We start from the raw sequence: 288,358 nt of genomic DNA, 5'->3' as shown, positions 1-288,358 counted from the left end.
ATGTGAGAGAAAAACAATTGAATGCGACGCAGACTTTGAATGCGGAGAACAGGTAGTTTTGGGCCACCGTACAAATTAATGCTGATAGCCTTATCAAACGTGTTGTCGGCCAGGCTGCCACCTCCCAGCTGCGTGCTGACAGTAAAAGAGGGAGCCAATGTCTACAATCGAAAAGTGCTTTGGATGCGACAATATCATTTAGCTCGGGGTTTCTGTAGGTCTTTGTAAAAAAAATTAGATCGGCTAAATATCGGATATATCACGGAGTTAAAGTTTGGCCTTGGAGGTCCGATCTAAACTCTAGCTACATGGGCTATTAAATTTAGAAAGTTTAGAACGATAATTAGATCGGCTAAATATCGGATATATCCTCAAGTTAAACAGGTCCGATCTAAACTCCAGCTACATGTGGGCTAATTTAGAAAGTTAAGAACGATAATTAAATCGGCTCAATATCGGATAGTTGGGCTAATTTCGTAAATTTAGATTTAGATTTAGACAAATCTAAATTAGCTTTCTAAACTTCCAGCTAAACTTTCTAAAAATGATAAAACACATGTACAATTCCGCACCTTAATGTGATTCTCAGAGATTCTGTGATATGTAGAGATGGCAATGTTTCCGCCTTTGCATGTTCTTTGCGGTTCTCAATAGCTGATAGTATACACTACCAGTAAGGAACAATCAGATTGAGGTACCGAAGACCGATAGCGTAAAAGATCTACCCATCGCTGCATCGGGTTTAATCAGATTTATTTGACTCGGCAGCAAACGAGAACAGCAAAGAACAAGCAAATGTTGAAACGTGGCCATCTGTACGCATCTTTATAGGTGTCCAACTATCCTAACTTCAATGTGGGTATCACCACAAGCGCCCGTTGGTGGGCTGGGTTGATTTGCTGCTCGATCTATCGATCCAGTACTCGATCTGCCTGCCACTTAGGTTGCAGTGGCGGGCAGATCGAGTACAGGATCAATAGCTCGAGCAGAAGAATCGATCGATCAAGCAGACTATCAAGTCCACAGGCCCCTGTGCTATCAGCCGAACTTCATGTTCAATAATTGGTCCATTGTAATACTTCAAATCAGCAACATGAGTTTTTTCTCAAGTCTCTATTTTCAATCCCACATATTTCCGAATTCCAGAAACTTTATACGCTCAATTTTTTTTGCAGCTCCTCAGCCTATAATACTGCTTGTTCCTATTTTGCCGTCTGGCTAATAGTCTCGGCGGTAACTATGAGAAAACCAGTACTTGGAATGCTGCAAAATCACTGAATTTGACTTTACTCAGATGAAACTCAGCAGATTTTCTTATAAATTTCCAACCTGCACGGCATACACAAGGGTTTTGGAATCCACTGTGCAGATTGCAGTGTGCACCCGGGTATTCGATTATAAAGCATACTCTAGGGACCATTCAGTTTTTACGGCCGGGGGGGGGGCGGCAAAATCAAGGGGGGTCATCGTAATTTTGGAATCCGCGAAGAGGGGGTCATGGCTTTTTCTCTAGTAGGAAAGGGGGGTTCACCACATTTTCAAAAACATAATACCTACAATAAAGTTCACTTCATGCCATGGCCATGATCGACCCTCTTTACCGGCCCACTACAATAAGGGAGCTTCAGTAATTACAGGGGGGGCCGGGGGAATTGGGGGAGGGTCACTTTTTGTAAACCTATCTGGGGGGGGGAGGGTCACTTTTGACAGAAGCTGATATTATGGCCAAAACTTTGATTGTCCGTGTGATATTTCCTGAATAGGAAATCACCAACAAAATACGCACACACTTATAGACTGCCATGTATAGACATTTTGGTGAAATTCCAAAATCAAATTTCTTACACAACCATAGACTTGTAACCACTCTAGTCTAATCAAGAACAATACATGTAATGTGAATAATCAAGCATACATAAATGCACAGATTTATCTAATTTTGTACTGAAAAAAAAGTATTCATAGTTTCATCATAGACCCAAATGCCTAGTGTATTGACATTTTGGTGAAATTCCAAAATCAAATTTCTTGCACAACCATGGACTTGTGACCACTCTAGTCTAATCAAGAACAATAATCTAAATAATCAAGCATACATAAATGAACAGATTAATCTAATTTTGTACTGAAAAAAATTATTCATAGTTTCACCATAGACCGCAATGCATAGTGAATTGACATTTCAGTGAAATTCCAAAATCAAATTTCTTACACAACCATAGACTTGTAACCACTCTAGCCTAATCAAGAAAATTAATATCAATAATCAAGAGTACACAAATGCAAAGATTTACCTATTTTTGTATTGGAAAAAACTATTCATAATTTCATCATAGACACCATGGATAGTGAACCAACTTTTTAGATGAAATTCAGAAATCAATTTCTTCTACACAAATGCACATTTTACTTCCCTATTCAAGCAAAGTACATTTAAATACATTATCAAACATATATAATATACAGCTAAAGCATTTTGTTTTGTTTTGTTTTGTGGGGGTATATTGTCAATCATTTGCCTGATAGACTCCATGTATTATGATTTGATATTTTTGGATGAAGCACTAAATCAGTTACATCTTGCCTTCTTATAGTTGCACAAAATATGGTGACCCTCCCTAAAATGTATGAAATACCATATCTCTTCCAAAATTCTTGCATGATAAATTGCGACTGTCCCTCCAAAAACACCAGCCCTCCCCTCTGTAATTTGTCCCTTACATTACAATTGAACCAATTGTTATGTACATTAGCTAATACTGTTTCAGTTATTCCCGGGGAGAATACCGCAGTGGTTGGGGGGGGGGTCAAGTTTTAGAATGTCCGACAAGGGGGAGGGTCACATTTTAGACAGGAGGATAGGGGGAGGGTCACACATAGACAGTGGAGGGGGGATCTTCCCCCTTCCACTGTCTATGGGTCACATTTTACGGTACAGGTGTTTGCAAAATTCCCCCGGCCCACCCCCCTGTAATTACTGATAGCTCCCTAAATTCACTTTATGTAAATACCCCATGACCATCTTAACGGGCGGACGCCTTCAGCGGCCCTGTCCAGTAAAGTTTACTTTATGCAATGACCATGATCAACCCTCTTTACCGGCGGGCCACCTTTGGTGACCCACTAGAATAAAGTTGACTTTACGTAATGACCAATGACCCTCTTAACCGGAGGGCTGCCTTTGGCGAACCACTCCAATAAAGTTTACTTTATACAATGTCCTTGGACATAAGTTGTCTATGCCGGAAATGAAGTTAAAAATTGCCTTACAGTCATCCTAATTAAAAGACGTTTGCATGGATGTGGCTAAGAAGTTTGTGCACTGGCATCTCTGCTGCACGAATAAAGTGCGCCGCGTATCGGAGTTCAAATCCAAACCGTGCGGGTAAATTTGACATGTGGGTTTTGGTTATTTTTCAGCGGGGGGGGGGGGGGTCATTAAATTTTTTCGTTTGACAAAGTGGGGGTCATCTTTTTATCACGAAAAATGCAGGGGGTCTATATTTTTTTGAACACCGGCGACAAGATTTCGCCCCCCCCCCCCCCGGCCGTAAAAACTTAACGGTCCCCTATGTGGTAGGTAATTTCTCTATGTGTAGTATCTTTATTTCTTCATTTTGCAATTTGAAAAAAAATCATGATTTCGTCATTTCGCATCGCCATATCGCAGAGTACAATTAGTCGAGTATTTGCATATGTTGCAGCCCCTGGTGGAATCGCATTTAAAGAAACCTGCTGTTTTTGTAGTGCTGGGTACTGTGTACCAGCAGATCACGAGGGTTTTTACTGCAGCGATGTGCTATGATCATGATGATCGGGAGCACAGGCGTAATGTTTACTGGGTAGTTTGTATAAGTGCAGTTTATGTTACGTTCCACAGTCCCTCGTGGGCTGTTCAGCTCTGGGACTATTCGCCCCATAGACGAGTGTACATAAGCGAGAAACAACCCACACTTGGGTTGTTTCTCGCTTATGTACACTCGTCTATGGGGCGAATAGTCCCAGAGCTGAATAGCCCACGAGGGACTGTGTTACGTTCCGACGTTCTCTTCCGTAGCCTAATTAGGTGATTAGGCTACGGAAGAGAACGTTGGAACGTAGCATACACTACACTTATACAAACTACCCAGTAAACATTACGCCTGTGATCGGGAGTTGTGGGATGGCATTCTGACAGCGGATCAAAAGATGGAGTATGTGGAAGTGGGACTCTGTTATTTGTTTTATTTTGGGATTGTGAGGGTCGAATGTGGTGACTAACGGTATATATTACATGTACTGTGTCCTGTCGTGACTAGTTTGTATTCAGGTAGTTGGTTCCTCGGAATATTTTGGGTCGATCTATTTGTTGCTTGATAAGATTTTCTGGGTAGTTTGGTTTGACTAGTGATTTTTCAAGTTCGTTCAAGCGGGCATCCAGCCACTCTGTTTTTGAGCAGATACGGCATATGCTATATATAGTAAACTAAAGTAAAGTAAAGTAAGCCTTTATTGAAATCGTATCCCAGTTGGGATCTTGATCATAAAGTACAATAAAGGTTTTGCAAAAACAACAATGAAAGAGTATATATAATATATATATAAATATAAATATCTGTACATGAGGTCAACGTATGAAAGGTTCATAAATAGTTTACTTTGTCTTTTTCATTTTGTCTTGTCTGAGTTTAAAACATGTATGTATGTATTTTCCCAATTCACATAGTGATGCTTTATCTGTCCTTGAAAAGATGCTTACAAGGTCTTGTGTGCCTCTGAATGCGTTTTTACAAATGTTTAGTTTACTGAAAAAATCATGTCTAATGTCTGTGTATCCTTTGCAATGAAAAAGAAAATGTATCTCATCTTCTACTTGTTTGTTTTGGCAAATTGGGCATGCTCTGTCTATGACATCGAGGTTTCTATATCTACCTGTTTCTATGTGTAGTATGTGTGCACTAATGCGTAACTTGCACAGGGCTGATCTGTGATCTGGGTTTTTTATAACATGAAGGTAGCTTTCGAGAGAGAAATCTTTTTTCAACTCTCTGTATGTGCGAAGTTTATTTTTATGGTGCCCTTGTCTGGTATCATCATGAATCAATTCAAATGCACATTTTTCAAATAGCTGTTTAACTTTTACATTGAAATTAGTATTAAACTGTTTGTCATTTTCTATCTTTACATTCATGGCATCTCCAATATTTACGAGCAGCAACGATTGTTTAATTCCTGACACCCAATTATCTGTATGTGCATTGTCCAGTTGACAACCCAGATCATAAGCCTCACGAGTCAGTGTTGTATCTGCTTTCTTACTTATTTTCAACCAATATTTGACCATTTGTGTTATGCTTGAAACAATTAGAGGATATCTACCCAGTTCCATTAAACATGCTATGTTGGATGCTTTATTATTCACTTTAAGTATGTGCTTGCAAAATTTAATGTGCAACTTTTCAATTGTGTTTGTTAAGTTTGTGAGTATGGTTTTTGCATTTGTGCATATGTCCGCAGTCCATACTTCTGTACAGTATAGCAGAATAGGTTTTATCATGGCATCAAACATTTGTAAATGGACCTTAATTGGAATATTTGACTCAATTTAAAACATGCCTTCATAGCTCTGTTTTTCAAATCAATTTGTGCTCTGTTTAGTTTTCCTGTAATATTTAACTTTATGCCAAGGTAAGTATATGTTGACACATTTTCCAACTCATTACCATGTATAGTAAATTTAAATTTGTTGAAAATTTTCCCCGATTTGTTGAAAACCATGATTTTTGATTTGAGAATGTTTATGCCTAAATGCCATTTTTCACAATAATGCCCTATTGAATTTATAGCATTCTGTAGCCCCGTAGGTGTCTCAGATAGTAGAAGTAAGTCATCGGCATAAAGTAGACATGATAAAGTACTCCGTAATAAAGTTGGTGGGTCATTGGTGACACAATTAAGCGAATCTTTTATGTCATTAATGTATAGGTTAAAAAGCAGGGGCTTAAGCCGTCACCTTGCCTTATTCCTCTCTCCATGGGAAACTGTTCAGTGAGTCCCTCTTTCACCCTAATGCAACCCTTCGAATTTAAATAAATTGACTTAATGATGTTGTAAAATTTCCCTGTGATACCATACTTTATTAATTTGTGTAGAAGCCCCACATGCCAAATTGAATCAAAGGCTTTCTGAAAGTCTATGAAACAGCCAAAAATATATTTCCCCTTACTCAGATACTTTGTAAGTAATTGTTTTAAAACAAATATATGATCACATGTACTAAACTCTGGCATAAAGCCAATTTGTTCTTTAATTATAAGGTTTTCATTTTCAATATGAGTAATTAGTCTTTATTTTAGAACTGAAGTAAAAAGTTTACTAATTGTACTTAGCAATGTTATCCCTCTGTAATTTCTCGGGTCATTTTTGTCTCCTTTTTTATATATCGGTACAATAATGGCTGTATTCCATGCATCAGGAAAGTGACCGCTAGCTAAGATTATGTTGAAAAGAGTTTTGATTTGTTTAATTAATACATGTCTACTTGCTTTATCATTTCATTTGTTATTTTATCCATACCTGGGGCTTTCCTGTTCTTTAAAGTACTGATGGCTTTTTGAATTTCTAATTCAGAGATGGGTTTGCCCAAAGCTGAGATCTGTTTCCCAGCCTCTGTTGATCTATCATGACATTCTCATCTATTAATGGCAAATCTACCTTTGTATTAAGTGCCTTAAAATGACTGTACCACCTTTCTTTTTCAATTGGTGTGTGTTCACTGCTATTATTTTGTGAATCTGATTTCAACTCATTAATCAGCTCCCAGTACTTATTTGGGTTTGATTTCCCCAAGCTGTCTAATTTGTTTAAAGTCTGACTTTTAAATTCTCTTCTCTTTGTTTTAACTAGACGTTTATATTGTTTCTTTAACTTGTAGCACGAGCTCCGTAATTCAGTATTATACGGGTCTCTGCTCAACTTAGTTATATTATATATATATATATATATATATATATATATATAGAATATATATATATATATATATATATATATATATATATATATATAATGTATATATATATATATATATATATATATATATATATATATATATATATATATATATATATATATATATATATATATATATATATATATATATATAAGGGTTGCTGGAGAATTGATTTTACAATTTCATTTCTACTGGACTAGACTGGAGTGAATCTACATGGGCTAAACATCGCTAGTTACACAGGTGGTAGAATTTTGGTAGAGATTGATAGTTGTTGCATAACAATATATTGCTGCTGCTATGAATATTCATATTTACGGAGAATACTGATTTACTTCGTAGATATACCGGGAGTTACTAGTTATTGCATAACAATGTCTTGCTTATGTGACGGCATGATGACACAAGCTCATTTCTTTTATTGAGTGTGGAACTTTCTGGATGGCGGATGAGTAAACTAGGAATTAATCGACAGGATGTTGCCAAACATTTTTGCATACTACCCTAACACTAACAGATTATCACCAGCACCATATTTCATAAAGTTTGATGCAGTATTTACAACACTGTGAGATCACCATCTGTATCAAGTTTCATCAAATTTGACACTGTATTTGTGGATATCACTCTGATTAGGAAAGTTCATTACATATGCAATTACAAATTAGTTAAAATGACACTGATAAATGTCTTTTTCACTGTTAAAGCAATGTGAGCTTAACATCTGTACTAAGTTTCACGAAATTTGATGCAGTATTTCTTGACATATCAGCCTAATTACGAAAATTCAATAATTGACATGATACTGCTAAATGACATGAAGATACTGCTACATGACATGAAACAAATTGACGAGCATATGTATGAAATAGGTCAGTGTCCTTGTACCAACTTTGAATGATACTGGTGGAAATATGTCTGAGTTATGGCTCTGTACATGAGAAAATCGTAACAAAATCGCCACCACGCAGCAATATTTGATCTTACTGTCTAAAAACTCAACATGCATATGTATGACATAAGTCAATGTCCATGTACCAACTTTGAATAAAATCAGTTGAGACTTACCAGAGTTATGGCTCTCGACATGAAAAAAAAACATAACAAAATTGCCACCATATGGCCATATTGGACCATATCGTGAAACAAATCGACGTACATATGTATAACATAAGTCAATGTCCTTGTACCAATTTTGAATAAAATCGCTTCATACATGTCTGAGTTATGGACATGAAAAAATCGTTACAAAATGGCCACACGGCGGCCATATTGGATCGTATCACAAAACAAATCAATGTGCATATGTATAACATAGGTCAATGTCCTTGTGCCCGAGTTTTAAATTTGGCTAAGGACATGAAAAAAATGTAACAAAATGGCTGCCATGCAGCCATATTTGATCATATCATGAAACAAATTGATGTGCATATGTATGGCATAGATTAATGTCCTCGTACCAACTTTGAATAAAATTGGTTGAGATATGCCTGAGTTGTGGCTCTGTACATGAAAAAATCGCAATGCAATGGCCGCATGGCGGCCATATTGGATCGTATCACAAAACAAATTGATGTGCATATGTATGACATTGGTCAATGTCCTTATAGCAACTTTAAATAAAATCAGTTGAAACATGTCTGAGTTATGGCTCTGTACATGAAAAAATTGTAACAAAATGGGCGCATGACAGCCATATTGGATCGTATCACAAAACAAATTGATGTGCATATGTATGGCATATGAAGTAATCCTTTTACCAAGTTTGAATGAAATCGCTCCAGGCATCTCTGAGATATCTGCGTGAACGGACGGACGGCCGGACGCACACACGCACGGACATGACCAAACCATAAGTCCCCCGGACGGTGTCCATGGGGACTAAGGGGTGGACCATTTGATATCCTGGGGGGAAGGTCTGGAAGATTTCCAAAAAAAAAAAATTCCAAGCATATACAAGGGAAAAAATATTTCTGCCTCAGATGACTTATGAAAAGAAAAAATGGCAAGCTAATGTGGAAGGAAAAAAAATCTATCACAGTATCAGCAAGAACCTTTTGGGATGTAACTCTTTCATTTCTGTGCACCCTTCTTGTCTTTCCAAAAGCCTCTTGAAATTAATTTTCTGTTACATTTAGATTTTTGAATTGTTCACTGATTTTAGATTAGTGAACACACTCTGTAGATACATGCAATCATCTCTTGTGCGTTGACCAATAAATAATATTGTTCTCTGGTATGATTGAGACATGGACAGATTGCACTGACAAGTCAAATGACAGAATTTCAGAAGATGTTGAAACAAAACTGTCATCGTCAAGTGTTCTAATCTTTGGCACATTTTGGCCAACCAATAAACCAATTTGCATTTTCAAAAAAGAAAATCGAAATGGAACTAATTTTCAATTTTCAAATGGTTTTATCATCTTGATTATTAACTTTTAGGCCTATTTCTAAATTTAAAATCTTTGGGCTGAGGTTGAAATGTAGGAAACAGGTATGTATACTGTATATGCATAGGTGTGTATACCTAGGATGGCACTTTGCGGCCATTCAAATTTCCCTCTGACAAACTCTATTCCAACAATGCACATTCCCCTTTTTTCAATTTCCAATATACCTAATGTCCAATTTTGCCATTTCACTTGGGGCGTGGCCCGGTATCTTTTCATTACTATGGCAGAAATAACTGTATCGAATTGGAATTGAGGTGTAACATTTATCTCAGTGTGACCAAATATACTGGGGAGGGCTTGGTTATGATAATTCGCACAAGATACTTTTAAAAATTAGCGGGAATGAGGGACTGGTCAGTTTCTTCGGCCTAGGAGGCCGGTGGATTCATGGGGTGACCCTGTTTTTTACTTTGGTGATGGGGTCACCTATTTTGAAATGCCAAATTGGGGGTCAGTGTGTTTTTAATTTCGACGCTGGCTCATACTTGCCTAAAATGCATCAAATGCATCGTGCTAGCCATGAATTTCATCATTCAATTTCATTTTTCGGCGCGCCCTTCGGGCACGTAACTTTAATGATAATAAGACATATTTTTCAGAGCCCCGTCCTAGTGCAAAACTTTAATATATCAGACATACATATATCTATATGTTTAAAATTTTTCGGCGCGCCCTTTGGGCGCATTTCTTTAAAATATCAAACAATATTTTTCAGCATGCCCTTCAGCTGCATGACTTTCATATATATATATATATATATATATATATATATATATATATATATATATATATATATATATATATATATATATATATATATCAGAGATATCTGGGTGTTTAATTTTTTCGGCGTGCCCTTCGGGTGCAGTAAGTCAATATATCAGAGATATATGTCAGAAATATCTTGATGTCTGTAAATTTGAAAGTCTGTTTTGCAAAGTGTACTAATCATTATGAAAACTGCAGTTCATATGAAAAGCATGACAAATTTCTGATACTTTTCTGTTTCGTCTATGAGAATTCAGTATTAGAAAGCAACATGCACTAATATTTCACAATCACTTGTTTCGTACAGAACAGTTCTGGACATCTGGTTGTGCATAAAAAGAGTGGTGTACATTAACAGCTCATTCAATATACTGTATTCAAATTTAGAATAGACACTTTAAAGTTCTATCTTACAACTGACACGACAACAATTTCATTAAAACATTGAATGACTGAATGTTTAAAATATACTCCAAAATATTATATATATAATATATATATATATATATATATATATATATATATATATATATATATATATATATTATATACATATATACTGAATTATTCAATTTATATTCCACTTTTTGTTTTACCTTCGTCGTGCGCAGGGGGGGTCACCCTGTTTTCGAAAGTTGGAATGGAGGGGGTCAGCCCCTTTTTGACGTCGGCAAAAAAAAAATCCACCACCCCCTCAGGGCAAAGAAACTCACCAGTCCCTTATGTACAAGTCCATTGATATATGATAAACAGATTGATTTGGCAATATCACTGCATTAAAAAAAAATTCTTTGAAGGAAGAATGCAAAAAAAAAATTGCTAGGATTCACAAGGAAAAAAAAATCCAGTGGAACATGTGAAAAAAACAATAATGCACCCCAAAAACCTTCAAGCCCCCCCCCCCAGGATATCGAATGGTCCACCCCTAATATAAACAAAGGGATGTGCCTTAAATTGAGCAGTTTACGAAACAGAGACCAATGATTGACTCTGTCAAACGCTTTGCTTGCATCCAAAAAGCACAGAAAAACAGGGCTATTATGACGTTTGTAGAAGTCAATTACTTCTTTTAAAAGAAAAATACACATATCAGTGGAGTGACCAGCTTTAAACCCAAATTGGTGGTCACTAGTAATGAAATACTTCTCACATCTACTGAGTATGAGTAGCTCGTACAACTTGGAAATGGCTGTAGCACAAGCAATAGGGCGATGAAAACGGAGTCAGCGTGGACTGTCTGTTGTATGGAAATCCGGTCACGACATGCGACATGCGACCTGCGACTTCAGAACTGCGACCTGCGTCCTGCGAGTTTGAAACATACGACTTCGGCATTTAGACCAAGGTGTATTAAACCTGCGACTTCACAACATCGACCTGCGTCCTGCGTGTTTGTCAAACTGCGACATCAGTCTTGATTTGTTCGCACCATTGCTCTGAACACGATCCTGAAACACACCAGGGACACCATTGCACTGTATTAAAACAGCCGGTTTACCACATTCTCGCGACCAGAGCATAATTTTCGCACCGCTGGCCTGCGCAAAAATCGGCCAGCGAAAGAATTCAACCAGCGATAGAAGTGCACGAAGGTGTGACGGTAGAGAATTCTACTAACGAAGAGCACAAATTTATTTTCCTTCTTACGAAAGGCAAACTGATCTGAAATAATGCAATAGCAATAGGTTTTAAACGTCTACATCAGAGTTAGTTTCTGGAACTTTTCTGCCCACATGATCTAAAATATTATATACACACACAAAATAACATTTACATATTATAGTATGTACATATTGGGCTTAAACACTGAAAATAGGATTGTAGGAGGGTTTAATGATGTCCTGTTTTACAGTTTTAACTCGCGTTATCTATAAAGAAAGTCGGTCACTGGCTATTCATGGTTAGCAATTATGTTTGGATTGCACTTCTGTCAATATCAGTATTATTTTAACTGCTTTACTTTGCATATGTTATTTGTGTTGACAAATGTAGTCCGAAGTAAACCAGTAAGGATATTTTTATTTTTCCAACTGTACAAAAGTTGGATCAATTCGATTTTTTTGACGAAAAAGTAAAAATGAAATTAGACGAAAAGATGGCAACATCCGATGATCAATCACTGGAGAGTTGGAACAAAACTGGAAATGTTAGAAAATGAACGACAATAACTGAAAATTCTAATGTTTGCAATGACACTGACTCAGTTATGATACAGGGGGGACAACGGATGAATTAAACAGACAGCTAGATGGTTATACCACAGTGAAATGAGGATAAATACCAGAGATATCTAAAAATCAAAAGGTTTGTCGATAACATAAGGAAAGAAGCGAGGTAAGGCAGACGAAGAATATCTAAAATAATTTGAAATTATAATATAAACATATAAATGCCTATCACGTAGCATATTATTTTCCATGCATTAACACGGACTGTCAACATTTCCGTCATAAAATTATCTCTCTAGATGAAAATAGTGAACTGGTGCGTTAAATTTATGGCCTTTTGCTATAGGTTACCCCCATTTCGCCAGGACAGTTTATGAATGTGTGTACATGAATTGAGTTTTCCCAGACTTGGTGAACGATTTACCAAAGCGAAAGCAATGGCTTATTAATTGATCGATATTGAACGTTAAATCTCCTTTCCACGTTTTACCCTTTGAGCGCTGTAATTTTCTCCAACCAAAATTTTAGTGCAAAATTTTACCAATTATATGAATTTTCTGTAATTTTTTGATAATTTTGGACCAAATCGACATCACATTTCATTGGCTACAGGTTTTTCCCAAATTTTTTGCAAAATTGAAGAAAAATTGACAGGGGTTTATTATATAAAGGGGACAAAAATAGACTTTGCCGCGAAAAGGATTAAAGTTCACGCAAGACGCCTCCAATCTAACACTGAGGAAAACACAATGAAACGTTACGTGTTGTTGTCGCATGTCGCAGTTGTGAAGTCGCAGGTCGCAGTTTGACAAACACGCAGGACGCAGGTCGCTGTTGTGAAGTCGCAGGTTACACCTAGGTCTAAATGCCGAAGTCGCAGGTCGCATGTTGACAAACACGCAGGACGCAGGTCGCTGTTGTGAAGTCGCAGGTCGCATGTCGCATGTCGTGACCGGATTTCCATACTGTTGTGCGGCGCAACAAAATAAACGCAGCCACAGACGTGTTTTTTTTTCAGACACACCCAAACTTATGGAAGACCGGTCACGACATGCGACATGCGAGTTTTTAAAACTGCGATCTGCGGTTAGGGTTAGGGTTAGGGGTTAGGGTTAGGGTAGGGGTTAGGGTTAAGGTTAGGGGTTAGGTTTTCTCTCGTAAAAAGCCTTACTTCGCTCTCAACCCTGGAGGTTAGGCCAAGGGAAAGAAAAATTGTAACGGCATAACTTAGGGTTAGTTAGCGTCTGCCGTTAGGGGTTAGGGTTAGGGTTAGGTCGCAGATCACAGTTAAAGACGCAGGTCGTATGTAGCAGGTCGTGACCGGACTTCCATACATGTCGGAGTCCTAACGTGGCCGTTATTTCTCCCAAGGTGTCTCCATTGTAGAAGTATGCAGAAATAAGCTCGTCTCTACCTGACATGTATGCAAACGCCATATTAGTTTTGCAACTCGCATGTCGCAGTTTAAGAACTCGCATGTCGCAGTTTAAGAACTCGCATGTCGCAGTTTAAGAACTCCCAGGTCGCAGTTTAAAAAAAAACTCGTATGTCGCATGTCGTGACCGGTCTTCCATACAAACTAAATGTCATCAAAGGCACACCGCCTATTCAATCAATTCCACAAATCAAACAAAAGATTCAATTTGTATTCCTTTTGTTACAAAAAGTTCCCCATGACGAGCTGAGAATAAAAAACAAAAATACGGTAAATTATGTGCAGAAAGAGCTTGAACAGTGCGGTATCACATTTCCTGTGTCTGCGTCTACACAAATTTCCTTGGTCAATCGAGGTGGTAGCTTAAGCGAAACTGGGACAGCATCAACCGAACAAACACCGCATCAAGCAGCTCAATATAGATTGCTGCCATCGAAATGCCAGTATTATACACCTTATCTATATTATTTGATGCCACTTTTATCACCGTAAGTATAGTATAAATGTCGAGATGTAATTCCAACAATAGCTAGCACATCATCGACTGTTTGACCATGGAGGTAGAAAGAAAGAAAAAAAACTTACTATCTCCATGGTTTGACCGACACCTCCAACCCCCCCCCCCCGCCCCTAGCGACTATCCGTACTACTAGGGTCCGTAGTGTATTTTTCCATAGACGCTATCCGTTTTTAGCGTCAGTTGTTCTTCCTAAAGACGGAAAACCCTTGCTTCAGTTTGTGAGTTGGATAAAATCATCGATAATATGAACTTTGACATTTCATGGTCAATCATTGATAAAGCTTTTAGCTACTCTAACATGAACAAGTGATGTAATCTTTCTATATCAGAAAAGCTGCACATTATCAATGCTGACAAATCTACAAACGCTCTGAGTTGGTTTAACAATGTCGCCACCAAAACAAATATTATTTATCGAATTTTAACACCACCTACAAATAGAATGGTTCGTTCCAATCATATATGTAAGAGTGTCGAGCTAGAAATCTTTTCACTATATCTGAGGATTGCAAGATGCATGAAACTTAAGTAATAGATTTCATGATTACTTTGTACTTGAAGTAATCTGTTTATTTAGTACGCTCTGCTTTTGCATTGAGCACTGTAATTTCCCACAAGGACATATGTATACTTCGATATATATATATATATATATATATATATATATATATATATATATATATATATATATATATATATATATATATATATATAATATATATGTTATATATCGAGATGCTTTTTATATATATCGAGATACTTTTTTATATTGCAGAAAACAAAATTATCTCGTTGTTTGTAAACAAAATTTCAAGAGATAAGTATGTTTTCTGAAATCTAAATATTTATGCCCGAGATCTTGAAATAGTTTTCCTATTTGTCCTATGAGCATGTCTTATACGGGACTTCATATCTATGTAGTAGTAGAAGTAAATACATTATTTTATTATTGTGACATGAGGAAGAAAGACCTTCCAACTGATACGAAATGTTTGCAATATATGCATACAGACCATAACAACGTTGGTGGCGCTGTAATATTGATGCCCTAATTTCCACTCAGTGAAAATATTTTGCTCCCTTCCCAGTACATGCAGTATCTGCAATATTTATCTCCGTCTTACAGATGAACAAATTAATTGTCAATTCCACAGGCCTGAAATTATTTTGCTGAGTACTGTAAAGATACATTTCTATGGTACTCTTTACAAGATGATATGACACACACACACACACACACACACACACAAACTGATCAACAAAATTAGGACCACTACAGATCTGAACATTTTTGTCCTGCAAAAAATAGAACAGAATCAGTTTTACAAAACCTGAAATTCAAGGTTAAGAAAGCTACGTAAAGAGAACACACTTCATTTTCTTTGAATGATATGCACATGATGACTTCATTCAAATGACATATCAATCTATCTTTTCATGTTTACGTGTCCAACAATGCTACGGTATTCGATATGGTATGGTATACGATTTCATAGAGAGAGGGAAGTAGCCAAAAACTTAGATATTATACATGTAGTAGCATTTGTTGATCAGTGACTTCCATAAGGTATGTTTATTATGAAGTATGAAGGCTATGAACACACAGGTCTATGCACATGTATGAATGTCATTGAATTTTACCGTTGACATTGACTTCCTATGTACTTTAACCAAAATAGAAATGCCAAAACTTTGCACGGCAAAGACTGAAAGTATAATGTTAATTTGAAACATTAGGTGATGATATCATGATCTTTGATATTTTTGAGGAATTATAATCAAACCAAAGTTACATGGTGACTACTGAAATATGTGTTTACCAATAAACCTAAATTACTAAAAATACCGCCAATGATACGGTGTTGCTCACATTTGATTGGAATATTAGTATGGGTACCAAAGATCAGAATGAATGTTGTTTCTATCTGTTCAATGCAGCAAAATTCTACGTTGATGTTATGATAATGATTTCTGCACAGTAAAACCGGAAAAACAAGAATGACAAAAGCAAATAAGATCTGCAAATTAGGCCCTGGAGGTCAACTTAAAAAACGTGCATATCAACTTATAGCAATAGGACAAGCAGATTCTACCTACATAATAGCAAATGTCAATAGAAAAAAGTCAGCCAGAAAAGGCTTGACAAAAAGAAAAGGTGTGAGAGTTGGGGAAAAAGTAATGTACAAAGGATCAGGTAAAAAAAATTAATGCTACCTCATCAATCTTCAACAACCCCCCCCCCCCCCCCATATCAAATTTTCCACCCCTTGGTATTGACCATACATATTTGCATAGAGCTATAATGGCCAAATGGCAGGCAATGTAAAGTAGGTGATTTATTTACAACCTTAGGGATTTTTTAAATGCTATCAGTGCTGTCATTCGAATGTAAAAATTGCCTTCCACTGTGGGAGGTGATTATGACACCTGGAATTATCCTGGATCCAAATTTCTCATCAGTTCTTGTGTGTCTTACACAGAAAAGTTGCAAAATTGGTCTGCAATGAAAAATTAAACCTCAGCTTTGTTTTCTGGATCAAATTTCACAACAAATTTATACCAAATAGGACAAAATTATGTTCACAGCCTTAACCACTGTCCCACAATGTATCCTGGGTTGGTGTAGGTCATTTAAGGTCACAGAATGAGGACATTACCTTAATTACACAAATTTTCGGTGAGCAGAAGATTTATCTGACTAATAACATCCTTTGGTACTTTTATTCAATAATACAGAGCTATCAGACAAGTAGTTTTTGAGAACAAATTTCTTGACCAAAAATGATAAAATTGTCCTAAAAATATGTTTTCTTGAACAAAAATGACAAAATTGTCATAAAAATACATATTTGCATATTTCAGGACAATTTCCACATATCCAACTATTGTCATCCCTGGGCATCTGTATGCCAAATATAAAAGCTGTCTGTCCAAGAGTTTTAAAGACAAAAGATTGTTTATGATTTTTTGACCAAAAATAACAAAAATACCGTCAAGGACACTATGTGCTCACATTCGGTTTGAATTGGTCCATTCAAGAAATATTTAAACCAGAAAAAACAAGAATGACAATAGCAAATAAGGTCTCCAACTTGGGTACTGGAGGTCATCTTTAGGAACATGCATATCAACTTCTATAGCAATGGGACAAGACAGATCCTAAATACATAAGCAAATGTCAACAACAAACATAGGGCCAAAGTCCCTGAAGCTACTATAGACATGGATACAAAATTAAGTATTTCCTGACTGTATGAAATTATCTCACTAAGGTCATCCTAAGGACATGTAAACCAAATATTAAAGCTGTCTGACCAGCGGTTTTGAAAAAACAAGTGACTCAACAGTTGACAGAGCTCTGCTGTGTTATGTAGAGAATAACCTTTTGTGACACATGTATTGATGAAAAAGGTGGATATCTTTGATAGCTCATTTCAGGATGGCCTGACCAAAACTGGAAAAAAATTCCGTAAAAATACAGATTTGCATATTTCATCAGACTATATTAGTCTATAATAGCAAATAAACGAGAGTTAATTACATTCTAATTAAAGTAAACAAGACTTGCTTAAATCAAGATTTACGTCATAAAAAACAGCATATCTGTCAGGTTATAAAGAATCTTGAGCTGGTTATCTTTTAATATCAGTATTTTCATCCTATTAACCAAGCACATTTTCACTTTCAAATTAACATTGTAAGTAAGTTCTGTTGAATAAGTTGAGACTGTACGTACTCAGAGAAAGCACACTGAAGAGACAAATGTTTGAAACTTAAGAAGTTCAAGGTCATCAAAAGCATTATAAGGAATCATGTTACACTTTCATTGCATTGTTTACACAGATTGCATAATTGCTATAAATAGAACATGAGGAATCTTACAGCCCAGCTTTACCATAAAAACCCTATCACTCTGACCACTCTTTTAATTGACCACTCTATTTTTTTCCTCAAAAAGTTATCTTATTTTATCCTTACCAAGTCAACCATAAATGGAAATTAGAACTTTCTCTATCTCTATTTATTTGACCACCCTATCATGACAAACTATTATGAGCAATTCCTTTTAGATAACATAAATGGTGGTTCAGAATATATCAAAGTTTGGATTCAGGAAAGTTGCCTTTACATGTTTTAATCCTCAATTCACTATGAACTGTCAAAAAAAGTTGAACTTTCTGTTAATTCCACACTAAAATTATTATGGCTTTGATGATTTCCTAATTAATAAAATTATTTAAAATCATATTAATTATTTTTTTCTGGGTGAATTGATAGGGTTTATACAGTACAAGAATTACATACAATGTAAGTCAAACTTTGACCAAAAATGACCAAAAAATTCCTTAAAAATACACATTTGCATATTTCATCACAATTTGAACAAATCTAAGTTGGGTGATCCCTAGGGACCTGTATACCAAATAACAAAGCTGTCTGACCAGCGGTTATGAAGAAGAAGATTTTTTACCAAAAACACCTTTTTTGGCATTAATTTGCCTATTTTCAACAATATCAAAAAATTAAAAAAAAATAGTTTCTCAAAATCATATTTTTCATCTACACAACAAATATCAAATCAGTAAGTACTGCGGTTCTCAGGATATTTGAGTGGACGGACGCCTCACAAACGGACATACATACATACATACATACATACATACATACATACATACATACATACAGACTGACGATGGACGCCGGACGGATACTCATCCCAATAGCTTCTATAGACTATAGTCTATAGTAGCTAAAAAATAGACAGAGAAGGCTTGATAAAAGGAAAAGGTGGGAGTGGGCAAAAGCATGTACAAGGGATCTGGTAAAAACTAATGCTACCTCATCAATCTTCTAGACCCTACCCCCTCCTGAATATCAAATGTTCCACCACTTGGTATTACATAAGGCCAGCAGTACAAGATGACAGGAAATGCATTTACAACCTTGGGGATTTTTTAATTAATGCATTCTAATGTAAACAGCACTTAAGTTAGTCACAGATAGTGAAATGCCTTCCACTGTGGGCGCCAATTAAAACATCTGGAATTATCCTGGATCCAAATTTTTCATCAGTTCTTGTATGTCTTACATAGAAAAGTTGCAAAAATTGGTCCGCAATGGAAAAATTCACCTCAGCTTTGTTTTCTGGATCAAATTTTCCTACAAATTGATACCAAATATGACAAAATTATGTTCACAGTCTTCGAAACTCTCTCACTACATATCCTGGGTTGGTGTAGGTCATTTAAGGTCACAAACTGAGAAAATTACCTAAATATACAAATTACGGGGGTTTCCCAACACTTTGAGCAGGAAATGTATCTAATAACATCCCTCGGGACTTTATACCAAATTACAAAGCTATCAAACAAGTAATTTTGAGAACAAGTTTTCTTGAGCAAAAATGACAATATTGTCTTGAAAATACAAATTTGTATATTTCAGGACAATTTCCACATATCTAAATATTCTCATCTCAGTATGTCTGTGTACCAAATACAAAAGCTGTCTGTCCAGGGGCTTTAAAAAGAAAATACTGTTTAAGATGTTTTGACCAAAAATGATAAAATTGCTCCAAAATAGTAATTTTTCCCAATTTTGTCATAATTTCAACAAATTAGAAGAGTAACACCCTTAGCCTTGCAAAAATCCAACCTAAATTTGAGAGCAATTGGGCTGGCGGTTTCAGAGAAGAATTTTTACTGAAAATGAGAAAAAATCACCAAAAAATTCAGCAAAAATACAAAATTAAGGATATCTTCACAATATTTGTAAAACTGTATAAGGTTTACCTAAGGTACTTGCACACAATTTTCAAAGCAATCAAAACAGCGTTTCTTGAGTTATTGATTCTTGACCATTTTCACATTTTGTAAGTTAATTTGCATAATTTTGGCAACGCAGACTTCATTTGAACAAACTCTAATCTATAGCCCAGGATGCATGCACACACCAAATACCAAGCTGAAATGTGCAGCGGTTTGCATGTTTTTGATGTTGACAGACATACTGTACGTACGTACATACATACATACATCCATACATACACACATACATAAAGACGACATCGACTTCAGCTTATACAATAACCTCACATTGGTATAACCAAATGTGAGCTAAAACTTGCCCCAAAACGGTAAGTTTGCCAATTTTGCCACAATTTCAACAAATTAGAAGGGTAATACCATTGCAAATATCAAACCCAAATTTGAGAGCAATTGGACTGGCGGTCTCAGAGAAGAATAATTTTTACTTAAAATGAGGAAAATAATAACAAAAAAATTCAGCAAAAATACAAAATTCAAGATATCTTCATGATATACATGAAATTATAATGTCCACCTATGGTACCTGCACACTAATTTTCAGAGCAATCAAAACAGCGGTTCTTGAGTTATTTATTTTTTACCATTTTCACATTCATTTGCGTAATTTAAGCGATGCAAACTTCATTTGAACAAAATCCCATCTATAGCCCAAGATGCATCCACACACCAAATACCAAGCTAAAACGTGCAGCGGTTCACGTTTTTGATGTTGACGGACATACTGTACGTACGTACATACCGGTACACACATACACACATACATACACACATAAATACAGACACCACCAACTTCAGCTTATACAATAACCTCACATTGGTATACCACATACCACATTGGTGTACCAAATTAATGCAAGGCCATTTTGAATTTTAAATATCGCTAAATCTGGGGTAATTTACTATTCTAATACCAAAATTTGCATGATGACCCCCAATTTTTATTCTTGATTTTGAAAGAGAATGGTTGAAATATTCCTTGAGGAAAGTTTAGGTAAAAGTGTAAGTCCACCAAGATTGTCACTATATTTTGAGCTCACAAAAGGTTTATAGTATCAGTCAAATCATCCACCATTTGTTGTGTCTAACACAGTCATCAGACTGAGCACAACTCACGCGATATACACCATACATAACTGTAAAACATATAATAAAAAGAATGACACTGGTATATGTTCTGAATATGAGAACAGTCATATCTTTTTTATTTCTTTGGGTGAAAGTGCAACATAGGACAACTCACTATGCTTCCAAATCTTGTGTTCTTCCGACATAAATACACACGGTAACAGAAACAAGCTTGGAATGCATAAGGACTTTATAACAAATAAAATACAGCATATCAGAACAGAGTGTGCAATCAGTCTGCAAATAACTTATGAATGCCAGAAAGCAAACCCAACATTGATAACTTTACAAGTTTGAAATTCCTTAGGCTATGGCTAATTTGCAGAAAATTAGTTTTAAAACTTACACTTTTTTTCACGGTGGAAGGTAGGATATGAAAACATTGTGGAAAATAAACATATGACTAAAACAATGGTTTTTAGATCCTGTATACTTCTTCAATATCACTTTAGAGGACATTTATATGATATAGAGATTTAATTCATTACCAGCATTGAGACAATGCATTGAAATCTTACACAAACTCATTGTTATATAGGTAATGTTAATTTATGACACTTTTTCTGTACATTAAATACTTTTTGGGGATAAACCAATTTGCTGCAAACACACTTGTATATCATTTAATGGAAACTGATAAAACCGAGCAGCCACCATGAATGGATAATTTTAGTTCTTACCTCTGCAAAGAGCCAACAAATTAACAGTTTATCAATAACAGGGTTTATCAACTGTCAGGTTGAGTCATGTGTGTGGTCTAAGGGAGTGTTGCAAAGATCATCAAGAAGAGTAACATCAATTACATGGTTCATTGTATAGAATGTGGTGTTCTGCTACACACACTATTAGATGAGTTCATAGGTTTCTTGATCTCAATGGCAAAATGTAGCAAAATGTGGATACCTTACAACTGAGAATGGACTAAAAATAACACAACCTACAATTGAATCCAACCAGAATCATACACAAAAGACAACTGGTATTTCTTAAATTTCTGAGTCTACTGGCCTTAGAATTCAGTTTCAGATGTTATTTAATTAAACATCTGCACAAAGAATGATGTTGCAAAATACTAAGTACTTGAAATCAATAATCATTTCAGAACTATTTGCATTACATGCACAGAGGGTACATCAATGAATTGTTTGCTGTAGGGAAACAATGAATTGTGACAAATATCCTCAGTTTTGCTGATATAAAACAAAATTGATTGAAGGAATCTTCCAATCAAAGAATTGATCCAGTGTATCTCTGAGCTGAGATCTAGTTGTATTCAATAGTAAGCCATAAGTTTGTTCATTATTTAGTTGAGGTTTGTTGAGTTCAGTGTAAGGCACCATTGTTATTACTTAGCTTGACATGTTGCAAAGTTGATAAAACTGAGGTACTGTAGAGAGATGGACGGTATGATCACTGTCCATTGTACATGGACTTAACCCCTTTTTTCTTCAATGAAAGTAAATTTTTTCTGACCTGTATCTCCATCAAAAATTTCAAACAGGCTGAATACACTCAGCAGTAAATTACTATGAAATGGCCCAAATATCTGATAAAAATGGTTCAATAAATTTTGAAATTTTTGATTTTTTTTTATCATTTGAAATTTACAATCAACAGTACCATAAATACATACACATTTTATTACCAAATTTTAATGATTATGACCTTCAAGGCACAACCTTACATACATTTGGTGTAAGTTATCAATTCTTAAATTTGGTATATTATGGAAAACTTTTAAAGAAAACATTCACACTTCAAACAATCATGTCTTGTCTTGTCAAGAGACAAAGATAGCTGCAGTTCACAAACTGGTGTGGACAACGCTTGACTGGACGGATTATCTCTGATAAGGGTCTCTATAAACAGGAAACCAGAAAACTTTAATATTGTCATCTAAATTTTTCATCTAGAAGGAATAAATGGAATAAGAATACAGGTCAGCTTCTTTGCTTTAACTCTTTCACACTATTTTCCCTGTATTAGGATACTACCCTACTGAAAAAACAATGCAGTTGGACCAAAGTCTGCAAGTGAAAATGTTATTTTGTTTGAAATATATGGACGGGCTTTGTATTTATGAGTGGTTTTCCAGATATTGTTATATGATTAACAAACTGGGCATATGCTCCCTTTTCACATTGTGTGCTTGTTTTGAACCTCTTTAGATCATCTGATATTCTCAAACTTAAGCTATATATTGCTGGTATGGATGAAAGTCCATACCAATAAATACCCATTTAAAATACAAACTAGTACTTATTATCAACACATTTCTATGAATGTGACATAATGAGTGTGTATAGGAGTGCTGTATGTATGATGCTGTAATCGTCTTTATGTGCTGAAACAAATGTACACAGACAGCATTTGAAGCCATTGGTGACAGTATCTGCTATTGGTTAATGTTACAAGCAAGGTAAGAACGCTGTGTGTCTCATGATACACCCATGCTATCTGCATCTTTTGATATTTGCTAAACTTGATCTCTGTTATTGCTTGTAACAAAGCTTAGTTTCAATGATAATATACCAATCAGAAACTACTAAGATAACTCTGTGTTCTATCTCCAGGTAATTGAACCAATACTAGAGATGATATTTTTCTAGCTTTCATTCACATACAGTATGTGAAATGCCTATAATCAAATGGATATCTAAAAATCAATGGACATTTCTACATACATATTCTATTGCTGTAGGATATGGAATGTTTGAAATTTACATAATGTGAGTATGAAATCATTTTGAACCATAGGATTAACACAGGCCTCTGTATAAATACCAGGGCTTATCATGTAAATCACTCAATTGTTAATGAGATATTGACTAGATTCTTCAAATAAAAACAACATCATTATGTATACCCAGTAAGTGGACAAGGCTCGACAGTAAAGTGTACACATAGTTACAAAAATGATCATTTGAACTTGCTCAGATGGGAAAAGAATGCCAGCCTGTGATAGATTTGATTCAGTCATTTGGAATTCCTGTAAAAATCCGGTGGGTAATCAGGCTTTATCAACCTGCAGAAAAACTAACAGAATGTACATCTGTTATGATGTGCAGCTATTTCAACAATAGCCATTATGCTAAAAAAAAGATAGAAATTACTTAAATTTCCTAGGGTGGTAAAAATTCTTTGTTTGTTAGGTATTAAGTTTTATCTCCAGACTAGATAAGTCTTCAATTAAATTTGTACAGGCTCATATGGGACAAAGATTACCACAATAAAAAGAATTATATCTTGAGATATCCTGCTGTTTAAGCACTTTAAGCATTTTGGAGCTTTAAACAATTACTTATTTAAGTTATTAAAGCTACTCTATCCTTTTCAGTAAACTCTGCTATGAAGTATTATGAAAATAAAACCACTGGTTTTATGTGTTTTATGGAAAACAAAACTGTGAGTGCTTTGAGTGTATCGGTGGTAGGAAATACTTTAAAACTGTCAGAGATGAGCCTCACATTTTAAAATCTCTGGGTAGGTAAGTTAAGTTAGAATACTGAATTTCAAAACTCAATACTGACATTTATGTGTTCCTGACTGAAAGATGTACACTTTATGCAATTTTAGGACGGATTGTTGATATTACAAACAGATTGGATAATAGCAGGATATTCAGATCAAACTGAGTTATGACATCTTTAAAAAACACTGAAAAGTTTGCACCACTTGGTTGAAAGTACCAGCTTCTCAAATGATATGAACATCATATTCCATGTTGAAATATTTGACATTTGTAAAATAGATATAAAAATACATCGATGAGATCCATCAATTATTCCTACTTCTAATAATTCAAATCAGTTTGCATATGTACAGCTACACTTGGCTGAATCAATTCAACTAAACATTGGATATCTCTCCACTATCTTAAATATTAATGTGACATACAGCTGAATTTCATTGAAGTTAAGAAACAAGTATGAACCCATTTAGCCTGCCAGAAAATATACCCATTGCACTTGAAAAATTTACAAACATATATCATACACAAAAAAGTTCAGATATCTATACACAAAAAAGGTTTCAATTTGCAATCTGTACAAAAGTGATACACATTGAATACAGGATCGTAAAACACCTATAGTGTGCAATATATACTGATATCTACAGTGTATAAATGGTCTAAAATTCAACACAAATCACAAGATTTCTGTAATAGGAAAAGGGCTTGTAAATAAAAGAGCAATGAAATAAAAAAAAGTTAGGCTAATATCAGAGGGTGCTCAATTGATATATTTGAATCCTAAGATAATTTTGGGAAATTAAAGGCAAACTGGTAACAAGCCAAAGTGAGAAACAGTGCTTACGTTAAGTTGAAAGATAACTAAAGGTTTTTAATATATTTGAATGGACAGAAAAGTCCATACATTGAATTGTAAATTGTGCTTTCCCATTTCTTCCCTGTACTCTCACAGACTCTATCTCTAATATTTCTGTATATATACAATATTGCCTTCAGAGTCCTATCACATTCTTGTCTTCAATGTAAATATATTTCATAAGTCCATGTAACACTGATATGCAGTATATTCAATACTTTGCAGATACCATGGATAGAAGATTTCTTGGACTAGATAATTGGAGGTAGGAACTGTCCCCCAGTGGCTTGTTCTACTTTTTCACTAGTTGTTTTTTCATTAGCTTGGTTGGCAGTTTTCAGTTCTTCTTCTCCATCATTTTGCATATCTTCTGCATCTGTTACTAGGATAGGTTTGACTTTATTAACTGGTTTATCTACAGGGTCTTTCATTTCACTAGTATCTGCAGCCCCTATTGGTTGTAACCTCTCTCTTGTCTTCCCACTTTTCTTTTCCCTTACTTTGCTGATATGTTCCTCCCCTTTTGATTTGTCTGCAAAATCAAATCAAATCATTGAATCAAATCGAAGTTCAAAAAATTACATTCTTATATCTAGAAAGTATACATCATATTGGTGGCATGGTTGTCTGTTAAGAAGTGCCTGGCATACATGCTGGAAGGGAAGTGTTGTAGAGTTTCATTGTCTATAGGGTAAATATTGGTAACATGTTGATGGTTGTATATTCAACGGAAACACTTTTTAGCTTTGCTAATATGACAGATTTGCAAAATGACAGCAGCAGCATCAAACAAACTAGGCAGACAAAAGATATCACAAGCTAAGCTGCACACTACGCAGACAGACAAACTATGCTACAAACTAGGTAGGAGACAATCTCACTCACAAACTATGCTACAAACTAGGCAGACAAGAGACAATCTGCCATGTCACATCAACCTACACTGTCAACTAGGCAGACAAGAGACAATCTATCTCACCTGTACTGTCTGTATCTTCTTGTTTTGTTTCCTTTGGTAAGGTAGTAACAGCTGGCATGTTAGACCTAAAGGATGATCTGTGTCTCGTTGAATGCCTAGATTCACGGTTTTTCAGTGGTTTACCTTCCAATATCCAATCATGCTGTAATGCTTCATCAGGTGTCATACGTTTTGATGGATCCCATCTGTAATCATTTATGAACAAATGTCTTACTACCAAAGCAGCGATTACTCATCACATGAAATGTTGACAACATAAAATTACAGCTTAGGGCAGAACACGCCTCAAGAACAGGTACTCAAACTCTCAAATCTTGAGGATATTCTTTTGGTCTATCACGTGTGGGGGCTCATATTCAAGCTTATGTTGTTTTCATGAGCTTAATTTTGTGAAAATTGGGAATTTATTTTCCCCAAAGAGATACCACAGGGATGACAGCAGCTTTGAATTTGTGATTTGTTTCTCTAGTGTCCAAATTAGCGTGGTGACCGGGGCATGAGCTACCTTAAGGTATACGTAGAATGAACCTTGGGGACAGGTATTTGGGACTATCAATTGTTTTCAAAACTATTCTGGGAGCTCGTTTTAGAGCTCTTGGTGTAAGGAAAATTTTCATTTAGTTTTTCAAATATCGAAAATTATATTTTCCCTCATAGAGTTACCACGGGGTGGCAGCCATTTTGAATTTCAAATACCAGTAAATATTGGGTAATTTGTTTCTCTAATACCCAACTTTGCAAAACGACCCCTGATTTTTGTTCCTGATTTAGCAAGGGGACATTTTGACGTTTCATTTAGGAAAGTTTGAACAAAATTTTAAGTCTTTCACTGTCCAGGCACATACTACGTTACAATGGAAATCTTTGCTAAAACCATATTGCTTTTGATGAGGTGGTTTGATCATTGTACTTGGCAAATGAATGGCAAGAGGTATACTGTGAATTATTCAAACAGTGAATAGGATTGATTTTAAACTTATAACATCATGCAAAAATCTCTTGCTGTCATCCTCATTGAGATAGAGATCCAAAATGAATGAGTTTTTCAATGCCCCAAGCAAATACTATATTAAGATAGTATGAGCTGGGGGCATTGAAAAACTCATAAGACTGCATCAGAGAGGGCTTGTGAAAACTTTTCATCTTACTGGTGTAAACTATTGCAGTAATATGCAAGTTTGTTCAATGAGCATACCAGCCATGTTTCACACTATAATTTGACTTGTTCTAGTAACATTCAGAAATACCCAAGATGGGTTATAATCTTCTTTATTCACTTTCATTTCCAGGTGAAATAAGTGGGATTATGGTTGAAAATATTTAGAACTACTCTTTTTTAAAAATTACAACTACTTCTTACAAACACAAAGATGCTTCATTGAAGTGAATTACTTGACAAGTTTGACTTGGCAGGATACTTTGTGGGTCTGATGAAGCGTCTCTAAGGCACCTCTGGTTATCCTTGGATAGGCCAAGTTGAAGTTGAACATTTGCCAAGACGTAATTGCTCAAATTACACAACTCACCAAATATTCACTAGGTGCCTGTCAGAGCCAGTAAACAAGTCAACCTCCCACTGAGCTAAACAATAGACAAAACTGATAAGTACTTACTCTAGACATCTTCTGACAAAGTCTACAAAATGTGGATCACTTGTCCTGATTGCTTGGCTGAGGTCCTTTGAATTGGGCCTTCTCTTCTTTCCTTTACTGTTAGTAATACACCTAGGATTGCCCCTGGAATCTAGTCATCAATCAGATCATATCATTGTCAATTTCAGCAATCTTTAATTCACATCAAAACACTTGATCCCAGTTTTGTTTCAATTTTAATCTCTGATGTTCTCTGATGTATGCCTTCCTCTTGTTTGTGACACATATGCCAAAGCACTATATTCAATTAAAGTGCAATACTCTTATGTGGTGTGGTCTCTTGCATGAGCAGACTGAGACGGCTGTATAACTGACACAAATTGTTTGTGAATCTGCTAAACACATACATTTGTGTTGAACTACTATATTGACAAATAATAATAATAATAATAATAATAATATTTTATTGCTTGGTTGTAAATATAGGATTTACATCAATATAAATAGGACTGACATACTGAAATCCGAAGAAAGTTAAAAACTGACATGCAAAACAAGGTTTGCCAGAGCACACACTTGACTGAGTGAGTGTGGCAATTATTAAAATTACGTCTCATAAGATAAATTTTGTCATAAAATAATCTGCATTGTCAAAGCATTTTTGTTGAAAATCTAGTTTGAATTTTAAGTTTGATTTTAAATCACAGCCATTCTCATACGTATTGCTACAACAGGTGTTTAGAGGTGATATCACTCTGCTTGTTAAGAGTATGTGCAATCATGCTTGACTTAACTCACCAAAGAAAAGCCGCCTTCTCTGGGCATCGTCTATGAGACTGGATGGTGGCATGCCAATTATCTGTTTAAGAAAAGAAATCACAAACTGTTTTCGCATATCCTTGCACGATAACAAATGTGTGTTGTGGTAATTTGAGGATTTTACTTTCCTTACAAACCTTCATCTCCATTTAGTTATATAAAGAAACAACCATTTGGCAAGGACTTTAGCAATCCTGCAGTCATTACATTTCCTCATGGGACCAATCAGGTTAGAAACTTTAATTACAAGAATTTGCATCATAATTGACCATTTAGCAATGGCTGTGGAAATTACAAGAACAACGTGAGGCAATTAAGGGTTGGTTGGTCAACTTTCAACACTGCTTCATCTGGAATAACATGATAAATTAGAAGATGCACTTTGGTACATAACGTTTACTTTTGAAAAGATGTGGCATATTGAGTAATGAATATCAAACAAACCCATGTACCTGACACATGTAATTTTACACTAAATAAAATCTTCAATCCTGATAAATACAAAAATCTATGACCATCTATGAATACAAAACTTTTAACATATCTATAGAAGTTTTAAATTGGCTGGTGGCAAAATTTATAGTAAGAGACACATGCAACAGACGAAGAACTGAAAACTCTTCAAAAATCCTACGCTGTCTTCAAAGTGTAAAAGCTAAAACGTTTGCAAAGTTGTCCATACAAATTACAAGAAAAGAAGACACAATGCATACAAATTACACAAATACCGGTATTGATATGATTTGAAATCATTCACCACAGCTACCATGTTACATTATTACGGCATTTTCTTAGTAAATATTTACAAAGAAATAGAAAAGATAAAAACATTAAATTGCGTATTACAGAAAGCATAACCATGAATTGGGATATGAAATGTACATACAACATATTTTTTACAAACTACCTCAAAAGAGGGATAAAACTGCAGCAAGTGTAAATGAATACAGTAAAAAATTGGCTGACTAGCGGGAAATACAATACTCGTTAAAATAAAGACTGCAAAGTTAAAACAAATACTGTATTTGTTTTAACTTTGCAGTCATTATTTTATTTCCCGCTAGTTGGCCAATTTTTAACATATTTTTTAACTGTGTAATTCAGGGCTTGAAAACTCCTATCACAAAACACCAATGGCAAGTGAATTTGATGTTCAAGCAAATGAGATCAATATTCTTTCCTGTCTGACAGAATGAACTACTCTCTGAACAATTTAGATTGAAGTTTGCAAAAGTATTTGATTAGGTTGGTATGCACCTGGATGTTACTGTAAGTCCTTAAAATTTTAAAGCTTTTGTAACAAGTCATTGACAATGACACAGTCCCCACTTGTTTATGGGTATTTTAATTACAAGTCCTCTGAGAGGAAAGAGTCCTCTTCATTAATTAGGTCTGTGATTAAAAATACTGCGATACAGATAGGGCTTAGTGGCCAAAAATGAGTTCCATGGTGGTGAAAACATGAAACCAATGTAAGCCGACATACTAATTACAAAAGGTCATTAAAATGAATCAATTAGTACTTAATTGACAGGATGCTGCCAAACATTTTTGCATCCTATCCTTACACTGACAGATTATCACAGGTACCATATTTCATAAAGTTTGATGTAGTACACTTTGGACATTCACCCTAAAAATAAAAATCCATTATGTAAATGCAAACTATCAATTAATTAATATATATACCGGGTAAATGATACCACTAAGTGTCATTGATTTGTATTTACAACACAATGAGATCAAAATCTGTACCAAGTTTCATCAATTTAACTCAGTATTTGTGGATATATCACTGTAATGAGAAAGTTCATTACATATGCAATTACAAATTAATTAACTTGACACTGATAAATGTCTTTTTCACTGTTAAAGCAATGTGAGCTTAACATCTGTACCAAGTTTCATGAACTTTGATGCAGTATTTCTTGACATATCAGACTAATTATGAAAATTCAATAATTGACATGATACTGCTTGATGTGCATATGTATGACATAGGTCAATGTCCTTTTGCCAACATTGAATGATACTGGTGGAGATACCAAGCTCTGTACATAAAAAAATCGTAACAAAATGGCCTCCAGGCAGCCATTATATTGCATTAGACTGTGAAACCAATAGACATGCATATTTATGACATGATAGGTCAATGTCCTTGTACCAACTTTGAAAAAAGTCAGTTGATACTTGAAATTATGGCTTAGGACATGACAAAATCATAACAAAATGGCCACAAGGCAGCCATATTGCATCGGATTGTGAAACCAATTCACATGAATATTTATGACATAGGTCAATGTCCTTGTACCAACTTTGAATAAAATTGGTTGATACATGCCTGAGTTATGGCTAAGGACATGAAAAAATTGTAACAAAATGGCCGCCATGCGGCCATATTGGATCATACCGTGAAACAGATGGACGTGCATATGTATGATATAGGTCTATGTCCTTGTACCAACTTTGAATAAAATTGGTCGAGATGTGCCTGAGTTATGGCTCCATACATGAAAAAATCATAAGAAAATGGCCGCACGGCGGCCATATTGGATCATATCACAAAACAAATCAATGTGGATATGCATGACAAAGGTCAATGTCCTTGTACCAACTTTGAATAAAATCGATTGAGATGTGCCTGAGTTATGGCTCCGTACATGAAAAAATACCACAATTATACGGTGTCGCTCACATTTTATCAGAATTGGTACATACCAGTATGGGTACCAAAGATCAACCAGAAAAATAAGAATGACAAAAGCAAGTAAGGTCTGCAACTTAGGTACTGGAGGTAAACTTTAGAAACATGCATACCAACTTCTATAGCAATGGGACAAGCAGATCCTACATACACAAGCAAATGTCAACAAAAAATTAGCTAGAGAAGCTTGACAAAAAGAAAAGGTTGGAGAGGGGGAAAAAAGAGTGGGAAAAATATAAAAGGGATCTTTTAAAAAGGAATGCTACCTCATCAATCTTCTATCCCCTACCCCCTCCTGAATATCAATGTTCCACCCCTTGGTTGACCATGTTTACATAAGACCAGCTGGCAGTATATTTACAACTTTGGGGATGTTTTAATTAATGCTATGAGTGCTTTCATTCAAATGTAAACAGCACTTAAATCAGTTACAGATAGTGAAATTCCTTCCACTGTAGGGGGGGGGGGATTATGACATCTGGAATTATCCTGGATCCAAATTTCTCATCAGTTCTTGTGTGTCTCACACGTAAAAGTTGCAAAAATTGGTTCGCAATGAAAAAATTTACCCCAGCTTTGTTTTCTGGATCAAGTTTTACTACAAATTGATATTAAACATGATAAAATTATGTTCACAGCCTTCGAAACTGTCTCACAACAAATCCTTGGTTGGTGTAGGTCATTTAAGGTCACAAAAGTTAATTACCTAAAATATAACTCTTTGGGGGTTTCCCAACACTTTGAGCAGAAAATTTATCTAATAACATCCCTCGGGACTTTTGTACCAAATTACAAAGCTATCAGACAAGTAATTTTGAGAACAAGTTTTCTTGACCAAATATGACAAAATTGTCTTAAAAATACAAATTTGTATATTTCAGGACAATTTCCACATATCTGACTATTGTCATCCCTAGACATCTGTACACCAAATATAAAAGCTGTCTGTCCAGGGGCTTTAAAATGAAAATACTTTTTACGATTTTTTGACCAAAAATGACAAAAATTGCCTCAAAACAGTAATATTTCCAATTTTGTCGTAATTTCAACAATTAGAAGGGTAACACCCTTGCAAACGTCCATTCCAAATTTGAGAGCAACTGGGCTGGCGGTTTCAGAGAAGAAGAAATTTTACTTAAGTTAAAATGAGAAAAATAACCAAAAAATTCAGCAAAAATATAAAATTCAAGATATCTTCACGATATTCATCAAACTGATTTTGATCAACCTTAGTAACCTGTATACCAAGTATCAGAGCTATCAGATTAATAGTTTTTGAATAAAAAAATGTTTGACCTAAAATTCGGAAAATTGCCCCAAAATTACAAATATGAAAATTTCAATTCAATTTGTATACACTTGACTGAGGTCATCCTGAGGAACATGTATACCAACTTTCAAAGCAATCAGATGAGTGGTTTCAGAGTTAAACATTTTTTGATTAAAAACTGAAAAAATTACCTGAAAAATAGAAACATGCAAATTTCATCCCAAATTTTGAACACCTACTTTAGAATACCTAAAGGAACCTGCACACCAAGTTTCAACCCTATCTGACCAACGGTTACAGAGTTTTAGCAATTTGCAGGGTTTTTCCTTTTTTCCCCCTCATTTGCATATTTTTGACACTGACAAGTTCATTTGAACAAATTAACATCTCCACCCCTAGGTGCACCTGTACACCAAATACTGAGACAGTAACTGTGATCTTACAAACAAACTGTTCTGAATTCCACTGTTTGAAATGAATTCTAATCCGGATTTGAATACAAAATTTCTACAATATAAATACTGATAACACTCTGATTAATTAATTAATTAATTCGAACACACTTTGCCCATATCGCTCAAACAGTTAAAAGGTTTCACGATAGCGGCTTTAACAACAGGAAAACATTTTTTTTTAACTTGTCTCCATTTTATGCCACTTTATCGTATAAAACCTAGATGCAATCTGTCATCGAATTAGTACTACAATCAACCAAACTGAAAAGATAGCTGAGCAATACAGGAAACATCATCTGGCAAAGAAAATCAAAAACTGAGAGAGCTACCATATAAGTAATCAAAGTTGGTGGCATGAATTAAATAAACCAATACTCTCCTCAGACCAAACCCATTTCAAAGGCCGTTTACAGCAAATATTGTTAACGAAACCATGAATGCTGGGAATGGCTAAACACAGAGAAACAAGATTTATTTCTCGAAGCAGCCCTTCACAACATGCTTTTCAAACACCGGAAAGCAGGCACCAATATCGACCCGAAATCTATTACAAAGTCCACGAAAAATTGGGGCTAACCTGCAGTAGCGCGGAAGGTTGAATTTGAGTGACACAAAACTAAAAGTTCGGAAAATCGATTTAAATGCTTAAAACAAACTAATCGTTGACAGATTAGTACATTTACTGTTAACATAAAATATGCCCTAAAACAAAAATCCTTATAAGCGTCCAGAAACTCCGGTCGATGCTGGGTCATGTTAATTATAATATGACACCACACACCGGATCGCTCACTATAGAGTCAGTCAATAGTGGCTAACTCTCTCAATAACAAATCTGGCTTCTCTTCCTCGAGGACGAAGATGACTTCATCACACAACCAAGCGGATGGGATACAAAAAATATTGAGGTACTCGCCGATATTTTGCAAAATTAAATGAGAAAAAAATGCAAGGAAAATGCCGACAGGATGACAGTTTTCAGACTCGGAGGCATATGATCATCTCTGCAGATTATGTAACAGGCCAAGATCACGTGAGGCCATGAGGGGATATCCACGCAACTCAGTACCAAACACTAGCGCTCACAGAGTGAGCAAACACAAAGTGAGTACCCCTAACGTCAGCTCAGTAGTCTGTAATAGATTGTAGTCAACTAAGAAACCTTGGAGAAAGGCTTAACACTGTGGCTATGCCGCTAAGTCCCTTTTGATTTTTGTCATAGCTCAAAATCGTTCTCCACACACCTCAACCTGAGCATGAACACCCCACCAGTTTATGATATGACCCATCACAATGGCATAACGTCAACGGATCTTGACAGACGGAAGTCTTGACAGACGGAAGTACTTGACAGCAGCATACTGGTTTTCAACTCTAATACCTTCTCTGTCTATAAATAGACACGAGAAGGTAACAAGAGAGCGACTGATGAAGGAACCCCATTTTTGGTTCCGAAACACCGTTAAGACGAATCACTCAATCAACAAACCGGTTTATCGGGGACCCAAATCACATGACTAGGGTCAAAGCACTATCGATTCACCGGTATCTTGCCATGTATTCCACACAAAATAAATGCAATGATCCTTTTATTCACCATATCGTAGTACTAAGCAATCTTGGTAGAGCCGATGTGTGGAGTTGCCCTCATTTTCCTTTATATCCTTTATATCTTTATATCTTTCCTTAATATCTTTATATTTATAGCACTGGCTGATATTGCGCAAATCTCGCTTAGTGTGAGATTTACTAGTATGAGCGACTTCCTGTTTACCCGTGTTTACATGTCTCGCTTGCATTGCGTTCCGGCGTCACACAGTTGCACAGTTTCAGTAGCATAAGCGCGTCGAAGTCGGACGTATTGGTATACTACATTTCGTTTTATTTTACACAACATCTAGAAGCAGCTGATCGATGAGATTACTGGGTATGCCGTATGGGCTACTATCGAGAGCCCGACACACGGACGTGGAAGTACAATTTTCCTCCCGTCCGACTGAAAAGTTACCCGTCTCGGACGGGAGGACGGGCGGTAGTTTCCAACGCTAGTATTTGAAACTAAGGGCAAGAGATGTTTGGACCCTGGGCAAATGAAATTGCAAATTCATTTCCTCCATGGCAAGTGAGTTTAAAAACAAATTTTCAAGACCTGTAATTACTTCTCAAGGATGCAACATTTACCACAGTAATTTGCAAAATGATTACTTTCTTCAAACCTTCAGATAACATTCTCAAGTCCTACAGTATGGTAATCTAGATTACTAATTTGCAATTACTAGGAGATTACATCTGCCAAGAAAAGAAAGAGTATTAGGTGATTGTAACACGTGTAAGAAGGCATTGCAATGACTTTAAAGTGAGTTACCTCCATGATACATGCCAACTGTTCAACTTCATTCTCACCAGGAAAGAGTGGATAGCCTGTGTATAGTTCAGCAAGTATACAACCAAAACTCCACATGTCAATTGGCATACCATACGGTAAGCCAAGTATGACTTCAGGTGAACGATAAAATCTGGACTGGATATATGTATATACTGAGAAAAGAAAGCAAATAATGCAGTGATCAGTATGTCATGAATTGCTTTGAAATAGTACAACACAGATCCTAAATTAAGACAATATTCAATATAGAAGTTGGTAAGTCCAAAATATCTACCCCTGGCCTTGCTGATGATTAGAATCTGAAAAGCGCCCTCTCCAGGCAAAGCGGCAATCTGCAATGTTTCTATGGTTTCCAAAGATTTAAAATCATGACCTTGAGACGATGCATTAATTGCCAGGCACCAGCAACAACAAATTCTCACCTCTCTGATGCTCATAGCAGCTTGAACCAAAGTCTATGACTTTGATTTGACTTTGTCCTTTCTGACGAAGTAATATATTCTCTGGTTTCATGTCACAATGAATTATTTTTTCTTTGTTGAGAAGCTGAAGGCACAGAAGAAGTGCATAAGCGAATCTTCGTATTAAGGCAACACTGAATCCCTGGAAATTATTCTTCTTAATAAGTTCATATAAATTCATTCTGAAAAGAGAAAATGTATGTATGATGCAGTTAGATTTGGAAACTTCTTGGCAGGAAGTTCAAATGAAAAAAGCGCTACGAATATGATGATGGTCATACGGACATTACACTAATTGCCAAGTAAGTATTGTAGGAGGATTTCTACTTCATTTTGTTCTTCTCTGTGGTAGATGGATCAGTATGTGCCCACTGACATTAAAAAAAATATTGTGAGACTAGAGTATTAGTGTTTTGGAAACACTTATTTACATCTGAGACTTCAGGGCAAAATGATATGCTTGAAAATGAATGGTACATTCCATTTGTTGAAAATGACTCCCTACTGTTTTTGAAAAGGGACTGTACTTTAAAAGAAAACATAACAAACTGAGACTGTGGCAAAAATAACACTCCAGCACTTGTTATCTTTACCAATTGGTAGTTATAGCTTACATTCATATATCATCTGGAAATGTAAAATTTCTTACAACACATTCCTAGATATCTTGAAGAGACCTGGTTTTTTAATACATTGTACTAAAACTGTTGCATACTTGCTTTCATCAACCATGGACTCAATTTGCTGCTTGCTAAATCTGAAAACAATTATCTTTTTTGAAATACACTATCTGACAGAAACAACTTTTAAATCTTCACAAGATCACACGCGGTTTCAAAACGGCATGGTCAATGGATAGTTGGGTTTGAACAGCTTTAGTTCATAGGCACGATACTTTTTTCCTTGCCATTGAAATGCCAGTTTCAATAAGAAGAAGATTGAACAAACCACTCACACAAATAGTGATACTCAATATTCCTTTACAAAGGTTTCTGAATCTCTTTGAAACTTAGCTGTATCCTTCAACAAATAATTCTACACTTTGACGCTATCATTATAGATTGTCAATTGTGTTCCATATTGTTCACCATTCAATCCAACAGTGTTTCATTTCTCTGTCAATGTAGCTATCACGCCCATATGAGATGGAACTACAATGCATATGGCTTTCATATGCTATACTCAATAAATACACCTGGACACACAACAAACATTGTCTCTAATACAAGTTTACCGTTCTCTCACGGCTATACTCTACAGAAACAGATCACAGTAACCTGTACAAGGCCAACAAAGCTGATACGTTATATGTGACAATTTCTTTCCCTTTCACCTTGTACTGCTGTTGTGTTATTGACTTAAAGCTACATTGAACAAACAGAAACCAATCAAGAAAACTTATCTTTTAAATACTTTGGTAATTTGCAGTGGAATACAAATTATGAAACAACTAAACGCATTCTATTTCAATTTGCACATTAAATTATTACTAGGTAGAGATTTTATGTTTTTCTTCAAATATTTTTTAACAGTGAGGTCAACCAATCATGACAACAAGAGCTGAGAATTAAAATTTTCAGTCAGTAAGCTAAACTATTTTGAACTAGACTCACCACTAATTATAACAAGAATTATTGACAATAGAATGTTTAATAACTTACCCCATGAGTTCAAAGGTAATACATAAGTGATTTCTGAAATAGAAGTACTCTAGCATGTGTATAACATTATGTGAGTTGTCTTTGTCTTTCCTTCTGAGGGCATCTAGAATTTTCACTTCCACTAAGGCTTGATGATGAAACCTTTGTAAAAAAGATGTGGATAACAAACAGGGTTTAGAGACTGCATGCAGAAATTATTGGCTGAGACACAAAATGGGATCAGTGAGAAGTTCAAGGCACAGCAAAGCTGAATTGTTACCTGTATGTATCAGTGTAATCTCTACCATTTTATACAATCAGTACACTGTCTGGCTGTCAATTATACTGTTTGCTTCTAAAATAAATTACTTCTAAAATTGTACTGACAGTAGAAATGGTCTGAAATACAGAAATTCTGCTTTGCCATCAAAGTATACATGTTACAAATATGCTACTCAAGTGTTGCATTGAATTACTAGTGAAACCATTGCTCTGATATTTGTACTGTTTTTCCAAATATTTATGTGAACAGATATGATAACCACAACTGGAATCATGTAATCCAAGCACAAATCATTGTGTGATGGATTCTAAATCAGATCTCTACGAAATCAATCCATTTCACATATCAAGGACAGGAGACACAAGAAAACACTCACAGAAATATCAGTGTATTAAGTCACAAAATATTCATGAGAAGTAGTGGTGATAGCAGGGAAGGGACATTCCAATCTTACCTTTTCTTGTTCCTAATCATTTTAACTGCAACCATTTGGCCTGTTTTATGATCTAATGCCTTGACAACTTGACCAAAGGACCCTTTACCAATGACTTCAAATATCTCATACCTATACACTAAATGATCATGTAGCACCTGAAATCACATAGAACAGAAAATTTACAATGCAGCTGCATGCCTAATAAATCATGTTTCTTACAGATTTTGGAACACTTCTTTAATCCTTGTAGATTGCAGGATACTATATTCTTAAAAGGGCAAAGCTGCATGTTACCTGTTCACTACGAAATAAGGCATATACTGGTAGGTACTTGTAGATGAATCCAACTAGCTACGATGTCTTCAATACTGTTTAACTGGAGCATTATTATTTAAAACGGCCTCTATATGCGTGAAAAAATGGAACTTTGGAAAGGATATGTGAAAAATTTATATTTCATATTTTCTTTTCTTGACTGAATATTGCCTGTGTGACCGTGGAAATTAGTGCAAGTGATATGCACTGGATGCAAATACTTAAGTACTTATGCATTAATGTCCTTCCACTTTGTAATGAATTCAAAATATTTACACACACACACACACACTCTCTCTCTCTCTCTCTCTCTCTCTCTCTCTCTCCTCTCTCTCTCTCTCTCTCTCTCTCTCTTTGTAAAAATGTCAATGCTGAAATGAATATTTCTTAAAATACTGAATAAGAGTAAATACTTAAATACTTATGCATTGAATATGTCCTTCCACTTTGTAATGAATTCAAAATATTTACACAAACACACACACACACACACACACACACACACACACTCTCTCTCTCTCTCTCTCTCTCTCTCTCTCTCTCTCGCTCTTGTAAAAATGTCAATGCTGAAATGCATATTTCTTGAACACTGAATAAGAATAAAATCAATTCCAAACATTAAGTAGAACTTTTCCCATTATTGAAAAGTTCCTTTGGTGTGAGCCTTCCAGAAGATGTAGGGACAACTTCTATTGACATCATACAACAGAGAATAATTTTCTATTTGCAATCATAATAAAGTAACTATAGCAATTTGTGGATTGTAGATATATCAATAGATTTCAATTGCATCACATCAAGGTACAGGGTTGTACATTCACACATGTAAACATACACTGTACATGTGCAAAGTTTACTGTCAGTCTGGAGCTAATTTATTTAGTTACACAATAAAAGCATTCCTGAGACTGAAAACATGCACCAAAATGACTTAATTCTCATTACACATATAAAAAGAATATCCTTGGTGGCAAGAAAGCTAGGATACCATGTCAATCACAAACTGTCATTGCTGCAAACACAACACCATTTATCATATAGCTGACCATGACATACCAATGTTAGGCATATGAAACAAGTTCAACAAGGGGGGAAAGAGTCTTCTGATTGGTGAACCATGGCTGATTGAGCAAGGCACTGTCTAGATATTATAGTACAGTTGCTACAGCTATGTACCACAGTGCTAAGGAATTTCTTAATTTCATTCTGTTGGCACTCTCATTAACTTCATCTAACACAAGCTCATCACTTAATTCCACCGTTGCTACCGTAAATTGTTGAAGTTTTTGATGACTACACTAGACAGACGGCTGATTAAAGCACTTTCTGTGCTGCTGCTCTGATCACACTGGCTTAATTTATATTCTATTACTGACAACATATTAATGACATAAAAATGGTCTTTTTTTAATGTAAATCACAGCCAGAAGTAAAAATACCGCAATTATACGGTGTCGCTCAAATTTGATCAGAATTGGTACATACCAGTACCAAAGATCAACAATAAATGTTGTTTCTATCTGTTCAGTGCAGGAAAATTCTACGTTGATGTTATGACAATGATTTCTGCACAGTACAACCAGAAAAACAACAAGAAGTATTTAAACCAGAAAAACAAGAATGACAGAAGTTTGACATACTGCTACAGAGAAATAGATGTTTTGATCAAAAAAGGGCAAAAATTGCCCTAAAAACACAAATATTGAAATTTCACCACATTTTTTGCAAACAGCTTCTCAGCTTGTCAAAAGATGATCTGCAACATTTCGCGAAATCTATCAGCAATATAAATCACTGGGCCATATGTATGTTGTAGTTACAGCACTCAATCTTATTTGCGCTAGTGATATGGATGTACATTGTATCCTCAGACAGCATCAAACTAAAAAAAATTATAAATCTGAAAATTTACTCAGTAAAAAAAATTAGCACAGCTTTTCTCATTTGGAAAATTTTTTTTTTAGAAATTTACAATTGTAAAAAAAATGTTCACAATTTCATTGTGACCATCCCCCTCCCAAGATCTAATGGTCTGTCCCTTAGTTTGAGCAGGTCTGTTAATATGTAACAGTTCATAAACTATGACAGGAAATGACTACAGGTCAGTGGAGTATCCTGTGGCATGCGACCACTTATGAACATTTGCAGAATTTCCCTTTTTCTTACCTCATTTGCACATTTTTGACACTGACGTGTTCATTTGAACAAATTCACATCTCAACCCCTGCATCTACCTGTACACCAAATACTGAGATGGTAGCTTAGGCGGTATGGGAGCTTTTGTGTGTGACGGACATACATCCGCACATACATACCCACAAATATACAGACATACAGACGCCACCGACTCACCATATAAGCTTTTTTTGGTATTTATATAAACACCAAATATGAGCTAAAAACAAGTCCATTTTGGGGTTGATAATGTTGAATTTTTCTGTTGCCTTCAAGAATTCTTCTCACTTTCAGATTTAATCAGGCATAATGAAAACATGGCATTGCGTAATATTGAATACATTGGTGGATGAAATATACACTAACGTTGACAGAGAGTTATTATTTTAATGTCTCTCATTAACATTGACAATTTGGCTATGCAACAACCTGAACCAAGGACTGTCTGTGTAACTATGGAAAGAGCAATGACTAAGCAAACTCTGAAGATTTGTGTCAGGTTAAAACAAACATTTACCGGTACATGGTAATGATGAGACCTTTGTTTTGACAAATGCACAATGATTTTTAGCAGTAATTTGCATTTCTCAAACTTACCTTAATATAGGACCCGTTTTCATCATCATAGCCATTATTCTGTGATGCCCCCTGTACACCTTCTACTTTCTTAGCTTCTAAACCCAAGAACCAATTTTCTGGAAAGTCTAGTATTTCACTTTGTTCAAACGCTGTTAGTTTACTTCGGTATAACTTTAATGACTCTGGAACAGAAAACAACAAAGCCATAAAGTGATATCACAATAGCGATAATCAGACAGCATTATGTGTGTATGTAATGCAGACACTTCTCAAACATGCTATCTGAAAGTACACACATTTAAGTCTTGCTCATCTTGAAATGATAGAACTACAAATGTATAATGATTTAAAACATCTTCAATTCATGACAATTCCTGAATCAAAGTCTCATACTTTAGAAAGAAACAAAGTCCCTAAGTGTCTCTTTGATGTTGAAGTGTTCACTGTCAAGTTTACTTTTGAGTTTTCTAAATCAACTGTATAAGAACAATAATTGAAGTGACAAGATGATGTACCAATAAAAGAAACTGTATTTAAGAGGTCCTTCATGGACAGTATAGGTAGTCTAGTTCATCATCTGTTGGGGGTTCTTTTTGCAAAAGTCACTTTAAATTTGTGCCATCATTAACGTAATGGAAAGCTTTATTGCTATTCATGGGAATCTATTTCAGAGCACTTATAAATAATCATAAGCAACAAATGGCACTTTTGTAACACTGGTCATTCATCATAGAAACGGAAAATCCATTACAACACTCAGTTGTCAAAATGCCTTTTATCTTAATCACCATGCCTAGTATTACAAAGCTGCAGTAATTCATTTCATAATAGAATGGGATGGGAAGTACTATGCATTATTAATGTCTGCCCATTCACTTTAGCTTTAGTTACTGCATTAAAAGTACACTACACCATGCACAGTCCATTGCATCCTGGTCACAGTATGTTTCAATCATTTCAATTTACAGTCACCTGAAAACTAATCATAACCAAGGGACCCTCTGTCCTTTGTCCCTTCAAATCTCAACCATTGTGCATGTAAGGTTTACTGTTGAAGATTTTAAAATTAAAAGCTGTTTATTCAACCAAACACACTTTGGACAATGACTCAGAGAAATCTGTGCCTGTTGAATCATGGGAAATTTTACCTCTGTGATAAATCGTCTGGCATGACGGTTCCTTTTATAATAGAAATAACCAATGTTTTTACAATTTCAAATTTGATAAAATTAGTAGTAACAAACGATTCAATAGATTTACAAAATTCACAATTTATTTTAATATCTGATTAATTATCTGTGATGCTAATTCTCATCCTTTATTTTACAAAACACAAGGAAATGGTTGACTTCATCTCACTACCGTATGTATATTATGAGCTATAGTATATGCGCACTCAATTCAATAATAAAACCTTGAAATATTTTAAGCATCAATATATATATATACATATGTAAATATATACATATATATATATATATATATATATATATATATATATATATATATATATATATATATACATGTATATATCATAATTTTTTTCTGTCCAATTTCACTGAAGGTATATTCTCTAACAAGTAATCCTATTAAATATTTGTGTGCAATCAATCTTCATTGTATCAATTTGATAGATTTTTATAGTAATTCTTGTGAAATCTCCAGAAAAAAATCCTAATGAACCTAAAAGCTTCCAGCTGCTCTTCATGAAAATTCAAAAAGTGTCTTGATTTAGCATTTTAATGAAATGAATACTATAGCCACGGTTACGCCTTTGATGGTATGCTCCCATCTCAACATCAATGTAAACATTCGTATTTCTCCATCCAGTTGATCAATATTCTAATCTATATTTTGAACTAGCCAGTTATGTAACAAATAAAACAACGCATATGACCTGTAACTTTTTTCTTACAACTTTGAAATAGAAAATCTTCAAAATACAGATAGCCATATTGAATTTTCTGATGACAAGATGCAGTTCCTGCCAAAAAATTCAAATGATTAAAAATTTACAATTATCTTTATAGCAATGACACAATATGTTAACTACAATAATGGTGCACTTTGCAATGATTATTGTTGGGTCTTGAAATCAGTTTATAATGATTTTCTATATCACTAGGCACAGTGACCTTCTTGTGAGTCTGAGATGAAATGTGTTTTTCTCTTTTTTTTTGTTCTCTGACGTAGATCAAATGGTACATGATCACAAAAGAAACAAGGCTATCATTTGTTGGTAGAGCTCAGAGTCTGCGAAGGGAAATTGACGAGTAGTCATGAACACCATGCATTAACACTGACTTGGATATGTCATAGAGAAAAGTAATTTTTTTCATTTTTTGACCTAAAAAGTGACAAAAGATTTCTCTTTTTCTTTGTGAATATTTTGAAAACATCACCGAAAGCCCTGCACAATGTAGGCTACATGATATTCAATATTTCAAAGACGCCATGTATTCACCCTGAAAGTACATACAATTTTTCTGCATGAAAATGTCAAAATAAAACATATTTCCCATTTAAATGAAGCAAGTTTTCCTTGACTTATGACAGCTATTGTATCGCACTCGCCCAGTATCAGTCATCATAGCTCAGCATAGTGGCAATGTGTGTAAAAGGAGTTCCCCAAGCAGCAGGATGGGAAAACGTGACTCTGGCATAATACTGCCCACCATGTAATTCAACAGAAATTGTCTTCTGTAAGCAGATATATGTAAGTCGTAGCACTGAATGCTATGAGAAAATCAAATTGTGAGACTTTTTGATGTAAAGGCATTCAAACAGAGTCTCTGTAAATTAGAGAACAATAGAGGCAATCATTGTCTTTTTTCCAAAATTATTGACAGGTTCTGACTTTTAAAATATTTAAATGCTTTGGCAATAATTTATATTATGGTAGTATGCGCCTTGAAAATGAAAGACTAAAACATTTGCACAGTTTCCTCAAGGAATCTTTCAACCATTCACTTTCAAAATCAAGAATAGAAATTGGGAGTCACTGTGCAAATTTTGTACTAGAGAAATAAATAACACAAGATTTACCAATATTCTGAAATTGCAGTGTTCTCCCGAGAAATTTCTGAAACAGGATCGGCTAATTTGCTTAACAATAATTATGTAAATTTTATGTTATTTGTGCAATACACACATCACTCCATAGCATCAGCAAAAATCCCACAATAAAAGGAAAGAGTAAAATCTTTAATGCATTTGTTTATTTAAACCTCACTTTAAGCACTTCATATATTACATCCATATATTCATCCAAAGTCTTCCAGTTCTCTCTAGAATAACATTCAAAATCAGATGTTTTATGTGATCCTCTGTTACTACATGTTTGTCTGTAGCCAGATTGCAAAAACCATGGACGTCTTTTTTAAACATCCATAGCAAAACAGTTACACGAACAAGTTCATACAGGACTGAATATTGCACTTACAATTTGGAGTCAGCAGAGCATGCCTGCAGAGAAATATGTTGACTTTAAAACTCAATTCATAATAAAGAGAAGCCCGAAAAAATTGACACCAGGTATTTCCAAGAATAAGATTTGCAACTGCATCGACTTCTACTTCGACAAACATACAAAACTTCGACAACTGCGCGTCGTCGGCCACCATGCATGTGTGCATGTTTGTGTGGAGCACACTTGATCAAACGCGACCTTTGAACCTATACGGTATACCCTAACCGTACATACATAGCTGTTGTATTCAGATGATCACATGAATGATTATTTTAGCTCATGCAGTTCCTTTTTATTTCATTTCATGGTGCCTTGAATATTGTAAAACGGGTCATGGGTTTTTAAACTTGATCAAGTGCAACTGTTTCTCAAAGTCAACTGAACAATTCCATGAAAGTTACAAATGCGTGACACGGGGTGACACACATGGCTTCAACGCCATGTTGACATACACAGATCTCGAAATGGCTACGCAACAATCCGAATACACGACAATACCTTTTTGCATCTGATGTTTGTCTTAACCAACCGTAGGATTTCAGCCACTTCTGATCGAAATCACTTTTCCTGACCTTTGGATCCTAACAAGTACGAGACATTGGCGGCAACAGAAGTTGCCTACAGTATAGATACTTTGACTGAGTCCCTGCTGGCAAAAATGCAACACCGAGCCTTTCATAGAGTATACTCTTTGTCCATTGTATAAAATGGCCGTTGTCTGTACGATCGGCAGCTTAACACATTTCATGCTTTTTGAAATTAAGTTTCATCTGTCTTAGCCGATGTTCATTTGCACTACGGTCGGCCCATTTATTCTCCTCGGCACAGACAAGTGCGACACTGGGTGCTTTGTACCCGATAACCCTGCCTCATCGTGTGTAGAACACCTAAAGCATCAACATGAAAGGAGAACAGTCTAATCATTTCACACATTTTGGCGATGGAATAAACCTTTTTTTTTATCTGGCACATTGTTATTGCCAAATTAGAACCGTTTCACACTTGATAAGCTCGCTGAAATAAAAGTGACAAATTCGCCGCCAAGAAACAATAGGTCTTCAGCCACATTTAAAGAGTATCAGCGGACACGAAACAGGATCGGCATGAAAAATAAAGGATCGGGCGAAAAAAATTAAGGATCAGGGCCGATCCTGTTAAACGTCCTGGGGAGAACACTAAATTGACTGTGATATATGAAACTTACCACTAGGCGTTAATGGTAGTTTATGTCCATTGGGATCTCTTCTTATTTTATCACTATTTTCTCTTTCTCTGTTGTGATAAAACAATCAAAAGAAACACATTACAGACTATTCTAGACATAGCTATTGATATCTTAATGGCTTTGCAAACATGATTTGGTTAGATTTTATTGACAATACTTTCAAATCAATAGGAAATTGATACGTCATTCTATGATAGATCACATTCACAATGCAAAATTATATTTTTAGTCCCCCCGGATGAAGTCCAGGGAGACTCATGGTTTGGGTTCCATCCATCCGTGTGTCCGTCCGTCTGTCCACGCAGATATCTCGGAAATGTCTGAGCCAATTCCTTTCAAACATGGTACAAGGATAGTACACTATTGCATACATATGCACGTGTATTGTTTTGGGCGTTGCACAAATAATTAGTGCTAATTTGCATAATTAGTGATTTTTGAAAGAGAGCTCTGTTTCTTAAGAGGCTGCACCAAGTTTGATGAAACTTTGTACACATATTAGTCACACATAGCTCTGATAGCACACAAAGACAATTGTCAGTATTGTGTGGATAAATTGCTAATTTGCATATTTTATGAATTTTCATAATTCCCCTAATATTTCAATAAATATTGACTCAAATTTGATGAAACTTCATACAGACGTATACATAACAGAGCTTTAATTAGAGTGTTATGTCAAAAAATACCAACTCAAATTTAAGGAAACATGGTACAGATATTGATATACCAGAGCTGTAACAGTATGCACAGACAGTTAGCAGGATCATGTCATTAAATTGCTAATTTGCATATTAAATGAATTTTCATAATTCTGATTCTGATTCTATGTCAAGAAATACCGACTCAAATGTCATGAAACTTGGTACAGATATTCATATACCAAAGCTGTAACTGTGTGCAAAATCATTTTGCAAGTTCATGTCATTAAACTGCTGATTTGCATATTTTATGAATTTCTGTAATTAAGGAAATATGTCTCAAAAGACTGCAGCAAATTTGATGAAACTTTGTAAAGATGTTGATCTCAAAGTTTTGTAATTGCAAACAAAGACATTCTGCAGTATCTTGTCAATTAATTGCTAATTTGCATATTTAATGAACTTTCTTAATTAGTGTGCTGTGTCCAGAAATATTTCACCAAATATGATGAAATTCGGTACAGATGTTGATCTCAGAGTGTTTAGTAGCATGCAAAGACATTAATCATATCATGTCAATTAATTAAGCAATAACCTCCCCCGCGGACTTTTTAGGGGTGATTTTATACTGGTCCGGGATAAAAAATCACTGGTCTGGGGCCTCAGACCAGCGTAAGTTTTCAGGCCCTGCCGTTACTGTGAAAAAATGTCAATTTATTTGTGTATGAACGAATACTATCTTCATTTTAAATAGCAGTAGGATATATCGCGTCTCGACTCCCACAATATCTAGCAAAGTGCACGGTGCGCTGTTGCCCTAATATTTCAAACCGTTTTCTAAGAGATCTTGGAGACACTCCAAAATTGTTGACAGTTTGATACAAAACACCCCAATGATGATGACGATTGCAATGATAGAGATGATAAAGATGATGAACAATGATGATAAAATTTTTTATTACTTTGCAGATTTTTCAAATTATCTATGATGATATTTCAAGAGCCCTGGCTGCCTATTTTAATCAGCAAAATAAAAATATAATAGTGTATTTAAATTGCTTACATGTATGTACTTTGTCTACTTGTATTTTGCTGTTGTCCCATAATATTGCCATATGTATTGTTGAGTTGTGGTAGTGATTCCACATTGCTGCTTGTTTTTTGTTGTATTTGTGGAAACGATGTACCAGTTGATGTCGGTGGTAACTTTGTCTGTAGAAGAGAATTACAGCATTAACATTAAAGTCAAGAAATTCATTTCCAAACACATATCAGGTGTGGGCAAATCTTTTTTGAGAATAATTATACTTTTTGGAGAATGATAATGCAGTGCAGTCGTCCTGCAATCTTGTCTGGTCCTTTTTTTATTCCTTTAATCGCAGTATGTCACTTGCAAATTGGACTTGAAGGCCAATAAGTACTGTACTGTCAGGTGCAAACATCAGTGGTCCTTACTTTTGCCTACTGGATTGGCTCACCTTTCCTGTATATAGTAATCTTTCAAATTTGAAAAGTTTCTAAAATCAGACCACGTAATTAAAAGTTTTATCACCATAGTTTGGTTTGACCCATTGCTTACACTGAGGTTGAGCCATTTTCTGGTGAATAGTAAGGTGAAAATGTTATATACACATACACATGTGTGTTAATTTATTTGTGCTCAGAAACAACCCTTTATTTCTACATGCAAATAAAGCAAATAGGGAACATGTACATTGTTTTTGCAGATTTGGATGCAGCACTACCTGCATCAGACTCTTATTTATTTTATATTTAAATTTTTTATTACACTGAATAAACACTTTTATTTTCGAAGCTTTACTTATAATGCAGTCAAATGCTGATCGAGACTCGCCACAGTGAAATTGCTCGATTGCAATGCTACATGAAGTTGAAGGTCAACTTAAATTAACATCTAAAAATGAAGACAGTGCATGTTGTTAAAGCTTTTCTCGTTTAATGGACTAAACGTCATCATGTACTTCAGGTCAAGCAAATTTTTTGTACCTTTTCAAAGCAGCTGCTTTACAGAAAATACAAAGCAAATGTACGCGATGATGTGGTACGTGCAGAAAGGACGCGGGGTATTCCAGAATGTGGTAGCGGGCTATATCAGTGCACGCAACAGGGCTATATCAGCGCACGCGACAGGGCTATATCACCTAAGCCATGTTCTTTCACTTGTTGTTCTATATCACGTGAGTGAGGCTCAGCCAATCACAGTACCTGGATATTTGAGGTATAATAATTCAATATATTGCATTCCTACTTTAACTCTGTCATCTTATTAAACTACGGATTTTCAGTTCACTGACAATTAATTTATTATCCAGCAATTCTTGACAACTTACAAGTGGATTCAAAATTTCCTTAAAAATTAATTTCAAACTATATTCTTGTTTTATCTGATTCTAATCTCTGTTTCATTTCACATATGAAACAAACACAGACATGTGCAATACATTCTGCCTAGGTAGTGGTGATTAAAATATGATTTATTTTAGCTGCAGTTCTGGATTTCCTTTATTAAATTTTCACATTTTGACTTAAACATTACATAAAAGTATGCAGCTGAAACACATTGCATCTATACAGTGAGTAAAGAGTTGATAAGTGCAGTAATTTTGAAGTACTTGCTGTGTAAAGATAAATAGACATTGATTCCATGCCAATAAGAGGTGCTGACTGATGCCAACAACTCCTAGATCTCTGTGTACACAAATTGTGCATTGGAGGTGATTCATAATTCACAGCATGTGAGTACCTCGTATATGTAAAATGTCTCATTGTGTGTTTCTTTGAAAAATGATAAAAGAAGTAGCATATGTTGGGGACATGTCAATATTACCGACTAATGAGCAATTATTGTCAGGTTGGAAAAATTATTATTATTGACTGGTCACTACTGCAGTTGACTAGACTAGGGTAGCGCCTACCTCTGATGGCAGTATATTTTCTCCATTCTTCTTTGTGGTGGAACCTTTACTCTTGCCTACATGTCCATTATGAGCTAATGTTTTGTTATATTTTTCATGAACTAGAGCATTTCTATGAAGTGCATCACGTGGACTCTGCAAAGACACAAACGGTGTTATACAGTCAATCTAATGTGAAGAATTATTCTACTGGACTACAGAAGAAGAATCAATTATTGTCTTCAAGAGATTATATGCATCAGTGTCCATGGAGAATAGGTTTGCACTGTGGTATCATCAACTCCTTAAAACAGAAACTTAGATTCCAGCAACCTTATCATATTATCAACTACCTGGGACATTGTACATCTGCATATCATCAGATCGTTGCCTGCCAAGATTACGTTTCCACAGAAGAATATTCTCTTACTAAATACCCGTCTTTCAATATTTCATTGGGAATTATTCCAATATTTATATCTAAAATGTTACTGTTATAGTCTACATGAATAGAAATATAAGATCATTAATGATAACACACATTAATTTTTATTGCAAAATCATGTAATTGATAATTTTAACGTTGACTGTTGAGGAAAACGAACATCATATCTCTAAGCTTACCATTTTACAAAATTTAAATGAAACATTTCATCAAGTGACAGCACAACTGCTTATTTGAGAGCATCAGAATAAAATGTCATTTGAATATCAATGATGCTCAGCGATGGCATCACTAAATCTTATGCAGGTAATAAGCTACTAAAGAGTATTCTTGAATTTGTTTGTATTTGGTATTTGGCAGAGTGATATCTAGAATAACAGCCACAAAACCTTAATAACTACAAGATATTTGGCTTTACAGTAAAATGATAATCATATGATCAATGTATTTACATAGATATTGCTCCAAAATTTTAATTAAGTCATACTTATGCATGTAATGGTTAAGAACTTGGTACAATGCTGGGTAAATTCACAAATGTAAGTGCTGTTTTTTTGCACTGTATGGTGAAGAACACAGATTGCACTTGTCAATATGCAGACACAATTAATTAACTTGACAGCACTTGAGTTGAGAATATCCGTATTAAATCATAGATCATTTAGTGTATTCATAATTTCATAGGATCTGTAGGATAGATTTTAAGCCTATTTCACTTACATATACCAAAAGTCTTCAAAATCACCAAGTCCACATCTGGCATATTTACTCTGAGCTGTTACCTCCCACATTGTAATTTGGCCATAGTCTGTTATATGCAGGTATCAATGGCCTTAATAAGGCCTAGCTTTGGTTATTTATTCTTAGTCTTAGTGTTCTACTATCAAACCATTCTGTTCAATACAAGGTGCCTAAATCTGATGTTCAAACAGATTTTCAGCATTAGCTTTAATTAAAATTCAAAATCTGTACATAATCACAAAAGAAACAATATCATGCCCACTTTCACATAACATCTAATTCTTTGCCTGTCTGATCTCATAGTGCAGTGTCAATTTTCAACCGATCTATCATGCTTAATTTCACACAAACCTCGAACAGTTAACTTTCCTTATCATCCCATTTGGTTTTGAGTTTGGTTAAATTGAAGAAAATCCCCCTGATTGATATGCCCTTTGGAAACTGATAGATACGAATACATTTACGAAGAAAGAAGGCTACCTTCAATTTGAATAGCGATGGAATCATTCCAAAATCTAGTTCATCTCCTAACTAACAAAACTCTCTAAATTGCTGTAAGGCATTCTAAAATGAGTATTCATGTCTCTGAGCATTACGTGAACACCATTGTGGTACAGTTGTATAAACTCTGAGATCCCACACCCAAACAAGGGTAAACAGAATTCTTCTTTGTGCCACTAAGAATTCTTGCTTTTTGTAGACTGTTTCATGCACAGCATGAAGGATGCTGCTACTTTCAGTTCCAATTACCACAATTGTTGAGGTTTCTAATTGCAAACCATCTGATTAGAAAATACAGAATAAAAAAAGGATAATTTCCCCTCAAATGATACTCATTAGATATTGCTAAAAATCATAACCAGTTTCTGAACAAGCATGAACTGCTAGTAATTTGAATCAGGTAGTCTTTGGCATCTAATGATATGCAAACTAAAACTCACACTTTAATTGAAATAAATTATTTACAGAACATGTTTGCAGTTATTAGGACACTGCTGCAACAACTACTACTGGTATTAGAAATTATGACAAATTTTGTCAGTGTTGCATGTGTGGCTGTTGTTTGAGTTTGAGTCTCAGCTGTTAGTAGGTCTTTTCTAGAGTTCACGATATAATCACGTGTGATTTCTTAAAATGTATGCTAAATTTAAAGACAAATTTATTTTTGGCATATTAATGAGAGAACAATGAGATAATTTGCAAATAGACTTATTGGACAGAATCATACACCAACATCAAAATCAGAGTCCTGAAAACATAGCTCTATGATCAAAGTTCATGTAGACAACACCTATGCTGGTTGGCCAGCAAGCTATGAGTGAACACTGCCTTATGATAACACACAGACTATTTCTGTGCCGTTTCTATGGAGGAGTTAATTTCATGCCAACAGCAAAAGAAGTCAAGCATCTTCAAAAAAAATTACTGAAAGTCTTTTATGGTGAAGTAGAAAATTGAAATTCTGAAAAATTGATGAGCCCATCCTAAAGGCCGACTTAGTAACCACGTAGTAAAATGAGACAGATGAGAAGAGAATGAAGTTACTGTAGGCCTCTATACAGATGAAAAATAAGATGCAAACATTAGCAAACAGACACAGAATAAAACAAAAAGCCTTCCTAGACTATATATTGCAATTTCATTCTAACGGTCAAATTTGCCTCATCTGGATTTACCAAGTAATGGACACTTTTAGAATGCTGTTTATCTGACCATAGAACACACACACATTGTTGCATAAATCAAACATTGTTTGATAGAGAGAACTTTAAGACAACTTTAGACCAAGTGGCACCAGCACTGTAAATACGCAGTTCTTCAAAGGTTTGCCTGTTTTTCATTGTTTAGAAACGTCTACGGTACACCAACACCAAAACAAGTAAAACAACTTGATTTGATCCACATGAAATGACATTGAGTCAAACAGTTCAAGTTGAAGTATGCTAATTATCAAACAAGAATGATAGTGTGTCTATGCTATAAGCTGTGGGTGCTGTTCAACAAACACGTACAGTGTAGGGAGTAATACACTTGATGTACATGAAACTTAGTAACTGCCAATGATAACCTACTTCTTGAACAACACCTTGTCTGAAGTAAGTAAATCGAATATGTTCATTAAATCTGACAAATATCATATCAATCAAAGGTAGTTGTCTAATTCACACGTTCTCAACTCATGATGTATAGAAACTGTACTACTGAAATCTTTACCTTGTTGACAAAAAACTTGGGTTTCACTCCCTCCTCAATTTATATGTGATTTTCTCACTATTCTGACAATTAATCTAGATCAAAGGATAGCTATCTCAACTGAATCCTTGAAGCCTAGTTAATATGTTAAGTAAACATACACAACACAAGTGAGTAAATGACAACAAACAGCCTACATGAAGTTCTTGACATGGCAACAAGTTGAAGAGTATTGATAAATGCATTGACTATAGAGCCAGTGAAGTCTTGACCAAAACCTTACGAGTGACACAGTTTCATTGGTTGCCTCTAAAATGGAAGCCCACACACACTTTATGACTGAAAGATGTTGACCAAAATCTTGTAGGATCTTTCCGGCTGAATGATTGATTGAAACCTTTTAAAAATTAGAGTAGCACAAATACTTTGCCCGTGTTAATAAGTTTAAGCATACCTGTCCTGGCAGTTTAACACTTTTTCTTCTGCTCATTTTGGTTCAATAAGTTAGCCCAGGAAAGAAACAGGGATCAATAATACTAAAACAATAGACTTCTGATAAGTAGTTGTATCAACAAAGTCACAGTCTTCACAGCAAAGTATCATGGTACTAGTGCACACTGCACACACTGCATGACCTGCCCATAGTTTTCTAAATAATGGCATGCAGCTGGGCAAATTAGAAAATTTCAATAATACTAAGGCCAGGAAAGTCAACAGGAAAAGCAATTTATGTATCATTTAATAGTGGATTGTTCAACTTATAAGCTTAGAATAGTAGTTGTCCAGCTTACTTGGGTACTTGGGCCTAGTCAAGGTATTATACATAGCATATTCTGCCATGACAACCCAAGTACACTGATCTACAAGAAATCAATAACAGACATAATAGGGAGAAAATTCCAACAAAGCTTGGTGTACAGGTTGTTGAAATAATTCAAGCTTGGCGATTTGAAAACTTTGCCAGAATCAGGTGTTCAGTAAAGGCATGGCATGTAACAGACTAATTAATATCTATGGGAGACAGAGACATTAAAACTCAGACAGAGCTAAATTGAGTGGGAGGGGCAAACCTAGTTTTTTCGTGTGGTCTAAGTTTGGTGTGTATTAGAGCGACTGACATCAGAGCATTAAATCATTTCAAGACAACTCACTCAATAAAATTACCTTGTAAAAGTAAGGTCAAATAGTTCGTGACTTTTGTTTTTATGTCAGATTTTGACACATATTTAACCTTCCCAATGTGGCATCAGGTGACCTAGGGAATGGCTTTGTGAGGTCCGTCCAGATTAAAATTAGAGATCCTGTATTCTACACAACCTCTGAACTACTTTGTCAAATGTGTTTAACTTGTCAGCTAAATGTTACAAATACTGTCTTTATATCTGTAACTGGATTCAACATATTGATGAAGTTATTGGATCAACACTGTCAGAACTTTGGGTTCTTACCGAAAGGTCCCAAAAGAAACAGTAGATGTTCGGGCAGCTGTCGTTGTTGACACAACCAACAGACCATCATCACTGAATCAACAAGTTACAGTTCGCAAAACACAGAGTGACACCAACTCTGTGTGTATGATCTCATTGAAGAATGAGGAGAATCTTAAATTTTGAAGGGAAGCAGTGTGGTACTGTCATACATGAGCTCATTAGGCTGCCATAGGTTTGACGTGATCTGAAGTACAAGTAATGAAGGTCTTACACTTTCTTCTCCCAGTTGAAGTTTCTGGACATACATGATCACTTTATGGGTTGGTTGATGCTGCAATGCACCGCCCAGAGGATTCCTTGCATATACCTCTTTTCCATGATGATTGAAACGATGCATAGGTCGTCCATATACGCGCAACTTTCGCCCCATAACACTTAATGTTCACTAATGTCAATTACCAGCCAAGCGGTGCTTTTATACAACACCAATGTCGGCAAACAAAAGGTACCACCGTTGACAATAGCTAAGGATGTATCCCACAGTTCTATGACGTGTATGCTAAAGACTGTCTTCAGTATTCAAAGGCAAATCAGCTATTGTTTACTACTGAAAATTTTTGTTCTATTGATCTCTTATGGCAACACATCCCATGGGTCATGCCGAGCTGCAATGGATGAACTTCAGGTGCATATAGATATGATGACCACAAAAGAATGATTTCCAGCCAACCCTGCACAAATCAAACACTAATTTTTATCAGATGATAAGAAATGCTGAAGATCTTGATAAGAACAAGCCTGGCCTTCCACCTCTGTTGGACAGCCCACTGTTAAAGCTAGAGGCATTACTGATTGCTACATTGTTGGGACATAACAACAGGTGCATTGAGGTACACAAACTTGGTGAAACCCTCAATGCAAGGATGGAAAACTTCATGTAAGCTATCAAACATATTACTCAACCGAAAGCAAAGGACTGGACATAAAATAACAAAAGAAAACTCAAACCACAGGTTATCTTTAATGTTTACAATGATTAAATCAACACTATTTACTCATGGTGCTATTATTATAATCACAGAAGTAATTCTACATATTGCAGTTATACAGCATCTCAAGATTAGTGTTACAACACTGATGGTCTAGATCTAAAGTGCCTTCACGCTATCAATAGCTGATCTACATTTTACACAATGCAGCTTCTTTCTAATTACTGTGCATAAATATTGCACAAAAGTAGGTGTGCTTCAGTTTGAAGTCAACTTTACTTTGCTGAATATTGATCACAGCACATGTGTGGTGTACATGTAACAGGGTAGATATCATTTACAATCATCATGGTCATGGGTCTGGATTGAGATATCTTACTTTGACTTTCATATAAGTACCAAGACGATGACGATACTTGGCCATAGTAAATGCTTGGAACCTGGTCTGTTATATGGATGTGAAAGCGTGTGGGGAAAATATAAACAAAGCCCAAGTAATATACCAACTTCTCCCCTTACAAGCTGTATCATGGACTTGGTGGAAATTAAATACTTTCTGTGTGATTTTATGTCAGCTGAAAACCATGTAAAAACTGGAATGCAATATACACCAAATATTTCCACTGGGCTATTATTACAGAAATGTACAGTACCATGCAATACAACAATTTTACAGATCTCTTGTTACATTCTGTGGTTGGGTACCAGTCATAAAAGAGGAAAATAATTTCAAACTAACTAGATAATCCTTCCCACACATGTTAACAATCTAAAAATTTTGATAAACCTAGAGGCATAATTGGATTTTCAATTGAGACCAAAAACAGGCGAAACTATAATTCAATTTCTTCAATTCCACTTTTCATACAATATCAGACTGGCATGACAACTGAAGTTATAAGTTAAATTAAACTCTTCAAAGTCAACAATCAACAGAAAAATGCAATAAAGTATTTGACGGAAACTAATTTAGTGATTGCAGTTGAAACTGAAATAATTTTCTCATTGTAGCAAACAGTGAGCTGCTGGCTTTATTGTTGAGGCAATTACTCTGGTCAATGTCATCCAAACAACACATACATTGATGGTGTTCAGCTAAGAAATATGCATTCTGCTAATGCTATAGCATTTCTCTGCTCACTTTGCTTACTCTAATCACTTCTAGAAACGACTGTAAAACCACTCAAATTGAATGTAAACCTTCAAAACACGTTTTTGTAAATATCTTCTTCAAGAGTTATTTTTCAACATGGCAAACACGGCTGCAAAATGGAACAGGCTATTAAGAAATATACTCTGGATATAAAATATGCAAATAATTTTAGCTTTCAACATTTTTCATACCATATAATTACACCTGGATAATAATGGTTAGAAAGTACTCATAATGTGATGAAGGACAGGAAATCTGTAATGGTGAAAGTTTGTACCAGTGAAAGTAATACATAGCATTTGTAACCTCCACAAATGTAATAATCTCCACAAATGTAATATCAACCACAATTGTAATAAAATCAACCACAAATGTAATAAAATAGTCAACCATAAATGTAACAACCCGCAACCACAAATGTAATAAACAAATTAACCATAAATGTAATAAAACTCAACCATAAATGTAATAAACTTGAACTTGCATATGTGATCATTTGTTTATCAATGCCCTGAGTAAATAATAACTTTAATAAGACTAGTGTAATGTTATTGCATACTTTCCTGAAACTAGGTTTCCTTTCTGAAACACAGAATAGAATACTTTGAGAACGCTATCAGAAAACGGCGAGGTACTGATCAAACCGTTAGATAATGGAAGTGGAACAGCAGTTCTAGACACTGATAATTACATAATAAGGAAGCGTCAAAATAACTCGTCAACCAGTGATACCACACAAAGTTTATGACAGATGTCTCAGAACAAATAACAGAGAAATATAAAACCTTATAACAGAAACTTACGACACAAAACATGTTGACGAGAACATATATTTCAATCCAGTAAAAAACAATACTAACACTACCTTGAACACAGTAGAACAAAATTAGACATCCTGGCATCCCTAGTGAAGGAACAAACTTCAAGTGGGACAACATAGGAATACAGACAATCTATCGATTATTCTACACAATTTATCCACTGAAGACGAATTTGAGGCAATTGATTTAGAAAGTACGGCAATTTTCGAAAAAACGGCGTTAAAGGATCGTAGTGTTATACAGTCTTCCCCACTCTGGAGTAGAGACTGCACTGACGTTCAGATTACAGCTGTGTCTCGCCATGACCAATCAGTTCTGTACACAAAACAGGGAAACGTAAAATACACTTTCAAATATGCAAAACACACTAAACGCAAACAATTAAGAAATGAATAATGTGTTGAGTTGCTTTCCTTATTACATAGATAAATATTTAAGGGCTAATTCCTCAATTGCAACGACAAAATAGATTTATTACATTTATGGTTGACAAGTATTACATTTATGGGTGATTTTTTTATTACATTTATGGTTACCATTTATTACATTTGTGGTTGGTGTTTTATTACATTTATGGTTCATTTTTTTTACATTTATGGGCGATATTACATTTGTGGGTGCATTTTATTACAATTGTGGTTGATATTACATTTGTGGAGATTATTACATTTGTGGAAGTAATACATAGCATTCAGCTAATCTATATACATCACACTTTGGCAATAGATAGTATTACAGTAGATGGTCCTAATAACTCTACTGTTACACTGTTATGTTCACTGTTTTGAAACGACAATTTCTGGAACAAAACCCTTTCTTTGGTAATAAATAGTAGTTTAAACACAGGTACATGTAGGATATAATGAGTGTAATAGGATTTGGTTGGATCAACAGAAAAAGACTACAACTCTAAGCCTGTTTCTCTTACACTATTGTTACTTGAATTCATACTGATAACAGCAGTGAAAATTGTAGCCATATGTTAATAGAATTGCTAATGTTTTTACACTGACCAGGTTTCTTCCTTACAGCATGATATTATTCATGTATGTATCTGCTTTGGGTATCAACCATTTTTGTCAGTGTGTCTTATAGTGGACAGTGATGGTGGTAGTTTTTCAGTTGAAACGTTATTGTCTACATTTAATGAACACTACAAGCTGTAACAATTGGAGTACGGTTGTAGCTTGCATTGAGAATGCAAACAAAACTTGGCTATTCCATCAGAGCAAACTCTACATGTACTCCATTTGTAAAATATTGCGGTTGTTGCATACAATGCTGGTAAAAAAGTCCCTTCAGAAATGAAAATATCTGAGCCTCTTATTGTTACAACCTAATGAAATCTAACATTTCTAGCAAAGAACTAGAAATTAGAGAGATTATATCAATGAATACCATCCACGCTTAAGATAGTACATGCACCTGGAAAGTGGAAGACTTACTCAAACTTTCCTCAATTAAACCTTCAAGCATCCTGCCACCAAATCAAGAATGAAAATCAGGGGTTGCTGTGCAAATTTTGGTACTTGAGAAACAAATAAACTGACATTTACCAACATTTCAAATTCAAAATGGCCACCATCCCTCTGTTAACTCTAGGGGAAAAATAAAATTTTCAATTTTTGAAAAACTAAGTCAGTGAATATTTTCTTACTCCAAGATGAGCCTCTACAAGTGGTGGATCAGAAAGAAATTGTAAATACTTGAGCTGCTTGAGTCTGAATATCTGTCCCTAAGGTGCATTGTACCTTAAAGGGAAACCGTTGTTGGAACTGCACCTGTGCAAGTATCTTGTTTACAAGTAATGTATGTCATACACAATATCTAGATGCACCTCATCATCATAGCTGCAACATTTAAATTATACGATGTAGATTATGACAGACATGTTGTAACTTTCATCAATCACCATCGTACCTTAGATAGTGTTGCCATTGGTCATATGGGTCCCATACAACGGTTTAGCGCAGTTCTGACAACTGTATCCCTTTAAAGCAAGTTACATGTTATATCTAGTGATATACATGTAGGGTCTAGCTAAAGTACTTTGAAATTATGGAGCTTATTGGAGCGTACTCAATCCATTAAAGTCATCCTTTATTTACTGACACATATTCTGAAGAGAAGATTTATTCCCAAATCCACTGAAACCAGTACTGTCCTGTCTACTGACATGCATTAACAGGAAAGTTGGCTATATTGCATTCACAAATCTTAATAATCCACCGCAGAAAGGAGTCACTTCCAAATATTTGAAATACCGGCATCTTATACAAGTCTGCTGAAAGTACCAAGCGGTCTCAAAATGACATTGCTTACAGTTATACTGATACCAAGGTATTGAACTTGTTATGGCTAGTGATGTACCAATCTAACTATCCTGCTTATAGTGCTTCGAGATTCGGATAGTAAAATACAGTGTTTTTGTTAAGGCCGGTACCCCGGTAAATGTTATCGGGGTTCCCCAATCATTTTACCAGGGCTCCCCTTGGTATATCAAAGCAATCAGGTTAGGGGACAGTAGAAATGTTACCAGGGTTCCAAAATCATTTACCAGTGTTCCCCAACCGTAGCAAAAACACTTATACATGAACGAGTAGATTCCTCATGTTTGACCTATCACCTCTCTGACTTCACCATTTAAGGTCTTCCATGCTCAGAAGTTGATTAACAGGTTTATAAACAACTTAAAAGACTTGAGAGCAATTATTCTATCTCATCAACTTCACCATTATCACTGCATGACAATCAGTTTGTATGGTACACTGTACTGGTACAGTGATGTTCTGTACAGTGTTGTTTGTTATCTATCAGTCCTGAATTTACAAACAATATTTCTTTCCTGAATATGTAATCAAAGTTGAGCATTTTTAGGTTGATCAGAAAGAGTCACTTTCATATATTCAGTGACTGTGGTAGCTTTCCAAAGCTTGAACACCAGGAATCCAATTATTTCCAAATGCAGTCATTTGGCAGTACCATTACACCTGGGTGAAAGGTGTTGAGTAATGCATGGGGTTAATCAACCAGCAAGATGGAATGGTATGTACCGGTACTGTACAGAGAAACAGACCATGCAAGGAATCTAGATGAGAAAACTACAAGACTGAAGGACAGACAAACATACATTCATCACAGATATATGCCTATACCCGGTAGTTCAACGTACTGACTTTATACAACAGGTGGAAGAACTTTACACTCCCTTTGTGTCAACTTTCTGACTATCAACATCAACACATTTACTACTACACCCATGATTTCACGCTTGACTTCTTCCAGGTTTGTTTCTCAGTGGTAACTTAGCAACCTGACCTATATAGACTCGGTCCTGTATTCAGTACTTTACAAGACAAAAACACTCACAAAAATGCAGGCATTCAGGGTAAACAATAGCAAGATAGAGTGAACATTTAGAAAGAGCACATCCTGGACACAGTATTTTATCATTTGCATTTGTGTAATTTATTATTCTTCAAATGATATATTAGTGAGCTACCAATGCAATGCACTGCACAGGATACTAAAGTACGAAATCAAAATCATTCACGATTATTAACCTGCAAATATTGCTTTCAAATACATTTTCAGGAACTTGATTGTGTCTAAATAATTGCTTTGTCCAATGACCTTTGAAATGACATTGTCTGATCATTATTAAGATATTTTGATCACATCCATAATTCTGATTCAAATGATAGGAGAAATTTTGTCTCAATAATCTACCATTACTGGTGTAAAAGTGGACTGTATTGATACATAACATACACACTTAAAAGATGGCTAGATAAACTTTATAATACACTGACTATATAAAACAGCCCATGGTGACTCAGCACAACAGATAAAATATCTGATGAACAATCATACCAGAAGAGAAGAAGAATGGATGCATCAATTTCTTGTAATTAATGATAACTATCATTGCTGGTTAGATTTCTGGTGACTAATGCCACTTATTGGAAACCTTTATGTTGTAACACATATTAATCATATGATTTCTGTAGAAAATTTTACAGACTTACTTATAAAACTTACATTTGGCAGGGTCAGCATACATATCACATACCATTTCTAAATTCCCAAAGCAAGTGTTAAAGTCTATGAAAACTATTACAATACTGTTTCCATAGTTGATCTATTAAAAATAAATAGGCTGGTAGCCTTTGGGAGCTAAAATACTAGAAAATATGCCACAGCGCAACACAATAACTTATCTATGAAAGTATAGAAACTAATTTTCTCCCTTAGGCACTTAGAGATGTTGTAACAGACTAAGTGAAGGCTACAGATGAGATAGTTTCCTGACTAGATGGAGTTTAGACAATAGACATTAATGTTGTGACCATAAGAGTATCACAAAGGATCAATATTGAAACCTTACAGAAAGCACTTCTATCTCATGCCGTCATGGCCACTTTATATCACCATCCTTATCATCTGCTTCAACAACTTTCGGGCAATTTTTTATATTTCTTGTTTGTTTGCCATGATGGAAGACTCTTTCATGAAACTTGAAGATTTAACGGGAATGGTCCATTCAAAACACAGCTGCAGAGCTTGAAGAGTTTTGCAGAACATCCCTTCTGAGGTAACACTAAGACTTGCAAAATATTGCAAATATATCTTACTGGAAGGGAAAATCCATTAACCTGAAAAAAGAGTTTCGACTGAAATAGTGCACCACTTTTAAAAAGATGTACTTGTTTTCCCATGTTTCAAATGTGAACAAGAATAAAATCAAAAGATGTTGCATTAAAGTTGTGATGATGTCCCAGCTGTCTGGACAACTACAATTCTTCAATAAACAAACTGCACAATTAAATCCTCTTTCTCCCAAGTTGTATTTATTTCTATGCTTTGCCTGTGGAGCCTGGTAGAAAGAGGATTAACATGGCTGTTGGGTAAATAGTTTTATCCAGCAGTGACCTCTACAGTAAACAGTGATGGCGGGATTTTGAGAATGGAAAGTGAGAACTACATGTCTCAAAGAAACAAAGACCTCCTTAATAGCCTAACAACCATTTTATTGTCACAGCCGTGATCAAGTTGGTTGAATTTTACAGGTTAGATGACAGTAATGTCTATAAAGGCAGCACTGCTTTCATTGGATACAAAGACAAGACTACCACTTTGTATTCCTCAAAGTCATAAACTTCACCCTTGAATATCAGCAAACATCATTTCATCTGGTGTGTCCTTTTTTCTTTCCTAGATCAATTCAATAATATTGCTCACTGGAGACTCATTTAAATTCAGTAAGAGTAATTTCACAAGTGACCTGACAACAAGATGGATCCAAAACAGAGACACAGAGAGGGGAGACCTGCAACTACCTGTTGATGCAGCTAACTCTGCAGAATCAATTAGTATCACTCAAATTATTGCAATAATTTCATTTTTGTGAACTCAAATGCCAGTTGAAATTCAACAAAAGTAATTCCATATACATGAAGAAGGGAATTGTTGTGATTTAAGTACACATGGCAATAAATCAACACATTAAAGTTTGTTGTTTATGACAGTATGTACACCACACAGTAGCTGAGGAAACTGTAGATAAACTTGATCTATAGTACTTACAAAACTAGAAACTTATTTTCCTCACATTATAGCCATGAACAATCATGGAGCTTGGTCCACACATAGATAAGGAGAATTAATAACACAGAATTAATAACATACACAGCTTTAATTACCTGTTAACCACAAATTCCAGGTAAACAGCTCTACCATCATCATTGATAACAACAGGTTTAGGCTAAACCATGCAGTTTATTAAAGTATTCGATTACTTAACAGAGCCACATCTTCATGGACATCTCAGCATTGAGGTATTAATACATTCAAGCAAATTAACCAAATTATGCGTTACTGATGAGTGCTCCTAGTCACTAGTGTTACCAGATTAATTCCATATTTACTTAACAGCAACTTGTTGCATGTCTGCCCCAAATAACATACTATTTACATCATGGAAATGATAGATTTAACTCCACTTTATCCTTTGGCTAGTAAATTCAAGCAAAACTGAATTTTCAGTCAATGAATTTATCTCATTCTCAGATATTTCCTTCTTATGGACAATGAAACTCATCCTTCTCTCCCTCAATCTGAAAGTAATTGTACTCTTCATCTTAATTTGCTACTTCCATTTCACTTCATTTGTCTATTTGTTGAGTCATATAGATTATGTTTACATGTTTTTTATTTACTTGTAGCAATATACCTTTAATCACTAAAAGAGTGATTTGAAATATCTTTAATTTGTTTGCTTGCTTGTTTTCTTTTTTGATCAAATTTAACCTCGGTGTTCATTTTATTTCATCAAGAAAGGATAATGAATGTAACTAAAGATTATTTAAACTTTGGCTGAACTTTTTGAGACACTTGCCTGGTTTGCCATCACTATAGTAATAATACATGACTTTGTATATCTATACTGAAATGATACAATCCTTTGTATATTTTTAGTATTAGATTAATCCAAGAACATTAATATACTGGATTTGGTATGAAATACAAAAATTGTTGATAAGATAAATAACCATCTAAATATAACATACATAATTAATAATTGTGAAACAGAAAGTGAACTATTCTAAAGCAATGTGTAGATGACTGAATTATGTGATCATTAACTAGGTTGAGGATGCAGATATTGGTTGTGTTGAGTATTCTGAAGAGAGTGACTTCCTCAGTAGTTTTCACTCTAAACAATTTTCCGAAAGACACTTTCACAAAGACACAACACTGAGAATGAGAGCTATGAATCATTTGTGTTTTTTTTTAAATTCTTGAATCACTGTCCCTGAAGAGCTACCTTGTTTACACATTCTGACCATCAAGAAGTTGCTTTGTTTATCCAACTTCCAGTCAAAACTTCAATTTCTTCAATGCATGTAAACTGATGACTATCAGTATCACTAAATCACACAAATGATGAATTCTAATGTAAAACACACACTGTAACATCATGATACATCTTTCAATTTCGTTCTGATAGAATTCCTCATTTATTTTGTATCCGATGTATTTCTACAAGTCTTATTTATACCGTAGGAACCCAAAGTAAATTAATCTAAATGAACCTCCTTATTGAAAAACTGTTGAGTTAAACACAGAACAGTAAGTGGCAACTTTTTGGATGTTAATACCACCTAACATAAATACCGTAGTTTACTTTCTGCAGCATTTTTACATATACCTATTCAGCTATGGTATGTGATGTTGTCAGGATTTACTTATCACAAAGAAATTACCAACATGCCCACAGCTAGTCCCAGCTACACATTAAACTCTTTTTTAAGCAAAACAATCACTACACTGCATTACCTACTACAAAAAATGACTGGCTCATCGTAGTACCCGTTTCTGAAGATTGTTTTCACATAACATGTACCGAGAGCAAACTCTGTGGTGTTCTCTGATGTGTGGCTGTGTCACCCAGGGGTTTACATCTAATTTATCACTCACAAAAACCAAATTAACAGATACAATACTTGCCCCAGAATAGTAAAAATAGCCAAATGCACAGGTACATCAGCTTCAAAAAATATAAAGTTTGTCAACTTTGACATCTGGCTTTTTACTTTTTAACTTGACATTTAGAACATAATTTCAGGGAGCTAAGTTTCCAAATCTGAAGGGTTTAGTGCTGTTTGTTTGAGAATAAGTGATATATGCCTTGAGAGACTTCTGCAAGATTGAGAAGATTGTTAGCATTCAATCCACTCACCTCTCCCCGAGGAGCTGGTATGTTCAAACAAAAGCTTTCCCAAGTATTGTTTACACCCCCTACATGAACTTCTTAGTAAGGCTAATCTTGACATACCTTTACATTTGAAGTTAGCTGACCTATAGTTATGGTGCATCTATTGTAAATTAAGCTGTGCTACATCATTGTTACGACACATGTGAATTATGAATGGGCTCAGCTACTCTAATTACAATTACTATTGATCACCTTGCCTATCCTTAAAACATGGCCTCTGCCATACTCATGTAAAATTCACACTTTTACCAATGAGCATGTATAGAGCTTTTAAAATTTATGATGTTTGGTAAAGAAAATTTGAAAAGTAACCAACTCATGAGTGACGTTGATTATGAAACACTACTAAATGATGCATGCCTGTTGGTCAGTTTAAAAACAAACCACTCATTTGTAACATATAAAACTCAAGACTTTTCACTCAACATAGCTATAGTTCCACAAAGTCCTGGCACAAAAACACTATGAGTTTGAAAGACTATAGTTAAAACTATTAGATTTTAATTATTACCACCTGTGAAAATTACAAAGATAAAGTGTATTTTTAGCAGATAGGGTATTTAAACGAAAAGTTTGCAATCTTATGATTATTTCATGAAGACATGCTTGATGATTGATAACCTTGGAAAACTAGACATGTTACTGGAAACCAGAATTCTTCTGTATAAACAACTACATGTCTCTTTACACGATATGCTTCAGCAGAAACCAAAGTGCAGCGTTGAAAGTGAATCAACTAACTCTGACAGATCAAAATATTATCCCAAAGTAACAAATAGAGTGCATCAATGGAGATGTGCATGCAAGTTTTATACTTGTTCTGAAAGATTTGTGTGAATATTAAGAATGAGGTAGGGAGAGTTGAATCACTTTAAATGAGATCGTCCTTTTTTCATGTTATTTCTGAATATGGATTGAAAAGATTTTTTACCTTTCCTTGATTATCATAGGATATCAAAAGTGGCTTCATTACACTCTGACTGTGAAAAACGCAACTAAATGAAATGGTTGCATGGCTTTAAATTCATGTTTCACCAACCAAATAGCACTGATAGTACATGAAACTAGTATCAAACTAAACACCAAATGAAACTTCAACTTTACAGCAAATACAAATGTTAACTTAACATGACAAATGAATAAAGGCTATTTTCAAGACTGAATGAAGAGTTTTAATTAGTAGTTGTTTGACTTACGACATTTTATGTTTATAGATAAGTCTACTGTCAGTTGGTCCAGCAATCAATCAACAAAATCTTTCTGTGGATTTGACGTGTATATCATCCATTCTCTCTACTTGTTTTGCGACATCACTATTCAGTGCTGGAATCGTCACATACCATGGATAGTATACAATTCTACTTGAGTTTTCCACCATAATCGATGGACTGAATGACAAAGCCATTTCACAACCTTAACACCTCCCAGACATGACAGTGGGTACATTGTCTGTCAACTTTGACAGTGTTTTCCTATTACATACTTCAAAAGTGAAAGAAAATGTTTTACATATAACAACCTGAACCTTGGAAAATGTCTACGTTATTGTTAGATTGCTAAGTAACAAAAGTTACACACTTGAAATGCTCAGAATGTGTTTTTACACAATTGCAGACAACACAACATGATTGAAATATTGAAGTAAATGTTTCAAGGATAAAATCACTGAGACAAGACTACAATGAGTAATATCATTGCATTTGTAGAGCATTTGCTGCAACATGTCAGTAAATTATTGTTCCACCATCATACGTACCAAAGTTGGTCATATTCAATTCATTAAGTAAAGCTATTAGGGTAGAACAGGTCATTTCTTCATTGACACTGTCAGTTTTACACAGTGTGTGTGGTCTGTCTGTTTACAATCTTCTGAAATACTAAAGTCAGCTGAACAATTAAACTTCATGAAGAATCATACGACTTGAGACATTACCTTAACATACAGCTGCTTTTTCCACTCCATTACAGGTTGGAAATCATTGAACAAGATAATCACATGATGTCAATCCCATACTGGCTAGTACAGAGTATGTCTACTCACTGACCAGTGTCTGCACAAAACACTGGCTGTCTAAGGCACACAGTGATGTAACATCTTGGCAATTCATTTACAAATGAACAAATCTAGAATTGTCCTGGAAGCGCTGTTCCTGAACCATCCAATGACAACTTCACAAGCCAATGTCAGAGCAGCTAGTGTTTACAAAGCTATCCGTTGGGCTTTAAAAAATGCCAAACATAATTAACTATTTAAAGATCACATTTAATATTCTAGTCAGACTGACTAACTGTCAAGCTGAATAATCTAAATACACTTGCATAATTCTTTCAATAAACAAATCAGTTGGTGCTAATTAGATCTAATCACTTTGATAACAATTAAGATAATTGTAACAGTTCCTGTGTGTATGACAGTAGCCTTTTTAGGCAAACTAAAACTTCCAACTGTCCATGTTTTTTCTATACTTAAATATTTATTACACTCCTTAGATACATGAGCTCACATTTAACAACTCTTTATTAAGTCCATCTTGGACATTTTCACTACCAAAACTTGTCATGGTTGAGGGCAAAAATTATAAAATTTTACATTAAAGTGTATAATATTAAGTATCATTATTCAAAAATGTTATTCCACTTTTAAAAGTTGTTATTTCAAAAATAAAAAACCTCATATGCCTGGCAATACACTGAGGTAGAGAAAGTAAAATGAGTTGAATCAAAGGGATTTAGCAAACACAACATAAATAAACACATGACTACTATTGGTAAACAAGTTATGACAAGGATAAAAATTGATTTTGACAAGACAAGGTCTGGCATTTTTGTATGTAACTCAATTAGGACAGTGGACAATATAGATACATGCTTCTAAAGTCAAGGGGATTAATTAAAATTACTTGATAACAAACATGAAACATAAATATGTTTATTTTCAAGTCAGTTTCAACCTATATCAATGAAAAACAAAATGATTTGCTGTTTCAAAACAGATATACTCAGACATATTCCGATTTCTCCTTGAGGTAAAACCTGTCTGTTTATCTCTGATCATAAAATCAAACATACCTGTTTCTCAGGTAGCCATATATCAAACTTTAGTGTATGCTTCTGGTCAAATGGCATGCACTGTACTGTGACGGGAGTCAATTCCAAACGTTTCCGTTCTCTGCCATGCCGAGGTCTGTCCATTGTTATGACTCAAACCAGGAACAATTTTGATCACTCCATGGTACACCTATTCCTTGTCAGTAGTCTCAATCTGATGCAAACAGCCATTTTAAGTACTCTCAGACAACATGATCCGTGACAAACTGAAGTGGGAATGAACAGCTTATGATTTTCAACTTCTTGCTCTCACATGTATATAATCCTATTCCTTAAGGGAAAGAACAGACAATCCTGCACTCCTGCATTCAGTTGGCACTGACTGCTTTAAATGCCCATTCAAAATCCCTGAGTCCATGTAATTTGCATGTTATTAGCAACTATTATTTCCGTACACAAAGTTGCCAGGGAGAACTTACGGCCCTATTGTCTTGCATTGTCTGGCCCAAACTATTAAAATTTCAAATAATAGAACACCGGCAAGCAATTCTCCTACTCTTTTGTTCTTTTTTTACAACTTTGGAGCAATCAGAGAGCGATAATTTTGACTAGCACACAAACTGTGGTCATCATCCAGAAATAGACGCAGAAAGATAGTGCATGGTGCATGTACTCCCCTCAACACTTTTTCTCCAACTTATTTTGTAAATTGAAGTGAAAAATCTCTGATATCCTAACACGTTCATCATTTCGCCACTTTACCACACATAGACTACATTGACACAGCTTTTCACCATGAGATATTTTGCAAAACACAGCATTTTGTATTAGTGTTCAAGAATGCTGTGGGCAGGTTTCATTTTATTAATTCAACAGGGTTGCATATAGCAACCAAAGCCTTTTAATATTAATGGTTACACTCTGCAATATTTATTTCATCTGCATATTCCTAAAGGAAGGTCTAGTAGCAATATTCAGCAAACAATCCTATCACTGGCAGTTTAATAACTAATTAAGACTTCATAAACATTACTAAACTTATAATCACTTAGAAACTTCATCTGTATTTGCAATACAGACAATTTGTCCATAGAATATGCAAAAGCTTATAACATTTGAATGAGAACATGACTTGTATTACAGTAAGTATGGTTGGATTTTCACTTTATTGAATAGTCAAATTAGTCATGTCAATGTATTCATACTATAGATGTTCTCTTCTTCTCTCTAGCACTTCATTTGCATATTTCATGTTAAAGTTTTACAAAAGTAATACAAGAGTATTCTGTACATAACCCAGGTGCTAATGCTAGGAACATTAGAAATATGTGTTTTTGCACATGGAAACTTGTACAGCTTGGGCAGCTCTATTTGTATAAAATTTGTATTTTGGAGTTCTAATTATATTCATGTAATTAAGATCCAATAAAATTCATCAATTGTGATGTTATTACTGTACATTTTAAACCCCCCTAGAAAAACATAGATATTTGAAATTTACTGAGGTTATTTTAGATTTGATTATATATTTGTTCAGATCTATACCGTATAGATATTTAAAAATGTTACTTTACAAACACATCTGTCAAACTTCATGTTTCAAGATATTGATGTATAATCTTGATCAGATACACTTTTATAGTTTTAGATTGTCATTCTCTTAATTTTAAGCTGCCGGCATTTTATAAACTTTCTAAATTTATTTGCATATCCATGTTATGTCAATGCTTTATGGCTTGTGAGTTGAGTCTCTACACCCTGAGTTGCATTGTGTATTAACTTTCAAATAAAATTCAAAAAAATCCATGTTTCCATGAAAATTGTGTGATTCCCTTAACAATTTGAATCTTTCCAATCTCTAGGATTGCATACTACGGTAGAGACATCATAACGTATGGATGTAGAAAACAAGGCTGAGAATGTTTGGGACATTGTCAAGTCTTTTCATAAAATGGAGTAAGTATTGCCTTGTATTAGTATTTGTAACAGTATAGTTTGAGATTTATGATGCCCTGACAGAGATTAAAAAATTTACACGGTTATTTGCAGATAGTAGAATCGATTGACACAACTAAATATACAAAACCTACATCCACTGATTCAAAACTGTACATTAATGATATTATCAAATTATTACAAATTAATAGTCGCGCCAGCGGCTTACTGACTACGCATGCGCGTGTTCATAATATACTATGCGAGTAACCGGAAGTGTACCCTTCCTTCGTGGGCGCCGCCATGTTTTTTTGAGTGCTCGTAAATAAACAAATTCGAAACGTGCTCTCTATTATTTTATAACATGCCATTAATAAAATATATCTTTTTTATTAGCGAGAAATTATTATTATCCACCCTGTCGCTGATACAAAATTGCTTATCACGCCTAAAAATTAACAGAAGAGAGAAAACTGTCGTGCATATGAATGAGAACATTCGCAAAGAATGCTGGGATTGAATCTTAGAAAGGCGCCTCCTGTGTCAATAACTATGTGCAAAATTTACCCGTTTTCAGCTTACAATATCGGAAGTTGGGCGGTACAGTTACTATTGCAAAGTTAATGATGGCACAAAACGTCCCTTGTTAAACACAATAGATAGTAATCATGGTAGAAATTGCAAAAAACTTTTTTACACATAACAGAAAATCTATACCTACAGGGTCTGACATCGTGTACGTGAACTGTCATCAGAGGGTAAACCGGTCATACTTGTACAAACGTATATATAAAGTAACAATTAATTATCTTTTATCCTTTATGATTACCAATCATGAATCGATACAAATAACATTTTTAATCTCAACGCCTGGCGCGACACCAAGGGCTGAGCCCTATATAATATTATAACAGAATTATTGAGACATTGTAGGAGATACCAGTACTGCAATAATCAATTAAAATTAGCAATCAAGCTTGCAACGAGTTCAGAGCTCATTATGTTGCTGATATCTGTCATCAGCAAAAATGTTTCCACATAACACTTTCATTATCACATTACCCATTGGTCAGAAATTTGTAAATCTGTTTTTGAAGAACTTATCAAAACAAAATGTAATCATGCAGGGTTTGTGCTAACCTTCGCCACAGTCGCAAATTGCTAATAAATGTCCGATGCGGCGAAAAAAAATTCCTACACCCTCGCCATGTGTGGCGAATGCTCATGACCAGGTGCAGTGTTTGGGATCATTGACCTGAGACATCGTCTTCGAAATTCACGTCAGTCCTGCAGTCCCACACCGACTGTTTTTCCCGAAGGACCAAGAGTTTTGACATGCGGGTGGTCCTTGTGACCGACCCAAAATATGTTCTGGATTATTTCTATAGCCTACCATTCTCACAAATAGTCGGTTTTACAAATAAATGTACGTTATTCTCCGCGATCCAAATTTTCCAGCATAAACGCTGCAAGCATCGTGCCAAAATATGACCAGATTAAGTCAGGGTGCAAGGGTAATTGAGTTCACACCAGCACAACGTATCCCAAACAGCATGCACCATCCTTGATAACGCTGGTTCCGTCACTTTTAACGCATCAAAAAAAATCCTTACATTGGTCAGATTATTGAAATATTCAGTCATTTTAGTATCCAGCCTTGGCCGACGATCGACGGCAGAGTTCCTGAGCATGCAACTGACAGACTGGACTTCGACCGGAGCTTAAATGAACATGCGCGAAAAAGTTTCAAGATCCCCAGTGTGTATACTCCAGTCCCTGTACGCTTCGGGTAGTTTTGAGACACCCAAACAATGCAAATACATTTTGAATGCACGGTGCGATGCGGCCAGCTACAATTACCAACTACAAATAGTTTATTGATTGTTCTCAGCTGGGAAAGAAACTAGGTTTAAGCTTATTTACGAAAAAGAGAAGTAGGAAAACCACTGAGAAGAAACCAAAGACAGACAAACCACAGTCTAGACCAACGTCCAACAAAGTATACAGCAAGATTTTGTCTGTGCACGGAGGTAAATGTGAGACTCCAGAAGATGAGACTGCTGATCATAGATTTTTCATATTGATGAGCTGCCCATTTAATTTTTCAGTGAGTTTGCGAATTTCAAATAAGTTGTCTATAAACTTAAGAATTTTTTTTAATACCATTAGTTTTCTTTGATGCTTTATGGACAATGTTTTGCATAGTCAGTCAGTCGCTGTAATTGTATCCAGATTAGTATATGATGGTCGTTTGCAGCAGTTTTTAATCATGTAAAAAATTAAAAAAGGAACAATCATGGCCAATAATTAGACTTTGACAATTTTTTCATGACATGTTGTGCAAGTTTTGTTCCAAGAACTCTCTTTGTTGTTTGTGTCATAATAAAAGTTAAAAATAAACAGAAGTTTGTTTGTCCCCGTCTATTTAACAAAGAGAAGGGTCAATTCATTCACCAACATTCATGAAATACAGATCTGAACGGAGTTGAGACCAATTTTTGTTTAATACATATTTTTATTAATTGAAGGACAGACAACTTTCACAAAGGACCTGGAGTTTTACACTGCTCCTGGTTCATATTATCCGTAACTACAAAACAGGCAGAAAATGTGCCCAGCAGTGAATCTGTTGAGGAATGAAAGTCTATGTACAACTGCCCTTGACCAACATGTGGGTAATAAAGTACAAACGTTACTGAAAATAGGTTTTGTGCAATTTGAATGTGAAATTGATTTGTTGGGTGTGGCTAATAAAAGTTGCTTGTGGCTAAAATAAAATTGATCATTTTAGCCACACTAACAGACTGGCTGCAATGAAAAAATTCCTAGTGCCAACACTGAAAAGGTAACAAGAATACAAACATTGCCCTGTAAATGTATATTCTTAAAGTGTGAGAAGCAAAAGATTACCATTTTTAGGACATAAATGTAACAACAGAATCTGCTGTGGGCTGTAGATCTGGCTATGTACAAAACTACCAAAAGAACATCTCATCATGTCGGCTAATTTGGTCTAAGAGAGTGACATTTGACAATGCAGAAAACAGTGTGGAGGCAATGTGAGTCATAAGCCTTCTTACATAAGCCAAAGTCAACAGTTTTTATCTCATCAGTCATTCCAAGACAAAATAATTCATTATTCAATGCTTTAAACACTTAACTGCATAAAATGTGCAATATGCATAATAATTTAGTGTTTATCGATCACAACAATATCAATCCAGCGACACGTTTGCATGACAATGTTCATTTAAATGACCAGGGTACAGCTTGGTTAGTGAGGAATATTAAGGATATGCTCGCTCCAAACCTTGGTGTGAACCAAAATCTTTTCGGGAAAAGACAGTATTTTCAACATCCTGTTAATCCGGTGGTACAGCGATACGTGGGACGCACGCAACACAAGGATTTCATATGTCTAGAATTCGCCCCATTTTGCCACAATATGTTAATACACCTCAAAGTCATAGGCAAATGATACCAAACAACAGATATGTGTAATTTTACATTTCAGAAAAACAGCAATATACAAAGCTCACTGTCAATATCCTATTGGAACGTACAGGGTTACCAAGAGAGAAAGTTTCAAGACAGTGACTTTATAAATAATGTTATTCAACATGACATTATTGGTATTGGAGAAACTTGGCTCACAGAGCAATTGAAACATACTTTCACATTCCTGGATACTATGACTATTCTGTTGTCAGAAAAAAGAAAAAACAGAGGGGGCCCGGATGGTCTTTCACTTTTGGTAAAAAATACTATAAAGAAGGGTGTAAAAGTGGTTCATTCAGATGTGGAAGATATGGTGTGGTGCAAACTTTCAAAAGCATTTTTCAGATTACAACAGGATATATTTATTTACTTTGTTTACAACGCACCAGAAAATTCCAAACATAAGTCTGAATCATTTTTCGAACATTTAGAACAGTTGATCACACATTGTAGCTGTTCTGGATCTGTCATGATTTTAGGGGATTTTAACGCCAGAGTAGGATTACTGCCAGATTTTATTGACAATGATTTCTCAAATCATATACCAGTTCCATCAGGATATTCTGTTGATACACATCTTAATCGCTGCAATATGGATAAGATTGAAAATAAGTGTATGGTAGAAACCTCACAGATTTATGTAAAACCAGCAATACAAGAATTATGAACGGCAGACCACCTGGAGATATTTGTGGAAAATTTACATGTTACCACTGGAATGGAAACAGTGTAGTAGCTTATGGTCTTGCAACAACAGACATAATCGATAACTTTGAGTATTTTAAAATCCACAATTCCACAATTTTCTCAGATCACTGTCAAATTTCTACTCTTCTCAAACTAACGAATTTTAATCTAAGCAGTGTTAAAGATACTGTGAATTTACAGTATTGCAAATGCCCCCAAAATGGAAATTTGATAAGTTATCTGTTTTCAATTACACGGATAGATTAGCATCAGATGAGCTACAAAAAGATTTTGCAGAATTTTTGAATACTAATATTGGTAATAACAAATCTGACATTAACTCAGCCACTTACTGTAATGACATCTTAGATAAAGCCTGCAGTGGAATTTTCAATAGACAAAAGCAGAGAAAGAAAAATTTAAAGAGAAAGAAATCAAAATGGTTTTTAATTAAAGAAAATGGAATGGACTTTCTCCTTGATAAAGCTCCATTGCTTAAACACCAAAAAGTTATAACTGGATTAATGAAAACAAATTTAACAACCAATTATGAAGTCTTTTGGAAAACTTTGATCACTGATGAAAATAGTAAACTAAGAATGTACGCCAAAATACAACATAATTGGAACCCTACTTAACACAGTTACAAGGTGAGAAAAGTAAATTACTCACCAAACTTCACATTTGCAATCATGATCTAGCAATTGAAAAAGGAAGACACACTGTTCTAAAACCCCCAATTCCTGAAAGATACTGCAATCAGTGTAACACAACAGTATTGAAGATGAAATGCACTTTTTATCAGTCTGTCAGAAACAAAAAGTCCAAAGAAAGAACTTTCTCAGTACCAGATATGAACTGAAAATGCTCACGTGTTTCATTATATATTGCAGTTATGTGTAAACTTGAACCTTTGCCACATGTTTGCAACTTCATTGAAAGTATTATGATCAACATAATGAACAATAATCTTTCATGTCACCCCTTAATGGTCCCCACTGCTGATACATTTTGGTGTGATCAACATTCGTAGCAAATCTCATCAAATTGTGTGTAGTCGTTTTTAATGTATATCCATTTTTTCTAAAATCATTAATTATGCAAATGAGCAAAAAGTATGCAAGCCACACCCACCAAAAACTAATCAGTTCTTGCCATTTGCTAACTGAATCTATGTACTAGATTTGATTCTGATCTGATCAGCCGTTTTTGAGATATCGGACCAACAGACAGACAGACAGACAGACCGACAGACAGACAGACATCGCTGCGACATATGCTCATGTGTGTAAACACGTGAGCAAATAATAATAATAATAATAATATATAAAAAACGGAACTATTACTAGAGGGTTTCGGACCCTTGGTCTCGAAACCGTAATAAAATATAGCTGCAAGCAGCGATGACCGGGTTTCGACACAAGTGGCAGCATTAGAGCAAAAGAAAAATTAGATCTGCACCTACCTAATGAATAATTGGCACATTTGTTAAAATGGTACTAAAAGTCATCCTTTCAACCTGGTAGTTTTGCATAAAACTTCTATCAAATACTTATGCCAGTGTACCAATTATCAGACCTCTAGCTCTATTGGCTGGCTCAGAATTAGATATGCACATAATTAATGAGGTACAGGATGTGATGTCATAAGGTCTCTCATCATACCAAATATGAACCGTGTAGCATTTGTAGTTACTGAGTTATGGATATATACGTATATTCAAGGTCAAAGGTCATCAAGGTCACATGACATTTTGTCAAAAAAATTGTAATGCTAATCTATTCCTATATACCAAAAATCAGACCTCTAGCTCTATTGGCTGAATCAGAATTAGATATGTGCATAATTAATGAGGTACAGGATGTGGTGTCATAAGGTCTCCCATCATACCAAATATGAAGCGTGTAGCACTTGCAGTTACTGAGTTATGGACATATACGTATATTCAAGGTCAAAGGTCATCGAGGTCACATGACATTTTGTCAAAAAAATTGTATTGCCAAGTTATCCCTTTTTACCAAAAATCAGACCTCTAGCTCTATTGGCTGGCTCAGAATTAGATATGCACATAATTAATGAGGTACAGGATATGGTGTCATAAGGTCTCCCATCATACCAAATATGAAGCGTGTAGCACTTGTGGTTACTGAGTTATGGACATATATGTATATTCAAGGTCGAAGGTCATCGAGGTCACGTGACATTTTGTCAAAAAAATTGTATTGCTAAGCTATCCCTATATGCCAAAAATCAGACCTCCAGCTCTATTGGCTGGCTCAGAATTAGATATGCACATAATTAATGAGGTACAGGATGTGATTTCATAAGGTGTCCCATCATACCAAATATGAAGGGTGTAGCACTTGTGGTCACTTAGTTATGGACATATACGCATATTCAAGGTCAAAGGTCATCGTGGTCACATGACATTTTGTCAAAAAAAATTGTTATGCTAAGTTATCCCTCTATTCCAGGGTTAGGTTGGTAGCGGGTCGAGTTGACTGGGGTCGAGTTGGTTAGGGGTCGAGATGTCCAGAAACCATGGTCATCATGCTTCCCATAGACTACCATGTATCAGAAAAATTAAAACTGTGATAACTTCTTTAATATGCAAGCCACACCCACCAAAACCTTTTCAGTTCTAGCCATTTGAATTCTGAAGATGTCTACCAAATTTGACTGAAATATGTTCAGCCGATTTTGAGATTATGGGGATACAGACACACGGACACACACACACACAGACACACACACAGACAGATATGGCTAAATCATATGCTCACGTGTGTGAACACGTGAGCAAAAAATCAATTTCCCAAATGATACAACTGAAAATAAGATTACCGGTATTTCCCTACTAACAAAACAAGAATTATCTTTTAATGAACGACTTGCAGATTATTTACTTGATATAAACAAAGAAATACCTAGTTATATTTATTATTAGCTACTATTATTATACTATATTACTTTATCTTTATTAGAGAAAAATTTGAACTTATTTTTGTATCACACTGTTATTGCCACAAATGTGATGTAAATCCTATATTTACAAGCAAGCAATAAAATATTATTATAATTATTATTATTATTATCAAACAATACACACTGCAATCGGCAATATCAGCCAAGTGAATGTCCTGCATAATGTAGAAATTGTTGTTTACTGCCAACCTTAAAGTGGCAGTCTTCATTCCCTGGTTCTCATATAAATGCTCGTTGAAAAGTATTGTTTATCTGATTTTATTTCTTTGTTTTCTTGTGAAAGTTAAGACCAGTTAGTCAATTTGCTTGGAGACAAAACTGATAAAAAGCTTAGTGCTTTAATGACCATGACTGATACACTCTTCCATGTAAATACTGTAATTCATGAGGAGCATTGTAAGTCATGACATTGCTTTCAAATTAACAATATTCATTGTTCACTTACAATTGCAAGAAAAAAGTTTTATGAGAGAACTACTTTTCATTTACTCTCATCAGTGACAGATGATACTCATCCACTAATTTGTATTTGCACTCTCTTTAATTTGGTAGCTTATTTGCAAAGCTGATTTCTGCCATTAGAAGCTTAATTTACAAAGCTGATTTCTGAGGTCAAAGGTCATTGAGGTCAAGTGATATTTTGTCAAAAAAATTGTATCCCATAGTTATCCCTACATACCAAAAATACCGCAATTAGTGTCGCTCAAATTTGATCAGAATAGGTACATACCAATGATCAACAATATGTGTTGTTTTTATCTGTTCAGTGCAGGAAAATTATATACGTTGATGTTATGACAATTTCTGCATAGTACAACCAGAAAAACAACAAGAAATATTTAAACCAGAAAAACAAGAATGACAAAAGTAATTAAGGTCTGAAATGACAGGAAATGATTCAAGATCAGTGGAGTTGGCCTGTTTCTTACTGGCAGGCCATCACTCCTGCACATTTGCAGGATTTCACTTTTTCTTACCTCATTTGCACATTTTTGACACTGATGTGTTCATTTGAACAAATTCACATCTCAACCCCTGCATCTACCTGTACACCAAATACTGAGATGGTAGCTCTGGCAGTATGGGAGCCTTTGTGTGTGACGGACATACATCCACACATTCATACCCACAAATATACAGACATACAGACGCGCCCGACTCATCATATAAGCTCTTTTTGGTATTTATATACAAAACCAAATATGAGCTAAAAATCAGACCTCTAGCTCTATTATTAAGCCCAGAATTAGGTATATGCATAATTAATGAGGTACAGGAAGTGACTGGTCATGTGATATTTTGTCAAAAAACTTTGCTCCCATAGTTATTCCTATGTACCAAAAACACATTGAAGTTGACAGCCAGTTAATTGGCCCCAACATGCACCAGTTTATCACATGACACATGGACACACAGACGGAAGTTAATTGACCAAATCTTGACAGACGGACGTAAAAGTTGACGCCGCCATACTGTTTTCAATTCTAATAGCTCCTCAGTATATAAAATTGAGGAGCTAAAAATCATTGTACGGCCTGGGGGAATAGAGGCAGATTGGCTAGCCATTCCTACAACCAAAACAGCCAGGCATTCAGCCATGGATCCTAACCGTTACAGGATAAGTTTAACTTTTGATTGGCGATCATGATATTGAACACCAAAGTGAGTGTACTGGGACTGGACACAATGGGGGAGTCAGATTTTTAGAGAGACTGGCAGTGAACAATGGATGACTTTTCTGTAAGAAAAAGTGTGTGCATAAATAGAAACATTTTTGACACCACTGACTAAATGAAAATGGTAGAGGTAGAGTCCTTGACTTCAAAGTATTAAAGAATATAACGGACGATGCGCTGACCATTAATGTTTATTTATGGGCAAGGGCAAGAGGAAAGCCAAAAATTAATGAGTGAGGCTTGCCGAGCCAGTTAATTTTGGCTTTCCTTTCACCCTTGCCCATAAATAAACGTTAATGGTCAGCACGGAGTCTGTTATTTCCATTATATTATCAACGAACCCCCCAAAACCGTCAAAATTTACAAAAATTTCCCATGCAAATGACAACGGGGGCCTAGAATTTGTTAGTGAGTAGTGCGCACGCTGCAAAATTTTCAAATCCGGATTTTTTTTAAACTTTGCCCACAAGTGCTCCATTTTACTTTGTGATTGATTATGATCTTTGTATAAATAACAATTTTCGTTTTAGCTGTAAAGTTACTATGTTTACGATATTATTCATATTCACGAGCATGTAAACAAACCGTTAATGTGTATTTGTGGGCAGTCACGTGGTTCAGCTCGACCAATTAAAAATGTGATGCACAGGGCATGGTAATATAATGTGTTTTACATAGCTAGCTGTTTGGTGATAATAGCTATCTTGAAAACTTGAAGAAGGTGAACAAAGAAGTGACAATACAGAAGTTAGGTGAAGAGAAAGGCTTCTATTAACTACACTACTGAATGGTCTGGTTGACATTCCTGTACAAAATCCTGCCAGTTGCCTGGCAAATGTTGTACAGTACGTACTTGGATTCAACTACATTTGGGAATCCATAAAACAAAGGCCAAGAAATATTTAATAATCATCAAATGGCAGCTTAATATAATGTTCTAAATACAATTGTCAAAACAACAGAATACCATATGCCATCAGAAGGACATCCATGACATGTTTGTTCATCTTGTAGTGTGATAGTCAGGTGAAACCAGTATCACAAACTACCACATTGTACCAAAGTTTCAGAAACACAATTGGAAAAGCAAGTGAATGTTGACAGGGTTTACCAGTATACCTAACAAGATTTTGGCATACTAAGGAAAATTCTTGTGAGTGTACATTTATGTGTACGTATTTTTCCTTGTATTATAAGAAAAATGGTTTGTATAAAAATATGCCAACATCTCTGCTTCCTGGACAACTGTCCAACATGGCAGCACAACTATCCAAACATGGCAGCACCACGATCATAGAATAATACAAATGCAGAACAAATGCCATAATTCCTATCTCAAAAAACACAGGTAATACAATTGGATATCTAGATTCATTGAAATGCTATATCATGGTGAGGTTTTTTGATGAAAAATACAAGAATATTTACATTTCCTAAGTTTTGTCCAAGATTGAGTCTAGAATGGAGAATGTGGGCTTCATATGCTCACAATAAATCTCTGGTACATGAATAGAAAGCCTGTAATACTAAACATATACATGTTCATCCACGGGCACTCTGTTGTTCTGAATTGATAGTCTGAATAAACTGAGCAGCTTATATCTACATACGAATTTTGATGATAACTGTGTAAGAAATTTATAACAGAATGCCGTCCAGATTGAAATGCCGACTTAGCTACAAAACCAGATCAAGGTCGGATGTGTCTACGTGAACGTCACAAGCGACCACATCGACCGCATTCTTTCTATGCTAAACGCCGCAGCGGAACGATGCACGCATATATACGCGTACCATATGTACGCGTACGCTCGCGCGACCTGCGCTGTGTCGTTTCACATAATGATATATATATACAGGGTGTGCAAATCATTTCTGGACGACATTATTTACCGATGAAGTGAGTCGAATTCCGTCGCGAAAAAGACGTATGAAATTTGAAATGGCATCGTAGCACACATCAAGTTATGAAAATGACAGACATGTAGTAGATATTCAAAATATGACCGAGAATAAATGCATCGCTAATCCTGCCTATGTGCGTTACAAATTGCCGTTATCGGTAGCGACTTTGGATGTTCGAACGTCGCAAAATACGCTAATATAGCAAATGCCGTTCTGAGGTTTCGTCATGCGCAGAAGAAAGGACATATCTTTTTATTTCTCTTCGTAGTAAAAACCTTCCAATATAATATTCCAAAGAAGAACATTTATTTTTTTCAGTTTTAGTGAAAGCCTTTCAATTTAACCCGAAAGACTATTTCAAATGTGCATTTTTTTTTTACTCAGTCTGTTCTGGTCGTACGGAGCGTGAGCAGGCCTGGCAGGTCAAGGGTTACATTTTCACATTTTTTTCTTTGTTTTCATTCTGTATTTTACTTTCTATCGTCAGTGAGTTACATTGCAAAAATAAAAAATTTGTTTACCTTTTGCGGACGTTTCAGAGGGTAATAGTATCTGTCCCCCCTTTTTTGTAACGCACATCGTCAGGTTCCATGTTCATATGAGCATACCCTTGTATACATTTCTGAGGCCGGGACAGCAGACGACAGTTCAAAGGCGCTCGCGTGCATAGCTGTCGTCGCGTGCACGTTCCATTCCAGCCACCGCGCTCATGTACATGGCAGTCATAGCAACGTACCATCATCATTCTACGCGCTTCATGATCGCAGTAAATACGCGCTGGTAAGAACTCTGCCGTGCATGCCGCGGCAGTGGTGCTGAGAGACCGGGTGTGAGAGAAAGAATAATCAGTTGGGTGAACAAGCAGAATGCGACTGTATTAATAATACCTCATTTTTGTTGAGGCTTTTATTTTTTTTAAATCATGATATAAGTTCTCCAGCAGCAAACGGAAACTAAAACAGGGCTTGACAATTCCTATCGCCCGACGCCCGGGACAAGTGAAATTTACGTTCGGGCAAGTCAAAAATAAAATCTGGTCGCCCGCCGGACAAGTTGTTTATACAACTTCTTGCGCAATCAACGCGAACCTAAGTTGCGGTGTCGCCCGATTTGCGTTGTCGTTCACACAAAATAAATGTCAATCACTGACTTTTTTAGATACAATTGTGACGTTCTTCTGCGATTCATTTGCCGACTCACACAATGTTGCAATTTTTCGATGATCGACATGAAATTGTTTCATCGTCCAATTAAAAAGTTGCTTAAAACTTGGCGTAAACAGCATTTCTTTGTTGTATGCTGATTGCTCCGCCCCAACAAATTAGGTAAAAAATTGCAAAACCCAATGCCATAGTGCTCATTTGCAATCGACCGTGCAGTACGTACTTCAAAATCATTTATGCGGCCTCGCGAGGTAGACGAACATTGTTGGCAGATAGTTTGTGGAGTGATCGCTGTAAATATGAGTATTTTACGGTAATATTTCCACTAATGCAAACAAGGCATGTGCATTTTCGCGAGCCAGAGCGTAATTTCCGCTCCGTAGACCTACGCAAAAACCAAGCAAAGTTGTTGCCGTAAAGAGGCACGTAGTTTACGACGATGGGCATTGTGTAACTCTGAGAAACGACATTGTGATGATTTACGACGGCGCCACGAGGGCCAGCGTGAGTGGGTTCGTCTGAGAATTGTCGACTCGATGTGATGATCGATGTTTCTGACAAAAGATCTAAACATAAGCGTTATGATGAGGAAAAACGCCGTAGATGTTATCTCCCGAAATGGAATTTGGAAAGCACAGTGGCCTTGGTTGAAATATGACGGTTCCAAAATGTTCAGTACAATGTACGTCGTGTCTCAAATACCCCACCATTGCCAAAGCATGGAGGTAGGAAGAGACTACCTCCATGACCAAACCAAGCGAAATGCTTTTCTTGACAGATACGACATGTTTCGCGTTGAATCGATAAGGTCTCACGAGTTTAGTCAACCGCATTTGGACTGTTTGGCGCATCGCAGATGAGATCGTGACGGGGACAATGATTGTGGAAATTTTTTGGGTCCCGCTGAGCCCGATAGTACGGTTTCACTTGCCAACAATCCGATCGCATGCACTCGCAATGCGTGAACCGAATGACGACGACCAGCGATAGAAACTGACCAATCTTTTTACGACGGCATTTATGCTTGCCAAAAACGGGAAGCCGATGTATGATATGTACCTTCAAATTCAATGTTAGCTCTGCGTACAGGTCTGTGACTTCAATGTAAACTTTTGAAAAAAATCGGCGTCAACATCGGCGAAAATTACCAAGATAAGAAAGCCCTGAAAGCCGCTACGGACTTCGTCGCAAGCATTTTGGTCTTGATTATTACAAATGGAGGACAAGTAAAATTTTTGAGAGGACAAGTGAAATTGAAAATCCACTTGTCCGACGGACAAGTGAACTGGAAAAAAAATTGTCAAGCCCTGTAAAATACGAAATCATGTTTACACGCTTATACACAAGAATGCCCGTGGTTCATCCATGAAAGTATAGCCATGGAAAATATCACAATCTCTCGTATTTGCTGCCAGTAAAATTTTAATGACAGTGAAGCAGACATTCTGAGACATGACAGAGTGATTGTAAAGTATAGCATTTAAGGTAAATAACACTGATTTGAGAAAATCTCTCATTGGAATGAAGGCTACTCTTATCAATAGTGGAGTAGATATCAATTTTCACAATATCACCAACTGCAACACACAACAATAACTTTTCCATCATATTCAAGGTTTAATATTTTTTATGAACCTCCTCAAGCAGTGCTTTGACATCACAATATAGTCATTTCAACAATACCACCATCCAGATTTATATTTTTATCACATATGTTTTAACAATTTTTTTTTTGCAATTTCCATGTCACATAGTTATTTGCAGTAAATATCTGCATATGTTGCATGGCTATTTCAAAATTAAATCCTATCATACTCAACTTAAATATTGTCAGTCTCTTTGCTCATTCTCTCATCAATGAACACTCCAATCAAGACCTGAATGATTGTTGATAACAATAGAATCATGAACAATATATTCAGGGCTCGAAATACTTATTTTCAACCACCTGTCCACTGGACAAGTCAAAATAAAAAGTGCCTGTCCCAGTGAGAAAAGTACCTGTCCAAAATGGCATAATTTATTCTAAGAAACTATACTAATTTCAACTCACCTGAGACAATGTCCAGAGAAATTGAATGTCATTTTTAATTAGTTTGATAGGAAGTTTTTGACAGAACCAACGAGTGAATCTGGGAAAGTTCAACAAACTCACGTCTGTGTTGTATGCAAAATGGCGTAACAACGCCATCCGTGTCGAGATGGCTCTGAGAATCTCCCAATCTAAGAGATTTGAGACGTGACCTTAGATAAATCAACATGGCTGACTCCTGTAAACAGTGATTAGATATTATCGAACTTTCTTTTACTTTTTTCTGACAGGTAAATATCCAAACAATGTTTTTCAAAATTTTAAAAGGTACATAAATTTAAACTTATGAATATTTGCAGAAGTCAATAGGTTGAAATACTGGTTGCAGGCTGAAAAAATCTACCTGTCAACTTGGACAAGTACTTTTCAAAACTACTTGTCCCAGGCCAAATTTCACTTGTCCGGGACAGGCAGACAGGTATTATTTCGAGCCCTGATATTATGATGAAAAAAACTTGGACAAATTTAAATTTATTATTTGTAAAAAGTAATGACAAAAGGGATTGCTCTGGGATGATGATATGGTATTGAATGTAAAAATCAAAGATATAGTATTATGATATTATAACACACATCAAAATGGATACCAAACTGTGTTTTCTTCTGTGTGAAATTTTGTATTGAAATGATTGGGGCATAATTTGGCTTTCCTAGAGCCCACGCTCATAAATAAACGTTAATGGTCAGAGTGGAGTCTGTTATTTGCATTATACTATCAGCTAACCAAAGTAAACCGTCAAAATTTCCGAAAATTTCAGAGCGAACGACAACTGGGTCCCAGAAACTGAGCAATGCGCGACGCACTGTCACACGCGCTGTAAAAATTTGGCAAATCAGGAGATGTTTTCAGATAAAAAGTATCTCAACTTGGCCCACAAGTGCTCCATTTTTATTTTATGATTGATTATGATTTACGTTTCAGCTGTAAAGTTACAATACTTTGAGTTGTTAATGTTATTATTCATATTCATGGGCACTTAAACAAACCATTACTGTGTATTTATGGTCAGTCACGTGGTTCAGTTCGACCAATTAAAATGCGACGGGCAGGGCATGGTAATATAATAAGGAAATAATGGGAACCTGATCATCATTCAACAATTAAGTTTCATGAGGGGGTGGAGGGTTTTGTACAAAACTTAAAGAATTAACTTTTTATCGGACATTGAACTTCTGATGTCGCCCCTCAGTTAACTGTGGATGTGGAGAGAATTGATGATGCCTTGTTGTTATGATTCATTAAAAAATCTATGAATGAACAGTCGCTAGGGCAATATGAATGACTGACACTTGATCACTATGAATCAATTAATAAGGAGAAATGATACGTGAATCTAGGTCAACTGTAAATTTCATCACTCATGAGAAGAGATGATGAAATTCATAATTTACTGAAGTTACATTCACTTTTAGTGGACATGTCACTGGCACCTAATATACCGGTATTTTACTTATTTTAAAGCTCAGGGTAAGTAATGACTATACTGTTAGGTCAGTATGAAAGTGAATCCACTTGGCAAATATGAAAATATTTGAGTTATTGGAAAATGTATAGTATAAATATTGTTTACACTGGACTTTGTGGTGATTGGTGAAAAATTTGCAAAGTCAAAGAACTACCATGTTTAAGATTCCTTGTATCTTAACTTAAATTGTTTAGTTCATAGCCATTAACAAACAGGAGAACACTGAATTAGGATTTGGCAATTAAGATAGTTCAGTTACAAACAACTGAATATGGCAAGGTGAATTATTCTTATTACCAAAGAGTATTCTTATATAGCTAACTATGAAAACATACTTTCATTAATCCAGTGTTTTGCCCAGAGAATGCGTTCTTGCATCTTTTGACGCAAAATTAGCAACAATGTCCCGCAAAAATACCAGACATGGATCACAGGGATGCACTAAAATCAGGGCTAGAATTGTAAGTCCAGCGTCCACAGAATGACTATTTTTTCAGCTACCAAATTACACACTTGATCGCCTGTATTGCTTCTCCATTGAGACAATGAAACATTTAAAATTTAGTCTAGACTTTTTTTTTCGTCACAATGTAAACACTATTGGAAAATCAGTTAGTCTGTTACAGTCTAGGATTCATGGTATGAGCAAGGCGATGTGCGGATCCATTAGGCCCTGCAGCCTTGGGGACAAAAATCAAGGCCGGGCCACGTACGATCCCAATAACCCGACAATGAAATCTGAAGCGGAAGGCTTGTAAAAAGAACAAGTACTTTTCACAAAGCAAATTTTATTGACCACCAACTTGAAATGAAACGTTTACATGTAAATATACAATGTATGCTAGTACAGTGAAGTACTGAGAATCAATTTTTCAGTCATTTACTAGCCCAGGCACATCACAGGCGCTTAGCACATTGCTGGGATAATAAATCGTGCAGAATGTCTATATACGACTCGATTATTCAATAAAAGAATCACCGTACATGATATTAGTGTAGGCCTACAGGCGAACATGTTGACTGGCATTATATTGAGTAATAACGGCTGCCTGGCTCGGGCCCGGCGAACCCACTGCATAATCATCAATGTTTAGAATGTCTACATGACTTGATTATTTGATAAAGAATAACGGTACGTGATATTACTGTACATGTCGGCTAGCCTAACCGAGTGGCTGTAGCTGCAGGGTTTGGGCTGTGCTTGGGCCCATTGTCCACTGCTGCACAGACATGAACTCAAGGTGAGAAAGCTTTTCACAGCCCGATTTCATAAATCAGCGAAATTCACGAACTCTGAGCGTTTCCGGTGATAAAATATGGTCAACGGTCAGATGGTTGGATAAACAATCAATCAACTGGCCTCTTTGCCTAAATTCATACCTTACCCTATGCTACTGGCGAGATATCGTCCTGAAATCGGCTGGGCACACAAACCTAGCGCCGGCCATTTTGAATAAGCTGCATGCATGTACCGGTACGCGTCCAATGAGAGAAGAGCAATTGAAAGACAATACGTCATCTGCCAAGGGTTGTATGCACAGGCGCATACATAATATATTTTTGCAATTTTTAGGGAAAAGTGTCAGTCATTGGAGCAATTATAAAAAAGAAGAAGAGAACTTTATAGCAGTTATGAAAAAAAAACAGGTTACAATGTGCATCAAACTATTGTCTTCAACCACTTCTAGTTCTAGAGTCATAAGTGTAATGAAACATCTTCTTTATTTCTGTTAAACACATGTAATGCAGTAACTGACAAGAATCACCATAAAAGAAAAATGCGCATGAAATTGATTTTATCATGATGATATCTGTTTTTACGATTCAAAACTGTAAATACAACCAGTTAAAATGACTTTCTCACAAACCATTATAGGAGATGTCCAGCAATCTTAATTTTACAATGAATGTATCTTTCATGATATCAAAGTTTCGATGGAAAACAAGAGCCCTACATGTTTACAATACCTTTCTGCCTTGGTGACTTTACTTTACTTTGCGTTCTTCGCTCACACATTGACCCCTATGAAACTCAGAGTCCCCCTATTTTAACAATCATGGGAAATTGTGTCCCACCTTTACAATTCCTGGGCAAAACACTGTTAATCTATCAAACCTATCAAAAGAATTATAAACAACAGAACTATTTTAGAGGATTGCTTAACCTAGAACATGAAATACCGAAAATCGATTTTTAGACAATTGTAATTATCCTACTCATATATAAAGTAATCAAAACTAATAAAAACAAACTACCGGTAGTCAGCCATTTACCACAATTAGGTTAATATTGCTGATTAATCCTTTGAGTGCCAAAGTCAATTTTTGCCATCTTTATAAAATGTAACCCATACAAATATTTTTCAGAGTTTTTCCCAATTTTTGATCAAAAAATGTAGCCATTGAAAAGTAATGATCATTTGGTTCAAAATTGTCAAAAAAATAACACAAAATTCATAAAAAATTTGTAAAATTGTGTACAAAAATTTTGGCAGGAAAACCTACAGAACTCAAAGTCGACAACATCTTTCAATAATGCAAATGTATCAATAATTTGACAAAATTTAGTTGACGACAATTTATTACATTCATTAAATTTTAATTAATACATGTAAACTCTGCATATAATGTTACACTTGAATATGACTGATTTGGAATACAACTTAGGGGACAATTTCAACAATATTTTGAAACATACATACATTTTGGTCGATATTCACTCAAAGTCTCTTTAATTTTAAAACATTTTCCAGGCAAAGATCTGAAAATTCCTTTTCTGATTGTTCTTGGGCTGACTAGTTGTATATTCACCTACTGTGTAACATGTAATTTGCTTTTTTTCCTTTCTGTTATTGCACTTAAAAATTCATTTATACAACTGCATAAGGGATATCTTATCCAACTTTAAGGTCATACTAGTGCCATTAATTGGGACATATTCACTTAGATATTGTGAGAAATACTATAGATACTATTATATACTAACAAAAACAAACAACTGTTTTTTTCATCAGACTGCCAGTCTGCCTAACTTTCCCCTCTTTCTCCCTCATGCTTTTTCTGTCTTTCATGTTTTTGTGTCTATATACTCACACACCAACACAAACACATATACATACACAGATAAATGAATGTATATATATATATATATATATATATATATATATATACACACACACACACACACACACACACACACACACACACACACACACACAGTGTTTTCTCTGCATGTTCACTGAAGGGGCAATTTCTGCTCCATTGATCAAAATTTGGGGTCAGACTTGACATTTTAGTGACAGAAACAACAGCACATTCACATGTCACTCCACTATGCGCTTGGGTCACCTTCTTATGGGGCATAATTGCTTGCTTTGTTTTGTGCGCGATTTTCGCACTGTCAGTACTTTTTACAGGGCAGAAAGTGGTTCGAAATGCGCAATTTCACAGTCAAGAGAAAACCCTGTTTATAGATGTTCCTGATGCATAGACAAAAAACTGCCAAATATAAATATAAATATAATGTATATATATATATATATATATATATATATATATATATATATATATATATATATAATATCTAGGAACTTGTAGTTGTCACTCTACAGGCTGTTTCATGCGCTAAGCAATCATCAGGAGTGAGGGTTTGGCGAGAATGGAACTGTTTATATTCAAACAAGCGGTTGTATATATATATTCATTGTCACAGTTATGATTTATACATGTATTGACTATAGTAGGAGTATGAATGATATAGAAAATTTCTGCCTCATTATTATTTTTAAGTTATTTAATTTATACATAAATAATTAACTTCCAATATTTCGAATATACAGACACACATACACACACACACACACATACCCACATACACATTCATGGATACACACACATATTTACATCCTAAACTCCTGGATTTTGCTGTTTTTGCAGTGTTTTTTTTTTTGCTTGAAGAAGAAAATCCATTAATAACTAGTAAAACTTCATAACGAGTAACTAATGTGAAAGTTGTTAAAATTTCACAGATCTTATCAGCAGATCAAGAATCTTCAAGGACATACGTCAGACAAACAGGTATCTTTGCTCTGCAGAACAGCGCCCTCAAGCAGCTACACTATTTCACCTCTGGCACTGATGGCTATCTGTCTCAAGGAGGTTGTGACCTAGTGTTCTTTTGGTGTGCTGTAAAGCTAACTATATTCATTTTAAAACACACACATAATGACAGCCATGCACGTCAAAGGGTGTAAAGTTAGAGAGCTAATCAAAGGACAAGTCATCGACTACACAGTGATGCAGCTTTGGCGTTGCATACAATAAATAACTTATTACACTTGCCCCTAATGTCCTTGGATACAAAGCCTACTATAGAAAGACATTACTTCCTATACACATAACCTTTTAGCAAAGATCAAAGAATGCATATTTAAAAGCCTGTTCTCACTGATTTCATTTATTTATCTGACATGTCTATCATTCAACGGTTAGTAATTTGACAAACGTCATTTGTTGGTTTTGTTTGCCTTCAAATACTGTGACATTAAAAGCAATAATATTGGATAATAGAAAAGGACATAATGAGAACTATTGATTTGTATGAAGCATGTCAAGATGCAAATGGCTCAAGAATAAAAGAGCTCCTGTGCACAAGAAGAAAGTGTAAAAAGAGAGTCAGAGACATCAAGCTCCAATTTGATTATACTTCTCACATGTTAACATATTATGTGGCATATACTGTAGGTTCATTTGAAAGATAAGAATAATCTTGTTACTTTATATTGAAATCTAGCACAATGACACCACATTTTGAATAAATTTTTCAAAATCACTTTCATTCTAGGTCTTTAGTGACCATTTGAAGAAAATGGCAATATTAAAAGGATGTTTTCTTCCATTTTCACATGCACACTGAAGGAATTGGTAGGAAGACAGTGTTACCCCCTACATGTTGTCCCCTACTTTAAATTTATCATTGCTGAGTATAAAATTCTGCTTCCTTTGATAATGAGACAACAATCGTACTATGTTTGATAAGTTGTGACTAAATCTCAGACAAATGCTAACCTATGGAATATGTTTACCACAACAATGATTGCATTTGATATTCCGTGGGAAACAGAACCCTATTGGAACTCAAATTTTCTTATGAACGTGAACATGCACTGCCAAAAGCAGTCTGTTACCAAGTGCTATGACAAAGTTGACAGTCATGAGGGTAATGGTCTGTTTTGAGTTCAACAACACCAAAATTGAAAATGAAACTTACTAATTTTTGCTCACGTGTTCACACACGTGAGCATATGGTTTACCGATATCTGTGTGTGTATGTGTGTCTGTCTGTATACCCGATATCTCAAGAACTGCTGAAGGGATGTCAACCAAATTTGGTACACAGCTTCAGGATCTAAATGGCAAGAACTGAAAAGGTTTTGGTGGGCGTGGCTTGGATATTAATGAAGTTATGAAAGTTTTAATTTTTCTGTTACATGGTTGTCTATGAGAGAGCTTTCGCTAACGCCGCGTATGACAAGTGAAAACGATCGATTAACGAGATCGACTGTTTGAGGGCGCAGTGAAATGGGCTAGTGCTGGTTTCAACCTCATATTGAACGTTAAAATTATGATATTTTATGACTCATTCAACTCACTATTCAAGACAAAATATCGTTCAGCAAATTAGCTTTATCCTTGGTGATTGATCGTTTCTCTCGCAGCTCAATCGCCAGAAATGACTACATACGTTCTCCACCATATACAAGCCCCATGGCATTATCACTCGCCCGACCCTAAATATGGAAGTGCTTATGAATAATAATTTTGGGTCAAAGGTATTGAAGTGTCCAATCAGGTTCCTGCACAGAGTCCAAGGCCGTGACCTACTTCATGTACTTCTGTCGTGTTTTGATTTTGCTTCACCAAGAAACGTACTCGCCGTTGTCCATAAGTATGTTTGTTCTCCTGTATAAGCATTTTTTTTAGTTCTAACTGTGTTAGATTAAAAAGGCGAGGTTGTTCGTGAAACAAATTCCGGGATAGGCTTTGACATGCGTACGATCGACAATTCGTGTTATGGTTAGATGTGGTGGCCATTTTATGATGAGTTTTCAATATTGCAAAGCTACATAACGTCACTATCGCATGATCAATGTACAGCGTTTTGAACGGGATACAGTAATTCTGCAGAGGGAGAAACGATCGTTGACATGAGCAGTCAATGTACTTCAGCACGTAGTCCACAGATTGCGGATTGAGAAAATAAACATGTCCCAGTAAATAACTGAACATTTATGTACATTAACTCGATATTAATCAAATTTCCAGCTCATCACAAAAAATGTATATCAAAGATTTGTCACTGACAAATACTGCACTGTACGGAAAAAACAGTCTGGAGAATAGTTCAAGTTGTACGCTCCGAGACAAATCCGTACTTGTGTTGTCAATTTTGATTTCATTTCACAAACTTCATACTTCATCGAGTATCGCATATTTCAGCCTTTGTGAAGCCGTTTTATTGATATTTTCAATTTTTGTCTTGGCTTTGTCGTGGAACATGTTGAATCGTCTCCGTGGACATGAAGGCACTAGGCCATGGTGCAAACATATTCAGCCAAATTATTGTTTCGAAGCAAACAGTTCTATCACAGAAACACCATCAATTCTCTCTAGCAAAGTTGCGTTAAATATTCAGTAAAATGTCGCATAACGTGAAAAGTGTGACGGGGTCATAGTGACTTGATACGACCAAAACCAGTGTGAAGGGGTCGAAGCGGATAGGGGTCGGGATGACCTGTTCCCCAAGCGAGCTACCTTCAGAAGTCTGTTTCGTCGCATGCTGTACTCAGCATCACAAACATATACGCCTCTGCTATGTATCAAAGCAAATAGTTATATTTGAGCGCCCCATAAATGGGATCCTCGTTTTTTACGAACCCGGAGTGTGTCTTACTAAATGCATTTCCTATCGATAGCAAGAGAAACTGCCTGTGTTCCATGTACCTTTTTTCAATGCCAGTGCAATGCTATCTGTGCAAATTTGTGGCGATATGCTTCCATGTTATGGAAAACCTCTCTTATTGTAACATGGACGTAGTTGACTGTGGACTTCAATTTCGTAAATGTGATGTCCATGCAGTGGATATAATGCAATATAATGCAATCTTCGCCCGTCTGCGGTCTGATATCCCGCATAAGGCATAAGACCACTAGAAAGATTGCTAAAAACCCGTATTTCAACTCTATTGTCGTTTTTTAGTTGACTTCATTGCTTATTGGAGAGGTTTTTCCAGGATTGGGAGCCATGGCAATGCAAATCTATATCTTTCTCTGTACTGCACCCTTTTAGATTGCCTCTAACTCCGTAAAACAACGGTAGAGATCAAAACCACGTGGTCCATTTGCAAGCCAAAGGTTCAAAGATCATTTTTCGCGTGCCGAAAAATTTGGCCACCAATGAAATTTTTCGTCTCAAATTGTTAAAGTTGAGTATGCAAAATTTGTATTGCTGGAAGCCTTTTTTTTGCCCTGGACCTAAAAGCTGCCACCTGATTGGCCCAAACGATGGCATAATGTACATTGAAGATACCATGATATAACATTATTGAAAGTCATTAACTAGTTTTATTTCAGCCAATTCCTTATTTGCATATGTAATGAACATTTCTAATTAGGGATATATATCTGAATTGACTCAAGCAAAGTTGATGAATCTTGCTACATATATTTAAGATACTATAATACATGTTATTGAAATTCGTTAAGCATTTTTGCTTCAGCCAATTTCTAATTTGCATATTTGATGAACTTTCTTAATTAGGGATATTTATCTGTATTGACTAGACCAAAGTCGACAAAACTTGCTATGTACATTAAAGATACTATGATACAACATTATTGAAAGTCATTTGACATTTTTATTTCAGCCAATTCCTAATTTGCATATTTAATGAACTTTCCTAATTAGGGATATATACTGGGATTTACTTGATAAAAGTTGGCAAAACATGCTGTGTACATTGATCATTATACCAGTTTATAACAGTATTGAAAGTCATTTCGCATTTTCATGTCAGCTAATTCATAATTTGCATAGCTAATAAGCTTTCACAGTTTGGCATATATAGCTTAAAGGACTTGACCAAAGGTATATTAAGTGGTGATACAATGACAGTACTCAAAGAAATTAATTATTTTTATTTCAGCTAATTACATATTTGAATACTTAATGACCTTTAGCATTGATCTGTGGTGAATTTTGTTCACATGATCAGCACACTTTCAATGAAGTTGCAAACATGTAGCAAAGGTTTAAATTTGCACATAAAGGCAATATATAATGAAACGTGAGCACTTTCAGTTCATATCTGGTATAAATGAGCTTCAAGATAAACCATAACTTTGCAAATTTTGCTTATATACGAAGTATTATTCACCTACACAGCATGTCTGATGTATAAAAATATCTTACATGAGTTGACACTGTCAGTATTCCATTAAGAACACCACTTCCTGACACAGAATGGTGGCAACACTATAGAATGTTGTCCGCCCATTCCTGACACTTTTCCTACATAAATTATTCATATTGGACGGTGCGTGCGGAAAGAAGGAAATTCAAACATCAGAAACCTCATTAAAAGGTGATAATTTTGTCACAAAGTAAATGCAGGACAAACCCTACAAACTAATGAAAGATAGTCAACATTTCTACTAAAATGACAAATGTATTGTCTCCTGAAACCTACTGATGTATCAAACAAATAACACATGGTGTAAAAAAGGAAATATTAGTTTTGTTTGATTTTGACAATATCATGCTACAGCAATGACACTGACTTACCTGCTCACACTCTGATATTGATTATGTGTGAATAGCTTCAAATTTGTTCATGTACAGCAAATACCAATAACAAAGCAGTACTTTGAAATTAGTATTGATTAACAAATGCTAAAGTATCCTACTTTTCTTAAAGTATTGATGGCCAGCTGCACAAAATTTAGGAGATGAAAGTATGTAGTGATGGTGTCTGGACGCTATCATAACAAAATGCTCACGGCTGTTACCTGTCATCCTAAACAATCAAATCTGACGTCTTTTAAAACAGTCAAAAGGAACACTTCCTGGACAAAATAATGGGTGTAGAATGTATAGGTGGAAATTAATTGAATACAAATACTGACTTAGAGCAAGTCAATAAAATTTGAAGCTCATCAACAAGATAATGGATCATGGACAAAGAAAAAAATGGTATAACAAGGTAACTCCTGAATTGGGAATTGTGCGGTTTTCAAGGAGCAATATATGTGAGTGACTTTGTTCTGGTCATTAGAACACACACACACACACACACACACACACACACACACAACAAAAACACACAGATTATGCAATCTCACTTTTGGCTTACGTACGTACACATGTGGCATAACATAGGTAACTGGGCACTGGTAATCAGATTAGCAATAAGCTTAGGCAAATCTCTGAAAATAGGGCAGCATCCCATTCAACTCAAAGATAAAGTGCTTCAGCACCCTGCAGGGAAAGCCTTGAGGAAACTGAGGAAAGTAAAGAACACTTTGGTTCATAGATTAAATAAAGATTGGGCATTTTCATTGGGTCATCTTGCTTATCACTATATAGCTATACGTAAATGAGCATAACAGTATCACCACACTTGGTAATTCGGAAACTTTTTCACGGAATCAAAAATCTACAAAATAAATACATTATGGTCTTTTCACAGCCACATTCACAGCTTAACGAAGAGGGCTTTAATCTTGTTTTCAGGAGATAAAACTATCAACAAAAGATATGTGAATGTTGTTTTCAGTGTTTTAACAGCCATTACACAGACCATATAATACCATTACTACCCACAAAAATAGCTGATTCCCACTCCAGAATATCACTCTCTCTCTCTCTCTCTCTCTCTCTCTCTCTCTCTCTCTCTCTGACATCTCTCTCTCTCTCTCACTCTTTCTCTCTCTCTCTCTCTCTCTCTCTCTCTCTCTCTCAATCAGTCTAACTTTAAATTGTCAAGAATGTTGATTTTCTTTACATGTAAGTGTCATAGTACTGACTGTATTCCTGTACTTTAATAAAACAAGAGAATTAACTTCAGGAACAACTTTTATGACTAACAGGTCTCTATATTCAAAACAAGACAAACACTGTGTGTAGCCTCACACACATAACAGCATCACCATGGTTCTTAATAACAAAGCTTTGTGTGATTATATATAATACTGAGTACCCTAAGAAATACCATGCATTCTTCACCCATTCTTATGTGGGTCTTATTCAAATCACTTGGGAGGTATTAAAATCTTGGAAAAGAAGTGAGATTGAATGTTTAAAATTGGCTTCAGTATGTGTTTTTGCTCTCATGGTCCATGCAAAGTCACCATTGGGTACAAAATACTCATTGCTGCAGATCTACAGATTTTCAGCAGAGTTCTTACTATGGATTAAGACAGATGTCATTATTGGGTATTGCAAGGTCAGATTTAAGCCACACTTCAAGAGACATGAATCTTCAAATTGAAATATGTGAAATTTACAAAGAAATGATACCTTGAGCTTGAAGCATCTTTTTTGCAGTCTGTGCTTGAAGGGTTCATACATGAATGTATTAATATCATTGTAGAGTCAAGAGACTCTACAATGATAATACAATGGCATAATAATCCTAAAATGTAACCAGGATATAGTCCCTCACATCCTGCAGTTTCATTCTTATCTTATATTATATAACAAGAGACATTAGCATAACTACCTAATCCACTGTTTCATGGTCAGTGTTCATGTTTTGGCGGCTTCAGTCAAATAAGGAGTGGACCATTATATCCGGGGGGGGGGGGGGGTCTGGAAGATTTTCGGAAAAAAAAATTTCCCAGCAGATACAATTACAAGGGCAAAAAAAAAATTCTGCCATAGATGACTCATGAAAAAAAAACTGGCAAGCTAATGTGGATGAAAAAAAAAATCTATCACAGTATCAGCAAGAAACTTTTGGGATGTAACTTTCCCATTTCCGTGCAGCACTCTTGTCTTTCTTGGTTTTTCCACTTGCCTAAAATGCATCAAATGCATTGTGTTAGCCATGATTTTCATTTTTCGGCGCGCCCTTCAGGCGTGTAACTTTAATGATAATAAGACATAGTTTTCAGAGCCCTGTCCTAGTGCAAAACTTAAATATATCAGACATACATATATCTGTGATATATGTATGTTTAAAATTTTTTGGCGTGCCCTTCAGGCGCATTTCTTTAAAATATCACACAATATTTTCAGCATGCCCTTCAGCTGCATGGCTTTCATACATCAGAGAGAGAGAGAGAGAGAGATATATATATATATATATATATATATATATATATATATATATATATATATATATATATATAAGATTGATCCTCATTACAATAACTGATTCCTAAGTTGGTGACTTGTGTGCGAGGCCCTGTAGAATCCCGCGGGATCCTTAGGTTGAAAGGTTAGGTGATGAGTTTAGCCGCCTTACTCACCATCAACGCACAACGAATGAAAAGCCCCATCTAAGAGTCAGGACCGCCCACATTGGACCGACTGATCCATTAGCTCAGTTGGTAGAGCATCCGTAATGTCTACGGGGGGTGTGGGTTCGAGTCCCGCATGGGTCACTTTTCATTCACCACTATATTTTATATATATATATATAATATATCTCAGAGATATCTGGATATTTAATATTTTTCGACGCGCCGGGCACAGTAAATTAATATATCAGGGATATACGTCAGAAATATCTTGATCACTTGATGTCTGTAGATTGAAAGTCTGTTTTGCAAAGTGTACTCTGATCATTATGAAATCTGCAGTTCATATTAAAAGCATGACAAGTTCCTGACACTTTTCTGTTTCCTCTATGAAAATTCAACATTAGAAAGCAACATGCACTAATATTTCACAATCACATTTTTCTTACAACAGTTCTGGACATCTGGTTATGCATAAAAAGAGTGGAGTACATTCACCGCTCATTCAAAATACTGTATTCAAACTTTAGAATTGACACTTTTAAGTTACTATCTTAAAACTGACATGACAACAATTTCATTAAAACACTGAATGACTGAATGTTTAAAATATACCCCAAAAATTAAACACGCACACACATATGTATATATATATATATATATATATATATATATATATATATATATATGCATTAAAATAAATCTTTGAAGGAAGAATGCAAAAAAAATTGCCAGGTTTCACAAGGAAAAAACATCCAGTGGAACATGTGGGAAAAAAAATAATGCCCCCCCAAAATCTTCTAGGCCCCCCCCCCCGGATATCAAATGGTCCAACCCTAAGCGAAAAAATGTGATCACGAATGTGATATGTCTTGTCAACTTGCTTTGAACTGAGAAAGTAATCAAATTTACCCTTGTTAACATCTGACAGGAAAGGCAATTCTGATGTAGATTGTATTGTTGTACACTGCAATTGCTGACTAGCCATGGTAATCTATTTCAAAAAGCAACAGGTGTCACTCTGTATCTTTTAATACTGCATCTTGTCATTTTTTTCTTTAAGTATGGATGAAACTTGCAGAATGAAAATAAACACTCATGTTCACCACAGTGGTGGCTAAACTTCAGTGAACAGCAGCAAACAACATGGAGTCTATTGTTCCAGCATGCCACTAGCAACAAGTGCATGTTGCCAGCACAAACATCTTTATGTCGGCATTTCATCTGACAAAGTGATTATTTCCAAATCACTAAAACCTGGAGGTGATGGCCATCATGTTAAAATCATACTTGTTTGTTGCTGTTTCTCAAATCTTAAGGGGGATTAGTCAAACATCAAACCAACACACTGCTTGGCTTTACAGCTAATCTGTCAACAAAAGTATTGAATGCCATTCAGTAGTCAGTGAGGAGTTGTGGGGATTTTCTCTATCCGATAATTTCATTGAGATTTGGAATGAAAGAAGGGAAAAACCCCAAAATTGCTAGGATACCACGAACTCAATCCTATTAAGCATGAATGTGAGAAAGACCATGGACACTAGAATGTCTGAGGATAGACACAGCTTTTAATAAACCCATACCATCCGTTTCAGTATGAGTATTGGCAATTGACTCATAAAAGACCAATAAGATCTAGCTTGATTACAATTGAATTCAAAAAATACACAAAAAAGTATGCAGCACAAAAGCTTCTCTTGTGTTTGAAATAACATGTACCACTTGCAAACTAAATATATGTGTATCACTATGGAGATCTCTAAGAAGTAAAGTTGGCATACATGAACTGTGAGCAAGGGTTTCAGGCCATGCTAAGTCATATTGGTATGACACTGTAACGTGGTAACTTATGAAACATGTTGCTGCGTTTTGCACCACAAGACACTTATTTGTCCAGCAACCACAAGACTGCTTTTGTTATCAGAGAAGTATATGCGTGATACACTGGTTACAAGACAAAATACAGAAACTGCAATGGAAACAGTCATGACTGTGGTACATGGATATGATGGCATTTTCTTCTATCTTTCCACTACAATTCTACATGAATTTTAGAACTATGCATCCTTTATCAATGGACATGTACATGATATTTGCATATCAACAGAGATAACATTGCACAGCCCCTAAATTAAAATTCATCAACTAATCCACAGTCCCTTCTTGGAGAGACCATGACTAAACTGAGATAAAAAAATTACATGTCTATCTTGAAATATATGAAGCAAAAAGTGGGCTTAAAGGCGGAGCCTCCCTTTAAAAGGGTGCAAAGCTATAGCGCCGTTCATTGTTTCAACTTAAGTGGATATCACACAAGCAACACGCGGGTACACACTCCAGAAAATGCTACTTTTTAGTTTTTTCTGGTCGCAAAATCGCAGATAGACTACCAAGCAGTCAGCACGAAGCTGCTGCTGATCGAACTCTGTGGTTATATTCAAATTCTAATGCAACTGGAAAACGATTTTTAGGAAATTCAAGCGGTTGTGGTGGGGAATCAATGACCATTGGTGATTTGAACCGACCTTTTTGTATAAACTCAGTTTGCATGATTAAACAAAAGGTGCCAAAAGTTTGAGATCACTTTGGGTAATACTAATGTTATAGAAATCAAACATAGTACTGGCCAAGCGTTTGACTGGGAGGAGAACTCCACTACTGCGACAACCTGGGATTGAAAATTGCGACTTTAAAACCAATGGTTGTGCTTGGAGAACAAAGTTTGGAGCTGATTAAAAATTCAATATGTCAACAACTGACAACATTATTTCTTCAGTGAATTGAAAAAATTAACACTTAATTTGCATGTCATATGTATGATTCTTGGCAAAATATTTTGTTGAGCAACTCATTGCTGATGACACAGTCCCTGCACATAATTGTGATGCACATGCACACTACAATATAATGTCTGTGTGCCAAGTTTGAATGAAATCTGTTCAGGGATAGTTGAGTTATGGTTAAAAAACATGAAAAAATTGCAACAAAATGGCCATCCGGCCGCCATATTAGATGGTATTGTAAAATAAATTGATGTGCATATGTACGCCACAGTACTTTATCTGTTGAACATTGAATGAAATCGCCGTTCAGGGATAGTTGAGTTATGGTTCCAAAAACATGAAAAAATTGCAACAAAATGGCCGCCCAGTAGCCATATTGGATCATATTGCAAAATAAGTTGACGTGCATATGTATGCCACAGTACTTAATCCTTGTGCACAGTTTGAAAAAAATCAGCTCAGGGGTGACAGAGAAACGGCTGCTGATGGATGGACAGACGGATGGACCATGATGGCCTGGACAGAAGGACAGACAGACGGACTGCTTCCATGGGGGGTAACAAAATATCTTAAGTGACAGATGATGAAAATTTACCATTTAGAAAAAAATATCAATAAGAACTGCGATGACTCTAGTCTAAGAAGGATGTACAAACAGACAAAAACAGCACTACAATGCAAAAAATTACACAATAACATTTAAAATTCTTAAGAATAGACAGCCCTGCACATGAGTGAGTAATAGCTTATCTTTTTCCAGAGTATTGACACTTTGAAATTCAAACTACACAACTTTTCAACAAACTGCCTTTGAAAAACATACGGCCAAAGTCCCTGAAGCTACTACAGACAGGGATACAAAATTAAGTATTTCCTGACCGTATGAAATTATCTCACTAAGGTCATCCTTGGGACATGTAATCCAAATATTAAAGCTGTCTGACCAGTGGTTTTGAAAAAACAAGCGACCCAACAGTTGACAGAGCTCTGCTGTGTTATGTAGAGAATAACCTTTTGTGACACATGTATTGATGAAGAAGGTGGATATCTTTGATAGCTCATTTCAGGATGGCCTGACCAAAAATGGAGAAAAATTCCGTAAAGATACAGATTTGCATATTTCATCAGACTATATTAGTCTATAATAGCAAATAAACGAGAGTTAATTACATTCTAATTAAAGTAAACAAGACTTGCTTAAATCAAGATTTACGTCATAAAAAAACAGCATATCTGTCAGGTTATAAAGAATCTTGAGCTGGCTATCTTTCAATATCAGTATTTTCATCCTATTAATCAAGCACATTTTAACTTTCAAATTAACATTGTAAGGAAGTTCTGTTGAATAAGTTGAGACTGTACCGGTACATACTCAGAGAAAGCACACTGAAGAGACAAATCTTTGAAACTTAAGAAGTTCAAGGTCATCAAAAGCATTATAAGGAATCATGTTACACTTTCATTGCACTGTTTACACGGATTGCATAATTGCTATAAATAGCACATGAGGAATCTTACAGCCCAGCTTTACCATAAAAACCATATCACTTTGACCACTCTTTTAATTGACCACTCTATTTGTTTCCTCAAAAAGTAATTTTATTTTATCCTTACCAAGTCAACCATAAATGGAAATTAGAACTTTCTCTATCTCTATTTATTTGACCACCCTATCATGACAAACCATTATGAGCAATTTCTTTTAGATAACATAAATGGTGGTTCAGAATATATCAAAGTTGGGATTCAGGAAAGTTGCCTTTACATGTTTTAATCCTCCAAGATGGTAAGCATTTCACTATGAACTGTCAAAAAAAGTTGAACTTTCTGATAATTCCACACTAAAATTATTTTGGCTTTGATGATTTCCTAATTAATTCAATTATTTAAAATCATCTTAATTATTTTTTTCTGGGTGAATTGATAGGGTTTATACAGTACAGGAATTACATACAATGAAAGTCAAATTTTGACCAAAAATGACAAAAAAATTCCTTAAAAATACAAATTTGCATATTTCATCACAATTTGAACAAATCTGAGTTGGGTTATCCCTAGGAACCTGTATACCAAATAACAAAGCTGTCTGATCAGCGGTTATGAAGAAGAAGATTTTTTACTAAAAACACCTTTTTTGGCATTAATTTGCCCATTTTCAACATTATCAAAAAATCAAAAAAACTAGTTTCTCAAAATCATATTTTTCATCTACACAACAAATATCAAATCAGTAAGTACTGCAGTTCTCAAGATATTTGAGTGGACGGACGCCTCACAAACGGACATACATACATACATACATACATACATACATACATACATACATACAGACTGACTGACGCCGGACGCCGGACGGATACCCATCCCAATAGCTTCTATAGACTATAGTCTATAGTAGCTAAAAATTGTGTTGGGTTAGCACAATAACCCTGTTTCTAACAATTGTACATGCACACTGTGTCTACAATGTCAAGATGAATTGGCGTGTGCTCAGAGGAAACATACATGTATAGATTCTCCTGACAAGATTATGATCAAAATCTAAGAATAAACAGTATTTCTATATCTTCTGTGAAATTACCATCCTTAAAAGTACAAGTATCTAATACTGGTATCTGTACATACATCTTTTCTGGTTATACTCCACATAGAAAATGGCAGAACTGAAATGTACTTTTACCCAGTGCACAATTTTTTATACAGTCCATAAAATTTAAATGTCCCTGTCAAGTCATTGACAGTGCCTATTGTGAACTATTTATGATCACTGCTATGCTATTTAACAACTTCCTTTGAGTCATAGATGTTGCTAAACTATCTTGATATGACTTCTAAATTTTACACATTTTATATCAAGAAACGCATGTCAGAAGAATGTCCTTCTTATGCTTACACCATAGTTTTCTACTGCGATGGGCCTACAACAAGAAGCATGTATACATGTATGAAATTAAAATATACATCAAATGACAAAGGGATTTTATAATCATCAATTTGTATACTACTTCTATGGTACAAATACTTAGCTGGCCTTTTGTCAAGAAAAGGATTGGTGTTTATGTACGACACTGATTTCTTTTTTTAGAGTCTACATTTTCACTTATGAAAATATAAAAGGTTAAGAGTCGCTAAGCAACAGTTGCTGGGAGGAATAAAATATTCACAAAAACCCTTGGATTTTTGATATATTAATTTGTATTATTTGTAAGCAAAATGATGTATCTCAATGCATACAGATACATGGTTGCTAGTCACAGATTTATGTGATGTTCATAGAAATGCAAATGAGTTTACAATCCAGTTTAAACATGCCTTTAAGTGGCTCTAAATTAGTCAACAACATCTAAAACTTACATTATGCTGCTTAGACATTAACTAAAGCTTACTCTTTGCCTATGGATGGATTGTATGATTATATTTATTTCTAAATAGCAAATTTATGACTTCATAAATTCAAAGTTGAATATGTTTCAGCAAAAATACCGTCAAAGCCATTATGTGCTCACATTCGTTTGTGCTGTTGGCTGTGCTTTCACGTACTTTTACATATGACTATTATCGCTTAGGTATTTTAGCAATTTGTCCGTGATATTCTTGCCAAAATTACGTAATTGAGAGGGCAACATGTACAGGAAATGCAGTATGCAACTTTTTCATCAATATTTTACTGTGCAGCAAGGAAATCCGGCGAAATTTTCAATACGACGCTGGAGGTGGATTTTACTCTCTGTACGTGTACTCAGTGTATACCTGGCGAAATGTGTATTGCCCAAAATAGGGCGCCTTTGGGCCGTAGTGCAGGAGAATTTCTACATATCTAACCTTTGTCATCTCTGGACATCTGTGTACCAAATATAAAAGCTGTCTGTCCAGGGGCTTTAAAAAGAAAATACTGTTTAAGATTTTTTGACCAGAAATGACAAAATTGCTACAAAATAGTAATTTTCCCAATTTTGTCATAATTTCAACAAATTAGAAGAGTAACACCCTTGAAAACATCCAACCCAAATTTGAGAGTGATTGGGCTGGCGGTTTCAGAGCAGAAGAATTTTTACTTAAAACAAGCGACCTAGCGGCCGATATAGCTCCGCTGTGTTTATGTACAGAATAACTATTTTTGACACATGTTGATGAAGAAGGTGGAAATCTTTGATAACTCAATGCAGTGGCCAGAAAAAAATGGCTAAAATAAGCTGCAAAAATACAAAATTGAAGATTTCATCATACTTTGAATATATCACATCCCATCATCCCTAAGAACATGTCAACCAAAGCTATCTGATGAGAAGTTTTTTGAGAATAAAATATTCTGACCAAAAATGGCAACAATTGCCCCAAAAAATAAAAAATTGCAAATTTCACCATAATTTCAAAATATCACACTTAGTTCATATATAGAAACATGTATACCAAATTTCAAAGCTGTAAGACCAGTACTTTTTGAGAAACGCATTTTTTGACCAAAAATGGGAAAAATTGCCCCAAAAATTCAAAATTGCGGATGTCATCATTATTTCAATAAATATCATTTAGTTCATCTATGGAAACCTGTATACCAAATTTCAAAGCTATCAGATAAGTAGTTTTTGAAATACACATTTTTTGACCAAAAATGGCAAAAATTGCCCCAAAATTACAAAATTGCAGATTTCATCATTATTTCCATAAATATCATTTAGTTCATCTGTAGAAACTTCTATACCAAATTTCAAAGCTATCAGATGAGTAGTTTTGGAAATACACATTTTTTGACCAAAAATGGCAAAAATTGCCCCAAAAATACAAAATTACAGATTTCATCAGAAATTCAATATATCTTACTTAGTTCATCTATAGTAACCTGTATACCAAATTTCAAAACTATCAGACCAGTACATTTTGAGAAATACATTTTTTAACCAAAAATGGCAAAAATTGCCTTAAAAATGAAAATTTTCATATTTCTGCACAATTTGAACAAATCTGAAATAGATCATCCCTAGGGACATATGTACCAAATATAAAAGCTATCTGACCAGTAGTTTTGAAGAAGAAGATTTTTAAAGATTTTTTTACCAAAAATGACAAAAATTGCCTTAAAAATACAAATATGCAAATTTCACCACCATTTGAACAAATCTGATTTAAGTCACCCTAAGCAAACTGCATATCAAATTTCAAAGCAATTGGACGAGCGGTTTCAGAGAAGAAAATTTTTTTACCAAAAACACCAAAAAATGCCCCAAAAATACAAATATGCAAATTTCACCATGATTTGAAGAAACTGAAGTGAGGTCACCCCAAGTGAACTGCATATAAAATTTCAAAGCAATTGGACTTGTGGTTTCAGAGGAGAAGGCAATTGTTGACGGACGACGACGGACGACGGACGCCAAACGACGGACGACGGACGACGACGACGGACGACGACGGATAATCAACCTATTTGATAAGCTCCGCGTCGCTGACAGCGGAGCTAATGAGAAAAATCACCAAAAAATTCAGCAAAAATACAAAATTCAAGATATCTTCACAATATGCACATAACTGTATAAGGTCAACCTAAGGTACTTGCCCACTAATTTTCAAAGCAATCAAAACAGTGGTTCTTGAGTTATTAATTTTTGACCATTTTCACATTTTGTAAGCTCATTTGCATAACTTTAGCAATGCAGACTTCATTTGAACAAAATCCTATCTGTAGCCCGGGATGCATCCACACACCAAATACCAAGCTGAAACGTGCAGCGGTTCGCATGTTTTTGATGTTGACTGACATACTGTACATACGTACCCCGGTACATACATACATACATACACACATACGGTACATATAGACGCCACCTACTTCTGCTTATACGATACCCTCACATTGGTGTACCAAATGTGAGCTAGAAACTAAATATGTTTACCTTCCTTTTTCCTGACTGTGTTGAAAGTTTTAGCTATAATTTCATAACAAAAGAAGGTGAAAAAAATGACCAGTTTTGTGTTTCATAATGTACATTGTAGATCATGGAAACTATGGGGTTTGAAGAAAGCATACAAACTTTAAAGTTAAAGTTTTCATATGGTACTAAGAGTATTCATTTGTATTGTGTTAGGTACTGTACAACTTGTGAGTATTGCATCCTGTCATACTACTTCATGCAGCACCTATGTAAACAACATTAAGATGTTGCAGTGGCCTCGTTATATCCCTCTACATTTCAAGTGTTTTATTATAGCAGAGCTTTACAAATCATGTTATGATGATCACCACCAAATCTGTCAAATTGCAATACAAATGACATGCTAAGATATTGCCATTGTCAAGCAAGAAGTTGTTTGCTTGTGAGTCAGTCCAATGATAGAGGTATCAGTTTGAATATCTTTTGATTCACAGTTTGCCTACTTTATTCACTAAAAGGCCTGACAATTAAACATTAAGATGAATTCTTTAATTGTTAGTCCCCGCGGACGAAGTCCAGCGGGGACTTATAGATTGGGTCGTGTCTGTCCATCCGTCCGTCCATCCGTCTGTCCGTCCGTCCGTCCGTCTTCAGCCGTTTCTCAGACACTGCTGAACCAATTTTGTTCAAACTTGGCACAAAGGCATAGCACTATGGCCTACATATGCATGTAGAATTATATTGCGATACAATCCAATATGGGCGTGAGGCGGCCATTTTGTTTGCGATTTTTCTATCTTTGAACCATAACTCAAACATCCTTGAACCGATTCTGTTCAAACATGGCACAAAGGCATAACACTATGGCCTACATATGCATGTAGAATTATATTGCGATACAATCCAATATGGGAGTGAGGTGGCCATTTTGTTTGCGACTTTTCTATCTTTGAACCATAACTCAAACATCCTTGAACCGATTTTGTTCAAACATGGCACAAAGGCAAAGCACTATGGCATACATATGTATCAATTAACCTTGCGATAGGAGCCAATATGGCTGCAGAACTGCCATTTTGTTGGAATTTTGCATGTCTTTGAAGCTTAATTCAATGGTCATTACACCGATTTTGTCCAAACTTGGCCCAAAGATCATGCACTATGGCATACATATACATGTCAATGTACTTCGTGACATGTTCCAATATGGTTGCCAGATTGTCATTTTTCCCCAATATCGCTGCCAGATGGTCATTTTTGGATTTCTTCATGTCTTTGAGGCTTAATCATATGCAAATATTCCTTATACAATGTTGTTGAGACTTGTTACAAAGATAAAGTACTATAGCATACATATGCATGTCTACTAATTTTGTGCTATGATCCATTTGGTCAATAGACAGCCATTTGATTTCAATTTTGGTGTGATTTTTTTATGTCTTTGAAACATAAACATAGGTCACTGTCTTTTGATGGACTGATTTTGTTTAAACGTGATATGGCTGCATTCTTGTGCACATTAATTTGTTTCATTATATGATCCGAAATGGCTGATTACAACAACATACCTGATCCCATACCATTTCTAAAATTCCACCAAACCATGTGTATAGTATGTGCCATCATGATACTAGAGGCAGTGAGGGCATCGTTATGTGTGATATAATCAAAAGTTCCTTCAATGGTCATTACCGGCAGAGATGGGTCAATTTTATTGAACGTTTCTCAGATTACTTTATTATGCAAGCCACAGGCCTGATGCACCCGTTGCATCAATGTCATTCCACAGCTACCTAGACCACAGCTACCTAGACACCACAGATTATAACAAAATGGACAAGTGGGGACTGTGTCATCATCGATGACTTGTTTTGTAATATTTCTACTGTGTCTAAGAAGGGTTAACAACCAGCAATACTGTTTTTTTCAGGTATAATCAATTATATCAACCACAAAACTAATACATCCACCTCAGTTTTGAAATAAAGATAAATACATAAGAACATACAGCAAAACACAAAACTTACAGAGGAGTTTTTTCAGATGAGCATTCAGTGTACAACTGAGCTGCTTGTTAAACAGTGTTCTGCCGAGGCCGCGGCCTTGCGCCATTACCGCCAAAAAAAAATTGAATACCCCAAAAAAATCAATCATCAGGTCCGCAAGGCGCAGCGCGCTATCAGTCCCACTAAACTTTTGGTAAAACAATACACTTATTTACGTGCTATACGCGAAAGGCCAAACGCAGAAGTAGATAATTCCTTGCTGCTCATGCGTGCATGCTGCTCGTGAGAACATGAGACATGTTGCTTCCATAGCAACCTTCAGTGATTTTTTATTTGCATAATCGTGAACCAGATTTACATTGGCTAGATTCGAGTCAGCCAGTCAGCGTCTCTGTTAAATTCAATGCCTCACAGTACTCTCTGGAGAGGAAAATGGCTTCTGTGAATAAATCAAAACACCAAGGCAGAACAATTCTTAGTTTCTTTGGACCAATTCCGCTCCTAAAAAGGCAAATCCAACAACCGGAGGGGTGAAGATAAGTCGACCGAATATGACATTATGTCTCAGCCGTCTACATCCTTGGAAACTGAAAACCTGTGCAGGCCGCAGCCATCCACATCGAAAACGCATCAGTCAGAAACAGAGCAGTCTCAAAACATTGAGCAGCCATGCATCGGAAACTCAGCCTTCATTGAGGCATGTTCGACGTCTTCATGAAAAATGGTTACGTGATTTCAGCTGGCTCCACTACGATGCCGAAAAGAACAAATGACTTCCAAAGTATGCATAAAGCATAATAATAAACGAAATACGATGACCCGAGACAACATGAATTTCGGAACGAGTACACTTACTCCCCATGTAGACTGTAGACAGGACCATAAACCCACAGCACTCATGGAATCTGCGAGTTCGAACTTCGAAACAACAACACGAGTATGGCACCTAATAAAGTGTACTGAAAATTAGCCTATTTAGTACTCAGAGGTCAACATCTGTACCATGTTTCATCAAAGTTGGTGCAGCATATCTGGACATATCACTCTAATCAAGAAAGTTTATTTCATATGCAAATTAAAACTTTATAAACATGACATAGATAAATGTCTTTATTCACTGATACAGCAATTTCAGCTCAACATCTGTACCAAGTTTCATGAAATTTGTTGAATTATTTCTTGACACATCAGCCTAATTACAAAAATTCATTAAATATGCAAATAAGCAATTAATTGATAAGAAAATGCCACCGGTACTATCTTTGCACGCCATTAGACTACTGGAAGAACAAAATCTGTACCATGTTTCATTAAATTTGATGCAGCATTACTAGACGTATCACAATAATTATGAAAGTCCATCAAATATATGTAAATTAGCAATTAATCGACATCATACCCCTTAATGTGTTCACATAGTATTATAATACTAACAGATCAACATCTGCACCACATTTCATAAAATTTAAGTAGTATTTCTGGAGATAGCCCACTAATTAGGAAAAGGAATGAAATATGCAAATTAGCAATTAATTAACATGATACTGCTAACTGTCTTTGTACACTATTGTAGGGCTATGTGCTGAAGATTTGTACCATTTGTTTCATTAAATCTGTTGCAGTATTTCTAGACATCACCCTAATTACAAAAATTCATCAGACATGCAAATTAGCGATTAATTGATGCAATACTGACATATGTCATTGACTGATATTAGTGTGTGAAAAACATCTGCACAAAGCTTCATCAAATATGGCAGTCGTACCAGAAACAGCGCACTAATCCCTGAATTATGTAAATTAGCACTACTTATGCATGCCATACCAATATAAATGGACCTACATATGTATGCCCCGTAGTGTAGTATCCTTGTACCAAGTTAAAAATATGGTGGTTTCAATCGGGTTCGAACTCACAACATACGGTACCCAGTCACCTAGCGGAGAAGCGGCAGACAAAATCGTTCGGCCAAATCCCTAATCTCAAAAAGATTAGGTCCACCCAAGGTACTTGCATACTAATTTTCAAAGCAATCAAAACAATGGTACGTGAGTTATTAATGTTTGACCATTTTCACATTTTTAAGCTCATTTGCATAATTTTGGCAACGCAAACTTTATTTTATCACAAAATCCAATATTTAACCCACGATGCATCAACACACCAAATACCAAGCTGAAAGGTGCAGGGGTTCGCGAGTTTTTGATCTTGACGGACATACTATACGTACACACACATACATACATACATACATACATACATACATACATACATACATACATACATACATACATACATACATACATATATACATACGTATACATACATATTACATATATATATACATATATACATACATACACACATACCATACATACATACAGACGCCACCAACTTCAGCTTATACGATAACCTCACATTGTATACCAAATGTGGGCTAAAAACCAGTTGGAATTACTTTCTTGGAAGGGATATTTTCTCTTGTCCCTAAGCAGGCTTGAAAAGGATGCATGGCAAGAGTTATTTTTTTTACATCAAAAAGGTTAGGAGACACACCTATCCAGTTGTAAGCTACAGCAGGATGGCGAAGGTTCACACACAGCAGCATTTAAAAACAAAGCTCTTCACAAAACAGATTTTCTTAAATGGTTTCTAGACAGATGGGGTGAGGGGATATATAATCAGCTGCAGGGAAGAGCAAAATCTGGGAGTTGGGGGTTACCAACAGGGAAGGCGTACTCATATGTAACAGAAAGTACAATGGGGAGCTTTGTAACGGGAGAGGGTTTATTATAGCAGGGATTTTTCCTCACTGGGAATAAGGAGAGGAGAACAAGTGAGTACATTGAAATTTGCTTAGAATTTCAAACTTGTGAAAAATACCATTATGATAGTATATTTGTGAGTAAAATAATATCTATAGTGAAAATTGCTCAAAACTGCCCCCCCCCCCCACCCACTCATGTCTCTTAACCATAACATATCATAAAATATTGACATGAGTATTGACTATGAAAACTTTGTCAATTTTAACAAAGCTTATTTAGAGTGTGCTTTTTTGTAATGACAGGGTCAAGGCTGTTGTAATTATTGATAGTGCATAAGCTTCTGGGATCAAACCTCCCATCCCCGAACTTTTGAAATGGCCCCCAAGTAAATAAATTGTGGATTAAAATCTGTTAGTAAACATGAGATTATGGAAACAGCTGAAAGCAAAATTTTTCTGTTTAAAAAATCAAAATGTACCATGAACATGGTATGAATTTGCAGGGATTTTAGGATGTCAACATTAACACTGGTCTTTCAGTATAAGTGCACCTGATTTCAATGTATCTTCCAATTTAAATTTAAAAACAAGCCTTTCACAAACACACCGTGGGAGACAGTTGTCAAGGAAATCCATTACATAAAATTCATCAAAATATTTAAAGATCAATTTGAAATAAGTAGGACAAAAATTCTCCACAAACATAAAAATCTGCAAAAACTAATTTTACATAGTTCTCCATCAGAGTTCAAGTCAATGATTCTAAGATCCGACATTTGTTATCATTTTTCTCTGATTTTGATAAATGATGATAACTATTGCCATATATCTTTGCAACCCCTAAACAGCAAGAACATGACATATCCAGTCAAGCTGATATCAAGCAGTGCATGATCAATCAACAAGCATGTAGCTGACATATGCATTTGAGGTTTGGGTACAGATCTTTGAGTTAACTTTAATCGAGCAATGTGCCTTGAGACAGAATAAATCAACATAACATTTTGCCCAGAAGGGTTACTATGGTTCTATTTTTAATGGCCTAATAGGTAAATGTACCTGTGGCGATAAACATTTAGTACTATTAAGTTACATCCTGCTTAATCAGCATGTCCACACATTGAGTTTATGTACAAGGTAAACCATGAATCTCTCAAATCCATTTCATATACCTGTACTATAACAACTTATATGTTTGAAAGCAAACTGTATCCTTTGCCATCTCTGACATCAATAGTCCCTTGACCACAGCAGACAATACCACTTAGATCCACACAAGAAATTGCAGGGTTTGAACTCGAAAGGTTAGCACAACAAAAACAGACCCTCTGGACATTTATAGCTGTAGGCTTGAAAGGGCAACCATTTGAAGAAAACACCATTGTATTAAAAAGGGTGTGTTTCTACCTTTGTAATTACTGATTTCACAGTAGACTATATGACATACAGCCAACCAATGATGCATCACTATATAGCCACACACAGTGATAACCATTGTTCCAGATGAGTGAACACGACACATACTCTGATCATGAAAAGCACTGCAGCAAGCTTTCAGTAGCAGTGCACATTTTTAGTTCAGTACATCATACATCCCACATATCTCCCCACCCCCTACCCCTGATTACAAATACCACCGAGTAAGTCATGTGTGAACAAAAGAAGGTCAGGAAACTTTGTAGAGACATGTTCTTGCAAATCTTTCATAAACAGGTATTAGCTAAGGTAGGGGACAGGTGGGGTCAACTGTCCAGTCAACCGTCCATTCTGTATGGGATGGTCTACTAATCAAACAGGTGCACCTAGATGACTCTGTTTAAGTGATCATGAATGTAATGCCTTTCACTCTGACAAGCATCCATATCTAAGTAAGAGCTCAGTATTGTCATCTCAATACATCAAGACTCACCAACTATAAATTAAGAAATATTTAGCTCAAAGGTAATATCCCTCCTAGCATTTTAGTAGACACACATGCCACGTACACAAATTGGACGGACATCTCAAACAGACTTGGCCATATTTTTTAAAACCCTGCTCATAAAATGCCAGTTTCTAAGGTTAAAAGACTAATATTTGCCACTCCTCACAGAGGAACAGCCAACCAAGCTCCTTTTCATCAGCTTATCATGATGTTTGTAGTCTTAAATCAACAATTTCACAGCTCAGTGAATCAACCAACTGCAATTGTGAGATTTAGCAAAAAAGGATTAATAAATGTACACTAAAATATCCCCTGATCTATGTGTTTAATCCCTATGTCATGCTTAAAGTCAATCAAAGGAAGTATGGAAATCACTTAAGTACTGACCAAACCATTCTACTTGTATCTGGATGACAACACCAATTCATCTGACTCTCTATGATAAGGTCCTTTGTTGTAGTAGCTTAAAACTTATCATCTTCTCATTCAAAAATCTTACTTTGAGATGCATTGTTATACTTGATATGTCTATAAAACAACCACTCCAAAAATCTCTTCATGAGTCACCGCTTCAGCCTTGTTGTAGAGCAGCAAATCAAACAGGTGGTTAATATCACGGTGTACATCACTAAATTACACTATTATTTTGCTAACAACCCAACAGTAAAACTGTGATAAACATTTGTCAAGGAAAATTCTCATTATAGATATATTCTCCAAGAAAGTACCTTAGACTTGTGACAATAACAATAGATTGTAAATGCAACTAGGAGACCTTGTATCCTAGACTAAAAATTACTAGCAATCATTTATAAATTTATCAAAATTTCTACAGATAATTGTACAGTTAAACTTTGTCACATTAACACAATCAGTGGAACCATCAGAAAGTACCATCATGAAAATTGTTATCTTTTTCGCAAGCTGTTGTAATCATAAAGTATAGTCTGATTATGTTGTGTTCAGTTAACGCAGGTCAACACTTTCAATTGTTGGCCATGGATTTCCAAACACATACACCGGCCAACCGGATTGTGTAAAGAGTATTAACTTTGAAAAGCACTAAATATTGGTCCTGAAACAAGCTTTAAGAACACACAGAACTTAACAATACTTGTTTGGAGACTTGCCTCTCACACTGAAGCAGCTTTGAAAGAGCATGTGATGACAGCAATCAATAGCTTATTCTGTGAAATGCATCCAGTTACAAACCACTTACAAGGCATAATGTTCATGAATATTTAACATCTTTTGGATAATGACAATGGTGAGATGTTTTAAGTTTGAAGAAAACAGGTGGTTTTTGAACTGCATAGTGGTGTACATTTCAACTGGCTTTACTTACTACACACAAGGTGATTTGTATACACTTTGACAAATTTGATATTTCACAAAACTGACAATAATAAACTGCAATAAATTTATGCATGACATATGATGTTGTTTCCCTTCCACCTGGCCATAAATAGTTCCAGCAGATGACGTAGTCTAATCACAAATAGAATGAACATTCACGGAACAATAGTCAATAGTGTTTTAATTGGCCAACAAAATCAATGCCTTAATGGCCCCATGCTATCTTGTCTCCTTATAATTTATTCATTTCATTGAGAATTTCATGGTTTTACAGTCTGAAATTCAATGAGTCAAATGTTTTATTCCAATGGCAAGTTGGTTGTTATCCCACAGAGACAATCAGAAGTCTTAACAAAAAATATTTATGGGCTAGAATTTGTCTTCTTAACAGTCACCGTTAACAATATCCAAAACTGTGATATACCATAGAAAGTCAACTTTCTCGTCTGTCTATGGATATACTTTATTTTTTTCTTTCTCTCTGAATACCTGACAGTTAATATGTAAACAATCCTACTTGAGCAAAATAATCACTGAATTAGTGTCAATCAGGCTGTGATCAGAAAACGGTTGTCAATGATACTCACTGACTTGATAAAAATTATTTTTCTTCCTTGAATATAGTACTATGGTAGTATCCACAAAGGTGAAAAAATCATGTATCAAATTATATTAGCCATTATCAGATTGTTTCAACTATGGAAATACCAGCTATATTTGGCCTGTTCAGATTGACGACTTTGCGTCGGCCTAGGTCCGGACCTGGGCCGGGGCCGACGTAAAACACCAATGTGGACATGCTGAGTCGGCCCTGGGCCGACACAGTTTGGTCCCGGTGAGAAGGGGGGGTTCAGGGCCGACGCAGGGCCGACGCAAAATTTGGTCCAACGCAAATCGCCAGTGTGGACACGTTGCGTTGGCCCTGGTCCCAGTTGACCAGGCCTCCGCCATGGATCGAAGTTGAACTAGTCACCCTATTCGCACAAAACAAACGACATTTGAAACTAAAGTTTACACCTATCGAAAGTTTTCAATCCAGTCTTTACATTTTAATATCATCCCATGTACGCAGAACTTCCCACCAACCTTTGTTCCGCAAACGAGACCATGTCATTCGATTCCACAGTGCACGTAATAGACTAGAGAGGCATGTCAAAAATGCCGCGCACTGGTTATTTCTCAACCGCGGTCTTATATATACCATATGCTCATCCAATAAATAGTGAAGATCTCTCCGATGATTAAAAGGGTGAGCGGTAGTCATATTTGCCCTTCTTGTGCGTAAAAACGCAGGAAAATCATGAACAGTAGAAACAGCGTGCCATTATTCAAATGCGCCATTTTGAACTTTGACAGGTCAGAGGTCACAAAGGAAGGTAAAGTTACGTCGGCCCTAATTCTGGTACCAGTAAGTGTGGACACGGACCAAATTTAATCCCAAAAGGACAATTATTTTGCGTCGGCCCAAATTTCAGTTGGGTTGCCAATGTGAACAAGATAATTATCTATGCAGAAGTTATTTAAAACTTTCCAAAAATTAAAGCATCATTGGAAATATTGGCATCAGACCACAACTCAAACTATATTTCCAAGGTCAATGAAAGTCAAGGGCACCAACTCAGACTATCATTGTCCTAGATGCATAAATTTGGGCAGAGGTACTTAACAGAGGGTTAAGTACCTTGAACAGATGGAATAAAAAAAATTAATGTAAACAAGTGCTTAGACAGCTTGCAGTGATATGAAGTGAGACTAATTGTTCACTAATCGTTAAAAATGCCAAAGTTACTGAGCAATGCCATTGTAAAGCAAGGGTGAACTTGTCCTTGTTCACTGGTAACTAACATGACCTGTCATGACTAACTGATAATGTGTTATTTTATGCCAGTCAAAACTGTTGACAACAATGAGTTGATAGTTGGTATGCTTGGTTGGCTACATTCTTTGGTTGAATCAAAAAAGTTGTTCCTGAATAAATGTACCGACAGTGTATCAGAATCTTTATCATTGACAAATACTTATAGACATTCCTTTAACCTGAGATACTTCTTGTACAATTGAGTCAATGTCACAATATCTCATGAAACAACTCTAATCAGACACTATGCAGTAATTAGGAAGCGGGAGAAATTGAGAGGCAAAACTTGAAGAGAATTGAATTTTCATACAATGCAATTCTGATAATTTCAAAACTGTTTTCATCATTATTTTCATCATTTAAAGCTGAATCTTACAAAATATCTGCCAGAAATCACATCCCATGTTGAAAGGTTCTACAGCAACAAAATAGGATATTAGAAACTTCAAAATCTGCCCAAAATGTTTCTTGTTTTCTTTTGGTAAATTTTCTGTATTCAATGTCATATTGATTCTGAAGAGTACGTCTTCTGATAACCCTATTAGAAATCTAGATGGATAATTACTGATATGTCATGCAAAGTTCATTACCATAGTCCATAGATGATAAATTATATTGTGGTCATGCTATTGATATAGCCTTGCTGATCAATACATGTAACATGATGTAGCTGTCAAACATGTAGCATCATCACTGTCTATAAATAGATTATCACAATATACAGAAAGATACTCTACAGCATATTATTTCTACTCATTCATGGTTATTTTTAGCTACGCCATGTCTCCGATTGGCTGACTGACACCAGTGTCACCTATCAATGGGTCAAAAACAAGAAATCTGTCAATCTGGTAGCCACAACATTGGTAAAAGGGGCTTATTTCCGCATTGGAAGTGATTTCATATTAACATAAGTGATTTGTATCTTATCAATAAGGGTTCCTGGCAATGTATGTCCAGTTTGAAGAACAAAATTGCAAATATCTTGAGTCACTTTAAAATTTAATGCCTCTACACTACATATCCCTGACCTGCTTTCTGAAGTTGAATTTCACTATTTTTAATGCTCACTGGTAGAAATAGGTAATAGTGAAGATCAGAGCAAATCATATTTTGACTATACACACTTTAAAAGTTTAAGATTACGTTGTTCTAAGCTAACAGACATACAGGTAAGTTTCTATTCTGCACACTCTTTATCATTGAACAGTCAGAGAATGATTACTTATGTCAACAATTATGTCAGATGTTTTTATCGAGAGATAAGACTGCATTATCACAGTCCTGTTCGTGCTATCTTGCATATTGGCTACCTATTTGTACGTTAGATTAAAGACCGAAGAAGGACTGCATGCTAAATCGTGCTTTATTTTCTTACCCATGTCACAGAACTGATATTATGAACTCCAAACTAATTGATCGATTTGATTGCTAGTCTTAAAATTTTTTTCAATCTCATTGTTTATCTGGCTTTTCCAATTATTTTGTTCTGTAGTTTTCAAACGGCTGAAGATGACTATTAAGACTGCCATCCAGCATTTCGTTTGCAGTATTGTATAGTGTGATATAAAACCATGTAATATATCCTACTTATATATTTTGTTACAATGTATATATAAGTTGCAAGGGTTTCAGTCACAGCAATTGGATATTTCAGTGTGAAAGTAAATTAAAAGGGACAAAGTCGGCCATTTTTCATGAATTTAGTTTGATGGAAGATACTTCTTATATTGTTTGCCCATGTTGAAAGATACTGAATGAATGGGTGAATATTCGACCCTGTTTTTGGACACGATACATGAAACCATTGCAAAACTGAATTAATGGTCATGACCATTAATTCATTTCCGCGATGGTTTCACTTAATTTGTCCAAAGCCGGGGTCGATTATATGCATGGTCACCCATTCATTCAGTATCTTTCAACATGTCAAACAATATAAGTAGTATCTCGTATCAAACAAAATTCATGAAAAATGGCCGACTTTGTCCCTTTAAGTCCAACTGTGATAATGAACACTGTTCAAGATTGAAGTGTCTTTACCACTGCTTATGGTATAATGTAAAACTTGCCAAAGAGGTTGAGAAAGCAAATATTTAAAAACAATTTAACTCTTATATGTTAGAGGGGTCGGGGAAGAGGAGGGCCTGGTAACATTAAAAACGCCTGAAATTACTGGAGTTACAATTACTGTATAGTAGAAACACAGTCACAATTGTTGATCCCATAGAATGAACATATCTGGGACATTATGCTGTTTTGCATAAAGAGCTCAACCTGTGGCCTTCCCCACGGTAGCAACGGACATTTATTTAATGGACTAATTTTGAGTTGATTGGTGTCACAACAGTACAAGCAAGGTTTTTCAAACTTGTATATCTCAAACAAGACAAAAAGAAAATAAATCCCTACTTTCTGCACAATTCAGCTTTACAAATAGTAAATTCCTCTTGGCAAATTGTAACAATAAGTAGTCATAATGTTACATTAAGAGACTGCATAACTATGGCCATATAAATACACCAATGTGTGCTAAGTACACATACAATGTTTACCGTAGCTATGTATTCTATCCTTGACAGTCTGAATGCTGTGATTTACAAACATACATCAAACTCACAACAAGTAGTGAACATGTCACCCATTCAACAAAATGCTCACTTGATTGGAACTTTATAAAGCATCATAAAATACTAAATTACTAGGTTAGGTCAGCGCAAGTTGTCTGTCTTTTTTAGATTTAACCAACTTCAAAACCTCTTAATATAATCCAGTTGTCACGGCTAGACTACTTAAACAACCTATAAATTCAACTTAGATCCGAATTTTTCCCTGAGCCCTGCTACTGTTAATTTTGAAAACAGTCCCTCCATTACAGGACTGATTAGAAGCACTAAGGCTGATGAAGTATTCAGTTTGTAATATTCTGTATCCTACATTATTCATTACAATATTGGATTTAATATCATTCCATTACTACTAATCAAAATCATGTCAACATTCTTGCAATCCATACAACAAAACTGAGGTTGATGTCATTTTCCATCCCTTTTATCCTTTGACCTTCTTCTTGACAATTTGGGATTTTTTATCCTGTCACAAACAAGTATTGTATTTAAAACGTTACATTTTTTCAGACCGAAATTCAATCACAAACTTTCAAATACAGTTTAGGATTAACTGTGTGTCTGGCAAATGAAGAAATGCTTAAACTTTGTTAAAGAACATATCACACAAAATAATTATTAAGTCTGAGTGACCTAGCAATCTGAGTGAAAATGTGATATTATTTTATTATTTACATTTATCAATATTACAAGAGCTAAAAACTCATCACTTTTTTACCTTAATAACACTTGCAAAATATTCAGGTTAACAACTTTAGAGAAAATATTTACTTGTTAAACTGTTTCCTTGGTAAACTAGGCTTATCACCTTTCAAACAAATGTAATAATTCTCACAGGAACATACCGGGGTACATGTTTTCCACTCCAATTCTGTTGGGTTAATTGGAATATACGGAATAATTAAATATTAGAATTGAGGATGTTTGCTTGAGCAATCAGAAATGCAAAGGTTCAGCCAGTCTAATAGATGAAATATAATTCAAAACACAAAGAAGAAATGTAATTGGCCATTTGCTACATTAATTTGGTACAATTGAAATACACAAAATCAAATGAATACAGCAGTCAGACTGAATAAAAAAGAAAAAGTTGGTTTTAACTTTGTCCTTTTTCACAGTATTATTACTTAGCTAGAAAATGAGTCAACATTTTCTCTCCATGATTTGACTTCCTGGTCCATTAAACTTTTTATGTCACAAGACATTTGCTAATCCCAAGACGACTGCTGCTTGCTCTAATTTTTACTTCATTTCCTTGAAATAGAGTGATCCAGGTACCTACCGTTTTTACAATTTACACTACACTCATAAAAATTACTTTTAATTTCAAAGCTGACCTCCCCCTGTAAATTACATTGACTTAATAAATAAATATACTGATAGGATTTTACAAATTCTACCAAACCTAGATGCCAACAGGCAAGGCTACACCAAATTACTACTGATATTAATGTTGACTGATTTAATACTATCCTAAAACTATTTAATGTTTCAATTTGTACATTTGGATGTACATAAAAATTTGCAGATAATCAAGAAAGTAGTTGCTACCGACTGGAAATAAACTAAAAACATAGGGCCAAAGTCCCTGAAGCTACCATGGATAGCTTCATAGACATGGATACAAAATTAAGTATTTCCTGACTGTATGAAATTATCTCACTAAGGTCATCCTAGGGACCTGAATACCAAATATTACAGCTGTCTGACCAGCAGTTTTGAAAAAACAAGCGACCAAACAGTCGACAGAGATCTGCTGTGTTATGAGGAGAATAACTTTTTGTGACACATGTATTGATGAAGAAGGTGGATATCTTTGATAGCTCATTTCAGGATGGCCTGACCTAAAATGGCAAAATTAGCTGCAAAAATACAAAATTGAAGATTTCATCATAATTTCAATACATTACATTAAGATAAAGCCTAGGAACCTGTATACCAAATATCAAAGCTATCAGATGAGTAACTTTTGAGAAACAAATATTTTGACCAAAAAGGGTAAACATTGACCCAAAAGCACAAAAATTGAAGATTTCATCAAATTTCAATGTATCACACTAAGACAACCCCTAGGAGCCTGTATGCCAATTATCAAAGGCATCAGACAAGTAGTTTTTGAGAAACATATTCTTTGACCAAAAGTGGCAAAAATTGCACCAAAAATACTAAATTGCAGATTTCATCATATATTTAATATATCATATTTAGTTCATCTGTAGGAACCTGTATACCAAATATCGAAGCTGTCAGATGAGCGCTTTTGATAAAATAACGTTTTGACCAAAAATAACAAAAAAATTCCTTAAAAATACAGATTTGCATATTTCATCACAATTTGAATAAATCTAAATTGGGTTATCCCTAGAGACCTGTATACCAAATAACAAAGCTGTCAGACCAGCGGTTATGAAGAAGGAGATTTTTTACCAAAAACGTCTTTTTTGGTGCTAATTTGCATATTTTCAACAATATCAAAAAGTTAAAAAAAACAGTTTCTCATAATCATATTTTTCATCTACACAATAAATATCAAATCAGTAAGTACTGCAGTTCTCAAGATATTTGATTGGACGCACACCTCACAAACGGACATACATACATACATACATACATACCGTACAATACATACATACAGACTGACGCCGGACTTTTACCCATCCCAATAGCTTGTATAGACTATAGTCTAATGTCTATGGTAGCTAAAGATGATAAATAAAAAACTCTACAGCTTCAAGGTGTTAAGAAATCTGAAGTAGATATAATTTACAGGAATGAATAACCTTACTATTTTTATTTGTTACTGTTTTTCAGACAGAAATGAATAATTTTGTCATTTCAATGATTAAACAAGTTGATTTTCCTGAAGATCTACTTTCTTAGAAAAAGGGTATTTTCTGATGATGACATGAAAAAACATATGCATTCCATGGTCAGAAAACATAAATATGGATATGCCTGTACAGAAGTGCAGGGCTAATGGTGGGAAAACTGACCAAAGGACTGAGGAATTACTTGGACAAAGCAAGTAAATATATTTTTCCAGAAACTGAAATACTGAACATATCCAGATACACATCAACAAAGTTGATCTAAATTCATGGGTATACCTGTTTTGAGTGAAAAAAATTTCATTGTAGAATTACCAACACTAAATTTGAATTCACCAAAAACAAGTCATTGTTGATGACACAGTCCCCACTTGTTAATGGGTACTTTGATTACAAGTCCTCAGAGAGGATAGAGTCCTCTTCATTAATTAGGTCTGTGATAAAAATACTTTGATACAGATTGCGCTCAATGGCCAAGAATGAGTTCCATGGTGATGAAAACATAAAACCAATGCAGGCCGCCATCCTAATTACAAAAGGTCATTAAATGAGTCAGCTAGGAATTAATCGACAGGATGTTGCCAAACATTTTTGCATACTATCCTAACACTAACAGATTATCACCGGTACATATTTCATAAAGTTTGATGCAGTATTTACAACACTATGAGATCAACATCTGTATCAAGTTTCATCAAATTTGACGCAGTATTTGTGTATATATCACTCTAATTAGGAAAGTTCATTACATAAGCAATTACAAATTAATTAAAATGACACTGATATATGTCTTTTTCACTGTTAAAACAATGTGCGCTTAACATCTGTACCAAGTTTCATGAAATTTGATGCAGTATTTCTTGACATATCAGCCTAATTATGAAACTTCAGTAATTGACATGATACTGCTAAATGCCGTGAAACAAATTAACGTGCATATTATGATATAGGTCAATGTCCTTGTACCAAGTTTGAATAAAATTGGTCAAGACGTGCCCGAGTTTTGGCTAAGGACATGGAAAAATTGTAACAAAATGGCTGCCATGCAGCCATATTGGACCATATCATGAAACAAATTGACGCGCATATGTATGACATAGGTTAATGTCCTTGTACCAACTTTGAATAAAATCTTAAGCTACAACGATATTAAGGGTTTTCAAGACCATTCTGCAAAACTTCACCCAAGAGCCATAAAATAACAATGGCTGCCCTTATTGAACAGGGATATTAAAAAATCTGCCATAAGCTCAGGGGATCAGATCAAGAATAATGATGTGTAAATGAAAGGAAGGGAATCTTGTGCGACACTTGCTCTATGTAGCTTTAGAAATGTAAACATATTTCCTGGGGCACATTTATTAATGGTCCTTCTGCTTGCTTTAAAAGACACTTCTGACATCAAGATAACATTAACACAGCCCTTGAAGACATGTCAGTAGATATCAGTTCACATACCTGACCCAACCATGAGTGAATTGTACATGCTGTTCCTTTGAAAAGCACATATATACCCAGTAAATAATATAAACATAAACTATACTTCATATCTTGCATTCATTCAATGTGTCATACTGCAGATGTAGCTTTAGAGATTTGATGTCTTTGATTTTCACTAGTCATGTTGCTGTAAATTATTGTACCATATACTTTCCAGTAATGTAATAAAAACTAATTTTAGCGTTCTTTAAGCAGATTATGGAATCATCATAATTTATTACTATGGATTATGACAGAATTTGCGCAAAAAGCCTGCCAGTGCCAGGTCACAAATTTGAACTGAACAGGGAAAATTACAACATTCAAGTGCACTTTTAAATATTAGACACAGTGAAATTTGCTGAAAAAGATTAGTGCTTTGGTGCATGTGAGTGATAACAAGATACACACAAACTGGACTTCTTCTTTACACACAGAATGTGATTAACAAAATTTTCTGTATCAATTCTGTGGCAATCGCAATGAAAAGTGACTTTTCCTGTTACTCAGTCCAAGCTATGCCTTACAAATTTACTGCAGAAAACATGGTATGTCATTCTTACAAACTGTTTACTTTCCTGTGTAAAGATCCAACCTCAGCTACGAACACAACGTGTTAAACCACAGAACACAACAGATCATGTTGAGGGAGATACATGTATATTACCATCTTACCTGCTCGGCATTTTGGGCTTTGACGGGTTTGATCAGTGGCAAGATATTTTTATGCTCCATGCGTCTGTCTGCCTTGCTAAGGTGTGATCTAAAAGGATAAAAGGGGAGAAAATCACTAAGCAAAATTCTCTTTGAAGAAAAATCTGACAAACTAGTGCAGTTTGTCAGCACTGGTGTAAAAGACATTGCGTGTATTGCCATTGGGTTGAGGATCCCTCCAACTGCTACCATAGTGATTGATATAATCCGGTTACTTGGTGAACATGGCTCTCACAGTGTCAAAACAATGGTTTGGATTTGCTATATTACCATACATGTAGACCCAAGTAACAAGTGAGTATCAACTACATTACAGTGTACACTGCAAGTTCTGAATTAAACAACCTTCATCATAAGTGTGATTTCAGTTTAACATTAAAGGTCTGTGTATAGAATGTCCCCTCCTCATACTACCAAATGGCCTTGTCACAATTAGTCACTAAAAAAATTATTGCCAACTCACTGATTGCATTGAAATTACATTTAATCAACTTCAATATCTTTTCTAATTTCTTTATTTCTCATGGTAATAAAAATTCAACTAAATTATCCATTAAAAACTAATCGTTGATGACACAGTCCCCACTTGTTAATGGGTGCTTTGATTACAGGTCCTCAGAGAGGATAGAGTCCTCTTCATTAGGTCTGTGATAAAAATACTTTTGAATAAATTCGCTTGATACATGTCTGAGTTGTAGTTCAGGAGATGAAAAAAATCGTAATATTGGATCGAATCACAAAACAAATCAATGTGCATATGTATGACATAGGTCAATGTCCTTGTACCAAGTTTGAATAAAATTGGTTGAGATATGCCTGAGTTATGGCTCTGTACATGAAAAAATCCTAACAAAATGGCCGCCTGGCGGCCATATTGGATCGTATCACAAAACAAATTGATGTGTACAGCTATGACATTGGTCAATGTCCTTGTACCAACTTTGAATAAAATCTGTAGAAACATGCCTGAGTTATGACTCTGTACATGAAAAAATCGTAATAAAATGGCCGCCTGCTGGCGGCCATATTGGATCGTATCACAAAACAAATCAATGTGCATATGTATGACATAGGTCAATGTCCTTGTACCAATTTTGAATGAAATTGGTTGAGATATGCCTGAGTTATGGCTCTGTACATGAAACAATCGTAACAAAATGGCCGCCTGGCGGCCATATTGGATCGTATCACAAAACAAATTGATGTGCATAGCTATGACATTGGTCAATGTCCTTGTACCAACTTTGAATAAAATCTGTAGAAACATGCCTGAGTTATGGCTCTGTACATGAAAAAATCGTAATAAAATGGCCGCCTGGCGGCCATATTGGATCGTATCACAAACAAATTGACGTACATATGTATGACATAGGTCAATGTCCTTGTACCAATTTTGAATGAAATTGGTTGAGATATGCCTGAGTTATGGCTCTGTACATGAAACAATCGTAACAAAATGGCCGCCTGGCGGCCATATTGGATTGTATCACAAAACAAATTGATTTGCATAGCTACGACATTGGTCAATATCCTTGTACCAACTTTGAATAAAATCTGTAGAAACATGCCTGAGTTATGGCTCTGTACATGAAAAAATCGTAATAAAATGGCCGCCTGGCGGCCATATTGGATCGTATCACAAAACAAATTGATGTGCATATGTATGACATAGGTCAATGTCCTTGTACCAATTTTGAATGAAATTGGTTGAGATATGCCTGAATTATGGCTCTGTACATGAAAAAATCGTAACAAAATGGCCGCACGGCGGCCATATTGGATCGTATCACAAAAAGAATCGACGTGCATATCTATGACACTGGTCAATGTCCTTGCACCAACTTTGAATAAAATCAGTTGAAACATGCCTGAATTATGGCTCTGTACATGAAAAATTGTAATAAAATGGCCGCCTGGCAGCCATATTGGATCGTATCACAAAACAAATCGACGTGCATCTGTATGACATATGAAGTAATCCTTGTACCAAGTTTGAATGAAATCACTTCAGGCATCTCTGAGATATCTGCGTGAACGGACGGACGGACGCACGCACGCACACACGCACGCATGCACGGACGCACGCACACACGCACGGACATGACCAAACCTATAAGTCCCCCCGGACGGTGTCCGTGGGGACTAAAAACTAATCTTCTTATTTCATAACCTCAATAATTTAATTTACTAGAGAAGGCTAATGTGATGATGCCACACAATCAACTGAAACCAAGTAAAGCTAGTCACATAATTAACAATAAATTGCTTTCATGTCTGTAGTATTCATGCTGTATGTCAACATAAACTTGAAGTTAATGAAATTTACTTGAACCACTGCTGTTACCACGTCAAGGTAGATATTAAATTTAACTCATGATCATATCATGATTTTCATCTGAATCTAGTAAACTGACATTCTCTATCAGCCAATCTATTTTATCTTACAATCACTGAAAAACAGCTCTCAACTGAGTGAAATGTCATGTATGCTTGTGGCTACAACCTGATGTTTTAGTACTCTCCTCATTCACTTTCATAGTGGTAATGTATAGCCTGTAGAACTCTTACCACCATCGTCATGTTAATTGTTATTGTTATTTGGATGAGTGCTCAAGACTAAACAAGCCATCCTGGGTTGACTTCATTATAAACACAGTAGAACCTTCCGAAGCAAGATCACTGAACACCATCAACTATATACCTGGTTAATTAACATGGCAGCTGAGATTACACATGCTGCTTCCTACAATTTAAAGTGTTAGTCTCACGAGACAGGTGTTCAGATTAATGATCTGTAACAAATAACACTGGCTTCAGGTATGTATGAAATTTGATTATAAAGTAATGAGTTTTGGCTTGTACAAAACCAACTCATTACTACAATACTATACCAGAAAATTAATACCAATCATTTGAATATGAGCGGGATCTACTGCAAATATTTGCAAAAGTGGCCAGCCAAATGGTCACGGTAGAGTTGTCAAGAATAAAGAATGACAACATACCGGTATACCATGCAGGAAGGATCTGACTAGGTGACTCTACTGGCTTTAAAATATTGAACATGGGGTGTCGGGTGAAGGTCTAACTACAGCATGGTGTGCAAGTCTATGTCACTGACGCCACTGATAACGCTTATTGATTTGCCCTAACATTTAACATTTTAGACCTCTGGTTGCTAGGGTGACATGGAATGTTTTTATATGGTCCCTATTTGTCAAGCTATTTGGGCAAATCATGGCAATAAACACAAGGCAACACCCAACTACTATAGACAAATGAACTCCTAAACATTTATTTAATGAACCAGCTGACGAACTCCTAACCTACAAAGTTTTACTTTACTACCGTAAACAACAACTGTTTCCCATTTTCATGTACTATAGAAGCCAAGTTATGCTTCAACACATCAAATATGACCAAAGTCTGAAACTAAAGTTTGGAATTTTACAGTGTCATGTTATAGCCAGAAAGTGAACCGGAGTACACAGAGTAGGTCAATGTCTGCTCCTGGTTACATTACTCAGCAAATAAGCGATAGCGTCAATCTCTACAAGCATTGCATTATGGTATTAAGACAGACACAATTTAGCAATTCTATACACCACATGGGGTGATACTTCTAACAGAATCTCTCACATTCCTCTTAATGTAAGTTCTCTAAACATTATTGAGCATTTCATGGCAAAAGTCCCAGGAAAATAAGCCATAGCATGTCTCCTATAGAGTTTAACATTTGGTTTGTCACTTTTTTCTCAAATTTGCTGATATTCTATTAATTAATATTTTGCTTTTGCATGATTTTTCAAGGGATCATATTATTGTATATAGCAGTAAAGCAATTTGTAACTACTGGCAGGTCAACTTTAATTAGGAATTTATGATCTGATGAGAGAAATAAGCTCCTATGCCTACAATACTATACTGTATGATGTGCCTACTAAATCAACAAAGTAATCTTTTTCAATCTATCTTCCTTGCACTGTTATTGTGAGTACTCTCAAGTCATATGAATACTATAGATGGTATATTAAAGCTAATTCATTATTTATATTGTAAAAAGTGTTTAATTTCTCCCTTTGTTAATGAAAGAACTCTACTATTAGTTGGTACATTCAGTAAACAAGACGATACTTTATTATAATACAAAACACAATATTTTATAAGTTTTTGGGCAACATGTTGACGGTTATTAACCCTTTCACCACCATGGTTTTTCCCAAATCCATTGTTTTCCATGGTAAAGTTGGACCTGTATACAGGGAACTGGGGTGAAAGGGTATTAAAACACAAATTTCAGGTGTGCCCAATACCTATACCTAATGTGAGTTCTTTTCTTGCTTACCAAGTTTAAGGTTTCACAATTTGCTAACAAAAAAAGAAATTTCAGAAACTAGCTATTACCAGGTATGTGCAAGGGTATTTTATATGAATGCACAATCTGTCAGACAAGCAACCTGTATTTCACTACATATAGGATATGTTCATACAAACTTGATCTTGATTTCATTCTAAAAAAATTTCACACCTATCTCTTTGTCTCTTTTTCTTTCGCAAAGTTCAATGGTCTGTCAGACAGAAGTATAGCAAATCTGCAAAGCCGCAACGAAATTTCAGTGGTGTGAAAATGAAAATGATAATTACACGGAAGGCTTCACAAGCCCCTACTACTTTTCTTCATTATTATGCATTCCATGTACAAAGGCTGTGGTTTTATTGTCTAGTTCAGTTCAAGTATTGCCTTCATGAACCCAAAAATTCAAGGCTATCCTATCCTATGCCACATAATGCAGACCAACCACTACATAGCATTTGCTGTAAAGAATTTAACTTCACACAAAACGTAACTGAATCCGACAGCATGACAGGTAGCCTTTGTCAAATATTCGGGATGGTGACCTCTGTATTGTAACTCAAACACAGAACTTGTCTCTGCAACGTAATTTTGAGGTCAGTAGACAACTTAGGCCCAAAATTGACCCTGTTAGAAAGGTGAGCTTTGCTGTGTTTGTTTTTACTTATCCTATGGTATACAGAATCAAATAACAAAGAGCAAAGGTGAGACATTACTGAATAAACAGTCACTAAGCATCAATTCTCATGTCCATGTCTAACAACATATTAGACTTTGGCAAAAGACTCTTACATTTTGGGGGATAACACAGCATGGTCCCTCCACAACACAGGTGTAGATCACTGCTTTTAAATTTCATAAACCAGTCAAAAGGTAGCACAGAAAAAGCACAGTCACTGTGCGCACCCTTATGCCACTAGGACAATACTGAAAGATGACTACATGGAGTTGTCAGCCTTCAATTCACAGACATGAATAGATTCAATAGACCATAGTCAAACAATGAAAATGGCCAAACAAAACAGTTGACGTGCCGATCTTCACGACTATAAATTCTACGTACAATTCAATGAATAGAATTAGTTTTTCACCCCACAACAGGTGCAATCCACTTGTTACCTTCTGATGATAGGCTTTACAAGTGAACAGGTACCTCAGCCAGAAGTTTATTTGGTGTTACGTTTACCAATGTGTATCAGGTGACTCATATTTGACAGTGAGATTTAACAACTCTGGGAGAATCAAATAGTTTTACTGGGTCTGTCATTTGTCTTGATGTACAGCAATAAAAGAGTCAAATCAAACTATCAAATCAATATTGTGTAGTTGGAAAGGAGTTGGAAGTCTGAAGAATTAAAATGGATTTGCTATATGTCAAGTTTCAGCAATACTGTACATTACTTGAGGTTTTACCAGGTACCAGGTTTCTTCTGTAGTTTTGATTTTACTGAAGTCTATATTATTGGCATGTACTAGTGTACGGTATATGTACAGAGCAAAGCTATTTTTTCCCATACAACATACACCTGACTTTGGTGACACAATTTCAAGAGCACAAGATACACTACATTCATGATTGCTATTAGAATGGAAGAATTTTAAAAGATGCCTGAAAACAATTTTCGCTTCGGTAAAAATCTTTAGTAAATCCGTTCACTCTCACCGTCTTCAGAACCAACTTCTTCTGATCATATTAATCAATTGAAAGCAAAGTCTGCTGTTTGACATGGAAGTTTTTGAATGAATGTATGAATGATTATCAAAGTTCCTCATGGGAATCTACCTTACATAGGTGTGAAATATTCTTTTGTACAAAAACTGACTTTTAGTTCAACAGACTTGTAGTAATTCACATGTTTAATGTATGTACCACTTAAACTGACAATCAAATTGTTGGGGGCTTATTGATACTTGCCAACAATAGAGTTGAGTTCTCTGGTGTACCAATATCAATATAGGAAATATTGCTTGTCACAAAATTACTGTTCAATGCCTAGTCCCATGTGTGTACAAAAACTACTTCCCTTCTCTTTCATCAGTAGAATTAAGAAGTAACCTCAATTAGAATTACCAAGATTTGTGATTTTTATATTGAGAATGGGAATATGGGTCAAAATATGAAGCCTACCACAATTTGGAAAGATTTTAGCTTTCTGATCCATACACTACAAACATTTTTTTTTATTTATCAAATAGAGCATTTCTTCAACTTAAAAATTTGATCATAATATTTATGTAATATGAATCAAAATTTCAGTTAGGGAAAATGGAAGAACTAGGCTCACATAATAATCATGTAATGTCAAATTAGACTGGAAATAACTCGACATTTTGGACATTCTGGAATGACACAAGAACTCTATGGAAGTGTTACTGTTCTAGCTTTGGTAACGGGCATATAGGTAGTTTCTGCTTTATCAAATTCACCATTGAAGCTGATACTAAAAACTGTAAATTTTTTAAGTTGGCTTCCTACCTGATACAAGGGAAAGGGTAACGACTACAAGAGTTTACAAATGTAAAAGCGACAGGCGAAAATTGTTTTAATTGTAGTTCAATGTTTTATACTTAACTTGCTATACAACAAGGGTTTACTCAGCTTTTTAGGGTCACAACACCGTGGAAAAAGCATGACATAATATTGTACAAGAGTAAACAGATGACTGGTAGTCTTGAAACATCAGATACCTACAGTTGCCGGATCGATACCATTTCAATGTGTTGGTAACAATGCCCAGCAAATCACTAAAGAATAGCACAATGTGCACTGTAGTGTAGCCCAATATAGGCCCCCATGTGTGTGCGTTTCCATGGCGGTAAGTGCCACTGCCCTCATTCGTAACGCCGACGTTCATGATCGCCCGCAAATGTGACTGTTGATAGTGTGGGCAAAAATACTTTTTGGACATAATTAGAAAAATTCCCATACAAAAGAAAAACTAGTATACTTTCAAATGAAATGTGTGTGAATATCAGACTGTTTACATTTAAACTGTCTGTACGAAACTTTGACAACGTTCCATAAAAAAATTTAATTGTACGCACTATGGCTGGTGTAAGAAGTTTGACATCGAAAGTTACAGTAACAACACTACATTACTAGAGAAGAATATGAGATAATGAGCTAAAACTGAGGTGAAGGACTAGAAAAATGAGAATATCTTACGTTTTGCTGGTGTGCTCTGCAGCCGTGTAGTGCGTGTAATTAAAACTGCTCATGATCTTTACGAAGTTTCTTCGAACATTATTTCATGAAATCGCAGCAAAATTCTGCAAAAAATAGAACATATTCCTCTTAAGTCATAAAGTATTATACTTTCGTTCATACAGAATTAGCTGCATTTTCAAAAAAGTTCCACTCGTGTTTTACTGTGATGTTCCGAAGCTTCGGTATGCGGTACATCTTCGGTGCTATACTGACTGTTGGTGAAATTTACACGTCCCACTTTGACATCAACTTGCGTCGGGACGTGTTTGCGCAGCACGAATTTCTTGACACTGAACTTCATTCAGACAGAACATAACAATTAACATGTGCACAACAATCTGGGTCACAGTGACTTCTCCAGACAGATTGAGCATCGTTTTCTCGCGGAACTGTTACCGCCAAGTGTTTTCTGAGGAACACACTCCAAGCAATTAACTCCGACTCCGGGCCATTCCAAATCAAAATACAAATGGAGCTCCGTAAGAAGCTGACAGCGCGCTCTCTCTCTATCGTGAAAATTTAAACACGACACAGAACATGTCACACACAAAATAACAAATATCACAACTTTAGCGTCTAATTCTCACAAAGTTAGTGACAATAAGTACCGGCAGCTATTTCGACCAAAATTTTGTCAATCTTCGCTGACTGCACACTTTTTACGACGTTACTGTCCAAGTGCAGTGCAATCTTCACACACCTTCAACGAGATCCGTACTCCACTCAGACGGTCTAACACTCTTGCCACTTGAGAGATCTCGAGTCCGGCGTCTCCGACTGTCAGATGCGGCGATTGCGGGTATCTCTTTGGTTACGGTTTATACCCTTACTTCACGTGCCCGCAAACTAGTCTACCACTGCAAAATGGACGGAAAGTCAACGAAACTCCCATTGATTCGCAATTGTAGTGAAGCACACATACGTCCTCTTTCTATCGAACGTACGTACCTGTTGTAGACAGCGGGTTCACGACCAGTATCACGTGACAAGGATTAACCAATAATAGAAAATGGCTGTTCTTTCTTCTGTGTGCACTCCTGATACTGGTTTCTATGGCCACAGTCGACGCGCAGCCGGCCAAGAAGTCAGCAGAACTGGGAGGCACTATATTGACGATATGTTTGAGGTGATAGTAGACCCTCATCCGAGACGGACTATCACTAAAGCCATGTTTTGTCATTTATAATTTATAGATTGCCACAATAACGTTTACCATGGTAAAACAATAAACTCTTTAGAGGCTCAATAGTTTAAAACAATAACGTGATGATTTGTAATCCTTGTGATTTTATGAGAACCGCAAAAGGCTAAGTTCACAAAAAAACCGGTTAGGGGGCTAGAGGAATTCAGGGGGGATTCGAAAATTTTGGGGGTAGTAGAGGGGGGACTTGAAAATTTGGCTCTACCTTTAAGGGGACTTGAAAATTTTTTGGTTCCCTTTTATGTTTTACATTTTCCCATTCCAAGTTTTTGTAGGTAATTTAATGAAAATGAATACCATTTTTATGTCATCCAAATGTTATAATGTTAGTAATAATTTAACAAAATCCAGAACCATTTTGTCACATTTCATGACTTTTATCTCGAAAAAAATCTAAACAACTGTGATTTGTCGTAAAAAAAAAACAAACTAGAGCCTAGTAATAGGGCAGCAGCTGCATTGATGATTTGCAATATTTCTATGCAATTTATCAACTACAGTTTCTTGCTGTCTCCATACAGCATACTCAAACACACAATATTCAGTTTGTCGATAAAGCCTGTAAATATAAATATGTATTAGGTGATAGTTTAATTAGAGTCCAGACTGACAGTCAGTTGTCAATGACACATATACATGGTACACATTCTCAGGCTGTGATGGCAAGCTGAATAATGGACAGTTCAACATGCTGTAGGGAGTAGAACTAGAGCGCATTTGTATAAACTGAACAAAAATATTGTCAAAATTATCAAAGTTAATACAGCTACTGCCTACGGGTAGTGTCACTATCATTTACTACCTCCCACTGCAGTGTCACTGTTACTGCATACCTGAACAGTGACAGAGATAGCTCTGACTCTGATGTACATGGTAGGTAAAGAAGAGTTTGGGTAAAATGACGCTCATGACAGTAACATATGGAGGAACACATGGAAATTTTTGAATTCTGGCATATGATAATAATCAAATATTAAAGAAAAAAGATGGAGTCACCATGCTTGATTTTATAAATTTTCACATTCTTGTCATAAAATAATACAAAAGTAAAACTTTGAACAGTGAAGACTAAATGAAAAAATATGTGACTAAATGGAATTATTTATTTTTTTACCAAATTTGCAATTATTACACTCAAAATTTTAGAGATGAAAACATTTATTTGATAGAATATTTTAACGTTCCAGTATTGCCAATTTTGAGTTGCATTTAATTCATAATTGTCTTGTACTTTTGAAACAAATTTTTGACAGGTCACTATGCTCAGTTTTTTACAATATGGCAATTAGCCAGAATTCACAATTTGCCTACTCTCTGATGATCGTCATTTTGTGTGCTCTTCGGCAGGAGCAATTGACCTGGCCAGAGTTGGATTTACTCAAGTTAGCAAAAAATCAAAAACGTTCACTGATGCGTTTAAAGAACTTGCCTTGGAAATATGACTATACAAAGTGCTAATAACAGATAGTGTTGAACACCTGTGGGCGGAACGGCGCAATGCGTGTTTATTTTTTCTGCGCGCACATCCTTACAAATATGCGGGCCTGTGATCGGTGGGGGAATTGAAAAATTTTGATCAAATAGAGGGGGGCATTTGAAAAATTTTTTAGGGTATCGAATTGAAGGGGGGATCTGAGAACAAATAAGATTTCAATCGCGATTACTCCACCCCCCCCCCCCCCCCCCCCATCGTTATTTGGGAACGCAGCCAATGGGTCGGATACAATTAACAGAAAGAGGGCTGGTCTTTTTTTAATGGGAGGAATGCAGGATAGTTATCAGTAAGCGTCCCCTTATTGTTTCAATCAAAACCTCCGAGCTTCTCCGTCGAAAATTGAGACCCTTACCGCCACATTTTGGATGCATACTTTTGGTTTTCTTTCCAGGCTCCTCTTTGACATGTCAACCATTGGTCTTGGCATCAACATTGCCTGTAGGTATGGTCAATCGGCAATGGTATTGCAAACCATTCAAATGATTTCGCAAGTATCAAGCATAGTATAGCTGAGTAAAAATACACAGAGTGTATTGGCAATCGAATTCGGCATTGTAAAATAGCCTTGGAAGAGGACAATTAAAGGGACAAAGTCGGCCATTTTTCATGAATTTTGTTTGATATAAGATACTACTTATATTGTTTGACATGTTGAAAGATGCTGAATGAATGGGTTACCATGCATATTCGACCCCAGTTTTAGACACGATACACGAAACCATCGCGAAAATGAATTTAATGGTCATGACGATTAATTCATTTTTGCGATAGTTTCATTTAATTTGTCTAAAACCGTGGTCGAATATATGCATGGTCACCCATTTATTCAGTATCTGTCAACATGTCAAACAATATAAGTAGTATCTCGTATCAAACAAAATTCATGAAAAATGGCCGACTTTGTCCCTTTAATTGTTTATTAAAATGAAATTACCGAAAAATATTCACAAAAAGATGTAGCTACTGCCCTTTAAACTATGGCAACTATATAATATAGTACCGAGTATTGTTAAAACAAAAATGTTAAATTCTTAGTTACGTGCTGTACAATGGTTGAGCTATACAGCGAGTTGATTGATAGAAAGCAAAAGTATGAAACGATAACAGTACAAAATTGTAGAATGACTAAATTGCGGGGAAATGTCTCTTGATAAAAGGAGAGTTGGAAATGATATCATGCAACATAAAATATTGTGTGGCTTCAGGTCAAGATATCTGCCTTGATGGGCTTTTACGTTGAATAAGTGATGTAATGAATCAACAAATTTACTGAAAGGGGCGGGAAAAGTCACAGGTGGAGAAGTCTGTGTAATCATGCATTATTTTGACATCAAAGCCTGGGCTATTAATTATGAGGAGAAGGTGGAAGAGGAGGGGAGGATGGCGATATCGATGGTGATCATGTGACTGGTGATCCGGTATATTTTTAATATTTCTCCAATGTGCATTCAAGTTTCACTGCAGTGTTTTGAAATGCGAGCAAATCTTGTAACACGATTGGAACTAATTTGGGATAATTGGATGGTGAAGTAATGTCGATTTCATCTACAAATGTAATATTATATCCTTTCCTTTTAACGTTGCACACTTGTTTTAATGAGTAATTTGTAATATTACAACATTTAGCCATACGGCACCTAACACTTCTTAGAAATTTGAAAAATATGAAAATCCAATTATCCCAAATTAGTTCCAATCGTGTTTTGTGCGAAAGGGATGGCATAAAAAGCCCTCAATCAAACCTTCGCATTAATAGCGAAAAATATGAAAACTTTTCTTGTATTGCACTAGTCCCCGCCCCCCTGTTAATTATGTCCAGGCCCCATCAGTATTACCGTTCGGAGAGAACGACTAGCCACTTTACGACAGCGACCTAGGCTTGTCGTTTACAGTGATACTATGATGTATTTTAATGGCCATATTAGCTAGCACATGATTAGTATACAATTTTTAAGTCATTAAACATCACGACACCTGAAAAGACACAGCTTGTTATTTTTATCACTTAAACCTTCTTTCCACTCCTTTTTCTCTCCTCTCCCTCCCCCTCTCTCTCGTCTTTGTGTAACCGCAACGGTTGTTGTAACTACGCGTGTTAGTGTAGTTTGCCATGTAAATATTATAGGGTTTTTAGAGGTAACGTGTTTGGAAGTGTTATATCACAAGTCCTAGTCGATAATCCTATCTGTACTAACTTGTAAATTTCGCCTCATAATATTGGAATTTCATACTGTCTGGTAACTTAGCTCTGACACTAGTGTGGGACGATTGTAGTCTCAAATATCTTGTCAAGGTGATTGCACAACTGTTAAACGATCAAACTTTCGTGTGCCAAGTGGGCCAAGCTTCTACCACAAATCGTCCTATTCCTATCATCACTGTTAGAAGAGCAGCTTTAAATAGGTAAATGTCCCTCGCAGTGAACCATGTACCAGATATGTCATGCTTCCGTTGTCATCCTATATAACTTCGGTTCTGTATCCAGCTTGTGTGGTATGCCCGATGGTTAATGGACTAGTTGATCATACATGTGTGACACTTCTATGGTGTTAATCACTTACAATGAAAGGCCAAGGTGCACTCTTTTCAAGGCTACTTTCTGCAACAATCCAACCTTAAGATGTCATTTTTGTTCGTATACCTTGAGACTGGGTCAAGGTCATTTTACATATACCTTCTCTATTGACACTTACATTCATCTGGATACACTTGGAGTAAGGTCAAGTTCATAGGATGTAAAGCTTACTACTCAGTGTTCAATGGGGATTTGCCACAACAGTTGTTATATGTTCGGTTAATTTAATTACAAACCTGAATCGAAATGCAAAGGAAAGCAAAGAAAAAGTATGTACTTTTTAAAAAAATAAACGATAGACTTTTTTTATTTCTTGATATACGTTTGCAACTGCCAGGGACCTAGACGTTTCTCATCAACACGTGATTCAACACTATTTATTTTCAAATCTGTAAGACGAAACCTTAAAGTTTGCGTTACTGTTCCTCTGCGACCCTGTTCAACAAAGGATGAAAACGTCTTCTTTATATTAAACATATATTTTTTTTAAATTCAGTTCACCCTTTCTCAAAATTGACATGGAAAGAGTGAAGAGTGTGAAGGTGGATTGAATGTAAGCTGATCAACTTTCCAAGGGATGCATGGGGAAACTTTCAAACTGATGTTTCTTACTACATTAAACTTTTAACGTTGCCCAGTATTTGCACAGGAAATACACTATCACATGTCAGCGAATGATGGCAAAACGTGTGGCAATTTATATCGGCCTATACATGTACTTACAATCCCACTAAAATCCCCAACGTTGTAATTATATTATAAAGTATCGTGATGCTTTTGGTCCATTCATATGCAAACACCGTCAGGATTGTGAGAACAAGTACTTTTCATAGAAAATCTTGGAAAGTAGTATTTGATCCCGTATGATTCAAAAATATTTCGAATCCTTTAAAACTTGCGAACGACGTGATCTTTGAAAACATCACGAAAATATACCAACACTGCATTCTCAGCTGTAATTTTGCTGCTAAGTTTGTCGTATCGCATCAGGTTCAATTTCTGTTTACTCAATACCATGTTTTAGAATGAAAGACGAATGAAAAATTGGAAATCCGTCTACCACAATTCCGCTCTCTCTCTCTCTCTCTCTCTCTCTCTCTCTCTCTCTCTCTCTCTCTCTCTCTCTCACTCACACACACACACACATACACACACACACACATAAGTGCACATGCGATTAAGTTCTCGATTGTAGTTGCGCATGTGAAAGCGTGCTTTCATGCAGTTATCAAGTTGGGAAACTGAGAAAAAAGAAAAAGGTGGAATGCTATAAGGAAGGGAACGGTATAATACACTACTATTAGAGTATCTCATTAAAGTGATACGCTCCGTGAGCATGTAAGGACCTCTGGCGTGTTAGAAAAATTATATATGCATGGTTCATGAAGCATCTCACAGCGTTAATCGAAATCAATTTGGAATTGTCAGTTTGGAAGTGTCATTCCGTATACGTTTAATGTTAGCGTGTAATTTAACACATTCTTGCATGGTAAAGAAAGTCGGGGGAGGTTATGCACTTCATTCCATCACATAATTGGTGAAAAACAACTACTTTCAAGGTGGGAGACGGCATCAGCGACACCATCTTCAAGAAAAGTAATTATGCTCATAACTATCAACTGATCAGAATTTTTTGTACAATACATTATGTTAAAGATCGATTGCTGAACATTGTTATTATGCACTAAATGTTTGGAGAATTGACTAAATATAGATGCGTTAATTGGGTCAACGTGTATACATATTTATATGTCGTATAGTAAACAATTACTGAATGTGTCGAGTGACACAATAAATTTGTACGGGTTTCTCGGTCATTGCGACAATGGCCTGGTAACCAAAATATTTGTTTCGACAACAAGAAATGATCCAAAGTTTCGTTAGTACACAAGTTAGTAAGGTTTCATAAAAAAATCTCGGCTGACTCGCAGCGTGTTTGCAAGGTTATATCTGATTGGTCGATTGTCACTATTCACAGCCACTTAGGGAGTCTATTTGTATTGTTTTCATTATATTGGTAAGATTCAGCCACCCAATTGGATAACAGCTTCGAAATCGCTGCGAGTCGGCCCAAAAATCTACGCATTCAAGCAGTTGCATATATAGGTACATACATAGATACATACATAGATACATACATAGATACACACATAGATACATACATAGATACATAGATACATACATACATACATACATACATACATACATACATACATACATACATACATACATACATACATACATACATACATACATACATACATACATATACATGTCTTAACGTAAGAAAGAATTTGGGACTGACGACGAGTTTTGACGTAGGACTGAAACTTGTTTATTGAATACGGAATCGTGGCTAGGCTTCACAATCCAGCCACATCAGTTAATGATTCTGTCTGAGTCCTAGTTGGTCCTATAGTTAGTTTATCCTGTGAGTTAGTGTGTCCATTTATACAATATCTTGGCTATGTCGATAACCGACGCCATAAAGAATACAATAAGACAATACTTCGATTTACCGACATTTGAAAAGATACAAAAGTATAACTTTCACTTCCCCGGATGGCATGCTAAATTTTTTTTGTTTCAAACCCATGCTTTGAATAAATTGAAACGTCAATAACAGCTCAATATTACGATTGGTTAAATACAGTAGAACATGGCGGTATTACGCAGATACTTCCATGAGAAAAATAAGTTACTGAGTAATTGTTTTTAAATGTGAAACGAGCAAGACCATGTTGTTGATACCGTGCTGGTATTTCGTGGCGCCAGCATCGTTAGAGTCCAAACAAAGAAAAGTTGCAGCTTGATCAATCGCGTCACGCTAATGTATTGTTAGCGTGAAATATTAATTTTCTTTGTGCCAAATTCTCAACAGGAATAGGCTGTCATTAGAGAGCTTTCCGAAATTGTCGAAAAATATGTTCGCATCACCAACTTGTGACTGCAGGTCCACAAGGAAAAGCTCTCATAGAAGTTTAACTTGTACCATCCGCGAACATTCTGGAAGAATAGTTTCTTAGAAAATATAATGGTATGTTACCAGAGACATGCGTGTAATGAAGAAGTGGAAACCGATTTCTGTTATCAAAGACATTGTAAACATACATACCATCCTAAGACTGGCAGGGAATTTTGATTTTGATTTTGATTTTGAGAGAGAGAGAGAGAGAGAGAGAGAGAGAGAGAGAGAGAGAGAGAGAGATGGTTTATCAAGTTGACCGCCAGGCGGCTGGAATACTCTTCATTTGGACAAGCGCTAAACAGAAAAACTGAATGTTATCCATCGTTGATTGTGGAAATTCAATGAAGTAACTCGAAGGGATAATCGGGAGGTTCGAGGTTCGAAAGTACGAAAGCTGTCTGCTGCCTGCTCTACTGACGACCAGTCAGAGAGATCTAAGTAAGATAAGTACCTTGTTGGTAGCAGGTTACCTCGTTTAGAATCATCATGCAACTTCAACGTCTGATGCTAGCATATAGGATCCTTGATTATTCTCTCAGCTTTGATCAACCGAACATCACAACGATTTTCCGAATTAAAGATAAATAGATTACTACGACGCGGCCGACAAAAGCATAAACAAAATGAACCTTCAAAAAATCTTTATTTGACATCTTTAATACGACTGATGAAGGAAAAGCGCAAGCATTATCGTCATATGATGCACAACTGTTAAAAATATTGTTCGACAATACCACTAAATGACAGTCAAGCAGAAGCTATGAACTGTTCATTCGCTATACAACACTCGATGATAGAAAGTGAGACGGAAAATTTCTCTACAATCCGAAGGCGCGTGTTTATTTACCGGGAAAATCAACGTTGATCATTTTACAGCTTTCCACTGTGTATCATGCCCGTCACGATGGATTCGCACTTCATCTCGTTTAATATTTATCGCCGTTTTGCGTCTTTACACACATGCTAAAATCGATGAGGCGGAACCCTTTACTCGCACTCTCACTAAATTTACAAAACACTGAACTCGATTAGAAATTAGAGAGCGGCCTTTGGGTATTGAAGTAACCATTTTGCATGGCTTTATTGCCATTTAATACCCTAACCTTTGATTTCACTAGTGAGCTGTTCAAATCGAACATCCTGAAAATTCGCCCAACTGGGCGAGTATAATTCTTGTCCAGTCAAAGTGCTTCGTAAATGAGCAGCATCTTATCGATTTTTTCCTTAAAGATTCACGCCACTTTCCTTGCGATAGTCATTATCTCTAGCAAGCACAAAGCCACATGCCCCATTGGCCAATTTAGTCACCAAGGTATGACGTAACACATGACATTTTACTGGCCTTTCATTGAAGTTGATAATTTTACGACCGCGTAAAAAAGCCTGTGTCTCTTGAACTACAAATGTTCAACGGCGCCTCTCTCTACGTCACACAATCATTTCATATTCCCTACTCTCAGTGTATTAGGTATATGGAAACATTTGCCCAATCGTGTTGCTGACCATTTTCTTGTGCCACCTAAGTTTGTGTATAAAATGAATGAATTGTGTTCAATTTATCCCATTTTATCATGAACAACTGAATTCGGACTTGAAAATCCTTTTGATGACATACAGAATGCGTTTTTTTTTACTTTCCATTTCAATATACTTTTGGGACGGAGAGGGCAAATAAAACATTTTATCTCCTTTCAGTATAGGGCTCAGGCGGTGCAAATTCTATTCAAGTAATAATGTACCCCCTCCCGGACCATAATGGACGAAAGCAAACTGCACGACATAATGTATGAGGCGAAGCCGAGTACATTATAGAGTGCAAAGTCTGCTTGAGTTCATTATGTACTGTGGCCCCTACACGCCATGGAACTCTATTACTTTTGAATATAAACTCAAATTTTTCTTGACAATATTTTTAATATTTGTAAGATATTTTTTTCTCCACCGAGACCTTTTAATTTTGTACAGGAAACTTTATTTTGGAGTAAAATGTTTTTATAACACTTTTGAACAAAAAACTTAAACTTTAAACAAACTTAACTTTAATTTAATCTAACTTCTCAAAAGTATTTTTAACTTTAACTTTAAACAAAATATTTGTTTTTCAAAAGTATTTCTTATTGTGTAAAACAAAGTAAAAATTGTACAAGGGTACCAACTCCCCTATTCGTCATGGAAATTTATCACTTTTGAATATAAACTCTTATTTCTTGACAATATATTTAATATTTGTAAGAAATTTTATTTCTCCTCAGCAAACTTTTAATTCTGTACGGAAAACTTTATTTTTGGGGTAAACTGTTTTTAATAACTTTTAACAAATTGAAAAATAATTTTAATTTTAAACAAAATATTTCTTTTCTAATAAGCGTTTTTTATTTTGTAAAACAGATTAAATTGTTCAAGAGTACCAACTCAAAACTCGTTTAAAATTTTTGCTGAGCGCGAACTTGAATTACTTAAATGGATGATATAACCTTATGTCTTTTATTTTCCAAGAGTAAAATTAATTTCTTTATGGAAAAAAGATTTTCTCAGAGCAGCAAATTGAAATACATTGAATAAAACTTTTTTTTCTGAATGGGATTTTCTGAAGACATCAGAATTAATTCCTTTAAGATGTATTTTCTACACATCAGTGTTATTTAAGCATTTGGTAAAACTGAAAAGAACGAAAAAGGAAGGACGAAAGAGTCACACTTATTGTTCTTCAAAGCGCAATTCAGTTCTGCGGAGAAATATTTCATGTGAGGGCGCAATTACCTATAATGCACAGCAAACTCTTTCTGGCGAGAGTAACATATTTTGGGAAAGAGTAAAACATTTTTCCGACGAGCGCAAAAATTAATTTAACGGCGGCGGCAGAAGTTAATTTAGCCCACCATGCAACACCCAAGTTTGATGGCCCAGTGTCTCCATAGGGAATTGCACCAAAGTCCGTCCCCAGGGGTAGGGGTGTCTTGTCTCAGGACAAGGTTCTTCTTGCTATGGTTTATTTTATTTTAATACGTTTGACTATGATATATATTGCCAATAGAGAGTTATATTACCAACCTTTCTTTGTAGCTTTGGTGTCTTTGTCTTATGTTAGTGCTGGTTTTGTAACGATTTCTTTTTTCGTATTTACGTGCTTTGACAATCTTTAGCGAAGTTTTGTCACTGTGTTGCGTCTATTATCTTACCAGTTTGATTGCCTAATTTGCCAAGGCAAGCAAGGGTAGTAGACCCTCGAGAAAAACGAGGGTCTATATATGCTCAAACTCATCAGATAATAGACTAAATAATTTAGTCTATTATCTGATGAGTTTGAGCATATATAGACCCTCGTTTTTCTCGAGGGTCTATGGTTTGAGTGCCTAATTCGCCAAAGCAAGCAAGGTAAATTACTGATCTGTGGAAGCTGTCACCAGATTATCACCGAATTAACTTTCACAGAGTCAACAACAAACGCACCAGCAAGGTATAACAGGAGGCTCTTGTTATACCTTGCTATACGGGCCGTATACCGCGTTATTACTGTTATTATATATTATTGCCTGAATACATAGTTTTATGTGCCTGAGAGCAGGTGACAATTTGCTCGACGCTAGGAGGGCAAATTGTCTCCTGCTACGAGGGCAAATAAACCCATGTATTCAGGCAATAATATTTTTATTACATGCCTCTTCAAAGCTAACGCTATATGACATTTAGTTACATGCAGGGCATTTTCAAACAATTTTACCATAATCGACCAGCATCATACAGATTTTAACGAAAGTCAAAATAGCAGTGCACTCACATTGAGGCATGTAATAAACGGGCCTCCAGCCCGTATAACGCGGGGAACACAGCGTCGTACGCAGGGCTCAGGCACGCAAACGGGTCAGTTGCCACTCGAGCGGGTAGCTCTGCATGCTCAGTAGTCTGTAATAGATCGTAATAGATCGTAGTCAACCAAGAAACCTTGGAGAAAGGCTTAACACTGTAGCTATGCCGCTAAGTCACTTTTGATTTTTGTCACACCTCAACCTGAGCCATGAACACCCCCACCAGTTTATGATATGACCCATCACAATGGTATGACCTCAACGGATATCTTGACAGACTCTAATACCTAAAGAATATATATATGTACAATAGCGATATCAAGTGCCTATTTTTTAGGAACCTCACTCTCAGGCAGTTCTACTCATACTTACGAAATCCATAAAGTAGTTCGGAGATCTACATCTTGGAGGCCAACGCAAGGCAACTGTATTACCCCTATTTGTAACAATCAACCCTATCCCTATTTGTAATAAAACTTAATTTTCAAAAACACTTGGCCGTATTTGCTGAAATCTTGATGAAATATGCATAAGAACGATTTTTTTTTCCTTGTTGAAACTCATTTTTTCTGTAACTGCTCGTCAGATTAAATTTCGTTGTGCAGGTACCTAGGGATAAGAGGCCTACTCGTAAGATATAATCAAGTCGTACAGATACATGCCAAAAGTTTGTTTCGGGGCAATTTTCACCAATTTCGGTCAAAATTGTCATAAAACCTTGTTTTCTGACAGAAATCATACTAACCCTATGGGGTTAACTTTTGTTACAAATAGGGTTGACATGTCACCCCTTTTTGTTTGTCAATTCCCCTGAATTAAAGCAAGACCCCAAAATATTTCCGTCGTCAACTCGTGGGACAGAAAGTGATGCCGCCCTCATCGGCGTGGATCACAAAATGCATGGAAGACACCCGGGGACCTTTACTTGCGCGTGATTATAGAAAGATATACAAGATATATTTCTGTATGTTTTAATGCTTGCCTGTAAAAACAATTCACTGATTGGTCTAAAAATGAAATGTTGAGAAATGGTCTAATCACGGAAAACCTTGGTAGAAAGCTGCAAGCAACCACTGTGATGGACAAATTACTCATGTGCATGAGATATTACTGTTGGACAAGGCAATTACCTTTCGAAGCATCATTTTGTCAAGTATTATTTGGAGATACAAAAAGTATCAGAAAAGTGATTTTTAAAGTAGTTGGTTCCTCAAAATGGAAAACTATGAATCCATTCCCTTTCAAAATCAAACTTTCAACTCTCCCAAAGAAAACTATGAATCCATTCCCTTCCAAAATCAAAAATAAAATCTTGGATCACCATGCTAAGTTTACTACAAGACTACAACAGAAACAGTATTTGCCCATACTTTGAAACCAAAACTACAAGATTGGTATATCATGAGGCTTTAAATGTATAATTCACCAACAATTTCAAGATCCGGCAGATTGCAAATTTGCATATTACACATCAATGAATGCATCATCAGTGGATGGTTCAAGACTGTGCGTAATGTCTTATTATACTCATATTCTATGGCATCACAATATATGCAAATGCAAATTGCTGCATCTCCTATTACAAGATTATTTTTTGTTTGTCATGTAGCATTACAGATGAAAGGCTGCATATGAATAAAAAGACAAGCTAATCATGTAGTCACTTTCAAATGACCAGTGACATTAAAATTTGGTCTGAAACAAGAAATATTAAAATACAATAAGGTCAAGAGAGTTCTCGATCCCTGGTTTTGTCACCACTTCTTGTTAACATTTGTTAACATTTTTTGATAACATTTTTTAATCAATATTTCAATATAAAGATGCTCTGCTATTAAATTGGCATGCATGATATTATGGTTGTATGTGCCTCGAAAGTGAAAGATGTAAACTTTTGCTCAAACCTTCCCTTTGGGAAATCTTTCGAAATCATGAGGGGTCACCATGCAAATTTTGGTACGAGAGGAACAAATAACCCAAAATTTACAGATAATTAAAATTCAAACTTGCTGCCATCCCTGTGTTAACTCTATTGAGAAAAATAAAATTTTCGAATTTTGAAAAACTAAGCTGGTGAAGTTTTCTTACACCAAGAGCTTTAAAAGGAACCCCATCAGGTGGTATATCAGAAAAATTGTAAAAGTGTGCAGGTCTGAATATTTGTCCATGAGGCAAGTTCTACCTTAATCATGTTACTTTACACAAATTAGCCAATGAATAGTCATGTGTACAGTGTAGACTAGTTCCTCTTTTTAATATTTTTCTACAAGAAAGAAATAGTATTGAACAATGCAAATTAGCAGATAAACATACATCTAGCATCTTCGCAAATATGTCAGTAGCCCTGGTTACAGAAACTAGAAAGAAAGAAAATAAAGTGATATGCAAATGAGTATATTCACTTATTTGTTGGCTACACAGTAACCAATGTCTAATTATCATAAATACAAGAAAACTTACTTTAACAAGATTGGCTGAATAGTTACATCTTCCATTGTACAGAGAAAATAGCTCAACATGGACGGCTAGTACTGTTGTACGCACATTTTCACACATTTGCTGTAAACAATTTTCAGGACCTTAGACACACTTCAAAAGAAGACATGTCTATGGAAACACTGCAATCCTACTTTGTGGATGTGTATTTATAGTTCTCAAGCAAAGAAATATACACATTTTAGTAGTTAGTGAAAAGGGTTGAAAAATGTCAGAGTCAAAATAAATATGGCTTGTAAAGAGCAACGATGCAAAAAGATATTATACCAAGCCACAGTTTCTGTGCATTTTTCAAATACAGCTATACAAGAGCTATTATGCAAATTAAGCCACTTATTTTAATCAAAATAAATGTTACTACAATGATACAATAGAAGTGATGTTATATACATGCAACACACTGATTACAAAGGACAGTTTGTCTTATCTTGCAGACAAACTGTTAAATGATTGCTAAAAGTGAACTATTATAACCATGATTTGTGATGGCCCTATACAAGAATCAAAACTGAAACTGTTGGCAAGCTGTCGGTCTGGACCTATTCAGTTTAAAGCTTGGCTTGGACATGGTTTTGTCAGTTACCAACACTGTATTTACCTAATAAATTGAATCCTTGTATGGACTGCTATAGTCTCTGATAAACACCAGGCCAAGTACATCCAGTGAAAATCGTAAAAATTCTGAATGGACCTTTTTTAAATATCACTTTCAGAGACATGAGAGGGAGTAGTCTGTTGCCCTATGAAATACAAGTCAATCTTACATTTTACCGCATTTCTTTTTTAGTTTTATTTACAAAAATTGACAATATAGAAAACAATGAAAGTGACATTTTTATGTATTTAAATAGAATCTTTTCTAGGTACAAACAAGTGTCTTCTGTTTCTCTTTCATATCCTGTATTGAGACTTAAGTTTTGTACATATTCTGGCAATTTTTCTAATGACATGCAGTTTTCTCACACTTGATAAAGAGCATATCTGTATCTCCTTGAAATCATAGTATATTGCAAAATTAATCTGCCACCATTTCATAACAACCTTTCAAATAGATCTTTCAACTACAATATATGAAGAATGCTTCAGTTAGTGAAGTGTGTAACTGCAATAAATATGACTTCCATGATGTTCTGTACCGTACTCTGGCAGTCTACAAACAGAAAGGCTCTCTTGTGACAAAATATTTCATCATATTAATTTTTCAATATACTGAGATATGTACCAAGGTTGACATGCTTGCTGTTTCCACTGTCAGTATGGAATTATAGAGGAGGGTACGGTGTAGATGCACACATCAAGGAGTTTGGCATGGTTAAAAGAGGGCGGTGCTGTTCTCTCGGGCATTTACATGTACAAGACCCTTGTTGTAAGAGAGAGGTACAGTAGTGTTGGGCAATTACATGACGTGTACAAGATTTCCTTAGGATTTAAGTTGTTTCTGATACGATATCACTTAACTCACTCATCACTTCTTCCATTAGTTTATCATTTTCACTTGTGTCATCTGAGATGAGATTTTTAAAGAAGTCATCATCAATAGGGCTGGCAACCCTTGAACTAACACAGCTACTATCACAGTCACTGGCAACATCAAGTGCTTTACACAGCTCATCATGGACGCTAGAGAATAGATCATCTCTGGATGACAGTGAACTGGCCGATGATATACTACTTGGACTGCTTTGATCAGAGTAACTCACACTGCTTGGTCTTTTCCTGTACATGCTAGATTCTCTTTGCGGCCAGCTATCACTGTTATAGTCAGGCACCACTGTGCTGTTATGTTGTGAAATACCCATGTAGGCATAATTTGCTTTTCTACTGCTATGATTATTTTGTTCTGCTATTGCGGGTACAGTCTGTTTTCTGATGGCATTATAGCCAGAAAACTGTTTTTTACTACCAAGCTTGCCAACTTGAAATGGTCTACTACCATATGATGCAAATTTATTAGGACCTGTTGGTCTGTGGGACGATCTACCAACCGTATGCAAACTATTCCTTCTGCTGTCACTGGTGACGTCCATTGTTGATGATTGTTTGTCAATTGTGAAAGGTGATTTAAATGTTTTCCGTTGGTTATCCATCGGCAAAGTACTGCATGGTTGCCTTGTATTTAACATTGTGGATGGTATTTTACTGATAACACTTGTGGCTTTGTCACACATCTTGGAAGTTTTTGCTTGATATACTGTTGATATTGTTGTTGTTTTCTTTGCTGTGTATTTGCTATTCTTACTGAAGTATGTGGTAATTGCTGTGTTCAGAAGATCTCTATGTGAACTGTCAGATGACGTACATGCTTCTTTTATGTTACGTTTGACTCGTTTTCTTTCTGTCCCTGTATTTCCAGATCTGATAATGATGCTATCATTTGAAAACGCTGCGGTCAATGTCTGTTCATAGTGGCTGAGTGGGGCAGTTTTCTCCAGAAATGTTGCATTATCACATGGTGTATCAACAAGTGTAGTCATTTCTACAGCTAGATTGTTATCTACGGCTGACACCACAGTACTGCTAGAAGTTTGCACTTCAAAAGTCAAGTCATTGCTATTCAGTTTGGTTGGAGAGACGAACATACCAATACTGCTTCTGTGATTAGTTGTTTTGTACTCTTTCAATGAAGCTGTGTTTGATCCAGAAATTGTAACAGTATCTTCAGTTGAAGAGACTAAAGTTAAGTCTTGTGAGGCACCAAGTGGTTCATTGTTCAAATCACTGATTCTACTTGACACCTGAGATGTACCTTCATTCACAAAATTCACACTTGAACTCTGTTGGATATCAGCATTTTCAGTACTGCTAACTGATGGGACAGCCTTGCTTGTATCATGACCTTTGACATTTGTGGCTTGTTTCTCCCATAGAACAATGTGTATCTCTGATCCAGGAAATGTTGGTGCATCTCGATGCCACTGCACAACTGAAGATTCTAAGTCATCACACTTCAACCAATTATCTGTTCATAAAGGAAAGAAGTAACAGATGTCAGTCTCAACATATTGTGCATTACTAAAGGCACATGTTTCATTATAACCTCATTTGATACCTGAATCAATTCTCTTTCTCTGCAGGGGTTACAGATTATGTAAAAATCAATTTGGTAGCAATATTCACAGAAGTACCTGTCTATTTTATTTTACATGCCATTGATTAAATAAAAAATACCGCAATTATACGGTGTCGCTCAAATTTGATCAGAATTGGTATATACCAGTATGGGTTACCAATGATCAACAATAAATGTTGTTTCTATCTGTTCAGTGGAGGAAAATTCTACGTTGATGTTATGACAGTGATTTCTGCACAGTACAACCAGAAAAACAAGAAATATTTAAACCAGAAAAACAAGAATGACAAAAGTAATTAAGGTCTGAAACTTTAGGTACTGGAGGTCAACTTTAGCAACATGCATAGCAGAAACAAGCCCCTCTTAGTTTGAGTATAGACAGTCTTCCCCCCTTTTACTGTCTATGGTTTCAGCAGGTCTGTTAATATGTAACAGTTCATAAACAATGACAGCAAATGATTCAAGATCAGTGGAGTTGGCCTGTTTCTTACTGGCATGCCATCACTCCTGCACATTTGCAGGATTCCACTTTTTCTTACCTCATTTGCACATTTTTGACACTGATGTGTTCATTTGAACAAATTCACATCTCAACCCCTGCATCTACCTGTACACCAAATACTGAGATGGTAGCTCTGGCGGTATGGGAGCCTTTGTGTGTGACAGACATACATCCGCAAATTTGATCAGAATTGGTATATACCAGTATGGGTACCAAAGATCAACAATAAATGTTGTTTCTATCTGTTCAGTGCAGGAAAATTCTACGTTGATGTTATGACAATGATTTCTGCACAGTACAACCAGAAAAACAACAAGAAATATTTAAACCACAAAAACAAGAATGACAAAAGTAATTAAGGTCTGAAACTTTAGGAACTGGAGGTCAACTTTAGCAACATGCATAGCAGAAAGGCAGCTAGCCACTCTTAGTTTGACCATAGACGGTCTTCCCTCTACTGATGGTCTTCCTCCCCTCTACTGTCTATGGTTTCAGCAGGTCTGTTAATATGTAACAGTTCATAAACAATTACAGGAAATGACTCAAGTCAGTGGAGTTAGCCTGTCTTTAACTGACATGCCACCACTCCTGCACATTTGCAGGATTTCCCTTTTTCTTACCTCATTTGCACATTTTTGACACTGATGTGTTCATTTGAACAAATTCACATCTCAACCCCTACATCTACCTGTACACCAAATACTGAGACGGTAGCTTTGGCGGTATGGGAGCCTTTGTGTGTGACGGACATACATCCGCACATACCCACAAATATACAGACATACAGACATGCAAATCAGATGCAAATGAACTGATTCAGCTTATACAATAACCTCACATTGGTATACCAAATGTGAGCTAAAAATGTCATTACTGACGTTTACATCTTTTCACTGTTGTCGCCATTTTGATTCCGACTTTCAAATATTAAACTTGTCACTAGGAATTTGTTTTGGCGTAAGCGGTTGCTGCAACGAGTAGCTGGTTTGCCAATGTGGGTTTCACGTTCATTACACGTCCTGTAGACGACAGACTGCCAAAGTATATTGCTTGAATTTCACTATCACTTCACCATCAATGCTTCCATCTAACGTTTATCCTTCGATTCACACTATTATAAGACCACAAACATTTAGCAACTCAAAAAATTCCTATTTCAAATGATTTAGAAAAATGTGCTTGATTGAGAAAGATAGCATTTTTGTAAAGTTTTCCACTGATTGTGTCTTCAGCCATACAGAATAAGGTGATGGAAAGTAGGGAGACTAGTTGCACTTATTTTATGAAACAAAAGGATATTGATTTATTCCGAGCAGAAAGACAAAAGAAATTTACACTGACTTTTCACAGAGAATGACCCCTTCAGTTTGTCATAACTTACTACCCAAAAGTCTGGCATTTATAGTACCTGCAGAATATGACTTGTATGATTATTTAACAATTTCTTTGAAATTTATAGTGAAATATCTAAACATACTTTCAATAGATGTAATTAATTAATTATCTAGAGGTTTTATATTACTGCTTTCCGGCAGAATGGAAAAAGTTATAAACATTCTAACGTTGTGTGTGCCTTAGGTGTGGTTCAACCAAGGTACTTGCACACAAATTTTCAGAGCAATCAAAACAGCGATTCTTGAGTTATTAATTCGTGACCATTTTCACATATTCATTAGGGAAAGACTGCATTAACTTGCATGGTACCTGAAACCCGGGTCCTTGCCTGACCAACTCGGGTGACAAACAGAAGACTATTAATCCCCCAAGGTGTGAATGTTCCATTGTTATGTTTATCTTATCCAGCTGGTGCCATTGTAGGAAAGGCAGGTCTGTGAAATTGATCCTCTGATAACTAAGTAGGGACGTAGGGTATTCCTAAGTTAAAGCCGCAATTTTCAATCCCAGGTTCTCACATTAGTGGAGTTCTCCTCACAGTCAAACGCTTGGCCAGTACGATGTTTGATTTCTATAACATTGATTACACAAACTGATCTCAACCTTTTGTCAGATTTTGCTAATCCTGCAAACAGAGTTTATGCAAGCTTTTGATTGACGGTCGGTTCAAATCGCCAACGGTCATTGATTCCCCACCACAAATGCTTGAATTTCCTAAAAATTTGTCTTCCAGTCGTGTTAGACTTTGAATATAACCACAGAGTTCGATCGGCAGCAACTCTGCGCTGACCGCTTGGCAGTCTGTCTGTGTTTTTGCGACCGGGGAAAACTAAAAAGTTGCATTTTCTGGAGCGTGTGCCTGCGTGTTGCCTGTTTGGTGTCCACTTACACAATGAAGGCCGCCATAACTTGGCGTCCTTTTAAAGGGAGGCTCTGCCTTTAATTGAGCTTTCCCGTAATTGTAAGCTCATTTGCATAACTTTAACAATGCTAACTTCATTTGAACAAAATCCCGTCTATACCCAAGGATGCATCAACACACCAAATACCAAGCTGAAAAGTGCAGCAGTTTGTGAGTTTTTGATGTTGACGGACATACTATACGTACACACCTACAAACACACATACATGATACATACATACATACATACATACATACATACATACATACATACATACATACATACATACGTCACCAACTTCAGCTGATATGATAACCTCACATTGGTATACCAAATGTGAGCTAACAATACACAGTACAGACTCCAGATGTTTTTCTCATGCTATTGCATCTTCAGTATATCTCACTGATATTCACATCACATCAAATTAGTCATCTTTGATGTCTTGTCTGATTTGCACCACATCAAACTCACATTGTTTGCATGTGATCCGATGTAGATGCAAAGTGATGCACGTACTTGGCTGAAAGCTGCTACATACTTAATGTTCCCTCAAACTCAATCACCACCACATTATCTCCAATGGTTCTACTCCAGAATACAAAGGATGTAATGTGTTCTACAGACTAAGTACATCCAAGAGATGCCGGTACAAACAAACTCACATGTGTACATGTACAAGCGTCTATGAAAATAGATGTATTTCTATAGGCATTTGTGCACATGGGTTTGTTTGTACCATGGTCCATTCAAAGTCCTGGTTTAACCTATGATTTTGGCATAATCAACAATGTCAAACAACTGATGTATTTGACTTACCCTTGTCATCTCTGCACCAAGTGATGAAATGTTTAGGATTCTCCAGATATTGCACCATAGCTGATACTCTGAATCTGTAACCATTCTGAGTAAACTCATATCGGTCAACATCGTTTGTTGGTAGTCCTTGCAAAAAGTGAAGCATCACACAGTCAGAAACACTGAAATATGGAAATAAATGAACAACTGAATTATGACATATTACTAGATTTTGAGAATTGAAGCAAAACTTGCAGAATGTCAACTGGACAATGTACTGTCCTAATTTATGCTTTCCAATTTACTTTTTTAAAATTGAAACAAAACACAGAATACACATCTCATCACGGTGTACAAATCCAATCTCTATATGATGGTATTGAGGACCGGCATATGGAGTTAGTTTACCACTAATATGAAATCTGAAAACCTGTTTTCCATACAGTGACACTTGCCATCACCAATCTTACAAGTTGATATTTGAAAATTCAAGTAGACTTTATCACCACTCCATTCCATGAATACAATACATGTTTTAGACTGTCGACAGTCCCCCGTGCCTTCTTTGACCGGATTCACTTTATTAAAGTGCGGTAGCAATCCAACGTAGGCGATCGAGCGCCGAAGGCGCGAGGCTGAGTGCCGAAGGCGCGACATCGAGTGCCGAAGGCACGAGGACTGATATACCTTGTATGCGCCCTCACAGAACCGTATGAAAAAGGCGACGGTGACGTCACAACATGTGACATGGAAAGGGGTGGGCTTAAACTGCAGCACTATTCCTCGATTGTTGACATAAAAATACAGCGCGGCTGTGGTAAAGGAAGGGCCCAGCTAGTGGGGATCATGGAATCAAAAAGTTGTTTTACTGACATAGAAACTTGTTGGGTTAGGTTTTCAGGCACAGTATTCCTGGATACATGTATATGACGGACAAGAGCAAAACACGAGCAACGCGACGATCGCGACAAGACGTTACAATCAACGGCAGTCTCTCTATGCTCACAGCACTTTACTTTATCCGTATGGCTTAGCACCATCAACGTCCCAAGGCCCGACGACACTTAGACGGAATCCAGGGACGACCGAAGCCCAATAGTTTTGACTACAAATACAATGCTAAAAATCAGTTTTAAAAGTTTGAAAATTGATTCATTCTATTCAGTATTAAGTTCTAATCTTTTACGATCACGGCAGAAACTGGAAACCTCAACTTATACTCCACGCCACATTAATGTATGACCTGAAGGATGACCTTCCACTATCCAAATATGGTATTGTTACCCCACCCATTACTATGATGCGATACCTCATGAATATGTAATAGCAAGGGGGATTGCGTGAGGCGTAACAGTCGCTTGTACCAGCAAATACCGTAAGCTAGGCAAATACGCGAGACGAAGCGGTACAAGTGACTGGCGAGAGTCTATACATGTTTGTGCAATATTAGATCGTATTGATTTGGCATCTTCTGAATGACAAACTGTTTTTGTTTTAAGAACACAGGGCTGCAAATAATGCTCAGTTGTTAGGTAAAACAATGACTCAAAAGTGACCTCCTTTGCAGGATGTTGAAAATTTTGGTTACAGGTGGCAAAAATAAAAGTCCAGGCAGTTGAAAGTAGTGTATGTGCAAATTAAGTTAGTGCAAAATGTCCTGATTTTTTACTAAAACTAAACTTTCACAGTCAGCAAATTTTAGCTGACAGTCAGTTGATTTTGCCGTCTGCCAGCTATTTTCTACATCCCTGCTTTGGGTCCAGTGAGAGAGTACTTCCTGATTGTGTCCAACCTCACTGGCATTATAGGTTTCAGCAATAAAGAATTTAAAATGTCATAAAATCTAGTGTAAGATTTTATATCTCATAACTGTTCTGGTAAAACCTAGGATGTATGTCAGCACACAAGGGAATCTCATTTGCTTAAAGTATAGTATTGATTTGTTTGACACAGAGTTTGCAAACCAGTATTGTACCTTACCTTGTATGTTACCTTCTCCCTAACAGTTTTTACAGTTATTTTACAAATGAAGCTGCAAGTTAATTCACTACATCTTCTGAAAAAAGATATTTACTAACATTCTGAGGTGTCCTTTAACCCTTTAACAGCCACATACATTAGCTATGGTAAAAGATGGGAAATACATATTCTTATAACACCTCAGGAGTGATAAGCTATTCCTCCATTTTGTGCAGGGTTATTATATATGGAGTTTGTCTTGTCATGCCCTTTCATAATATGTAGTAAAGTCCACCAAAATATGTAAATGTATGCAAATACATGTAAATATTTATGCAAATTATTCCAATATGGCCACAATTTTTACCTGAATTTTTGGAAAAAGACACATTTTTACATATTTTCTACATGTTATTTCAATCAAAAGTGATCTATGATAAAATCTATGCACATCATGTAATAACTTGGAGAAAATTTGAGAAGAAAATATTAATTAATGTAAAAGTTATAGGTAATTTTCCAAACGTATAAAAGCAGGGCAAAAGTGGATGTCAAGCAGTCTTGGCCAACTGCGACATGTTTTTGACAAGAGAGTTTGCTTTTTTTCTGTGACATAGTGCCCCGTCCTTTTAATATGCACTTTTAATTATTGTATGCAAATTAAATGCAAATGTGCTTTGAATATCTGAGGAATAGGTTGGGATGCAGTCGCCCTTTCCAGGAGAGCATCTCTTTATCAAAGAGTATAGGTTTTGTTTGTTTAGGGAAATACTTACATGACATAAAAAAATTTAAGCAGTTACGTCAACTCACAAACCCTATAAATACACAAACATTTGTACATACACATGCACACTTATATACATACACAGACTATGGTATACATTTTATAAAAGGCAGGGGTCGCACTTGCGCTCACCACATTCGCAAAATGCGACAGAAAGTGCTGGGTGGCGAATAAAATGTCTTCCTGGTTCGCCACGCTCATGAAAGTGTGGCAAACTGGCCTCAAACTCAAAGACCCCGGTCAAATTCATGGTGGACGATGCGATACTATCAGGTGATGAAATCAATGTGACTATACTCTCGCTCTCAGCGCCATGTAAGTTAACGATACCCGACAGTGGTTGCGTAATATGCGTTCTGTCCAGTTAGGTACGCATTGCAAAACTCGGCAAGCTATAAAGCTTTTTCTTTACCCTTTGAACCCAGTTTAGTACCATATAAGGACCAAAATAATGACATCATCCATCCTAACAATAGAGAGTTCCAGTAATTTATGCAAACTTTCCAAGAAGGGGTCAGTGGTTTACGTGAATATTTAATCAGGTCAGCTGCCCCGCTGCCGTGTACTCAACGAGAGCGAGAGTCGAGAGACCTTATGATAGCTTTTCCGCAACTCAGACACAGAAGACGATTATATTATGTACAGCTATTGCTCTCTGAGTGATAGAAACGGTAGATTTTACCACTTTTTTGATAATATTCTATGGAAAAATCGAGCGATTTGCTAGCCAAGTTGATTGCTACTGAACATAGCGTTGGATGGCAGTATGCGGACCCCGTGGTTGAGGCTTTCTTTCAATGTGCATGATGAAGAAATTTGTAAGATTTTAGTTAAACTGAAGTGTATTCTGTTGATTTTCAAGTGACTTGCAATTGATAAGCTCATGCAGACTGTTGATATCGTGGCCTTATCCAGACTGTAGCGAGAGAGCCATGACGGTCGACCTAGTTTGTTCACAAATTTATGTGTTGTTACTGTTGACATCGTGACATATATCCTACATCGCGTCGCGTCTGACATGTGTCTGTTGCATCACCACAAGGTGACTGGAAACCGTATTTTGTGAGTTCAAGCTTATTGTAACACTGTATTTTTTAACTGAAATAAACCGGGCCTAAAACTTTTATCTCAATACTTTGTGGTTTCTTTCTATCTAAAGACCGCTTTTGGTATGCTTGTAAAAATACGTGATCCAACTTTGAAAACACATGGACTAACACAGTATGACTACGAGACACGATTAAATCAAGGCAAGTTATCAAAAGCATATGCTGTACGTACGTGAATCAAACTAATATCAGTTGGTCCAAACACCAAATTTAATCAATAAAAAATACCGCAATTATACGGTGTTGCTCAAATTTGATCAGAATTGGTATATACCAGTATGGGTTACCAATGATCAACAATAAATGTTGTTTCTATCTGTTCACTGGAGGAAAATTCTATGTTGATGTTATGACAATGATTTCTGCACAGTACAACCAGAAAAACAACAAGAAATATTTAAACCAGAAAAACAGGAATGACAAAAGTAATTAAGGTCTGAAACTTTAGGTACTGGAGGTCAACTTTAGCAACATGCATAGCAGAAACAAGCCCCTCTTAGTTTGAGTATAGACGGTCTTCACCCCCTCTACTGTCTATGGTTTCAGCAGGTCTGTTAATATGTAACAGTTCATAAACAATGACCGGAAATGATTCAAGATCAGCTGAGTTGGCCTGTTTCTTACTGGCCTGCACATTTGCAGGATTTCCCTTTTTCTTACCTCATTTGCACATTTTTGACACTGATGTGTTCATTTGAACAAATTCACATCTCAACCCCTGCATCTACCTGTACACCAAATACTGAGACGGTAGCTTTGGCGGTATGAGAGCCTTTGTGTGTGACGGACATACATCCGCACATACCCACAAATATACAGACATGCAAATCAGATGCAAATGAACTAATTCAGCTTATACGATAACCTCACATTGGAACACCAAAAGTGAGCTAAAAAATTAGTGAACTGTTTTTGTCTTCAGCTCTTCATTCTATTATACTTGCAGTTCAAACGATGGGGAAAGGAAGCCCTGTAATTGTGTGTATGTGTTGCACAATAGTTTACCTCTATTGGTTGTACTAACTGAATCATATGGGTTGCTAGGATTCCTTATCACAGAAAATGAACTGCACCAGTCTTTTTAAAGAAGTATAACAAGCAGTTGCATTCAAAAAGTCCTTGTCTGAGAAGGGGGGAGTGGAGGTAGGTAGGGGTGGATTGCATGTGAAGTCTATGGCACTTCAAACAAGATGAGACCTTAAAATATTTTTATTTTGTTTTTATTGTACAAAAGTTTTGTGTGGCTAAAGAAAGTTGTGTGTGGCTAACAAGATGTATGACAAATTCGCCACGCAAGGAATCTGTGGCTAACAACTTTGAAATCCAAGCGCTACCCCTGAAAGGAGAAAGGTAAGTTTATTGCACCACTCTGGTAAAAGTGGAAGTGGAAACATCACACTTTGCTTTGCTCATTAAATTAAGAAATAATATCTTATAAAATTTCTTTGTTTTCCTTATGAATAATATATTTGTTTTCCTGAGAAAAGATCTGAAAATATTAATTATTTACAATAATTCATTATCCAAAATTGGCATGTTCATGGGACTATGTCCTTATTTCTAATATGCATGTCCATGCAAACACAATTTGACGATGAACTTACACTCATTTTGCTGCAATTATAAAACTTGAAATTGGTTAAAAGTCTCTTGTAAGAGAACTGCTTAGAAATCGCTGAGGTGAAATATTCTTCACCAGTATAGGTGCAAATTGGAACATAAGAATGTGTTTCAATGTTGAAATTCAATAAAATGTAAATGAGATGGCAATTGAGAAATTCAATAAAATGTAAATAAGACTGGAACTTATACATCAATATTCATATCTGGAATTCAAAGACTCCTCTGTACAATCTTGACATAACTATTTGCATGTTGAACTAGCAAATGTTTCACACATATAAGGATGACCAGCAAATAACTATAAAATATACATCTTGTTGAAATTATGACCTTTACACATGTATGATAGCATGATTCAGTGTTATTACATTATCAAATCTACATCAAATCGTATTTCACTGCTTTCAAACTATGATTGTTTTGACAGTTGGACATTAAGGTGAACTATGACCTTACATCAGAAGAGTTGTACATATGATTTTGAACTACATCAAAACATATTTCACTGCTTTCAAACGATAGATTGTATTGGCAGTTGGGTTTGTGTGTCTGTGGCAGATGAACTATGACCTTACATCAGAAGAGTTGTACAGTTAATTTTGAAATACATCAAAATATATTTCACTGCTTCAGCGTGTTCATTTTTAGTCGGATGCCGGCCAAATTGACCGGCTACTTCTGTATTTTGGCCGGCTACTTTTCAGCACTGTATCGCTCTCTAGCCTCAAAATTTTGGTTTTGATGATAATATTTTGATATTTTGGTTGTCTTGCAAGCCGGAGATAATATTCCAGAAGTGCTGATGTGGCTACATGTATATGTAGTCTAGCAATTTACGCGGTAAACACTGTAGTACCGTGATCGAGGTCAACCTTGCTTTCCCGACTACAGCCCGAATTATTCTTCCGTTTACATTTGGTATAGCTTACCATTGGACTAACGTTACGCCCACGAATAGCCGACCATTTCCGAATGAAGCCCACGTTTGTTTCACTCAAACGCAGAAGAGAAAGCCGACGCTTGAGAGCTTTTGTTTTCTGCGTAAGAGTAGGGCCTTGTCTGATGGGTTTGGTAGGTTTTTGATCAAATGTAAAGCGACCAAAAGTTACGGAATCTAACTTTTCATACTTTTGAAACGCCACGTCAATCCATCCATGGTCAATCATAGTGTCAATATTCAAGTTGATCGACATCGCGTTTTGTGGAGGAGCCGTGGTTGTGGACGCTGGCCTTATCCAGACTGTTGTGGACGCTTGAAAAACTTTGAGTTTCTGCATAAGAGTAGGACTTTGTCTGTTGGTTGTAAGAGGTTTTAGATCAAATCTAAATAAATAAACAATTACTTGGTCTCATTTTTCATACTTTTGAAATGCTACGTCCATCAAAGTGTCAAATTTCAGGTCGACCGATATTGCGTTGCGTGTACCGTGTCACAATCCACTGCCAGTGCGTTGTACACACACGGTGTAGTACAGGTTGGCATTCGGTGTCGTCAGATTGGGATTTTATCAAACATGAACACTGAAATTTGGCTCTCTTTTTCAATTATATTCAACATCACCAAAAAATCAATAATCAGCTCGCGAATTCGTTTTATTGTGAAATTAATACAGTGAATGAAAATCACTGAAAATTGTGTTCCTATAATTCATTGAATTAACTGTTTGATTTTACCGTATCTTCAGTTAAGTTTATTTAAATCAGTAAAAGTCTTTGTACAGCCAGACTGGTCAGGATTCTAGAGGATCGTTTTCTGGGTTGTGAAAACCCCTATTTAAGATGTATTTCAAAATGTTTGTTCAAGTCATGAGCTAATATGATTCTACACAACAGCCTGGTGAAATTTTGCTATTATCCTTGCCAACTGCAGTTGATGACAGGCCTAAGTGATATCAAATTAATTTTTCTGACGTTTTTTTAAAACTTTATCCCATGAAAACATACATGTTGTAATTGATTGTAATAATGATTCTGTATGCTGAAATGGTGTTTCATACATTACAAGAATGCATTAAATTACTCCAAAATGTCTTCAAAATTTAACAAGTCATCGTTGATGACACAGTCCCCGCTTGTCCATTTTGTTATAATCTTTGGTGTCTAGGTAGCTGCGGTCTAGGTAGCTGTGGAATGACATTGATGCAACGGGTGCATCAGGCCTGTGACTTGCATAATAAAGTAATCTGACGAACGTTCAATAAAATGACTCATCTCTGCCGGTAATGACCATTGAAGAACTTTTGATTACATCACACATAACGATGCCCTCACTGCCTCTAGTGTCATGACGGCACATACTATACACATGGTTTGGTGGAATTTTCGAAATGGTATGGGATCGGGTATGTTGTTGTAATCAGCCATTTCGGATCATAGAATGAAACACATTAATGTGCACAAGAATGCAGCAATAGTATTTTATCTTCGTATCACGTTTGAACAAAATCAGTCCATCGAGGGACACTGACCTATGTTTATGTTTTTAAAGACATAAAAAAATCACACCGAAATTGAAATCAAATGGCTGTCTATTGACCATATGGATCATAGCATAAAATTAGTAGACATGCATATGTATGCCATAGTACTTTATCTTTGTACCAAGTCTCAACAACATTGGTTAAGGAATATTTGCATATGATTAAGCCTCAAAGACATGAAAATATCCAAAAATGACCATCTGGCAGCGATATTGGAACATGTCACGAAGTAAATTGACATGTATATGTATGCCGTAGTGCTTGATCTTTGTGCCAAGTTTGGACAAAATGGGTGTAATGACCTTTGAATTACGCTTCAAAGACATGCAAAATTCCAACAAAATGGCAGTTCTGCAGCCATATTGGATCCTATAACAAGGTTAATTGATACATGCATATGTATGCCATAGTGCTTTGCCTTTGTGCCAAGTTTGAACAAAATCAGTTCAAGGATGTTTGAGTTATGGTTCAAAGACATGAAAAAATCGCAAAAAAATGGCCGCCTCACGCCCATATTGGATCGTATCGCAATATAATTTGACATGCATATGTAGGCCATAGTGTTATGCCTTTGTGCCAAGTTTGAACAGAACCGGTTCAAGGATGTTTGAGTTATGGTTCAAAGACATGAAAAAATCGCAAACAAATGGCCGCCTCGCGGCCATGTTGGATCGTATCGCGAAATAATTTGACATGGATATGAAAGCTATAGTGTTATGCCTTTGTGCCAAGTTTGAACAGAATCTGCTCAAGGATGTCTGAGTTATGGTCCAAAGACATGAAAAATCGCAACAAAATGGCCGCCTCGCGGCCATATTGGATCGTATCACAAAATAAATCGACGTGCATCTGTAGGTCATAGTGCTATGCCTTTGTGCCAAGTTTGAACGAAATTGGTTTAGCAGTGTCTGAGAAACAGTTGATGACGGACGGACGGACGGACGGACGGACGGACGGACGGACGGACGCACAGACGGGACCCAATCTATAAGTCCCCGCCGGACTTCGTCCGCGGGGACTAAAAATTTGTTGCACACAGGGAAGAGACCCCCTCCCTGAAACCTTCCACATGTGTGTATGTTGAAATATCCTTTTATAAACTGTATAAGAATGCATAAAATTGCTCAGAAATGTCTTCAAATTTAAAATAATCCTTAACACTCTTATGCTGAAATGGTCTTTCATACAGTACAAGAATGCACGAAATTACTCCAAAATTTAAAGATTTCTCGCACATAGGGAGGGGAATCCCCTCCCTGCAACCCTCCCCCTGTATGTTTGGATAGCCTGTCATACACTGTATAAGAATGCATAAAATTGCTCAGAAATGTCTTCAAATTTAAAAAAAATTCTTAACACTTACAATTTATTACTGATTTTTAAGAAAGCCATGATAGCTTTAAATCATTGGTGAGATGTAGGATCTTACCCAGCAGCCACTGTATAAAGACTGAACACTCAAACAACAGTTATAGTTTGGTAGCCTTACCAGACCCATAAAAATCAACAGCCTGATGAACTTGTACAACTCATCTGGTGTAAGGTCACTCCAACTGCCATATTTGTATATTTACATATACGGCCAATCATCTCCACGGTGAAAAACAGCATAAAAACATAAAGTGCCCGAGTTATTGTGTGCACTCCCAGTCTGGTCAGCCGTCGTAAGTTGACCCCAACAGACTGGACGGAATCTAAATGCATTTGGGGCTGGGCCACCATCATCTGGCTGATTGTATCCAAAGTGAACCCTAAAAATTGAAATAAACGAGAATGAAACATGTTGTCTGCAGCAACTTACAAATAAGTGGATACATAACATTTTCTAGTACACCAACCAAAATCTGAATGGTGAACACGTACGTAATCCAGAACTTCGCTGGTACAGTACTCAAATTCGAACATTTCCGGGTTTGCCATCCCACAAAACTTCAGTGCGTACATATAAGTTTTAGATGTTCTAGAGTTCATATGCGACCAACCATGCAAGGTTTTGCCATGACCATCAGGCTTCAGCTGCACAAACTAAATGAGACCAATTCATTGTCAGACAAGACGATTATTTCTGTCCAACCTTCAAACCGAGAAATATGATCTCAATGGGGGTCAACATGTTGCGTGTGCCTATTTGTTTACATCACACATAGCTTCCCATGCCGTGGCGGCAGTACGGCGGACAAACATAGATAGACTTGAAAATACTGACTGCCTTCAAAAAAATAACTCTTAGCATTGAAATAGTAATTTAATTACTACATTGATATCGATTTGAAGCAAATTGACAGACAACGTTTCACCTCTAAAAACGTGTGCCTACTGAAGTTGATAAACAAAATGGCATTCGCACAACGGCTTTCATTACGCTCGGCCAACGACTGTCATCGCGACCTGACCTTGCAAAAGTTCCATACCAGCGTTGAAAACAACAGAACGTTGACTAAAACTACAAAAAAATAATTATTATTAGATACATATTACAGATGTACGTCTTTAGAATTTGACATTTGTTGTTTTTAGTCAGTCTCCATCGATAAATTTAGCATTTGTCCATTGTGTTGTCTCGAATTTGAAAATTACGGTTGAATTTGCACACATAAACCTATTGAACTACAGCAAAATATCACTGTATCTCACCTGATTCGACCATTTGGTGTCAAAACATCTTCAGTTTCCAAGTCAGACGACTCACTTGTAGAGGTATGGTCACTTGAACTGCTCATTATCATAAATTATGTATGAGGAAAGTCGATTCTGTGCCTGCCACAAGTTACGGCAAATACCGGTAAAGAGGTGACGCACTGAGATGTGACCTAAGATAACGGCGGGACAACTTCGGATTGTTTCGGCTAAACTTTATTGGGAAAACAATGACATCATTTTATGAATATCACCAAATAAGGTGATATCCCTTTCATATATGGCACAAATAGGCCAAAGGCATAGCTTATACAGCCACATACATAGGAGAAAGCCCATGTACACAATCCATTGATCATATATGATCGATGTGTGAGGGCGCTGCCGTTAAAGGGTTAAGAACATTCCACTGAATAAAGCAAACAAACTTACCTATCAAAATTGAGGACACTCTTCTGCCTGTCAGTATTGCATCGATAGCATGGTCTTACAAAGTATGGACTGGGCATGTTGATATCAGCTCCCACATTTGGAAGTGTTGGCAACAGTTTTTCAAACCTGAAAAAGGTACAAATGATATTACAGGTGATTTGTTGAAAATATTGAAAGTAGAGAGCCAGGAATTGCCATGATGCTACTGATTCTGCTGGTTAATCTGAGAAACATAACAGGGGTTAATCTGAGAAACATAACAGAGGTTTATCTGAGAAACATAACAGGGGAAGTACAAGCATTCACTACTCACAAAACATATAGAAATATATCATTGCTATCTGGTCTGTGCTTCTACTAGTTTTATTGATCATAATATGAAGTGTACATGATCAACAAAACATGATTCAGTGGTATCAACTCTCAGTTTGATGTACATGTATCTGTAAAGACAGCTGATACTAGCACATTTTGTTCAAACATACAAAGTCAATATGGGATAGTGTCAAATAGATCATCATGGAGAGTACAAGTTAAAATCTACATGTACATGTACTTATAAACTCTATGAAGCAGCTGTTTACATTTCAAGTGGGTACTCACCTGTCAAGTTTCTCAAATCCACACTCTGAACAGGAAAACTTCCAATGATACTTCAACTGAAAACACTCTTCAATCCCTGCATCTTCTTTGAGTAGTAACGGCAGTGCTAGCACGGGGCTGTCATACTTTCCAAGTTCACATTTCAGCCGAGGTTCAAGATGTGTAAAAAGTTTGTGTCTGACATCTGTCAGTCTCTGCATAGCATCATCAAGTTTTGACAGGTCAAGTCCATTATTGCCTTTGCCAAACACTGACGTTTTAGCTCGATCATAGACATGACACAGGTCCTTAATAACAGACTTGTTGGCTCCCATCAAGTGCTTCAGACGGCTTTGTAAACTTTTGCAATGGACTAACAGACAAAGAACTGCATCAAGCCAGCACAGTGCTTCGTCGTTCTGCCATTGTATTGTCAGAGATTTTTCTTCAGCTGGGACAGTGAGAGGTGAACTGTCTGCATCACCTTTCTGTAAATCAGTTTCCCTTTCACTAAATCTCCCTTGACTTCCACAGCTACCCGTATTAGCACCAAGGGTATACCCGACAAAGACTTTTCTCTTGAATGGCTCTTTATACTTAGGCGTATTGACATCATTTTGAGAAGAGACATCTTCTTCTCCGGTTTGTACACATGGCTGCTGTGATAGACTTTTGACAAAATTTGCTGTTCTTTCAAAAGCTACTTCATTTCTTCTTTTTGTTTTCAACCCTGAGTTTGTCTGACTCTTCTTTGCACTGCTGCTTTTCTCTTGAGATGTTTCTGAGGTTGATTCATTGCCTTCAACGCCATTCAGCATATCAAGTAGTTCATCCAGCTCAGCAGAAGTTATAACACTTGACACATCTGACACAGATGAAGCCTCACTCTGCCTAAACTTTCTGTTTTCACCATCATCACCTAATGTTCTTTTCCGTTTTCTCTTGCTTCCAATCTCAGAAACATTCCTCTTAACAACAACACTGGATACACAGTCTGCACCAAAGGGGTAGGGACACTGCAAATGCAAAATAAGAGAAATTATGGTAAGTGCTATTGCATTATCATGAATGCCATGGGCAGATTTACTGATTCTGTTCACACTAAGAAACCAGCACTGAGCAGAATGATTGCCTGTGCAACAGTTTACATTACACTGGGCAAACTGCACAAAATTCTAAGCAATATTGAGATATACTGATTAGGGGTTTGTGTCATTGGACCTGTCATGTTCATAGCAATCGAAAGTTCAATGAAAACTAAACTTATTTTAGTGGAAGTTTGCAAAATAGAGATAACTGCCTTAAGGTGGCGGTAAAGGCTAGAGCGTAAGTTATAAACTTCAATAACACTATTAAAACATAAAAGTAGTCAACATTCTCTGTGGAATAAAAAAAACTAGACATTTGGGGGGTCATAGGCATTGCAGAGTTATAGCCCGTTGAAACTTCTGAAAAACTGACCAAATAAGAGGAAGTTGGGGAGTCCTTAGTGTATTAACTATGGTAGAGGTCCCCTAGCTTTTAAAGAAATGTTTGAAAAGGGAAATTTACTGTTTTTCAGGAAAGTTTGACAAGGCAGTGCTTGCATTCAGAATGCGTGACTGCTATTGTAAATGCACTTTTAGATTCTTTGAGTGTCAAAGAGGTGTCAAAAGTGAGATTAACCAAAAAGACTGCTCTGTGACTTCAAAAGAGGTGTGCAAATATGGCTTGTTTTCAACATTTTTGACAGAATAACAGTTTTCGTACATAATTTTATACCAATTTAATCCAACCTTTGAAATGAGATATGGACATGGAATTTTTACAGCCTATTACAGTAACAAGGTTACAGATAAGATTTGTACGGCACAATTTTCCTGTATTTGGAGTACTTTTTGAAAAATCAAATTTTGCAATTTGAAAGAATTTTTTAATAATTTTTTGATATGTAAACCCATGTAAAATCATAAAAACAAATTTATCTACAAATCCTGCCGTACAAATCTTACAATTAATAGTGTCAACATATTTATAACTAATTTGGTAATATTAATACTATCCAATTATTATTAAATTCAAATATGTAAAATAAATATGAAAAATTAAATTTTAATATTGAATGGTGTCATATTTCAAAATCATGGCTACAAATATACAATTTTTATATTCTTTGGAGAAAGTATTAACTAAGGGAGTTATCCTGAAAATTTGAACTAAATATCTTGATTCTAATACTTGAAACTTGCCATTTACTTTAAGAATTGGTGCAAAAATAGCCTTTACCGCTACCTACCATTCAATTAAATTACTGTATCACTATAGCATAAACAATTGCTGTAAATAAAGAATTTTGTGTTTAGTGGGCCTTATACAGCATGGCACACTACATAAAAAAAGGGCAAATTCCTCCCAATTTGGAGATCTTGAAATATTGCATGTTTTGATACAGCTATCCATGTTTTTCTCTTAGATGAAGAATTCTCGCAATCGGGAGAATTTGTCCTAGGTGTGGCGGTTGTGACTGAATTCAAGGACATGACTTTGACATTATAAAGCACAAGTGGAGTTGATCAAGTGTTCTCCGCTAGGGGTTTTTACGGGCGGTGCGCCCGGCTTCTTTTTGTCGCCGCCCACCTTTAATCTCGCCCGCCCACCTTTGTTTTCTGTCGCCTAAACTGTTTTCACAGTCAGTTGTCCGAACAATATCTGAAAGCATATTGAATAAAAATGACAGCAACTGACAACGTCAGTGATCGAAATAATCGGTGGCAATGGTGGCATTTGCCACCAAAACCTGTCAATCTGCCACCAAAATTTTTTTCTGGTGGTATTTTTCTGCCACTAAATTTTGGGTCGTGAGGCTTGAATGAAGGAACACTGAAGGAACACGCATTGTCTGACGCGTCGACGGCGGAAAAACTCATTAGCTAAAAAAAACCCAAACTAATTGCGACATTTTGGCATGAATGAAAACACAGCGTGAATCCACACTTGTGATTGGCTAATCTCCATATCGATGACAGCAGCTTTTGTACACTTGACATGTTGTTGCCCTCTGTGATAGCCGCATATGCAGTCATACTGCACAAGATAAAAGCATGTTGTGATATTTTGAAAACAAAGCCAAACTGCAGCCTGCATGAATTAAATAACAATAAATACTTGCAATTCATTAGCCAGTACAGGGCTCAAAAATTCCTATCGCCCGACGCCCGTGGCTAGTGAATTTTGCGTTCGGGCAAGTAAAATCAATATGCTTCCCGTCCGACGGGAAAGTGCACCAGCGGTTGAATTAACTAAGCTCTGGACAATTCAAGCTTGAAAACGTATTTCATTAGGTCTGTACACGCCTACAATCATTGTACGTCCTTCAACTCTAAGAAGTTTTTTCTGAAAACCCTTGAAAATCCGCCCGACATCGCAAAATAATCGTTCCTGCTGTTGTAAAACACAAAAAGTCGTAAAAATAGATTTTTGCGACATGTTCTCTCCGACGACACGGAGTGAACTCACTGTTTTGTATGTGTGCCGTAAAGTGGTATGCTCTTGACAGTGGTTGCCATTCTCTTTGTGCAAGTGTATGAGTCGTATGACAGTCGATCGGCTTCACGCGATAGTACAGTGTAATTGCACCATGTGCTTGGTAAATGGATGTAAACTTATTCGAAGCCATGGATCTCGGCAATGCTTACTGTTCAACGTAAATCAACACCCAGATGAAAAAGTACAAGTTTACATCGTAGTCAAAACGGGCTCAGTCGACCAAGGAGGCCACATATTGCAGCTACGTAGTGCGTGAGATGCAGACAGTTTCAAATTACGTGACCTTGGTTGTTAGGGATCGGCTCTCACTTACAGAAAACAAATCTGCACTGAAGAGTATTAAACGAAAATGAAACTTGAATGTGCTCTCTTGACGAATACATTTATCAAAATAAAACTTTGAAAGACGGCTGTGCTCAGTGAGTAAACATGTAAACAGGTAAAAGGGTTGCAGATGTACACATGGTACATGTGCATATGCATTGGCAGATAAACACTAGCAGAGCAGTTGTTTGTGATCTCAGCTTGATAATAAAGAGCAGCAGCCAGCCATGCACATTGTAAATCACACAATGTTATGCAAAGATTTTAATTTGGATTAGGTTGTGGAAAAATTCCAAATTCAAATAGATGTTTTCTAGATGGACAAATCTATTCCCACATTTCTTCTGCGACATTTCAGATTTGGTAATAGTCCTCCATTTTAACAAGAATGTAGTTCATGTTTGAATCTGTTTTTTCCCTCTTTGAATTCACTTCATATGGCCAAACTCTTGCTCTCTGTTACAAATTACTAGTACAGTTATTAGAAATTTAAGGCAAGTAATTTTTCCTCTCGGGCAAGTAAAATTGAAATTCACGTGTCCCACGGTTAGTAAGTTTGAAAAAAAAATTTTCAAGGCCTGCAGTATGGATTGATTTTTTGTGACGTGTACTCACCATATTTTCAAGAATTTATAGATTAGATAGAGTATGTGGCAATGAGAAAATGTTTTATTATACCAATCACATGATGTGTTAAACTGCCACCAGATTTTTCATAATTGCCACCTGATTTTATATCCAGTGGCAAACTTTTGCCACGAGAAATGAAAAAGTATTTCTATCCCTGCAACGTTGTGTTAAAAATGAACTGACAACGTCGTGTTAAGGAGGGGCCGTTCACACATCTGTCAGTTTGTTTTGCGACTGCATGCAATCGTTAGTGTTCTCCCCAGGCCGTTTAACAGGATCGGCCCCGATCCTTTATGTTTTTGGCCCGATCCTGTTTCATATCCACCGATACTCTTTAGTAAAATGTGGTTGAAGACCTATTGTTTCTCAGCGGCGATTTTGTCACTTTTATTTCAGCGAACTTTTCAAGTGTGAAACGGCCGTACTGCCGATGAACATTGGCTAAGACTTCAATTCAAAAAGCGTGAAATGTGTTAAGCTGCTGACTGTACAGACACTGTCCATTTCATACAACGGACACGGCGTACACTCAACTAAAGGCTCGGTGTTGCATTTTTGCCAGCGGGCACTCAGTCAAAGCATCTATACTGAAGGCAACTGCCATTGCCACCAATGTCTCGTACTTGTAATGATCTGAAGGTCAGGAATAGTGATTTCGATCAGATATGGCGGAAATCATACAATTGGTTGCGACAAATATCAGATGCAAAAAAGTATGGTACTTCGCGTATTCAGGTCGTTGCGTGTCCGAGCCAAGTTAGCCATTTTGAGATCTGTGTATGTCCACATGACGTTGAAGCCATGTGTGTCACTTCCTGTCACGCATTCGTAACTTGCATGGATTCATTCGATTGACTTTGAGAAGCAGTTGCGTTTGATCAAGTTTTAAAATCCGTGACCGTTTTACAATATTAAAGGCACAAGGAAGTGAAATAAAAAGGAACTGCACGAGCTAAAATCATCATTCGTGTGATCATCCGAATACAGCAGCTATGTACCTAAGGTTCTGGTATACTGTATAGTTCAAAGGTTGTGTGTGATCAAGATCAAGAGTGCCAGCGCGCTCCACACAAACATGCATGGCAGCCTATGCCGCGCAGATGTCTAAGTTTTGTACGTTTGCTGAACTAGAAGTCGATAAAATTTCAGATCTTGTTCTTGGAAATACCTGGTATCATTTTTTTCGGGCCTCTCTTTATTATGAATTGAGTTTTAAAGTCAATGTATATTTCTCTGCAGGCATGCTCCGCTGACTCCGCATTGTAACTTAGTGCATTCTTCAGTCCTGGATCAACTTGTCATGGACGTCAAAAGACGTCATGGCTTTACCAATCCGGCTACAGACAAACATATGGTAACAGAGGATCACATGAAAACGTCTTAAAATTTGAATGTTACCCCAGAGAGAACTGGAAGAATTTGAATGAATATATGTGCCGTATGACTGCATATGCAGCTATCACAGAGGGCAACAACATGTCAAGTGTACGACATTTAGTGGCAGAAAAGTACCACCAGAAAAAAATTTTGGTGGCAGATTGACAGGTTGCCACCAATTATTTCGAAGACTGATTACTTCTCATGTAGGCCTACTTTTGAATTTTCATGTTGTATTGTGCAATATAATTACTAAATTGTGTATTGTTTGTATTAGTTCGATGTGTTTTTTTCACTTTTGATCTTTTATTATTTATTTAAAGTAAATAAACAGGATTTGAATGTAAAAATAAATTGTGTAGCTTGCCATTAATCACTGCTGAATGGAGAAAAATATTGAGAGTGTCAGAAGTATATCTCATCACTGGAATGCCTTGTGAATAGCCAGAGTGATATGTAAATTGTATGCAAATATCATGCAAATTAATATGCTAATTGGCCACCCGCCTTTAATTTTCATTTGTGGAGAACACTGAGTCGACAAGCGAATTACATTTACTGATTACGAATAAATTATCTGACCTATCTATAAAGGCCACCTGTCTATAAAGGCCACTTTAGCATAGTCCCTTGATTGGCCACTATATACAGGTTTGACTGTAATGATAATAAGAATACCGTCAAGGACAGTGTGCTCATACTTGGTTTGAATTGGTCCATCAAGAAATATTTAAACCAGAAAAAACAAGAATGACAAAAGTAAATAAGGTCTGAAACTTTAGGTACTGGAGGTCCACTTTAGGAACAGGCTTAGCAGAGAGGAATGTTTCAACACAGTCTTTCATGGTTTCAGCAGGTCTGCCAATATGTATCAGTTCATGAACAATGACAGAAAATGACTAAAGGTCAGTGGAGTAGACTGTTTCAGTCACTGCCACCACTCCTACACATAATAGGTACACTGCATACAAATAGGTTAGAGATTACAGAATCTCCAACTCATATGGGCTGTTTCAGTTAATGCCACCACTCCCGCACATTTGCAGGATTTCCCCTTTTTCTTGCTTCATTTGAATATTTTTGACACTGACATGTTCATTTGAACCACGTCACATCTCAACCCCAGTACACTAAATACTGTGATGGTAGGTGCGGCGGTTTGGGAGCTTTTGCGTGTGACAGACATACATCTGCACATGCATACATGGTAACCGGAGAAGTCGGCCACTTGCGAACTCGGCCAGCGCCGGTCCAGACCAACTCGGCCAGTGGGAAAAGTCGGCCAGGAGAAGTCGGCCACTCGCAACAAAGCAATATGATTGCATACGCATTCTCTTCACAGTTGGATACTTTATCGACACATGCCAGTTTTAACCTTTTACTACCATAGCTTTTGTTATCTTGTTGGTTTAATACTACCAGGAATATTTAGACACGGTCCCTCCACAAAACGGTCAAGAAACACCACCTGTTTCTTTTGTTATAGTCCTGGTTTCGATTGGGCTTTCTGTTGATTTTACTGATGGGGATAATCCCGGATTATCACGCGTGTGGCGGGAGGTGTTAACAGTTACGTGCATAAAATTATCGTAAGCAGAAACTTAATTCTCCCAGAATGCATTCTGATTATTGTCTGCGCATGCGTCTGAAGGCCAAAGTTTGTTTACATCTGCCTGCCGTGGAGTCACGCAGCGTGAACTATGTACAAGTTCGGAGACGATTTCGTCAATTTTGACGACTCCCATGTTGATTGGGACTTCATTTTGGAAGATAAAAATCCTGCGTCGACACGTACTGCTGCGAAACCCAAGCCTTGCGTGGTCTTCCAATGTCCACAGTGTAGCAACCGATACAATCAGTTTGTATATAAATACCCATCGATGGGCTGACCACGGTCTCTCGTGGGTAACATACGAAAACCCATACACGACATGATTTGTATCTCACTTGATCCTCAATCAGGAAAATCCATGGCAGAGAGTTTGGCACCCAGGCTTGGGGAGGTCATGTCACCAAAATGTCGCGACACTTGTAGGGTTTCTAGATTCTCTAAATTTGGCGGTCTGAGAATTCGAAAGGTCGACAAAATCAAAACATTGGGTTCAGCAGTAACTTGTGTCTTTAAGAAAGAACAGATTCCGTCATGAACCTGATTGCCTACTTTTGAGAAGACTGAACGATCGGTAGGGACGCACTAGACACCTCTGAACGATCGATAAAGGAGAAAAAAAGGAGGAAAAAACGTTGCACTATTACCATAACGCCAACTCTCAATGGGTCGACGCACGGTCGACGGAAGCACCTTGAAAAAACAAGGTCATCGTTAGAGTTCCTTGATTTCGTACATTGAATTTTGTTGAAAACGATTAAAAATTTCAAATCGAAGTCTCAAAGTTTGGAACTGAGGAATTATCATGTTAAATCGATATCAAAAGGGAGTTAAGGAAGACATTTTAGGATTTTCCCATGTAATGCAGATACGACTCGTCGATCCCAAGCGACGCCATTTTGTTTTCAGTTGAAAATATAAACGCGGCAAAAAAGACTAGTTTTCTTGTCGAATTAGGTTTCAAAATAACAACAAAACACGATTCCCTATTTTTTCGAAGTCTTTGCCTTGTTAGGAGGTGCATGACTTACTTTTTTGATGAAAGGTGAAAAAACAAACGGGGGAGTAAAATTCACAGTGTTTCCGAAATGCATGGCGTCGGTCAAGATCACCTCATGGCTGAACTCAGCCATAAAATATCATCCAAGATTTCTCGATAGTGACTTAGATCTTTAAGAAACTGTTTTACTCATCTTCTCACCAGTCTTCAAATACATGCGAAACAGTGCAGAAAGATGAAAATAAAGAAGCTTGATTGACTGAAAATCGTAGGATACCGGAGCGGGACCGTGTCACAAGACGCCACTGAAACAAGACGCTAACTTGCTTATGACGTCATTCGCTTCCTGCGTCCACCGCAACGCGGACTGTTGCAACTGTGTAGGTGATTAGCACCTTTGAACAAAAGCGTTTCTTGACCGTTTTGTGGAGGGACCGTGATTTAGAAAACAACTCGAAGAGGTCCCACGTCCGCCCTACAAAACAGGTACGGTCTGCATAAGTGTTTCTGCAGATTGCACGCGTACCGTATTAAAGTTCAGGCAAACATTATGCCATTTCTTCAGTAAAATTCATGGCTTGACGACTCTTAACTAATTTGCTTCACCATCTCCTATGACTTTTTAACGAACTTCAAGTGTAACCATGATGAAGGCTACAAAACTCGCTGCCACGATCGCGACACACCGCCATCTTAATTTTACCCAATGTGTGTATATCATATGTGCGTTGAACTGTGATCTGTGAAGTTTGCAAACATTATGCTCACCTTACGCATGATATTTACATCACTATCACATATAACTTTGGTGAGACTTCACAGAAAGAAACACCATTATCGATCATGTATTCTAATTGGGTGCATACTGTACTGGCCGACTTCGTAACTGGCCGAGCTCACAACTGGCCGACTTCTCTTGTATTCGCATAAATACATACGGACGCCACCAACTCACCATATAAGCTCTTTTTGGTATTTATATACATACCAAGTATGAGCTAATAATAATACAAGTGTGTCTTCTTAACACCGCAGGAAAGGTGTCCAAGGTCCTGCAGGGCTGAAAGGGTTGAAACTGCCAGGGGTCAAAGTGGCTAAAAGCCAATATTACCTTTGCTGCGTTTCCGTAGCCCTACCACTCCCTGGCTGGTTGTTGCCCAACTCCACACAACAACTACTAGCCAGGGAGTGGTAGGGCTACAGAACCGCAGCAAATATTACCTGAACATTGTCACAAATCCACAAAGCTTCGGTCAGATTAATCTGTGACAGTTTAAGCCTTCGTTTTACGCCGTCCTTTTCGCATCGAGGGCACCACTGTAGTTCTTTCACGCCATAATCCATTTCATAACGCGGAGAAAATGATGCAGCACCCGTCACCAACAATCCTTGAAGTTGAACGTACGAAGTACGATTAAACGCACACACAACGTTCTTCGTATTGTCCGACCACGTGACAATACATCAACACAGGCGTTCTACAATGAAACAAATCGTCTAGCTGAGTTCATGACATTATCAACAGCGATGGAGTACTGGCGAACAAATGGAAAGTATGCCTCAAACATAAGAGATCTCGGTTGTTTTTTTGGATGCTCTGGAAATACTAACGGGAAATCCCTGGCTGTCTGGGACATGAAGAGGAGTCTCACTCAGTGAACCCCCGTTTGAGATGTAAACACCAAAACAGCGAAACAGTTGGAACTCGAGCTGCAAGCTGCCGTGCTTGAAACGATTAAAAATATGTAGACTATAACGGCAGAATTTTAGAATTGTACTGGAAAGAGTTCGTGGCTTTTGCTCTGCATCTAATCACCTGCTAAAGGAAAGATACATTACCTTAAGAAAGCACGCCGCTCGACAGCCGCCATCTTGAATGCATGCAAAGTAAAGCATGATGGTAACTTCCGGTAAAACGCCACCTTTCAGCTTTCGTTTGACAGCACGAGTTTACGCACAGGGAACTGATGAAAGGACCCTGGGGTGGGGAGGAGGTTTTTTGTGCAACGGTTTACCTTATTTGATTTTATTAATTTTGTCTGTGATATTTCAAATAAAGAGTTCAACTCCACACCGTCTGACTGCTTTATATATTACCGACAAGTCCTTATCTCCTCTCCAACTTCCACTGTAGGCTATATAGGCCTAAGGGAGCGTTCAGTTATTATGGCCGGGGGTGGGCCGGCAAATTCTTCCTGCGCATCAGTCAAAATAAGTGAACCCCCCCTACCCATTGTACCAAAAAATTGATGACCCCCCTTTCAAGATGACAAAAATTTCATGACCCCCCCCCCCCCCCCCCCCCCCATTGCTTGAGTAAAGCTGCACACACAAACATCTTGGGGGTATGGAGCAATAAAATCCCCCCCCCAAAAGAGCTTAGATTTTTTCAAATGACCTTCCTTACAAACTCAAAAGGTGTTAATGCTCAGATTTTCCCTTCTGACTTGCTATAATTTTGAAATTACCCCTCAAAGGGGTTGGACAGAAATTACTGGTGGATCGCAATATTTTTGCACAAGCGTGTGTGTACAAAATTTTGATATTTGGATTTAATTAAAAATCAGCTGTTGATAATGTTGATTCACCATACATGGTATACATATATTTTCTCATACATGTATGAGAAATCTATGTAATACTTTTTCAATGCAAAACTATATCTGTGCATGTATAGATATTTGATAATTTACATAAATGTACTTAAATCAAATAGGATTGTTACAACTGGCATGTGGACAAAAAGTTTGACCTTAGAATTTCACCAAAAATGTTCATCCACTATACATGGGAGTCAATGATAAAATTGTGAATAATTTTTTTTTTTGAAATACTTGGTATGCTTGTGCATATACAGATGTTCAATAATTAACATAATTTTACTTGATTAGAATATGATGGTTAAAGGTGCATATTATGTATACAAGAAATCTGATTATGGAACTTCACTGAAAATGTTCATCCACTATACACGGGAGTCTATGAGGAAAGTATGAATAATTTTTTTCCGATACAAAAATAGGTAAACCCATGTATTTATGTACTCTTGATTATTGATATCAATGTACCGTACTTGATTAGATTAGGGTGGTACAATTGGATTTTGGAATTATACCAAAATGTAGATTCACTGTAGATGGAAGTCTATGAGGAAAATGAATAATTTTTTTCCGATACAAAACTATCAAAATCTGTGTATTTATAGACATTTGATAATTCATTTTAAAGTACTTAGTTAGCCTAGTATGGTTTATATAAAGGTTGATATGTGTGCAAGAAATTGGATTTTGGAATCTCACCGAAATGTTGATTCACTATACATTGGAGTCTATTAGAAAACAAAGAATAATTTTTTTACAATGCTAAACTAAATTAATTTGTGCTTTTATAAGTGTTTGATAATTGATACAAATGTACTTGATTCAAATAGGGTATTTAAAAGTTCAGATGTGGACAACAATTATGATATTGGAATTTCACCTAAAAGTATTATTTAACTTTTCATGGTACTCTCAGTACAGGCAACTGTTAAATAATTTCCCTGACAAAACTTGCTATATCTCTAATATGTAAGTAATAGGAATTGTTCATCGCCCTCAGTGCAGTGAGCTTGATTTACAATAAGACAAGCCTCAGAGTTGTCAAGTCAAGATTTTCATGTGACAGATAATTATACTTTTGTTCAGATTTACAGGTGAATAATTTCAGAGAATGGAATCATGCAACGAATCATTTTTATCTCCCAGAATATTTCTGAACACTGAAACTGCTTTTTGACGGGACGGATACTTATGAAAATTAAGTGACCCCCCCCGCTGAGCTGTTTGAAAAATACATGACCCCCCCCCCCTTTGCAGTTTTCAAATTTGAGGTGACCCCCCCCCCCCCCGGATTTTGCCGGCTCACCCCCGGTCATCATAACTGAACACTTCCTAATAAGCCCTAATTGCTCCGAAAACATTGCCAACTTGCTAATCCGCTGTCGGTATCAGCGGATTAAGTGATTGAGTCAACACCACAGCCGTCCCACACGCATTAAAATATTAGACTAGAGTGGTTATAAGTCCATGGTTGTGTAAGAAATTTGATTTTGGAATTTCAGCTTCTGTCCAAAGTGACCCTACCCCTTGAACTGTTTTCTAAAAAGTGAACCTCCCCCCAAATTCCCCCGGCCCACCCCCTGTAATTACTGAAGGCTCCCTAAATAAGCTTATACTGTTAATACTTCCCATCAGTAAGCTTATAAACGGCGCCAAACAGTCTTGAAATTTATAAATACGATATTAACCCAAGGAAAACGAAGAAAAAAAGAAAAAGGCAGTGGTTCGATGCAGAGTGTAACACTTAACCTGAAGAGCTAAAAAGTTTTTTTGTTAAAAACCCAAAAGATCCCGACTTTAGATAAATATTTTCAACATTAGAAAAAAAAATAAAGAGAACAATTTTAATCAAGGAAGAAATTGTTTCTGAAATCATTGATTGACAAGTTAGAATCAACCGATGAACGGGATTCAAATGAGTACATGTATATGAAAATATTGAAAGGTCTTAACGCAGTTCTGTTGATGAATCCATACAGTGCAAAGATTCAATTAGGGCCTACAAATGTAAACTCATGTCTAACAATTCTTCATCATTGCGAGAAATTAATGCAGTATCTGAAGAGTTGGTCGAAAAGGAAAATACAGAGGTTGAATACTCACTTGATAGTCCTACTAGGCCTAAATAATCAGAATTACAAGAAATGATGAAATATTCAAAAAGGGAAAAATGCACCGGTGGAAAGATTCTACTGATCAGAAGGAAATGATTAAGGCCGCGTTCAAAAAAATGGGGGGGGGGGGCTGGAGGAATTCAGGGGGGGATTCAAACATTTTTGGGGTAGTCGAGAGGGGACTTGAAAGTTTTGCTCTGCCTATAGGGGGACCTGAAAATATTTCGACTACCAACATTTTGATGTCATCCAATGGTTCCAATGTTAGTAATAATTAAACAAAATCTGGAACCGTTTTGTCGCATTTTATGTCTTTAATCTCAAAAAAAAATTAAAATCTATGAATGCCATTAAATCTTCGTAAAAGAAGTTGGCCTTGTAACACGGGCAGGAGCTACAACTGTTGATAATTTTTCAATATTTCTACGCAATGTATCAAACATAAGTTTCTTGGTGTTTCTACAGCATGCTGAAAAACACAATATTCAGTTTGTCAATAAAGCCCATTTGTCTAAATATTGGTGATAATTGAATATAACAAATGCACGGTACACGTAGGCTGTGTTGGCAAGCTGAATACTGGATAGCTCAATATGCTGTAGGGAGTAGAACAAGAACGCAATTGTACAAACTGAACAAAAATATTGTCAAAATAAAAAGATACAACTACTGCCCTGCTACTACATACTGGCAGTGACAGTGATACATGTAGCTCTGACTCTGATGTAGTTTAAGAAGAGTTTCGGTCATAGGACACTCAATTGACAGTGAAACATACATCTACTTGTACACAAGATCCAGCCTAAGAGCAACACATAGAAGACTAGGGGACTAACAGTTACCATGGATTTTTGAATTCTGGCATATGAGAACAATCAAATACCGGTATTAAAGAAAAAGATGAGGTCTCCATACTTGATCTTATACAAATGTACAATGTAAAGTCAGTTTTTCTAAAATCACTGAAAACATATCACTTAAAATATATAAAACCATTCATTTCAAGTTCATGCAGTGAATGAAATTTTCACACCTCATTGTAAAATAACATAAAAGTAGAACTTTGAACAGTAAAGACTCTAGTTTAAATGGAAAAATGTGTGACTAAATGGAATCATTTATTTTTTATCAAATTTGCCATTATCACACCCAAAATTTCTGAGATTAAAACATTAATTTCATGGAATATTTTAACCTTCCAGTATTGTCATTTATACGTGGCATCTAAGTTGTATGTGTCTTGTACTTTAAAAAAAATTCGGTTGGTCACTGTGCTCATTTTTTCACAATTTGGTAAAACATAGCCAGGAATACACAATTTTCATACTCTCTCATGATTGTCATTTTGTGTGCTTTTTAGCTGGTGCCATTGACCTAGCAAGAGTTGGATAAACTCAAGTCAGCTTAGACTGAGAAATCCAAAAAATCCATTGATGAATTTAAAAATGAATCAATTTAAGAACTTGCCTTAGGTATATGGCTCTACAACTTGCTGATGCGAGGTAGTGTTGAACATCTACATGCAGAACGACACATTACATGTTTATTTTTACTCTGCGTGCATTCCCTATAAATATGCAGCTATATGGTAATTGTTGGGGGGACTTGAAAATTTTAGAGGGTATTGAGGGGGACTTGAAAATTTTACAGGGTTTTGAGGGGGATCTGAAAAAAATAAGATTTCAATCGCGATTCCTCCAGCCCCCCCCCCCCAGCATTTTTTTGAATGCAGCCTAAGGCTAGTAATGACCTTTGTATGAGAAGAATACTGACTGTATAATCACTTATAAGAAAGTGACCAATTTCAAGAAAGCTGGAAATCAACATTACAAGTCCCATTTCACAAATCAGGGGATCAAAGCTTTTTATGCATGAATGTATTGTACATAAATGACATTTTCTCTTAGTAACAATTTGGTTTCAGAATGATAGCCGAACTCCTTACGGTCACCTTGTGTTCCATTGCAGAAAGTAATTGATAAAATGCAATCTACTAATGGTCTGAAGAATCATCGAGCAAACTTGCTGTATAGCTCTTGTATATTTCAGGAAAGCTTTTGATTTCAAAAACCGAAAATTATTTTTTTTCTCCATAGAGTTAACACAGGGATGGCGGCCATTTTGAATTTTAAATATCGGTAAATCTTGAGTAATTAGTTATTTGTTTCTCTAGTACCAAAATTTGCAACGTGATCCCCGATTTTTATTCTTGATTTTGACAGTGAATATATGAAAGATTCCTTGAGGAAAATTCGAGCGAAGTCTTTTACGTTCGAGGTGCATACAACCTCAAAGGTCTGGTGAAATGGTCCCGTTCGTGTGACTGAATATCTTCCAGGGGGTCAATACTATTACACTCGCAACAGAATTGCAACCTAAAAGTACGCGCAAGTGTTAATTTTTTTGATATTTCTATGTGCGGCTTTCATGGGGTCATTTTGCGACACTCAGGTCACGCCCATAGCGGGGATAATGGTTGGCCGTCTGTGACGTCACAGGTGTGTTCATTTACATCGAATAGCGGTCCAACGCCGCCTTATCTCTGCCCGGTATCCGCTAACAAAACACTGTTCGCGCTGCCCATTTGCCACGTTCGCCAATGCGAATCGAAATCCGAAGTGGCGAAAAAAAAAATCGATCCTAATTCGCCACAGCGGCGAAACTGATTTTTGTTTAAAAAATATGGTAAAATAAAGAAAAAACGTGGGTTTTTTAGTCTTTTGTTTAATCTGCGCTTCTCTCTCGGCGATTCACAAGTGTTCTTTCCGTCGTACGTATTTGCAATCGAGCCAAGTCGCGCGAGAGATTTGACGTCATTTAGTCTAGTGGTGTACAGCATGCATAAATGGCTCTCGCGAGAAGTGAAACTTAGACACACGCAATCGAGCCCTCGCGATAAATTTGACGTCATTTTGTCTAGTGTACAGCGGGCATAGGAACGCTCGCTCGCGAGAATTGAAACTTTTGCTATACATAGCAGACATACGCATTTTAATCGAGGCAACAAGGTTCGGTGTTGCAGTTGATTTACATTGCGGTCTAGATGTTCTGTGTTGTGCATTTTAATCACGGTCTTCAACATTCCATGTTGCGGTCGATTTGCATCGCGGTCCTCGTGGTCTGGTATTCCCCGTTGTTCTTCAATTTAATTGCCGTCCCAACGACGCGTTCCGTGTTGCTGTCGATTTGTATCATGGAGGACTCTACCTCCACGATTTGTATGGCGATCTCTACGTTCCGTGTTGTTGTTCGTTTTAATGGTAGTCTCAACATTCAGTGTTGCTGTTCATGCAGCTTATTTGCATCGTGGTGACCTTCCGTGTTGTGCAGTGGTTGTAGTGCATTTTAATCACGGTCCCATTTACGTTTTAAGTTACTGTCGATTTGCATTGCGATCCCGACGTTCCGTGTTGTAGACAAGTGCATTTTAATGGCAGTCACAACGTTCAGTGTTGGTGTTCATGCTGTTGATTTGCATTGCGGTCCCAACCTTCTGTGTAGCGAGTAGCGAGGCAGGCTCAGCCGAGGGGCCGTGGCCGATCGTACGAACCAGCAGAGACAAGCACATTATGGTTCAGACACTCAACACTTGACGGGAACTTGAAAAAGTTTACAGTTGAGCCGTTCATGTTCTTGCCGCTGTCACAGCCACCAAAAGAACAACGTTCTTCCGTAGTGAAGGAGGACACTGTCCTGATCATGTAAGCGGAAATCCCTAGAAGTTACCCCCCGTAGGGAGCTTACGGAGGTGTGAAATACCTTACTTCCCGTTATGAGATACGGCGTCGGGCAAACTTCGGAAAGCCGAAAAAAGTCGACTGGAGAGGCTCGGGGGACACGCCCACATTGCATTTTTCTTTTGCCATATTTCATAATCACGCGCGCTAAACGAAAAAAGAAATGAATGTAACTGTTTTATAGACCATCAACTGTATTTCTGTGATTTTGCAACATGGGCATTTCACCAGACGCATACAACTTAAATGCTGATGAATTAGTATCAAAATCTGTAGAAGGCTTGCAAAACTGTCTGTTTTCACAAGTACAGTAAACATGGGGCCTTCAAGCAAATGCGAAGAAAACAAATTAATGATTTTCAACAGGGAAATTGATTCATTAAGGATAAAAGTGTTTTATTATGAGAAAAGCATATAAAAACAGTTGATCAATATGCATGTACAGTTTCCATGCCAAATGGAAAACATATTCAGACACAATCAGAAAAATTTAAAATGTAGGGCTGCTAATTTAGCATAAAAAGGTCGATCTTTATGTCTGAAAGTGTTAAATCCGAAGCTTCGTTTAAACTTTTTTATACTTGAATTACTCCTATCTTCCGTTATGCTTCTCAATTTTTTGCACTTTAAGGTAGTATGCACCTCGAAAGTGAAAGACTTAAACTTTTGCTCTAACTTTCCTCAAGTGATCTTTCAATCATTCTCTTTCAAATCAAGAATAAAAATAGGGGGTCACCGTGCAAATTTTTGTACTAGAGAAACAAATTGCCCAAGATTTACCGATATTAGAAATTCAAAATGGCCGCCTTCCCTGTATTAACTCTAGTCTCTATGGAGAAAAATAAAAATTTTCGAATTTCGAAAGACTCAGCCGGTGAAAAGTTTTCTTTCACCAAGAGCTTTAAAATGAACCCCCACATGTGGTATACCAGAAGAGAATTGTAAAAGTTTGAGAGTCCGAATGTCTGTCCCCGAGGTGCGTTCTACCTTAAATAACAATTGATTATGAGAATTGTCTTGAAAGCTCTGTCAATTACAGATTTATTTTGGGGGTAAGTAAAGGCACCCCGTTTGAAAGCATAATAGCTGATGCTTGAGTTAGAAAGATTGCCATTAAAATTTATTTCGATGTGTCTGTTATACGATTTCGGTGAAGACATATTCAGACACAATCAGAAAAATTTAACGTTTAATGTTTAATGTTTAATATATTTCTATAGCGCTTTTTCTACAATAAAATATTCAAAAGTGCTTTACATCAAGTAAAACAATAAAATGTAAAGTAAAGTAAAGTAAGCCTTTATTGAAATCGTATCCCAGTTGGGATCTTGATCATAAAGTACAATAAAGGTTTTGCAAAAACAAAAACAATGTATTGCATTCAATAAAAATACAAAACAAGATTTAAACAAAAATCTCATAAAATGTCCAATAATATTAAAAATTAATCAGTGCAGTTGATAAAATTGTTTAAAAAGAAATGTTTTTAATTTTGATTTAAAAGGTTGAATTTCTATTATGCACTTTAATTCAATTAAAATGAAGGACACAATCACTCTCTGAAGGAAAATATTAATATTCACTCTTCCAGGGCTAGTTTTTGTACACCATATAATTTAGGCAGCTACAGTCATGCACGTGCTTTGAACTCACTAGGGTGAAATTATAATTGCACAGGAGGATAAAACATAAGTTACCAGTGACATTTGAATAGTTTAAAGTAAATCTAGAATTTATTTGATGATTCAAGAAAATCTGGTTGTGGTAACAAGTTGCTGCTGGTAGAATATTCAAACCTCACATCAATTTTGAAAATTACTTAAATGCCTCAAACTTTACTGTACATAGGTATAAATCAAAGCTTAGACTGAATGATCATAATCTTTGGAATAAAGTAGGTCAGAAAAGGAAACATAGATTACATTTGAATGAAAGAATTTATTTAAATTGTGACAATAATGAAAATAGATCGAGTTGATTTTGTTAGTTCTTGTAAGAACTACATTTCTGGAAGAACAGTAATTCTTCAAAGAAGTGACAATGATTATCTCACAATAAAGAAGAGGATATGAAAAAGTTACGGATTGTAATCTTCTAAAAGTTCCTCTCTTAAGAGTATAGACTTGTGCAGAACCCAGAAATAGTTCCAACCAATATGGCGAGACACTGTTTTTGTATTATACAGGTGATTGTTAACTATTTCCTCCTGCTTTATTGTTCACTTAAACATTTTTAGTATATCTTGATGTACAGTACCATACTCTCTGTTAGCTGTGCCCAGTACACTGAAGACTCATACCAAACATAGCTTGATGAAGGGCGTGACCGCAGGCGCATGTTACATTTCTGGCTCAAATGATAAATTGATTTCAATCTGCAGTAACTCAACAGTTGCGATTGCGTGACCATATTTAATCTTAAGATATCTGGATTAATACACAAGGCAATATATATATATATATATATATATATATATATATATATATATATATATATATATACTCTGATTATTTCGTCTGAACTTCGATAAATTGTACATGGACATTTTGATCTGAGCGATCTTGCTAACACACTTTGAACTTTCCAATGCATCGAACATGTATTGTATTTAATCAAGTACTCGTTTCTCGTTACCTTATTTCTAAAAGACAATATTTGAGACTGCTTTTTCATAGCAAGTGTTACTCCATCTCCAAGGAACAGCATACTAATGTCAACTCGGTCATCTGATTTCACTTTATTGTTGACAGTTCTGATGGCCACAGTTGTTTCACCCATGAATTTCTAGTCGGCCACATGGCCATGCCATAGAACCTGAAAACAGAAAATGTGATCGATATATCTTTCTTATTATTGGATGATTTTAAATGATATACTCAAATACTGTAAAATTGAATGGTTTTACATAGTTTTGTCTGACAAAGTGCCCTGACACCTGTGAAATCTCCTGTACAAAATTGTACACAACATTTCAATGAGCAGTAATACATATACTCGGTAGGCCTAATCACTTCTCAGTAAGGGACCGTTCAGTTTTTACGGCCTGGGGGGGCCGGCAAAATCTTGTCGCCGGTGTTCAAAAAAATGATGACCCCCCCCCTGAATTTTTCGAAAAAAATGATGACCCCCCCTTTGTCAGACGAAAAAATTTGATGACCACCCCCCCCCCCCCCCGCGGAAAAATAACCAAAACCCATATGTCAAATTTACCCGCACGGTTTGGATTTGAACTCCGGTACGCGGCGCACTTTATTCGTGTAGCAGAGATGAAAGTGCACAATTTTCTCAGCCACATCCATGCAAACGTCTGTTAATTAGGACGACTGTAAGGCAATTTTGAACTTCATTTCCATGGACAACTTATGTCCATGGACATTGTACAAAGTAAACTTTATTGGAGTGGTTCGCCTAAGGCAGCCCTCCGGTTAAGAGGGTCATGGGCCATTACGTAAAGTCAACTTTATTCTAGTTGGCAACCAAAGGTGGCCCGCTGGTAAAAAGAGGGTCGATCATGGCCATTGCACGAAGTAAACTTTACTGACCATGGCCGCTGAAGGCGTCCGGCCGTTAAGATGGTCATGCGGTATTACAATAAAGTCAATTTATTGTAGTGGGCCGCCGCAGGCAGCCCGCCGGTAAAGAGGGTCGATCATGGCCATTGCATGAAGTAAACCTAATTGGAGTGGGCCGCCAAAGGCGTCTGCCCGTTAAGAGGGTCATGGGTAATACATAAAGTATATATTTATTGTAGTGGGCCGCCGAAGGCGGCCCGCCGGTAAAGAGGGTCGATCATGGCCATGGCATAAAGTGAACTTCATTGTAGGTATTATGTTTTTGAAAATGTGGTGACCCCCCCTTTCCTACCAGTGAAAAAGTGATGACCCCCCCCCTTCGTGGATTCCAAAATTATGATGACCCCCCTGGATTTTGCCGCCCCCCCCCCGGCCGTAAAAACTGAACGGTACCTAAGTGGGGATAAGAGTACAGTGGCTTGTGAACCGATACACGACGGCCGCTGTCCATGCACTAGACTTGGTTCAAGTCAGTGAATTAAAAAAAATAAAACATTCTTAATACTTTCTCTCGTGTCTCTCCTATTTCATACAAACCTATTTGGAATTTGGCAGCCCAGGCCAGGTTTTCCTAGCCATTGAATGCGTCATTTTTTGCTCACGTGTGAACACGTGAGCATATGTCGCAGCGATGTCTGTCTGTCTGTCTGTCTGTGTGTCTGTCTGTCTGTCTGTTGGTCCATTTTCTCAAAAACGGCTGAACGTATTTCAGTCAAATTTGGTAGACATCTTCAGAATTCAAATGGCTAGAACTGAAAAGGTTTTGGTGGGCGTGGCTTGGATATTAATGAAGTTATGAAAGTTTTAATTTTTCTGTTACGCCGCGTATGACAAGTGAAAACAATCGACTGTTTGAGGGCGCTGTGAAATGTGCTTGTCCAGGTTGGCTACAGCTGGATAGCTCTGGTTTCAATCACGGTCCCTCCGTGTTTCAACCTCGTATTGAACATTAAAAATATGATATTTTATTACTCATTCAACTCACTATTCAAGATAAAATATCGTTTAGCAAATTAGCTTTAGGCCTATCCTTGGTAATTGATTGTTTCCCTCGCTGCTCGATCGCCAGAAATGAGTACATACGTTCTCTTCCTAGCCTCATGGCATGGAAGTGCTGATGAATAATAACTTTGGGTCAAAGGTATTGAAGTGTCCAATCAGGTTCGTGCACAGAGTCCAAGGCCATGACCTACTTCATGTACTTCTGCACTGTTTTGATTTTGCTTCGCCAAGAAACGTGTCCGTCATTGTCCATAGAAGTATGTTTGCTCTCCTTTGAGGTTGTTTGTGAAACAAATTCCGGGATAGGCCTTGGAATGCATACGATCGGCATCGCGGCAGTGCATGTAGCTAGCCCTACGAGTATGACGAGAGTGTCCGGCTTTGGCTACGCCGCCTCCCACCTCCGGTAGGCGGCGTAGCCAAAGCCGGACACTGTCGCCATACTCGTAGGGCTATGCATGTAGCGTACCATGCTTGTGTAACTGCCGAGCTCAACGTGCATTCACGGTTGATACTCGTGTACAATCATGATGTGTTCAATTCTGATGAAGATTCATAAGTCTTACTTTTGCAGTCTTTTTCCGTACGATAATCCCGACAATACGTGTTACTGTTAGACGAGGTGGCCATTTTATGATAAGGGAATGGACATAAATTACAGGGGGGGGGGGTGGACCGGTGTTTTTCGAAAAACCGCTGCGTAAAAAATAGTGACCCTTCAAAAGTTCATGCACAAAAATTAGTGACCCTCCCCCTTATCCGTGCATGAAAATAAGTGACCCTCCCTGTTACTCAATACCCCCCAAAAAACCCGCAATGTGTTAAAGACCCCTTCTGACTTGCTATAAAGGAAGGCAAAATGTGGCCGATATAACGCGTTGTCCAAAAAATATCAAATCATATGTGTGTTATTCATGTAAATGTACTTTGCTTGAAGTGGCAGGTAAAAAGTGCATGCCTGTACAAAAAATGTAATTTTTAGATTTTATCAATAATGTTGATTCACTATACATGTAGTCGACTATAAGAAAACTACGAACGTGTATTTTCCAGTATAAAACTAGCTATATCTGTTCATATACAGATGTTTAATAACTGATATAGATATACTTGATTAGCATGGGTTGTTTACAAGTGCACATGTGAACAAGATATTTGATTTTGGAATTTCTGTCAAAATGTTGATCCACTATACATGGGAGTCTATGACAAAACTATACATGGGAGTCTATGACAAAACCGTCAAAAAATTTTCAGAATTAAAAATTTGCACTATTTGTGCATATATGGACCCTGAATAATTGACATAATTGTGCTTGATTAGAAGAGGGTGGTAAAATGTGCATCTGTGTACAATAACTTTGTTTTTGGAATTCGCATAAAATGTTGATCCACTATACATGGGAGTCTATGACAAAACTGTAAAAAAAAATTTTCAGAATTAAAAATATGCACTATTTGTGTATATATGACCCTGAATAATTGACATAATTGTGCTTGATTAGAAGAGGGTGGTAACACGTGCATCTGTGTACAATAACTTTGTTTTTGGAATTTCGCATGAAATGTGGATCCATTATACATTGTAGTCTATGAAGAAACTATGAATATTTTTTTTAAATACAAAACTTGGCAAATCTGTGTATTTATGTATGCTTGATTATTGATATTTATGTTCTTGATTAGACTAGAGTGGTTACAAGTCCATGTGTGTGCAAGAAATTTGATTTTGGAATTTCACCGAAATGTTGATTCACTATACATGGCAGTCTATGGTGAAACCCTATGAATAATTTTTTTCCAATACAAAAATAGGTAAATCTGTGCATTTATGTACACTCAATTATTGGTACTAATGTTCATGATTAGACTAGAGTGGTTTCAAGTCAATGGTTGTGCAAGAAATTTGATTTTGGCATATCACTTAAATGTCGATTTACTATACATGGCAGTCCATGATGAAACTATGAATAATTTTTTTCCAATACAAAAATAGGAAAATCTGTGCATTTATGTACACTTGATTATTGGTATTAATGTTCATGATTAGACTAGAGTAGTTTCAAGTCAATGGGTGTGCAAGAAATTTGATTTTGGAATTTCACTGAAATGTCCATTCACTATACATGGCAGTCTATGATGAAACTATGAATAATTTTTTTCCAATACAAAACTTGGTAAACCTGTGCATTTATGTACACCTAATTATTAGTATCAATATTCATGATTAGACTAGAGTGGTTTCAAGTCCATGGTTGTGCAAGAAATTTGATTTTGTAATTTCACCAAAATGTTGATTCACTATACATTGTAGGCTATGAGGAAACTACAAATAACTCATAGGTTATCTGATCCTAAATTGTTATTCAAAAGTTGTTCGACCTGAAGCTTCCAGTTGTTATTGATGACACTATGCACTATTCTGAATAGTTTGTATTCTGTCAATGTCCTCAAAAAATTAAAAAATGTACATACAGCGACATGAACGTTTGACACCGACCTATACCCAATGTATTGTCAATGGGAGAATGATGTCAAATAAGTAATCTCCCAAATTGTTATTGAAAGAGTCATTATAGGGGACAGTTATGCACAATAGTGTTGAATAAGTAGAAATCATGACAACTTAAATCAATGTGGCTGCTTGGATCATCAATACATTGTTTATTATACCTGAAATTTGCGCCCGAAGGGCGCGCCGAAAATGGTAATGGCAGAAAATGAAAGTGCCAGGAGGTATTTTTTCTTTTTTCAGTATTCCATAACGTGCACATGCAATTTCAGCTTTGATGCATGAAAAAGGTGACCCTCCCCCATAGGCTTGCACAAAATTTTATGACCCTTCAAAATGCTTGAGCGAAAAATGGCGACCCACCCCAAAAAACACCGGCCCACCCCCCCTGTAATTTGTGTCCAGTCCCTAAGTTTCAATACTGCACAGCTACATAGCGTCACTATCGTGTGATCGAGGTACAGCGTTGTTGAACGGGATACAGAAACTCTGCAGAGGGAGAAACGATCGTTGACATGAACAGTCAATGTACTTCAGCACGTAGTCCGCAGATAGCGGATCGAGAAAATAAACGTGTCCCAGTAAATAACGGAATATTTATGTACATTAACTCGATATTAATCAAATTTCCAGCTCATCGCAAAAAAATGTATTGCAAAGATTAATTTGTCACTGACAAATACTGCACTGTATGGAAAAAACAGTCTGTAGAATAGTTCAACTTCAAGTGGTATTACCCGAGACAAACATTGTGTTGTCAATTTTGATTTCATTTCATAAACTTCATACTTCATCGAGTATCGTGTATTTCAGCCTTAGTGAAGCCATTTTATTGATATTTTCAATTTTTGTCTTGGCTTTGTTGTGGAACATGTTGAATCGTCTCCGTGGACATGTAGGCAAAAGTGTGACGGGGTCGAAGTGACTTGGGTACCTGGGGCCGACCAAAACCAGTGTGAATTACTGGGGTCAAAGCGGACAGCGGCCGGGATGACGTGTTCCCCAAGCGAGCTACCTTCAGAAGTCTGTTTCATCGCAAAAAACGTCAACTTTTAAAACCCGTCATTTATTTACTGATGTTATTCTCAGCATCACAAACATATACGCCTCTGCTATGTATCACAGCAAATAGTTATATTTGAGCGCCCCGTAAATGGGATCCTCGTTTTTTTTGCGAACCCGGAAGTGTGTCTTGCTCAATGCATTTCCTACCCATAGCGAGGGAAACTGCCCGCGTTCCCATGCTCCCATGCACCCTTTTTCAATGCCAGTGCAACGCCATCTGTGCAAAATTTGTGGTGGTATGCTCCCGTGTGATGGAAAACCTCTCTTATTCTAACAATGACGTAGTTGACTTTGGACTTCGATTTCGTAAATGTGATGTCCATGCAGTGAGTTTGGGTTGCGCGCTTATAATGCAATCTTCGCCCGCCTGCGGTCCGATATCCCGCATTTATTAGCGATATTTATCTGTTTTGACTTGACCAAAGTTGGCAAAACTTGCTATGTACATTAAAGATACTATGATACAAGATTATTGAAAGTCATTTGACATTTTTTTCAGCCAATTCCCAATATGCATATTTAATGAACCTTCCAAATTAGGGATATATACTGGCATTTACTTGATAAAATTTGGCGAAATATGCTGTGTACATTGATCATTATACCAGGTTATAACAGTATTGAAAGTCATTTTGCATTTTCATGTCAGCTAATTCATAATTTGCATAAATAGCTAACAAGCTTTCACGGTTTGGCATATAGAGCTTGAAGGACTTGACCAAAGGTAATTACACATGCTATATTGTGATACAATGACAGTACTCAAAGAAATTAATTATTTTTATTTCAGCTAATTACATATTTGAATACTTAATGACCTTTAGAATTGATCTGTGGTGAAATTCATTGTGTTGATCATAACACTTTAAATGTAGCAAAGCATGTAGCAAAGGTTCAAACTTGCACATAAATGCAATATATAATGAAACACGTGAGCATTTTCAGTTCATATCTGGTTGAGTCTGCGCAGTCATGAGTAATGGGTTTGTCTCTGCCGGATTCCAGGAGAAACTTAGACTGCCCCCCCCCCCCCCCCCCCGAGTCGCCTGGCTTTTCCCGGTAGCTTAGTCACTGGCTGTGGGCCAAGGCGTTCACCCCACGGTCTACGCAACAGCCTATCATTAACGCGACGGTCTGCTGATGTTCAGTCCTTCAATTTATGATATGTTTTGATAATTATATGCAGTATATGCAAACAAACTTGGAGGAAGCGTGCACCCACTCATTGCATTCACCCCACTCACGGGTTTCACATGGAAACAAAACATAAATAATCACGTTCACCCCACTCAAACATTCACAATCATAGACTTGAGCCAAGTCTATGTATGCACGTATGCACCTGTACTTTTCTATTATGCATACCACACAGCCGTCGTGTATCTCTTCACTGGCGACTGGCGACTGTTGATATTAAGGTAGTTCGCGCCTCAAAGTGAAAGACTTAAACTTGTGCTCAAACTTTCCTTAAAGAATCTTTCAACCATTCTCTTTCAAAATCAAGCATAAAATCGGGGGTCACCGAGCAAATTTTGGTACTAGGGAAACAAACAACCCAAGATTTACCGATATTTAAAATTCAAAATGGCCGCCATCCCCGTGATAACTCTATGGAGAAAAAATTAAATTTTCGAATTTCGAAAAACTACGCCGGTGAAAAGTTTTTTTACACCAAGCGCTTTAAAATGAACCCCCACAAGAGGTATATCAGAAAAGATTTGTTAAAGTTTGAGAGTCCAAATTTGTGTCCCCGAAACGCGTTCTACCTTAAAGAGCGGTCTCGCGTCCGCAAAGGCCGCGGACAGAATATCCACTGTTACTTTAACCGTAGCAAATTGAGAACGGGGCGGGGAAGACAAAAGAAACACAGAGAAGGAATATTCTATAATCTATATTCTATATAATACTTACATTATCAAGAGCTACAATTCCACCACCGTGTTTGACGAGAGCTAGACTTTTCTCATAATACTCGCTCCATCATGCTTAGTTTGTCAGCATCGATGAAAATAAAGTCAAAGGTACCAGCTTCTTCTGCTGCTAACATATCATCTGAAAGTGTCAGTTTTTGTCAATCATACAGCAAAATGTATTTACGTTACCTGTTGGTCATCTTGTTATTCTTAAAGAATAAGCGGACATTGTAAATCACTCGTGTTATAAAACAATCTGAACAATGTCGTTTTGAACATACTAGTCTGTAAGATTCTTCGGAAAAACAGGAAAATTTTATATTTGCGGCTTAGAGACTTCGAAATAACGGACAAGTAATTGAAAATCGCTTGTACAAACCTAATGTCTTAGATGCTGGCTGTAGCCGCAAGTCTATCTTATGCTCAACACTGGCGTCTTTCCAGTACTGTCTTTTTATATCGGTAAATTCCTCACTGACGTCACAGGCGATGACTTTGCCGTCATCCGGCAAGGCACAGGCAATACTAAGTGCATTGTATCCTGTATAAGTTCCTGCAAACAGAATGAGAATGAATACATCATCAGACTTGAACAAGACTTGAACAAAAACTTGATTTAGCTCTTACCATCTGTTCCGAATAATATGAATGTCATAACAGAGAGGTAACTGAGGTCTTCTTTCATACAAGCATTGTTACCTTATTAAACAGGTAAAATGAGAAGTGAAAGTTAGGTCTACAACAACACAGTAGCAGGTTGACTTATCTGTTGAAGATGCCACTTTTATACGAAGTGAATGAACATGAAATTACATTAATATATTTCGCAAAGCGTAACGGTTCATTCTTATATTCCAAAACTCGACACCTGAAAGTCCACCAATGTAACTACATTTTTCTCAATATTCAACGGTGATTTCGAGCGTGGATATTAACTACCAACTCTAACCTGAATTGAACAAAGTCTTTCGTTTGCGCACTGTCTCGACTGCGAAGAAAAACATCAAAATAATCATGGACAGATTTGTAGAAGACTGAAAATGAGAAAAAACATGAAACAATCATTGTTTAGGGTTCCAGAAAATTGATAGGTCTAGGTAATAACCCATTCGCCTTCGAACAAAAGAACTGAACGGCTAACGCTTGACTAGGCAACTTGCAGGATTATCCAGATTAAAATATTTACAACTTTAATCTGAAAGTCTCAGCTATCGTAAGTGATATAATGCTTTTTTCGGATACACCAATTATAGCATGAAATGATGCCTTTCAAGTTAACAAAGAACTGTGCATAAACTCACCGGTGAAAGCGAAAGGGCCGTCTGTTTGCTATCAATACTATACAAGACACATGCTAGGCTATTATAATCATTATTTCTGATATACTGATGAAGTGGAAACCAAAGTGAAAGTCATCGCCAGAAAGTATATTTAGGATATTCATATGCTTTGGGTCAAGAGTACATCTTCAGAAGGTTATGTCGAAGACGTTAACAGTCAATGAATGTAATATCGAACGGACGCCGGTGATAAAACATCTTGGTTTTGATCTCGACGAACATCTGTCGATGAGGAAGAACATCTCAAGGAAGTGCGCAATTGCAGCAGGAAATATACAAAGATTGAAGCTAATTTTAACAGTACTTGAATCTTGATGCAAGGAAAATCATAGCATCAGGCATGATTCTTTCACATTTGGACTATGCTAACTCTCTTTACGCAGGACTTCCGGAATGCGACATTAAGAAATTACAGCGAATTCAAAACATGGCAGCTAAGACCATCCCGGACAAAAGTAAATATGACAGTGCCACAATATGCTTGAAGATTCTACATTGGCTACCTGTGCATCTCAGAATTGACTATAAAATATGTTGTTTAATGTTTAAATGCGACCGTAACGAAGCACCAGAGTATTTAATATCTATGCTAACCCCGTCTGTAGTCAGGCGTGTAGGACTTCGGTCAGGTAGTAATTCTGAAAGTTCGTACGAGATTCCTAGAACATTTCGTAAAACCTTCGCAGATAGGGCATTCAGTGTTCAGGGTCCAAGAAGGTGGAATGGATTACCAGTTGGTTTGAGGAAAGCAGAAACGTACAAACAGTTCAAGGCAGACCTAAAAACTTACCTTTTTGGTAAACTGGCCTGTATTCTTTAGATGCAGTAAGTATATGTACACGGGAGTGGTTTCAGCGTTGGACAGTTAACACTTAGAGTTATGAACACTGTTTGTACCTTTTCATCTGATGTTACATTTTCTTCTGTATTGATTGTAAAGCGGGTTGGATAATGGTTTTCGTTGACACTCCGCTATATAAACTAACTAACTGTAACTATTCAACACAACTTGACCTTGGCCTTGACTTTCTATCATCCCTGGACGAAACAGTTATTTTCTCACATTTCCTTTCTCTATCTGTTCCTCAATATTGTTTCTTTAATCCTTCCCCTCTCACTGCACCTGTGTCTGACTTAATATTCTGGCCTGACAACGTAAGAGAATAGCGGAATGTTTGAGTTACTGGAAACAAAATCCTTTGGTCAACTTCCTGGTAGTTAGTATTTAAGTATGAGACGGAAGAACTGGGCTACTTCAGGAACGCAAAGCATTCTTGAATATTCCACATTGCTCACCGTGTACTGTTATTTTAAAGAAAAGAATTCATGCTTAATAAATAAGTCATCAGAACTTTACCGTATAATCGCTCTTGACTTGTACAAAGTCGTTTAATCGATCATACAAATTCACGAAATAAGACACTGCAGGTACTGGTACAGTCGGTACAATAATGCACTTTGATTCTTCGGTGAATAATTTGCATTGTCTCTTCCAGTTCTCAGGCAATATCCTGCCTAGAAACTCTCGGTAGTGTTGGGTACCCTAAACGTATTTTTTGTGAAGATATAAAACTACGGAGAGGTTCTGGACAAGGCAATCTGTTGGACGTGTGTGTAGCCAGTCCCAGTCACCATATCATTTGGATACACGAACATAAGCATCATCATGTTTCCAGCGACGAAGCAATGTTTGTCGTGCTTATTCTACTCACATAAGTTCAGATAACACTTTAGGTTCTCGCAAAGAGTGGCCAATAAAATAATTCATGAGCGGACTGAGTTCTCCCTTGTAACTACTCTTCCCGATGCTTAGAGTAATCCCTCCTACCCTCATGCGGTACCCTGAAAAAAAACCACACCAGCAAACAGACCATTTGCATAGACATTCCTGACAAGCAATGTTGTGGTCGCCTCGGGGAAGATGAATCATATAAACGCACAGCTGTAGTTAACCGCATAAAGCATCTTGTGACTTTATTCTTCTTCTGTACTTTATGCTTCGAGTATTGCCACTACAGTGATGTAAATCATCATTTGCGTGATGTGTACAGTATTTGTTACAAAATTATAACATAACGTAAGTCTCTGGCTCCGTCTCAGTAAATTAGAGAGATTGATAGCTCTTATTGTAATTTAGGAGCTAGACATGTAGACGTGCTTCAAGTTTGTGGGTATATCAATATCAAAAGAAGGGTAAATTGAAGGAATAAACTTCAGCAGACTGTCGCGTTAGTGGTAGGCTGTTGCATAGATCATGGGGTGACGCGATGGCCGGTAACTGCTGCTACCGTGATCTCGAAGCACGGAGGTGGAAGCGTCTAGATTCTACCCTGTAATAATAGTTATTGTGTACATAGCAAAACCACTGAAGGATAGGCAAGATATAATCAGCCAATATGGCAGTACCGACAGACACAGCTCCTGCCAGTGCCAGCATTGCTGTCTTGCTGTCTACTATAAAAGACGTGAAGAGTACCATTTTATTACACAATTCAAATACATGCACGATAAGGCAGCTTGTGCTTACAGTCAAGTATCCTTGAGGGTGACGTAGTTTTTCCCTTCTATCGGTATGTAAATAAGGCCAAAGTATGTAAATACACTGTAAAAATCATTTTCCAATCGTCGATGCAGCCTAAAGGAATTAGAAAAGAAAATAATAGGTAGGCCGGGACTTATACATTATTACTGAGTCCATTATAATGAAACAAAGCAAGAATAGTTTGATAAATCTCTCCACATTTCTGTTTAGATTTTGAATTTCGAATTCATTGCTGTACGGTTTTGGAATTTCATCTTTACATAGTGGTTAGGAAAATGACTGATTCGACATTTACATGCTAGCCTAGTACCCTGGTGTTAATTTAGGAGAGCCGTACATTTGATGATTTCGAATTTAAAATGCTTCCAATATCTAACCATGCAAACTAAAGATACACGAGTTTTATTTACAGTGTAAAAAATGAAGAAAATGATTGTTCTTGAGTGTGTTCAGTGCCTTGGTTTGAGCCTCTGCATGCACTCTTAGGAGCCGCTCTACATCAATAGCTCCACAACATATCTATAGGGCACTGTCCATGAAATTTCCTCATGAACACCAACACAAATTTCCAGTACGTAGACACACAGATACGAGTATTCTACATATTTCTTAGGACCGATCTTTGAGCTCCGAAGTTATTTACCTATACCAGGAATAACTTTTGAACAACGGCACATCTATTTGAGTGAAAATGTCATTAGAAAGTTCAGTCCAAAGGAAGTGGTCATGTAGGAACTAATGATTGCTGCCAAATGAAAGACACGGTTGCTGTTCTCGCTTACTGTAAGTTGTTATTAAAAGAAGCAAAACAGATAACGAACGGCAATGAGGTAACCTTACTTGGTATTTACCCGAGAATGAGCGCATCAGCTTTATTTAAAAACAAATTTGACAATTTGATAACAATGTCAACAGAAAGCGAATGACTAATCCCATGTAAATGCTCCATGTCTACAAGAATTAATGCGAGAACTAGGGAATGAAGACTTCCCTTTATATAAACCGCGACATGGAGTAATAGCTCTTTTGTAGGATGGCATTTCAGGGATATATGAATATAACTGAATAGATCGGCTTCGCAAATCACATAAAGTGGTAAACACACGGTGGATGTTTTTAACAAGACAGACACTGAAATCTTTTACCTAGTTTTCGATAATTTTGCTCTATGCTACTTTCATTGAGTGGAGTTTTTTCTGGAAACATACGGAATCCGGAAACATAGAATACGGAATCATTGAATGAAAGTGAACAGAACTTGGTATGGTGTATAAAACTAACTGCTTTGCTGATCTCGACACCGTTCAAAATGTGCAGTTGCGTCTCTTGGTCCTCGATAACAAGCTTTGCGAAGGACGTAAAGTTCTCCTCACCCTCAAAGTCAGGGATCAGGCGAAAATGGTTCTGAGTATGACGGTACAACCGAGACTACTATAGCATCAGCTTCACCGTCGGCAGATCCGACTATTCCCGACTGTGTCCAATGAAATAATAACCATAAAAGCGAACTCCGAGTTAGAAACTCCGAAATTTCGAGAAACCCCCTCCCGCCAACATGATGAATATGAGTAAACCCCCCTCTAAACACAGAAATTTTGACTAAACCCCCTCCCCACTTGGAAAAGTTTAATATCAATAAGTGTATGTCTATAATTTACGGATTAAACAACATTAGAGACCTTTCAAATCCTGGTCTGCTAGATTGTCATAAGTTGCCTCATGATGGTTGAAAAAGGTGAAACCAACAAAATGAAATCCATGGTCACAAAAATACAAATATAAAAGCTCACCTCAACCAATATCAAACCATATAACATTTGCATGATATGGGTGGGTATGTGAAATGCTAAAATAGTTATTGAACTTAGTCAACTAAATTATATATTTCTATGATAATAAAGGCTGAGAGCATAGCTCCATGACCCAGCTCTGCTTCCACCGCTGGTCACAACACTTGCTATACATATATATCACTATTCTTCTTCAGAGCAACCCCCTCGTAGATTTCAAATTTTGGGGTAACCGCCTCTGATTCCTCCGTAATTAATAATGACGGCTTTCTAAGTACGAATGCTGCATGTTTGTTGGACTGTTCAGGCTGTCTGTAAGTTATAGTTCTCTAATTACATAGTTTATCAGTATGTATGGATTGTAAAATAATGTCACTGTATGGTAAATCTTACCTTTCTAATCGTCAACAATTTGTATCATATCTAGGTTGTAACTAGAGGTGTTCAACAAGGTTAAATTCTAGTTCCTCCTATATTCTCGATATTTATAAATGATCGGCCTCTATCTGTGCACAATTCTTCTTTATATCACATAAGTATGCAGACGATCAGACACTTATTGCGCTGTGAATGAATTTGAATTATATAGTGCTATCAACAACCTATCTCGAATTGTTTGATCTCCAACTCTGTGCGTATCAATACTACTAAAACTATATGTGTCCTGATAGCGACTCCGTAAAAATTGAGTAGAGTTGCTAGTAGAAACAGAAATGGCGATTATCAGTCTGTGTCTCTATAAATAAAATATTTCTCAAATCGAAAGCCGTACAATTTACTAGGAGTAATACTTGATGCAAATTTAACTTGGAAGAGTCATGTTAATATATTATGTTTGATTTTTGAGAATTGGTCTTATCCGCCGTCTATGTCAGTTTTATCCCAAAGTAAGATCTACTGCATTATGACTTGACACAGATCTCATTAGATTATTGCATTATTGTTTGGAGTAATACGACTGAATGTTATCCCGATAAGGTTTCCACTGTGAAAAAGCGTGCTTTGCGTATACTTTTTGATTTACCACATGATTTTCCCTCTACTGACCTCTTTAGCATGTTTGAAGTTATGTCTGTTAGACAACGTAATTTTTACTTTTTAGCTATAACTGCCTTTGCTTCTTTATCTCAGGATGTACCTTGTTACCAAAGTGACTTGTTTATCCTTAATAGAAATGTTAACTCCTACATAACGCTATAGATATTGAAGGTTGGTCAGAGAAGTTTTCAATATCGTTCGACGAAAGTATTAAATTTACTACCATTTGAAAATTAAGCAGGTTTCTAACCTATTCATGATTAAAAAGCTTTCTAAAGCATTTAATAGGAATAACATTTCTATTTAAGAGAATTGTGTCTTTTCTATCTGTATGTAAGTCCCGATGAATATTACTTACTTGAGCAAATCAGTCACTCTCTAAAAGTATAAATAAATAAATAAATAAATAAATAAATAAATAAATAAATAAATAAATAAATAAATAAATAAATAAATACATAATTCATAGTCAGTGGAGGCGCTACACTGTCCATGGACAGACCTTCACGTAAAAATAATTATCAGTATCCATCTTAGGTACTGCGCATTACGAAAATGAAATTCAAAGTGCTTGCTTTGTATGGGAAGCCTTCGGTCTGTAGCGTCTTTGATAAACATTCAGGGTAAAACTTCGGGGTGTCGTCGTTAATTTTTCGGACAAGGTAAGTTGTGTACTACTAAACAGCTATATTACCTGTGTCAGACAGAGGAAAGAACTATGTGAGCTTCAATAACCATGCTTTAAAACTTATTTTCACCCACAGAAGTTTAAAAGTAAGTCCAACTGTTAAGTTGTGGACCATTCAGTCTCAATAAGTATCATAGAATTTCAGCAGATCACAATATAAAATACATTTCGTTAATGAGCTAAACTTCATAAAATGTGTTAACTGCTAGGGCAACTGTGTAAGATCAGTTCATTCTCCTGGACGAGGACTTAAAGTGACGCAAAGAACACTCGCATCGGATGAAGTTGGTACTCTGTTGACGATGGAACTCAATATACGCTGTCTTTGTCACGTGATCATTGAAGTGTGATTCTACGAGATGTACAACAACGTCGCGTTTGTGACAACGTGAAAGTGCGCGATATTTGTTGCGTACAATGGTATTACGAAAACAGAGGCCTTTGCCCATTATCCACGAAACTGGTTTTCAAGCAGACGATCAGTGACAGTTTCGATGGAAAAGTTACAACGATCCTATTTCGCTTCTCTTTTCCGATAATTTCCGAAGAAGAAGTCACGGCAGAGAAGGCAAAGCCGGCCGCGGCCAATGCGGCTGCGGTGGCAAGTACATCCAGTGCAAGCGCGCCTGCGGTTTCAACACCTCCAAGCACCACAAGAGCTACTCCTGAACAGATACTGGCGTACAGTGGTTACCGGCTAGGCAAAACGTTAGGTGATGGTGCTTATGCCAAAGTAAGTGATATTTGAAATCATCAATGGTTTATCCGCTGTGTTCTTAACTGATATTTTAATCGGTTATTCTAACTCCATTTATTATGTCAAGGGAGGGCCCGCGGGATACGGAAAGGTTGAGATGGCAACAGACCATCGGCGCTCACGGAGATCATATTGCAATAAACTCGCATAGTTGGTATGTTTTCTTTAAAACTTTCAAAGGCAATGCGAAATCATATCGATATGTCCGTAACATTGTAAAGAAAGAAGACAATGCGTGGCGGAACAGATCGTTGGCTACAGAGATATAGATATATTTTAGATAGATAGATAACGTAGAGAGATAATAAGATGAATCGTGCAAGGGCGATCTCATTTTCATTATTATTGCTGGTATTTCTGACATAAAAGTGAGTGAAGTAAAAAATTACAAGTATGCGACCGAAATGCAACCAGTGAATTTCATCAAGTAAACATCAATATTATATTTGTCATTACATTTACGGTATTTTTATTTACACTTTTACTGAGCGACCGAGTTACTCAAGGAGTAATTTTCGTCGGGGCTCAATTCACAACATGGAGCAAAGGGTGTGCTCTTTTAGGTATCCTATCGAATTTATTGTGAAACATAGCGACATTGGGTTTATATGAGTTTGTATTCGCGCCATCAATATGCTTGAATAATATACTTCCTATACTGAAGAATAAATGCCAACACACTCTACAGGCACGTCTCTCCTCACAGTGCGATGTACAGTGAATATCTATGATTCGAAATAGATCATTATTGTTGGTGCGTGCTAATGATTAAATACATACACTTCGAGACACGTATACATCGTGATCAGACACGTCAACAGTCGGAATCAACAGAATGTAAGATATGCAATTCACAGCTAGTTCTAGCACAAGGAGCTCTTCCACCTTGTTTATTTGTGTCTGCGTTTGTTTGTGTGAAAGTGTTTTTTGTTTGTTTATTTGTTATTTTTTATAAAGTAACAGCAAAAAGATGTTTTGTTTATATTTGTCAATAAAGAGCAGTTTATTTATTTATTTATTTATTTTGGTTAGGCTTAAGTTAGGGTTAGGGTTAGGGTTACCAATAATATAGAGGGAGTGACTTAAGTCTAACTCTAACCCTAACTTAACTTATAACCCTAACCCTAACCATCGGAAATACATATAAACAAATAAATAAATAAATAAATAAACTGCTTTTTACTGACAAATATAAACAAAACAGCTTTTCGCTGTTATTTTATTAAAAATAACAAACAAACAAAAACACTTACACACAAACAAACACAGGCACAAACAAACAAGCAGGAAGAGCTCCCTGTGGTTCTAGTTGGAATGAAGTTTGCGGAGATGTAAGTAAGTAAACAACTTCGCCTGCATTTATCTTATTATTTGTACAAATTTCGGATTTTAGTGCAACACATTGAACTATATGAGGAGGCTCGAGAGGCAACTCATGGTCTACTGACAACACAGCAAATTTACATTTTTCCTGTAAGAAAAACAAAATGTTTTACTTTGATTTTTATTTGGTTACGATTATTTGTGCCGACTATCTACATTTCTCAGAATTATTCTTTCATGAATTTTTCAACAATTGATCTGTTCATTATGGTTTAAAATTGTTTACCAGATAAAGTGCATACAATTTAGGCCTGTCGGATGTCCCACACGATTGATGTCACGTAAAAACCAGTGAAGCGTCCCTGTAACCTCCACAAATGTAATAATCTCCACAAATGTAATATCAACCACAATTGTAATAAAATGCACCCATAAATGTAATATCACCCATAAATGTAACAAAAATCAACCATAAATGTAATAAAAACACCAACCACAAATGTAATAAATGGTAACCATAAATGTAATAAAAAAATCACCCATAAATGTAATACTTGTCAACCATAAATGTAATAAATCTATTTTGTCGTTGCAATTGAGGAATTAGCCCTTAAATATTGATCTATGTAATAAGGAAAGCAACTCCACACATTATTCATTTCTTAATTGTTTGCGTTTAGTGTCTTTTGCATATTTGAAAGTGAATTTTACGTTTCCCTGTTTTGTGTACAGAACTGATTGGCCATGGCTACACACAGCTGTAATCTGAATGTCAGTGCAGTCTCTACTCCAGAGTGGGGAAGACTGTATAACACTACGATCCTTTAACGCCGTTTTTTTTTCGAAAATTGCCGTACTTTCTTAATCAATCGCCTCAAATTCGTCTTGAGAGGATAAATTGTGTTGAATAATCATAGATTGTCTGTATTCCTATGTTGTCCCACTTTAAGTTTGTTCCTTCACTAGGGATGCCAGGATGTCTAATTTGTTCTACTGTGTTCAAGGTAGTGTTCGTATTGTTATTTACTAGATTGAAATATATGTTCTCGTCAACATGTTTTGTGTCGTAAGTTTCTGTTATAAGGTTTTATATTCTCTGTTATTTGTTCTGAGTCATCTGTCATAAACTTTGTGTGGTATCACGGGTTGACGAGTTATTTTTGACGCTTCCTTATTATGTAATTATCAGTGTCGAGAACTGCTGTTCGACAACCATTACCCAACGGTTTGATCAGTACCTCGCCGTTTTCTAATAGCGTTCTCAAAGTATTCTATTCTGTGTTTCGGAAAGGAAACCTAGTTTCAGGAAAGTATGCAAGAACATTACATTAGTCTTATTAAAGTTATTATTTACTCAGGGCATTGATAAACAAATGATCACATATGCAAGTTCAAGTTTATTACATTTATGGTTGAGTTTTATTACATTTATGGTTAAATTGTTCATTACATTTGTGGTTGCGGGTTGTTACATTAATGGTTGACTATTTTTTACATTTGTGGTTGATTTTATTACAATTGTGGTTGATATTACATTTGTGGAGATTATTACATTTGTGGAGGTTACAGTCCCTTTGCTACAAGGGGAGGTGTCGCCATAAGCGCGTCATCTTCGCTTGCCAAGGTCTCCGCTCCGGGCAGCTTAGTGGAAGACTCCTGTCTGGCTAACGAGCCGTGCGAGCGGACGATGTGAGCGCGTCTGACCACAGAATTTAACATCTATAGTAATCTTTTTTAACTGAAAATATCATTTGAAAACCGAAACGTTGGCGCGGGGAACAGAAAAGTTGGACGCGAGAAAAAGAAAGGTTCAAGTTTCTCATCAATGTCCCTAATCAAACTACTCCGACGAGCTCTAGTCCCATAAAAAAGGGTGGGAATTGAAAATGCACGGGGATATGTCAAGCAAGGTTTGTCAGTTTCATTCAGGTCCCGAGTCTGAGACATTGGTGTTGAAGTGCCTGAAAGCATGACATGGGTTGCTTATTTCTATACGACAATCTTGCACAGTAACATTCGAAGCACTGAGGATAGTAATACTCTGGATATAACAATCATCATGGTTTATCATCCAGGCTGTTTGTTAACTGTTTATTTCATAATTGACTACTTCAATGTCGTGGTATTATTTCTATTGTAGATTAATTAACTCTTCATGCCATTATTTTTATCGTTGATCGTATTAACTTGTTCATACTGTTACTTCTGTAATTGACAAGTTACCGTTCATGCTTTTAATTTTATTCTTGACTGATTGTTATTTGACTTGCTAACTTTCATGCGGTCATTTCTATAACTAAGGTAAAGGAAGCCTGGTCCATAAAGCACGACAAGTACGTAGCTGTCAAGATTATCAGTCGGCGACTTGCTCCAGATGACTTCAGGAGAAAATTTCTACCGAGAGAATTGGAAATTATTCGTCACATTCGCCATCCCAATCTGATCCGAATTTATGCTCTATTGAACCATGAAGAGAAAGTGTGCATTGTGATGGAGAAGGCAAACAAAGGTGACCTGCTGGAAAATATCAAGAAACAGGGACACTTTGTCGAAGATACTGCTAAAAAACTCTTCCATCAGTTGGTTGATGGTGTAATGTACTTGCACAGCAAAAACATAGTGCATCGTGATTTAAAGTGTGAGAATATCCTCATGGTCGACACCAACGTCCTCAAAATCGGGGATTTCGGGTTTGCTCGAACGGTGACTGATGATGTTCTCAGTGACACTTTTTGTGGGTCGGCAGCCTACGCACCACCAGAAATCCTTCAGGGCATTCCGTACAATCCGAAAATAGCTGAGATGTGGAGTCTTGGCGTCATTCTTTACATCATTTTGGTTGGCATGATGCCCTACGACGACAGCGATGTCAAAGCCATGATCAAAACTCAGCTGAAATGCAAGATCGGCTTTCCTGAAAAACGAAATTTGAGCACTGCCGCTAAAAACTTGGTGTTTTGGATGCTTGAATGCAACCCAGAAAGACGTGCAACACCTGATGGCATTCTGGAGTGTGATTGGATTGCTGTCAGATGTCGGGAAACCAACGGCGCTGCCCAAAGCACACTTTAAAAGTGATATTGTCATCTCCTTTGCCAAGGGCAAGTATACATCATGATGGAAGCTATGCCATTGCCAATGAATGAGCAGGTTGCTAACAGTCAGAGGACTTGAATCTGTAAACGCCGCCACACTATACCATCACCAAAACTTGTAGACTTGCAAAGTTATGGTATTTTATGTGAAACTTGATAAGATTGACCTGATCAAGGTGACCACCAGTTTCAACAATATGACAACAACAATATGACTCATCACAACACCTATTCAACAACTCCAATTACATTGCTGCAGTTTGTCATCCAGTGATTCATCACCCTATACAATGTCACATCCTTCAAACATCAATAAATTAAGAACTACAAAGAAACCCAGAAATTCTGGTATCATCATTTCACACTTTCCAAGACTACATACACCACACACCAAATGTCTTGAAACCTGACTATAATGCCAATAACAAAAAACATCAACACAATAGTGTTATTTTTATTCTCCTATTATTTCTTTTATTCTTGACAATTCTTTGGTTCATTGATTACATCTGATCACACATGTTACCTGATTTAACTTTGCTGTGAGTGAATTAAGTTAGAAACTATCTATTATGTACGCAAAGCTACATAAAAATCCTGATCTTTCTATAAATAAAATTAAAATTTAAGACTGATTGCATATATTTAATATTTATAATCCATATATAATATAAATTTCACCAAAAATACAAATAAAAAATATAGAAAAGTTAAAAATTTTACTCGATAAGTAACACTAAAATCAGTAATTAATATAATTCTGGCAAAATAGATATCTCAAACTACAACTTCTTTAATTGTACGCATCTGGTCTTCGTGAAATCATTTTATCCACAGAATCGTAATGTGCAAACTTAATTGATATCACTTCATTCATAATTAATGGAAACCATGGACACTAATTTTAATGTTTTTTTAAAATGTCATCAGCATTTGTTCATCAATGACAGACCCTGTCACATTACAGTGGTCTCATACAATAGTATAAAAACACTGTATAATCTTTGTATACGATACTAATGAGGATATCAAACTAAACAAAACCACACTATACAAATATTTCAGAAAAATGATAGAACTTCCATGCCATTGTCCATATTACTAAATGACAAATAATGTTGCAAAGACTGCTTTCATGAATCCATTCAAAAAGTATGTTTTAGGCATGATTCCTCCACACTGTCTCAAGGTAAGGGGGTTGTGGAGGGTTATCAGCCAATTCCATTGGTTTGCATTTAGAAATGCTAGAAAACACCCTCGTAATACTGTAATTTTCTTGAAACTTTCACAGAAGACTTAGAATGACAAGTCATTTTGAAAAATATATTCAAAAAAGATGTCGATGTTCTGGATTTTCAAGATAAAATGGCAAACATTCCTTTCTATATAAAATAACCTGCCAAATATGCTGACTCTGCAGTTTGTCTTAGTGCTTTTCATCAATATATCATGTTACTTCATGGTGTGGTCAGAAATACACTTTATACAATTTAAAATTAATTTGCAAATGAGTATCTCAGAACTCAGTGGGTATTTCCATGAGATGCATCTCAAATGGTAACAGGAGCACTACTTTTTCTAATCATTTTTCTATTCTACTCAGTGTAACCTAAAACAGTTCTAATTATAAATTAAATTATTTTTATTGTTCTCTGGTGTTCCCTTCCCCTTAACCTGCCAAGTTCATATTTCACCATTGGGTCAAGTTGGTTAAAACTGGCAGGCAAAACATGTACCATGTGGTTCATTTTAATAAAGACTTGAAGATTTGAAGGCCCTGAAAACATAGAATCAGTAAACATGATTTTTACAGACTATTAAAGTTGCTGTAATATACTAAGCCAGGTGGGTGAAAAAACATAAGGTTTTGGGTAAATACATCTTTTAATTGACTTGGCAGATTGGGGAGCGATACCATTTGGCCGGAAAAGGGTTATGAACCAGGGGATGCACAAAGTTTTTCTTCAATATATCCCAAAAAGAAAAAATAGTATTAAGGCGATACCGAAGGATTCAAATTGCTAAGCAATGGTTGCTAAGGGTAATTTCCAAAATCAATCAAAATGCAAAGTTTTCATGGTTTTTTTTTTGCATGATAAAGATTTACAGAACCATACGATTCCAATAGACGCAGGTTTGTCACGCGATTGGTCAGTGACGTCACACATATACGGTACAAATGTTCACAGCTCTACTTTAAAACGTTTCAGCTCCTACAAATTTGCACAAAACTTTCCAAAATTTCACCATGTAACACATGAGATACCTGTTTAGAGCCCCTAGCATGGATTAGATTATCTGTACAAGTACAAACGATTTTTGAACAGGAAAATATCTACTGTGTCATTTTGTGAAATTTTGAAGGTTTTTATGGCGATATCTCATAAACGGTCCGGAATTTTTAGAAACGCATGCTTATTTATATTCTCATGTACAACTTTAATAATCCTACCAAAAGTCACCTAAACTGGTTTACAATTAAGAGTGTTGAAAGATTTTGAGCATTTTCAAAATACCAGGAGTCGAAAATTCATAGAAAACAACGGAACGGTAAGATTTTGCACATGCAAAAGTGCGCGTTTGGAACGTTGCCAAATAAATGCAAGTTGCAAATAAATCTGGTTGCCAGTGATAGCAACCAGATTTATTTGCATTTATTAAACCAGACATACAATGTGGTAAATATTTGGATGTACATCTACTTATTCAACAAGGGTTGAGTGAATTCAATTTGAAAATCAATTCTCATCTAAAAATTTTTGACGGATAAACTTTCATTTCTTCACAGAAGTTACAATGATATTTCTTCCTAAAATGTACAGGTCATGTGATTTGTAAATGTAAATTTGATAAAAAAATTTGAACTACAGCTATGTCTTCTTAACTTTCATTTGTGCAAAAACACTGCAGTATTGCTTAAATATTGACGTCAAAAGTGAATGCTGTAACAGATTATATTAACAGATTTGAATTAGTGACAGCTGGTCTTCTAGATCTACGAGATGATGGGCGCATCCTAATCCTAGTATTTTCCTGCTCAACTGACTTCACTGCTTTCACTGTTGTCTTTGGTTCAAAAGAAAACAAGTATGGCATGGCAATTCTATAACCACATGTCATAATAAGCAGTAGAGTTACTAGAATCAATATGGAGACAAAAATAATTGGTTGCCATGTCAATGGTATCACTTGTAGAATTCTGTGCATACTTTGACCCAGGCTGCTACTCATCAGTTCCAGAGGAGTTGTTACAAATCTTGTAAACGCAGCAGAAAATGCCTGTATTGCAAAACAAATAAGTTTTCATGGGTATAATACTGTGCACCGTAGTAAAATTAACACAATGCAAATGATTACACAAAGTACATTGCAGAGTACAAAGATTGCTAGAGTCCATTACAGGCCAAAAGGTGGTACATTATTGCTATTATTTCATAGTTTTGGCAATGCCAGGGAATTTGTAGATGTAGAAAATATCTGGGTATGCAATACTGTATAATCAGATACGTTATCGGTAATAATTGGGGGTGGGCGTGGGGAAGTGACGCCACAATATTAAGGATGTACGATCGGTAAAATTATAAGTAATGTCATTTCTCTAAATTGTCAATTTTTGGATTCTCCTTTGTAAGTATTATCAAAATGTGTGATAAAATATAGGCGTCACTGCGCTCGTTTGTGAGATAAATGACCATGAATTTTGCCATTTGTAAAAGAAAATGCTGAGTCAGCATTTTTTCTCCAATGCATTTTCTATGGACGAAATAATTCAATGCTGTTTATCTCAAAATTTAGCGTGGTGACCATATAATTTTATTTGATCAGTATTATTTATTTCTCTAGACTGAGCTTTGTGCAAATTTTCATGAAAATGACATTAGTAGAAATTGATTTTCCAGCAAATTTCAATGTAATCCTATGGGAAGTGACAAATTCCACGCGCGCGTACCGCTCGTACATCCTTAACTGGTCAGAGTGGCATAACATTATAACATTAAAAGTAAGAATATTTCTAAAAAGAAGATTTCTGTGTAGTATGAGCAGTCACTACCGGGAGACATGCTGATTTAACATGATATGTCATAATGGTCACAATGCAGAGAACCAGCAAGTCATTGCTATATGCACACCTTTTCTATCATTTAGGCTGCATTCTATACATACTCACCAGGGGTGAGCAAATCATTTTTTGACTCCCTAGCCCCCGGGCTAGTAGCCAAAAAAATCTACTAGTCCAGCCTCAGTTTCCACTAGCCCGCCAGTGACGCTGTGAATCCATGAGGTTTAATGATGGGTAAACATACCAATGGTGTGCAATATACAAGCACTGTTCCAACTGCATTTTTATTTTTTAACACTTTCCTTTTGAAAAATGATGATGTTTTATCAGTATATGATGGGTTACTGCGACAAACTTGACAGAACATATTGTCACCATCTGTATCTTATTCCAGCCAAGGCCAAACTGTTTTCCTGTGTTTTCAATATTTTCTGTTTTTATATCTTTGGTCTTTGGTCATCTCCTTAAACAAAATTGACTCACTCAATTTCATCCATTTTGTGGGTGGTATTAAGAATTTTTTTTTCATTTGAAGACATTTCTGAGCAATTTTATGCATTCTTATACAGTGTATGAAAGGCTATTCCAACATACACCAAACAGGGCCCTCTCCCTGTGTGCAAGAAATTTTTAAACTTTGAAGACATTTTGGAGTAATTTAATGCATTCTTGTACTGTATGAAAGACCATTACAGCATACAGAATAATCATTAATACAATCAATTACAACATGTTTTCAAAGATAAAGATAAATAAAACATCAGAAAAATTAATTTGATATCACTCTGGCCTGTCATTTGGATAATTGCATTCAGTTGGCAAGGATAATAGCAAAATTTCACCAGACTGTTGTGTAGAATTATATTTAGCTCATAACTTGAACAAACATTTTGACATATATCTTAGAATAAGGGTTTTCACAACCAAAAAAATGATTCGCTAGAATCCTGACCAGTCTGGCTGTACAATGTTTTTTACTGATTTAAATAAATTGACAGAAAATACAGTAAAATTGGTATAAACAGTTTATTCAATTCACTGTACTAATTTCACAATAAAACGAATCCGTGAGCTGATTATTGATTTTTTGGTGATGTTGCATATATTTGAAAAAGAGAGCTAAATTTCAGTGTTCATGTTTGATAACATCCATAACTGACGACACCGAACGCCAACCTGTACTACATCGTATGTGTAAAACGCAGTGGCAGTCGATTGTGACACAGTACATATAACGCGATATTGGTCGCCATGAAATTTGACACTGTGATCAATGCATCGTTTGAAAAGTATGAATAATGAGACCAAGTAATTTTTTGTTTATCCAGATTTGATAAACCTCCCAAAAACCACCAGACAAAGTCCTACTCTTACACAGAAAATCAAAGTTTTCAAGCGTCGACTTTCTCTTCCGCGATGCACACAACCATGGTCCCTCAAAACATGTCGATCTACTTGAATTTTGACACTGTGATTGACCATGGATGGATTGACATGGCGTTTCAAAATCATGAAAAAATGAGACTGAGACTCAGTGACTTTTAATCGGTTTAGATTTGATCAAAAAACCTACCAAACCCATCAGACAAGGTCCTACTCTTGCGCAGAGAACCAAAGTTCTCAAGCGTCGACTTTCTCTTCTGCGTTTGAGCGAAACAAATGTCAGCTTCATTCGGAAATGGTCGGCTATTCATGAGCATAACGTAATTGTATGTTAGTCCAATGTTCGGCTTTACCTGATGTGAACGTCAGAATAATTCGGGCTCTGATCAGGAAAGCAAGGTTGACTTCAAGAGTGATTCCTAGTATAGCACAACACGTTCGCCGATCACATTACCACAGTGCAGTCTGATCGCACGATGCTCATTATAATATGTTAATGAGCGAAAGTAATTCAAACCCAGTGTCAGTTACAGTGGGTCCTGCTGACGGTTGTTGAATGGGGCCGCTTTTTCATACAAAATTACAGAGCTGTTTTCAAGCGATTTAGACTATTATATAAACCTGTGTATTCATGTGAAGGTAGGTATATTGAATTGTTACTGTATGATTTTTTGGCAACTTCTGTGGTGTAGTTTCTTTGAAATCGTTAAATTTCTGACGACTGTATAAAAACACGCAGCGTTTAATCCTCTCAATTATTTTTGTGCGGACTGTTACACAAGTCATGGATTTTACCTCAAAATGTCAAACTCTAATCAAAATATAGAACATCAACCCTCCTTTCTGTGAGTTTTCATTTACTTCCAAGCTCCATGGTGACATTATGGCCAGTTCGATTTTGTTTACTTTTCAGCTCGTGAGCGCCATTTTCTACTGCAAAATGGCGGGAGAAGATAGCATGATCGCGGGCGTCAACTGATTACACACAGTTTTCTTTCCACTCTCATGCGAAGGTATTTTGTAGTTTTGTCGTAACTGTGATTGTGACCTATTTGAATGTACACCACAGTAGTTTTGGACTGATTCATTTGTGCTAGTCTCGGAAAAGCTGACGATCGATGTGGTTTTTATGGTTTTTAGCACCAATATTGTCATATTACACTAAGCGATTGTGGTACATAGTTGAGTGTACATTTGGTGTAGGACCGCAAAGTTAACCATGCCCGGCCGCCACACGTTATCTGCATTGGCATTTAATCACTGCGTTTCTTAACTTTTTTTCCGATGAAAGAACGTGCACCTCTACTGCTAAGCTTGGTGACAACCCCAAGCTCGTCGAATGTTAAAATATTTCCTCAAGGCTGATGCCTCAACCGATTCGGTCACTGACTTCCAGGACTGTACATGGCGCGCGCGTTGTCCAGGTTGTGTACATGGGCCATACACATGTGTAAACTAAACGTTAGCTTGGTGTATTTGGCATCCAGTCTGAAGTACGAGACGAATTGACCGAACAAAAATCAACCATCTTTACTGACAATTTGACCACTTATAAAGGCTTATCATTGATTGCCTTGGTACTTCTGAATTTTACCAAAATTCAAGAATATTTTAAGTTTACCAGTCACGTGAACTAAGTTTTTTCAATCTATTCCTTCAGATTTCCAGCTGTACCTTGAAGACAGTGGTTTTGTGGTTGAAGATTACAGTGGTGTTGTACTGTTGAATTTAGTTTTATTTTAACTCTCTGAGTTTGTTTATTCTGTATTTTGTATTAGCAGTTTACTCTGCATTTTTGTAAAAGTTTACTCTGTAGTTACTGTAGTTTACTTTGTATTTATTTTACCTCTCTGTGTAGACTATTTACTCTGTATTTTGTAGTAGTGGTTTAACATAGTAGGTATTCTTAAGTAGTTGCCAGCCCTTTTACCAAACATTTAAAAATTGAAATAAAGATTGATCTTCATGGTAGATATTTTGTGTATAAGTATATTCGAGTATGGCTACGTTTTTCAGCCAATGTGTACTTGCGTACATTTCACTGGTGGTGTTTCTCACCAAACTACACACATATGATCATGGCTCGCTTGTTTTGGTACACAAGTTCAATGAAGTCCGACCAATTGGTAGCAGACTTGGACATGACTGCACAATTTCAGGTGCCACAGAAGTTTTCATGACATGAAGTAAGCCATATTAGACCCTACTAACATACATCGGTTTCTGGACGTTTCGGCACCGAGTCGTTTCGGCCCAAGACGTTTCGGCCTCCCAATTTCAGGCCCCAAATCGTTTCGCCATAGCGACCCAAGACGTTTTGGCACCGCTGAAGGCTAAGCTTACCTGTGGGAACTTGTACTGGAGCGTATCAAATCAAAGCACTAAAAGTAAGCTTATAGTGTCAACTAACATTCACGTACATGCTTTAATCTTTGTGAGAACATGGGAAGAGACCGTAAGAACAAACTTCATATCATTTTCAAATCTGTAACACAAGTTTATCGATATCAACAGCAAAAGTTGGAAAGCGGTGCCGTAACAGCACAGCAAAAGTCACACAAAATACACATAAAAGTACTGGTCAGAACTCAAAGGTCACGCTTACGAATATGACGGATCAGTCAATTACTAAATAGTTTGAAAAAAAAATCGAAACACGGATGCCGAAACGTTTTGGGTTGCGGTGCAGAAGTGACTTGGGGCCGGAAATTGAGAGGCCGAAACGACTTGGGCCGAAACGACTTGGTGCCAAAACGACCAGTTACCCATACATCGACCCGACAACAACAAAACAAATGCTTGCCTGCATGATACACAAATATTGTATTGCATATTTTATCATTGAATGGTTTTGAAGTTACAGTTTGCATTTTGCATCTTCGAAAAGTCTCCTGTCCCATGATGTACGTCATATGGGGCATAAACAAATAATTTCGCCAGCTGAACTCGCTCCACACGCTGAGTAAACTTGTAAACTTGGGCATCCACGGCACGCGAGCGATCGGTCGATGTAATGTCAAAATCAGCCCAATAAGTATGTTAAAACTTCGCACATACGTAACTTGCGGCGTTATATATTATCCAGTAACTGTTTTACTTCAAAAGCGTCTTTTATAAAGCTATCGTCAACGGTATACTTATTGTTTCACGAGCGACGCAACACTTCTGTATTTACAAGTGGGAGGCCAACATGTTGAGGTCAATGTATACTTCCGGGTCATTTCGTCGAAATATATCGATTATTTTTACGCGGACTGTTACACAGGCATTTCGAATCAATTTCTTTTCTCAGTTGTTGTGACCGATATTAGACCTCTCTGTCAGGAAAACTTGGTTTACTTCCGAGGTCGTTTTCAACCGATTTTCGATACATTTATGGATGTCTCTGCCAGGGTCACTGACATACCGCCACAAAAACATTCAAAACTACTATTTTTACCGCTAGATTTTCATAAAATTTATGTCTGCAATGAAGAATGGGTGTTACTTTCGCAATTTATCCAACTAACATGATAATTTTTTGTAGCACGGATTGTAAAAATCAAGTTGAAAATCACCTTGAAAACTGGCCCGTTAACGTCCGTTTGAAAGTTAACGGTCGCTGGCCTGAAGAACTTTCCTATGCAAATTAGTACCGTGCGATCTGACTGAGTTATAGCAACTAGTTCACCGCATAAATTGCTAGACTACATAGCCACATTGGCACTTCTGAAATATTATCTCCGGCTTGCAAGATCACCAAAAATCAAAATATTGTTATCAAATCCAGAATTTCAGGGCTAGAGAGCAAAACAGTGCTGAAAAGTAGCCAGCCAAAACACGGAAGTAGCCAGTCAATTTTTCCGGCATCTGGCTAAGAATGAACACGTTGTAAAAGGTTAAGTTACTAGCCAGATGAGCTAGGAGACGCCAAAAACTACTTGTCAGTCAGTCAAAATTACTAGCCTGTGAGCTCCGGCAAGAGGATTTGCTCACCCCTGCTCACTTGAAGTAAAACTTACCATTAAAGGTGTAACTTCCCAGATTGGATTCACCAGCAAAGCATGATGGTATTGATAACACGGGTCATGACCCCATGTAAAGCACCATGAAAACCAAGCTTTGAGAGACTGCATCCAGCTCATATTTTGAGGTGTGCATTCTGCTGGGAAATCCTTGAAAGAATGTAATGAAAATAATATCAGTGAAAGCGTATGTTTTTATTTTCAGTATCAACTGCCATGGAAACTTTGAAGTATGTTTGATAATTGATAGTCACATGAGTCTGTAAGATGTCATCATGCAGTCTTTACAGATACACTAGTGGTACGGTAATATTATGTTAGGAGTGGTAAAAATTCCAAATCAAGCAAACATATACAAACTAACATCATCCTAAATGAGATATGGCTGTCACAGTACAGCCTTCAGATGTATCAGTCAGTATATTTTATTCGTTTGCAATATTGGTGTCATCCTGATAACGTTGAACTGGCTTTTCTGCCAATCAACAGATGATGCATTAACTCATAAAGCATCACCTGGGATTAGTTATAGCATTGCACATGTTACCTGATATCTGTCACAGTCAGAAATTGTCCTTCTCAAATCTAGGATGCAGTTATTCACAAACACCACGATACCCAGAAGCAATTTGCTAAGTATAATGTATGCATGCAAAACCATTTTATGAAAAGTCACACAAATTGTTGAGAACTGGTAGAATGTGAGGGTAGTTGTGAGGTAGCATTTATCCATGCTTTAAGGCATAGCACAGCATGAGGACTATTGAACTATTTTACCTGGTAAAGAATTGCTGTTCTTTTAGCGACTTCAATTTGATACATCCTTATCCATTCCCACGGAACACTTGTCAATGTCACTGACATGACAATAATAAACGCAAACTTTACGGCATAGAATAATCTAGTGTGAGCTTCTTCAGTGACACTCCTTTTGCTGCAGATAGCACCTTTCGTGTCTTGTTCCTCTCGTGTTACAAACCACAGTATCAAAAATATCACGATGGCTGAAGTTACAGTGACAACTGCTGTATAATTGTACTCTTGTGACTGTAGGAAACATGAAGCACTTTGCCTTGCCCATTCCATGTGATCACTGAAGCTCTGTGTTTGCAGTACATGTATACCCCAGGGAATTGTTGTACCATGTTGATCTTGAAAATAGACAAATATTACTGAAACAAGTCATTGTTGATAACACAGTCCCCACTTTTTAATGGGTACTTTAATTACAAGTCTTTGGAGAGAATAGAGTCCTGTTCATTAATTAGGTCTGTGATTAAAAATACTGCGTACAGATGGGGCTTAATGGCCAAGAATGTTCGAGGTCTATGGTGGTGAAAGCATAAAACCAATATAGGCTACCAACCGAATTACAAAAGGTCATTAAATGAGTCAGTTACTAATTAATCCACAGGATGTTGCCAAACATTTTTGCGTCCTATCATAACACTGATAGATTATCGCTGGTACCATATTTCATGAAGTTTGATGCAGTGCTTCTGGACATTCACCCTTAAAACAAAAATTCATCATGTAAATGCAAATTAGCAATTAATTTAAACGATACTGTGTCAAGTTTCATCAAATTTGATGCAGTACTAGTACGGTATTTGTGGACATATCACTCTAATTAGGAAAGTTCATCATACCTTTGCAATTACAAATTAATTACGATGACACTGATAAATGTCTTTATTCACTGTTTAAGCAATGTCACTTTATCAATCATCTGTACCAAGTTTCATGAAATTTGATGCAGTGCTTCTTGACATATCAGCCTAATTACGAAAATTCAGTGATTGACATGATACTACTACATGTTGTGAAACAAAGTGATGTGCATATGTATGACATAGGTCAATGTCCATGTACCAACTTTAAATGATATCAGTGGAAATATGTCTGAGTTATAACTCTGGACATGAAAAATTGTAACAAAATGGCCGCCACACGGCCATATCGAATCATATCATGAAACAAATTGACATACATATGTATGACATTAGTCAATGTCCTTGTACCAACTTTGAATAAAATCAGTTGATACATGTCTGAGTTATGGTTCGGGACATGAAAAAATCATAACAAAATGGCTGCCGAGCAATCTTATAGTAAAACAAATTGACATGCCTATGTATGACACAGGTCAATGTCCTTGTACCAACTTTGAATAAAATCAGTTGAGACGTGCCTAAGTTATGGCTTAGGACATAAAAAAATAGTAACAAAATGGCTGTCATATCGCCATATTGGACCATATTGTGAAACAAATCAACGTACATATGTATGACATAAGTCAATGTCCTTGTACCAACTTTGAATAAAATTGGTTGATACATTTCTGAGTTATGGTTCGGGACATGAAAATGGCCGCCACGAGGCCATATTGAATTGTATTGTGAAACAAATTGACATACATATGTATGACAAAGGTTGATGTCCTTCTACCAACTTACAATACAAATGGTTGAGATGTGCCTAAGTTATGGCTCCGTACATGAAAAACTCGTACCAAAATGGCTGCCACGCCGCCATATTGAATTGTATCGTGAAACAAATTGAGGTGGATATGTATGTTCTTTACCAACTTACAATAAAATCAGTTGAGATGTGCCTGAGTTATGGCTCCTTACATGAAAAAATCGTAACAAAATGGCCGCATGGCAGCCATATTGGATTGTATCACAAAATAAATTGATGTGCATATGTATGACATAAGGAGTAATCCTTGTACCATTGTACCAAGTTTGAATGAAATCGCTCCAGGCATCTCTGAGATATCTGCATGAACGGACGGACGCACGGAGGGACCCACGGATGCACTCTCGGACATGACCAGACCTATAAGTTCCCCCAGACCATGTCCATGGGGACTAATAAAACAACATTAGATACACATAATTGAGCAGCATATTAGTAGTCATCAATGTCTAGCAATATCTGAACATTGTACCGATCACATAGATCTGAGTAATATCAGACTTTATTTCAGATGTTTTTATGGCAATGTTCTGTTCATTTCCTTCGTAAGAAGAACATAGAAAATCTTGCTCATGCACCATGAACTGATATTACTAGCTTCAAGTTCAATATATCAATATCATTTTAAGTTATTCAATATACAACTGACTGTTAATCAGTTGTCGTGTCTAAGGTCTTTTTGTGTTTGTTAGTAAACTTCTGTTTTTTAATTTTCTGATTTTGAATCAATCCTTGATTAAGTGGAGACCTTTTTGTCTGCTCCAGTAAGCTTACTCTAACGTACTGAATGTATGTAACCTCCACAAATGTAATAATCTCCACAAATGTAATATCAACCACAATTGTAATAAAATGCACCCATAAATGTAATATCGCCCATAAATGTAACAAAAATCAACCATAAATGTAATAAAAACACCAACCATAAATGTAATAAATGGTAACCATAAATGTAATAAAAAAACATCCATAAATGTAATACTTATCAACCATAAATGTAATAAATCTATTTTGTCGTTGCAATTGAGGAATTAGCCCTTAAACATTGATCTATGTAATAAGGAAAGCAACTCCACACATTATTCATTTCTTAATTGTTTGCGTTTAGTGTGTTTTGCATATTTGAAAGTGTATTTTACGTTTCCCTGTTTTGTGTACAGAACTGATTGGCCATGGCTAGACACAGCTGTAATCGGAACGTCAGTGTAGTCTCTACTCCAGAGTGGGGAAGACTGTATAACACTACGATCCTTTAACGCCGTTTTTTCGAAAATTGCCGTACTTTCTTAATCGATCGCCTCAAATTCGTCTTCAGTGGATAAATTGCGTGGAATAAGCGATAGATTGTCTGTATTCCTATGTTTTCCCACTTGAAGTTTGTTCCTTCACTAGGGATGCCAGGATGTCTAATGTTGTTCTACTGTGTTCAAGGTAGTGTTCGTATTGTTTTTTACTACATTGAAATATATGTTCTCGTCAACATGTTTTGTGTCGTAAGTTTCTGTTATAAGGTTTTATATTTCTCTGTTATTTGTTCTGAGTCATCTGTCATAAACTTTGTGTGGTATCACTGGTTGACGAGTTATTTTGACACTTCCTTATTATGTAATTATCAGTGTCTAGAACTGCTGTTCCACTTCCATTATCTAACGGTTTGATCAGTACCTCGCCGTTTTCTGATAGCGTTCTCAAAGTATTCTATTCTGTGTTTCGGAAAGGAAACCGAGTTTCAGGAAAGTATGCAATAACATTACACTAGTCTTATTAAAGTTATTATTTACTCAGGGCATTGATAAACAAATGATCACATATGCAAGTTCAAGTTTATTACATTTATGGTTAATTTGTTTATTACATTTGTGGTTGCGGGTTGTTACATTAATGGTTGACTACTTTATTACATTTGTGGTTGATTTTATTACAATTGTGGTTGATATTACATTTGTGGAGATTATTGTGGAGGTTACAAATGTAAACCTTATGGGATTTTTTACTTATTAGCAAAATGCAGTAACACAAATGGTACAAAGGCATTGTGACTTGCTGCTTTTCCCTCCATGGTGTAATGTTGACAGATTGACACACTCAATGCATTAGGCCTTTACTGACCTATTGATTGTCTGCATATTACAGCAGTGTGTGGCAAAGTGACAAATGGTTGCAATGAGTATTAAAATCTAAGATGACATTGAAAAATAAAGCATACCCATTTCCCAGATCTCATTCCAATGCAACATTGTCCTGTGCTACATTATACATTCTGGCACAGTCTGCCACACACGTGTAGAGGGTCTGTGGTTCTAGGAATGCATTCATATATACTACGGTATTATTTGCTTGCAAAGTGATACTGCCTGCTGATATGTCCAATTCATGACAAAACGGAATCAGTCATGGGGCCAACGAGCAATAAAACCAGTATGAAGATTAGTGGCGGGGGGGGGGGGTTTCCTCAATGAAAGTGATGGAATGCATAGACTTCTGGGGTTCCAAACAATTCAAAACATTTCTTTGTGTCCACCAATCTTCAGTCTTGCCCACCATGATTTGTGTGTCTGGGTTTTGTTGTGATCCATAACTGAACCACTTCTTTCCTTGCATTCTGTTGGCAATAAGGCCTCATGAGAACTGAATCTGGGGAATTGCAGCAAAAAGAACTAGGTCTTCTCAGTGAAGTAGATTCGTGGTATTCTGTATACAGAGTATGGAAATCTGCACTGCCCACCCTCACAGCTGAGGGAGTGCTAGTAGATGTGGATTGCAATGAAGCAGTGTTCTATGCTATGACAATGACAACAAGGGACACTAGTGGATATGGGAAGAAATTCCAAAATTAAGGAGAAATTTCAAAAACAGAAAACTAGTATTTTGATTCTATTGTTACAATTTCCCTTTTCTCTTTCATGAAGAATTCTCTCCATTTAGAAGAACTTGTCCAAGATATGTTATGTTTTGAGAATGTTGATGGTTGAATTCCTGGACATGACTTTCTTTAGTCCCTGAAGCTACTATAGACGTGGATACAAAATTAAGTATTTCCTGACTGTATGAAATTATCTCACTAAGGTCATCCTAGGGACCTGTAAACCAACTATTAAAGCTGTCTGACTAGTGGTTTTGAAAAACAAGTGACCCAACAGTTGACAGAGCTCTGCTGTGTTATGTAGAGAATAACCTGGGCATGATATAAACTAAACCTATTGGCCTAGTGTTAAAATGGGCGAAATTTGGCCTACTTGCTCCCCGGGCAGTCCTTGGGCAGTCCTCGGGCAGCTACGGGCAGTCACAGGCAGTAATTAGTAGGACCCGTCTTGCTGTGTATGCTACGAAGAGCCTGGCTGCAGTACAGTAGCTCGAGGTTTTGCCTGGGTATTTGGGTCGGACCATGGGGGGATACTTGTTCAGAGAAGTGGTAGGGGTGTGCGGCCACAGGTATAAAACCCAGGGCCCATTTTAGTCCTAAAATCTCGTTATTTTAGGACCCCATTTTAGACCTTTATGACCTTTGACCCAGGTCAAAAGTCATAGCGTCAAAATTTTTAAAACGGAAAAAGCAACTATTTGCCCCGGCAAAGCCTACCACTGTACTGCGTTTAGAGCTATGTTGTTGCCAGCCAAGCCATGATTCCGAAAAACATCAGGGAAATACTAAAAAATTTGGTGAAAGAAAATGTCTTTTACCCTCACCAAATTTTGGTCAAGCTTCTACAAATTGTTAGTTATCTGCAGTTACAGTCTGACTGGTGTTTTTGTTTGAAATTACAATTCACAACAAAACTCGCTGTTCATCTATATAGCAATACTACTTATGTGGCCATATGGTCAACCTGTCTGTCATGAATAATACTAGGAGCAGTAGAGCCACTTTGGGTGAATATTTTCTATTCAGCAAAAATCTACCATATATACGGTAGAGTTCAGACCAATCAGTGACAATGTTTTTCTACAAAGTCGATATTTACTTTGGCTTAAGCCAGGGGGTCTCTTTAATGGTTCCCTTGCCACAGAAAAGATATCAATGCTTATAGAGTGCAGCTCAGAACCCTGCGAGCGAGACGGGAACAGACGGTTGAAATTTGTTCTTGTGTGGCACTCAAAAATCAACCCCATTTTAGACCTTGGTTTACAGTGGAATTGATACCCCCATTTTAGACCAAGTTGCTGAAATACCCACCGCATTGGGCGGCACGTATACATATTGGCAAGTAATAGAAGTGACCCCCCGGGATCGGACGGCAAAACCGTTTTGCCGTCCGACGCAAATACCCAGGAAAAACCTCGAGCTACTGTAGTCTGTACTGCAGCAACGAAGAGCCTCGCATGTGGAACTGTACTGCCAAGTGTAGTGTACATGTAGTGTTGGCCTAAACCATCCATTCCAGTCAAGGAGACAGTGCTACAAATAGCAGGTGCGAGATGTCTGTATAACTCGTAAAAAATAGGGTAAACATTACCTATTAGACACAACAAAACAATGCCATACAAGCTCAGAACAAAAACAAACGTCAAGGACCAGTTAGAGGAAGGCTGCTGCTTCCGCCGTCGACTGCTCGCTGCCATTTCAAATAGTTGATATGACAAGCGCCACCATACTATATTAAGCTCGTTCAATGTACCTCATTTTAACCATGTGTCAGAATAGAGTTTTGTGGACAATTTCCCTATGCAACATAAGTATCACAAAATCAAATGTTCACATAATCAATTCTGTTAATTTGGATCAAGCTGTATAAGCCAATGCTACATGTGAGCAAGTTCGAGGTTAGACGGCACACTTCAGAGAAACTCCCTCCCACAATGCATTTCACCGGTCGCCATTTTGGGTGAAGTTTGCTGTGTGGACTAATCTGACTATTTGAGTAGCCTACCTCCTCACCATTCATACAGAAAAAGTTGCCCTACTCTTGAGCGCTACACCAACAACCGAGTAAATGTTGTAGGAGTATCAATAGGATCTTGGTTACCTCCATTCTTCCAAACTGTTTCCCAAGGTATGTTTAACAATGTGCATTCTCGTTCAACATCCGGCAACGAGAAATGATGTTCAGAACAACATATGCATATGGGCGGGGACGATTTTCTGTAACTCGTGTGACTGTGTAGTGTGACATACTCAGTCCAGACATTGAGCCTAAACGATCGCGCTGTTGATGATTTGTAAACGATTTTTGTCAAGGGGTTGAACGGACCAACTTTTTCCCTAACATCTCTATTTTGTCAACACCCGATAGGTCATTCAACAATCAGACAATACAAATTGTATACTAATTCAACGGTTTTACTTTTAGTAACGATAATAATTCGGAGCCCATCCTCAGTGCTACAATTCCATTAACACGAGTCACTATGAGTACATCCTCCATATAGCAAATGAATAAACTCTTGGTCGTAGACGTAACGGTGGCCATATCCCCCTAGTTCAATTGGTTTCTAGACGTTTCGACACCAAGTCTTTTCGGACCAAGACGTTTCGGCCTCCCGATTTCAGGCCCCAAGTCGTTTCGACACCGCGACCCAAGACGTTTCGGCACTGCTCAGGGCTATCTGAGGGAACTAGTGCTGGAGCGTGATGTTGCACATCCAAACACTAAAAAAGTAGTGTCAAATAACATTCATGTACATCATGCTTCACTTTGTGAGAACATAGTAAGACTAAGAGACCGTAAGAAAAAAAACTTCATATCATTTTCAAATCTGTGACACAAGTTTATCGATAGCAATAGCCGCCGACACGGCAAATGTTTGAAAGCGGTGCCAAAACAGCATGGCAAATGTCATACAAATGCACAGAAAAGTACTGGTCAGAACACAAAGGTCACTCTTACGAATGTGACTGGTCAGTCAATTACTAAATAGTTTGAAAACAAATCGAAACAGGGATGCCGAAACGTCTTGGGTTGCCGAAATGACTTTGGGCTGGAAATTGCGAGGCCGAAACGACTTTGGCCGAAACGACCAGTTACCGTTCAATTTTGATACTGGACTTATTGGTAGCAATAAGTGACAGATGCTGAGGACACTGTATATTTAAAAGAGAACGAATAGGCTATCTATTGTTATTATTAGTCCCCACGGACACCGTCCGGGGGGGGGGGGACTCATAGGTTTTGGTCATGTCCATGTGTCTGTCCGTCTGTGCGTGTATAAAATGTTTGTCACATTGTTTTTAGAATTCAAATTACAAGTAGGAAAGTCAATTTGGAAAGCGTTTTTGATCTTAAAGGGAAGACAATATTAATATCAGCCATTTCAAAATATCCTTTATTTGTAAATATCTGAAATGAAAAGTATCTTGACATTACAAGTAAGCATAGAGTAAAACAATGTAAATTTTATGTCAACATGTTGATGTAAAGGGAAACATTGAAGAGTGCAATACTGTATGACTAACACTATATAAGTGAATCAAATATACATGTTGTAAACATAATTTTTTTGACAATTTCATCTTTTCTATAAAGCTTGTTTCAAATATTTACGTCATTTATTCAGGATCATTTTTCAGAAAAGTTAATGCCATAATTAATGGAGTTCAGAGGAATAAAGAGTATTGTCTCTAACTGACATTTGTAACCTCCATAAATGTAATAATCTCCATAAATGTAATATCAACCACAATTGTAATAAAATCAACCACAAATGTAATAAAACAGTCAACCATCAATGTAACAATCCGGAACCACAAATGTAATAAACAAATTAACCATAAATGTAATAAAACTCAACCATAAATGTAATAAACTTGAATTTGTATATATGATCATTTGTTTATCAATGCACTAAGTAAATAATGGACTTCAATAAGACTAGTATAACGTTATTGCATACTTTCCTGAAACTAGGCCTAGGTCTCCTTTCCGAAATACAGAATAGACTACACTGAGAGCATTATCAGAAAACGGCGAAGTACCGATCAAACTGTTAGATAAAGGAAGCAGAACAGCAATTCAAGACACTAACGATGACATAATAAGTAAGCGTCGAAATAGCTCAGTGGTACCACACAAAGTTTACAACAGACGACTCTGAACAAATAACAGAAATATAGAACCTTATAACAGAAAGTTACGACACAAAACATGTTGGCTAGACATAGTACCCTGAACATAGTAGAACAAAATTAGCATCCCATTGAAGGAACAAACTTCAAGTGGGAAAACATAGGAATACAGACAATCCATCAATTCTTCCACGAAATTTATCCACAGAAGATGAATTTGAGGTGACTGATGAAGAAAGTATGGTGAATTTTCGAAAAACAGCGTTAAAGGATCGTAGTCTTATACAGTCTCTCCACTCTGGAGTAGAGACTGCACTGACATGTAGATTACAGCTGTGTCTCGCCTTGGCAAATCAGTTCTATACACAAAACAGCGAACCGTAAAATACACTTTCAAAATACACAAAACACACTACACGCAAACAATTAAGATATGAACAATGTGTGGAGTTGCTTTCATTAAATAAATATATAAACATTTAGGGGCTAATTCTGCAATTGCGATGACAAAATAGATTTGTTATATTTATGGTTGACAAGTGTTACAATTATGGGTAATTTTTTTATTATATTTATGGTTACCATTTATTACAATTGTGGTTGGTGTTTTTATTACATTTATGGTTGATTTTTGTTACATTTATGGGCGATATTACATTTATGGGTGCATTTTATTACAATTATTGTTGGTGTTACATTTATGGAGATTATTGCATTTGTGGAGGTTACAACATTAATCAAAATACTAATGACAGAGGTGAACATTTGGTATTAAAGACCCTTGTGCTTTTGTTATCGGACCGTTTTTCAAAATCAAACAAATGTCAAATACCTCATTTTATTTGTATAGCATGATCCTGTGACACATTCATGTGGGGTCAAAGGTGAACCAATGAGTCATAACATTGGGTGTTGCATACATAGTGATGTTATGCTGTTAAAAATAGCAACAATTTACAAGCTATCAAGTTACATTGGCAAACGCCCATTTCAGCCGTTCTGAAGACCACACACCGGATACAGGCTTCTGTACCTTTCTCTGGTTGTATGCAGTTCTTGTATTATGGGGAGAAGACATCTCTGTATGTTATTATACCGGTACTCTTTTTAGATTCAAAATCTTCCTGCTTAGTTTTGAATTCTTTGAATTTTTATTAGATCATTTATTTTTATGTGTTCCCAAGCTTGTTTCATAGGAACTTCACAAGTTTATTGCATATTGTGTATTATGTTACACTCCATACATGTATAAGGGGTATACCAGTGTATGCAGAGTTACTATATAACAAATATAATTGTACCTTTCTTTGAACCATAAATGCATGTCTCTTCCTAGCCATTCCTCAATGAAAAATTCTATTGGAGTTGTACATCACCAAAGCTTCTAGTCCCTTATGGCTAACCACTGACAGAACTTTCTGTGACTCTGCAATATGTGCTGTTTATGTTTCATTCAAGAAGCATAAAAGACTAAGAACAAAATACTTAGAAAAGATAAGTTAATTTCGGCATAAAAAATAATAGAGAATTTCAAAAAGATTGCTGAAAATCCCTGCATTCTCTCTTCTGCCTGTAAAGAAGAGAAGTATTCATCATCCTGAAGACAGAAATTGAATAAGAAATGAAATTTTGACAATGTGGATATGATATTAAGATAAGCCATTTCTATCAGTGGTTATCTATAGCTTTAATATGATCTGAAATCTTCATTCTCAATTTCATGTAGTACACTCTATCTCTCTCTCTTACTGTGTATTCTGTTAACAATAGGATATACAGGGTCCAGTAAGTAACTAGTTCTATCTTCACTCCTTGTCCTCACATAGTCATGTTCAACAATCATGTAAATGCACTTTTTTTCCTTCTTTTGATATTTTTTATAGCTACTTTATTTCTTTTGGTCACATTTATTGCCATTCTTGTCAAAGCTGTTTCTCTGTTAAGATGGGTGATTGTTACATGAATGAGATATTACACAAATCATGTTTACTGTAGGAATCAAAAGTCAGATCATTGACATATAGATGTATTTCATTTCATTCACCATAGTATTGGAGACAAAACAGGCTTTGATCCCAGGTCTAACAGCTACTGAAATTGTGACTGTTATTTGTATCATGTCAGCTATGGAATGCCAAGCAACTACATGTACACATTTCCTGTAGTTACCAGATCCAATGAAATGATCCATTTGAAATTTGTAGATAAAACACACATGGCTCAAAGTAAATATGAAAGGAAAATAAAGTTGTGACTTCTGCAGTCTTGAACATATTGTGGCCTTTAAGCAGTTATGCATAACGATGCAAATAAAGGTTGAATTAATGTTTATTTCTGACAGTTTTCACAATACAATATATAATTCATTGTCTTTTTCCGTTTTATTTATTGAAATTTTGTGCTGCTTTGATCATATATTTATTTATGATATATTTATTTTGTAGATGTGTTTTAGTGCAATGGCCAGTGGCTGAAACTTTTTGATGATTTTTTTCAGTAGATTTGTTTTTTACTTTCAACTACAGCTTCTTGTTCTACTCCCCAAAGCAAATTGAAATACACAGTATTTAGCTTGTCAACTAAGCTGGTACATGTGTAAACTGTGTTGTTTTTGTTGAAATATGAATCGTGGTCTGTTGTAGAATTCAAATGTAAACAATAACATTGCATTTTACAATACAGAGACTGTGTTGACAAGCTAAATAACTGGTGTTTCAAAGTACTTTTAGGAATAGAACAAGAAACTTTTGTTGATATGTAACCAAAAATAGTGAAAAAAATCATGGTAAGTTAAAGTACCGGTCCTTTCAGGCAGCATTATTTCATTTGAGAGCATATAATTACTCCATTTGGTGAACATGTTCTGGTGATGCAGAAAATGAATAGTTGAATATCAACCATTGTTTTCTAAGTGTGTATTTCCAAGTCACTGAAAATCAAATGTTAAGGAAGTGCCAAGGTGCATTTCCTATTAATTTACTTCCTTGTCTTTTTCTTGGTTTGTACTAGAAAATTCTGAATTTGGTTGTCTTTTCGTAGGTACACAGCAAAAAGCAAGATAATTCAATCGTACCTTTACTTATAGTAGATCTGACTCCAAATTTGTAGTTGCTAATATCATATTAAGTAATTTTCCAGATATTAAGCATTCTCTACATCACCAAGTAATCCCATTGCCATTGTATCAGTAAAATTGAAATAGTCTCTTCTTTGTCACATGTTCTAAATGTCAGTGGTTTGTGTTTGATTTGAAAAATTTTGTGACTTATGTGAAACCATCATTGTTGATTGCTCAGCAAATTTTTATTTATGCAATAAACTCTTGATAGAAGAATAATAATACGGTAATATTAATGTACAAATGAAAGAGAACAAACAGTGTTCTTTGGAATGTTTCAAAGATAATAGGTGCCCCAAAATGTGTAATTTTTATTAAAGATCATGAAAACTGTTCACTCTTGCTATTGTTATTACATTTATGTTGTTTACAATGAAGAGAACTAGTGTACAAATGTAGTTGACATTTGACACCTAACTTCATGATTTGATGTTGATTTGACAGTGTCAGGTTGTTTACCGTGGTTCCGTGGTAGTTCTAACACAAACACCATGTCAAAGCCAAAGACACAGCAGCTACCGCTGCATAAAGTCATCATGGTAGGCAGTGGTGGAGTTGGAAAATCTGCCCTGACATTGCAGTTCATGTATGATGAGGTAAGCAGCTACTTCTGTAACTTGGAATGTGTATCAAATTAACAAAGATTTATCCTCTGTCAGCACACATGTCACTGGAGTGTGACCATTTTGAGGAAGAGATCATCTAGCAGTCCCTTTATGAGCAACCAGATCAGTACTCAAAATAACCACTGTAAATAAACTAACTTCTGCTTTCCAAGTAGATTTTAAGTTACACAAATTCAGGACAAGGACATCTAATGATGTTTCATACTCTTTGCTCTGTAGGATTTATACTTTTTGCAAAGATATTTGTGGCAAATATGTGTAAGATAAGATAGCTTGAAACATAACAATTACCTGCATGAAATTTTACAACCTTGTTTACAAAACCTTTCTGGCAAAATTTTTCTTGATGGAACTCTCTTTATGTATGCTTTTTATACATGAATATTTCAGTATATATAGTAAAAATTGGCGAGCTTCATGTACTGCAATTTTTATATACATATTTAACAGAGTTTCCGTTAACGCAATATTCTGCATATTTCACGTAAAATTACTCTGAAGTACGCAAAGTAAATGGATGTCTGCATAATCCATTACGCATTGAAAAACAAAGCAGTCTCCGTAACAAAGACATGAGCACACGTGGTTTCCCTCCATTGTGTAGATTATCAAGGACTGAAAATCAGTGTTCACTGATAAAAATGTTCAGTTTTTGCAATATTTTGTCCTACATCCTGCCAATTATGTAGCGTCAATTGTTTCCTGCAAGGCTGTACCAATAGACATGTAACGTGTTCAATAGTTCGTCGTTATTTCAAAAGTTTTTTCCCTTTTGCGCCAAATGTGTAGTTTAATGGCCCTTTTCCTGCCAAGTCGGTGAAAATCCGCTTGAAATTCGGGTGTAGCTAGAATCTGAGCAGCCACGGCCGTTATCCTGCCAAGGCGGTGGAAATCGGGCTACTTTTTGGTACCCCCTTTCCTGCCTAGTCGACGGAACTACGTGTAGCAAACCCTTGCTCGCGCTAGGGGTCGTTCGAGGACAGGTTTTGGGCGAGGAACGGCGTTTGCTCTCGAAATGGGTTCACAGAGAGTCCAACGACAGGGAAAGGTGCGGAAGCTACCCAGCCAGTCCCCCACCCCGTTGGGGGACTGTTTTTTTTTGGGGGGGACGAGTAGCGTACTTGGCAGGTTAGCACGGTGACGTATTCTAGCGGAGTTTGGGTTAACTTGGCTCTGAGGCACTACATAGATTGCGGCCGAAATTGACCGTCTCGGCAACGCTAATCTGTAAGGCAACCGCCTAAGACCGCCTCAGCTGGCGGTGCAATTTTTTCCAATGGTGCAAGACGAAAATCACGGACTTAAGTCCTGATTGACGGGAAGTGCGGACGGATTGACGGACTCGGCTTGATTAGTCCCTGACATGGAACTGATCCGAACGGACTTGAGCGACATTTGTGAAGGGTAACCACCGCTTTTAACCGACTTGTTACCTTCTCGAAAAGACTACCCACTCAGATGTCGGACGTTGTCGGCTGCACTTGGCTCTAGACGTTCAAGCCGTGCAACGAAACACACCACCTCAGCCTTGCCATTCACGAACATGGCCTCAAAATTTGATACCATTGTTCACCGACTTGGCGGCTGCGGTTAGGTGCGTGAACCGTTGTTCACCGACTTGTTACGCCTATGTTGTCCCTGTGAAGTTCGGCTAACGGCCGAGTCTAACGGGAGTTGGCAGACCTGTGTTTGGTTTATACCGTAGTATGACCGACTCAGGTAGAGGTACCTGTCGGTATATTCCGAGTTTTACGCACTCGGGCGTCAATGACGGGTCGTCATCACCGCTGATGACGTAGACGTGCTGGCCACGTTATTTGAAGGAGCCATGTTTGCCCAACGGACGAGGCCGAGACAGCTGTTGACAATTTGGCATCCTTCATCTTTGACCGCCTTAGTTGGGTAAGCCGCTCGGCAGGCGACGGTTATGACCTAAACAAGCCGCTGAAGCACTGTTCGTTGCCGTACAAGAACGAGACGGCCAGTCCATTACTGCTTAATGGGCGATCTGTCGGGTTGGCTTGTCACCGACTTGGATGACAATACGCCCTGCGCAGGCGTACTTAGAAGGGACATGAGGTTAAAGATACGGGTTTCCCACCCGTACTAAACATGGGCTTGGGCCAACGTCCTTGGGTGGCAGGTGCGCATGCCACGTACCCAGCTGGACGGAATGTCAAGTTGAGATGCTAATGACATTGACTATGTTATGCTAAGTGCTCGAGGAATTTGCATCGCAAATGAGTATTATTAGCATATCAAATGGTGCGGACAGGCAATTTACATGACGGGTAGGAATGTCAGCGCCGGTTGGTGGACTGATTGCCGTAGGTCCATTATAATAACAGGTGGCTGCATATATAAACACCCCTGCGTCCAATCATGTCCAGGGCTTTGTTTTCCTGTGGCTTTAAAAGGGTGGGACCTGCTAGTCTGTCGACACTGTTCCAGACATGAGCTTGACGGACCGCAAAAGTTTTCTGAAGGCGAGCAGACGACTGAAGCTCAAAGATGCAGAGTCTCCGGGCGGTAGTGGTAGCGATCGTTGTGATGTCCCTAGTAAACGTTCTAAGAAGTCGGGCAAGAAACGCTCCCGTAAGGCGAAGCTATCTCCGGCTGAAAAACCAGTGGTAAGCGTAAACGTAAGACTGATCGTTCTGCCGATGAGGATGATGACGGGTCACCGGTTGCCAGTGGTTCTCACCTGGCTGCTCCGGGAGAGACTACTTCACCTGCAGAGACTACATCTGCTCTTGTGGGAGATACTTCACCTGCACAGACTACGTCTGCTGCTGCTAGTGAGACAGTGAGTAACGAGACGGCTGATGCCATTGGTTCTCCCCCGGCTGCTCCGGGAGAGACACCACCTGTTGCGTGCACCATGAGCCCTCATCCTGCGTCAGGAGAGGTTCCTGTGCCCAGTGCGAAAGAGCTTGAGTCCTCGTCATCAGCAGAGGCTGCCCAGCCCGCTCCTGCCATAGTTTCGTGTGCTGCGATGTCCCCGCCGAAAAAGATAGTGCGGAGGGTTCGTTATCAGGATAGCCCACCTGATTTTGAGTCAGATATGATCCTTGATGCCGCTACGGGCGAGTTCAGGCCCAGACGCCCAGACGACGGTGATATCACCGCTGAGTCCGACTCGGAGGTTGACGAGGATGCGGCAGAGGACGATGACTTTTATGACAGGCAGTATGTAGGTGAGGCAAGCTCTGACGACGATGATGACGTTGCTGCTGTGTTGGCGGAGGACGACACCCCTCCTGTCTGGCGTATGTCGGAAACTACCGATGCTAATATATTTGAGGAGACCGATTTTGACCATGAGAGAGGACCGACTTTCACCTTGCCCAGCCACTCCCGTGAGATCGATTACTTTTTTAAGTTTATTCCAGCTACACTGATCAGATTGGCCAAGGACGAGACTAATAAATACGCCAAATTCCACCAGCGATATATCGCTAGGAAAATAGATAAATACTGGCGTAACGCTGACTACCGAGAGGTGCAGGCGTTCATTGGCGTCTTAGTCTGTATGGGTATTGACCGTAAATCATCAGTGGAGGATTATTGGTCTAGCGATCCCTTTCTGAGAAACCAGGGTATTTCTACTGTGATTACCCGCAGTCGCTTTCAGCAGCTTATGCGATACTTTCATCTGGCAGACCCAGAGAACGATCCACGTCGTGATCCTGATGAGGCACGCCGCTGACGTCGGTGTCAGGAGGATCCCTTTATAAAATCAATCCATGGATGGAGCCCATAGTTGACAGGTGCGTAAATAATTATAAGATGGGTAGAGAGATCTCCATCGACGAGGGCATGGTGCGATTTAAGGGCCGTTCTAATATTATGCAGAGATTACCGCATAAGCCTGATCGAGACGGTTTCAAGATATGGCAGCTGGTGCGACTCCAGCACTGCATACATGCATCCAGCACTGCATACATTGCTAACTTTGCACCGTACCTAGGTGTGAAATTTCGGGATCGGACTGATGGGAGACGGCAGGAGCGAGGTGTGGTGAAAGAATTACGATGGAGCTGGTCCAGCCATTCTGTGGATATAATCACAGCCTATTCTGTGATAGCCTGTTTAGCACGGTCGTTACTGCTAGAGAGCTGATGGAGACCGGGATCTACATGGTCGGGAGTTTTAACCGCCGTAATTGTCGCACCATGCCCCTCAATTAATTCCGCCGGGTAAGAGGAAGCGCCTTCCCTCTGTCTGTTGGGGATATGAAAGCCACGACCAGAACGGACTCTCGTCTTAACATCACTGCTTATCAGGATAGTAACGCTCAGGTGCTGATCTTGAATACGGTCTATCCACCCTTGGAGTGCGTGCCAGTGGGGGAGGGAGACGAGCAGCGACAAGTGCCTCTGTCGCTGTATAATTATCGCCGGTACATGGGAGGCGTCGACCGAGCCAACCAGAAGCGCAAGTACTTTCACACTGGGCACAAGAACCACAGATGGTGGACATATCTGGCATGTTACCTGATTGATGTTGCCCTGGTAAATGCATATATGCTTCAAGCATGTACACCCTGATAGTAAGCTGACCCATAAGATGTTTCATCTGCGTGTCGGGAAACAACTCATTGGCGGTTATTGTGGGCGATCGCAGCCCAGTGTGAGAGAGGTCGAGGCCACCGTTTCTCTTGCCTCGTACATCAATCCACAAAATCAGCCGATGCACGTTGTCAGCCGTTTGGAGGGGCGGCAGAAATGCTGTAAAGTATGCAGCAGAGAGGGTAAGACCACTGCGAGCGGACGACTGTCTGAGACGTCCAAAGGATGTAGTCTGTGCGGGGTTCATCTTCACGAGGGCGAGTGTTTTGCGGCTTTTCATCATCGCATGATGCTACGAGGTAAGAGGAGCGTTGGCGTGCAGACCTCTACTCACACAGCCCCGACGACACCCATCAGCAAGAGAACCCGACGTAAATAACGGACAGGGGACAGCTTCGCCTAACAGTGGCTTGACTGTATTCTTAACACGGACCATGATCACATTTTGAGCACGGTTGTGCCGTTTGTTTGTGCTTTACGATCCCGCTGATTGTAAATTGAAACACGGATTATTTTGTACAATCCCCCCGATTGTAATCTTTGTAACACGGACCATGCACTCGGACGTCGAGACAGACTCTGAGATTTATTATTCGGCATAATGTAAATTATTCCCGAATAAAATACTATCTATGGATCGCATATTTTCGTTTGTTTTGTTTAGACGGATTATTTTGTACAATTCCCCCTATTATAATTTTTGAAACACGGATCTGCCACCCCGATTGTAATTTTTGAAACACGGACCATGCACTCGGACGTCGAGACAGACTCCGAGATTTATTGTTCGGCGTAATGTAAATTATTCCCGAATAAAATACTATCTATGATCGCATATTTTCGTTTGTTTTGTTTTTACCCCCACTTTCGTTTTTGGCAGATCCGTAAGGACGCTATAGTAATGGATGAACGTGCGTTGTATCACGTGGCAGGGGCACAGCCCAACGGAGGCTGTGCTCGTGCGACGTAGACGTTGTACCAACCATCTGTCGTTTGGGTTAGTGCACAGAGCAGTTGCACTGTCCAGAGTTAAGGTGGTACAAAACTGCACCTTAGTAACAACTGCACAACTAACCTGTTAGGAAACGGTAACACTAACGAGCTAAGTGTGCACTGAACTGGCCAAACTACGTACACGCCTTCCTTCAATGGCGAAGCTATGTCGTTGACACTACGTCAAAGCAGACTGCACTGTGCGACTCTTCCAAGTCGTTCAAAGTACGTGGCCAAGTGACACAACCCAGGGGAAACAGGACAGGTTTGAGGGTGCTGCCACACCCATAGCACTAACCCCTGGGTCTTCTACTAACCCACGAGCGAGGTGATGTTTCCCCGGTGTGGCCGTGCGTGCCGGCGAACGAGCTTTACTTCCGCAAAAGTAAGCTAGAAAAGGGCATAAAAGTGCACGTCCCCCGGGGCAAACAACGCCCGTGACCTCGTCATTTTCTGGACACAACCTCATCAGCGGTTGCCCCTCTATACGGGCATGCAAAAATTTTTGAAGTCTAACACGTATATGGTCGGTAATCGTACCCCGAAAATGCGGTATTTTCCCGCCAAATGCCTGGCAGGAAAGCGTGCAGGAGAGCCTATCTTCTGTAGACACGGAAAAGGGGGCCAGTTTTGACCGACTTGGCAGGATAACGGACAGGGGCGCTCGGCAGGAAAAGGGTTAATGGCCGGTGTGCACGCTTTTTTACAAAGATTATCATGAACTCTTTCCAAATATTGCAAAGTTGGCCATAATTGCAGCCGTGATTCCAGTCTCACCTGTCCAATGTGAACATGGATTCAGTACCCCAAAACAGGATTTAAACATCGAAAGGTAGTAGTCTGATTGAAGATGTCACAAATGATCTGATGGTGATAACCATGGAAGGCCCAAAACTTTGTGAATTTGACTTCAGAGTAGCGATGTTAAAGTTCAGGCAGCCAATACATCGTTGGAAGTAGAAGTCTAAATAATTAGTAAGAAATGAAGACCGTCGTCAGAGAATAGAACAGAAGAGTATTAAAGATTGTAAAACTCGTCAAAGAAAAAACATTGTCACCGCTGTTATTTATTGAACACTTTATTCATTGACTTTTGAACTAGTTTTTGAGATCCCATATACAGCTATTTTATAGGTACTTACGTGTACTTGTACACATTTTTGATACACTTTACGCAAATAAAAATCTATTTGTGTACAGCCTTATGCAGGTTTGAAAATCCTAACGGAAGCTCTGTTTTAATAGAGAATTTTGAAATGAAGTTGATGAGGGCCCTTATCCCAGGAAGACCAGATGGAAATAATTTCAGTATTCACAGTCAGATGTATAGTTTTCTCCTGATTGATATAATTGATAAAAGTTTTCATGATGTCATTTACCGTCAGTGAAATATTTATAATAATATCAGTAAGAATTTTAGAATCTTTCTTCCCTATCATAACCATATTATCTACTGATTCTTGTACACATTTCAGTTTGTTGAAGACTATGAACCAACCAAAGCAGACAGTTACCGCAAGAAAGTGTTACTTGATGGAGAGGAAGTACAAATAGATATACTTGATACAGCTGGCCAGGAAGATTATGCAGCAATTCGGGATAACTATTTCAGATCAGGAGAAGGTTTCCTTTGTGTATTCTCAATAACAGAACAAGAATCATTTCAAGCCACATCAGAATTTAGGTAAGTTATCCAAAGTTGTCATGCACTACGTAAAAGTTACAAGTAGTAGTTTCTATTGATTTTTTCCTCCATTTTTAAAACTAATCATTAAATTTTGAATGGAAACTTTCCTACAGTACATGCTTTGTAATCAGTTGCTGTCCTAGAGAAAGATTCACTTTTGTGTTGGTCCTCCACAGAGATTGCTGAGCACAGACATAGGAGTGAATCTTTCAGTTTAGTCTTAATCCAAGTACCACAGCTTAATGCTACCCTTACAGTGGGTGTGTTAAACAAACAAATAAACAAACAGACAAATGTGAGTATCAAATCACTATAGTAGTATATGAAGGAAATATTTAGTAAATATTCCTATTTTCTGTCAATATGCGCTGCAAGGTGAAATACAGATCAGTTGTGAAACTCTGTTTTTGCAAGGTTTTATCCAGTCACAATGACATATTTCGTAATTTATTTTAGCAAATGATTTTTGAGAACTTTTTATATTATTATCATGATTTTCACTTACTTGTCTTATCAAGAGTAAATAAACACAGTATTTTTTACCAACTTGACCTGATAATGATGACATATGTCGCAATAACTTGTGTAACAGTGATCTTCTAAATCTCATGATTGTTTTACTGATTTTGAAAATTACTTGACCTGTAAAGTGTCAAAATGACATCAAAAATAGGTCCAATAATCAGTATCACAGGGTTTGCTCTGGCTACTCAAGCTGATTAGCCTTTCTGGCTGATACAGTGTGAACATAAGTAGTCAGATGTTTTTGAGGGACGGGGTCAAGGGTCACATATTAGAGGGTCAAAGGTCATAATTAAACACACAGAGTCATGATAACAAAACATTTTCAAAGCCAGCCACTTTCTCATTATTATGTATCCTCAGGCTCAGTGCTGCTTACTTCAATAAAATGAATACTACAAATCAAAACTTTCAATCATTTTCAAAAATTGACCAGCAAATTATAAAGGACAGAAAAATCACAGAAAAAATTAACATTTTCAAGATCTTCATGAACTGGCAGGCCATGATCACATTGATACTGATTGCAACTCTGGCTACAAGGGAGTAAAACTCAGTGACGATTTCCAAGCTTAACTGACACAGTATTTTATATTGCTGATTCAAATCAAACTGATTAAACAATCCCTCGATTCAGAAGTGACATTGTGGTATATGACGCAAAATTATTCCAAAATACTCAAAAAATTGATGTCTTCGTAATTTAATACTTGTGACAATCAGTGTTCTGCCGAGGCCGAGGCTGCGGCCTTGCGCCATTGCCGCAAAAATAAAATTGAAGACCCCAAAAAAATCAATCATCGGGTCCGCAAGGCGCAGCGCGCAATCAGTCCCACTAAACTTTCGGTAAGAAATTACACTTATTTACGTGCTATACGCGAAAGGCCAAACGCAGAAGTAGACATTCCACGCTGCTCATGCGTGCATGCTACTCGAGCGCCCGTGAGAACATGAGACTTTTTGCTTCCATAGCAACCTTCAGTGATTTTTTATTTGCATAATCGTGAACTAGGTTTTCATTGGCTAGATTCGAGTCAGCCAGTCAGCGTCTCTGTTAAATTCAATGCCTCACACTGCTCTCTGGAAAGAAAAATGGCTTCCATGAATAAATCAAAACGCCGAGGCAGAACAATTCTTAGTTTCTTTGGACCAATTCCGCCCCTAAAAAGGCAAATCCAACAACCGGACGAGTGAAGACAATACGACCCCACTGATGCAAAAGCTTGGCAGAACACTGGACAATGGCTACTCGACCCGCACTGCACTGCATGGCTGGCCTGAACATGGAAATAAAACACGTGCACCTGCTTGCAAGTGGAAAGGTTCATTCACGGTAATACCACAAAACAAAAGTGACTTTGATTCATTTATATTGCAAACCACTGTCCCTCTATGATAAGGCCACAACTTTCCAAGCAAAATTGTATCTACACATCACAAAGCGTTATGCCAATCATTAATTACCTGCAAGTTCTGGACGGACAAGGTTCCACTTCTAGACAGGCAGGAAATTCTCACGTAAACACAATACAGTTACATGTATTGTTATGGTTGATGTCATTGGAGTATACTGTTTATGCCCGGGTGACGATCTTAGAGTCTGCCGAGTGGCATTCCTGTGGTCCCATTGGATTTTGACCACAGTCTGCTTATTTGTCTAGCCTTGGAATACACTTAGTTTGTAGTGAAAGAGTCCTTTCTGTGAACATGAAGTCTTTATACTGCTAAGGAACGTACATCCTGGCATGGAACCTGCACATGGCCGCAGCATTGCAGGGCACGGCAGATCAACATCTGAGAAACGTTGATGCTGAAGACCCCCAGCTTAAAGTTTTTAGGTAACAGAGCATGCGCCACAAAGAAAAATTTAACCCCCAACTTCTGTGGAAAAGACTATCTGCAACTCACTTTAGCTGTACGGACTCCCCGGTAACTTTATGCAAACGTACCCATTTTGACACATTTTACGCAAATGAAAACCCACTTGCGTACAAAATTTATGTCAAAAAAATTACCGCAATGCAACAAAACATTGGAGATCCATGGACATAAAACTGTAGAAGTGAGACTGTCTATGGTAGAACTTAGTGATCAAAGGTACAAATTTCGAGTTGCCAGTCTGGCGAGTGCTTTGACCGTCTGAATCGCCAATGAGTCAATCAATTCGCCATTTTGCCATCTGGCGAGCGGTAGCGTGAACACTGTATCATTCAATTAATGAACTCAGTCTCAGGCTGTAAGTGCAATACAAACTAACAGTAAATTGAATTTCAGTTCTTGAGATTGGATTTGAGTGGCTCATTCATACTGGACTGACACATTGTATTCCTTTTATCTTGTCACAGGGAACAGATCCTGAGGGTGAAAAATGTAGACAAAAACGATAGGATACCATTCCTGTTAGTGGGTAATAAATCTGATCTAGATGAGAGAAGGCAAGTTAGTCAAGAAGAAGCCCAGTCTAAAGCAGCTGATTGGAATGTAGCGTATGTTGAAACATCAGCCAAAACCAGAGCCAATGTCGATAAGGTGAGTTACAAACATTGGACAAATATTGTGTCATGGGGTTTAAATATGAATTGGTTAGTAAAGCCTTGACTGAGACATCCATTTTATGATTTGTATAGGTCTCGGGTAGAGAAGGAGTTAGGGTTGTACTTGTAATGCTGAAATTTACACTCTCTGTCAGTGACATTTGACATCTACTTCACTGTTTGTTTATACTGTGTATGCAAACGCAGTAGTGCTGATTCTTTTACCGTAGTAGTTAAGTCTCAGTTGTAACAACAAAGCTCTCCATTTCACGATCGCTTGGATGATAAAAAATCTTATGTGGCAGTTTAACTTGTTGGATGATAGCTTTTAGATTTGATGTTTTTGCCATATTGTGTTTGAGGCATACTGTAAAGTATGTCTATGCATGTAACAGGTAGTTGTACTCGCTATATCATGGTAGATATAACAGTAAAGGAATGATGTATGCTATTGATCATATTGTCAAATACTACACTGAAAGGACCATGACCACAGAAGTATTAGCCAATTCAAACACAGATGACAACTAAATTATTGGTAGTTTTTCAGACATCACTGAGCAGGACAAGATTTTGAAGTTGTTCTGCAAAACATGATTACTGGAAAGAGTAATCAAACTGAAAAGGTGTAGCTGATTATCTGTTGTTTTCAAATAAGACGTCTATTAGCTCCGCTGTCAGCGACGCGGAGCTTATCAAAGAGGTTGATTTTCCGTCGTCGTCTGTCGTCCGTCGTCGTCTGTCGTCCGTCAACAATTGCCTACTCCTCTGAAACCGCAAGTCCAATTGCTTTGAAATTTTATATGCAGTTCACTTGGGGTAACCTCACTTAAGTTTTTCAAATTGTGGTGAAATTTGCATATTTGTATTTTTGGGGCATTTTTTGGTGTTTTTGGTAAAAAAATCTTTTTCTCTGAAACCGCTTGTCCGATTGCTTTGAAATTTAATATGCAGTTTACTTAGGGTGACTTCTGTCAGATTTGTTCAAATCGTGGTGAAATTTGCATATTTGTATTTTCAAGGCAATTTTTGTCATTTTTGGTAAAAAAATCTTTGAAAATCTTCTTCGTCAAAACTACTCATCTGATAGCTTTGATATTTGGTACATATGTCCCTAGGGATGATCTATTTCAGATTTGTTCAAATTGTGCAGAAATGTACAAATTTGCATTTTTAAGGAAATTTTTGCCATTTTTGTTCAAAAAATGTATTTTTCCAAAAGTAGTGGTCTGATAGCTTTGGAATTCAGTATAAAGGTTCCTACAGATCAACTTAATGATATTTATTGAAATTATGATGAAATCTGCAATTTTGTATTTTTGGGGCAATTTTTGCCATTTTTGGTCAAAAAGTGTGTATTTCCAAAACTACTTATCTGATAGCTTTTCAATTTGGTATACAGGTTTCTACAGATCACCTCAATACTATTTATTGAAATTATGATGAAATCTGCAATTTTGTATTTTTTGGGCAATTGTTTCTATTTTTGGTCAAAAAAATGTGTTTCTCAAAAAGTACTGGTCTGATAGCTTTGAAATGTGGTATACAGGTTTCTAAAGGTGAACTATGTAATATATATTGAATTTCTGATGAAATCTGTAATTCTATATTTTTGGGGCAATTTTTGCCATTTTTGGTCAAAAAATATGTATTTCCAAAACTACTCATCTGATAGCTTTGAAATTTGGCGCACAGCTTCCTACAGATGAAATAAATGATATTTAGGAAATTATGATGAAATCTGCAATTTTGTAATTTTTGGGCAATTTTTTCCATTTTTGGTCAAAAAATGTGTTTCTCAAAAACTTACTGGTCTGATAGCTTTGAAATTTGGTTTACAGGTTTCTACAGATGAGCTAAGTAATATGTATTGAATTTCTGATGAAATCTGTAATTTAGTATTTTTGGGGCAATTTTTGCCAATTTTGGTCAAAAAATGTGTATTTCCAAAACTACTCATCTGATATCTTTGAAATTTCGTATACAGGTTTCTGTAGATGAACTAAATGATATTTGTTGAAATTATGATGAAATCTTCAATTTTGAATTTTTGGGGCAATTTTTACTCACATTTGGTATACCAATGTGAGGTTATCATATAAGTTGAATTGATTTGCATGTCTGTATATTTGTGGGTATGTGCGGATGTATGTCGGTCACACACAAAGGCTCCCATACTGCCAAAGCTACCGTCTCAGTATTTGGTGTACAGGTAGATGTAGGGGTTGAGATGTGAATTTGTTCAAATGAACACATCAGTGTCAAAAATGTGCAAATGAGGTAAGAAAAAGGGAAATCCTGCAAATGTGATGGCATGTCAAGTAAAGACAGGCTATTCCACTGACTTGAGTCATTTCCTGTCATTGTTTATGAACTGTTACATATAACAGACCTGCTGAAACCATAGACAGAAGAGGGGAGGAAGACCATCAGTAGAGGGGAGGAAGACCGTCTATGGTCAAACTAAGAGGGCGCTAGCTGCCTTTCTGCTATGCATGTTGCTAAAGTTGACATCCAGTACCTAAAGTTTCAGACCTTAATTACTTTTGTCATTCTTGTTTTTCTGGTTTAAATATTCTTGTTGTTTTTCTGGTTGTACTGTGCAGAAATCATTGTCATAACATCAACGTAGAATTTTCCTGCACTGAACAGATAGAAACAACATTTATTGTTGATCTTTGGTACCCATACTGGTATATACCAATTTTGATCAAATGTGAGTGACACCGTATAATTGCGATATTTTTTCCAATTTGCGTCGAAAAATGTGTTTCTCAAAAAGTACTGGTCTTACAGCTTTGAAATTTGGTATGCAGGTATAGATGAACTAAATGTGATCTTTTGAAATCACGATGATATCTGCAATTTTTATTTTTTGGGGCAAATTTTGCCACTTTTGGTAAGAAAATCTTATTCTCAGAAAACTACTCATCAGATAGCTTTGGTTGACATGTTCTTAGGGATGATCTAATATGATATATTCAAAGTAAGATGAAATCTTCTATCATGTATTTTTGCAGCTATTATAGCCACTTTTTTCTGGCCACTGCATTGAGCTATCAAAGATTTCCACCTTCTTCATCAACATGTGTCAAAAATAGTTATTCTCTACATAAACACAGCGGAGCTATATCGGCCGCTAGGTCGCTTGTTAGTGTCCGGGGGACTTATAGGTTTGGTCATGCTTGAGAGTGCGTGCGTCCGTCTGTCCGTTCAAGCAGGTATCTCAGAGATACCTGGAGCAATTTCATTCAAACTTAGTACAAGGATTACTTCATATGTCATACATATGCACGTCGATTTGTTTTGTGATACGATCTAATATGGCCGCCATGCGGCCATTTTATGATGATTTTTTCTTGTACAGAGCCATAACTCAAACATGTTTCAACCGATTTTATTCAAAATTGGTACAAGGACATTGACCTATGTCATACATAAGCACGTCCATTTGTTTTGTGATACGATCCAATATGGCTGCCGTGCCGCCATTTTGTGACAATTTTTTCATGTACGGAGCCATAACTCAGGCATATCTCAACCGATTTTATTCAAAGTTGGTACAAGGACATTAACCTATGTCATACATATGCACGTCAATTTGCTTCATGGCATGTAGCATTATCATGTCAATTACTGAAGTTTCGTCATTAGGCTGATATGTCAAGATATACTGCATCGAATTTCATTAAACTTGGTGCAGATGTTAAGCTCACATTTCTTTAACAGTAAAAAAGACATTTATCAGTGTCATTTTAATGAATTTGTAATTGCATATGTAATGAACTTTCCTAACTGGAGTGATATCTCCACAAATACTGCATCAAATGTGATGAAACTTGATACAGATGTTGATCTCATAGTGTTGTAAATATTGCATCAAACTTTATGAAATATGGTACCGGTGATAATCTGTTAGTGTTAGGATAGTATGCAAAAATGTTTGGCAACATCCTGTCGATTAATGCCTAATTGACTCATTTAATGACCTTTTGTAATTAGGATGGCGGCCTACATTGGTTTTATGTTTTCACCATCATGGAACTCATTCTCAGCCATTAAGCCCCATTTGTATCTCAGTATTTTTAAACACAGACATAATTAATGAAGAGGACTCTATCCTCTCTGAGGACTTGTAATTAAAGTGAAGTACTACAATTACGTCAAAATTAAGTTGTGGTGTCATTTTCTTGAAACTTTGCACAAATATTCTTGGAAGTTGTGCAAGTGCAAAAATAAAATAAAAAATGGGGGTCACCGCGCTCGTTTCCATGGAAACGGACGTTAAAATGGCGTCGCTAGAAATAAATAAAAATGATATAATTCACTTAAACTAAAGAAAGCAATTATAAAAAGCTTAGCAAATGAGTTAATTTTAATAAATTCCAAGACTTAAGATCCATATCTATCGAATGTATAGTTTTCATGATGTTTGTAAAGAAATTTTTACATAAGTATCGATTACAAAATGACGATATCGAAATTATATCACTACATAATTTTCGAACTTTCTTCCTGTCGCTTTGAATGGTGTCATTTTGACCAAACTTGGCGAATAAAGTCCTGACATAATACCATTTAGTTTACACTTTAATAAAAGGGTGTCACCACGCTACTTTTTACAATATCTCCAGGTGAATGGGTAATATGCGCCATGTAAATGGGAGAGAAATGTGAATTTTTCGCTCATGTTGAATAAAAACCAGCTTCCTAGGGGTCAAAATATGACAAGGTTATAGGTCACATGTATTTCTAAGAGACTGGGTCAAAAAATTGGGTAAAAGCGCAATTTCAACAATGACAGGTGATGTTAAATACATGCGCCACAAAGTAACCCATTTGCGACAGGCTGGAGTTAAATCTGCGCAGAAACGTTCTAAAGCGTGTGCGCGTCCGAATTCGTCGCCCTTTACCTTAAAGTACCTGTTAACAAGTGGGTACAGTGTCATCAACGATGACTTGTTCATATTGTATTAAGTTCATCATGTTCATCTAGTGAAGTCTGTGATAGTCATGCCGAATTTGGTTGTAAAACTCACTTGAAACAGAAGTGGAAAGTCAGCGGAATCAGCTCAATGTTATCAAATTCTTTGCAAACTTGAATAATGGCCAAAGTCTGAGTAATACATGGCTGTCCCAGAGATAAAGGTACTTCAAAGGTACATTGCAGTGCATCATTCCATGACATGTTTTAGAATGTGACAGTCTCTAACTTCATTTATTGCTCTGATGTTTGGTTATTGTATGCATGGTTCACAGTTTATGATGATGATGATTATAATGATGATTATAATGATGATGATTGATGGTAGAAATTCATTGCATACAATGCATTGTTTATCAACTTATCAATCAAGAGACTTGTTATCCTGTATGTGACGTAATTGATATGGTGTAATTCTTACTTTCCAGGTCTTCTTTGATCTGATGAGAGAAATCCGAGATAGGAAAGCACAAGATGGACAAAAACAGAACAAAAATAAAGGCAAAAAGAAGAGTAAAAGTAGCAAGAAAAAATGTGTTATCCTATAAGATCGTAAGGAAGACTTTCCAAAGACATTTTGCAAATTTAAAGAATGAATTTTAAGTGAGCATGTATACTTTCTATTCTTTGTCTAAGTTCACATTGGGTTTCAATGATTCTAACAAAGTAAGAAGTGGTGCTTCTTTCAGTCTGTACCTTCATTGCTTACTTTGACCTTACTTTGACCCCACCACAAAACTATTTTCAGATCCTGTTATTTTGTTGTAGTGTTTTATTATGTCAATAGGAAGTGACCATCTCATGAAACTTAGAGGTAGATGTTTTGCAACTTTCAAATCTTGAAACTTGAGAAGAAATTTTTCACTTTCAAAGATTTCACTTGCTTGTGAGATAAAAGTATAGAATATGATAAAGCTATGAGAAATACTTTGTAATTTTTATTCTGAAATAAGATAAATTATTAATTTTTTCTTAGCCAGTGTAATTTGAATATGTCATGAAACTGTGTTTATTCAGATATCTTCTGAATCAAATGGCAACTGTCATATTTTGTACATGTTGTTGTATTATTGAGTTGATGTAGTCAGTGAGTCATTCCTATGTACACAGCTGTGATTCTTCAAGTGCACCAGTAAGTGTGGCATAGATAGCTATGAATTTGGTATCTGTGGTAATACTGTAACAATATAACATTGGACGTGATTGTAGGATGTTTCAGTTGAAGTTTTTGTAATACAGTGGCCAATAATTGACATGATTAATGTAAATAACCCATTTCAACTCAAAATATGTCTTGTCTCTGAAAATGTTAGTTGAGTTCAGCCAAACAGTGAAAGTCAGAGTGAATATTGGGCAGAGTGACATGTGTCTAAATGAGGTTTGAAGTGAAGCTAGAAAGCTTGCATGTAGATTTCCAAGATAAACAAGATACATGTACCTACACATGTATCCTTGTACACTGGTGTGAAATTCGCAGGAAATATACTACTCTTTGTTTCATGTAGTCTGAAGGATATAAATAGAAAAATATTCATCTTCAGGGCTCATGGAAAAATAAGGGTTCAAAAGAAGAACTGGACTCAAGACCTTAACAAGGTTTGATTTTCTAGAGCATGTCTGACAGATACAAGGATAGTGTTTTGTATTCATTTTCTCAGCTGTCAAATGATGAACACTCAAAAATCATTTGACATGATAGGATTGACTACCTTGTAAACACTACTCCCATTTGAAAATGTTACAAAAATTGACAAAGAGATCAGGATGCTGTTTCTAAGAATGGGAGATACTTTCACATGAAAACATTTCATCTCTTGTACAGCACATACTAAGTATTAAAAATCATCTGTTGATGTCATTGTTAGATGTTCCATAGTATTGGGATAATGAATATCAAAAATCATTGTAGAATAAAAAGTCAGAAACTTTGTTTTGAAGTTTATCAAGTGCTGTCAGTACAGATATACATGTAGACTTGGTTTCATGAAAAGTATTATTTCCAGTGGCTGGTATCTTTTTATTTCATTCAATATTGGAAACTGATAGCTGCACCTACAGCTGGTACGCAAATCTACAATACCTTTGAGTATGCATGTGGATATTGTCATTCTGAGCACACTATTGCATTTTGGCATACATTTTATGATCAAAGATATCAATTCATGTAAGGTAATGATTTTTGTGCCTTCTTTTTCAGATGAACTTGTTTGTACATTAGTGACGAAACAGTGAGACATAAATTTTGAAATCAGATCTGTTCTAATCCATATAGTGGTCTTTGTCTAGATTTTCATTTTCAATGGTCGTTTGTCCCTTAAGAAGTGACTTTAAATTTTTACATGTATTGAGCTTTACTGCAACATTTTTGCAATGTGAAGCACTGCTAGATAGCAGTATAGTGACAGTGGTAATATTGATTAGAATTAGAATTGTCGTCATAGCTGCACCAATACTGACTCTGATTTGCAGCAAAGCACACTGAGTGATGTATTCCAACAAAGCATTCTACATGGAGTGATAGTCTATGTCATTTTGCAGATGACTGAGTATACCTTTGTGTTAATATGGTCAGTTTTTGTTGATACAGAAGAGTAGACCCGCTTGTAAGTTTTTTCTGTATTTCACCGCAATGTGTAATTTTATAGTAATTATTCAATGACAAATCTGGCAAGTGTGTAGGAACTTTTCAAAGAATGTTGATAAGATGAATTGAGGAGAGAGGTACACATCAAATGTGCCCACTTGTGCATTATAAATGTATTTTTAGTGACTTTTAATACTCAGTGTGGTTTCAAGTCTTTACAAATCAATTTTGATAGAAAAATGTACTTATTTTGTTTTTCAAAGAAGTCAAGCAAATCAAAAGCTGTGATTTATGTGATAAGAATGTATGATATAGAAGCATTGCTAAAAACCTGTTACATTTCAATGTAGAGTAACTTGCAATTTTAAGAGTAAATATGTCAGTCTCTTCCCTGTCATCCCGGAAAATCAAATAAAAATCATAGTAGTATTTGTTTCGTAATATTGCCAAAATATCACTGAGGTTGCACTCATTAGTTTTGCAGTATTCATCATTTCTGATACTGTCAATTACATTCTGGATATTTTCTTTTTCATGAAGGTTCATTGATTGTCTTTCATTTGTTGTATTATTTATTTTATTTTTTTGAAAGATAAATCTTAGAGTTGTGGACAAAGTTCTAAGTGTTATTCTGTATGTTTCTTGATGCAGATATTTACAACCTGGTACTGATGACTGGCCAAGCTATGTGGGTCTTGTAATTGTGGTTCTTCAAACTCTGTATATTTAATTTGTCGTGGCTAAGTCAAATTGGTGTAAATCTTTCTGCCTGTTCTTATACTAAGCAAGTGAGTCTGGATTGATGTTGACAAATCTACCAATTTTTTCAAACATTTCATAACAACAGACTGATTAATCCTATCACTAAATTACTATTTTGAATAGTGTTGTCCAGTAGAGTTTAAATTTGTACTTTGTGTTTATCAGTCAGTTAAAATATGAAAGCTCCATTTTTCTTTCCAAATGTAAAATTCAGTTTTTATTCTACTCCTAAATCATGTCAAAATTCCAAGTATTTAACAGTGTAAGTCAATGTGCCCCCTAACTCATAACCTTTCTGAACACAGAATCAATTAGGAATTTCTGGTAGTTCCTTGTGTTAATCTTACCATCAGAACATTTAAAATATAAATTTTTCATGCATCAAGAAGTATTTTCTTGAATCAAAGGCTTTCCACTGTACTTTGAAAGTTACACTGCACTGTCACCAACAAAATCTTTTTGTTTCCGTTTTCCAATATTACTATGGACACTACACTGGAGTTTTAGTCAACACTAGAAATTCATTGGTTGTCAATGACATATTTTGCACAATGTACTGTGTTTACAAGGGGAATACTTTATATTTAGACACAAGATACCGTTACTCTAGATACAAGAAGAAAGCATACAAATTTCATCAAACAAAAATAATGAAAATGTCCAAAGTTACATTCATGTACACATGTAAACCAGCATTCTATGGTTTCAATTCTTCACATAGACCGCACCATTATACTGTGTTACAAATTCCTATAATCCTGGTACATTCTATGGTTTGATGTTACCTACATACAGATAATTGGAGTAGAACAGTTCTGTCTGATGTATCAGTTTGTAATATTGTTGCTTTCAAGATCACCAAAATTCTCAAATCATGCAAATTGTTAATAGTGCCATTTAACAAAAGCTGTAGCTTGAGTTCAAGACATTAAAATGTATTGAAATTACAAAGAAGTACATCAAAGTGCTGTTCAGTTGTTAACATTACTGGTATGTTATATATATGTTTTATGTTAACTGTCTCAGAATGGTATTTAACTTACTGAAAATGGAGTCGTTAAAATTTTGGCGCGGCATAGTTTCACATTTATAGCTGATCATTCATGAGAACATTTTGAAAGATCAATACCTTTTCTTGCACCATACTTTCTACATTTTCTGTGTACATATGGTACCACATGGGTTGTAAGTAGACACTGATGGTTATAATTGATGTCACAAGAAAGAGATTGACATTCAGACAGTAACTCTGTGAATGTCATAAACTTGATATACTTGATATGTATTTATAAATGCTGTACAATCACTCTTGTATAACTTCCACTTTGTAAGTGACCAGCGAAGTATTTCCCAGCCTTACTTCTACATGCACATCACTGTCCTACATAACTCTGGAGCTCTCTGGCAACTGACATAAGACATGCTCCTAATATCGTGAGTTTATCAAATTGCATTTTCCTTTTTTGAAAAAACTTTATTTTACATATACTTCCTCACGTCATTAACATTGTTGCATGTATTGAGCCCCGATGTAAGTTACTCATGGAGTAATTTGGCCGTTCATTAAAATAAAATAAAAATAAATAAATAGCTGCAATGGTTGAGTCATGGAGGTACCATGGTTAAGCTGACCATAGCAAGGCCAAGCAAGCTGGCATAGCAAACAATGCTGCTCTAGCCTCTTTCAGATAGGGATATTTCAACCACATACATTTATAGCTCAGTGTCAGCTGTGCAACCAACAAGGGACAGCAGAATTGTTTCATTCACATTACTCCTAATTTCTAGTAGTTCCTAGCCGACATTTTATACTGTACAACTTTGCAATGTCTACAATGTTTCAATTGTGATGAAGGGCATAAGTTTAGAATACTAGTAACATAGACATACTTTTTGATCTAGCAATATTTACAAAATATGTATCACAAGTGTACATCAAAGAACACAAAATCCTGCCACCATTTGTCGTGTCAAACTTTCCTACAATACTGGTAATTTTTGGCACGGTTACATTTATCACTGCAAATAATATTGAACACTTCTCTGCTGTGACAGTTAATGTAGCAAACTTCTCAAATTTGTTGATTTTTTTTGACACATTTCAATATAAGCAATCATGCTGCTCAACCATATTATCCTTGTTTTAATTTAGACGTTTTTACTTTCAAATGGTTTGACTGTTAACTTCCAAGTGCATGTCCTGAAAATGAACTCTTGTAACATCCAGCTGATGATATTAATAGTGAAATGCTATCTGATAGATATTTGTGTTTTGTCTTGCTGTCTAGGAAATCCCACCAACTACTACTAGATCATCCAAGCTCACAGTTCTTTTCATTACAGGAGTTGCAGGGCTCGAAATTAACTATTTTACATGGTAGTCCACTTGGGCTACCATTTTCTGAAGTTGGTAGCCCAGTGACAATGGCTGGTAGCCGATGCACATTTTAGTTTAGGGATATCTTTTTTCGTCAACTTTGCAAGAAAAGGCTATCTTTCAAGATTCTGCCAATGAAGTGACTTTTCTAGTCATTTGATGTGAATACTTGCACACCTTTAATACCAAAGGAAACAGGTATAATGGATGATAGTTATACTAAAATCTCTGACAGTGACAACATGTTTCACTGTCAGAGTTGTATTCAAATTTTAATAGTTGTCATGACAACAAAACCTCAGCACTGAGACATACTGTAGCAGATCATTGGTTATCATTTCCTGTGCCTGCCATTCAATTATGTCAGTTCAGATATTGAAACTTTTTTGCTCAGTTCCACCGCACGACCGGTCGTCTTCGTAATTTGCATAACAAGTCATAGTATGGCCTTTCTGTGCCCAGCTTGGTTTGACTGCATTCAGCTCGTCCCAAAGTGACGGACCAGACATGGCCTGTCAGGTCCCAGGCTTTGGTAGTCCGTGTAGGCTACCATTTCATGGATTTTGGTAGCCCCAGAGAAAAGTTGGTAGTCTGTGGACACGGGACTTACACTAATTTCGAGCCCTGAGTTGCAAATGTAAGACGACGTCACCATGTTTTGTTGTGTGTGTGTGTGTGTGTGTGTGTGTGTGTGTGTGAGAATGAGAGTATAAATGCTATTTTATATTTCATTCTGAACTCTACTGATTTATTGTTATCATAGACAGACAATGATCAGAATCAAAATCATTATTTCATTCACAACTGATGATGCCAATCCGCTGCCATGACATAATAATATCACACCCTATGCTTTTTAGTGGGTTAGTTAAGGAGAGCCCACATGTAAAATTGTTGGACTCCTGGCTAGAAACACAGTGCTAGAAAAGAGTTGCGGTAAGGACAATAGTACTGAAACCAAACATGTTTTTGTTAAATTGTTCTAATAATTTGAACCTGAGAAATAGCAGATACTACCATTTGCATGAAAAATCATGCCACCTTGATTTTAATATACAAAAAACCTACAAGCTGGTTGAACTACTAAGGTATGGAAAGGAGTTGATAAACAATATCTATGTTTGAGAACAGGAAAAGGAAAGAAACTGTCATCTCAGGTAGAACTGTCTTTACCATCCAATCTCACTTGTGCTTTAAACTGAAACAATAACATCGTCAAATTTGTCTTTCATCTTACAAAAAAAGTACAACGTATCATTCATGGAGACAGAATGGCATGTCTTTAATCTTTGCAATAACATCTGAATTTCTGAATTTGAGTCAATTCATATGAAAGCATGTAAACACATTCTTGGTGTTAGTAAGACTGCCAGCATCCATGCTTGTCTTGGTGAACTTGGGCGTTACCCGTTACTGATATCAGTCATTTTGAATGTTATTAAATTTTGGGTTCGCCTTAAGAATTTGTCCAAGGGCAGTTTGCTGTATACTGCATTTGAACTCGAAAAAAGCTTACACAAGAAAGGTTTCTCGTGTTTCTTACATTTTGTTGAGTCTGTTCTTCTACTGTGCAATTCTAGCATTTTGAATTGTGAGAAATGTAAACCTTCAACAGTTATCGAACTTGTGAAAAAGTCTTTAAAGTCTAAATTTAAGGAAGCCTGGAAAAATGCCTTGTCAAAAAATAACAAATTAAATGTATACTGTAGTATTAAAAACATGTTTAAATGTGAAAATTATCTATCACTTGTTAAGTCTCCATTTCACAGAATTGCTTTGACAAAGGCAAGAATTTCTGATCATACTTTTGCAATAGAAATTGGTCGTTTTTAAAAACATTCCAAGACATCTTAGACTTTGTACCCTTTGTCATTCTGGTGTTGGTGATGAAATCCATTGTATTTTATTATGTCCAAGTAAACCAGCACAAACTTTGCGAACAAAGCTTTAGGGACGGACCATTAGATCTTGGGAGGGGGGTGGTCAAAAACAGAAAAAAAAAAATTTTCAGAGCAGAAAGTTAGGAAAAAAAAAATCTTCAAACTAGTTTGCAAAATAAAAAAAAAATAAATAAGAAGACAAAGGCGTAAAAAAAAAATCTGCAAAAGTCTTTAAAATTTTGAATTTTTTTTAGATTTTACCGACAGAAAGCAACTTTCTGTATTTTTTAGTACATCCTCCCGGCACATTTTTAATTTTAATTTATACGTTTAGAGTGACTGTATCCCTTATACTGGAAGTTGTGATTATCTTATCTTTTCAGGACTTTTGTATTCTGATCACTTGAAAATTATGAAATTATAGAACCTGTTTTCTACTTGTTTCCTGCGTACAAACCAAGCAGGTACACTAGGTAAAACATTGAAACTATGGTATGGTTGTCAAGACAGAAAGTTGTATTTGCCTTTTAAGATCAAGGTAAACAGATGCAGGCCACATCAGTTTCATTTTTTTCACAGCATTTTATTGCAATGATGAATGCAAGAATGGGTGAACAAGTAGAAACACATCAATAATGATAAAACAAACATATCAAGTCATTATGTATTATTTTGCTTTTAAAAAGGCATTTTCAATTCTTTTTTCTAAAAAAACAGCCTCAAAAAACAACAGCAACACATGTTTTAACATTCAACAATGCACTACGTAGAATGCCATCTATCCAACAAATCCCAACACAAAAACACACAAAAGGGGTTGAACTTCGAAAGTTTCTCGATAGCAAATACTGAATAAATCTGCATGAATAATCGTTTTTGTGTAGCAAATTTCAAAGAAATTGGACAAGCCCTTTCAGAGAATACAGATTTTTTGACCATGAATGGCATAAATTGCCCTAAAAAGACAAATATTGAAATTTCAACACATCTATACACATCCAATCAATTTGGACATGCTGCTACAGAGAAATAGATGTTTTGATCAAAAAGGGCAACAATTGCTCTAAAAACACAAATATGCAAATTTAACTATATTATTTAGCTTATTTTAGCTTCTCAGCTTGTCAAAATCAATTGTAAATCATGAGATATGCATGATGTTTGGTGGGGTGCATGTAGCCATTTCACCACGCAGTAGAAAGGGAAGCCAGGAACCAAAATAGTCAATTTTCAAAACTATAGGAAGCTACTGAGGAGCAAGAAGACCATGTTTCAGAGGAAGATGTGTAATCCGAAAGAAATGCTCCCAAAGTGCCACCAAATAACACCATTTTTATTTCTATTTTTCAAAAGCTCCAACAGCAGGAGGGGGATACCCCCCTCCTGACCTCCCCCCGCAAAAATACTCCCCAAGTGCCACCAAATAACACCATTTTAATCTATATTTTCAAAAGCTCCAACGGCAGGAGGGCGACACCCCCTCCTGACCACCCCCCGCAAAAATACTCCCCAAGTGCCATCAAATAACAAATCTCTATTTTTCAAAAGCTCCAACGGTAGCAGGGGGACGCCCCCTCCTGACCACCCTCCCCGCAAAAATACCCCCCAAGTGCCACCAAATAACACCATTCTATTTTTCAAAAGCTCCAACAGCAGGAGGGGGACACCCCCTCCTGACCTCCCCCTTCAAAAATACTCCCCAAGTGCGACCAAATAACACCATTGTAATCTCTATTTTCAAAAGCTCCAACAGCAGCAGGGGGACACCCCTCTCCTGACCTCCCCCCCCCCCCCCCCCGTGACCACTTGCGTGGCCGCTTGTGGTGCTTGGCACCACATCTTTGCCCTCTTTATCTTCAGACAGCGACGAACTAAAAAAAAATTATAAATCTGAAAATTTACTCTGAAAAAAAAAATTTGCACAGCTAATCTCAATTGGAAAAAAAAAATTTCAGAAATTTACAATAGTAAAAAAAAAATTTTCACAATTTCATTGTGACCACCCCCCCTCCTAAGGTCTAATGTCCATCCCTTACTTAGAAATAATTTTTAACATTCAGAACCAGCTAAAATGCTTTGACAATGATTCTCTTTTTAAGTACTTTTTGTCATGTACTGACAGTTGCATTGTTCATGTTGTTGCAAAATACATGAATGAATTGTTACAGATTTTCAGAAAGTTTAATCACTTCTGAGCTAATGTGAATGAAGTGAATCTGAAAACTTTTCAGTGTTATACATTTTCTTCCCCTTCTCTCTTTCTTTCTGAGCCAATGTCATTATTGTGAACACGGCTAATAAATAAATAAATAATACATTTAGCTGCTGTCATAGCGCCACCAAAGTTGGTCTGCGGAAAACAAATAACAACCGGAAACTAAGGTGACATTGAAGGTAGTGTATTCAAAATGGCGTTCATGTGAACCTCTGATAGAAAACCTGTTTTGTCATCAACACTGAATCGTGAGCAAACTTGTCGTCTAGCAGGTACTTCCATAAGGTAATCTGTTTTCTACAAATATAACATTGCATCCTAGGTCTTGACAAACGGAGGCTATGTACTATTACGTTGAGACTGAGAGACTTGCCTACCATTTTTTGAATTTTTCCTCTGCAGTTTTTGCGAATTCTGTTTCTCCACGTCCAGTATTTGCCGGAGCAAACTATTCCAAACCCGATAAAACAATTGCATAGCCTAATAGGAATACACGGAAAAGGAATCAGCATTAAAATGACGTGTGTTCCGAACCGACGATCATCTGCAGATCAGGCGAATATCGTGTCGAATTGGAATCTGTACTGTATCCCAGCTGCAATATAATATACTAGTACCGTGATAATCACGGTGTCGTCCTGGGCTAGCTGCAAAATTGTAGCGCTACGGTGAGGCGGTCGATGAGTTTTGGTTTTTGCGACTTCGCTCACCAGTAGCTACTGAGTGAGCGAAGTTGCAAAACCCAAAAATCACCGACCGCCTCACCGTAGCGCTACAATTTTGCAGCTAGTCCTGGGCGTGACATCCGTCACGTCAGGGCTTGACAATTTTTTTCCAGTTCACTTGTCCGTGGGACAAGTGGATTTTCAAGTTCACTTGTCCTCACAAAAATTTTACTTGTCCTCTATTTGTATAATCAGGACAGCCACAATACTTGCGACGAATTCCGTAGTGGCTTTAAGGGCTTTCGTATTTTGGTAATTTTCGCTGATGTTGATGCAGATTTTTCTCAAAAGTTCACATTGAAGTAGTCCTGCAGTATGCGTACAGGTCTGTGTGTTCCTGGCGTTATACGGCCTCCAACACAAGAGGCCGTATAACACCGGGAACACACAGACCTATACGCAGGGCTAACATTGAAGGTACATATCATACATCGGCTTTCCATGTTTTGCAAGCATAAATGCTGTCGTAAACAGATTGATCAGTTTCTGTCGCTGGTCGTTGTCATTCTGTTTACACATTGCGAGTGCATGCGGTCAGGGTGTTGGCAAGTGAAACTGTATCGGGCTCACCGGGACCCGCACAATTTCCACAATCATTGTCCCCATCACGATCTCATGCGCCAAATAGTCCAAATGCGGTTGACTAGACTGGTGAGACCTTATTGATTCAACGTTAAACATGTCGCATCCGTCAAGAAAAGCATTTCGCTTTCCAAGTGGTTTGGCAATGGTGGGTATTTGAGACACGACGTACAGAACATTTCGGAACCATCATATTTCAACCAAGTACAGAACATTTTGGAACCGTCATATTTCAACCAAGGCCACTGTGCTTTCCATTTCGGGAGATAACATCTACGGCGTTTTTCCTCATCATTACGCTTATGTTTAGACCTTTTGTCAGAAACATCGTTCTAATCATTACATCGAGTTGTTGATTCTCAGATGATCCCACTCACGCTGGCGGTCGTGGTGCAGTCGTAAATCACCACAACATCGTTTCTCAGAGTTACACAATGCCCATTGTCGTAAACAACGCGCCTCTTTACGGCAATAGCTTTGCTTGATTTTTGCGTAGGTCTGCAGAACGGAAATTATGCTCTGGCTCGAGAAAATGCACAATACCTTGTTTGCGTAAGTGGATGTATTACCGTAAAATACTCATATTTACCGTGGTCACTCCACAAACTATCTGCCAACAATGTTCGTCTACCTCGTGAGGCCGCATAAATTATTTTGAAGTACAGCATGGTGGATCGACGATAAGCAATATGATTGGGTTTTGAGGGAAAATATTATGGTATAGCGTCGCCAATTTTGGAAATGACCTGAACTGCATATCAGCAAACATAGTAAAATAAGAGCGTGTGGGTCGACTGTGAGTGTGGTGTTGACTCAATCAATTAATCTGCTGATTCGGACAGCCGATTAGCAAGTTGGAAACATTTGTGGAAAATTAGAGTGGTATATACTAAGTTTGGAGAGGAGATAAGGACTTGTAGGTAATAAAGAAAGCAGTCAGACGGTTTGGAGTCAATATCTTTATTTGAAATATCACAGTCAAAATTAATAAAATTACCTGTGGTAAAAAAAAAGCAGTCAGATGGATTGTAGTTGAAATCTTTACTTGAAATATCACAGTCAAAATTAATAAAATAAACCTGTGCACAAAGAACCCCACCCCGGGGAACTGCCTCTTTTACCCTGTGAAGGAACACTAAATCAAATGTTTCACATAAGTGACAGACCACCAGATCAGATTGCAGAACAAATTTATTTAATTTATTTAATGATAGTTAATTTTAATTGTCTTGAAATCATCTGTGCAATTGTTCGCTCAGTAATAAATTGACCCATTTACTTTCTTGCAGGGTTTATTTTAACATTTTGGCCATTACACAATATGCTTGATGCTAATCATGGAAGACAGTTCTATGCATTCATCTTTTAGTCTTGCTGAAATGGAAAAAGATATGGAAGAGCTTCAAATGCTGTCATACAGTGCTGAGTATTCAAAGGATATCAATATGAAAATGAGAGTTCCAGATAAAATCAGTGTTTCTGGTGATGAGGGAGGTGATGTCAATGGTGTTAATGAACAACATGCTGTACAAGCTGCTGATATGCTTGTACCAGATAGGATTTTAGTTGGAGGTATGTTTTCTCCATTTAAATGTAATGTTAATAGTAATTATTACTGCCTCTGGGGTAATTGTTGTGTTAAATTATCATCCTGTATGTTAATTTCTTTATCATATGGTCATATACAGTATTCTTATATTCAACTTGTTTACTGTCCAACTGATACTAAAATCTTGAAACAAGATGTATGGATGGCCATTAAGAAATATATCAAGATCATAACTTGTCAATAACAAAAGAGCTTTACATTTCCATTTGCATCACTGCAGTAATTGTTTCATTTGAAGTTGACTCTATTTAGTAGCAACCTGTTAATTCAAAATTATCGATATACAGGCAATAGAAATTTTACTGATTCATTGGTAGAATAGACGAGTTTATTTACATTGAGAAGGAGCAGATAATCTGACCATCAATACAGTCCTATGAGATAGATCATAGACCGGGGTTATAGTGTTCCAGCTAGATCATAGACTGGTTGCAGTGTTGCAGCCAGGATGTGCCCTTGTGACAATATCCCCAAAACGGAACCTGTTGTCCCGCAATCTCGCTCACTGGGTGTAGTCTGCATTTAATATCTGTTACTGACGATGACCTTCATTTTGGATGATTATTTTTAGGCTTATATTTAAGGATTTTCAAAGCTGTGATTAAAAGTAACTAAAACACTGCAATTACTTGTAGTCCGACTTAGTACTATCAGGAATACACAACATCATATGCAGGGCTGATTCCAACCGAGCTCTGATTTTTCATAGGCAGATATGGTATACTGTTACAATTGCCTGGAATTAAAGCATAGGGACGTGGTCCCGGTCACATGAATTTTGTTTTGTGAAACTAATTTATAATAAAATAAACAAAATGTGATTGATAGCTGACACATGTTGTCCCCAAAATGTGCAAAATCCTCAAAAATAAACTGTAGTGGGACACAATGTCCCCTGGTTTAAAATTCCTTGCTGCAACACTGGAGTTGAAAACACTACTCTCCCTGATTTTCAAATCTGTGGCCTGTTGCTTGACAGAATAACCAATTAACCTACTGCCAACTTGCATGGCAAAGATTTGCCCAAGTGGTCTTATAATCAAAAAGTTGTGACTCCCTGCACTCCCTACACTGTAGCTTGTTAGTCCCCACGGACACCGTCCGGGGGGACTTATAGGTTTGGTCATGTCCGTGCGTGCATGCGTGCGTGTGTGCGTGCGTGCATGCGTCCGTCCGTCCGTTCACGCAGATATCTCAGAGATGCAAGAAGCGATTTCATTCAAACTTGGTACAAGGATTACTTCATATGTCATACAGATGCATGTCGATTTGTTTTGTGATACGATCCAATATGGCCGCCAGGCGGCCATTTTATTACGATTTTTTCATGTACAGAGCCATAACTCAGACATGTGTCAACCGATTTTATTCAAACTTGGTACAAGGACATTGACCAATGTCATAGATATGCACGTCAATTTGTTTTGTGATACGATCTAATATGGCCACCAGGCGGCCATTTTATTGCAATTTTTTCATATACAGAGCCATAACTCAGACATGTTTTAACCGATTTTATTCAAAGTTGGTACAAGGACATTGACCAATGTCATAGATATGCAGGTCAATTTGTTTTGTGATACGATCCAATATGGCCGCCAGGCGGCCATTTTATTGCAATTTTTTCATATACAGAGCCATAACTCAGACATGTTTTAACCGATTTTATTCAAAGTTGGTACAAGGACATTGACCAATGTCATAGATATGCAGGTCAATTTGTTTTGTGATACGATCCAATATGGCTGCAGTGTGGCCATTTTGTTACGACTTTTTCATATACAGAGGCATAACTCAGGCATATCTCAACCGATTTTATTCAAAGTTGGTACAAGGACATTGACCTATGTCATACATATGTACGTTGATTTGTCATGTGATATGATCCAATATGGTCGCTAGGCAGCCATTTTATTACAATGTTTTCATGTACAGAGCCATAACTCAGACATGTTTCAACCGATTTTATTCAAAGTTGGTACAAGGAGATTGACTAATGTCACACATATGCATGTCAATTTGTTATGTGATACGATCCAATACGGCTGCCTTGCGGCCATTTTGTTACGATTTTTTCATGTACAGAGCCATAATACTCTCAGGCTCTACTCATTTTTCTTTAGGATGGTGGCCTACATTGGTTTTATGTTTTTATCACCATGGAACTCATTCTTGGCCATTGAGCGCCATCTGTATCAAAGTATTTTTATCACAGACCTAATTAATGAAGAGGAGTCTATTCTCTCTGAGGACATGTAATCAAAGTACCCATTAACAAGTGGGGACTGTGTCATCAACGATGACTTGTTTTTACAAAGAGATGTTTATTAATTTACAGGGTCTGGAACCCACGTAGGTGTCAAAGATTCCTCCCCTAGAGTTTTAAATCTAGATATCATGGATCCACCCTTACCAGGTGAGTTGTATACTATTTATATTTCCCACAAATTATCAAAGCAGTGAAAAGAAATACAGTTTTAGCACGGTTTACCAACTGTTTGATATGAACTCTGAATTTGTTATTTGCTTTGAAAGTAGCATGCATTAGCTATTCATGTATACACATTTGTAATAATTCATCCAGGATGCTGCTGTAAAAGGGATTATGGCCCATTGCCTCAATTTGAAGGGGGGAATTTTGAATTATTTAGGAATGTTTGATTTTTTTATATTTTTCATAGAAATTCATTTTGTTGTGACTTGTATATTTATTTAGTGAAAATTCACCAAACAAACCAACCTACTGCTGCAAAGCACGTAGAATAGAACCAATAATTAAATGTACTGTATTTATGTGTTTACTGCTACAAAATGCTACAAACTGTCTTCCAAAATAATTCAACAAATTGTATCCTAATGGGAGTTTTAAGAGTGTTGAAAGGTATTTATGAAAAGTAACAAAATCAAAGAACATGCCACATTGTTGTAATTGATTGATACTTATTACAATGTAATGACATTGTTATCTGGCTGTCAATGGACACCAGAATGTGTATTACACAGTTATTTGGAAGTGACATATTTATAGGAGTGTTATGTTATATGGTATGTATAACATAATATAGCAGTAATGGTAATCCCACCCTCCCCTTTCAGTGTTCAGTCAGGTTGGGTACAGCTTGCCATATTGTGGGAATCCCACAACTCTGTGGCCTAGATGAACACTGCATGTGAAAATAAAATGATTGATAAAGATTTTGAACATTTTAATCATTGAGAAGAAGCGATGATATATTAAGATTATGTACAGTAACATGAAAAGGACTGATATATGTAGATTACTGTGACATGAAAAGGACTGAATATATGTAGATTACTGTGACATGAAAAGGACTGATATGTGTAGATTACTGTGACATGAAAAGGACTGAATATATGTAGATTACTGTGACATGAAAAGGACTGAATATATGTAGATTACTGTGACATGAAAAGGACTGAATATATGTAGATTACTGTGACATGAAAAGGACTGATATGTGTAGATTAGTTACTGTGACATGAAAAGGACTGATATGTGTAGATTACTGTGACATAAAAAGGACTGATATGTGTAGATTACTGTGACATGAAAAGGACTGATATATGTAGATTACTGTGACATAAAAAGGACTGATATATGTAGATTACTGTGACATAAAAAGGACTGATATATGTAGATTACTGTGACATGAAAAGGACTGATATATGTAGATTACTGTGACATGAAAAGGACTGAATATATGTAGATTACTGTGACATGAAAAGGACTGATATGTGTAGATTACTGTGACATAAAAAGGACTGATATATGTAGATTACTGTGACATAAAAAGGACTGATATATGTAGATTACTGTGACATGAAAAGGACTGAATATATGTAGATTACAGTGACATGAAAAGACTGATATATGTAGATTACTGTGACATAAAAAGGACTGATATATGTAGATTAGTTACTGTGACATGAAAAGGACTGATATGTGTAGATTACTGTGACATAAAAAGGACTGATATATGTAGATTACTGTGACATAAAAAGGACTGATATATGTAGATTACTGTGACATGAAAAGGACTGAATATATGTAGATTACAGTGACATGAAACAGACTGATATGTGTAGATTACTGTGACATGAAAAGGACTGAATATATGTAGATTACTGTGACATGAAAAGGACTAATATATAATATGTAGATTACAGTGACATGAAATGTTAATAATTTAGAGTTATGCAAACAATACAGTAGTGCACAGCATGACCATTCTGTTGTAAAATACATTGCTTACAAACTTAGGAGTACTGAATTACTATCATAAAATTACCACTGTAAAATTTCACTGTATTGTATAGCAGTGCCATTATTATTAGAACATTGCATATAATGTTTTATGTGCTGTATAAACACAGCTCATTATTTTCAGGCAGTGTTCAAATTTCTAAAATTGCACAAAATTTGAAAGATTGATTTATATGCATACCACCGAAAATAATCACCCTTATACATGCTACTGGTAAAGTTGCTGTGAAACCAAAGCGAAAGCATCTGTGGGCTCTTGTATGTAAGTTAATGGGTAATAGAATGTCATGATAGGCTATGGGTATGAGTAGACACTAATTGTACCTATTGATGTTAATCTTTATACATGTTACAAGTGTGTGTCAAAAAGTAATTTCTTGTGGTTGAAAGTAGACTTGGTTCAAGTCAGTGAATTTAAAAAACATAAAATTATTTACAATAGTTTCTCTTGTGTCTCTCCTATTTCGTACAAACCTATTCGGAATTTGGTAGCCCAGGCCAGGTTTTCCCTGCCATTATTCCTGGCGCAATAAAACTTGGAACACCGAAGTCCCTATATACATAGGGAAACCGCTGGGAATATCCCTATATCGGCAAGTGATTAGCTGACAGCACTATCGCTAGTGCATTAGATCATCTTACACTTTGTTTATCAAAACACTGCTGGGTGTCTCATAAAGCAGAAGCCGTTCATTTTGCATGACCGATGGTAATTACCCGAGTAAAGCATTGACTTTCTATTAACAAAATTAAATTGCCTTTGCTTATGTGTATCACCACGTTTTTCTTGGATTGCTGCGGTAAATTTCCTTTATTTCCTCTTTTCCTGAAGTTTTGATGACCGTTTTGCACGAATGATTATTAACGCGCACTTTCCAATTTGAAACCGCCAAGAATCAACTCGCCTGAAACCAACTCGCCCCGTTGTTTGGGATGTACGCGTTCGTACCGGGTACCGCGTACCTTGTGTTGTAAATTCTATGCACCCTCCGTTGTCGATTTAGTCTGTAAATATCAAGTATGAATGGTAGAATCGAGACTGTCTATGATTTTATCAATTGCAACAAAAATATTTCGATCGATTGACTAACACAACCAAAATTTTAAGGATTTTCTTCAACTTTAAAAAATAAGTCATCGCCTTTCTTTGACATCGCTGTCTGAGTGCTCTGTCCCATGGCAATAGTCGGTATGAACCGTGCGCTCAGGTTTGCCTCGGTCGTACTGACTGAGAGATGGCTCCTGCTTTAGCTATTTTTTTTCAGTTTCGGAAAAGGCATTTCGGAAAAGATATTCCTTTCAGTGCACAGTACAAGTCTAAGTATCTAAATTTGCGGGAAAAATATATCGTTGCCTCGCCCAACAAATTGAATTCGTGCGAGTTGGTATCGGGAGAGCTGAAATCGGGCCAGTTGAGTTGCAGTTGGTTCTGGCAAGGTACCCTTTTTGCATTGGGTAGATTAGAAGCAAAATGTATGTTATCAACACCATTGATGATATGCCTTTTTTCTCACCGTGTTTTCTCATTTTTCTGTAATTTTTTGGTGATGGCGATTTGAAAATAATAATATCTTGTCCGCTGATCGCGGCGATTTGATGTAGCTCTCAGAATTCGAAGTACGAAACGTCGACGTCACTGGCTGCAGTGGGAGAGTAGAAAACACATTTTCAAACTGTGGGTCAAACCAAATTTACTTTCCCAATTGGATATGTTGAGGTCAAAAAAACAAACTTTGCCATTGCGATTAAAAGCTGCAGCATTTCAGCATTCTTTGCAATTGATGATGTGCTTGAAACATTTTTATTTAGACTGTCCTTTTACATTGTACGTTTCTTGAGAATACCATGTGCCCACTTCAACTGGATACCCCTATGAATAATGATATCATCTGTATGACGCACGCAAATAAATGTGACTGAACTATGACTTCTTGTGTCACGTCATCAGGCCGAGACTCGAATAGGCTGTACGAGACGACATCGTCTTTGCCTCTGGGGAGAGGTTTTCATAAATAACGCCGAGAAAAAAAGGTCTTTCTTTATCTACGGTTTACTATATTCTTCAAAAACACGAAAGCTGTCCATGACAGCTGTAGAGGATATGGCCGACAGTTGAAGATTCCCCGCCACGCGCCAGCAGCAACGAGTCGGACTATCCAGGCTCTAGCTTTATTTCAAGTTTATAATCAGCTGATACACTGAAACTGTCCGAAAACCGAAACCTTGTCTGTATTAGTTCTCGCAGAATTTCGCGACGACATGTCAGATAAAAGAACGTCGAAGCCTTGAAGTTTTACCTGGCAACTTTTTTAGAAACTACATTGGTGCACGGTCGATAAAATACACACAGTACCAGTGGTTAATAGACAACTAGCTATTCCTCAGTCACTCTAAGAATATGCAACTACTTTAAACCGGTCGACAAATCGGTTTCTTCGAAACGACATTAGAAATTTAGCGACTTTGAATTTCATTCAAGGAAACACTGTGGTTTAATGGAAATTGTCGAAGTACATGCTCGATGTAATATGACATCGCGCGATGGATGTAAAACGTGAAAAAGGTTCATCATGTAAAACATATAGGAAAGAGACGCACATTGTAAAGCTCGACGTAAGCTGATCACTTTATAAAAATAGAAGTTAAAAATACAGATTTCATTTCAATGCCGGGCGTAAATTACAATTTTTGTGAGAAAGTGGGAATGACAGCATTTATGATGACACGCCTGCACAACGAAATGAAGCCAAACGATATTAAACAATTATACCTCCATCACTGTACCTACCGTTTTCTCTACTGTACTTTTCCTTCATTTTGAGGGAAAGTCTGTCAAAGTCGGTTGCTTCAAGAGGTCCCCTGGTCATTGAAATTTACCACAGTTGCTCATAGGCAAAAGCAATCTAACTTTACTCAAAAAGCCAATCCTTTATTGTACCATCGTTCACGCAAAATGAACGGCCTCTGCTATGGTGTTTTGTCTATGAGACACAGCATGGGCACCCCGCAGTGTTTTCGATAAACAAAGTGCAAGATGATCTGATGCACAAGCGATACCGCTGTTGGCTAATCACTTGCCGATATAGGGATATTGCCAGCGGTTTACCTATGTATATAGGGACTTCGGTGTTCCAAGTTTAATTGTGCCAGGAATAAATGTGTTACCTTTGAGTCTGCGCAGTACAGTGAATTAGTTTCTGCCGGATTCACCGACTTGGACTTCTTGCAAAGTACCGGACTGTGTACACAGTGACGTCAAGCAAATACAAAATGATTGACCATGAGCTCCAGCCATTATTCTGGCATATAAGGAGAATGCATGCTGATAAACCTCTGCATATATTATTAAAAACTTTGTTGTCATCTCCATGTTGTGCAAAGCCACTTAGACATCCAGTACATTGAGTGCTGGGCGAGTAATGGCATCAAGTTCGTACATCGACCGCGTTTTACAACTGATTGGTCGACCGTCGCTAATCATGCGAGATTACCAAAGAAAGGTTGTTGAGAGTTAGATTGAGGGAAAGATTGTTCGTCTGTGCACCAACCGGCAGCGGAAAATCACTGACATACGAGTGAATTTTATGTGAGTTTTATGCACATCTCACTTAGCGTCAATAGGTAACTCCTCCAAGCGAAACATCTAAGTTCTTTTTAATTCACAGGGTGTGAAGCTTGATAGAAATATGGGTATATCATTCTTGTATGAAATCAACATTGAAGTGTTGTTTTTAGTCCCCACAGACACCGTCCCGGGGGGACTTATAGGTTTGGTCATGTCCGTGTGTCCGTCCGTGTGTCCGTCGGTGCGTCCGTCCGTTTACGCAGATATCTCAGAGATGCCTGGAGCGATTTCATTCAAACTTGATACAAGGATTACTCCCTAAGTCATACATACCGTATGCACGTCAATTTGTTTTGTGATACAATCCAATATGGCCACCATGCAGCCATTTTGTTACAATTTTTTCATGTGCGGAGCCATATCTCAGGCTCATCTCAACTGATTTTGTTGTTGTAAGTTGGTACAAGGACATCAACCTTTGTCATACATATGCAAGTTAATTTGTTTCACAATACGATTGAATATAGCCGCATGACGGCCATTTTGTTAAGATTTTTCATGTACAGAGCCATATCTCAGGCACATCTCAACCGATTTTATGTAAGTTGGTACAAGGACATCAACCTTTGTCATACATATGCGTGTTAATTTGTTTCACAATACGATTGAATACGGTATAGCCGCGTGGCGGCCATTTTGTTACAATTTTTTTCATGTACGGAGCCATAACTCAGGCACATCTCAACCAATTTTATTGTAAGTTGGTACAAGGATATCAACCTTTGTCATACATGGGCATGTCAATTTGTTTTATGGTACGATTCAATATGGCCACGTGGCGGCCATTTTGTTACGATTTTTTCATGTCCCAAACCATTACTCAGACATGTATCAACTGATTTTATTCAAAGTTGGTACAAGGATATTGACTTATATCATGTATATGTATGTCAATTTGTTTTACGATATGATCCAATATGATTGCATGGCGGCCATTTTGTTACAATTTTTTCATGTCAAGAGCCATAACTTAGGCACGTCTCGACTGCTTTTATTCAAAGTTGGTACAAGGACATTGACCTATGTCATACATATGCACGTGACTTTGTTTCAATATACGATTCAATATGGCTGTGGCGGCCATTTTGTTTCCGTTTTTTTCATGTCCAGGGCCATAACTCAGGCATATCTCAACCGATTTTATTCAAAATGGTACAAGGACATTGACTTGTGTCATACATATGCACTTCAATTTTTTTACGGTGAGATCAAATACAATGGCTGTATGGCGGCCATTATGTTACGAGTTTTTCATGTCTGTAGCCATAATGCAGACATGTATCAATGGATTTTATTCAAAGCTGATACAATGACATTGATGTATTGTCGTATTACGTAATAGATATGCATTTCAATTGGTTTCACAATCTGATGGAATATGGTTGCCTGGTGGCCATTCAGTTATGTTTTTTTTCATGTACAGAGCCATAACTCGATAAACTTGATATAAAGAAGCTCCTTGTCTTGTCTCGGCGCTGATTCAATGTCACTTCGATTATGCTTGTTCTTCATGGTACTCTGGACTTACAAAACGATCTAAATCACGGCTACAAGTGGCTCAAAATAAAGTTATCAGATTTCTGTTGAATGTCCCGCCTAGAGCTCACATTGGGTCGGGCGAATTCCGTCAAGTAGGTATGTTGCCTGTTGAACAGAGAGTAAACCAACTTAAACTTAATCATATGCATAATATCTTCAATGACTATGCTCCCGATTACATGAGAAATCAAGTACAAAGATACATAAGCTGTTACAATACAAGAAATAGTGTTGCATCTTTCAAGATTCCAAGGGTAAAGGTTGTGGCATAAATTCCTTTAATTATACAGGTTCCGTAATTTGGAATAGTTTACCTTTGTCACTAAGACAATGTGAGTCAATCAGTGTATTCAAAAAAGGAGTAAAAGACCACTTAATGTCAAGAATGTTTCTCTGATTTTAATGAATGATATATATCTATCTACACTTTATAAAACATAATTGTCATGACATTTTCCCCATGTATTCCAATACATCAAGCAGAACAATTGCCGTCTTGTCAAAATCAAATCCGTCATTTTGTATTTTTTAACATCGAGGACCACAATGGAAATAAGCATCAATTGCTTTCTTGTGTTATCCTTGGCAGTAATGTGGAGTGTGCTTTTTGTGTATTTTGTTTTAATTGCCAAATAAATTCAATCAATCAATCAATCAACTCAGACATATTTCCACTAATATCATTCAAAGTTGGTACAAGGACATTGACCTAGCTACGTCATACACATCTATTTGTTTCATAACATGTAGCAATATCATGTCAATTATTGAATTTTCGTAATTAGGCTGATATGGCAAGAAATACTTCATCAAATTTGACAGATGTTGATCTCATAGTGTTGTAAATACAATTCAATGACACTTAGCAGTATTGTTTAAATTAATCGCTAATTTGCATTTAGATGATGAACTTTTGTTTTGAGGTGAATGTCCAGAACCACTGCATCAAACTTTATAAAATATGGTACCGGCAATAATCTATCAGTGTTGTGATAGGATGCAAAAATGTTTGGCAACATCCTGTTGATTAATTACTAATTGACTCATTTAAATACCTTTTGTAATTAGGATGGTGGCCTACATTGGTTTTATGTTTTCACCACCATGGAACTCATTAAAGCCCCATCTGTATCGCAGTATTTTTAATCACAGACCTAATTAATGAAGAAGACTCTACCCTCTTCGAGGACTTGTAATTAAAGTACCCATTAACAAGTGGGGACTGTGTCATCAATGATGACTTGTTGATCAAGTTCAAAGTGTGTGAGAGTAATACCAGATTGATAATACCTTTAGTCCAAAGATGAATGTTCATAACATGAATTTCCATATTCTAATGCCCACATAGGTGATGCACCAGTTGGCTTGACAACGCCACCAAGAGTAATAAAACTTGAAGAGCATGGCTTTCCATCAATAGAAACAAATCCTCCAAATTCATCAAGGAGCCATTCATCAGCAAATCGTAGTGTAGCAAATGATAGCAATGTGCAGAGTAATGACATCTCCCTGCTGTGAGTAACTTTTATGACATATCTAAATTTTGCTAATCTTTGACATTATATTATTTGTATCGAGTTAGTGTTGTGAAAAGATGACCATCATCTCATGAGGTCCTTGGTTGCTTGCATATGTCTTGAGGTGGTGTCATTCTTGTTGCTGTAGTGTTTGGTAGACTTGAAAAGGTTGGTTACACTGGCAATATACTGATTTGTGTTGGCCTCTAACCAGAGTGATTGCTAGTCTACATATACTTATGCTCTGTCAATACAGATGGAAAAGCTACAAAAATCCAATAGAGGTATTCAGTTATATGTTGTTTTCCATTCATAATTGAACCATCAGCTTGGTTATGTGATTTCTACACAGACTCTGCAAAGTGCCAATTCCTCATTCTTAGAACTTACACATGTGCTCTTAAAGGTATACAGTCACCTGTAATCTTAATATGGCCATATATGGTCAAAGGGGCGTTCCTTGGTATTCAAAATGCCCATATGAGGGCGCTGTTTTTAAAAAGCAGCCACCTGCTTAAAATCTGTGATTGGTTAGATTTTCTTTTTCCATGGTAACTGTGGCAAAATTGGAACAGGTGACAGTATACCTTTAACCTATCATATGAACTGAGTTGTTTGATCTCCACCACAGATCAGGACCAAACACAGGTGATGAAGATCTTCAGTTACTCTCCATAGGAACTGATGAAGATGAAATCATTGAGGAACCAGTTGCCAATAATCTACCTGAACTCAGATACCAAGTTGCTAAGTTATCTCGGCGGGTATTGATTCTAGAAGCAGAGCAAGCTCAAAGGTCACAAAAAGAATTTATATTTGTTTCATTAACATTGAGTTACATGGCGTTCAAAGCAGTTCGGTTTATCTACAGACACTGGTGAGTTGAATAATTTTACATAGTGTAGCATTAACCCCATTGTGTAATCTTCTTGTTTTAGGTTAAGTATTCATTCAGTAATGGTAGGTGATGGGTCCAACTGTAAAGGGATTTTTGGAAACTCTGAAAAATACACAAATAGCCTTTGAAAGAACAAATTGATATTATTACATTCCACTCATTGCCAATGATGAATGCCACACAATGTTATCTTTACCAAATGTTGATATGCAAACAGTGACACAGATATTGGGAAATAAAACCAGCATAAACCTCAAACCAAAGAATATTTAAAGTCAGCAAAAGATTTGAAAAGAAAGAGTGATATCTATTATTGGTAAATGAGTTAAGTGGTATGGTACCATTGGCAATGTGATGAGTGGTATGGTATCATTAGCAATGAGATAATTGGAATGAGATAGGTGGTATGGTATCACTTGTGAAGAAAGTGTCCAGAAAATAAACATTGTACATTTTTTGTTATATTTTATTCGTACGTGATCTTCATGGAAATAATAGTCTAATTTTTTTACAAAAAAACCTTAAAAATGAATGTTTTTTGTGTCAGTAATATCTGGTGATGTTCATATTCTATTACTTACAAAAGTTGTGTTTGAACGTAGTAACACAGACTTAACTGTATGCTACCTGTACAGGCAAATGCTATATGTATAGTTATACCTTTCAAATGAAAAAAAATTCATTGAACAGTATTTTTCATACTTGTGAGTGTGCAGAAACTGAAAGAGATGTATTCAAAGGCAGACTTGAGTGTTTCACATTGACTTCTGAATTATGAATTAGAATTTTTGTTTTTACTTTTTATTGCTAAAACGATAGCTACAATCTTTGTACCGATCTAAGAATTATAATTTAAAGCATTGTAATATTTGTTTTCTGCCAAAACCTTAAAACATTCTGTTCCCTAAACTGTTTTAGTGAGTCTTAAAAAATACACCTTTAGTAGTTTAATTAAAGATCAACACATTAACATGTTTCCCTTATCCATAGAAAGTAGAGTATGCAAATTGTTGGAAAGCCCTAGAAAATGGATCTAATGTCAAACCTATTTGACATTTGTCAAACTTCATCAGTATATACTATTATCATCACAATTCAGAGGTGACAGTGGTTTCATAGTTCAGGGATCAACTTACTTCATTCAGTGTATGTTCCTGTTACAGTATCAACATACTTTTTGTGTAGGTCTAGGTGTCCTGTAGTCTGTTCTTCCAGAAGGGAATGATGAACTCACTGGTCTTTATAATGTCACCATTTCATGGTACTACACCTTGTAATGCTGAATTTACATCTGATGACATAAATGTCTCCTCCCATGATCAAAACTGCACTGTTCATTGCTGATATGTAACATGTATAATGAAAAAATGATTTTTACTGACTTAACCTGCATGTGGTGCATGTTGTAGTTTTTATGCCATTATTAATCCCTCATCCTGCCAAGTCCATCTGTCACAATGATGTCAAGTTAGCCAAAACCAGTGAGGCATAATATGTCCCATTTGTTGCATTTTACCAAAGAGTTTAACATTTCAAGGCACCTGAAAACAGAGATTAATAGAATCTCACACCCCCAAGGACCTGGGATCAGATTTCTCACATGAGTTGGGGATATTTTGTCTCACACGAGCCGCAGGCGACTGTGAGACAAAATATCCGCAACGAGTGTGAACAATCAGCTCCCAGGTCTTTTGTGTGTGAGATTCTTTTTCTCACATGACTACAAAATGCGTTAAATTCACACTTGAAACATTGAATGTTTAACTGTATCAGGGACTATCCTACACTTCGTGGCCATCTAGTATTCCATGTCACTAACGCAAACTCCATGGCAAGTCCACTGCTGATACTTCAACTTCTGCTACAGACAAGATGTCCGACAAAAAAAATTGCTATGTGTTCCAAGTGGCCCGTATTCACCAGTTATTTGGAAAATTCGGCCGCTTTTTGTGAATCTGACACCAATGACATACAACATGATCTAAAATCTTGACAACGCTGTTGTCTGCCCCGTACTCTGACCTGGCTTACTTTGTAGTTGCGGTTCGTGTGTTACTTATCATGCCATTGGGTGATATTTTGCTCGTTGAATGAAAGGCTGTTTATCATCCAATAAGAGCTCATGTAATATATACTGCAGAGTGTGTGACGGTTTCTGAGAGTGTAGGATCGATTTTTCCCACACTGTCGATCCCACACTCCCAACGGCCAGGAATGTGAGAAAATGTAAACATGAGTTTTACTGATTAAAACTGATTAAAACTGCCATAACGTACCATAGGTGAAAATACATACAGGTTTTGGCTCAATACTGGTTTGTACTGACTTGGTAGATATGGAAGTGACAGGCCTGGCTGGATGTAGGGTTCAGTGTATTTTAGAAAACATTTGTTGATTTTATGAACAGAAAATGCCAGATACTGTAGAAAGTAATCTCTAGTTATGTAGCTAGGTAGTCTGTTTTTTTTGTGTTGCGTAGAACAATTTTATCTCTACAAGTGCAATGTCATAGGTTTCTTTACAAAGTTTGTGAATGAAGTACATGTAATTCAAGTATGCAAGATGTAAATACCTATACTCTGGTTATCAAATCATGTATCATTTCAGTCAGTTGTGTACGTATGCTTGTTAGTCCCCACGGACACTGTCCGGGGGGACTTATAGGTTTGGTCATGTCCGTGCGTGTGTGCGTGCGTGCGTCCGTGTGTGCGTGCGTCTGTCCGTCCGTCCGTTCACGCAGATATCTCAGACATGCCCAGGTCAATTTCTTTCAAACTTTGCACAAGGATAGTACCCTACCCCATACAGATGCACGTCGATTTGTTTCACAATGCGATCAAATTTGGCCGTGTTAGAGGACTTTTTAGTTTTCACCACCATAGACTCCCATGTATAAGGCAGTCTCCATAGACTCCCATGTATAAGGCAGTCCATAGACTCCCATGTATAAGGCAGTCCATAGACTCCCATGTATAAGGCCAAGAAAAATAAAAATTTAGTTTCTCATCGTATTCATATTGCAAAAAGGATGCAGTGACACAGTTTTTAGTCCCCACGGATGAAGTCCAGGGGGCTTATAGATTGGGTCATATCCGTCCGTGAGTCCATCCGTTCACGCAGATATCTCAGATATTTTGACAAAATGTCATGTGACCTTGGTGACCTTTGACCTCAAATATACATATTTGTCCATAACTCAGTAACCACAAGTGCTACACCCTTCATATATGGTATGATGGGACAGCTTACGACACCACATATTGTACCTCATTAATTATGCACATATCTAATTTTGAGCGAGTCAGAGCTAGAGGTCTGATTTTTGGTATTATAGGGATAACTTAGCAATTCAATTTTTTGACAAAATGTCATGTGACCTCGGTGACCTTTGACCTCAAATATACATATTTGTCCATAACTCAGTAACCACAAGTGCTACACCCTTCATATATGGTATGATGGGACAGCTTATGACGCCACATATTGTACCTCATTAATTATGCGCATATCTAATTTTGAGCGAGCCAATAGAGTTAGAGGTCTGATTTTTGGTATATAGGGATAACTTAGCAATACAATTTTTTTGACAAAATGTCACGTGACCTCACTGACCTTTGACCTCAAATATACATATTTGTCCATAACTCAGTAACCACAAGTGCTACACCCTTCATGTATGGTATGATGGGACAGCTTATGACGCCACATATTGTACCTCATTAATTATGCACATATCTAATTTTGAGCGAGTCAATAAAGCTAGAGGTCTGATTTTTGGTATATAGGGATAACTTAGCAATACAATTTTTTTGACAAAATGTCAGGTGACCTCGGTGACCTCAAATATACATATTTGTCCATAACTCAGTAACCACAAGTGTTACACCCTTCATATATGGTATGATGGGACAGCTTATGACGCCACATATTGTACCTCATTAATTATGCGCATATCTAATTTTGAGCGAGTCAATAGAGCTAGAGGTCTGATTTTTGGTATATAGGGATAACTTAGCAATACAATTTTTTTGACAAAATGTCACGTGACCTCGGTGACCTTTGACCTCAAATATACATATTTGTCCATAACTCAGTAACCACAAGTGGTACACCCTTCATATATGGTATGATGGGAGACCTTATGATGCTTCATACTGTACCTCATTAATTATGCGTATATCTAATTCTGAGCAAGCCCAAAGAGCTGGATGTCTGATTTTTGGTATATAGGGATAGCTATAGGATAGAAATTTTTTGACCAAATGTCATGTGACCTCGATGACCTTTGACCTGAAATATATGTTTATGTCGATAAATACGTAACCACAAGTGCTATGTCCTTTATATCTATACCCTCCAATTCTGATAGGATATTAGACCTTAAGATGTCACATCTTGTACCTCATTATTATGCGCATATGTATTTCTTGGCTGGCCAATACAGTTAGAGGTCTGATCTTTTTTCCCGATTTAGAACCATAACTTAGACAGACCTCATGTGTTTCAGATTGGGAACAACGACATAGACCTATGTGCCCATAGATCTCAACATATACACTCCAGTGATACTTCTTAATGACCACATTTCCCTGCCCCATCAAGACTAATACTCCTATTACAAGTGGGGACTATGTCATTGTCAATTACTGTTAATTAGAAATTCTGTTCAAATTAACAATATAATGAAGGTGATTTCACTCACTGTCTTCTCAGCTTTACTGTCACTCTCAGAGTGTCAAAAAAACACCCTTCAATAGGCACTTTATCAAAATAACAGTTGTCATTGTTTTGAACAAGTGGATTATTGATTTTTGATGAACTCCAAACTACAGTTTTAATAATGTACTTTCAATATTTTTTCTTGATGCTTATTTCAATCCACCTATCTGTAATTTCATATTTACAGCTCAATCCAGCACTACTTGTAATTTTTGACTTGGTCATGGTCTGTGTCTTCCTGTGTTTCACTTGTTATTTGCTTGTCTCACTACAGTGTATGATACCAAACCTTGCAGGATTAGTCTCAGAAATTCTGTGTTATATTTTCAGTAGAAATTATTACTGTATGATCACAGGGTTCTGTTGGCAATCTTTGCTCTTATTACCAACAGTGCAGTACACACTAGACAGATCAACAAAATAGTACATAGATCAACAAAATAGTACACAGATCAACAAAATAGTACACAGATCAACAAAATAGTACACAGATCAACAAAATAGTACACAGATCAACAAAATAGTACACAGATCAACAAAATAGTACACAGATCAACAAAATAGTACACAGATCAACAAAATAGTACATAGATCAACAAAATAGTACACAGATCAACAAAATAGTACACAGATCAACAAAATAGTACACAGATCAACAAAATAGTACATAGATCAACAAAATAGTACACAGATCAACAAAATAGTACACAGATCAACAAAATAGTACACAGATCAACAAAATAGTACACAGATCAACAAAATAGTACACAGATCAGTATGATCAAGACTGCTGCAGGATGGGTACATTAGGTTTTGAAAATTCTGCATTTATCTTTTATTACTGTGTATTATAAGTGAAATGATTATTTTGCAACAGTCAGTTTCTGGATACCAAGCATTGACGGTACCTGATCTTCCCATGCATGTCATTTATTACTGTTAGATTAGGGGAGAAATGACAAGAGCTTCATATGATAACAGGATGCAAAGTATTGTAATGTAGGTGTTGGTGTCAAACACTGTGGACATGGCACTAGTTGTGTGCTCTTGCATAAAGCATATGGAACCAGAGAGCCAGTGTACAAAGACAATAATTTTTGGGAAGTAAAGATTTCACTGTAATATAGTCAGGGAAGACTATTTCAGTAGGTTTACTTATTGATCATGGACAAAAATTTTGTTTTCAAAAGTTCTAATTTGATAATGATGCATCAGTATTGATGGAAATAGAAACATTTTGTGGAACTGTAGAAAAGAGAAATATTGGTTGTTCGGAAGACTGTCATTTTCACTGTGTTATCATGTTATAAAGTTTTGAAGTGATTTGGTTGAACTGATATTGACATTTTCATCAATCTTTTCAAGTGTAATTAATATTATTATTATTATTAGCTTTATTTCAGGATAAAAAACATCATCCCATATCAGTTAAAAACAAGAAAAAAAAACACGGACAAAAAAGATTATAAAAGACCGGACAGAGAATACACACATCACAAAAAAATGATAATGCTCAATGGAAAAAAGACTATAATATATAAAGTAGATCTCTGTACACTTTAAAAGCAGGCGAGTAAAAATACGCATCTGAGTTAAAAACTGCTAAAATAAGACCATTGCAACTTGTTTTCAAGCGTTCAAAAAAGTTATACATGAACTTTCGCCTGAGCTCCCCAAAGGATGGAATACTGATAAGAACGAACATGTGACTTGCACTACAATCTCGTGAGTAACCCATAAGAATACGGAAGGAGTTGTTGTACGCAACTCTAAGATTGTTCAAACACTTTTTAGTGAAACAACTCCATAACTGGGAACAGTACATATTCACACAGTAAGTTCTGAACAAAGTTGCTTTGACATCAATAGAGCACTGTGAAAATTTCCGCGGTAGAGTGTTTGCTTGACCATAAAAACTCTTTGTCTGACGTCTGATAGCACTATCGTCACATAAGGAATCAGAGAAAATGTAGCCCAAATATAAATGTTCGTGAACGATACTTAGAGATGTAATGCGTAATGACGGACAGTTCAATATTTCATTCTGTTTGAAGTAACTTTTCTTCCACACCTTCATTCATCTCATCAAATAGCAATAGTTGCACAATTTCTTCAGTTTATAATAACATTAGTTTGGTTGCAATCAGTGTACCACAAGTCTCAAGGCACATGAAGTTGTATATACTTGTACAAGCACACTTGTATAGGATATGGGAACATAGTTGATAGATATAACTTTACTTCACATTTGTATTCGAATAAAGTGAAAAATGAGTTTTACAACTATGATATGTTTCATTGGTTTTTCTTGTACTTTGTTAACTTTTATCTCTGATTAGTAGATATGTCTGCTCAAGCATATGCAGATTGTCCATTCACCAGTGTAGCGTATTATCAGAGTTCAATGTTTAACACAGTAACCCACTCCTTGTGACATCAACAAACAAGTGAATAATAAAAATCAATTCTACGTAACCAGTATGTTTTTGATTTAGGATTTGCCTGTATAAGATTTGATTTACCATGTGACTACCATATTGTAGTAAAATTCCAGTACCAAAACATACTGGCACTCGTGGTGAAGAAATTCATTGTGGCACAGGAAATTTGCAGCATTCAACTTAATGAAGGGGTCACTTTACCACACACACACCATTGGTACACAGAAAATCTATGTGTAGTGGTCACTCTAGGGACTAAGAAAAAGTGACCACTATATGGAGGTGGCCTTTAGAGGGTGGGTGTGGCATTACTTTCAGTGTAGTTGGTGTGCTGAGTGTTGAATTTAGGAACAGATAGCAGTAATAAAATTCGGTAACATAAATCTGTTGAAAATCAATCAATCATTTAGTTTCTGAAAGCCTGTAATGCAGATGTGTTGACAGTAGACAGACTCCATAAAGTTTCTTCCAGTCCGAAAATTGCTTCAGAATTAGATGAGCTGCATCATATGCAGATTTTGTACCAAATTGGAGCAATCACATGTCACCACTGATCACATAAGAGAGATGACTGTTCTATGGAAGGCATTTCTCAAGTAAAATCATACAGGGACTAGTGCGACTGTCACAAGGTGGCCGCTGAAAGGAGGTGCCACCGCTCTGTAAGGCTGACCACCAATTCAACAAAGGTACATGTTGTGCATGTAATGTTGTTGAACAGTTTGGCCAAACAGTTATACTTTTCCACCAGTTGTGTGTTTTCTTTCTTTTTCATGAACAGAAAGAAAATATTTTGTTATTTGGAATACAGAACTTCCCACACACTTTGTGCTTTATGTTTGCAGTACAGGTGGTCCAGATAAGGTTTACAACATGTAAACTTGTGCTTTTGTGAACTTTACTTTCACTTCATAGATAAATCATCAATCACAAAAGCATTTTCCTTCTATTTTCTGTGACTGGTTGTTCTATGGTGAACAAGAGACTAAGCCCTTATATATCCTGCTATTCAGTCTTCTAATGAATTGTGATGTTGTCAATCGTTCAAGAATTATCCTGTAATACACATACACCATGGAAGTATAAATATTCCAATTTCTGGATTGGTTCCATATCCACCAGTGGTAGTGGACATCACCTACACATGCAATAAAACGGACAGATGTTTGATTCGATTGGTAATACCATCAGGTAGCTACCTCCATGGTCTGATCGATTTGTGGTTGAGGGTTAGCCGTTGGTGGCGCCTGTTGGCACGGAATGCCACAGAGGGCGGGTCTCGGGTTAAAGGTCATCGTCGCGAGGACAAGGCGAGGCGGAGTGGAGAAAGTCAACACATGCATACTCTTGAGCACTGGAACAACTCTATAACCTTCAGTGTATGCAAACTAGTCGGGGGCGGATTCCATAATGTGACAGGAGGCTGTAACTTGTCATTGCTATCAGTGAAATCCCCATTGAACCAGGTATTTCTAAGAAAAGTTTTCAAATTTACATCATTGCGGTCGGTCTTCATCATGTGATCCCGTCTGCGTGTGTTCATCTGATATTCCCGAGCATACACAGTTCCTACTTGAACAGTGTGTGGTTCCACCATCCCTTCACACCTCCATGGTTGCACATAGCTAGAAAGTGAAGTTAAAAACACAGTCCTTGTCTCTGTAAGTCCGGCGGAATGTGAGAAATGCTGTAGAAGAAGGAAGTTGTACGGATCTCTACGCTGATTACGAAAACACGCAACAGACACTTATTACAGCTACAAAGGAACGATTTGACTTGTCGGTCCTCAAGATGTCGAAACTTAACAATAGCTTGGCAGATATGTGTGTGGTTGTAGGAATGGATGCTGACACTGGACTTAAGCCAGTCGATGACCAGGTAAGGTGAAACCGTTGAACGGTTGATCAGTGTGCATATATCATGCCATAGCACAGGCATTTGTCTGTTTGTGGGCTGTGTAGTCTGCTCGATCAGTCGATCGCCTGCTCAGTGCTCTGCCCTCTGACGCAACTGAAATACTCCAATTTACAGTCAACTCGCACCTTTTCCAACCGGCCCAGAAACAACTCGCCCGATTCCAACTCGCCCCATACCATCTCGCCCGTTGTTTGAGATGTACAATGTAACATGTGCTATGGATTCTACGCACCTTGTGTTGTAAAATTTACGGAGTGTCCACTGACAGGCGATTGTCAAAAATTGGGAGCCTGAAATTGGCTATTGACAAGCAGGAGTTTTTTCGCCAATATTCACCACATTTCAGCTAAATAAACTGCTCTTCTTCCACTTGAATGAAGAAAACAATGTTCTACCATATGAAAATTACATACCTCACACATTCAACATATTGTACACAGTAGCTGCAAAATTGTAGCGCTACAGTGAGGCGGTTGGTGATTTTTGGGTTTTGCAACTTCGCTCACCAGTAGCGCTATAATTACGATGGCCCTATAAACATTGAGCGTGGGGTATCCGTGTTTCTGGGAGCCGCCATTACCGGAAGTTGGTAATGGTGGCTCCCAGAAATGTTTTTCGGAACACGATCGATGTGTTTGAACAAATTCCAAACCCCATAAATGACAAGGTTAGTGTAGTATAGTGTTAAGTCTTCAGTAGTGATAAATCGGTATGACTAAATGCAGTAAATATGTAGCATTTCACATCAACACACCTCGTCCAGTTGGATGCGCTTATTTTGACCTCTACAGGGCCATTGGCATTGTTGCGCTATTTGTGAGCGAAGTCGCAAAAACCAAAAATCACCGACCACCTCATCATAGCGCCACAATTTGCAGCTATGTACGCAGTAGCAAAAGCCGTAATGCGTGATACTGGGGTATCGCCTGAACAATAGCATTGCGTTAGCCACGGTCCTGCACGTGTATTTTGATTTTGGCCAATTGTTGTTGTCAATTTCAAGTATCTTGCGTCATGAATCCTTCCTTTTAACTAGCCGAATGTTATTTAAAGTCGATGATTTGTCAGAACGAGGTACTCATGAAAAAATTACAAATTGATTTTGGGCGAGTGGGTATCAGGCAAGTTGGTATCGGTCGAGCTGGTATCAGGTGAGTTGGTATTGGGCGAGTTGAAATCAGGTGAGTTTGTTCGGGGCAGGTTGGAAAAGGTATGAGTTGACTGTTACCCCTCCGGAATGGGCAGTGGTTTCGTGTACCCACGGTCCGAGGGACCGTGGTGTTCCCATGGAATCAGTGGTAGGTTCACTGTGCAGTACAACCTACTGTGTCAAAACATTGCCTGGTCCTGTTGATCGAAAATCAAATCGAATGCTCCCTAATGGCCACTGGCATTTGTGGGCTGTGAAGTCCTGCTCACTTATTGGATTGCCTGCCCACTCTAGAGCATTAATCAAGCAGACTTCGCCCCCACAAATGCCGGTTGCCATTAGGGAGCATTCGATTTGATTTTCGATCAACAGGACCAGGCAATGTTTTGACACGGTAGATTGCAATGCACCATGAACCTACCACTGATTCCATGGGTACACCACAGTCCCTCTGGACCGTGGGTACACAAAACTACTGCCCTCATCCCTTCACTTCGTGGAAAGAGTTCCTCAGGACCCCTCCTATTTTTCATACTACCGGTATGCTAACCCTAAAACTAACCCTACCCTATTCTAAACCCCTCCAAAATTTGTATTTGATTCATTATTTTAATGTTCATTTTCAAAGGAAAGTCTGTGATTAAAGTGATTTCCAGGTATGAGGAGGGCCTAAAGGAAGTCTTGCCCACAAGTTCAAAACTTGTTGAATCGTCTCCCCAGAAGAACCCAAGGAAACTTGAAAAAATGACCTTTTGCTACCTCCATGATAGTATTGACAAATACTACAGTGACATGAGTTGGGTCCGTCAGTCTCTTTGTGACTGTTGGTCAGTACAAGACAAACAAATGCGATGGTCTATTGAGGAATGCAGACAATGGTTGTGCAAAAGTGAAACCATAGTGTATGATAAGATAAGGAAATCAAGCAGCGTCCATTTGTTCATAAAACTAACCATAACAGATGGCGGTGTTTCCGAGTATTTCCACAAAGATTTTATGAACTTGAAATTTGGTCTGCACACTATGAAATGTTCAAAAAATGAGTTTCCATGCATATTGGGGCCAGTAACTTACTTTCAATTACTTTTCCAGTATTGGTTCATAATGTCTACAATTTCTTACTCTTCTCCCCAAAGCATGTTTAGATACACAGTAATCAGCTTGTCAATTCAGCTTGTACATATGTAAACTGCATGGTTAGTGTTGATAAGTGAATTCAAATGAATTCAAATGTAAACAATAACAGGGCAGTTTTCATGTGTAGAAGATGTACAATTAGCATACTGAATAGTATGTGTTTCATCAATATGCTTTTGGGAGTAGAATAAGAACATGCAATTGATGCAAAAAAACAATTATCATGAAAAAAATCAACAGAGATTAATTTCCAGCATTTCAGGTATCTTTCATGCTTTGTCGATTGAATCTACCACTATCGACTGCTGTTTGTGATAAGTGAGCCAGGTTGTAACAGAGAGTCCCGATTTGGTAGCACCTATAGGTACATATGTACATGTAGTTTTATTAACATACCATCATTCCTGTTATGGTATGGTGCTATATTTTTCCCTTTCCATTTCATTGGAAATCTTTATCTATCTCACAATCTAAACCTCAGTGTCCTTCTGTATGAACACATATTCTGTTAAAATGATTTTTTCAATTGATTTCTATGCCAATGACAAATAAAATGTACCGTTTACAAACCAGAATGAGATTGAATAAAACATTCAGTCACAAGGAAGTTTAACTTATTTAACTTATTTAAAGGAAGGGTGAAATAGGGCTGTTCACAGTTTACGTCACTGTTCTCTCATTAATATGCAAAAATAAATATTTGTCCGCATTTTTAGATTACGCTTTTGAAACTTACGCATGCAAGAACGACGAAAGCACATCTTAGTAGGCAACTGCTAGTGTAACTATGAATACTAAAAGGCATATTCACGACTCAGAGTACAAGCTGCAAAAACGGCCATGTATGCAACATTGATAAAATTTGTCTGCATTTCAAGCTGCGTGTCCGATGTCGCCCGCGTACTGCTATATTTAGTAAGAAACCTGTAACAGTGAACAGCACTATTGATGTTGTTTCTTTGGCTTTGAAGATAATAACCATGAATTTAGAATATGAAAGTTATTGTAACATTTTAAAAATTTTAATAGAAACAAAATCAATTTCATGAATACACTCTCTATTACACTGTCTGAATTCTTTACACAAGTCAATTGTGCGCAAAGTTCATTTGTTTTTTGTCAGTAGTATGTGCATGATAAAAAGTAAGAAAAGTCATATTCATAATATGGCATTGGTTATAGACAGTACAATAGACTTAAGATGTGTATGACAACTCAAGGTAACTCAATGCATGCTGTCTCCTGCTATCTATCAAAAGAGGCAATAACACTAAATTTGTTTACCAGGAGTACAATAGGTACTGTAATGAATTTAGTTAAAACTTGAAGAGTGAATTCCATTGTACATATCAATTTCTAAATACAATGTACATCTTATTTTAGTTAGAAACTTATTGTGAAAGTATGTACTGTGATGTGTTTAAAGTTGCAATATGGATCAGAATTGACCTTCATATTTCGAAGATTTAACTTTATAGAAAAATCCATAACAATTTCATTTGCAAATTCGACCATTGACAGGAACACGGGGATGGCTCTAATTTGAGTAAATTGATTTAATTACCGAATAAATTGCTGTTTTGGTACTAGCTATAAATGTTGATAATATTTTCATAATTTTTATTCTATAAAACAAATACGTAATGAGATTAGATTTCTCGAGGGAGGAATGTCAACAGCTTGATATCACTGTGAATCGCTGAATGTTGACATCTCACAGATAAGTTGTTAGCTTGTTGATGTAATATCCGCTTCAGTGACTTAACACTCGATGACAGTGGGCATTGGTCAACAAAATTTCTTGAGTCTTTTTTGTCCAGAACATGTAAATTTGATCAAAGTCTGTCACTTGCCCAAATTGCAAAGTGCAATTTATTTTTACTTGCCCGATGTCAGCTTTTACTTTCCCAGAGCAAGCTGGCAACCGTTACAGTAAGTTTGAGCCCTGATTGTACATCACCTGCATACAGACCGTGTTGACAATTTGAATACCAGGCATATGATTATGGAAGTAGCAAAAAAATGATTTTATGGACAATACAAAAACGCCTGCAACAAAGCTCAAATGTCATATAAAATATGCTGAATACCAGCTGTTCGATCATGAAGAGTAAATGTAGCTGTGAATAGCACAAACTAACAGTTGTCACTCTAGATATAATAATGATATTATAATGTTATTCCTTTATATTAAAAATACTGTGATTTCTATAATGGCCTGTGGTATTCAGATGCAGAATAATTTCTTTGACTATTATATTTCTCCACAGAATTTGAATTGATACCAAAATTACAATTTTCATGGTTCTTTTTTTGTAAAGTCTACCACCAAAAACTACAGGCCCATTGTGGTGATTGTTTGTTGTAAGTTGTATTTCTACTGTAACGGAATTAACTATTTTTTAAGTTGACATGTGTCTGTTGTTCCTTACACAGCCTGCATGTGATGTTCGGATTCAGTTGGACACACTCTACACCAGAGCATTTGATCCACAGGTGTTAGCTGCGATATCAGGACAAGTTGCCACATTTCCACAATGTGGAGTCATTGAGAACCTAGAAACTGAGCAGGTTGCTGATACACATCAGCAAACACGGACAAAAACGTTGAAGAAAGGAGGAAATAGGCGGTCATCTAAAGCTAGAAGACTGTCAGTGGTTCAACAGCTTGGCGTAGCAACTACATCAAGTGGACAACAAGCAGTTGGTTTACCAATGAGTAATGATACAATTAATGGACTCATACCACTGTGTCTTCCTGGTAAATTACAAACCTTACTTCTCATCAACCATTTGATCACAGAGTTTCAACTCCAGCATCTTTGTTTCAGGGGACAACATGGGGTGAAAGGTCACACTCACAGACATGAAGTGGCTTCATGAATAATATCATAGTATATTTAATAAAATACAACCAAGGTAGGATTAGCATACTGATTTTGCAGTATTCTTGAAGTAGTATAATTTTCATATTTATGGCAATTTCTATTTCAGTTCCTACTGCTAATTCCATTTCACTTTTCATATCTCTGTAACAGAAACCATTGTATCCATATCACTCGGTAAATTATTTTAATCTTGTTCAACTTTCAGATGGCGGCTTTGTACTCCAATCAGCTGGAGAAGATCGGATTCATTCCTTAGTTTTGACAGACATTATGGGTACCAAATCCTATGCAGTGTGTTTAACATATTACAGATCATTCAGTGTGAAAAAGGTGAGACATTCTCAATCATCTCTACTGGTATGCTCTCAATTTAAGTATTCTCAATTGATTCTCCCATATATCATATGATTTGTATAGTAGCCATTTCACTCCTATCTCCCAATGTAAAAGTCGCATCTGACTCGGCAATTTACAGTACTGAACCTTGATTTGGTGATGAAAAGTTTAACAGCAAAATGACTCATGAATGTGAAGTCCACAATCTGAAAGAGACACATCATAGTGACATGTATGAATTCTGATCAGTAAAGACTGGCGTTTCTTTCCCATAGAATATTCACCACAATATCTTATGAATTACTCCAAAAGAATATATGTGCAACTTGATTGAAACTTAAGTTGTAGATAGTAAAAAGTTTCATGTACAGATAACATTTTTCTAAGGAATTTTGATTGGATTACAACATTAGTAATTGGTAGTGCGAGGGTCTTTTAATCTAAATTGCAAAGTTACAGTAATAAATCTACTGTGTGTGTGTCATGTGCCTGACATTTTAGTGTATATGGATAAAAGTGAATATGGCAATGAAACTGGTGATTTATTCAGAAATAACAACTGAAGATATCTTCATGTATCATATTATTCTGACTTAACAAACCTTTTAGGATGAGAAGATTGTTAACTAAATGTAAGCAGTTATCAGTACTTTATACTTGTGCAAATATTAATACACATGTACCTGGCTGTGTATCATTTTGACTGTGAACCTTTGTTTAGTGTTAGGCATAAAAAATAACCAAGTTTCATGTTGTGCATTTCCAGGAAAGTGATGATAGCTATACGATGTCTCTGGAATCTGCCCATCCTTCACTGTTAGTGGATGGAAGTCAACGTTGCTATGTACCAACCTGTGTGGTTGTCATGTCAAAACATCCATACTTCACCGTGATGAAAGACTGTCTCTCAAGGTATTATACTTATACCAATACATTGTAATGCTACCACACTTCAGTTTAACAACATCTTTGAATACGGGTAATTATCACATGCACAAGCCAAGTTTGTCGTCTCCAAACAAAAAATACGGGATTTATTCTCTGGTCGTTCTATGTCATGACAACCCGCGTCTATGTCATCAATTTTGGTGCGCCGGACCTTTTTTGCATCTATCTTCGGTATGCTCATCAATGTAAACAAACAACATGGGGGCCGGTATTTCTCCCACGATCAAAATGTGTCTGACGGGAAAATATTGTAAGCATTAATCATTATTATTAGAGTCTGACAAAATACATCAACTTGGCAAATTTTTGAGTCCTCGTGTTTTATTTTTTTCGCCAATATGCATAGGTTCGTATTCGTATAGACCCGGCCGACGCCTGAACTTGACGCACTGTGAGCTCTTATGCGGTAGACATACAGTTTCCACTGCAACAAGGAGTCAGGTGCGGTGTCCAGGCCTCCAAAAGTCATGTAATGAAATTGATATTTTCACAGACTACGACAATAATAATCCGAACAATGTAAACACAAGAGTGTACTGCCTGTATGTTCCGAAGGGATAACATGAATAATTTGCAGAAACAATGAACTCGGAGCTGATCGCGTTATCGTGAGTTCCTTAAGCACTGCAACCAGGGTGGCGCAAGGTTTACAGTGTTCGCACCATCGAGATTCAGTCGATTTTTGTTCCCGTAAAATAGGGTATCTTCGTCTGAGGTAAATTTCTAGGCCAATGCTATCTTTGAAATAGTGTATAACTTTGCGGAAGGTACGTGCAGACCGAGAGGTCGTCTGGCATTTGCTCCATACACGAACGAACATGAACACCCGTGTTCCTTGCTAGCACTCATGGAAGACTGGAAATGATTGACAACTTGTGCACAGCGTATTGATATTCTTCCTAAACGTAGTTCAAAAGTTTAAACTTGGAATCGTCATGGAAAACTTCTTTTACTTTTCAAAAAATAACAAATTCTTGGCTTGTGCATGTGATAAGTATATTATTTAGGGGTTATTGCACGAAGTTTGGGCGATACCGCGTCGTATTCGAGTGATGTGTCCGTATTTTGACGAGTTGCGCAGCAACGAGTCAAAATGCGGACACATCAAGAGAATACGACGCGGTATCGCCCTAACTTCGTGTAATAACCCCTTTATCATACATGCATGCTTTGGTTATGACTGTTTTCCTACGGACGCTCCGAAATTAGCGACGAAATCAACTGAAATCGACCTTGCTTCCTCCTGGCTGTACTTATAAAAAGTTGGTTGCTAAGGAGTGATGACAACCGTATCACTTCTTGATATTATTCCGCTATTGGGCCATTCCACTTCAAAAGAGGGTATATGACGCACTTTTAAAGCAAACAATTTAAATGTTACGATGTCGACACATGTTTTCACAATTTTAAGAAGATTTACTTTTAGTTTAAAATGACGGTGGATGTAGAACATCGGCTGGAGTCAGTAAATTGGTGTGTTTTGGTGTTTTGATACATAGCCTCATCCGTGCGTGAAAGTTATGAGGCCACCAAAATCGGATCAAAATACTCGGGCCACGCCAGCGTTTGATTTCAAACTCGATCGACTATGAACAGCTGAGAGCATAGTTTATAGAGCAAGCAGCTTTGCGTCATCTATGAATGCATAGTGGATATACCAGTACCAGTCAGTTTATTTTGAAGAATTATACATGTCCCCAGACGTCAAATATGTCGAATTTACCATCTTAGTAAGCGGATTAGGGAAAACATGAAGTGAGTACACTGTAAGCTGTAGACTAGTGTCGTAACTGGTTCGTGATTTTGTTGCTGTAGGAATAAACATTTCAAAGGTATTTCCGTCGTCTGCTTGTATATTTTCATTCCTGGCTTGCCTAAATAGAACTAAACTTCCTTTAACAACCTAAACGAAAGTTTGGCTTTCCCTAGATCTTACATTGTATCTGAAACCCGCACCGCACCGGTGCCAACCAGACACAGGTGACCTACAAATCGGAAATATTATGTGCACTTTCAACCATGTCTGTCGCGAGTATTTTCAGTGCGGTTGGATTTTTGTGGCTCATTTACGGCTGTAAACAATGTAATTCACCGCCCATATACCTAAGCTCATCAACAGGAAACTTATCGTAAAGCAGTTCTATTATGATGCACTAACCGGTATCTTACTATAATCTTCAGCAGCGTAGACGACATGAAAATACTGCACCGTATCATGGGACCGGCCGTGAACCGAACGATGACAAGGTGTCGGCAAATGATACAAATTTTCAATGCGTGCGTTTGTATGTTTTTGGTACAACTGTACTTATGCCTAAGTGCAATGTCCATGAAGTGACTGCAAACAACAAAATTTTGACCATAATCTTAATGACGTTTCGGATTGTCATTTGTCTCATTCGCTCAGCTGTTTTATATATACCAACGAAGGTCATGCATACCAGCGAAGGTCAAGCGTACGCGTCGCTGTAAGTAGTTCGGTTAAGCTTACAGTGAAAATATAATTCGTATTTTCACTAGTTAAAATATGGGTTCATATCAGTATCCTCTGAACAATAGAAGAATGGCGATACAGGCATAGCATGTATGATAATATTTTTCTTCGTTCAGCTCGGAAAATACTCATGACGTAATGACCGTGTCACCACTCGTCTTCAACTCGTAATGACACAGTCATTATGTCAAGAGTATTTTCCGAGCTGAATGAAGAAAAATATTAGGGAATAATATATAATTACGTGGTAATTATGTGGACATCCAACATGTCAAGTGCATGAGTTCATTGATTTGCCATTGTTTGGTCACAAACCATCTTAAACTAATTTCAAATACAATATTCAGTTTCTTGTTTCTGTTTATGTATGTTCAGTGTTGCTATACATGTGTATTCTGACTCTTGAATTATCATCCAAATTGACTCCAAAACTACCATCATCAAAACATCCTCTAATTGTGCACATTTACAATGGTTCATTTAGTTGCAAATCTACTGAGTTTTGATACATGTGATACTGAGTGGCTTAACAGAAGATATAACCAACAATCATGATCTGTGTCATGTCATCCGTGTCACAGCCTTGTGATGGAATGATATTATGTCCTAGTGCAGTGACTTGATTTTCTGTTTTATTTACCTTCAACGTGACAAAATTAGTTAAATTCCTAGTTGTTTAGCTTCAAGACACAAATCCCCAAACGCAAGCTCTCTTTCACAGACCTTATCTTTTGAGGCGAGCGATCGCTCCGCTCGCCTACCGCTCACGCAAATCAAATTCCGCGAGAGAGCGATTAGCCGCTCGCGCCACGGCTGGGACTCAAGTTTTGGAGACCAAAGGCACACTACACGTTGTATCCAAAATGTAACATACTCTAATCTCCTCCGATCGACGCGCGAAGCACAGTGTAGCAAATAAAATTATGCTTTCAATATTCAGTTCACTTCACTTCAGCATGAATTACGTTCTCGGCAAGCACATTCTAGCAATGGAATGGATCGATTTAGGTGCAACAATGTAATACAGTATTACAATACTACTCGTCTAGTGATAGTGTATCGGCGGCGGGCCTATAGGCCTAGCACTTCAATATAGCACCACTACGGTTCGGAATTTACATGTACACAAATGTACGAAGTACAGCCCTTCATTCTCACATTCTCAAACCAACTCCGTTTTCTTGGCTGCCATATTCTTTCGAAGTGTTCAAAACACAAACGGTTATCCTGCCGCAGCAAGATTTCATAGGAAAAATATGCGTGACAAACGAGGATCATATTGCTTAAGCTATCGAGATCGTACGTGGAGAAAATGTCTACGACATGATGACTGGGACTACACGTCGCAACTCGCGGAAACAAATGCATAATCTCTATTTAAACAGTTTAGCCTGAACGACTGCTAGGTCTCTTGGTCCTTTGAAAGCTTAAAATAATTAAATTGACTCTGAAAAGTTGGAGAGATGCCCAATACTTCTAAAAAAAAGATCACGAAACGATCATGAGTTCATTCTACCGTAAAACTTTAAAAGACGTACATTTTTGTGACATTTTGGCGTACAGCATAGGAGTTTTCTGTGACTGTCGTAAAATGGTACCTCTTGCCCTCGACCCTCTAAGCCTTCGAGTGTACACACCGCGGATCATGTACCTCGACGTGGCTGTTATGATAAATTCGTTTTGTTTTGTGAAATGTAAACTTGTGATCACTTCGATATATCGCGGTAACAATCGGCCAAGTTAACTTTGGTTGAAGACCAACGAGCATGCAGAATGTTTCAGCGGGCCGCAAACGTAAACAAATGAAACATAACTTGACTGTGGACTGCTGGTAGCACGATTCAGTGTAAAATCTAGTTCTGTTCGCGTACTCGGCGTAGCTCAAACTATGGAGGTAAAAAAATACCTCCATGTTCAAAACCAAACATGTTTGATGACAGCACTGTTGTCTTGGTAGGTTTTTGTCTAAATGCCAATATATCTAATGTGCATACCATGGTATTTTTAAAAGGCTTGTATGAAAAAATCATGAAAAAGTTACACGTCCTTTTAAAAAGTATAACTTCATCTATTTGTCCATGAATACAACAGAGGCCACATTTCTGCATATTTATTGTTCGAAAAATGTTGAAAGCCAATATGCTATGAACATTTATCAAAATACATAACCCATACACAGTACTACAGAAGGCCCATAATACATCATGATTTGTACCAACGTAGATTCCCCTGTGAAGTCTACCATGTCTCCCATGTGTAGATTAATTCTTGGACTAGTTGTAAAAATTCTGAGTACTAGTACTTTTAAAGACACAAAGGAATAAGAAAATTGTGCTTGATTGAGAGAGGAGATAGCATTTTGCAAATTTTCCACTGATTGTGTCCTCAGCCATACAGAATAAAGTGATGGAAAGTAGTGAGACTCGTTGCACCAGTTTTATGAAACAAAAGGATATTGATTTTTTTCCAAATAGAAGACGAAAGAAATTTACATGCTAACTTTTTTCAGAGAATGACCCCTTCAGTTGGTCATAACTTGCTTCCCAAAACTGTGGCATTTGTAGTACCAGCAGAATGTGACTTTTATGATTATTTAACAGTTTCTTTTAAATTTATACTACAATATTTCAACGTACTTTTAATAAATATAATTAATCAATTATCTTGAGTCTGCATATTATTGCTTTTATGCAGAACTGAAAAAGTTACAAGAAAATTGACGTCGTTGGTACAAAGCAAACAAGATTGTGGGTAATTTTAACGTACTGTGCCATATTTTCTCCCTTCTCTATTACATAACAATAAGAAAGACAGCTAGTGCATATTGTTTTCATAATAAATTTTATTCATGCACTCTCCATACTGTTTTCAGGGGACCTGTTCAGTCACTCTCCTAATTTAAGCAGTGCCATATTCAAATCACAAGAGATGACACTTTTTTTTCACTCGCCTGACTATTTTCAGGGGAGCTGCTAAATCACTCGCCTACCACTCGCCCGGATAGCTTCAGGAGAGTGAATTTTAGCTCTCCTGCCATTTTCAAAAAATAAGCCCTCCTTTCATGTACGAAAGAATTAACAGGATGTTATGTAGGGGGTTGCTTCGTAAACCACCTCATATATGCTGACGATATTTGTTTGTTGAGTCCCTCTGTCAAAGGGACATAGAAGCTGGTAAATATATGTGGTAATTATGGTGATATTTACGACATTACTTTTAATACTGGAAAGACTGAATGTTTATTTGTCACTACTGACAAGTCAAGTACTGTTCGTTTGCCCACGGTATATCTTAATGGTGTTAAACTTGTTTTCGTAGAGAACAAAAAGTATCTTGGTTATATATTAACAACCCACTTCAGAGACGATGCTGACATTGAACGACAGAAAAGATCGTTCTACGTTTCAGCTAATATGCTTCTCAGGAAATTCTGCTCATGTTCTTTTGATGTTAAATGTACGATATTTAAGATTTATTGTCATCAATTGTATGGGGCACACTTCTGGTTTAACCATACTGCCAGTGCCCTGAGAAAGTTGAGGGTCGCCTACAACAATGCGGCTCGGATATTTCTAGGATTTGACAAACGGAGTAGCGCCAGTGAAATGTTTGTTACCAATAATTTGTACAACTTCGATGCACTTCGTAGAAAACAAATGTATGGTTATATGACACGCTTATCGAGAAGTGAAAATATGATTGTTAGGTTGGTACATGATCGTCTTTATTTCACCTCTGATATTTGTAAATTGTGGATCGATTCCCTGTACCTTTGATTTTGTCTTTCTCTACCAACACATAAAATCATATTTTTGTAATGCTTTAAGAAAATTTTTCTACACATGAACCATGAATTATATGGACTGATTTAGTCCGAAATAAAGTGAAATAAAAATAAATAAAAAAATGTGACAGGTTTTAAGGTAGTATGCGCCTCGAAAGAGAAAGACTTAAAGTTTTACTCAAACTTTTCTGAATGAAACTATCAACCATTCTCTTACAAAGCAACAATAAAAATCGGGGGTCACCGTGCAAAGTTTGGAACTGGCGAAACAAAATACCCAACATTTTACGATATTTGAAATTCAAAATGGCCGTCATTCCCGTGTTAACTCTATGGGATAAAAATAAAATTTTG

The 288,358-nt window shown here is 36.7% G+C and overlaps 7 protein-coding genes across 22 annotated transcripts in view; 4 read left to right on the top strand and 3 right to left on the bottom strand.

Annotated features, from left to right (window-relative positions):
- Positions 1-21,331: 21,331 nt before the first annotated feature.
- Positions 21,332-132,225, bottom strand: LOC139116293 (dual specificity tyrosine-phosphorylation-regulated kinase 4-like). Of its 7 annotated transcripts, none has more exons than XM_070678911.1 (15): positions 131,868-132,225; positions 131,218-131,321; positions 123,659-123,746; positions 49,982-50,116; positions 48,109-48,257; positions 46,384-46,451; positions 41,729-41,892; positions 38,660-38,796; positions 37,944-38,084; positions 36,244-36,464; positions 35,801-35,973; positions 28,986-29,046; positions 28,209-28,338; positions 26,596-26,780; positions 21,332-26,148 (listed from the first exon to the last, which is right to left on the bottom strand). In XM_070678911.1, exons 2-15 carry the CDS (start codon positions 131,268-131,270, stop codon positions 25,868-25,870), a joined length of 1,986 nt encoding a protein of 661 aa, XP_070535012.1. In that variant the 5' UTR covers positions 131,271-131,321; positions 131,868-132,225; the 3' UTR covers positions 21,332-25,867. The 7 variants fall into 7 exon arrangements, with proteins under 7 accessions (XP_070535012.1, XP_070535011.1, XP_070535017.1 ...); XM_070678910.1 differs by having other exon boundaries at positions 131,960-132,225; XM_070678916.1 differs by lacking the exon at positions 49,982-50,116 and having other exon boundaries at positions 131,960-132,225.
- Positions 132,226-145,532: 13,307 nt separating this feature from the next.
- On the bottom strand, positions 145,533-174,437 carry LOC139116292 (SUMO-specific isopeptidase USPL1-like). Its single transcript, XM_070678908.1, has 6 exons — positions 174,381-174,437; positions 173,763-174,019; positions 164,098-165,092; positions 163,495-163,620; positions 152,489-152,649; positions 145,533-148,759 (listed from the first exon to the last, which is right to left on the bottom strand). The coding sequence occupies exons 2-6, from the start codon at positions 173,883-173,885 to the stop codon at positions 147,228-147,230; spliced, it is 2,937 nt and encodes a 978-aa protein (XP_070535009.1). The 5' UTR covers positions 173,886-174,019; positions 174,381-174,437; the 3' UTR covers positions 145,533-147,227.
- Positions 174,438-191,495: 17,058 nt separating this feature from the next.
- LOC139116289 (chloride channel CLIC-like protein 1) lies at positions 191,496-220,137 on the bottom strand. Of its 2 annotated transcripts, none has more exons than XM_070678904.1 (4): positions 220,012-220,123; positions 213,854-214,227; positions 213,074-213,226; positions 191,496-191,609 (listed from the first exon to the last, which is right to left on the bottom strand). In XM_070678904.1, exons 1-4 carry the CDS (start codon positions 220,115-220,117, stop codon positions 191,511-191,513), a joined length of 732 nt encoding a protein of 243 aa, XP_070535005.1. In that variant the 5' UTR covers positions 220,118-220,123; the 3' UTR covers positions 191,496-191,510. The 2 variants fall into 2 exon arrangements, with proteins under 2 accessions (XP_070535005.1, XP_070535004.1); XM_070678903.1 differs by lacking the exon at positions 191,496-191,609 and adding an exon at positions 204,047-206,908 and having other exon boundaries at positions 220,012-220,137.
- LOC139116560 (testis-specific serine/threonine-protein kinase 1-like) lies at positions 202,843-203,908 on the top strand. Its single transcript, XM_070679156.1, has one exon. The coding sequence runs from the start codon at positions 203,025-203,027 to the stop codon at positions 203,604-203,606; it is 582 nt and encodes a 193-aa protein (XP_070535257.1). The 5' UTR covers positions 202,843-203,024; the 3' UTR covers positions 203,607-203,908.
- A 207-nt stretch (positions 220,138-220,344) lies between the features above and the next one.
- LOC139116290 (ras-related protein O-RAL-like) lies at positions 220,345-244,792 on the top strand. 3 transcript variants are annotated; one of them, XM_070678907.1, is made up of 6 exons: positions 220,405-220,548; positions 224,328-224,342; positions 226,120-226,271; positions 233,341-233,549; positions 236,420-236,603; positions 242,021-244,792. In XM_070678907.1, coding segments are annotated over exons 2-6 (666 nt in total). In that variant the 5' UTR covers positions 220,405-220,548; positions 224,328-224,341; the 3' UTR covers positions 242,141-244,792. The 3 variants fall into 3 exon arrangements, with proteins under 3 accessions (XP_070535007.1, XP_070535008.1, XP_070535006.1); XM_070678906.1 differs by lacking the exon at positions 224,328-224,342 and having other exon boundaries at positions 220,345-220,548; XM_070678905.1 differs by lacking the exons at positions 220,405-220,548; positions 224,328-224,342 and adding an exon at positions 223,477-223,639.
- A 6,782-nt stretch (positions 244,793-251,574) lies between these two features.
- LOC139116287 (mitochondrial fission factor-like) lies at positions 251,575-268,821 on the top strand. Of its 6 annotated transcripts, none has more exons than XM_070678897.1 (5): positions 251,575-251,695; positions 254,007-254,289; positions 256,665-256,742; positions 265,124-265,289; positions 265,924-268,821. In XM_070678897.1, the coding sequence occupies exons 2-5, from the start codon at positions 254,046-254,048 to the stop codon at positions 266,171-266,173; spliced, it is 738 nt and encodes a 245-aa protein (XP_070534998.1). In that variant the 5' UTR covers positions 251,575-251,695; positions 254,007-254,045; the 3' UTR covers positions 266,174-268,821. The 6 variants fall into 6 exon arrangements, with proteins under 6 accessions (XP_070534998.1, XP_070535001.1, XP_070535002.1 ...); XM_070678900.1 differs by having other exon boundaries at positions 254,087-254,289; positions 265,924-268,071; XM_070678901.1 differs by having other exon boundaries at positions 251,589-251,678; positions 254,087-254,289; positions 265,924-266,352.
- A 5,822-nt stretch (positions 268,822-274,643) lies between these two features.
- Positions 274,644-288,358, top strand: part of LOC139116285 (DENN domain-containing protein 3-like) — a 66,321-nt gene continuing 52,606 nt past the window's right edge. For both annotated transcript variants that reach the window (XM_070678894.1, XM_070678893.1), the window contains exons 1-4: positions 274,644-275,228; positions 279,991-280,315; positions 280,648-280,772; positions 281,545-281,690. In XM_070678894.1, the coding sequence (XP_070534995.1) occupies positions 275,142-275,228; positions 279,991-280,315; positions 280,648-280,772; positions 281,545-281,690 (683 nt within the window). In that variant the 5' untranslated portion in view covers positions 274,644-275,141. The remainder of the gene's footprint in view (positions 275,229-279,990; positions 280,316-280,647; positions 280,773-281,544; positions 281,691-288,358) is intronic.

This window comes from Ptychodera flava, chromosome 17 (assembly GCF_041260155.1).
Source record: "Ptychodera flava strain L36383 chromosome 17, AS_Pfla_20210202, whole genome shotgun sequence".
In the NCBI taxonomy this organism is placed as follows: Eukaryota; Metazoa; Hemichordata; class Enteropneusta; family Ptychoderidae; genus Ptychodera; species Ptychodera flava.
The sequence above is the reverse complement of the archived record's forward strand: the minus strand, read 5'-3'. Positions and strand labels throughout refer to the sequence as shown.

What these genes read in the sequence shown, in the direction of transcription:
- LOC139116293 (XM_070678909.1), bottom strand. Translation starts at nt 55,199, where the DNA reads ATGGGGCGAAAGTTGCGCGTATATGGACGACCTATGCATCGTTTCAAT. An exon ending in AGTAGACAAAGTACATACAT is followed by an intron (nt 46,452 to 48,108) that starts GTAAGCAATTTA and finishes TTATCACAACAG; the next exon opens with AGAAAGAGAAAATAGTGATA. An exon ending in CTGCTATGAGCATCAGAGAG is followed by an intron (nt 35,974 to 36,243) that starts GTGAGAATTTGT and finishes TTCTTTTCTCAG; the next exon opens with TATATACATATATCCAGTCC.
- LOC139116292 (XM_070678908.1), bottom strand. Translation starts at nt 173,885, where the DNA reads ATGGATTATGGCGTGAAAGAACTACAGTGGTGCCCTCGATGCGAAAAG. An exon ending in GGATTTGTGACAATGTTCAG is followed by an intron (nt 165,093 to 173,762) that starts GTAATATTTGCT and finishes TTGCATTTGCAG; the next exon opens with TGTCCCTACCCCTTTGGTGC. An exon ending in AGTGTCCTCAATTTTGATAG is followed by an intron (nt 152,650 to 163,494) that starts GTAAGTTTGTTT and finishes TCCATATTTCAG; the next exon opens with TGTTTCTGACTGTGTGATGC.
- LOC139116560 (XM_070679156.1), top strand. Translation starts at nt 203,025, where the DNA reads ATGGAGAAGGCAAACAAAGGTGACCTGCTGGAAAATATCAAGAAACAG.
- LOC139116289 (XM_070678903.1), bottom strand. Translation starts at nt 220,117, where the DNA reads ATGGCAGCGAGCAGTCGACGGCGGAAGCAGCAGCCTTCCTCTAACTGG. An exon ending in GAACAGCAATTCTTTACCAG is followed by an intron (nt 213,227 to 213,853) that starts GTAAAATAGTTC and finishes CATTCTTTCAAG; the next exon opens with GATTTCCCAGCAGAATGCAC. An exon ending in GGGAAGTTACACCTTTAATG is followed by an intron (nt 206,909 to 213,073) that starts GTAAGTTTTACT and finishes TTTGCAATACAG; the next exon opens with GCATTTTCTGCTGCGTTTAC.
- LOC139116290 (XM_070678905.1), top strand. An exon ending in TGCAGTTCATGTATGATGAG is followed by an intron (nt 226,272 to 233,340) that starts GTAAGCAGCTAC and finishes TACACATTTCAG; the next exon opens with TTTGTTGAAGACTATGAACC. An exon ending in CAAGCCACATCAGAATTTAG is followed by an intron (nt 233,550 to 236,419) that starts GTAAGTTATCCA and finishes ATCTTGTCACAG; the next exon opens with GGAACAGATCCTGAGGGTGA.
- LOC139116287 (XM_070678897.1), top strand. Translation starts at nt 254,046, where the DNA reads ATGCTAATCATGGAAGACAGTTCTATGCATTCATCTTTTAGTCTTGCT. An exon ending in AGATAGGATTTTAGTTGGAG is followed by an intron (nt 254,290 to 256,664) that starts GTATGTTTTCTC and finishes ATTAATTTACAG; the next exon opens with GGTCTGGAACCCACGTAGGT. An exon ending in CATGGATCCACCCTTACCAG is followed by an intron (nt 256,743 to 265,123) that starts GTGAGTTGTATA and finishes ATGCCCACATAG; the next exon opens with GTGATGCACCAGTTGGCTTG.